This window comes from Aethina tumida, chromosome 7 (genome assembly GCF_024364675.1).
Source record: "Aethina tumida isolate Nest 87 chromosome 7, icAetTumi1.1, whole genome shotgun sequence".
In the NCBI taxonomy this organism is placed as follows: domain Eukaryota; kingdom Metazoa; phylum Arthropoda; class Insecta; order Coleoptera; family Nitidulidae; genus Aethina; species Aethina tumida.
The window spans coordinates 7,429,047-7,665,425 of NC_065441.1; the positions used below are offsets into that span (position 1 = coordinate 7,429,047).

Here is a 236,379-nt window from a genome sequence, read left to right on the forward strand (position 1 = left end):
AACATTCTAAGCACCCCAAATGCAAATAATAAAATTCTCTATCTACAGACTAGTAATAACATATTAATTCAAAAACTTATTCCCGGTAACACCACAATAACATTACAAGTGCCTACAACAATCTCCGAAGGTAATATATTAATTCCAAAACAAACAATTCAAAATTGCAAAATTCCTGAAATATTAACGACAGCTAAAAATGGTAAAGCACTTATAGAAATTTCAAATGTATCAGATGACGAAATTAATTTTTCCTTACTTTACCCGCTAAAAGCCTACAAAGCAGACAATAATTTCGAGCTGTATAATTTTCATATAACAGCAAAAGAAACTAAATTAAGAAATATTTCCGAAGTTATTAGGACTGATCATCTAAATTCAGAAGAAAAAAAAGAAATTATCAAACTATGCAGAAAATATAAAGACGTCTTCTTTAAACCAGATGATAGTCTAACCTTCAGCAATCAAATTACACATAGGATTCGTACTACAGACGAAATACCTGTTTTTACTAAAACATACAGATATCCCTTCGTACATCGCGAGGAGGTAAAGAATCAAATTAACAATATGTTAGAACAGGGCATAATCCGTCCTAGCCACTCTCCTTGGTCCGCCCCTATTTGGGTAGTACCTAAAAAATCAGACGCTTCCGGAAAGAAAAAATGGCGAATAGTTGTGGATTATCGCAAATTAAATGAAAAAACAATAGACGATAAATATCCAATACCAAACATAACTGATGTCCTGGACAAACTAGGACGTTGTAATTATTTCTCCACTCTAGATTTAGCCAGCGGTTTCCATCAAATCGAAATGCACCCTGACGATGTACAAAAAACGGCTTTTAATGCCGAAAACGGCCATTACGAATACGTCCGCATGCCTTTCGGTCTAAAGAACGCCCCGGCGACTTTCCAACGAGTTATGGACAATATCCTGAGAGAATTGATTGGAAAAATCTGTCTTGTGTACCTAGACGATATTATCGTTTTCTCAAACTCCCTTCAAGAACACATTAACAATCTTGAACTCGTGTTCGGTAAGCTACGCAAGGCACACTTTCAAATTCAACTAGACAAATGCGAATTCTTAAAAAAAGAAACATCATTCTTAGGGCATATAATTACAAAAGAAGGTATTAAACCAAATCCAGACAAAATAATCGCAATAAAAAAATTTCCAATTCCCAAAACTAGTAAAGAAATAAAAAGCTTCCTTGGACTTTTAGGTTACTACAGGCGCTTCATTCCCAACTTCGCACATTTGACCAAACCAATGACCAAACTATTAAAGAAAAATGCAAAAATCACTTTAACACCGGAATACATAAATTGTTTTAATAATTGTAAAGAACTGTTAATGAACGACCCAATCCTTCAATATCCAGATTTCACAAAAACCTTCAATTTGACAACAGACGCGAGCAATTTCGCAATAGGCGCCGTTCTGTCACAAGGAGAGCCTGGCAAAGATAAACCCATTGCATATGCGTCCAGAACCCTTAACGAAGCTGAATGTAATTATAGCTCCATTGAGCGCGAATTGTTGGCAATAGTTTGGGCAACAAAGTACTTCCGCCCTTACCTGTATGGTCAAAAATTTAAAATTTTTTCGGATCATAAACCATTACATTGGTTATTTTCAGTCAAAGATCCTAATTCACGACTCACCCGTTGGCGTCTTAAATTGGATGAATATAATTACGAAATTATATACAAAAAAGGTTCATCGAACACTAATGCTGATGCACTCTCCAGAATAAAAATAACCGAATGTAATATGCACAATAACGAACTTGATCCAATGGCAGAACTAGAATCTATTCTGGCAAATGCCCCCGAAATGTCAGATGTCGAAGACCTAGACGAAATCCTAGAAACACTAGAAAATGCTCAACCAAAAGACAATTTAGAAATTAACGATAATGCAACCGTCCACACGAGCTTAGAGAATCCTATTTTAAATATCCCAATTTCAGAAAAACCCCTAAATATGTTCAAAGATCAAATTATTATCAACGTAGTGTTACAAAACCCAAAGAAACCTGTCTTGAAAAAACTATTTGACAACAAAAATCGAACAACCATCGAAGTTACAAAAATAAATTTTGAGCAAGATATAATAAAAATATTTAAAGAATTTACGACCAGTAACAAAACCTTTGCAATTTTAATAAATCAAAAAGAGTACTTCAATCTATTAAATTGTACACTACAATCTAACTTCAGAAATTCTGCTCTTAAGTTAGTCATTTGTAACGAAATCTTACAAGACGTCGAAGATGATCATGAACAAACACACATTATTCAAAAATACCACGAAGGTAAAACAAACCATCGGGGTATCAATGAAACAACAATGCAACTGCGAAACCGGTATTATTGGCCTAATATGACTAATACAATTTCAATGTACATAAACAACTGTCAAATTTGTCAAACATTAAAATACGACCGAAACCCCCCTAAACAAATCCTCAATGTTTCACCTACGCCGTCTCACCCATTCGAAATTGTACATATCGATATATTTTCAGCAAACACACAAAAATTTTTGACGATAGTAGACTCATTTTCAAAATATGCTCAAGCATACCCGGTAACTTCCCCAAACGGAATAAATATAATTAAAGCCCTTATTATTTTCATGAGCCATCATAATTCACCATCAATTATTATCTGCGATAATGGCACAGAATTTAAAAATACAGTTTTCAAAGAATTTACGGATCTTCATCAAATTAAAATACATTTCACAACCCCACACACACACACCTCAAATGGTCCTATCGAACGATTACACTCTAGTCTAATTGAACACCTACGAATATTAAAAACAAAAGAAAAAGACCAAAGCATCATAGACCTAATGCCATTAGCCATACTAGGTTATAATAACAGCATCCATTCAGCAACAAAACACAAACCGAGCGATCTAATTAACGGCCACCTTAAAACGAACTCACCTTTCGACATTGACATTAACAAAAAAATGATGAATAATTATATTCTCAAACATAAAGAATTAACTCAAGAAATATATAAAAACATCAAAGAAAAATTAATTACCGATAAAACAAAGAACATTACCAATATTAATAAAAATAGACACGAACCACTGGAGTATACACCTGGTACAATAGTCTATCACAAAACTGACCACAGGAACAAGCTTGCCAACAAGTTCAAACCCTATGTAGTAAATAAAAATTTAACACAAAAAATACAAACAGTCAATACAAATTATAACAAAAACAACCTAAGAAGACCACTGTCTAACCGATACCATTCTAATGCAAATCTCAAATATACCGAATAATTTAAAAATACTCTTCCCAGACTACCTAAAATTCATATTAATCGAACAGTTAAAATATATATATATAAAAAAAAAAAACAAACACATAAATATTACAGTATAATACAGTATTTATTATATTCCTAGTAGATTTATACTACTCTAATTCAAGAATTGTATTCCCTGTTCCTTCGACCAATACATGAGTTCTAGGCAGCGCATAACAGTATAATTGTAATGTATTATGTATTATTAGTATATTATTGTATAGGTATTATTATGTATGTATTGTTGTAAATATTATTATGTACGGCCCTTAAAAAAAAAAAAATATATATATATATATTTATATATATATGTATGTATGTATATATGTTTAAATAAGATAATAATAATATATTTTTTTTCTTTCCTTCTAAGGCCCTCTCTAAGAAGGGAGGAGTTAAATGTATTAGTGTTTATATTAGTGTTTATGTTAGATATAGTTTTGTATATAGTTAGTTATCTTATCTCTTCGTGGTTTAGGCATGGGAATGTTTTCGCCCACTTATTAAGAGTATCCCTTAATGGGGTTAACGTAAACATTCCCTATTTTAAATAGGCCCATCCAAGGGGATGGATGGCAGTCTAGCAGAAATTATTGTACATAAAGCATCCTATATTGAACAGTGTAAATTGTAGAAAATAAAGTTTTATCTAAACTGTTAGGTATACTTATTTAACTTGCGTTTGCAGTTTATATGGTAATCTGTCTTGGTGAGGAAGAAATCAATGGTTTGTCGACAAAGTTATCGTATGTTTAGATTAAATCATAAAGTTTGTTTATATGAGAAGCGTAAGTCGTCTCCGTCTTATTTAAAAGCTATATGGCACTTACAATTAAAATAAACCATTGGGACATTAGTATAAAACTATTTAAGAATGGTACAAATATTAACATTTATTGATTATAAATTTATTATTTAAATAAAACAATAATGCAATATGACTAATTCTTTAACATATACAAAGCTCCAATGACCAATTACCATATACAGTAGGTTCGTTGGAAAGCCCCCCACATAAAATTTGTATTTATCGTCTGATTTGCACAAACTTATTTAATTTTTAAGTTATAAAACATGAAAATATGTACAACGCAATTTTTTAGGAATGAAAATTAAAAAAATCGTAATAACAAATTTAACAACACCGCATAATTAAGCACCCGCTGAAAAGGATATATATCAAATTTCATATAAAATTTCATAATTCTGTGAAAAAATAATGATTTTTTTTTGAATAAAATAATAATAAAATTAAAAAAATGAAACTTTCTAGTACATGGTTTAATTTAAATTACGGAAATATATATACAAATAACATAGTGAGTTTGAAATAAGCTTCATCCACAGTTGTAATCTATTGGAATAATAATCGATTAAACAAAACATATATGTTACTTTATTTATGACTCAAAAACACTAAATGACGATGATTGAATTTTATACAATCAATTGAAATAAAAATAAATTTTGTTAAAAAATAATGTATTTAGGAGCGCTATTAATCTGAAAAAAGGGACAAAGATATATTATTTATATTTTGATCTTTTTCAATATTCAACCTGTCAATTGTTGAGTTCAGAAATTGCATTATAGTTAGTAGTAGGAAACGAAGATTAAATAGTTGAAACTGATGACGTGTAGACCAAATGAAAAAATTGTTGAAGAACCCAAAATAATTTTTGGGTTTCGCTGGTAGATATTCATATAAATTTTTAATAGCTTATTATTAATTTTTCATTTAAAATAATTTATTTTCTCAGATATATAAACAATAAATAAGATGGAATTGATAAAGTCTATTAGAGAATTATTATTTTTGCCAACATTAGCCTTTATTATAACACACATAACTCAATTCATTCAGAAAATGTTATAAAAATGAACTATTCATATTATTGCAAATATGTTCATTATAAGCTGAATCAAAACAAAGCACACAATGAAGATATTCTAAGCACAGTATTATTCTGTTACTTACTAGTTACTTAGTTCTTTTTAAGTAAAATATGTTAACGAGTTTTGAATATGGTGCAATGGTCCTTAAGTACTATTTTCAATATGCTGAATTACAAATAGTAGATACTGTTTCTACAGTGATCCTTACACGGTATTAATAGGTGCTTAAATATTTCACCACGATTAATGAAAACATCAACCGTAAGTACCGTACCGTAAGAGTTGTTGTTAGTGACGTTGTGAAAATGTACCCATAATATGTTATAGGTTTTGCACGACTCATACCGACATATTCTAAACATTTGAACCAAAAACTTAAGGTTTGATTCTATAACATTTTCTCTAAACGAATGAAATCAGACTGAAGCTTTATTAAGATAAAATGTGATTTAAATATGCTACAGTATAGTGCGGTATATATTGCAAAATTGATTATTGAATTTAAATAGATAGAGTTGTTTCTTACCGTATAACTGATTATTTAAAAGTATATAATCGTATAAATTTTTAATGAAAAATATAACATATATTTTTTTTAAGATGTACAAAATTTTCTGTAGATTTAGAGAATTTTAACGAAAAATCGTACAATAGTCATGTAAAATTAGATATGTCCAAATAATATTTTTAGACAAATATTTTAAAAAATTCTTTTGGACTCAATAATTTAACATAAAAATCAACATTATAATTGATATTGTTTAGCATAATAAATAAAATAAATATGTAACTCTTTATGCCAGAATATCACCTGGCCTAATTTAAGATTGAAACAGGTATTAATACGAGTCAACCCTTCCGAATTGACCAATAAGAAATAGGTTGTTATTAGTATCGAGTAAAGTGCGATCACGTTACTTGATACTTAGTTTGAATGGAGTATAGTTACAATACAATACCTATCCACGTTAACAAATATAAAATAAGAAACAAAAGAAAATAATAAAATAATAATATGAAACAATTAAAAGAAATGAAAAAATAAATTGAACTTAAATATTTGACAAAATGGTTGTCTATTACAAAAAAAAAAACTACAGTCATAAAACAGTATATACAATTAAGTAAACTAATAAACTTCACTTTCAACTCTACGAGAAATTCAGTAAAATCGTACGAAATGAATAAAAACTTCACAAATAAATAATTTAAATAAGTATTTTACATCTATTATCTAAATTGTGGATTTTACTTATTATTAATAATTCAAATCCAGATCAATTTTTGTCAATTTAGGTCGACGGAAGTACACGTCAGTATATGCATGCCACTATGTACTTACCTATGGGCAATTATCACTTAAAATATTAAATAAAAATTTATGTTAATTATAATTGGATTATATCGATGGGTGAAATTTAAGTCCAAATAAGGGTTAGCGGGACAAATTATATTTCAGATAGTCACTATCTCGTTCAAAAAACATTTTTTTATATGTGTTTAGGATCGTTATATTGTTGAAATTAATATGCACTGCCTCATCTGAATGGCCTTTACAGACTACTTGTATCGTGTGCTCTGTAAATTTAAATTATTTATTACCTGTTTTTTGCTTATTATAATTATTAAATTATTAGAATTTCTGTTTAATTTAGAATTTAGATAATAATGTAAAGATTGAGGCTTTCCATTGTTTTCATAACTATAGTTGTTCTGGTTTATTGGTAGACGTTTGTTGGAATTGGTACGTGTCACTTTGACATTTGATTGACAACTAAATGACAACTTAGACAATTGGTCTAGAAATTTCGTTCTGATCGTTGGTCTGGTGTTCATATTTTATCCAGAGGTCAATATTCTGACTTTTTAAATTGCGGCCATCCTATCATGTGTGAATTTTGAGACAAGTTTTGGGATGTCAAAATATAAGTTTATAGCTGGATATCTCGACTTCCGAAGAGAACTCCTTATAATGACTGGACTGTAATCGATAGCTTATGCAATTATAAATAATATTCATTAGAATGCTAAAAAAATATTTTTTTTCAATTCAATATTTCTTTTCATAATTTTCATAACCAAATCTAATAATATGATTTATCAGATATAAAATATAAAGTTGCATTATGAAAATGTGGATATTAACAAAAATTTAATTTGTATATTGACAATTGAAAAATTGTTCATAATCAGTTTATGTTCGGGGTTACAGATTGATTGGATTTATTTCCTGACATTTCGCTAGCATTATCAAAGGTCTGCTCTAGTTCGTGTCACTTTGACATCCGACTGACAACTGAATGATAACTTAGAGAACTGATTGAGAAATGTCATTCTGTTCAGTGGCCTAGTGAAATGTCATGTTGTTAAAGAAAAAAGACCTCTCTAATGTTCAATGTCATTTAATTGTATATTCTTGTTCACAATTAACTAATTTTATATGTTTTAATTTTCACCTATATGTATACTTAACACTATAATTAAATACTAAAAAAATGTAATGTATTAAAAATACTAACAAATAGTGCTTCTATGATATATGTATTCTAAATTATATAATTTTTTGTTGTATATATAGAACATTAGATAACTAATTATCTCTCTAACTATCTTCATTTTATTTGCATATTCTCCTTAAAAAGTTAAGTGTCCATTGCTGTCAAAAATGAATTAAACGACATAATCGTTTTGAAAACCTGAAAATGGTAATTAGAAAAGCAATCAATAGAAAAATAACTCACCATAACTAAAGCTTCTAAATTGATTGGAACAAAACCACTACCACTAAAGGCAATCGACCGGTCGCTTCTCATAATCATGAATTTTATAGACATCTTTAACGAGTTGTCTTGCGATTCGTACCACTTAGTAGTGTAAATTTGGTTGGAGACATCTGCACTCTTAAAAACAATGTATTAATAAGTCTTAAAATTGTTGCAAACTCACCAGGTCCATAACATCTTGACACGACTTGCAGTACAATGTAATTTGGAACAAAATCGCCACGACGTAAAACATTGCAAGGATAATATATCCAAGATCAAAACTAAAAAACAATACGTTGATTTTTGAACGATTTTTTTACAATTAGTAGTTACTTTTTTCGCGACACATACAGTTCCATACAAATTGCCATCACAGTAGTGAAATATTGAAATAAAAATGGCAAAGATATTATTTGTTTCAATTTGTCGGCGAATTCCAACAAAAAAATGTGATGTTTTATTATTTTCGTAAACTGTGATCTTAAATTTGATTGATGTTGATCTTGGCCAAAATACAGCTTAGAAATTTCTGAGTGAAGAATTTGAAATTGTATTATAGTCAACTGCATAAATGTTAAGATCAAGTAGTCGAAAGATACGACAGTGAGAGTTATTAAAGGAATTAGCACGTTCTCCAAAACTAAAAAGAAATATCTACCCAGTATTTCAGGTACATATACATATACCATCAAATATCGGTATGAAAATATGGTTAGGATTATTGCTATAACAAAAGCTCCAGCCGTAAAATAAAAATAAACTTTTGCTCCTAAATGTATGATGTTTAATTTTCTATGAATCTTATCCTTGAGGTGTTGGTGGTTTTCAAATCTCCAGAAGTACTTCAATGCATCAGTTAGTTGATGAAATTCATTTGAAAACACGAACAGAGGTATAAGTCTTGTGAATATCTGAAATATTTCTATATTAAACCAGGCATGTGTAAAATTTAAATAAGGTACATGAGAAAGCATCACCAGTGATTCTAAGACGTATGTTACTTTTGTATTAAAAACCAAATCCAGTATTGCGAATATTAAAAGAAAAATTGATGTTGACATCATGATAATGAAGCCCCAATATTTTTTAGGTTTAATTGGATTCATGCCGATATAATCAAGACAATTATACCAGAAGTTTATGGTCTGATTGTATAACATTATGATTGGTTGAATGGAGTGGGACCAAAATATTTTTAAGGAAAATTGTAATTCTCTTCTTAGATTAGGTAATTTGTCTGCAATTATCTGGAATAAATATTTAAAGAATTAATATAATATTAAATATTATTTAATTGGTCTTATTTAGGATGCGAAAATATGTTATGTATAAATCGATACATTATAATTTAATTTATACAATAATATATAAAGTAATTACTTATTTTTATAAGATAAACTGTAAATTCATGAGCACATTTAGTGGTCGGTTAGAAATACATTTCAGCAATTTGTCAAATTGATTGCTGAGTGCGCAGTGTGATTACCCATAGGGTGTTTGTGATATAATAAATATATTATCATCACATCACTTTTTAAACAATTTAATAGTTAATCGATATACATTTATAAATAATAAATAATTTAAATTAATAAGAAATAATTAATTTTGCTTTGATTTCTAAAATGAAATTTTTTCTTTTGAAATTGTGTGACTTTTTAAGTGAATTGAAATATTTCGTAATGTGTTGAACCTGGACGTTAAAAAAGATAAATCCTCAGCCTATGTGGTAGACGATATTATACACATACTTATCATTAATTCTGACAGTGAAATTCTTATACCTTCTAACATAATTATTAAAATTATTCATTGTATATGGTAAAAGGTATTTACTTAATAAAATAACTATCAAATGTAACCATGCAATTATTTTTTAACCTTTCCGTGGTCTCATTGTTGTGCCGCTGTAAAATAATCATCACAAGTGTTTATTTGATCAGATTTATTTTAATGCCAATACAGTCGCCTCAGAAATAGCACTAAATTTAAAATCAAACATTTTATAAAATATTTCATAAAAGACATATATTAGTCTGATTTGGTTGGCTACAGGAATAACACATTCAAATACATTTACGTTTTGTGGTTCTAATTAATAATACTCTCAATACTAAGAATTTTATTGAATAATTCTACTTTCAGGGGAAGTAAAGAAATACTTCACTCCAGAGAAGAGGGAAATAATAATTAACATGAAACATCAATGTCTAAATATTGCTGACATCGCTAAAAACTTAAGATACTTCCCAAAAATGACTTTGCAAGGGACGAGTCACTAAAACTTTGAGACACGGTAGTCGTGTTTTGGACCGGGGTTTCTTAACTTGACATGATATGGGGCCATTACAGAAAATTATTAGGAAAATAAACCGTTTCGTATATAGAGACATCAAGAGACTTGTATATGGAGCTATTTGCCAATTTACAAGTTATATAGATTTTTTGCATGGTAATGATACGAAGCATCATGTTGGGATTTTCGGTTTGTCAGAGTAAAGTCCGGATTTAAATACAATTGAAAACTTGCTTCACCGTTTACAGGTGGTTATAATGAACAAAACGTACCCAGCAAAATATTAACAATAAATTATTTAACAAATATATACTTCTCAAATGTGTGATATTTCTGTGATCAGTCACTTTTCACTTTTTTTTTTGTTTAAGATTTAATAATAACAGACGTGTAATTATATTAAATAAAATATAAAATAATTTGATTGCATTTAATTAGAGGTGTGCCCTTCCTAAATAACATTAGGATAGTAGTGTGTGCTATTTGTTTGGCCATCACAGCGTATTTAAGATACTATTACTAAAATATGTGAAATGTGTTGTTACTGAATTCACATCTTACTTACATTTATTTTCAAATTTATAATTTAGCCTGTGTTCAAACTACATTTAACGTGTTTCGATTTACTAGATTCATGTAATATATAATTATGAATGATCAATTCGTGAATATTACGCTGTATTTATAAGCTCGCAGTTGGCCCCCGTGTTTGCGCTGGCGTTAACGTTCTCCATAGTTCAAGTCGAACTTTCAACGCGATAACCAATGAGAATTCATATAAATGGGAAGTTTCGTAGTCAGCATCAGCACGAACGCGAACGTGAAGTTTATAAATTCAGCAAAACTAAGTAATTTGTTTAAGGGTCATTTTATTTATCATTTAAAAATATTAAATGATTAAATGACAATTTCAAAATTTTTTCCAAATGAATTTTTTATTTTAAATAAAAATATATTTTGTTATAAAATTATTTATTTTTTGAGAAAATGTTGACAATAAATATTTGAGTATTTAAAATATTATATGTAATATACTTGATTTATAATGCAATCAATTGAATTGTCCTCTGATTTGTACCAATTAATTAACTGAAGTGCTGTGCGTCATAAGTCAATACTTAATAATAATAAATAATTTAAATATTTCATGTGGTATAAGATTCCCTAGAATTACAACTAATAAATAATATTTTTAGTGTACTTATTCTTAAATTATCTGATCTTGCCACCAAAACTCGTTTGATAAATCTAAAAACCAAAATCATATTAAAAATTTACAAGAAAATTTACTAACCATAAACAAAACAGCTCTGTTGATTTCTGCAAAACCAGCACCGTTAAATTGAGTTTATTTAGAACTTTCCCTTAATCATCAACATTAGGAACTTCTTCATCGAATTGTCTTCTAAATCGTACCAATTCAGATCATTAATTCTAATGACCAAAAAAAAGTAGTAATAAACACATATTTGAAATAATTGCATGTACCTGGACGACCACTTCCTGACATGGTAAGCAGTAGAAGAAGGCTAATTATAGTACAACCATCGTTGAAAACAGCACTACAATTACTGCATGCCCTAGATCAAAACTAAGTAGAAGAAAATTGAATGGATTAGGAACTTTTGTATGATACTTACTCAGTTCTTATTATCTACATTTCGAAGCAAAGAATGGGAATGCTATTAAACAACCGAAAGAAAAGGGACAAAGACCCCATTTGATTTAACTTCTCAGTGAATTCTAACATAAGCATATGATATTCTATTATTTTTACCAACGGTGGTTTTAACTGTGTTTGATTCTGATTTCGTTCAATAATCAATCTACTAATTGCTGAGTTCAGAAGTTGAAATTGCATTATAGTCAACAGTAGAAAAAAGAAGATCAAATAGTCCAAACAGATGACGTTTACAGCAATTAAAATTGTTACACATTCAAAAACCAATTGATAACCTATATAGTCTGAATGGTAATATCTTTCTCTTAAAAAAAAGAGAGTATACTATATATTTATTACAAATTATTGTAAATTTGGTTAACAATTTCTTGATTTAATAAGCAGAAGAAGATAAGTTGAATCAAAACCACTCCCAAATCGATCCTAAATAGAAAAATATATAAGAAGTTTATTCCATTTAACCTATCCAATTTTTTGGTAACCTGATAAAATTTGTTTAAATTGAAAATAAATGCTGTACTTATAAATAAAAGTGTTAAACATATTTCACCACAAGTATCCCACCGAATGCCAATGTCCTATATATTTAAAATGATCGATAAATTCTAATTAACAAATCGAACACTGTGACTGTTAAAAGGAATATCCCTGTTGAGTTTAAGAATACTGACTTACTGTAAACAATTGTACCAGACTTTTGATTGGCTTGATTCTATGACACGGTTATTGGAGGGATGGTTTCCGACTGATAACTCATTGGAGTAAGGTGTGGTTAAACTATGCTATAATATAATGGCGTGACAATTGTATGTAACGATAGAAGGTTTCTAAGTATATAATTAGACCCATTTAACAACTGACATTCAATAATTATTATAGTTTTGATTTCATTGATTTATTTTTTAAATTGTATGTCTTAAGAGTACCCTGCATTCTAGGGGGGCATTAGATGAATTCTAATTATATACTTATTAATATATATATATTAATATAAAAGAAGTATTATATAAAATATCATTGCTTTCTTGATAAAATACTGTTACGATGTCATATATGTACTGAAATTTTAATATAATACATGTTATAGCAGTGTCTATTCATTTCATTAAAAGGTATATCATTATAAAAGTATTGAATTTTTATTTCACTATTAATAATGCAAATCGAGATCAATTTTTTACTGTACGATATTCAAATTGAGGTCGAGATGACCTCACGTCAGTACACGTGTTCCAGACAATTATATATAGGAGGTTTCAGTTATATAGATGATTATATATTATTGTAAAAATTTAGCATGGAAACTTTGTCCGTTTATTCATTATTTATGAATGTGCCATTATCCATTAAAATATTAAAAATAATTGTATTTATTATTGCTCGATTACATCGATAGGTTAAATATTTTTACTCAGTTACTTTAAAAATTATTATCTTTAAATAAATTACTTTCAGTGTTGGAATATAAAATTATATTGTAAAAATAATTATTAAAGATATATTTGTTTATTAATTATTGACGACTGAAAAAATTTTGAAATATCCTGAAATTACAGTAAGTTACATCTTCGTATTTTTAAAATAAATATTAGGACTAATAATAATTAAGGTTGTAATATTTTTAATAACAATTTCTAACTATTGAACATTTTATTTATTTGTAATTGTTTTAACTTTTAATCGAAAAATTTAATGTAAAAAGTATATCAAATGTTATTCACAATTATTTGGAGTGAATATTAAAAGAATTAATATAATGTTAAATTGTATACATTTTTTTATTCAACGTTTAAACATCAAAGATTTTTTTTTTTAATTTAAGTAATATATCCACACTAAATTCTAGACAACAGTTTATATCCATTCGATTTAATATTAAAAAATACATATTCCTTTTCTCCTTCTCAGCAGCTCGAGTCTCCTCTTCCTTGCCAAGCTCCCAGTTTATTACACAATAAAGTGTATTTTGATCCACTTGAGCACACCAATGTTATTGAACTTCCTACGTCAAATGAATTTCCTATTATTTTCGTCGTGCTTTTTATTATCGGTTTGTCACACACTTCTAAAATAAATTAAATTAAATATTTCCAGAATTTGCTACTAAATATATTAAACAACTAAACTTACTGACACATTTTCCTAAAGTATTCGACCACTGGCCACTTTCTTGACATCGAATGGTATCGTTTCCAATCAGTTTGTACTTTTTCCTGCATTCGTAAGTAATTTTATTACCGTATACGTAAACGCCCAAATTTTCTTCCTTGTGTTTTAGTTGCATGTATGGAGGCTTCTTTGGCTTTGGACACACAACAGCTTAAACATATATATTAAATAGGTGTTTAATATAGTAAATTAATAAAAGTGTCATACCTTCACACGTAACATTTATCTCGGTCCAATATCCATCAATAATGCACGTTGTAAAATTATCGCCCTTTAAATTAAATCCATTCCTACACTTGTAGAATACAACTTTTGTGCTGGCATTTTTCGCCAATTTCAGCGAATCTTCGTCCACATAACCGTTAGCAGGTGGTTGAGGTAACAAATTCATAGGGCACATCAATTTTTTCGCAACAAGCTCATTGTTGGTGCAGTTTGGCAAAGGGAAATCCCATTCTCCATTATCAAGGCATGTTAATACACTTTCGCCTGTTAACGTTGCATTTTCATCGCATATTATTTCAAGTTGGGTACCCGACTCCATCAGTTGATTTTTGTCGTCTATGCCAGATTCAGAGATTATTGACAATTTACCGTTTTCTGGAGCGTTTAAAATTGGACACAACTGACCTAAAGGTACATTAAAATTATTAGAGCCATTTCAAATGAACTGAAAATAAATTTTACCTATGCATTTAGGTTTGTTTGGGTACCAAGTTCCGTCAGCTTGGCAAGTAATTGAACTGTTGCCAATTAATGTGAATCCTGAATAGCACCTATAAGTAATTGTATCTTTGAAATAATAGTTTCTTCCAATCGGAAATGAATTTCGAACGTATCCAGGATATCCACAGTAAACCTCTGAAAATTGTTGTATAACATAAAATTTGGTTTCTGTCTGTGTCACCTTAACATACTTTTACAGTGTGGTTCATAGACCCCTTCCCAATTTGCCATTTTTGTGCATTTTCTACCATTTTTATAAACATTATTTACCAATCGATATCCAACGTAGCAAGAATAAAAAGCTACATTGTCGACTACATTAATTAGACCATTATATAAGGGAAGGGGTGACTTACAACCTTGACAAAACGTGGAATTTAAAATCTGAAATGTATTTTTAGAAGTTATATATAAATTAATTTATTGTGATCAACATAACTTACTTTAATGTCACCCATTACGTGGTACTGAATATCAGGCCAGGCATATAAATCACCCATTTCCGTATTGTTGCACTCATTCATATGCCTTAAAATCTCTTCTAACGTTAACACCCTCGACCAAATATCTATGTAGGACATCTTGCCCAAAAACGATTCAGACTGGCTAAACATCCCTCCAAGGGTATCTTGATCTTGACCAATCACCAATGAGCCCTCTCCTAAAAACGTTTTATTAATTTTAAATTATTTTAAATATTTATTTACCTTGGATGTGAGAGCCTGGAGATAATCCCGAACCACTCTTAACCAATTTTCCGTCAACATAGACTTTATAGAACCCATTTGTGTTGGTCCAGGATGCACATACATGATGCCAGAACCCATCATTTAATAAAATGTCAGTAACAACGTATTGTCCATTTATGTACAAAATCAATCTGAAACACAATATATTTCTTTTTACGTCAAACAAATTTGTGTGTGTCTGTGTTTACCCAGTGTAATCAGTTAATGTGAAACTGTTGTCCAGTTTTCTTGTAGCGTATGATATTAAGGTTCCATAGTTAAAACTATCCGTAGTTTCCATCCATAAACAAGCAGAAATCTAAAAATGGTTTACGTTAATAATTAACTTTATTATTCAGTAATCTTACTTCTGTAATATTTTGGCTAAACCCTTTTAGTTTGATGTAGTTATTAGTATCGTACTGGGGGAATTCTAGTAAATAGTTGGTTCGTTTCTTTATTTCACAGTTTACTCCATAATATAGTTTTGAACATTTACAGACATATCCATAAGTTTCACTGATACAACTTCCATTGTTTAAGCATGGGTTACCACCACAAAAGTCGATCCTATCTGAGCATGTAGGACCTGTGAATCCATCGGGACAAAGGCAACTGAAACATCGTTTTAATTCAATTCAACTAGTTTTAAAAAACCGAATTACCGGTAGCTGTTTCTAGTAGCATTTGGTTCCATTATGTTTACGCAAACGTATTTTTCATCGCAAGGTTGATAATCACAGGGTAAGATTGTGCACCTCCTTCCTAAATATCCTCTTGGACAAATGCACCTATAGTTATGTTTTTCTTCAACACACGTGCCGTTATTTTCACACAACTGATTTGTGCAATACTTCAATGGAACTTCACATAATTCACCACCGAAATCTTGAATAATAAACAATAAGAAGTGCATGCTCACAACAAATAATCTAATTATTTACTATCTGGACATAAACAGCTGAAATCATTTTCTTCAGATTCCATACAAGTGCCGCCGTTCATGCAATTCATAGGGCAACTAATCCTCGATTCCTGACAGTATCTGCCTGTATAATCAGGAGGACACTTGCAGAAAAAGTTAATTCCATCATGAGAAGGTTCACATAGGCCTCTGTTTAAACATGGTTGTGAATCGCAAGGGGAATGTTTCCTTTCGCAAAATGTTCCTGAAATTAATTTGTGCAATGTGAAGAATATTTTAATATTGTAATTTTACCATAGTATCCTTCGAAACAATTACAATTATATTGGAACTCATTAATGACACTACATGTACCGTTGTTGCAAATATTTTTGATGGAATTGCACAATTCCATGGCAGTTGGTACACATTGATTCTGGTGCAGCGATCGATAACCTGTTGTTATGTATCCTGCAGAGCACTTTAAACAGCTTACTTTGCCATAATCAGGTTGAAAGTACCCAATGTCGCAAGATCTGCAATGGGGACTAAGAGAGGCACGTTCCAAAGATAGTTTCTGTCCATTTTGGGTATACTTTATCCATCGACGTCTTGCATAGGTTCCAGGTGGACATTGAGCTGAAGGTAATGGTGATATGAACATGGCATTAATAAATTAAATATAATTGGTTACCTCTACATTCTTTAGCATTTTTTGAACGTATTTTTCTCGTGGAATAATTTCTAGGGCACGAAATGCAAGTTGTCTGACTCACTTGATCGTTATAATATCCTAAAGGACAAGCTTCGCACTTGTTTATTGTGACATTGTGAAACATCCCTCTAGGACACTGCACTGAAATGATTGGTTTACTATTTAATTACACTCTAACAATATTCTACAAACCACATCTATTTTTTCTTGGGACAAACCCACTGGGACATACAAACTTTGTTTTGTTGATTTTTATGAAATAATGCCTGCTTCGATTTACTTCCATTAATGTGTCATTCTCTTGTCTCAAGTATTTCCCTTTTACTTGAAATTTGACATTTATTTTGGATTTGTATCTCTTTGTTTTATTTCTGTGTAGCATTTCCTCAAAACCAGACAGATCCCTTTGAATTCGATTGGTCTCTTCCTCGATTTTTTGCAAATCCTCATCACATTTATAATCCATATTTATATCACAGTCTTTTTCACACAGTATACTTTGTATATCATTCTTCAACTAAACTGACCATTAAAATTAAAACTGATTTGTAATAATTTTTTTGTCATACCTCAGTTTGTAATGATGAAGTGTTATCACACGAATAATCTGTTCTTAAACTCAACTCTCCGGATTTTGTGGTGACGTCAGGTATTTGAGTCACGGAACACTCCGGGAAGTTTTCGCCATTTTGTGTGATCCACTGAGGACTGGCGTGGTTGCAGTAAAAATTCGTGCCGTTATCAACATTTTCGATATTTTGGTTTATTGGTATAGCATAGCCCTCTTCGCAGGTGATTACACATTGAATACCTTGGGGGTCGCTCGAGCAGTTGCTGTGACCAAATATTGGATCTGGTAGAGCTTCACATCGATCTTCTGCGTGTTTATATTTGAATTAATGTGACCATATATATATACTAACTTTCTAAGGTTCATACCTTCAACTGTGATATTAATTTTGCAAATGTTGGTATTGTTGGACGAATCCCTTGCTGTATAAATAACTGTGGTGGTGCCAATTGGGAAAAATCCAAAGTTATGAGACTTGGTAATCTAAAAAAAAGTATATTTTGGAAATTAAATTGCTGTGACTTAAAACTGTTATTCTAATTACAGTAACATTTTGAGAATTGTCAATAATGTTTGGTTCATCCCATGTTACGTTGGCACCACCTTTATTAATTGTTAAAAATGATTCAGGATCAACACATCCTTCAATTGTTGGTATTTCCTCATCTAAAATTGTTTATGTTATGATATGGGATACAAAATAAGACATTACAACTTCACCAATAACTGTTATATAAAAAGAACAATTAATTGCATTCTGAAATCCATCTTGTGCGTGGTATTCTATTTTAGTTCTGCCGATGGGAAACTTAAAACCAGTTATATTTTTTATTGCAGGCTTCATCCATAAAGAAACGTCCAGATTTGAGTTGTCTATAAATCACAAACCTTAATTTAAACCATTTAAATCGCATTCAAATTTTACCAGTAACTTCTGGTGTTTTCCAAGAAGTAACTCCATACTTTTTCCCTGGCTCAGTAGTAATAGTTATGTTAGAGGGACAATTCATCACAGGGGGCGTAACATCTACGCAAAGAGTGTCTTCTAGTTTATTGCTCCATGAATTATGTTTACCACCACAAATTTTTTCCTTAGGGCCTTTCACTTCAAATCCTTCATCACAAATAATTGTGCAATTCTTTTTAAATTCTTGTTTACCTATGTTACAGGATTTAGGCTCCCATTTGCCAAACTTAACTTGTGGCAGCTTAGGGCATTTAATTGCTACGAATATTCAAGTAAATGTATACTGTTAAAGTGTAATTAAAGTGAAGTTACGTTTGCATAAAGTCCTTAAACCGTCCCATTGTGCTAGTGGTAAACATGTTCTTTGATATGACCCTATGCGATTGTTTCCATGATCACACTCAAATACACAGGTGGTGTCCACTGGAAGATTCAAAGCATCTGGTTCTATGTCTATGTCGGAGTGAGAACAGTTCATTGTCCCAAATTTTGGGACTGGAAGTGACTTGCATACTTTAACTAAAACAAGCTGGTACGTTAATGGTGAAACAATCCAACAAAATTATATATTTGCCTTCACAACTTGGTGTGGTACCAGTCCATGTAGCATTGGCCTGACACAATCTAATACTTTTACCCACTAATGTATATCCAACTTCACATCTTATACCACATGCACTATTCAAAACGTTTCCACATTCTCTTTTTTTGACTACATACCCATGTTCTGGAACTTCTATCTTTGGGCATTTCATTACTAAAAATATAAGTTTATAAAATCAAATGGTTAACATTAACAACTACAACATACTCTTGCATTTATTGTCGTTAGTGGGTTGGAACCCAATTTTGCATTTGCAACTCTCCACACCAATAGCTGGGGTAACCGTATAGTGATTTATATCAGGACAAGGAAAGCATGTGTTGGGTCCATTCGAGTAACTTCCATTGAAACATTCTAAAGCACACATAGTTAACCAATTCAAAAATAAATTTATTTCATAATACCTGTACATGAGCCTCTTAACCCATTTCCATAATACCCCAATTTACATACACATGAATAATGTCCCGTGGTTGTGCCACAGGAACACACAGCATTGTCGTCGCAACAATTTCCTTCTTTGCACAAACCGTCGCAAGGATTGCTCACTCCCAAAGGAACGTACTCCCCATTTTTCAAGTCTAAATATATGCGAGTTGTGATCAATTTGATTAACTAGAACGAGCTTTACATACCCACATGGAGGGCTCTTCTGGCCAAACCTTCGAATTCTTCAAAGCTGTCCAATAAATAACTGTGGAATTCTCCAGGAGACGACGATATTTCGTAAAGTTCTTTATAGTTGCCATTACGTATGCCGATGGTAAAAATAAGAATTTGTTGGTCCTTCAGATCGTTGGACAAAGGAACGGGGTCACCCCCATTTGAGTAACCGTCAGTTATCAAAAATAAAGCTTTTTGTGTGTTATTTCTGTGACTGTTGGCGAATATTTCCTAAATTATTAATGAAATGTTTATTGTTAAATAAGATTTCAAATTGATTGTAATACTTTAGCTGCTTGAAATGCTCCTAGTGTATAAGTTCCACCACCTTTGTATTCTATTTTGCCCAGTTGCTTGTTTAAAAGCAAACATTTGTTGTGTTCTTGGGATGGCTGACTTATTTCATCAATATTTATATTCTAAAACATAAATAATGCATGCTCCTAGTTTCAATAATCTTGAAGATAATTGTAGAAAAAAAACTATATTTGTACTCAGCAGTTAAATTAAAATGTTTTCATTTTTAATTTCTAATTCCTGATTATTATCGTTATTATAGTTGTTATCTCTAAAATTTATCAGATAAAAACAATAACAGGAAAATATATTTACTAAAATATAAGGTATTCATCATTCACCAAAATAATCTTTATTAATATTATTAATTTCTATTTTTATTTTTTTTATAAATTTTATATCAATTAAAACAGATTAAAGTAATAACAATTGTTTAAGATGTCTTTTTACCCTTCCTATTTAAAATATTGGTTGTTAATTAAAATCATAAAAATGTTTCTCGTTTTTCACGCATGATACTTACGATTTCAGATGATGAACTAAAGGTTATCACCGATATTCGTGTGTGGTTGTAGTCAACAGTAATGTCACTTAATAATTTTTTAACAAATTTGAGCTCACTACGAAAGTTTTGTGCTCCAACACTTGAGGAGGCGTCGACCAAAAACACCAGATCCAAGTCACTGTGCTTCTTCAGCATGTCCACATTTACCTTAAATAACTCACCAAGTATGTCCACCTTCGACTTAAATATCGAATTTTCTAAATTATCCTTTTGCAATTTGTTAACCTTCTTTTCCCCGAAATTCAAGAAACCACTGTAGTTTTTTAATGTGTCCAAATTGATTTTCTCAGCGAAAACGTTCAGTAACAACAATGAAAATAACAACAGATTCATGTTTTTCATTTTGAATCTGTGACAGTTACAATGAAATTAATACATAAACGAATGCCAGATTCACATTTCCTGTTTCGTTATCATCTGCATTCCACACAAAGGTCTGTAAACAATTCTACAATACTCTTTCCTCATTTAATGTAACGACCTACGCGAAAAATTTATCATTTTACGCGAGATATTTCATTAAAAATATTTTTACTAATTTCCATTAATAGTATGAATAAAAATAAATTAATTTTATTTCGTCAAAAAAAGTCCGACTGTGTTGTGTGTACTTGCAACAATAAATTAGGGAAACATTGAGAAATCAAAATCCTAGGGTAACATTCTACAATATTTATTTACTTATTCATTTTTAATGATTTTAATGAACAATTTAATTAACTAAATATTTTCCAAAGCGCCGTTTCATTGTCATTTCTCACTTCTATTTCAACATACGATATGTTTGTTCTAAGTCGAAGGATCTCATAGTCAACAGCAACGTTCCAGATATTTTTGGTAGCGGTTTGGAAATATTTTTGGAAATAATCAGCAACTTCTATTAAATTGTCACTTATCTCAAAAGCTTTCTCCAAAGAATCAACAGCGGTTGAAGCAATACTGAAGTCCACATTATAATCTCGCAAATGGTACTAAATAAGAAAAACAGTTTAACTTTAATATAATGATTTTACTTACTACTTACAGTTTGAATCTTCAAATCACCACCACCGTAAATTATATTACCAACTACCAAAGTGGTTAAAATTGACAATAGAGTAATTTTAAAGTACATTTTTGAATGTATATTCATTACTACAAATATTGTTTTTCTGCTTATATATATAAGATAAATTTCGGTATTTTTTTATGCTAAATTAACTAATTGAATTAACTTGTAAATTTTTGATTATCGATAGATGTGTTATTTATATCAATTAATAATAAATTTGTTGTTGCACACTTCTAATGAATAGTAATACGGAGGAATCCTTGTGTGACTTAAAAAATCCATAAATCTAAGGTAGAAATATATTTGCAAAATTTGTAACATGTAGAACTTTAGTCACTTAGAGGGAATCCGTTGTTGAGTGTTTAATAAGTTTATATACAAAATTAAATTTGATATAGTACAAATATATATGGAAAATATTTATTTCTATTTCTATATGAAACAAATATTTTTTTTGCAATTTTGAATATAAGAGGCTCTAATCCATCATTATTTTATTATATACAACATTTATTAATTAACTTAAAAATCCATTTAATGCATTTATTATTATTGAAACGCAATATCATTTTTTTTTTATTTTAAATGAATTGTAACATTTTTTTTAACATCTTACTTATAATAATTTCAACAAAGGTAGTAATAGCTCTAACTTGAAGAAATTCACAATTAACGACTTTATCTACCAACAAATATAGTTGGAAATAGTCAAGAACCACACTTAGATCGTCACATCAAAATAATTAATTTTACCTAAGTACTGAGTACTTAGTAACTAACTGTAAGCAGGACTCTAAAGCACCATTATGATCCTCGAAAGTGGTTAGGATTGATAGTAAAGTACATTTTTTAAATGAAAATTTTTAATTATAGATTTTATTAAATGATAATTGAGTATGATTAAGAATCATGAAAATAGTACTATCATGTCTTTTGGCCCAAAACCAAAACCTACGAGATAGGTTTTGGTTTTGGTTTTTTTATAGAAAATTACTCTTTAAGTTTTAGTATCGATTTGAAAAACGTGAAATTAAAGTAAATATTTCATAATTTACAATTAGAAAGAAAATTTGTACAAATCGGACAAAAAAATACAACAAATGGACCACACAATTATAAATAATTATGATTAATTAATTTAAATTTTAGAACATATAACTGATAATAACTAATTGATTTTTCGTGAAATTAATTAAACCTATAATTAATTAATTGAAAATTGACTATTGTCTACACCATAATATTTTGTAAGTTTCCCCTTTTTTATTTACTAGCAAAATGTTTAATGGTAAATAATATAAATACACATATTTTGTACACTTAAATTTATTAGTTTATGTACAAATACTTATAATTAACATGTTACATTTATACATTGCTCAAAAATTAAAGGGGAAATTTCTTCTTTGATCCTAAGATAAGAAAAAATAATTGTTAATATTTTATTAATATAACTGAAAAACAATTCATGTTTTTTTAAATACTGCTGACATACACTAGTTAATATAAAACTGTATAAAATACATATACAAAAATAATCTAATTCCCCACTTTAATTTTTGAAATGTTTTCATTTGTTTAACTAATAAAATTGAGCATAAAGTTTCTAATATATTAATTTAACTTGTAGAAGGCAGTTGACTTTCTATGCACAATGTTCCTACCTACTACTTGTAATACCTTTTTAAGTAGCTTCCCTATTGAAAAGTAATTTACATCACAGAAATGTGGTACAGCTTGTAAACGTATAAAAAGTATAAACAGATTGAGACATCACACTCTAAATGTGTTCTGAGATCTCAAGTAAACGGAAATGGTCAATAAACCTAAGGTTCAACCGTAATTGATTTTTTCTTCTCTCTAAGTTTAGTGATTATGGCTTCAATCATCCAGCTTACAGCCACCACATAAGTACACAAGTTCAAAAGGTGAAGGGTAATTACGTAGTCGCGCACTTGATCTTGCACCCACCCTAAAAAAATAATTTATTTTTATTTTTTTGTAGTGTATATTTTAATATTTTTACTAACCAACAACAGGGCCGACAAAAATGAAAAACAGACCACTGGTAGCTAAATGTAAACCTGTAGCAGCTGGCAATCTCTGGATTGGAACGTACTGAGGTACAATTAATGCCATGAATACTGTTCGTAAACCTTTTCCGGCTCCAATGAGTCCAGCAACAAACAAACCAACAGAATATGTCTGAGTATGAACCAGAACTAAAAGAAAACCAAAATGTATTCAATTTTTTACTTTGTAACATATCATTTACTTATTCTTCCAAGTGCCATTGCTGCCACACCTATGAGGAAGAAAACTTTGTTGTCCCAATCCAATTTTTCCGCTGCGAAGGGAGCAAAGAACCTAATAAGCAAATCCAAGGCTCCCAGCAAAGACATAAACATAGCAATTTGATAAGGCAAAAAGTGGAACTCACTCAGAACATTCGGCGTAAGAATCGAAAAGTTCAACTCTGCGAAATTGGCAATAATAATGCCCAACATTAAATTTAAAAATATAGGGTCTTTTAACAAAGCAAAATCGAAGACGTCTACAATCTTTTCCCACAGCGTTTGCTTCTTCTTTGGTTCATCTTTTTTAGGTTCTTCGTGTGTCAATTTTTGATCTTCACCCTCTTTATTTTCCGTCAATTTTTTGTCCTCATTTTGTTGATACTCCTCCAATTTTTTAGCTGCTGTTTTGAGAACGTCTCTTTCGTTGGGGTATACTTGTAAGTGGTTGTTATCTTTCACAGTCTTATCTGGGACGTCTTCTACTTCTTCCGTAATTGCTGCCTTGTTGAAAGAATGTTTTCGTTCTCTCTTCGGTTTGCCCTCTGAAACTAAGCTGGCAGATGGATTTTTCTTAGGCCTGGCGTCGAATAAATTGTTGTACGAAGGTCTTTTGGACGGTAAGGTGGAGTTTTGGCCTGATGATACTTTAGATTGTATTTTGTTGGATGACAAGGAAACGCGAGAACCAACTTGTGATTTTGTTTGTTTGTACCATTCGTTGCCTTTGAGAATGTTAGGTGTTCCAACATCGTTAATGTCACAACCTTGATACACAGGATCGTGATCTTCATATAAAATCTGACTAGAAAATACACTTCGAGACTTTGATTCGCTCCTTAATAGTTTAGGAGGGTTGTTACTTTGTTCTAGCAGCTTAGCAGCTTCCGGCTCAGGTTCCTAAACAAAACATGAAAGTGTGATTTAATTTTAAAAAAAAAATTATTTTGAGTATACCTCTCTATATTTGGTGTGCCACTCCACCGGATGAAGAAGCAGAGCACACACGAAGGCGTGCAACGCAAGTCCAGCGAATATCATTAGAGTTCCTTCCATACCGTAAAGGGAGTTGAAGTACGTTATGATGTGGGGCCAGAAAATGGGCCCCAAGCCTGTCGTGGTCCATGACAAACCAGTTGCTATGCGTCTCTTCTTTTTGAAATACGTGTTAAGTGCCAAACAATTTGCCGCTTGAGTAATGCCAATGCCCGAACCTACAAGAATAAAAATATTTACGAAACATTCGTACACGCTAATTTATTTAGTCAAAACATTTATTTAGAATCGTAGAGGGCATCAAAAAAAAAACGTTTTCGGGTCATGGCCGATGACTGTTATCAAGCTATTAACTCAAACAACTCAAGAGAGATAAAAATACAAATAACAATAAAGAATCGTTAAAACATATTTTGTAAATATTGTGAATGCTCACCGTAACACATTGAGTAGCACACAACGTATTGATAAAATGTTGTACAATATCTTGTGGCCAACAGTGAGGTCGTCACCAAAATGGAGCCAAACATGGCAACTTGTCTGTAGGTGAATTTTCTGTATATCGGTCCATTAAGAAGGGCTGCAAGTAAAATAAAGCAATTGAATGTATTATATTGGGTATATTAATGTTGTAGCGTTTCGCAATTCAGTGTCATCAATTGATTTTCTTGATTTCTGGAGACATTTCTCATTTGATATACAGTGTAGACCGTTTGAAAGTGGGACACCCACATTAAATTTGTATTTATTGTCCAATTTTAACATTTTTTTTTCCAATTGTAAAGCATGAAATATAGACAAAATGTTACCTTTTTGACCCAAAAACAAAATCTACAGAGTAATTTTTAAGGCATGAAAAGAAATCTTATTAGCAACTTTTTTAGGAAAAATATAACTATATCAGAGAATTAAGCACCTTCTGATATGGGTATGTAACAAAACTAAAAAATATGCTTTTTATAATTCTATGGAAAAATTAATAATAATCATATTCTTTTTATGAATTTTAATCAAGCAATCTGTCAAAAATAGCACATATTATCTTAAGTTTCAAGAATATTGAAATACACATTTGGTTTAAAAGATAAATTCAAATAAATAAATATAATTTTTGAAGTGTTCCGCTTTCAAATGGGTTACACTGTATAATTATAACAATCTGGATATTGTGATAATTAGGAAGTGCATAACTTTAATATTTTTAATGTTAATTATCCCAGTTAATCTAATTAATAATGACATAGAATAACTATAATAACTACTCTCACACAATGTTTTAAATTATCCAAATGTTGTAAATGTCCAAAATAAATTACTATGCATAGGACAAAAATAAAGATATAATTGGTTATAAATTTTCACTTTTAATTTTATATTTTCAAAATAACGGTGTGTGTACGTGATGAAAAATTTCCTTTGCAGGTTTATAAGACGTTTAGCAAATATTGAAATTGGGAAATTTGTTCATTGTATTATAAATAACAATTGTGTCACATTGTAATAAAGATTATCACGAATCACACGAGATAAGCCGTGGTTTAACCTTAAAAATCACGTAAGCTCATACTGACTCTTTGCAAAATATGTTTTGTTAAGATAATCTTAAAAATTTTAAATACTGATAATACAAATTGTATTGTTACACCCATTAAATATTTTGTTCTTTCAAATTGTTCAATTCTATTTAAATTGAACAAAAAATTCTAATAAATTTTATCAAAATGGAGATATCTTTATCAATTTAAAGTAGTTACTTTGTATATTATCTTTAATTTCTTTAATATATTTTAAAATATTTTTTTATTAAGATAAATATTTTTGTATCTAATCGATTACATGTTAAATTTAATGAATTTACTTTTATTAACACAAATACAGATGATAATTATAAAAATGCATTAAACCGTGTTAAAAAATTATTGTATAAACGACGTCAGTTATCAATAATTTAGTTCAAATATTGACAAAGTGTTGATATCAGATCTACAAATATTTAGCGCTAATTTACTGTAACGTCCCATAATTTCAAGAAAATAAACACATGTACGTGCGACGCTACGAGGGATTCTTAAAAAATTGCACCTACCCACCCACACATGCGTTAAATGCCAAATTTAGGTTAATGATTGTCGTTGTCTGAGTGTTTGATATTCCCAAAACTTCGAATTTATTGCGGAATACCAATCCGAATTGTTGGAACATCGGGAAAAGGCAACACTGAAATAAAGAGGATATGTTTAATAATATTTAGTTATAAATAAAAATAAAATTAGCTCGATACTGTAACTTTTACTTTGAAATTTTTCTATTTACCAATAAGCGATATTTTCATTCATGGAACACTATTATTAGTTTTGTTTATTTTTCACAAAATCTGAATAATAGTTTTAATTTTATTTTTTTGTTTTTCGCTTAAAGTCAATGACGTAGACTCCTAAGCTGTGTTTTTTAAGGTCAGCTATTTATGTCGAATAACAAATTTTCGTTTAAACATGAATAATAATAATAATAATTTACATTTTATTAATAATTTGTACTCATAATTCTATGGATGTAGATTTATTTCTGAAATTAGAAACTTACGTTGCTTAATCCACAGGCGAATATAACCAACCACCCCCAACCTCCATCCGGTGGCTCAAAGTCCGGATCACCAACCCTCAGTCGCCTTCTTCTCTTGTGACCTTCTGTGAGGTTCGCCGTTTTTCCGTTAGAATTGTGATCCATATTCTGTAACACAATATCATTTTAACAAAAATTGATTGATTTGGTTACGTGCGTTTTATAAGGTACATATTTATTTGCGTTTGCTATTATAGCAACCCATCTGCCATATCACATCAAAATGTGTTGTGTTAATTACCATTCAAATACATAAAAAATGGTACAACATTTTCAAATATGCATAGATTAGTCACAATTTTGAAATTTATGCCAGATAATATTTACCTTTTGTATTTTTACAAATCTTGAAATAATTATAAACGAAATTGGTATAACTGTAAAAGTTATTAAATTTTATGATGTGCGCTGTATCAGGTATCAGTTATTTGCATTTGCTATTATAGCATTCAAAGTTTAACGTTTCTGCAAAGTCACTTCAAAATGTGTTTTAATAGTTCGTTAACACTACAGGCGTAAGCGTTGACAGACATTTATGCATCGGTTGATAATGATTTTTATATGTGCAAACTCATATCAGTTTAATTAATGATTTATCGACTTATGTTATTTATTCAGATATACATATACGAAAGTATAACTGCAAATTAACATCAATTTAAGTCTAGCAAATCATAGAAAGATAATGGAACCCACTAATTTCAGACCAATTATCTTTTCTCATATGTAACTTTAACCACTGGTTAGAAAATTATTATTTAATAATTTGCGTAATACAACATTACGTGTTTTTAACAAAGAGATTTTTATATTTGGACAAAGCAATTAAATGTTTAAATCATTTTAGCTTTAAGTAAATTGATATAATTAACTTTTACAATGTAATAGTTGATGTATATATTACAATTACTAATATTACAATTGCTAATTGACAATTAGCAATTTTGAGCTTGAATAGCCGACCTTGTCACGAACTTCAAACCTACAATTATTCCTACTCATAAAATAAATATGGAATCGATAGTGTTTAATGCTAACTGATTAACATAGATTTGGGAAAAATTGACAAAATTTTTGTTAAATGAATATACGAATTTAGAACATAGAACACAGAAAATAATTCTACAAGACTAAATAAGTATTTCTTTGGTTAGTTCTAAATTTACTTTTATTTACTGAATTCTCTGTAATATTTTATACATATAAAAGATATACCTATTTCAAAAAAATATATATTTCTTCTAAAAATTTCGATATATGTACAATTTTTTTATTTCAAATGAAAACCATAATTAAATTTGCCATGACATAATTGTCATCTATGAAACAAACTAACTGATGATTTTCTTAAAAACTAAATTTTGTATTAACCTACACTCTAATTTAACGTTAATAAATTGTTTGTTCAATATTATAGTTGGCAGGTAAAATCAAATATTTTAAAGGCAAATTCTTGAAGTGAATAATATGAATTATCTAAAATTCAGAATAGCAGTAGCATTATATAGCAACAAATATGTTATTAAAATAAACTTTAATAAACACTGTAATCTCTTGCATAAATTAAACAAAATTGAATCGACAACAGAATTTTTAAACCAGTAATAAACTAATATCAAGTTCCTCGAGAAATTAATAAAATAAAATTAATTAAAATTAAAAACAGAATATTACATTTTTTATTCGGTACTTGCTTCTTCTACAAATTTTTGTGGTGGTCAATTGGACTGTAGTTTGGTGAACTCGGGGGCCACATAATATTACTGGTCAAATTAAAATATATTGAAAATATTTATAAATGGAAATTTTTTGATGTATTTCTTCATTTGAAAAATTACTTCTAGTACGTAAAAGAAGCACCTACAGATAATTTTATGGTTTAAAAACATAAAATAAATAAAAAGTCTGAGAGAGTATAACAAGCTATAGTTCTATAAAGATAATGTAAAAAAAAGTATATAATGATACAAAAAAAGTCGAACAAGGACTTCAAACGCGTCAACGAAACAAAGTTTCAAGAAAAAACATTAGTTGTTACAAGTGAAAAAGTGTTTATCTAAATTAAACACTTAAAAATTTCTTCGTAAGAAATGTGTACCAAAAGAAAAAAATAATTGAACTAATTGTCAATGATCTTGTGATTTCTTTTATCGCCACTTTTCGCAGAACGACAAATGACATCAGATGTGGTTCACCTAGGTCAGACATGTGACAGATTACAGAAAACAACTCAGAATCATCAGTAAAAAAAAACAATTGTAAATGTTTTTTATTAATAATTTAGGGTATTTTTTTTAGGAATGGCAAGGACTTGTTAGTATTCATAATATGATTATCAAATAATGTCAATTGTCGAATAATTAATTGAATGCACTCAACCATTCAAAGAATTCATTCCGATAATTTTATTTTTTATTTTATTAATGGTAATGTCTAATGAAAAATATGTTTGTTTATTTTATTGTGATATTTATATCGTTCAAGTAAAAGTTTAAAGTAAACAATTTATCATAATTTTATGACTTTAAAACCCATAATTTATTTAGGTACAAGTATTTGCCGTAGCTCGTCTAAATTAATATTTTAAATTTTATTTGACACTGATTTCAGTTGTTATGTGGTAATCGATGTGATCGATATATATATATATATATATATATATATATATATATATGTATATGTTAGCTTACGTCATCATCTTCAGCGATGGACCGATGCAACGGGCTCACATCTATTTAGACTATTTTGTTTTGTAAACAAATCTGAAGGATTTGTTTATATTTGATAATCGGGGCAGTTTTTAAGAAAGAACCGGGCAGTCAAGCTTTAGATGTCGAGGGTTAAACTACGTTTGTTGTAATAAAGCGTATTATTGTGAATTTAGTGTTTTAATCAAACTAAAAAGACAGATTAACAGTCGCTAATCTATCATCAGAAGTGGGATATCTTCTCGTGAATTATTTCCGGAAGAAAGGACCTAAAACGTATTTTTTTTTTGTGTTTGTTTGTGAACGAACAATGGCTGACAATAGTGAAAAACGCGACCGCGCAGTGAGTCCGAACGTTGTGAACAGAAAGACATCGGAGAAAGACAATGACATGGCGTTATTATTCAAAATGCAGCAAGAAAGTAACAACAGATTCCAAAAACAAAACATGGAAATTTTATCGACAATGTCCAACGCCCAAACTACTCAAGTAACATTGAAGATGGCTGCGCAGAAGGTTTAAGTGTGGCTGCAGCGCAGTTTCGACTTGTAAGATTTAGAAATTGCATTTGAGGAATATGACTTGAATTTGTCAGGAATGGACGAGTGGGTTACGAAAGAAATAAAAGAACAACCGAATGCCGTTTGATCTCATAAACCCACTTTTCAAGACTGATTGCATTTTAAAATTATTACTTTTAAATGTCTAACAGTCTTATAGTGAATTTAAACATGAATGTTTAAATTTTTACAATAAACAAGTTAGCGAAAAATTAAAAAGTAATTTGAAATTCTGCGATGAATGTTGAAACTGAGATTGATACTGAAACTAGAACATCTGACTCCTGATCTTACTCATCTTCAAATATTCTAGAAAGTGCTGATGAATATGTACCATCAGATACCTCAAACGACTCAGAAATCAAATATAAAAATGAAGAAACCTTGAAAAATATCATATATTATATGGAAGTTGGGCATTTTTCAAGACATTTGTTTAGATTGCATAAAGAAGAAGAAATTGTGCAGAAAATTTTAAACATGCCCGTTAACAGTCAAGATAGAAGATTGGCTATAATTTCATTACGAAAAACGGGAAATTTTATTTGAAAATAAGAAAAATATGAAGAAGTTAGAAGTAAATAATTTACACAAAATATAAATGAAAATTATTCTGAAAATGAATATTATCCCTGTTTAATCTGTCTTGGTTATTTTAAAAAGTCATATTTATGGAGGCACAGAAAAAATGTAATTCTGGAATTAGAGGTAATATAATTTTACGACAATAGCATCTTACCAAAGGAATTATTAGGAAATTATTTAAATAAAAGTCATCTTAAAAAAGAAGTATTTGGAATCGTGATGCCAGATGCCATGAACGTGACTCTATTATTTGTCTTTTTGCTGAATCCTATTTAAACAAACATAAGAGAAAATAGATGAACGTTGTAGTTTCTAACAAAATGCGAGAATTTGCAAGGTTAAAATTAGCGTTACAAAAATTTACCACAATTAAAAATCTTATAGATGCTTCAAAGCCTGAAATGTATCCAAATATTGTAGCCTCTCGCAAAATGATAAGCGGCTTCTATGCAGTAAATCAAACATTTCAAGCTTCTTCTCTTTCACTTCATATAATAGCCGATGAAACGCATAAAAAATTAAAAGAAAACGAAAGTATATGCTACAATTATAAAATACTAGCAGAAAGTACTTTGTGCACGGTTCTAGTTTTTAATCGAAAACGTATTGTTGAAGTTCAATTTTTGGATATATTAACTTATGGAAGACATATCACTATTAACCAGAAAGAATGTTTAAGTACACTTTCAGAATTTGAAAAAACTATGTCTATAGAAAATGCAGTAAACCTATGCCGATATTATTTACAAAACGTATGCAATCCTATATTGATCTATTACTTGAAATTAGAAAGACTACCGATATACTTCCCAATACAAATAAATACGTTTTTGCAATGCCAGGTTCCAGAGATAAATGGATGAACGGATCAGCAATTATTAGAAAATTAGCACAAAAATCTGGAGCTAAAAATCCAGAACTTTTGACTAGTACCAAATTTAGAAAGCAAATTGCAACAATACTGCAATTGGTAAATTTTGAACAGAGTGAAACAGAACAGGTAGCGAGATTTATGGGACATACAGAGAAGACTCATATTAAAACATTTGCTCTTTTAGAAAAAAATGATCTTAATTATCTATTATCTATTATAATCTCTTCAATTTAAATATTTGTAACAATTTTAAATCGATTATTTTAAATTAATTTCCGACATATATACGGGTTTTATTATCACCAATGCACAAATATATGTAACGGAGGGAAAACCTGTTCTTCGTATCCACAATATACATGCTTCATCGGTTCCCTATTTTTTAATTTTGTTGATATAGTGACAATAATTGAAGAACTATTAAATACCTGGGGCAAACCTAAAAGGTGTTTAATACCACTTATAGCAAGTTGCGATTTATTACCGCCTGGATATGTCTACTAATATTTGGCAATCATCTAAAATAAAATTGTTTCAAATTTCTTGGAGATAAGTACGCATTTGTTAAAATCAAATTATTCTATCAATCAGATAATTTAAATCTAAACATATCTGAAAATATTTAAAAAATAATCTAATAACAAGTAGATATACCAACAATTGTGTGAATGAAGCAAGTAGTATTTCAAACATTGTTTTTGTTCAAATGACTTTTGTCATTACAAATGTTTGTAATATTTTGTTATGTTGTGGACTACATATTTTAATAAATAAATTTATAATAAATAATAAATAACAATAATAATAAAATTTTTAAATTAGAAATATTGTTAAAGATACAAATTCGGGTATTTTAAATAAAGGAGATGTCTAAACGGAAAATTAGTAGCTAGACGTGCCTATGCATAGTTGTCAAATTTAGGGTCTGTTAACGTTGATTTCAAAGTCTGGGTCTAATAGCGTATTCGTATAAAATTTTATACAAATTTTGCGCCCTCTGCCCTATTCGTCATTCAACTAAATTCGTATAAGTGTAGTTATACAGCCGCTTTTCCAGACCCAATCGAACATTTACCCTGACACCCCTTAGAGGGTGTACATACGAGAACCATTGAGAAAAACAATGATACGTTGTCAGACCCGGAGCCGGGTCTGTTAATGTTAACGTCAAATTTGGTCTCATAACGTTAATACAATATGTCGAAATGGGTCTGTGTAGGCGGTTAAATAAATATATATATATATATATATATATATATATATATAAGAATATCTATATCTAGCTAGATGACCAGGTGAACGTTACGCTGAGCTTACTTTTGGTGAAGGATTGGTAATGGTTTGTGGAGGCATCTTTGTCATTACTAAAGGAAGTTTAACAGCTGATAGGTATATAAAGGAATTCCTATAACCTTATGTTATACCCTGTATGTTCTTCCGATTGAACATCTATGGGACTGTATGGTAAACACTTCAACCATCACCAAACACTTTAAACGAACTAAAGGAAAATCATAGAAATTTGAGGGTAATAAGAACATTAAGTATGAGGCGAGGTTGTCAAAAGGTCATTAACGTACCTAGTGGAAATATTCTATATTAGTGTAAATAAACTTAAAAATTGTTATATTTAATAATTTCTCTAATAGCATTATATTTTTCTTCAATAAATATTCATAGAACTTCATTAAAACTGTACCCTCAATTTTACAAAAATAATATAAGAATGAAAAGTAACATACTTATTTCATTTTTGTTAGCTTTTAAAAGTATACGATAATTTTGCGGTGCAGTGTAAATTTCAACTGAAATAAAATACATTTTTACATACATTTCAACTGAAATAAAATATGTACAAATCAAATATTTGGCCACAACTTTTATCATCAATTCTAGATAATTTTTTATCAAAAACCATCGATCGATTCCCTGCCGCGTATCTGTGTCAATGAATATCAATGAGATAAAATAAAAACACATCATCAATCTTCAAAGTATGAACTTTGTACTTTTTAAAAGTGGGGACAACCTATTTAATAGGCTGCCGTATATTGGTTATGTAACAATTTGAATCTTAACATTTGAAGGACAGAACTGGCAAAATTTTAGATGCATAAATCGCAGCCGATTAAATAATGAAACATTGATAAGAACACGATTTTGACCTGGACCCCAAAATATAACGGACTTTATTTTTGTGGGTTCCCAACGCTATTTTTGAATGAATATTTCGCAGTTTTCATACATATGTGGATGTGCTCTTTTAAGTTGTTTGTGAACAATGAACGTCGCATCAGCCGGCAACTTCGTGACGATATGAGCAATCCGCCAAGTATTTTTTAATGTGCTTTTACTCGTAAATTGTGATTAGAATGGCGAACATATGTAATGGGAAACGTTTCGACGAACAATTATAATGGGAGATCGTGGTTTATTGTTTTGGACGGTTTTAGTGGAGTTTCCGATTTGCATATGAAGGTCCAATTGCGCAACATTTGGGAATAACAGTAACGGAATAGTAAATATTCTTGACATTGAACTCAAGTACGAAACACCAGCTAATTTTGGTTATTTGTGACACTTTTATGAATCGTTCCATTCAAAATGAGGCTGAAAATATGATATGATTAAAAGTGTTTTGACTTCAATGGTGATTTTAAATGTTGTTGTTTGTTGCTGGTTCATTTTAACTGAGCTTTGTTTATTGGTTCCACAATGTCTGGTTACAATATCTGAATGGTAATGTTTATCTTAATGTGTTAAATGTACTTCGACAACAAATTTACGTCCCACTTTGGAGGTAACAATGGACTTGAATCATAAATTCGATATTAATTAACGTCATAATAATTGGTTTTTTACCATAATAAATAATTATCAATTCTTGGAGCACTAAAATCCACTATTAACATAATTGTTTAAATATAAATCGACGTGGTGATTTTTAAAATAATTTAAAATGTATAAGCTTACAATAAAATAAAATAATTTTAAATTTTAATGTTATTTTTTTAATGCCAAAAAAATTGATAAAATGAAAATAATTAATAAAATATAATAATTGCCAGTTTTAATGACATTTTTACGTAACAATATTTAACTTGTTAGTGAGGAAATAGGAAGCAGCAATTAAAATTTTCGGCACTATTTTATTTAAGGAAATTGAATTAATTTACAAAAATTTTAAATGAGAGATACATTTAGAAACAAAATTGACTTTCCTCTTTAGTATTTTTAGGCACACCATTAAAATAGGATTTTTAAAATAAATTTGGTTAAATTCATTATGTAGTTCACATCAATGGAAATAGTAAAGATCTTCAGCCTCAAATAATTTAAAATATTTATTGAAAACTGCAAAAAATGAGGAATATTTTATATTATTATTTTCTTATGAGTTGATGTTATGAAGCTTTGATTTGTAACTTTAATTATCAATAAAATATTAATGATCATCAATTAATGATGATGATGATAATGATGATTATCAACTTTTCAAATACAAAAATCATCAACTTAATCAAATAATCATCATGATTATTGCTTGAAAAAGATTAGATATTTTAAAACATATTTTGTAGTAACTTATAACTCAAAATGGGTAAAATTATAATTGTAATTATGATTTAATATCTATTTTTAAATATATTTTAATTTATAATTAGAATAATATTATAGTGACTTATCACTATTGCAATATTTAAAAGAAAATTAACTTTTTTAATTAAAAAGACATAGTACTAGTACCTTTAGATAAATATTAATAAAATAGACATTTAATAGAATATAGATTTCTGTTAATGGAATCAATTTTTATTTTTAACATACACATACTTTGCATATTTATTAGACACAATTTATTTTATTTCAAACCTCTTTTTATATAAAAAAAGATAAATTAAAAAAATAACATTAATAATAACAAACATTTTTGTCACTTTTTAAAATTATGTTAAAAAATAATTAATAAATAATTTTAAATAAAGTCAAAAATTAAAAAAGTAAACTAAAACAGAATATTAAATAATTTTCATTTCATGGAACCAATTTTTATTTTTTAAATATACATACTTATTTATTAACACATATTTTACATATTTATTAGACACGATTTATTCTATTTCAAACCTCTTTTCATAAAAAATATAAATAAATTAAAAAAATATATAATTTTTTGTCACTTTTTCTAAATTAAATATAATAATAATATAATATAAATTAGAAAATAGATATTGAAATAATTTTCTGTACATGGAATCTATTTTTATATATTTTTTATACATACATACATAATAACATATATATACTTCTTTCAATAAAAAAATATGAAAGAATTTAAAAAGTAACATTAATGTATAATAATATAATATAATAATTCTAAAGTAATAAAAATGTTTTTAAAAATATTTCTCTGTTCTCTATATTGCATATTTATAAATAAATAATGTTTTATTTATTTTCGGTATAATGTTCAGGTTGTTTTCGAAAAATAAGTTGTGAACAATATAATAAGTGGAACAAAATATTGTTTCTAATATTTGAAAATTTTTTAAATATTTTATATTTGTAATGTTACTTCCAATCTAATGGAATGTGGTTACCTTGTTTTTTTATTGAAAAATATTAATCGATTAATTTATATTAACAATAAATAAATTTTTGTTTATTGCATTTTAAAAGTTATCAAGTTTTTATAACAAAATTTAAATTTATGTAAATTGTTCTATACTAACATTTTATATTTATTTTATTCAGATAATTCGGCCAATTAATTTTTTGATAAAATAGTTTTTAAAATACACATACTATTAAATTATCTAAGCAATTATTAGATAACTGTGTATAGTTTTTTTTAATTACTCAAAATATGTTAATCAAAGATCATTAAATTCGGGTCAATTCACTTGTAAATAAAAATTGAGTTCGATTTTTAATCATTTAAAACCTATTTTTAAAACTTCATCATAAAACGATTTGCAGTGCCAACGAACTGATTCATGCGGACATCACAGACAAAGACCGATTGTCTATAGTGAAAATATCGAAACATTCTAGTAAAACGGAAATAAAAAACAAATATATGTCATTATTTTCAACTTACACAATAAATTTAACAAAAATTCACAAGTTCACACACGAAGCACTCAAAACTGTCCACACCACACGTGCTACAAGTTAAAATTGAACTAGACGCGGTCGGCAGTTTATATAAAGACCGAGGACGAATCCGCATTGGCTCTTGACATGCCGTCAAATTGTGATAATGTATTATTAAATGTTTACATACAATATTGTTGGATTATGACACTTTTTTATGGCGGAGGATTAAGAATGTTAAGCCAGATGAGAGCGGATGAACGTGTACAATCTCGGTTGCCGTACAATTCTGGTATTACTATCTTTATAACATAGCATTTATACTATACTAGTGTGTTTATCGATGATTGACATTATCTTCTATGTCTTTTTAATTTGTTATTGAGTCGTCTATTTTATTGAAAATTTAGTTATACAAAATAACTGCATCGCTTTGACTTTGTATGTCGTTTTGGCAGAAAGCTTTTACACATTTTAAGTTTACATATAATTTGCCTTGTACATAAGTACAGGTCTAAAACAAAAAATATGCTATAAAATTTAATATATAAAATATTAATGGAGGTATTAAAATTTAAGAAGAACGTAGAACTTGACAGAAATAGTAGAAAGTTCTTGAACTCCTACAATAAGATTTATAATACACCACATTCACATTCTTGAATGTTTTAGAAAATTTAAATTAATTTGTAGGTTGTTATAATATATCTATAATATATCTTCCTGAACTGTATACCTACGTATGTAGAACATACATGAAGATCTTCATGAGGTCATGAAGCACCAAAGCAACACATAATTAATAAGTTATTGAACTGTTTAATTAGTGTAAGATATATGAACACAGAACATATAACAAGTAAAAGCTTAAAGCTACATAAAACTTACAAGAAGTACAACAGTAGATATTTCTGGCAAGTCCTGAGATACGATGTATACCACTCATAAATGTTTTAGAAGTAATATATTTACATGGAACCTGCTAGAAGTACCTGATATTATTTCTAGTAAGTTCTTGAACTCTGAACAAATTTATGATATAGAAAACACATCTAGAGTTATATCTATTTATTTACTTAATTAAATTTACTTTGACTGTTCGTAAATTTGATCAAGTTTTTATTTTGTGACATCCAGACAGACAAAATATTTATTTTCAGACACTATATAGTTACCAGAATAGTTTTTTACTGTGCCAACATTAGTAACAAAAGGTTAATTTTATACTACAAAATATATTATTCAAAATTACAATAGCATTTTAAACATGTCCATTATTTAAAATATATTTTGTAGTTTTGAACCTCGACCTAAAACATTTTAGTTTACTTGGTTGCCTATACTATAAGCTTCCTATGCACAAAAAGTACTCCACCTGAGTACATGGTTTATTTTTTAACTTACATGTAAAAATAATGTTTCCATAATGCACAATAATTCAAAAGTAGTTCAATTTAATGCGCACACAGTGAAATTTAAATCGGTACTGGACTTCACTTTCTGCTTGTAAATGAAAGTAACAACGAAAGAACACCAATTAATAAGTAACCATTGGCATGGTACAATGCATTGTGCTGTTAGACGGAAATTGTAGCAACTTGTAACCACGCACAAGTACCACATATATGAATACACATTGTTCTACATTATGATTTAACTTCAATACATTTTAAACTGTTAAAAATATCAAGGCTTTTTGTTTTTTACCCATAATTGCTTCCAGTAATTTTAACCCAACAACAATTATATTTAAATATGAAAATAACACAACAACTCTCGTAGCAGGACTTTCAATTATTTTATATTCATCTCTATAACTTATTAATAAATGTAATAATACATGTATTATTAATAAATACAGAAAAATATAAAAATAATTGTAGAAATTACAAATTTTTAATTAATTACTCATATAAACAATCATTTTTATCTGCCAAATAATGATTATATAATTTATAATTTGTGTATATTTATAATGTTAAAAAAGACGAAGATAAATTACTTAATATGAGAATGGCAATGGTCCTTGCACATTCACCTAAATACTGATAAAATTGTACTATCAGCCGAATGTGTTTCGACATACAAGTCGCAGTAAATGAACTTATTTGGAACAAAGTGAAATTGGTATGAACAAAACCGGGTATTGTATTATCAATTTTCACTTTATCTAATCTTTTATTTACATTGTAAATTTCTACAAGGTGTAGTCAGTGTTGGTTTGGTGTGTGTCTGTTTTTTTTTGTAAAATGTCTTTCACCTGTTATTTCTGTAATAAGTTAATAAAAGATAATACTGAAGTGGTAAGTACTTACTTAGTTAGTATTCATGATAAAAATGGGAACGAGGGGTGTCAAAAATAAAATGTTTATAGATAAGGCAGTACCATATATTGATTATTGCGTCTAATTAATAGATTTTCAGTAAATTCGATTATTTTTAGGGACATGCAACAGTTTGCTCAAGAGTTTTGGAAGCATGTCCATACAAATGTGGCTCATATGTTGCTCGTGCCGAAATGACAAAACACAAAAGAGAATGCACGAACGCATCTCAATCGCAAATGTCAAAGGCAAAAAGTATGGCCAGTTTGGCCCAAGTTGACAACATCAGTTTATCAAACAGATCAATTGGTAATACTTAAATACAAATCAAATAAATATCAACATTTCATTAATTGTTAACTTTTAGGAAATGGCAGTATCGGATCAGATTCTGGACATCACAGTATGACTAACGGTGTGTCTCAGGAAAAAATGATTAAAAACTTACAATCATTGAATGCATTTTGTGCACAATTTAAGCAAAACATAGATAGAATAAATTATCAAAATAACGCCTTCAATCAGTGGAAAAGTATAATCGACACCCAAATAAATGACATAAAGAAAAGTTTAGAATTTCACCAGACTTCCAAAGAAAACACCGATGGCATCCTATATCGAATGCAAGAGTTACTGTTCAATTTGGATCAACTGCCTTTAAGTTTCAAGTCTCTAAAAGACGCATTCAAGAACGAGCAATTGTTGAACAGAAAGATCAATTCGGACGTAACCCAAAATTTGGAGCAGTTCCGACTGAAATTCCAAGAGGATGTTGCAAATTTAATGACCACAATCAGTATTCAAAATGAGGAGAACAAGGAACTTAAAAGTAATCTCGAAAAAACTAAGGCGGCTCTAGAAGAGCAACAACTTAAGTTAACCAATGTCGTCTTCGATTTACGTAGCACCACTCAAACTGCCTCAGAAACTGAGGAGAAGGTGGAGATACTTGAGAGGGAAAACAACAATTTGAAACGTACTATAGAGGAATTGACGATGGACATTGAAAACTTTCAATTAAACAATGACAAAAGTTCCATGACTGGTAATTTTATAGTAGTTTATTGTATTTAAGAACATTGAAGGACATTTTATTACGATTTCAGGCAAACTTATGTGGAAGATACACAGAGTACAAGGGAAATTACAGACTGCAAAAGAAACACAATGTTGTTATCACAGTTCAGCCCTATACACTCACGAGTACGGTTATAAAATTAATGTAAGTCTATTACGTTTCATATTATTTTTCAGTAATTTTAATTATAGTCTTTTTTAGCTTTCACTATACTTAAATGGCAGAGGAAAATGGAAAGACAGATACGCACTGTTATGCATGAATGTTTTGAAAGGGGATTATGATCTGATGTTAAAATGGCCGTGTTGCATTGAGGGATCTTTAACATTGAGAGACTTGGAAAACTTCGACGATGTACGTATTTGTTAAAACTGTTAAGTTATAAATAATATTTTGTTTATTTCAGCCCCGACACTTCTCGAAATCGATTGTGGCTAAAAGACAGAGTGCAGAGGATGATCCTGATGAACCAAAAGAATCTGACCCTACATTCATGTTTATTCCGCACAATGTTTTATTCAAGGAAAAACATGTCAAAGGAGACACGATTTTTCTCGAACTTACCATATTACGTACAAGATAATTTATATGAACTAATTATTTATTAACTTTTGTATTTGTCATAAAATTATAATTTTATTTTTTATATGCATATTTTTATAATATACCGTTAGTAATTCAAAAATAAAACTTGTAAATTATAACAAAAATATTATTTAATAATAATATTTAAATTAATCGTAATTACAACTCTAAATAATTGTTTTTTATTTTCTAGTCAGTTTATTTTTTTTTTAATGTGTTAAATATTTTTACTTGTTTCAATTATTTTTAATCTAATCTAAAAATAAAATTTTGAAAAATAAACATTTTTAATTGTTATAGATTATATAAACCCATATAGATTAGAACTATATGAATTAAACAATAAAATTAAAGGAAAACATATAGTACTATTTTATTAGTCACTTAAAATATAATACGATACAATTAAAAGTTAAGCTAATTCTTTATCCTTCCTAGGTTGTCTCTTAGCGGCACCTCCAAAAATAAATTTCTCAATTATAACAAACGGAGATTCGAACGCCAAAGCCCATATAAAAGCGACTATTAAAGACACGATGAAATAGCCACACCATGTTACAAACTAAAAATAAATATTATTAATTAATCTGTCAACCTAAGATGTATTTATACCTGGTAGTAATCACTGAAATAAACTTTGGACCTTGTCTCCAGAATATAATGAGTTATAACAGAACCATGTACCAGATAAAGACAAAACGTCAAACGGCTTCCAACTTGCATATTTGGTCTTGTTAACAGCCAGTTTACTACACCTTGAATAAAAATCGTCATAGATACATACAAGGATTATCATCCCCATTGACTAACCTCCATATCCATGGTAAGACGAATAAATTATCCAGCATAAACCTAGGCTCCAAGCTGGCCTCATTAAAACGTAAAATACACTTTTTTCAACGTAAGAATATGGAGTTTCTAAAGAGTCATTTACATAAAAATCTCCGTATATTAAACAGATTGCCAACATTAATAGTAATGAGGCAATCCACAAAATCAAATTTATGATAGATGCCTAAAAAATATTACTATTTTATTTAGAAAAAGAATTCACTCATGGTACTTACGTGTTTCTTCAACAAGAAAGGCTTGTCAATATTCTCTCGTAGGTAAACTCCAAATAGAAAGCCCATGAAATAATTTGGTAATCTTGTATGGGTATCGTATGAACTACAAAAACAAGTGATCACTATAATTGCTATAATAAAATCTTAACTTACTTGTCATAATCCTGAAACGAAAACTTTATTACCAATGGAAGAATAACAGAAAAGACAACAACTCCCACAAGAGACCACATAACTGTCTTATATTTTTTTGCTATGTAATATGCTGTTGGTATTAGTACAATTGGAGATATTACATACATTTGCATGTCAGCAGCCACATACCATGTTTGAGTTAAACACTTCAAATAAAATGTTTTAATAAGTTATACAATGACATTTTTAATACATACCAAATTATCATAATTATAATAGTTTTGAAGATAAGTGAAAAACGGCCATGCTCGTTTCTTGCAAGTTTCTGCAAGACCTTCTGTGCTAGCAAGATAACTGGGACCACTACCGAAGCGTCTAAATATTGATATTGATACCAAATAAATAGCAGCTAATCCAGGAGTCAATCTAAATAATACAACAACGTTACTTGTTAAGATCTAGTTGTAAAAAGTTAATTTAAACTATTTGAAGCCATATTACCTTAAATATCTATGGATATAAAACATGGGTAGTGCCTTCACCTGTACTGCCATACTCCTTCCTTTGCCTTGTTTCAAATATGTGTACGGCAACAGGAAACCAGAAATGAAGAAGAACGTATCGACTGCCAAAGGTGCACTGCTTATATACCAATTGTATCTTTCAGTCAGAAACTAGAGGATAAGAATAATTGAATACAAATTTTTATTAAGTTACAATATATTTACTTTTCCAGCCGTAAATAAATTTATAAGAGGCGTCGATAATACACCAACCATACCATGACCAGCAATTATCCACATCATACTGATGAATTTCAAGCCATGAAAGATTTGAATTTGTTCTCTACTTCCTTTTGAGGCGTGCAAAAGTTTTTTAGTATTTGTGTAAATAGAAAATGCCGTAAGTACCTCAATCTTTGGCTCTGAAAAACCGTGCTATATTAGCACTCTCTCAAAATAAAATTTGAAAAATCTTACTAGACTGTCGTTTACATATGACATCATAAACGGTACTCATTATCATTAACATTAAAATAACTGCAAAAACGCATCTAAAATGATACAATTTATAACATTTAAATAGTGGCAGCTTAAAAATAATCTTACATTACGGTAATGTCGTAACCATCAAGATCCTTTCCTGTGTTTATTGTGGAACACTTCGCTTCAGTCCAGTTTGTGTATAACCAATCTATCGGTAAATCGTTATTAAATATCAATTGCAAGTCACTAATTGAACACCCGTCTGGCACACAGAATGCTCTTGTTACATTAATCTAAGCCATAAAGCAGAATTTAAAAAAAAATATAAAAGATTAATTGATTATTTACCCCTATTAAATTTAGTTTGACACCAACACAGTGTTTTCCTATGCCAGTTTCAACCAAATTATTAGTATTAGTGTCGAATTTTATAGCAAGACATTGATCGTATACACCCAAATCAGATGGACTACTGTAGAATAATCCTGATGTAAGTATCCGTGAACTGGCATCGTACACTAAAACATTCAAATACGGTTAATTAGTAAAATTATTATATTCCTACATTTACAATATTATTGTTATAGTATAATTAGTTGGACGAAAAAAAAAAATAAATAGAATAATGACTTGATGTTTTTAACAGAATTAATTGGAAGTAATCTAAAATAAGTGGTCAAAATTTGAGAAATGAAGAAAATTATATATTTTCTCATATTTTTTTTTTTGTCAAATCGTATTTAAATTTGGTATGCATTATTCTACACTGAATATCCTTTTAAACTATTAAATTTTTGATATTATTTGCAAAATTTTTAAAAAATGGTAGTCTTGATTAATATTTATTATCCCAGCCATTTTTGTGATATTTCAGTTCTAATTAAGAAACTAAAGTATCTCAAAAAAGGCTGAGATAATTAAAAGTAATCATAAATCAAAACAGTTCTTTTTACATTTTAAAATAGGCAATATTGGAAAATATCTTATCTAATATTAATTAGATTAGATTATATAGATTTGTAGTAGCGTAGAGTCTGGGAATTCTCGAGTTGTTCTATTACTATGGAAAAAGATTAGATTGGAGTAAAGGTTACAGAAATATGTATCACAAGGATTTAAATTCAAGTAAACAATAATGTCTAAAATAGATTTTTTTAAATATTTATTAGCGGTATTCTTATATCTTATCTTATATTGTATCTGATTTGTAATCATAGTTAATACCCAAAGCTCTACTGTATTTGAGTAATAAATAATAAAACATGTTTAAACTGTAAAACATGATTTAACTGCAGAATATCACACTCTATTCTCTTAACCTGAGTCGGGAGCATTTATTTAAAACAAATAATAAACAAACCACCTCCAATGCCCTACAAATACCGAAGGTATGACCATTGAAACGGGTGCCAAATCAGAATACTATTTATAGAACTTGGTTAATTTGAAAATGTTCTAATATGGGAGTTGAATTTAAAACTATTCTTTGGTTTTCTGTGTATGTAAAACGAAAAAATGCCTATGATAATTTTCTACAGCTTTGTTGTAACAAAGAAAGCACCTGTTTTCAGCTTTGTTTCAAGCACACTATAATAAATAACTTGATTTGTATAAAATCACCTTCAATTAATTTCTAATCAAGTTTTTCTAGGAGTTGGAATTTGTATATATGAAATTTTCAACCACCAAAGATATATAAAAATGGAGTAACCTACTTTGCACTAATGCCTCTTGAGGTATGGCATTTATTTGATTACTGCACACCGGTGACACATCTCCTAGTTTGGCACCTTCCCTTAATATTTCTTCATATTCAAGAACTTCCGCTTGGATCGCAAGCACAAAGCACAAAAAAACGAAGCATATTTGTTTCAACATGCTGCTGATTGTCAACTAAATTTGAAATATAGAATAGCTGGTGGGAATTGATTATCTGAAAGATAATATTAATTGTATTATATTTCTAGAGCCTTTTTTAATTAAAAATTTTAATATTAAAATGGTTACGAAAATTCTGAAATATGATTTTAATTTAACAGCTTTATATGTATTATATAATCTCTATATAATATATATGGTTAATCAGTAATTAATTAAAACGTTCAGAATTTAATTGGTTCAAAATTTAATTTTAATTCATATTAGAAGTATTTCGTTAGTAGATAAAAATATCTGATAAAATTCTTAAACTTCGTATGTATTTTGCTACTTTAAATTTATAATCAGTATTTTTTATTGATTTTTATTTGTATTAGTAATTATTCTTATTTGAATTTTAATTATTCATGTTTTTATCCTCATTAATAAATTTAAAAAATATTTTTAATTACTCCAATAATAACAAATCGAACGTGACAAATTAAATTGTGGGGAAAAATTAATCAAGACAATGTAAAAAAAACTCCCATAAATGTTGGTTGAGTACTCCTGATAAATTAAGTTTTGATGGTGACGAAATCGCATGGCCTAAACACATCAAATATTTCAGTGTGAGGAGTACATTTTGTGAAAATAAAACAGAAAAATATATGTGTAAAATATTTATTTCTTCCTTAGTTGATACATGTTAAATATTACAATAATAAATATAACATTACTTTTGTATTTCTTTTTGTTTTTTTTTTAAATTAATTCTTGATTCAATGAGATTCTTTTCACTTTTCGTGCATTTCATGCTTTTTCACTTTTTGATTTGTGTGGAATTTTTTTTATACCACCGCCCAACAGAAATTTCTCAATAATCATAATTGGAGTTTCAAAAGAAAGTGTTAAAACTATAGCTCCAAGCAATGAAATTATCAGATAACCACACCATGAGAAAAACTGGAAGAAATCTCCAAAATAAACCTTTTGTCTAGTTTGAAGTAAATATCCACTAATGGCCAAAACATGAACCAAATACACGCAATAACTTAAACGACTGCCAATTTGCATTAAACGTGATGTTAGAAACCAGTTAATAACTCCTGAAAATCAAATAGTTAATTAATGTAGCAAAATGATTAATTTAAATACATCGTTTATACCTCCATATCCGTGGTACGAAGAGTAAACCATCCAGCTCAGACCCAATGCCCAGACTGGTCTCATGAAACTATAAAATATTGTTTGTGAATCGTAATCAGTGACTTGCATTGAAAAGTGATTGTAGTAGTAACACACAAAGAACATAACAACCAGAGTTATGATCCATAGAACAAAGTTGATCAGTGATTTCTGAAAAGAAGATTTTTTTAAATTCAATTATAGTTTGAAATGCGCGATTGATACCAACCTGTTTTTTTATTATAAATGCTCTATCTGCATTAATCCTCATAAACGTTCCAAAAGTAAATCCGATGAAATATGTGCATAGTCGGGAGTGAGTGTCATAATTACTAAAAATTAAACATTACTCGTATTAAAAACTTTACACTAGAACTTAAAAAGGGAGGCTAAAGAATTAAAAAATAACTAAAATAAATATAGCTATAGCTCCATGTTGTCAAAATAGAGGTTTTCAGTTTTCAGTCTTAAAATAAATTGAAGGTATTTGCTTACTTTGGGTAATCCCTGTAGGAAAACTTGACTATTAATGGCAATATTACGGTAAAAACTGAGAAAGCAACTAAACCCAACAAAACCCTTTTCGTTTTTCCATTCTTGCTTAAATAATAAGCAGTTGGAATGAGCAATAATGGAGATATCAAAAACATTTGCATGTCTGCCGACAAATACCAAGTATGAAGAAGACACTGAAACATAATATAAAATAGGAAGGCAATTTTTTATGTTGGAATTAAATTGTACCATGTCATCATAGTTGTAGTAATTCTGAATGTATAGAAACAAAGGAGCTGCATATTTTAAACATGCATCATTATTTAACGCAAACCACATAGGCCCGCTTCCCAAATGTTTGTAAAATCCTAATGAAAAGATGTACAGAGCTGCCACAGCTGGCGTTAACCTGTGAGATAATTAAGTTTAGTAATTTGGACATGGAATAATTAGACAAATTTTACCTTATGTATCTGTGGAGAACCAATTTTGGTACGTTTAGTATTTGCGATTTTAAATCGTTGTTTTTATTTTGTTTCAAATAAATGTACGGCAATAGAAAACCAGATATGTAGAAAAATGTATCAACTGCCAAAGGACCTGCTGAAATGTACATAACGTAGTCTTTGGTCATCCACTGAAATTTTAATATTTTTAATTAAATTGATATTCTTGGATAATAAAGTAATATACATTAAACAATGGCTCCATGTTTAAAACTGGGAAAAATGTAGGAGTCATAATACTCATTCCATGACCCGCAATAACCCACATCATGCTTATAAATCTTAATCCATGAAAAATTTGTATCTGTTCTTTGTTTCCTTTTGTTATGTGAAATAATTTTCTCACATTCGTATACAAAGAAAATGCTAATAAAATATCATACTTGTTCCCTAAAAAGTATATAAAATTTAAATTGATTTTGACTAATTTAATATGTGTTACTTACTATTGGTTTGTTCACAATAGACGTCATATGTAGTAGAGCCTATTATAAGTGCCAGAATTATAGAAAAAATACATCTGAAATTTTATAAATAATAAATGTATGCCATACCGACATAAATATGTCTTACATGCATGCTATGTCCCAATTATCAAGCTCAGTTCCAGTTTCATTAGTCGCACAACTTAAGTGAGTGAAATCAACGGTTACGGGGATGTTCAGGGAGTTCCATATTAACTGCATATCATTTCCTGAACACCCATTAGGTAAACAAACAGATTCTGATATAACAATTAAACCTTCCGTCTGATTGTATTCCTTTTGATGCATATTTAGTGGAGCATTATTCAGCTGAAACAGAAGAATAAATAATGTCTTCAACGCGAAATAAAATAGGACAGAAATTTATTAGTTTTTGAACAAACAACAGTTATTTCGTTATTTTTCAAAATTACATTACATTAATTAATTACATTATTTCTGAACTAAATTGAGATAAATAAATCTGAATATCAGGTTATAGTTGAAATGTTATATTTAAAAATATTTTTGAATTTCTAAAACTGAAATTTGGGGTCACTAGTTACTTAAATTATTCTTGTGCTAAACTAATTCAACTGTTGTGATTGTAATGTTTAACAAATCATCTAAATAAACTCAAAATATTACAATATAATTACATACCTTTGGAAGTATAAATTTTTCATTCAACCAGGACTTTAAGCCGACGGGAAGAGAAAATGAAACAATTGCTCCGGTACAATGTTGACCCAATATTCTACCACTATCATATGTCACATCAACTTCAACACACTCATCATACAATCCCAAATCAACATTTTTGCTGTACAACAAACCGGGGTAAATCAGTTTTGATGATGCATCAATCACTGAAATTTGAATGAGTTTTGAAATAAATAATTTTTTTACTATTTCAACCTACTTTTAATCAAATATTGTAAATTGTTCTCTTCTAATAACACTTTAAACTGTTCTTGACATGTTTTCGAGATTTCATCGGTTTCTATAGCTTTAGGCAATTTTGTTATAATGCCATCAAAGTATCCTTCAGATGCTCTAATTAATAGAGCTAGAAGTAGAACATAAACTTTTAAAACCATTTTAACCACACCACTAATAATCAATAACTAGATTGGAAATATAACTTTTCAAATTTTATATGTTGAGTAATTAGATAAATTGAAGTGTGTAGTTCTAGTATTTCCAACTTAGATTATTATTCAAAATTATGATTCATCATTTTAGAGGACATAATTTATAAAAAATTATCCAGATATAATTTATTCTCATAATGATCGATTAAAACTCTGTGCACATAGATGTGACATGAGTATGTATCTGTATCAGCGAGTATGACCATTCAAAAAACCAACTTTCTCGGGTCTAAAACGATTTTGGAGTGCTCGTTTTCGCTCATTACGTTCGGCGCGTATCGGTTTCCGAATCGAAACGCGACTGAAGTGGATCAGCATGCAGTTTTTAATATTAGTTTTTTACAATTTTATATTTATCTGCAAAGCGAATTAAATAATATTAGGATAAAATTTTGTCGTCGGTGTGAATATAGAACATTTTTGTTTCAATATAATTATATGAAATTAATAATGTAACTACAATTATAAAATAAACAATGATAATAATATAATAAATAATAAATATTTATTGGTTAAACTAATTGTAAAAATATATTATATATTTATTAAAATAATTTTATACAATAAAATAATTCTGAGAGAAATACTATGATTTTGATTTCAAACACAATTGTTTTAATTAACTAAGCGTTTTGTTAATATCAATCTTGTTCACCGCACAAATTGTTCAATAAATTCTAAATTATTTATGTGTATATTTCAAATACATAATAAATTTAATCTATTAGAAATAATTATATAGTTACAGAATAAGTAAGTTAAAAATTAACAATATATTTGTAGGAACATTATTGCAGATATCATATTACTCATTTTGTTTGAAAAATAAAATAAGAATAAACATTTATTTTTTATCTAAAGTGTGGAAAATAAATATTCAATTATAAAATTACAGGTAAAACATACTTTTTAGAGTAAATTATTTCCACAGCAACACTGTTTCAATAATATTAATGATAATAACAATTTAGTTCAGGTTAATAAAAACTAAAAGAGTTTTCTTTCTTTCTTTTTTCTAAGCTACCTTTTATATTATAAAGAGTTTTTCAAATTATTTACGGAGTTATTAATTACCTATTTATTTGATTGAACTGATTTCAAATATTAATATTCAGAAGATATTTTGATTAAAAACATATATTGTGTTTAATTTAAATATTAAACGAAAACTTTTTATTATATTATATTTTTTACGAACCGGTGCTTCTCCATTTGAGCTCTGTGTTTTGGATCATTATTCTTCTACTTTAAAGGCATATGCATCTTGTCATGGTAAACATATCCATTTTCAATATTTCCTTATAAATGTCCTTTTTTTATACATTATAATGTACACACCAGAATAAGAAAAAAAAACACATTTTAATGTTTCCACCGTATCTATTGTATTTTCAAAATTAAATATTTTATTTTTTCCTCATCTAACATAATGTAACATTTAGAATGCTTTAATACATTTACAATGAATGAGTAATTTTTCTGTTGATTTCGCTATTAAAGAGTATGAGCCTTTTTAATGTATATAAAAATAATTCATTATAAATAACATATGTATCATAAATAAAATAACTGGGACAACAACATAAACAAAGTCACGATTATTTGTGTGTAAATCAAATGTTTCATCAAATTGCTTATTAAAAGTAAATAAATCAAAGTTAAAGAAATGTTAATACAAATGTTCAATTTAGGAAACAAAAAATTTATAATATTTTAGTTTAAAATTATTGTGTTTCATTGTTCAATCTGTTAATAATGTTCAAATTTATAAATTCTTTTAGATTATGCTCGAAATTGTTAATAATAATGCAAACGTTCAATTTAATGTTATAATAATATAGTATAAATTTGTAAATTCTCTTTGATATTGTTCATATGCAAGTTTATATAATGTTACATTAAAATTGCTGTATTTTGATGGTTCATATTATTTTGAATTAAGATTAAAATGATTATTTATTTAAAATTGGTCGATTAGTATCTCAGATTTTTTGATTATTTTCATTAAACAGGTAAAATGGGCTAATAATATTAAAACAATTAAAATAAAATGTTTACTCAGACTGTATAAAATCAGATGTTTTAACGAAAAAATTCCGTTTCAATCAAAAACCTTCTTGAAGGAATTACATAAACCTCAACGTTGACCAATCACAGGCATGGGGTGACTAGTTATTGGGCGGCGCCATTAAATTACGGTCATTTCGTTATCGATCCGCGTATCGACCGGTCGGTCAGTCGGGGGTGGTGGTTCGCGCTGCTATCCACCCCAATCAGTGTGGCCATTCAGCAAACCGGGTTTTTCGGGTCTAAGACGATTTTGGAGTGTTCGTTTTCGTTCATCACGTTCGGTTTCCGAATCGAAACGCGACTGCCGTGGATACGCATGCTGTTTTTAGTATCAGTTTTTTCCAATTTTATATTTACCTGCAAAGCGTTTTAAATAAGATTTGCGGTCGGCATTAATTGACGACCTTGCATTATTAGAATAAAATTTTGGAGTCGGTGTGAATATAGTACATTTTTGTTTCAATATAATTATGAAATTAATAATATAACTACAATTATAAAATAAACAATGATAATAATGTAATAAACAATCAATATTTATTTATGGTTAATTTAATTGTAAAAATATATTATATAATTATTAAAATAATCTTATACAATAAAATAATTCTGAGAGAAATACTATGATTTTGATTTCAAACACAAATGTGTTAATTAACTACCCGTTTTGTTAATATTAATATTGTTCACCGTACAAATTGTTCATTAAATTCTAAATTATTTAATACAAATGTATATTTAATATAACTATTAAAAATAATTATATAGTAGGAACATTATTGCAGATATCATATTATTCGGTTTTAGGACTATAAAAAAGGACAAACATTTATTTTATATCTAAAGTGTGGAAAATAATATTCAATTATAAAATTACTGATAAATCTTCAACATTGGTACTTTTTAGAATAAATTTGGTATATATTTTATTAATTCCACAGCACGACTCGTTCAATAATAATCATAATAACAATTTAGTTCAGATTAATGAAAACCAAAAGCGAAATTTTCTTTTATATTTGAAGAACTTCAAATTATTTACTGAATTATTAAGTTTGTTTAATTGAACTGATTTCAAATGTTAATATTAAAAAAATATGTTGATTAAAAATAAATGTTGTATTTAATTTAAATATTAAACGAAAACTTTAAATTAATTAGAACCATACAATATAATTAAATATAATTATTTGACTTTTTTAATAAAGAATCATTTTATAACTTGAAATAATTTACTTTTATTATAGTGGAAATGGAACACATAAAGATAAAATTATAATATTTATAATATTTTACTTTACTGATGGAATATTCTCCGTATAGTCCTTAATTTAGCAAGCTTTTAAACACTTGTTTTGAAAGTACTATGTTGGGGTAAGATGGCAAAGTGCTTTGAAAATTGGTTCACATAAAAAAAATTGTGTCAGTCTTCATGGAGAATATTTTGAAAAACAAGAAACAATTAAATTTTGTTCATATACGTGTATCTCGAAACTGATCGAACATCCAAATGTATCTTCTGGCAGTCTTAACTATCATATTTGTCCAATAATTTAACAGTATTTGTACTTTGTTTGATGTATTTGTAATATAAATATTCCGAATACTACATTTGTGTACAAACTTATAATAAATATTTAATTTTACATTTGTTGTGTTACTTAGGTCTAAGATAGTTTTATTATTAAATTAAATATCATGTAAGACTTAGTTTTAATCCTAATATTAAGGTACCTTAATTACCTTAAAGTTTTAGATATTTTTTACAGTTAGCTGCTGAAAACTAAAAATTTTATTAAATAAATGTTATTTTACTGCTTAAAATTAAGCATTTAATTTAAATAAATAAATTTTTACTAAAAAAATTGATTGTTTATTATAATCAAAGTAGTATATATCGTTATACTAACAGAATTTTACTACAATTTGGCAATTTGACAATGAAGAGCAATTACAATATATATATAGTATTGTAATTGCTCTGATTTGTGATGAAGCTCGTGTTAAAGAAAATTCTGGACTATGATACATTTGTGTAGATCATTAGTCGTTCACTGAATAAGCAGTTTGTAATTAATACACGATATATGCTTAGAGTGAAGTCGTGACCAATCATCACATAATAATTTATTATCCCAATTACTTCACTGCTAATGTATTATAAACATGTGGGTCCAAGCAGTTCCGTTCCGATTCAGAAACCGAATCGTGCCGAGTCCAAAGGTGCCGAACGTGTCTCACAAAAATATCAAGTTCAGAGGGGTACGGTTTGCTGAATGGCCACACTGGTGTGACTCACGCGGCGTGTAATGGCGGCTAATGGCGGCGACTCATCTCTTGCTTCTGATTGGTCGACGTAGAGGTTATGTTAAATCATGCGTATCGAGAACTTTCTCAACCGAATTGAAAATTTTCCTATATAATATTTGAATATTTCTTTGATATCTATCTATATCTAATTAAAATTTCATTATTAAATAAATTTAGAAAATATTAATTAATTTGGCAAATTTATAAAGGGGAATAATTTTTATGAAAAATAAATATATAAAAATAATACATTAATATAACATTAACAAAAAGATATATTTTATAATAAAAAACAACACAATTAAAAGAAACAAATCTATTCCAGTGGATGTTGCTCACTTATCCAATTTAAAATGCTTATAAAACACATTGTGATTTTTATATTTATTTCTCCATATAAATAAATAAATAAATAAATAATATTTATCAATAAATTGGAAATAAGTTAAAAAAGAATAAAAGTACATTATTAAATAAATACAATACGATTGTCTATATAGAAAAATAAATTAAGATTATGTTTACCAAATAATAATGGTAATAATAAAAATCAAAATACCGCTCTCAAATAACCTAATGACTAGCAATGAATTAAAAATCTTTCTACCAACGCATGCGCTACAAAATGTTCCTTAAATTGGCGGATTGTTGTATTTTCTTTGTTTATTATTATTTACTTTCAATTGATATGCATTTATTGTTTATAAATTATCAATTATAAAATTAAATTAACTTTAACAGTATTTAATATTAATTATAATGATTATAATACCATATACACAATTATTTATTATAAAACAATAGGTGATATTTGTTTATAATTCAAATATTGTACAGGAAAATTTTCAGTTCGGTTGAAAACGTTCTCGATACGCATGACTTAACAAACACTCGGCGTCGACCAATCAGATGCAAGGGATGTGTCGCCGACATTAGCCGACATTAGCCGACATTACCCGCTATATAAGACGCCCTCGTGAGTCACACCAGTCAGTCTGTTATCGACCTCTGTATCGACCGGTTTGGGGAGATGGGGTGGTGGTCTGCGTTACCATACCCTCCAAGTTAATTCGATAGTGCAGTTGCATGGATAGTTTATAAGAATAAATGTATGCTTTAAATGACAATATTTCAGAATAAATCAACTCTGCTTGGATTAAGTGGAGTTTCTATCAATTAAGAATAAATGCGTGAATAAAACTTTGCATGAATAGTTTATAAGAATAAATGCATGCTTTAAATGACAATATTTCAGATTAAATCAAGTCTACTTGGATTAAGTGGAGTTTCTATCAATTAAAAATTTATGTATGGATAAAACATTGCATGAATAGTTTATAAGAATAAATGCATGCTTTAAATGACAATATTTCAGAATAAATCAACTCTACTTGGATTAAGTGGAGTATCAATGTATGCTTTAAATGACAATATTTCAAGATAAATCAACTCTACTTGGATTAAGTGGAGGATCAATCGATTGGAAATAAATGCATGGATAAATCTTTGCATGAATAGTTTATAAAAATAAATGCATGCTTTAAATGACAATATTTCAGAATAAATCAACTCTACTTGGATTAGTAATAAGGGTTGTAAAAGACGAACATTAAAATGTATATAAATATTCGATTCTGATTGATTTAACTATTAAAGGAAGAATCATTTTAATAAACACACATAAATGAGTTTCACCAAAAGTTTTTTGAATTTCGCGAGTCTATCAATGTGTAAACTTTTAATATGTGTAAAATTGTTGGCGTTGATCGTAACACGTAATCCGTACAATGTATACGTAGTCCCTGTAAGACGTAACGTAGAACGTATAACGCAATTAGCATAAATGTTCATTCTTTGGTTCTAAAATTTTGCGAGTTAAATTGCTACTTTGATCGTAAAATGTAATCCGTATAACGCATAACGTAGTCCGTCAATCGTATAACGTGGACCGTATAACGCATTAGCAAAGATACGTATGACGTCAAACGTAACGCAAAAACGTATAGCGTAGAACGTAAGTCATACCATGGTTAACGTAGCAATTCGTTGAAACTTAATATATCTTGAAACCGCAAATTGCAGACATATGTTTAACATAAAACGCATCGGTATCGTTGCATAAAACGTAAGCCGGTTACGTGAAAGCCCACAATTTTACAAGACTATAGTATATTGTTTGGAAATTGAATTAAATACTCTTCAAAATTTGCGTTGTTAAATACTTATCTTAAATATTCCTTCTTTAGTTAAAACAATTACAAAAGGTGTTTAGGTCTGTTTATAGTTGTTTAGATTTTGGTAAATTATAACTTAGTATAAGAGTTGTATTTAACTTGGCTGCTATAAACATCTAATTGTTTTTTCTTTATATTTTTTAATGTAATTTAACAGTAACTTAAATATTTTCAATGCATTTAAACAATTGGATGTATAATACTTTAAGGGTTGTAAGAGACGAACATTAAAATGTATATAAATATTCGATTCTGATTGATTTAACTATTAAAGGAAGCATCACTTAATTAACACACATAAAAGTGTTTCACACAAAGTTTTTGAAGATCACGAGTCTAACAATGCATAAACTTGAATATGTGTAAAATTGTTGGTGTTGATCGTAATCCGTACAATGTATACGTTCACTCTGCAGGACGGAAGGACGTTTAACGGAATTGTTACTTTGATCGTAAAGCGTAATCCGTAGAACACATAACGTAGTCCATCAATTGTACAATGTAGACCCTATAACGCTTTAAATAACCAACATTACTATTCATAAAATTATATACACCAACAAATACAAACAAAAATGTACATACATACATACACACAAATGACATAAATTTAAAAAAAACAATTTGTCATTAAGCCGTGCGAAAAGTCTGGGGAAATTGTTTTCACCAACCGAAAACACTAAAAACTCTACAATATTACTGTCAATTTAAGGAAATTCTATAACCAATTTCCATGTTTCTCTCAGATGACAGACATTGACAGATGGCGTACGTCGACCCCACTCTCCTTCTACGAATAGCATACAGGGTAACTAGTTAATGGTATATTTTTATAATTACAGAAGTCGCTAATAATATAAATAAATAATCAATTCTCAATGTTTTAACTATTGAAAGAACATTTTGTTGTCATTACTAGAATAAATAAAAGTATTTGAATATATATTTTCGAAAGTTTAATACTTTAATACTAAATAAAATAACTCTATAGTACATTTTTGAATAAATTTTATACTTTACTTGGATAAGTGAAGTCATACAAATTATTTACATTCACAAATATTAATAAAAGCATTCAGAAGTAATTTTTTGGAAAGGGTTGATATTTTACTTGGATAAGTAAAGTTGGGAGAAAGAGATTTTCGGTCGCATACAAATTGTCGAAAGTATTGATACCTTACTTGGATAAGTAAAGTCGGGAGAAAGAGATTGTCGGTCACCTTAAATTATTGAAAGTATTTATATTTTACTTGGATAAGTAAGATCGGGCGCGAGATTTTTGGTCCCCTGTTGGTTTGAAATCCTGACCCGGAGTCTTGGTCACAGTACCGATAAGCTCTAATTAGGCAGCCTGGCGGCAGCAGTGGTTGGGTTTCAGATCATGGGGTGCACTGATTATCTGTACGTTTAACGCAGTAGCCATGAAATGAACTTATTTGGATAAGTAAAGCCATACAAATTATTTACATTGAGAAATATTAACAAAAGCATTCAGAAGTAATTTTTTGGAAAGGGTTGATATTTTACTTGGATAAGTAAAGTTGGGAGAAAGAGATTTTCGGTCGCATACAAATTGTCGAAAGTATTGATACCTTACTTGAATAAGTAAAATCGGGAGAAAGAGATTGTCGGTCACCTTAAATTATTGAAAGTATTTATATTTTACTTGGATAAGTAAGATCGGGCGCGAGATTTTTGGTCCCCTGTTGGTTTGAAATCCTGACCCGGAGTCTTGGTCACAGTACCGATAAGCTCTAATTAGGCAGCCTGGCGGCAGCAGTGGTTGGGTTTCAGATCATGGGGTGCACTGATTATCTGTACGTTTAACGCAGTAGCCATGAAATGAATTTATTTGGATAAGTAAAGCCATACAAATTATTTACATTGAGAAATATTAACAAAAGCATTCAGAAGTAATTTTTTGGAAAGGGTTGATATTTTACTTGGATAAGTAAAGTTGGGAGAAAGAGATTTTCGGTCGCATACAAATTGTCGAAAGTATTGATACCTTACTTGAATAAGTAATGTCGGGAGAAAGAGATAGTCGGTCACCTTAAATTATTGAAAGTATTTATATTTTACTTGGATAAGTAAGATCGGGCGCGAGATTTTTGGTCCCCTGTTGGTTTGAAACGCAGTAACAATGAAATGAACTCTGATAGTTTTTCAAAGATACGCATCAAATACAAATCAAAGTGTTCTTTCTTTAACTAAAACATTTAGGGAAGATTTTTGTTTATTTTCTCATCGACGGATAAAAGGCTAAGGACAACAGTGATGTGGTGTTTTCCCCAACGTGGACTATTTTGGTGACTTTGATGGACAAATCCTGAACTGTGATGACCCAACCAACCATTGGAGAGACGATAAGGCAACAGGGAAAGGGCATTAAAGGTAACAAATAATAATTGAATTACACAATTAAACAATAATATTAACTGAACGTTTTTAATTATTTTCAGGTAGGTCCAGAACGAGACTAGTTAACTGGGCAACTCGCAACGCAAAGTAAGTTATTTCCGGTTCTTATTTCGTCGTTTCAACTTTGGTGTCGGTTTATCATTGTGTTCATCAATTATTTTACTAAATATTTGCGGAAGGTAGAACAAATTGTAGTTTGCTCCATTACATTTTATTTATTACTTTCCCAAAACGAATGTTTTCGTAAAGCTTTTATTGTTTTATGTGTCCTTTGGATAGTGTACTCCGACATTCTCTTTCAGCTTACATAAATAATGAAAACTTTGTTTTATTTTCTATTTATTCCTTTTCCACTAAATTACAGATTTATTTTGATTAATTAAAAAAATTTTACATCTTAAGTGTTATAAAATGTTTGTTTTTATGTCTTTCAGATAATCTAATCAAATATTCCTTTTCAGCTTACATAAATAAAGAAAACTTGTATTTTATTTTGTATCCTCCTAAATATTCCTTTTCCACTAAATTACAGATTTATTTTGATTAATTAATAAAATTTTACATCTTAAGAGTCATAAAATGTTTGTTTTTTATGTCTTTCAGATAATCTAATCAAATATTCCTTTTCAGCTTACATAAATAAAGAAAACTTGTATTTTATTTTCTATCCTTTTATTTATTCCTTTTCCACTAAATTACAGATTTATTTTGATTAATTAATAAATTTTTACATCTTAATGTCATAAAATGTTTGTTTTTTATGTCTTTTAGATAATCTAATCAGATATTCCTTTTCAGCTTACATAAATAAAGAAAACTTGTATTTTATTTTGTATCCTCCTATTTATTCCTTTTCCACTAAATTACAGATTTATTTTGATTAATTAATTAAATTTTACATCTTAAGTGTCATAAAATGTTTGTTTTTTATGTCCTTTAGGTCATCTAATCAGATATTTTCTTTCAGCTTACATAAATAAAACTTTATGCAATTTTCTGTTCATATAATTATTCCTTTTCCATTAAATTACATATTTATGTTAATTAATATAAATTTTACATTTTGTGTCATAAAACGTATGCTTCTTATGTCTTTTATATAATCTAATCAAATATTCTCTTTCAGCTTACATACATAAAATAAAATTTATTATTTTCTATCCCCTATTTGTCCCTTTTCCACTGAACTACAAATTTATATTGACATCTTGTGTGTTGTAAAATGTGTTTCTTATGTCTTTCAGGTAATCTAATTAGATGTTCTTTTTCAGCTTAAATAATTAAAAATAAATTTTGTTTTATTACCAAAAAATTAAACTGATTGATTAATTTCGTATTTATTATATGTTATGAAGTTGATATTCTTATATAAATATGTACATTTATTGTAATAAAAGTGTAATCTTACGTTCTTTATTGTATTATATTATTATGTTAATCAATTTGTATTTGCTTGTCCTATATCCAAATGTACTTATTTATAAATAAAGTTATAAATAAATACATTTATTTATTTATTTATTATATTTATTCTCATAAAACTAAATTTATATGCTGATAAATTGAAACTTAGTATAGTGCTGCATTTATTCAGCGACGATGGGCTTTGTAGTTTTTAAAAATTGTTGTTTGAAAGAATAAAATTATAAATATTTCTAAATGAAAAACTTGTCGCCATAAATGCAGCGACAAGCTACCCCACTAACCAAATTAAACTGTATTTTAATTGTAAAGCTTGTCATAGGATTTTCAGAGTTGTATAGAATTGCAATTTTGAATTGTGTCCTATCTGATGACGCACGAAATGCAGAAACAAGTATTTATTTATTTTTTAATTTATCAGTATACAAAGGTATATTATTATTAAATATTATACATATTTTAAATTTATCCATTATAAACTTTGAAAATGTTCTTAAAAATTTGAGTTTATTTTGATACAATAACAGTTTCTAAGTTGTAGTATCTTTAGTTAGGAATATATTTCCTTCCATTCAATTTTTTCATTTCTTTTCATAATTTTATGGATATTAGTTTCTTAAAACAAAATTTTTATTAAGAACAATTCAAATAATTCATTCAGAGTTTGAAAATAGGTCTAATTAATAGAAAGGTTACATTATAAAATTATTTTTAATTTGAATTTCGCGATTTATATATTAATTTCCAATTATATATCAACTAAAACTCGCACCGAGTTTCATATACCCAAGTATATGTGGTGCTATAGGGACACTTATTTACTTCGTGGCTGATATAAACGTGTGGGACCACTGCAGTTGCGTTCCGATTCAGAAACCGAACCGTGCCGAGTCCAAAGGTGTCGAACGTGTCTTACGAAAATAACCAGTTCACTGAATGTCGGTTTACTGAATGGCCACACTGACCCCAATTAATTCGGTGGTGCGGTTCGAGGTAGTGCAGTCACTCGTGCAATCAATTAGTGCCCTACTGGATATGCTACCGGGTTAAGAGGTAGGATTTTTTATTTTAAATCAATTGTTTAAGGGATTTTTTAATTTTTTGTTTAAATGTGAAACCAATGTTGAAGGCTTTTGGTAATTGTTTGACGTTTTTTTTTTTAAATTTTATTAAAATGCGAGACAATTTTGTAAAATTTAACAATATTTCAGTTCAGTTACGCAATGACGTTCAAGTACAATAATTAGTATGAATTAATTTAAAGTTTCTGTTTAATATTCAAATATTTTAATAGTAAATTAAATACATTTGGTTTTTAGTTGAATATTTTTTTAATGTCAGTATTTAAAATTAGTTTAATTAAAAAAAATTAAAAAAAAATTGAGAACAATTTGATCAACTTTTTGATTTTTATTGGTCGAAATTGATTTATTATATTTTTTATAATTAGAATAAATGTTTTTGTAAGTAAAAATTCTAAATGTTCAAATAATTTACATTAATATAATTAAAATAATTGAAAAATAAATGATTTAAATTGAATAAAATACTTGAACACAGATTGTGTAATCGATATTGAAGACCGACAGTCATGGTGTGACATTCCAAGGATTACTTTTTTATGATCGAAAAACATCGAGTACCGACCGACACGACGATGCAAAAACAATTTTTGGAAATATATTTTAATTGTATAAACAATTGAAAGTTTTAATTAAATATTTTTAAAATTACGTCTTTCCCACAATAAAAAACCCCATTTATGTTTAATAATGCATTTATTTAATGAATTCAAGTTAACAAGTAAAGTTTCGGTTTAATATTTAAACATTTTATTAGTAAATTTTTGATTTTTACGCAAATTACTTGTATTAACATCTATATTTTAAATCAGTTTCCACCATTAGAAATTTCTTCCTGGGTACCTGGTTTATGGTATATTTTTATTATTACAGGACATACCAAAATTATTAGAAATATAAATAAATAATCGACTCTCATTGTTTTAACTATTGAAGGAACATTTTTTTGTCATTACTAGAATAAATAAAAGTATTTAAATATACATTTTCGAAAGAATTTAATACTAAATAAAATAACTAATAAATAAATAGTACATTTTTGAATAAATTTAACACTTTACTTGGATAAGTATAGAGTCATGCAAATTATTTACGTTGACAAATATTAATAAAATTATTCAAAAGTAATTTTTTGGAAAGGGTAGATATTTTTACTTGTGTAAATAAAGTTGGAAGAAAGAGATTTTCGGTCGCCTACAAATTGTCGAAAGTATGGACACTTTACTTAAATAAGTAAAGTCGGTAGAAAGAGATTGTCGGTCACATTTAAATTATTGAAAGTATTTATATTTTACTTGGATAAGTAAGATCGGGCGCGAGATTTTCGGTCCCCTGTTGGTTTGAAGTCCCGACCCGGAGTCTTGGTCAAAGTACCGATAAGCTCTAATTAGGCAGCCTGGCGGCAGCAGTGGTTGGGTTTGAAATCGAGGGGTGTACTGATTATCTGTACGTTTAACTCAGTAACCATGAAATGAATTGATTTGGATAAGTAAAGTCATACAAATTTATACATTGTCAAATATTAATAAAAGCATTCAAAAGTAATTTTTTGGAAAGGGTAGATATTTTACTTGGATAAATAAAGTTGGGATAAATAGATTTTCGGTCGCCTACAAATTGTCGAAAGTATGGAAACTTTACTTGAATAAGTAAAGTCGGGAGAAAGAGATTGTCGGACACCTTTAAATTATTGAAAGTATTTATATTTTACTTGGATAAGTAAGATCGGGCGCGAGATTTCCGGTCCCCTGTTGGTTTGAAGTCCCGACCCGGAGTCTTGGTCACAGTACCGATAAGCTCTAATTAGGCAGCCTGGCGGCAGCAGTGGTTGGGTTTGGAATCGAGGGGTGTACTGATTATCTGTACGTTTAACGCAGTAACTATGAAATGAATTTATTTGGATAAGTAAAGTCATACAAATTTATACATTGTCAAATATTAATAAAAGCATTCAAAAGTAATTTTTTGGAAAGGGTAGATATTTTACTTGGATAAATAAAGTTGGGATAAATAGATTTTCGGTCGCCTACAAATTGTCGAAAGTATGGAAACTTTACTTGAATAAGTAAAGTCGGGAGAAAGAGATTGTCGGACACCTTTAAATTATTGAAAGTATTTATATTTTACTTGGATAAGTAAGATCGGGCGCGAGATTTTCGGTCCCCTGTTGGTTTGAAGTCCCGACCCGGAGTCTTGGTCACAGTACCGATAAGCTCTAATTAGGCAGCCTGGCGGCAGCAGTGGTTGGGTTTGGAATCGAGGGGTGTACTGATTATCTGTACGTTTAACGCAGTAACTATGAAATGAATTTATTTGGATAAGTAAAGTCATACAAATTATTTACATTGTCAAATATTAATAAAAGCTTTCAGAAGTAATTTTTTGGAAAGGGTAGATATTTTACTTGTATATATAAAGTTGGGATAAATAGATTTTCGGTCGCCTACAAATTGTCGAAAGTATGGAAACTTTACTTGAATAAGTAAAGTCGGGAGAAAGAGATTGTCGGACACCTTTAAATTATTGAAAGTATTTATATTTTACTTGGATAAGTAAGATCGGGCGCGAGATTTTCGGTCCCCTGTTGGTTTGAAGTCCCGACCCGGAGTCTTGGTCACAGTACCGATAAGCTCTAATTAGGCAGCCTGGCGGCAGCAGTGGTTGGGTTTGGAATCGAGGGGTGTACTGATTATCTGTACGTTTAACGCAGTAACTATGAAATGAATTTATTTGGATAAGTAAAGTCATACAAATTATTTACATTGTCAAATATTAATAAAAGCTTTCAGAAGTAATTTTTTGGAAAGGGTAGATATTTTACTTGTATATATAAAGTTGGGATAAATAGATTTTCGGTCGCCTACAAATTGTCGAAAGTATGGAAACTTTACTTGAATAAGTAAAGTCGGGAGAAAGAGATTGTCGGACACCTTTAAATTATTGAAAGTATTTATATTTTACTTGGATAAGTAAGATCGGGCGCGAGATTTCCGGTCCCCTGTTGGTTTGAAGTCCCGACCCGGAGTCTTGGTCACAGTACCGATAAGCTCTAATTAGGCAGCCTGGCGGCAGCAGTGGTTGGGTTTAGAATCGAGGGGTGTACTGATTATCTGTACGTTTAACGCAGTAACTATGAAATGAATTTATTTGGATAAGTAAAGTCATACAAATTTATACATTGTCAAATATTAATAAAAGCATTCAAAAGTAATTTTTTGGAAAGGGTAGATATTTTACTTGGATAAATAAAGTTGGGATAAATAGATTTTCGGTCGCCTACAAATTGTCGAAAGTATGGAAACTTTACTTGAATAAGTAAAGTCGGGAGAAAGAGATTGTCGGACACCTTTAAATTATTGAAAGTATTTATATTTTACTTGGATAAGTAAGATCGGGCGCGAGATTTTCGGTCCCCTGTTGGTTTGAAGTCCCGACCCGGAGTCTTGGTCACAGTACCGATAAGCTCTAATTAGGCAGCCTGGCGGCAGCAGTGGTTAGGTTTGGAATCGAGGGGTGTACTGATTATCTGTACGTTTAACGCAGTAATCATGAAATGAACTCTGATGATTATATACCGTGATTGTTGAAATAGAACCTTTGTTAATTCTTTGGTGTTAAGTAAAAAATAGTAAATAACATAGGTTGAGTTAGTGTCATAGAGAGTAAAGTCCATGAAAGTATTAAAACTTTGTCTTTCAAAGATACATAAGCAACAAATACAACTCAAAGTGTTCTTTCTTTAACTAAAACATTTAGGGAAGATTTTTGTTTATTTTCTCATTGATTCGACGGATAAAAGTGCTAAGGACAACAGTGATGTGGTGTTTTCTCCAACGTGGACTATTTTGATGACTGATGGACAAATCCTCAACTGTGATGATCCAACCAACCATTGGAGAGACGATAAGGCAACAGGGAAAGGGCATTAAAGGTAACAAATAATAATTGAAATACCAATTCAACAATAATATTAATTGAATGTTTTTGATTATTTTCAGGTAGGTCCAGAACGAGACTAGTTAACTGGGCAACTGGCAACTCAAAGTAAGTTTTTAAACATGTTATTTCCTGTTCTTTTTTCTTCGTTTTCAACTGCGCTGTCGGTTTATCATTGCGTCCATCGATTTTATTAAATATTTGCAGTAATATTTGCGGAAGGTAGAACACTATTGTTGTTTGCTCCATTATATTTTATTTACTACTTTTCCAAAAGGAAAGTTTTCGTAAAGCTTTTATTTTTTTATGTGTCCTTTGGGTAATGTACTCCGACATTCTCTTTCAGCTTAAATAAATAATGAAAACTTAGTTTTATTTCCTATCCCCCCTATTTATTATTTTTCCACTAAATTACAGATTTATTTCGATTAAGTAATAAAAATTTTACATCTTAAGTGTCATAAAATGTTTTTTTTTAATGTCCTTTAGCTCATCTAATCACTTATTCTCTTTCAGCTTACATAAATAAAGAAAACTTGGTTTTAATTCCAATCCCTCCTATTTATTCCTTTTCCACTAAATTACAGATTTATTTTATTAAATAATAAAAATTTTACATCTTAAGTGTCATAAAATGTTTTTTTTATATCCTTTAGCTCATTTAATCAGATATTCTCTTCCAGGTTACATAAATAAAACTTTATTCAATTTTCTGTCCATATAATTATTCCTTTTCCATTAAATTACATTTTTATGTTAATTAATATAAATTTGTTTCTTATGTCTTTTAGGTAATCTAATCAGATAATCTCTTTCAGCTTACATACATAAAATAAAATTTGTTATTTTCTATCCCCTATTTATCCCTTTTCCACTGAATTACAAATTTATATTTAGCAATTAATAAATGTTTTACATCTTGTGTGTCGTACAATGTGTTTCTTATGTCTTTTAGGTAATCTAATCAGATGTTCTCTTTCAGCTTAAATAAATAAAGGTAAATTTTGTTTTATTAACAAAAAATTATACTGATTAATTTCGTATTTATTATATGTTATAAAGTTGATATTTTTGTATAAATATGTACATTTATTGTAATGTAAGTGTAATCTTATGTCATTTATTCTATTATGTTATTATGTTAATCAATTTGTATTCGCTTGTCCAATATCCAAATGTACTTATTTATAAATAAAGGATTTATTTTGATTAATTAATAAAATTTTACATCTTAAGTGTCATAAAATGTTTGTTTTTTTTGTGTCCTTTGGCTCATCTAATCATATATTCTCTTTCAGCTTACATAAATGAAATTTTATTCTATTTTTGGTTCATATAATTATTAATCTTCCATTAAATTACATATTTGTGTTAATTAACATAAATTTTACATCTTGTGTCATAAAACGTTTGTTTCTTTTGTCTTTTAGGTAATCTAATTAGATATTCTCTTTCAGCTTACATACATAAAATAAAATTTGTTATTTTCAATCCCCTATTTATCCCTTTTCCACAGAATTACAAATTTATATTTAGCATTTAATAAATGTTTTACCTCTTGTGTGTCTTAAAATGTTTCTTATGTCTTTTAGGTAATCTAATCAGATGTTCTCTTTCAGCTTAAATAAATAAAGGTAAATTTTGTTTTATTAACAAAAAATTATACTGATTAATTTCGTATTTATTATATGTTATAAAGTTGATATTTTTGTATAAATATGTACATTTATTATAATATAAGTGTAATCTTATTCCATTTATTGTATTATGTTAATCAATTTTTATTCGCTTGTTCAATATCCAAATGTACTTATTCAATTTAAATTTTTAATAAAAGTTTTACATCTTGTGCGTTGTAAAATGTGTTTCTTATGTCTTTTAGGTAATCTAATCAGATGTTCTCTTTCAGCTTAAATAAATAAAAGTAAATTTTGTTTTATTACCAAAAAATTAAACTGATTGATTAATTTTGTATTTATTATATCTTATGAAGTTGACATTTTTGGATAAATATGTACATTTATTGTAATAAAAGGTTAATCTTATGTCATTTATTGTATTATGTTATTATGTTAATCAATTTGTATTCTCTTGTTCAATATCCAAATGTACTTATTTATAAATAAAGTTATAAATAAATACATTTATTTATTTGTTATAGATATTCTCATAAAACTAAATTTATATGCTGATAAATTGAAACTTAGTATAGTGCTGCAGTTACTCAGCGACGATGGTCTTTCTAGTTTTTCAAAATAGTTATCTTTTAAAGAATAAAATTAATAAATGTTTCCAAATGAAAAACTTGTCGCCGTAAATGCAGCGGCAAGCTACCCCACTAACCAATATTTAAATGTATTTTAATTGTAAAGCTTGTCATAGGATTTTCAGAGTTGTACAGAATTGCAATTTTGAATTGTGTCCTATCTGATGACGCACCAAATGCAGAAACAAGTATTTATTCATTTTTTAATTTATCAGTATACAAAGGTAGCAGTGAAGATATTCTCATTCGAATCCCGATGTGTACTAATTTTTATAATTACTTAATAAATATTTTAAATTTATCCATTAAAGTCATAAATTTTCAAAATGATCTTAAAAATTTGAGTTTATTTTGATACAATAACAGTTTCTAAGTTATGTCGTATTTTTTGTTTTGGAATATACTTCCTTCTATTCAATTTTTTCATTTCTTTTCATAATTTTATGAATATTAGTTTCTTAAAACAAAATTTTAATTAAGAACAATTCAAATAATTCATTCAGAGTTTGAAAATAGGTCTGATTAATAGAAAGGTTACATTATAAAATTATTTTTAATAACAAAAATATCAACAACTGTGAATTTCATGATTTATATATTAATTTCAAATTATATATCAACAGCAATGTTGGGGATTCGCACCGAGTTTCATATTCCCAAGTTTATGTGGTGCTATAAGAACAATTACTTCGCGACTGATATAAACATGTGGGTCCACGGTAATTGCGTTCCTATTCAGAAACCGAACCGTGCCGAGTCAAAAGGTGCCGAACGTGTCTAACGAAAATAACCAGTTCACCGAAAGTCGGTTTGCTGAATGGCCCCACTGATATCAGCTGCATCACTACATATCTGTGTATCAGATCACATGACAGTTCGATAATTTGTGTAAAATTTTCAATTCTAGTTATATCTAAACAAACCAGATTGTAGAAAAATTCTGATGGTAAACACTTATGTATAAAATCATTTGGTATTTCATATTTATCTACTAATATGTATTCCAAGTTCGTGTTCAAGTGGTTATTTGAATAAATAGTTTTCTAAAGAATTAGTGTTTCATTTGAATAATTTTCTTTCTGTTGTAAATTTAGTTTTCAGTTTAATAATTGAAATCATTTGCCCACCATCTTCAAGAAATTGGTAGTCTATCTTGCAGTGTTTAAATCACAATAATTTCTTTTAATACAGTACATAAAAAATTATCGCTTTCAGATATGTAATCTTTACTATTGTTTTTATTTTTTGGAAATTCCAATGCCAAACATTTATTTTTATTATTTTTTTCCCAGAATAGTCATAATACATTATTTTTTACCAGACACTTGTTTGTTTTTTATTACCACACAATTTCAAATTTGTTTTCAGAAAACAAATAAAATGTTATGAAATTCATATCATTTTTCTGTTAATTATTTTTACTTCTCTTCCTATACTTATTAAGCGATGGGAATTATGACAATTGGTCATTTGATCGTTAGAAAATTTGATTATTTTATCATTAAGTATTTTGGAAATTTTATATGGTTTTTAATAACATTCAACATTTTTAGCGATTGTTTGCTATTTTCGTAGTTTTTTACATTCATAGTAATTTTTACATTTTTTGTAAAGCTACTAATACTAAATTCGTAAAATACTAAAGCCCAATTCCACAACTTTCCTAAAATTTATAGTTTTAACTATTTTCTGTTATTAGTTAATTTTGTTGTAAGATTATTTGATCATAAGGTAATTCGATCATAAGGTAATTTGATCATAAGGTAACTCGGACGTAGGGAATTTGGTTATTAAGTCATAAGATCGTTTTTTAGAATACAGTAATACAGAATGTGACAGTGATCCGAATCAGTAAAATTTAAACTACAATGTCCGTGTGATAATGTACTAGATACTAAATCAAAACATTTCATAAGTATAAAACAATAAATTTTTATTTTTTGCTCTTTTTTTACACTTTTCAGAAGAAGGTCACCGAAAATATATAATAAATATAGTTTATATATGGCACCCTTTTATCTAGGAAGTTTTTCCTCTAAATCTCTTATACAAAAATTCTGAAGACCACATAATAATTGTGGCTAGAGTCAATACATTCATAAATATCAAAACCCACTCATAGTTGCCAGTTTTGTCACGAAGAATACCACAAATAGGTCCGCCAACGATTATAACAAGACCGTTAACCATAAGCTGAATTCCTGATGCTGAAGCTAACCGTTCTATAGGTACATGGTAAGGAATGATGAGGTTTAAATAAACACTTCTGAAACCTCTGGTGATGCCCAAACAAACTGCTATTCCCAGTAAATAATAGTAACTAGCCTCCATGAATGCTAAAAGAAAGAAAAATTAGGACTTGATACAGAACGTTTCGTAGGTACTTACCTGCTCTAAAAGCGAAACTGGCAAACAACGAATATAGGAACATTTTTCTTGGTTTCTGTTTCAAATATTCTCCCACATACGGTGCTATAAACCGGAAAATAACATCCGCTATTCCGAACACTGACATAAATGTGGCAATTTGTGTTGTATCCATATCATAATCCGTCAAAATGAACGCTGTTAAATTTGCAAAGTTCATTTCGGAGAACAGGGCAAAAGACATTCCCAACATGATATTTACATATATCGCATCCTTGAAAAGTTGGAAATCGAATATGGTAGAGATGTAAGTCATTATTCTTTTTAATCTTGATGGTTTATCTTCTGTAATATCATCATTATTACTGGATTTTTCAGCTGCATTCACTGATTGTCTTCTGCCAACTATAAAATAGTAATTGTGCTCAAATAGTTCAAAATAAACCCTTTATTGAAAGTAGACAATGGGCCACTTACTAGTATTTAGTGACATAACACTTCCTCCCATACTATTTTCATACCCAAACATAGCAGTACTTTCTTGATCATAATCTAGGGTGTATGTGGACTGATTTAAAGCCATCTTTGACATTCCTCTCTGGCTTATTTTTGAATCTGCAAATAAATACAAATTGAATAACTTTAATATTAAAATTTAGGAACTGTTTTAGAAACGGATGAATGACTACGCATCACATATCATTAAGAAACATTTTTTAACAATTCTAACTATGATTTCACTTCCTCTTTAATTTAATAATATTTTTGAAGCAAGAAATGTAATAAAATTAGGATAAATAAAAAATATATATAAAATGGTCCGTAAATATTTGATGGTTACAAATTATAGTAATATAATTGTAATAGTGATTATATGTGTAACATTAAATAATGTAGTACAAAAATTACTAACTTTGCCTTAATAATGGTTGTCGTTTAACATCAAGATTATCAGTATCTTCATCAACTTCTTCTAAATTATTTAAAGCTATGTTGTTGTTGTTGTTACTGTTATTTGTCTCTATTTGTATTTCAACATTTTCTACATCTTCATCCACTTCTTCCAAATTCTCCAAAACTGTGTTGTGATTTCTTTTGTTAATTATATGTGATTCTTCCTCCTCTTCAACATCTTCTTCCACTTCCTTCATATGCCACTCAACTGGTTGTAAAAGAAATGCAGCAACCAAACAATTCAAACAAATCCCACCCATAATTAATATTACACCTTCCGGAGCCTGAGATTTCATCAATAAATTGGTGATCTGTGGCATAAAAATAGGACCAAATCCAGTCAGACTTATCATAATTCCTATGGCTTTTGTTTTACGTTCTCTGAAATACATGTTTACCGATAGATTGAAGGCCGACTGTGCAATCCTTAATCCAAAGGCTAAACCAAAATTAAATTGATTATATGGACATTTACCACTAAACCAACTTACAAGCAATTAAGCCGTAAATTATCATAAGGGACCAAAAGGAATTTGCCATAGATGTACAGATGATTCCACCAGAGGCTATAAGTGACCCCACAATGGCCACCTTACGACAACCGTAGCTGTTTAGTAACGGACCATTAAGAAATCCGGCCAACATTCCAAATGCAGCATTTACGTTTAATATGAGAGATCCCTGAGTGGCTGTTAGCCCCATTTTTGGAAATATATCTTTGAAGACTAGTCCAAAGGTTTGCATCAAAGGGATCATGATGAACTGTAAAATGCATTTTATTATTTCTTACTTTGAGACGCATGGATGGGTTCATTTATGCGATTGAGACATGAGATATATGTATATTAATTTATCGGACAATAATCGATGATATCGATGTATTTTTGGTTCAGTTATCGACATAAAAATTTATTCACTAACTACTGATAATGAGTAATGAGTTCATTATTCAACAAAGTATTATTGAATCAAAATTAACCAAATAATATTTTTCATATCAATTTACTTAAAATTTCATTAATTTTGAATTAAGAGTTTATAAAATGACGATTTATTGGAATCTGAGGGTAAATAACTGTTTGAGCTAATAAAATAATAAAAATTATTCCAAATAAAAGTTAGGCAGGGTTACGAAACGGAACTAACGGTGTCCTTAGGTTCAAAGTCCTTGGATATTTCAAGATCAACTTTAATATCAATAACAAATATTTGATATATCTATTAAGAGACTGATTTCAACATTCCCCCAAGAATTTTTGTACAATAATTAATTGTTTAAATTATTAAAGAACAATATGTATTAATGTGTAATAAATATTATTATGAATTGATCTGTCTCTCTAATATTCAATACATAATTTTTTTAAAAATAACAAGTTAATATCACAATATTGTATAAACATCCATTTATTATTATTGATTAGAAGTCTGTAACAAGTCAAAATCTCAAGTTCATATAATAGTTTCAACTTACGTTATTTAAACCTCCTGCAAACACAATGGCCCAGCCATAACCCCCATCTGGAGGCACTAAAACGGTCCTTTTGACCATTTTTACTATATCTTAACATTTGGCATTCACCTATAATGCTTTTAGTTAGCACTGATTTAACATGGAATGAGTAAATGTTTTGTATTGTACTGATAGTACAATCGAGATATCAATAAAATAACGTGCCAGATATAAGTGGAATCCTATATACCCGTAGTAATAAAAATTAAATAGTGATAAAATAATAATTATTAATTAATTAATATTTATGTCCTTGACACACAATTATTTTCTTAATCTAATCCACAAAATTAAAGATCAATTTTGGCCTCATTTTATAAAAAATATAGATATATATTTTTTTGTTAAATATGTTTTATGAAATTTACTGAATGGATAATTTATTATCAATATACCATAAACTTAAATTTCTCTATAATTTTTATTACTAATAAAATATTTTTAACTAAACTTATTATTTTTTTATTGAAAATCATTTAATCTTCATAAATACACATTAGAAAAAAAAAATAAATTTTATCCTTTCCTCGGTTTTGTAATCGAAAAATTAGCTTCCAGACAAGTTTTTCCGGTGTCATGTGTCATTTCTAATTTCAAATCAATATTTCCTGCAGCCATTCCAATTTGATTTTTAAACTTGGCGATGCTAATTTTCTTCTTACCGTCCGCACATATTTTTTTCTACAATATACACAATAAAAATATAATAATATAATATATATATATATATATATATATATATATATATATATATATATATATATAATATTGTAACTTGGTTTTCACTTACATTTTGAACTGGGCACTTTTTGGGCATACCGAACATGTCAAATATTGGTAGTACCTCCTCTGGAATTTCAGTGGCCAGTTCGCACAAATCGAAGTCCCCTTCCATCGGAGGCAAAGGACTTTTTTTAATTACATAACTTCCCTAAAAGTACAGCTTGAATTTTATAATTTCATACGACAGGATGGTACGTACGTACCTTTGCGGTTTTGAAGGCTTTCATTTCCATGCAACCGGTTAAAATAATGTTGCAGTCTTTGTCGAGGACCAGCTTTGAGTTTTTATTGGGAATTGTGATAACTCCATTCGGGATACAACTACCATATTTGTGCAACGTTAATGTATAACCGTTCTAACATAAAAGTTAAATGTAATTACTTATTAATTAATATATTTTTGCACTTACACAAGCAAACGTTGCTCTAATAATGGTGCATAGAACAATGGTTATAAAAATACACCTTTCGAACATTTTGGTGAGAATGATTAAATCTCTCCGGTAATTTATAATTTATATTACATAAAAAACATAATTAAGCAAAACCTTGACAAATTCTATTTAGATTTACAGATCATTTACCAGACGGTTCCGGTCCACAACATCGATGACGATCAAATATAAATCTACATTCATAACATATATGTCTATTGTTATAAACTCATTTCGATAAATAACATTTTCCATTACAGTAAAAAAAGCTGGTATAAGTTTATTTTATAATTATAATTTAGCAAATGCTAAAGTCCATCACGTATTGTTTTTGATTGCTCTTCAAACTTTATTCGAATTCATTCGTCATTTCAGTGCATGAATATGTTCGAACTTGTTTCTGTTTATGTTAGATCGACATATGATTTCTATTAAAACATCAAAATGGATCAAATTTAGTTGAATTGTGGTTATTAACTGAAAAGTTGTAAAATTTAATTCCAAACCACTATTGCCGATATTGTATTGAATCACCGTTGCCAGGTAGTTATAATGAATAAAGAGTGTCCAACAAAATATTACAATTTTTTGAGTTATATAGAAATTATTTAACAAATATATATTTTTCAAAAGTGTGCTATTTCTGTGACCAGCCAAATTTCGTTTGAGAAGTAATTTAAGTAGAAATTATTTTGATTTATGTACAAAATTAATAAAGGAAGAATGTAATTGTTTTAAGTAAAATCTGAAATATTAGAGGTGTGCATTTCCCAATTAACATTATGATAATAATATATACTATGTATTTCTCTGACCACACTGAACTTATCAGTTAATTACTACTTATTACAGTGTCATGTAACTACCATATATAAACATGCTTTTAATTATGAAATGTCTTAAAATTTCTATATATTTAATGCGTAATTATTATGTAAGACAATTCCAAAATAATTAGGTTGATTTCATATGTAGTTAGGAATATTTAATTTATAAATTAAAATGCCTCCATATTAATTGTAATTGATAGTTTTCATATACATGAACAGAAAAAAATAACATTGTTTAGTAGTAATCATTTAATTCTAATAAAACTAACAACAGTACAAAAAATAAAACATATCATCACACATCTTCATTTAATAAAACTTAATATTTACATTATTCAACAAATAGCATGACTTGACTGTTTCTTATTTTTAAACTTAGTTAATAAATAACTAAAACCATGTTAGTACATATATAAACCTGAAATTTTATTTCATGATCATATGTAACAAAATATCAAACCGTTTCCTATGAATTATAATATAAAATACATTTAAAAATTATTCAATGAAATTGGATAAAAATTTGTCTCAATATTGAAAAATTCCCAAAAGTTAAATTTGGAATACAATATTTAATGTTTGTATATAATTTTATATCCATAAACTCCAAATTAAGGGAGAATTAAGTACAAATGAAATGAATCACAGATATAAGAACCTAGGAACGTTGATAACACTGGCTCAACACTAGGCCAAAAATTTACAATTCTAAAATACTTCTTTAATACTATAAACAATTACAAGAACGTTATATTTTTCAGCCTTCTTAAGGTTTCTCCACGGATAGAACAATATTTACTATATTAGTTTATTAAACTTCCTCAGCCAGTAATTCTTGTTTTTCCACAGATACGGTAACTTTTGGTACGTTAGACACGGGATTCCGTGAATACAAATAAATGGCATACATCACAATGGCCAATGAACAAACTGTATTCATATAAATAGGAATATTGAAAAATATATAGCTGAGAACAGCAGTCAATCCCAGTTCTAAAGCACTGGCAAACGTCTTAAGTATTGAATTCAATGTTTTCAAGAAGAAACTGGTGACAATACCAATAGCAGCGTTATTGCACATCACCAGTAACACTTTGTAGTGTAATACTTTGCTAATACTGTCATAAGTAAAGCCCTCAGCTATACTTCCAGTTATAGTCAACAATATAACATTGCAAATTATTGAGTCTAGATACATGAATACGTTTTGTACGAAGATGTTCACGTCCGCACCTTCTTTCTTCAACAGATATTCGTTGTAAACGCCAGCGAGGCAAGAGCATATTATCTGTACCAAAATTAATATAGTGTTCAATCCCAAATCCACGGAATCGGATTTGTTGCCAGGATTATCTTCTTTGTTGTCGCCGAAGTTTATATTTTTTAGCATGCAACCAAACATCAAGAGATTGAGGGAGATCCACTGAGTTTTACTTAACTTTTTCTTGAAAATTATCTGCAAATAAAACAGTTAATTATCAAAATAAGGTTTTATAGCTGAGAACTTACCTGGAACAACAAAGCCGTTATAACCACCCTCAGTTGCAACAACAAGAAATACGTCGTGGGATCAAACTTGGACAGATTTATGAACGACAAATTATTGTACAAGCAGTATAAAATTGCTGGTATGAAATAAAGCATGAGCACATTTTTATTTTTCACGACATCCACTACCAACGATTTGGCACTGGAACTGAAACAAATATGTTACTCAGTCGTTTTGTAAGACACATTGAACTTACTCTTTGCAGTATAAAGCACATGATGCTATCAATTTTATAACTTCTGTGAAAAGAACTACTGTTACAGTGTTATAATCATAATTGTTGTCAGACTTTTGAGAACCTGTTACTAACAATCCTGTAATATGTAAAAAATTTTGTTGTTAATTAACAAGTACATTGTTTACAGAAACAAAATTAGAATAATATAATTAAGTTTGTTGCTATTTTATTTATTTCATTTTCAATTTTTTGTATAAATAAAGGTAATTTCAGAATATTTCAAGAAACTAAATACATTAAACTAAGGTTTATAAAAATAAATAAATATAAAATTACATTAATAGATAAGATAATTATGGGGGGTCTTTTAAAATGGATAAAAACTGAAGTTTGATAAAAACATGTTTTTAACGAAACACTTTATTCAAGGATTAAAAATGAATGAAATGACCTATTTTTAAAAACTAATTTATTTTTTTATTTTATATTTCACAGAAATTATCTGTATCAAAAAACCAAATAGAGTTATTACTATTATTATAGAGGAAAACTTACAAATCTTAAAATCAAGGTACTATTTTAATTTTAATTTAAGATTTTGATAAAATTAAACTAATATTTTTATAATTTATAAAATTATTAAAATAAACTATTGAATATGTCATATATATGTTTATAATTCATCTCAAAAATTATGTAAATTAAAAAGAAAATGTCAGTAATATTAATATGTTTAAACTTACCCTGGTTAACAAATAACAAAATATAACCTATAAATATAAATAAACTTAATTTTGTGGGAAACAATTCACCATATGAAAAACCCGACATGTTGAAAATGTACACGTTAAATTACTGAACCGTTATCTATAATTGAAAAAGCCTTATCATTTTGTTTTCCTGGTTATTACATTTTGTAATCTCCAGCACCATATTAAACACAAATTTAAAGTGTCAAACCCACAGCTGATTGCAACGCAATGTTGCCAGACGATTTAATCGGTCTTCTTTCAGGGAAGTTCTCGTTTTGATTAATTTATTATTTCTATTCTGGTTAATTCTAGTTAATGTATTATTTGAAAATTATTTAAATTATATTAGCTAAATATATAATTTAAAACACTGCTAATTTGATTACTTTTCTTTTATAATTTATATTATAAAGCAATGTTGCCATATGTGCTTATATTTTGAAGTTTTCTAAAGCAAATTTGCCGTTATACAGTGTGGCCTATTTAACAAATTATTTTTTAAACGCGTCCGCCACAGTACATGCCATAATTCATAAAAAATAAATAATTATTTCGAACGATCATAAATAAATAACTTTTAATTCGTTTCTACGAATTTATGTAATATAATGACCATCTATCAATAATTAACGATTGTTGTAAATATGAAATTGATTCACCCCCACTACAGACTATAATAAAATTTAGAAATATTAAATAAAAAGCGTCTACAAACTTTATTAACATTTTGAGATCCAATCGACGGCATAAACCAATAAAACTACGAAAATAAATTGTTCAAACTCAATTTCAATTCGCTTCCTTCGAATTCCTTTCTCACTTTCTTTACACTTTCCTCAATTCCACACAGGCCCTTAAATCTTTTATTCCTCTTGGTTCCTGTCGGACAGTTCGAACCCGGTTCGCCGATCTGGTAAACTGGGGAGCCCAAATAGTTCCCTCCTGGCCCATAATTGCAAACCAATATCAAATGATGCCATTTATCGCCGCCTGATTGTGTGGTGTAGAACGACGTCGCACATCCTATTTCTCTAGTATCCGCCCACAACATTTGTGTATAGTGGCCCACTTTAAATTCTGGTCTATAAAATAAAAGCCACTTATTCAAATATGTTTGTCGATTTAAACTCTTTAAAACTTTGATTATGGTACACAGATATTTGAAATTAAGTTTTTTTATTCCTTATTTTAGAAACTTACCTATCTTCAGTAACGTTAACCCACTCATTCTTATAAATTGCTACCTCATCGTACCAAAGCAAGATCAATTGTTTTAAAGCTTTAACAACATCAATTTCCGCTAGGGAACTATTGATGAAACCTAAGTTTTGTCCGACGTGTTCAAATTCGGCTACAATTATTTTAAAATTAAATTACAACAAAAAGAAATTATTACAAAATGAATCACCTGTTCGTCTACACACATCGTGGTTCAATGGATTCCCGTTACAAGTGTTTGCCCAGCATTGAGCTATGTATTCCAGTTCCATGTTGTATTTCTAAAATAATCATAATATTTTTATAATTGCAAATATTATAGTAGCAAGTAATGAAAAGGAAGAATTAGCCTTAAAGATTTAAATACTATGTAATGATACTTTTAAAGTAATGAGTGTAATAATCGTTAGTTGTAACAAAACGTGATTTACATTTTTTGTACCATTTATCATCATAACAAACAACAATCATCGGAAGCGCGATTTAAAAGTTCATGTAATTATTTTATATTTTAGATTTCCTAGATGTGTTAATGATATATATTAAGAGAATTATGACTTACCATGATGTTCATGTTTGCGGCTGGAGGTTGTTTATTTCTTTTTTCGTATCCCAAGGCTACTTTATTTCTTAAATAATTGTGAATGTCCAAGATGTATTGTCTGTCGGCGTCGCTCAGTGGAATTACTTGAAAATCTGGACCACATAATTGTCCAGGACCACATTTCTGAAATAAAATGTTCTTGATTATATAAAATAGGTGATCAACATTTGAGAGCAGGTAGAATACTTCCAATAAAGAAGAAAGGATATAAATTTTTTCTAAGGTTCCTTCTGATGAAAATACAGCCTCTCAAATTTATATTTAAACAATTGTTTTATTTCATATTTTCATTACTTTTATTTTATTCCAAATATTTTTTTAACTGAATCAATCAATGAGGCAAATTTAAGTTATAATACTTTTCTCAAAAATTGCCCCTTTTTGTCCTCACATTCATTAAATATTGAATCAAAATGAATATTTAAAAAGATGAAAATATTATAAATAAAAATTTTTAATTTCTTTCATTTATGAACATTAGCATTTTTTCTACTAATGAATTATTAGTAATTTTGTAATTCATTATATAGTTTATTGAGTATTCTGAAATTACATAATTATATTATTTACAGTACATATCAAATTTTGATAAAATATTTCAATAGATCAAACTATATATGTTGTAAATAGAATACTAAAAAAGTAGTAAACTTTTATCTTGAAATAAGAAAGTCTTGAAGTTATACTGATATTATTGATATATTTTAAAATAAAATATTATAAAATTTCTGTTTTATCTTATATTCAAACTTAATTAATAATATTCCAATATTCATTAATAGTTATCCAAAATCTAGTTTCACTATTACACTGAATTAAAAAGTAGCAAAAATAATAATTTATAGAAAATATTAATATTATATTCAATTTTAATCGATGAGTTTGTTAATAGTTCCTATAAATAACCTGTTCACTCAATGTATTTGTGCTATTAATATTTTTTACACAATTTACGAAGTATTTCTATATTGTAATAAAATTTATTATTTGTTGTTCGTAAGATATATTAAAGATGCTTTTAGTTACAGAGTACTTTGAATATATATGTAAATTTACTTATTTTTAAATGTAAAATATCGATTAACACTTTTTTAAACAGGTATTTAAAATATAGTTAGAAACATCAATTAATTCTTAATATAAAATTTCAAAATCAAAGTCAAATGTTGTACTTACTTCTAAGTCTCTGTCACAAACTGTGTGAGGAAATAGATTCACAACATAATCACAATTCAGTTCGCAGTACTTGTTCTGGATCGCGGTCGCATCCGCCACAATTAAAAGAAATGCCACCGCAGTGGATATGCAACGTCTCAGCATCTTCGCCCGTCTGACGCACAGGTGCTTCTGTCTGAGCCACTTCCGATAAATTATTTATAAATAAGTACGCGATCGAGGCAAAAATGCAACGAAAAAAAAAAGAACTACGACAACAGCACACAACCAAAGCCGTTAACGAGATTCTCATGATTCAGAACAGCACGCGGAAGCGAATTGCTGTGCAGATGTTTTGCGATATTTATACGTGAAATGAAAAATTAACACTCAATGTTCTTGAAAACGGTTTTGTGATTTTATGGTCGGCGAGTTCATTTTGATGGAAATTAGGTTCGAGAGCTAGTTTAATTAAAAATAATTTAATACTTAGTCTAATAATCTATTCTTTATCAGGAATTAAATTACTAATTTCATTAAAATAGAAAATATAATTACAAATATAAATGTAATTTCCTGTTTTTAAAATATTGGACTCTGGTTACTTAGGTCAGTTTCAGCCCAAATCACCAAATTGGAACAGCATGTCTGTCGTAAAAGTTTATAAGTTGATAAAACTTATAAACTATATGTTACATTTCTTTATTTCAGTCATTTATTTTGCTCCTAATTTACAAATTTACTGTTGATAAATATTTACAGATATTTCAAAAATTTACTATAATTATTCCACTTGTTAAAATTAATAACAGTTCTTATCGTCTTTATTTATAATTATCTACTAAAATTAGTGACTTAATGGTTTTGGAGTGTTTTTTCCCTAACAAATATAAAAACATTTAACATTAATAAAAGTATAATTAAAGTCAGTAATTTGTTTTTCTTCTCCTCAGAGAATTTAATAACAATTTACGTGAAATATAAACTGCTGATTTAACGAACTTACGTAAATCTATTTTGTGTTGCTGAGATCAGCAAAGAGCAAATTTATTAAAAACACATTATTTACACGAGCGATAGTTGAAACTAGTTGACTGACAGATAAATAGAAATATATTTTATGGACAGTATTTTAATGAATTAAATACTACATTTATACGAGATGAAATTGTATTTTCCGTAGTTTAATTAAAAAAATCTTGAATGCGATGATTCATAAAACCATTATAATTATACCTAATTTGAACGTTTGAATTCGTAATTTTGTTTGTATACGATTACTGAAAAGTAAGATTTATTTTCAATTTATTCATGTTTCGTGGGAAACAATTTTTAACTTAATTAATTGTGAACCACTCGTTGAAAACCGTTACTAAAATATCAAAACCTTCTTTGAATGTGTAATTGAATTAAAAAAATAAACATGCATGGAAATATTAGTTTTTTAAATGTACATAAAATGAATATGTATAATTTAAATACTCGTGTTGGAAATTAATCGACATAAATTACTATTAAAAATAAATTTCCATATATAACATCAATATTAAACTATGAATTAATATTTGTTTGTTTACAAATGCAGTGGTCACGGCATTATATATCATAAAAATCTAGATGTAATTAAAACTTTGAAATTGGTGAGCAATTATATAAAAACGTGATCTGTAGATAGGAATAAAAATTGATTTTAGACAAGGCCAAATCTGAATTTATACCTTTCACTTTGTAATAATATAATAATTTAGTAAATAAACAACGTCCAACACGTAACAAATAAAAAAGTATTGTCTTTGCATATCTGCATATAACATAATAAAATGTTAATTTCAACGATATTTTGTAATAATTAAATATAATTTGCTATGTCAACTTAAAGCACAAAAACGAAGATTAATGTTTATAACAGATTTGTTGCTGGGAAAGGTTATACAATAAAGAGTTGATGTAACATATATTAAATATTTTAATACAGATTGTTCTTATAATAGTTAATGTAGACAAGATTGGCTTAATAGGCGTTTCGAGAAAACTTCTTTGTTTAAATATCTTTGGTTGAAAACTTTAGCTTCACGACACAGTGTGTTAATAAATACAGTCGTCTTAATCTAAAATATGAAAAATACTGATTGAAAGAGATTGCTTTGAAATAAAATAATATTATGTGACTTTAATATTCTAACAACTTTTTACAGTGATATGTGTTACCCTGATTAGTAAGAAGAAAGTATGTTAATTAAAACACAGATACAAAAATTATTTTCATATATCGGAGGGCAAAACATCCGGAATTAAGTAGTTGCACAGGTCCATTTCCGAATTAATAAACTCCACTTTGCTGGTCGTATTTTCATCCAACCTAAATCATACAGGGTAAATATTTATAAACATAATTAATTCACATTTACCATCCTCTGATGACCAACCAACATCCCGAAAATAATGAAGGAGCGTTAATAATAAGACAAACTCCAAGCCGTTCCGGATAATGTTTGCTCAACAGCCATATCAAATTTTTCACCACCTGGTAATCCATACAATTCAGTCCGAATCCCTCCAAATCGAAAACGATACACAAATTATCGACGACCTCTTCGAAGCACTTTTTACAAGCTTCCTCCTGGAATTAAAATTAGCAACAGTGTTTAAATATTTGACGGCGCATTTACCAAACAATAAACGATAAACTTGGTCAGTTCGTCGATGTTTCTGTTACTGGCACTGTGATTTTTGGCCGGTATGTAAATTATGGGGCGACCCTGCAAGTCCCTGTGCCTCAGAACTCGGGCTTTGTTCGCTTCCAGATTGCTTTTGATCAGCGGCATTTCTATGTTCAGCTTGTCGACGCCGTACTCCTTTCTCCATTTGTTCGTCTTTAGTATAGCCTAAAGAGACAAATATAAATTATTTTAAATAAATGTGTAATTCGTTTTTAAACAGCATATATATAATGAAATTAATTCGAGTAGTTTATTTATTGTTGTAAAGGATAATATACTCTAAATTTTTTTAAAAGCCGTTTATGATTAAATGAATAGTAAGGTGCGCTAAGTAAAATATTTTAATGTCCTGTGCATATTACGTTTTTTTTAATTTATGTTAGTCAATTATTAAACAATTATGCAAAATTTAAAAAAACAATAATTTCTCAATTTTGATGATATATTTTAATCTGTTTTTTGCCATATACAGTGATGGCCATTATTTATTTAATTGTTATTCACAAATGATTTACTTGTCTAAAATAAAAAATATATATTACTACTCTATTAATGATTAAATAAATTATTTTATCACGGAATGTATTCATTGATAATATAAATATTTTACGCATATAAATATCAATTATACACCTTTAAATGCTTTAGAAAATGTTTTAATTAGTCTATTCATTGTTTTTATTTGTAATTTATCTTTTTACTAAGTAATATAATTAATTCAATACATTGATTACTTGGGAACTATTATCATATTATGACTCGAATTCGAACAGAAATTTTACTTTTAGTATACAAAGGAAGTTGAATGTTATTCTTATATTTTTAGTAAAATCCCTGTATTAAAAATATTTATTATATGTATAGAATATTTACACCAATGTAAAGATATTTTTAATATTCAAATTAATTATGCTGAAACAAAGTTATTGATATTTTAATGTGCACAAAATTAAATGTAAATAACGAGCGCCCAGTATAAAATTTGAGGGTACTATAGAATAGTCCTTGGTTACCGTGGTTATCAAAAATAAACTTTTCCAAATCAGACATTTGAGCTAATAATTCAAAAATTCTTGGGTTTAGGTATAGGACATGGTAATTTATTTGCAATATATACAGGGTGTTCCATTAAAAATATAAAAGGTGTCACTTCTGGCGAAATTGGAAATGAAATATTGTTCAAAATCAGTTAGAAATCTAGTTTAAGAAATGTTATAATTGTTATAAAAATTGGAAACCAATATTTTTTGGGTTCTTCATAAACTACTAACGACTGAGTTAGGGGAATCACCGAAAATTGACTTGACTCTTAAAATATTCGGATATTCGATTCATTGAATATTAAAATATATTTTTTTCGCCAATCACCAAATAATTATTATTGTTATTGAAATTTAAATATTCATTTATAATTTAGTGTTAATTCAATAAATTAACATTCAAATACATAGTCTAATTAAGGAAAATAAACATAAGTAAGAAATTATGAAAAACATAAGCCGAATTAAGCGACTACACTACAGCAAATAAAATACATTCTTCCTGTTTTACCTGAAAAGCTTCATCAACGGTCTTGAACGCTTTCAAAAATCGTTTCAGAGAAAAGTCGTTGTGATACTGCGTGGGATCCGCGTCCGAAATTAATTTCATGCGACTTTTAAGCTCGTTTAGGTCGCACTCGTCAACTATTTGTACTTCCGTTGCCATATTGCACTAGAATATGATTATGTATAAAATGTTCAGGCGTTCCTTTTATCTAATCCTTCCAAGTATTGCGATCTAATCAGTTTTTCATAACCTGAAAATCCTAATCGATAAACCACTTCACTGCACGCGTCGTAATTTTCCCGGATGGAGATTAGGTTTTGGAGGAGGTTCGAGTTGTTTCTAATTAGTTACTTGTAAATTTAGAGATTTTTTGACATACTTTTTTTTAAAATTTGTACATATTTCAAGCCGAAAATGTCAACTGACATTTCCGCCGTAACAAATTTCCTGTACACTCATTAATTAATAAACAAATGGATAAGTGGTAAATTCAACAAGTCATTGTTGTTGGTGTTAAAAATGTAGAATGTTTCAAACTCTAAACAAATAAAGAGTATAAAGATGTTATAGTTATAGTTTTTGAATACCATTAAGGCAACTCTTAATTTAAAAAAATGTCATCCGATAACAACTGTAATATAAAATACTTAATATAAATCTTTAAGTCTTATTAGATTTGTTTAAATATGTATAAGCCATATTACATTTACAGTAGAATGTTTATTTTGAATGTAACATGGCAATTTATCTTATCTAATGTATTTTAATTTATTTAATTTAATCTAATGATTTATCATTTATGTATAAATGAAACAAAACGAAATAGTAGAGTATAAATGAACTATCGCTTTATCGTTTAGTTCAAATGTGCAACATTGTTTAAATTAACCACAGACACCCATAACCTATAAACGTCAAATTGTACATGTGTTGAAACAATGTCAGAACTGACCCAAATTAAAGATTCTTTCACGTGTATTACTTGCCGGGTTGCTTTTAAAGATGCGGATATTCAAAGATTGCATTACAAAAGTGATTGGCATAGGTACAACTTGAAACGAAAAGTCGCCGAATTGCCACCCGTAACCAGCGAGGAATTTCAAAGACGCGTCCTGAACCAAAGAAACAACGATGAACTACTCAAACAAGACACCAGTATGTACTGCAATGCCTGTAGAAAATCGTTTGGAAACCAAAATGCGTACGACAATCATTTGAATTCCAAAAAACACAAGGATAACCTAAAGAAACATGATGAATCAAAGGATAAAGTGATAAGCAAGGGGAATAACGAAAATAAAATGGATGTTGAAGAGGTTGATGAGGAAGTTGACTCTGATGAATGGGATGAAGACATTGAAAATCCAATTGATAATAATGATTGTATATTTTGTTTGCATCACAGTCGCAACTTCATAAAAAATTTAGAACACATGACTGTGGTACATTCGTTTTTTATTCCAGACATAGAGTTTTGTACAGACTTAGAAGGCTTACTTAGATATTTAGGGGAGAAAATTTCAGAAGGTTTGTTCAAAAATTTTCAATTGTTGCACAATATTGCAAAATGCTCATGTTCTAGGTTTCATGTGTCTGTGGTGCAATGAAAAAGGTAGAACATTCCACTCAGCTGATGCTGCCAGAAGCCACATGCTAGACAAAGGTCACTGTAAAATGCTTCATGAAGGGCTTACTTTAGCTGAATATGCAGATTTCTATGACTATTCATCATCTTATCCAGATGCAGACAAAGAAGTAGATGTGGATGAGGAAGTTGATGTTCCTGAATTGGAGGCTTCAGAATATCAACTGGTGTTGCCCTCTGGGGCAACTGTGGGTCACAGAAGTTTGATGCGTTACTACAGACAAAGCATTAATCCTAATGCAGTAGTTGTTTCCAATAAAGGTAATAAGAAACTGCACAAAGTATTGGCTCATTATAGGTCATTGGGATGGACTGCAACCCAGCAAGCTGCAGCTGCAAAGTAAGTAAGGATGGATTTATAATAGAAGTTTTTCTAATGATTTCATTTTAGGAAAGCAAGAGATTTGCATTATATGAAGAGGATGCAATCAAAATTCCAAATGAAACTGGGTCTTAAGGCCAATAAGTTCCAGCCACACTTCAGACAGCAAGTCAATTTCTAACATTGTTAACTATGCATATGGTTGTTATTATATAATTTTATAATATTTGTTGTTTTTTTAAGCGGTGCTAATTTAACTGTTGCCTTTAAGGTCATTAATATTTTTGTTATTAAGTTTTTAAACAGAGTAATTCTATAGATTTTTGGGTTTTAAATAAAAAACAATTTAACCCTTAAATATTTATTAAATTCGCTAATATATCATAAAATTAAAATCAAATTTCTTCAGTTTCTGTTCATACAAATTACTTAACATCATAATAAAACTTAGGAAAAGTATCACAGAAACTTGACTTATACAACATACACACGGACATATTTAAAAATTACAATTATAAATAACAATTCCGATAGTCAATAGCCATACAATATAATAAAAATTACAGTTCTAAAATTTCAGTATATAATGCTTAGCAATAGTAATATTCCTGCTTACTGTTTAATTACAGTTTTATTGGACGGCAGGTAAAATCTTTCCGCGGTAGTACAATGTTGTATAGACATGTCCACACAGTCACACATGAAGATCGAGCGCATTTCTCTTTGGTGTTCCTTCCAGGATAAAGGCTGTAGGAGACAACTGCATTTCATGCAAATATAAAACGAGATATACGCGACTAGTTATATTACAGAAAACAAACTTGAGGTCACAACATCTAGTTAACTATGTACAATAAAATATTACCATCAAATACTTTTACAATTCATTTTAACACTGTTATACACATATGGTAACAAAACCAAGTCTCGGCCATCTCTCTGAGCTAATAAAACTACTTAAAAATAAATAGTATTACCCTGTTGTATATTACATTAATTTCTTTCTAATTAGGATATCTATTTATTTTTTAGTAGTTTTAGTTCAATTTAGGCTATAACTAACGGTTCATCGTCTGAAAACCGGTCCCGTATTTGGGGACAGTCTTCATCGTCCAGTCCATTATCATCGAAAGTTGCAGCTTGAGATCTTGTGTCGTAGTGTGAATTCGCAAACCTAGTAAAAGTACTATGCAATCTGCGATTACGCACTACCAATCCTGCTATTATACCCACAAGAACCAGTACGACAATTACAGACACAGCTATAACCGCCGTACTACTAGAACCAGATGGAGGCGCGTACAAGTTGAGTTTGCTAATGTGATCTGAACTAAGGCCTCTTATACCTTTGTCAGTTTTTATTCTCACTGCGAAAGTGTACACGTTACTGGAACTGTTTGTGTAAATAAACGGAGGATTTTTGACAAAAAACGATTCGCTTCGCGACTCATCCATGACGGTACCTTGTGAAACGATTACCTCGTATGTGTAATTGCCCACTTCTTTGGACAACGGTTTCTCTTGCCAAAATACTATAAAACTGCCATTACTTTCAGGTATCACCCGTACCTCGTATGGTGGCATAATCGGAGGTGCATCCATTTTTATCGGTGCACTGAATACTGAACCGTTGTTGGCTGTTCGTACCTGCCATTCATACTTGCCACCCATCAACACATTGGATACATGTGTGGTGTTATTCACCTGTTTGTACCATACGTGATTGCTGGTAAGTTCGGTAATTTTGACCTGGAACATTTGTCCTGTACAGAAAAACTATATATAAAACAACGAAAAAACTTACAATATACGAGAAGTTGTATGTAGGACACGCAGGATCCCAGGACAATTTCAGACCCATTGTGTTGGAGGGTTCATGGGTGATGACGAGATTCTTAGGCGGAGCCAGCGGGTTACTGGACGTTCTGACGGTGATGGGATTACTTGAGAGTGGGCCCACGCCGAATGGCGCCACCACCCCCACCGAAAATATGTACACCTCACATGCGTTCAGTCCTTCCACAAGAGCTGACTCTTCATCACTGCCGGATTTGGCCACTGAAATAATATTATAATAAATAAACTGCCTCTGTACAGTCTAATAAATATTACAAGTCAAAAGCTCATCCTGACTGACGCCATAGTAGATTCCGTAACTCCATTTGACCTTCCTCGGATCCTTCGGTCTATCCCAGCTCAATTTGACTGTGGTTCCAGTCTGTTTAACCAGTATACCATGCAGACCAGTCACTTGCGGCAAAGGTTGACCCTTGGTGTGGTTCGATATAAAGCTGCTGGGGCCACTGAATCCGTTCTTGTATGCGCTCACCTAAACCAGCAAAAATTAAAAACTTATTGATATATTACATTTATAGAGTTACCTCAAAGGTGTAGTGAGTGCCGGGTGCCAGTTTAATTGTCTGGGTCAAAGAAGCGTTACGAATTACAGGGATGGGTGGATAGTACTGATCAACTTTTGTTCGGACCACAAACCAATCTGGTGTTCCGTTATATTTCCACGACAGTGTTATACTTTGGTTTGTAACTTCTGTTACTGTTAAGTTCAGGATTTCGCTCACTGATGTTTTGCCGTCATAAACCATACTAACCGGGTCGGAGGCTTCACTTTCGAAATGGTTGTTGGACGCTTTTAGCTGTAATAATTTATATAAAAATTATGGTTTAATATAATCCTGACTAGAAATATCCAAAGCTACTAACTGATTATATATTAAAAACACTTACGTAGAAGTTGAAGGACTTCCCATGTTCAACATCGACTGGCAACAAATACTGGGTACGACTGGCACTGAACCTCATCGATGTGGCGACCTTATCGTTGTCGTACCATGTCAAACTGTAGGTTGTGAGCGGACCTTTCGGGTATCTGGGCGGTTTCCATGTGAGAAGAATGTGAGATTCGTTGACTTGAGTCGCTTTTAGATCCCATGGTGGAGACGGTACTCCTTCAAGCGTCCGGGCGATGAAGTATTTCGCCGGCGGGAACACGGTCGGGGAGTTTTGAATCTTAACGTAGACCGTCACGTTGTACTTGGTGAATGCTTCCAAATTGGTGAACTCAAACTCGCTGCCGTCTGTCGCAGTTTTGTTAACCCAGTCGTTGCTGCCGACACGTGATATGCTGGGTATGAATTCCAGTTTCATGTCGGCTGGGCTCTGGATCCACCAGTAAATTGCCAGGGACGAGTCCGTGACGCCTCGTTCGTTGACACCCATAAGCATGACCTACACAAATAATTTTTATGGAATAACCAAAACTTTTTACATATTTTTTTATTCTAGTTCCACTAAGTACTGGCTAATTATAGGCAATGATTAAAGATTCTAGGGTATTCTAGGCCAAATCTGATAGTTTGATACGCATTAGGTCACTTTACTTATATTATTTAAGGTGGGTCTAACCAGTTATAAATTAAATGTAATATGATTATTATTCTTTGTATTACAGACTTTAAAAAACTGTTATATTTAAATTCATTAGAAATATAATATTAATTTACCTGGTAGACACGTTGTGTCTGAGTACAATTCATCTCGTCAAAACCGTCCTCACAATTAGCCATGCCGTCACAGCGGAGAGTTAGGGGGAAGCAGCTGCTACCATCGCATGGGAAATAACCAACGCTGCAGCTGGGAGTTGCAGGTCCAGGTGAATTTTCCATATGTTCACAATATTGTTCGTCACTTTTATCGGGACAATCTACTTTTCCGTCACATACTGCCGACTTCTGTAATTATAAACAATAAAAATTGTAGTAACACATTGTTTTCTGTTAATTCAAAGAAACTTACCGAAATGCAGTTTCCGTCCTTTTTACATTTGAATTGGGACGTCGTACAATTTAGGGTGTACTGGCAATCCAGCTCGTCCTCTCCATCGCGACAGTCCTTGGAGCCGTCGCAAAGCCATCCGGAGAATATGCATTGCCCGGACGCACATTGGAACATGTTGTGGCCACATTGAGCTGTAGAACTCGTCTCCGTCGTCGTTGCTATTGTTGTATTCGTGTTGGTTGCGTTGTTCACGAAGCAGCCCAGTTCATCGCTGCCGTCGCCGCAGTCGTCAGCTTTGTCGCACTTCCACCACAGAGGGATGCACCGGTTGTTGGAGCATTTGAACATCCATTCTTCGCATTTGTCCACCTGGAGAAACAGAAATAATTACTCTTACTTCTTGTGTATAACGTTTAAATATTCGTTTTAGAATTTTTCATAAAATTTACTTTGAAAAATGGGTCTAAACCAAAAAATTACCGCTGAAGGAAGAGGATTCGGAAAAACGGGTGGTCGAACAGATGTTGTGCAGTTGACTTCATCCCTGCCATCTTGGCAGTCTTTGTCGCCATCGCACACCCACGTCTTGTAGATGCAGCGATAATTGGGCGGTCCGCACGACATTTGGATTTCGGAACAGGTGTTGTTGCGACAGTCCGCCTCGTCGGAGGCGTCTTTGCAGTCGGGTTCGTCGTCGCATTTCCATGTCGACGGAATACATGTCACGGCGCCAGATTTACATTGGAATTCGTCGTCTAAAAATTAATCAATCAATAATTGTCAAAAGGTAAATCATAAAACTATTACTTTTGCATTGCGTTGGAGGATTCGAATGGCAGTTACTTTCATCGGAATTATTTCCACAGTCGTTTTGACCGTCACATACCCACTTTTTGGATATGCACCTGCCATTAGAACATTGGAATTGCGAAGATGTGCAATTCTGTTTGGGACAATTCTGCTCATCTTTACCGTCGATACAATCAACTTCGAAGTCGCACCTAAAATATAAATTATTACATTAGTATTTAAATATTTAAACGACATGATAATTATTAGAACAACTTATATTCAGAATCCACTTACTTCCAATACAGCGGTAAACATTTTCCATCATCGCATACGAAGTAGTTCTTGGCGCAGGTGTTTTTGCAATGCATTTCGTCAGAGTTATCGCCGCAATCGTCCTCGCCGTCACAGTGCCAGCCCTTAGGTACGCACTTGTCGTTCGCACAAGTGAAATGATCTGGCCCGCAGGTCGTGTTCACTTTGGGACAAGTTAGATTGGTGCTTGGGACCATATTACCCGGACACATACAACGACCGTTGATCATTGTCAGTCCGTCCGGACACAGACACGCCAAGCCATTCTTTGGTAGCCCCACGCACGTGTACTTGCATGTTTCATCGTTGGTGCACGCGTTTGATCCAAACTGAATGCCATGTCCATAAACCTGAAATTTGTTATGTATTTACTTATATTTTTCTGTATCTTTTTACTTAAATTATTACAGACTTGTTATAATTTCCATTTACATACCTTAAGATCCATCAGTCCAGTTAAAGGTTTGACTAGTACTTGGACTCCAGTATAGATATCCTTGTCGGAACTGAAGATGGCGTTCCTCTTCCAGTCGTCCCAATACATCTGGCTCTTGAACACAGCAACGGCAAACGGATGAGATACAACATCTTCTTTGGATATAATTTTATGGAAGCCGTCACCGTGCAAATCGGAACTACCGATGTAATCAAGTTTTGCATCCACCCAGTAAATGCGATTGGCTATATGATCGATAGTAATACCGTTGGGCCACTCTACTGTCTCCTTGCCGAAGAGTTTTTTAATACCGGTACCGTCTAGGTTGGCACGATTTACAGATGGTTGTTCCATATTCCAATCAGTCCAGAACATATAGCCATTGCGTGGATGTAAAGCGATACCTAAAAGAGTGAAAACAGTTCTAAAGAGCAATAAACACTGTGGAGTATAAAACTAGTCAGTACTGTACTATTACAAAAGATGTTAATATTGAAGTAATTAGCAGAATGGGAAAAACAATTAAAATTAGAAGATGGTACCATACTTTTTAAACAATAATAATAATTAGTACCTCTAGGTTTCGTCAAAGTTTCAGGTCCCAATACAGTGCGCCTCATCCTTCCACTATGATTAATGTCGGTCCTGATGAACTCAATTTTGGCCCTGACGCCATCCACAAAGTACAAAGTATTCGAAATCCAATCCAGTGCCATGCCTTCGATGGAAGCCAAATCCCTAGAGACCAAAATCTCTTCCACGTGCGTTCCGCTCTTGAAACACTGCCTGCCGATGACATCCAAAATAATGTCCGCCCAGTACACGCAATTGTTCCTCAAATCAAAATCGATTGCGATGACGTTCTTCAAGTTTCGCACCGGCAATTCCTCCACGGCAGCGGTCACGAGATCGTATCGAGAGATCTTATCTCGCTGGGCGAATAGGAGGAACTCGTCGACGTCGTGGATGGGACACGGCACTAAATCGGGGAGGAAGTGATCTTCGAATCCGGCCACACACTCGTCACCGGTTATCTTCCTGTAACCTTTGGTGCGGTTGTAGTATTCGCCCGGGCGACAAGTCGATGGCGTAGCGAATGGATCGAAGTCGGTAATGTTGCGAGACTGAACGCATCGATATGGTGATGTGCCGGCTCTCTTAAAACCATAATCGCTGAAAATTTGATGAATAATTTGATAATCAGTTTTTGTAGCTTCCTATTTTGTAAGTAAAATTGTTTAATTCAAGTAAATTTTCACAATTTGTGTATAAAACTAGTCGTTATAATTAATTTTTTATTATATTTAATTTATTAGCTTAAAAAATAACTGAAAAATATTACTTGTAGTAAAATTTAACTTTTATGATTTACTTTAGGTAATAAATGTAATATTTAATGTAATTAACTGAAATTTATTAGTATGTAAATGAAAGTACTTATAATATAAATTAACATAATAGCTTAAATACTTAATTTAAAAGAGTTTTGAAAATTTAACAGTTTTACATGAGAAATTACTGTTAAACGTGTGGGTCGAAATCGTTGTAGACTAGTGCACTTTAAACTCATTAAATAATTTGTTAAAATTAAATTTACTGAACTACACAATACAAAAGAACTAACAATTCCATTATTTTGAAAAGAAAATAGTAATTATTAAATTAATAAGATATTATTGTCTTAAATTGTTCTCTTAAAAAAAAGTGCATATCAAGACTAGTACAGATTAAAAATAGTACAAATAAATTTGAATGATTTATGTTGGGTAAAATTTGCCAAATTTTACTTGGGCATACTTCTATATTAATATACTCACCACTCAAAGTCTAGAATATCACAATCACAAGGCTGGTATTTCCATGGTCCAACCAAATTTTCACCATTGTAACAGTTTGCGTGGGTGTTTCTCCGTTTATATGTCATCTGTTGTCCCATTACACAAGGCACATAACTGCGACTATTATTCGTCTGACTTGGGAACCAATCTTTATAATCGTCCTATCAATACGATTATTTAGTTTATTGTCTAAACCCCACAATGTTAAATACTTACTTTAGTACAGTTCGAACTAAATACATTCATAAAGTCCAATTTGACAATAATCCATTTGTGTTGTTCAGGTAATGAGCCGAACATGGTGAACACCGTGGTATTTTCGCCGGGTTCGTTCATTAAACCATAGAGACGAATATCTTCGTTGTGGAATGCGGTTTGACTCCAATTCTCTCCTTCATCGGTTGAGTAAAGGACGTGTCTGGTCTCGCCGGTTATCTTGAAATATTTCACGGCGGTCAACAGGCCACCGTGATCACCCATGTTGAAGAAGTACAACTCTCGCAGAGACTGGCGCCAAGTCACTCCCCCGTCGACACTTACGTAAACACCATAATGGCCTTTCAGTGTTTTCCCTATTTATGACAGAACCGAATTGTAACCGCCACAACAGTCAATTTATTTTAATGTTTACCTAAAACTCCGGTGGCCATAATGATTCCGGGAGCCGACTTGCTAGACAAAATACTAATCGACCTGGTGTCGGGATTCAACTGACTAAATTTCTGGCTGAGATGCAACGAACAGTTGTTACGCACTTCGCAGCCGACTCTTTGGTTCTCCGCATCGAATTCCGGTGCGGGGATGGGTCGCCAAGTGCGTCCGTGGTCGAACGTGATCACTGAACCCAAATTTTGCGGTCCCAAGTTGTTTCCCAAAGGTTTCTCGATCACCTTAGATGCGATGTAGATGCCGTTCAGACCTCGCACTTTGTAAACGTCGGCGAAAGCGTCCTCGGACACGTGACTTAAATGTGTAAAATAATTGGTATAGGCTAAAATGAAAGTTATGACAGAAACTCACTGCAGCCAAGTGTCCTTCCAGGTATTGTTGGGGAAGTAGCAGAAAACGTCTTCCAGTGAAAGTGTAAATCGAACTTTGCCGTCGGTTCCGTTGAGGTTGTCCGACACGTACAGATTGGAGAGGGTGTCAGTGTGTCCGACCGCCACTATGGCTCTATTTCCTGTTACGTCCACTATGAAATAGTTCTTCATAGGTAGATCAGTGTCAAAAACGCACTGAAGCTGTTTGCCCAGTTTGTAGGATACGTACAAATCGTATGAATCCTAAAAAATAAGGTAAGTTCAGCGTTTTATACAAATATTTTCAAAAATACCTTTGCAGCACTGGCATACGATTTCTTGGTGGTGAATATATAATCTTTTTTATAGTAAAGGTCGCGAACACTGGTCGAATAAACCTGAATACTCCTTGTCTTAAAGAGGTTCTTGGAGTGAATGATGGTACTCATGCCGTTTGGTTCATAACGTTGTACAAGCAGATGCTGGGTGTCTTGAGAGTCCTTTATCCAGTTGATGGACTTGACAAATTCATGAATTTGTCGGAAGTAACTACCGAAACTTTCGGTGACGTACAACTAAAAAATATAGGGAAATTACAATCAAATTCTGGTTTAAATTATTATTGTTGCTGGTTTATTTAGTTATTGGGTTGAAACTAATATACAAATGTATGTATCTCGTGTTGCTCAAAAAAAAAAATTATGTTAATGTATTACTACACAACTGAATAAGACGAATATTTAACTAACGCATATCTTTTTCTAAATATATTTTAAATAGATTTGTGACTATTGTGTATTTTAATTTTATAAATTACTTAAGTTTCAAAACCATCAGAAGTAACTTTGTTTATCCTGTGTGGGATCTAGGCAAGGAATAAATATTAATATTTGTAATAGTTCTAGACTATTTTTCAATTTTTTCGTTGGATTCAGACGCATTTAGTCAATATCTTCAAAGCGTAGATGTTACGAAAAAATGGAATTAACTGCAATTTTTTCATAATTATTTTCTTCAAGAAATTATGACGTATGTTTTTCAAATAAATGCTCCTCGACGGTTGTTTGTTGTTGTTTCTAAAAATACACCATTTTTTAAGTAAATTTTGGTTGAACAAATAAATATTATATACGATGTTTATTTCACTAATTACGAATCCGAAGATATTTGTAAACAATTTCTAGATTAAACTACAGTCATCACTATAATACGAACCTTATTGTTGGTCTCATTCTTATCGAGTACCACAAATGACCTCACATCATTATCTGAAAATGACACAACGGATGGCGTGAAGTCGAGCTCGTATCTCTGGAACGTTAGCCCATGATCTTCCGTCACGAATATCACGTTGTGACGAATATCTGTAAACACAAACTGCAACAAAAAAACAAGGGAGGTCAGAGTTTCTGTCGTACGTTGAGCTCCATTGGTTAAAAATATTGAATTATCGCCTGTTACTAACAAATACGAAAGATAAGCTAGACTTTGTTATATCATAAATGTTTACTTATAAAAGTGAGTAATTTTTACATAACATAAACCACAATACGAATTAATGCGACCTTCAGTATCTTTTTTACTGTATCATTATATATTTCATTTATGAAATTTATATTTTCATCACAAAATGCAAAAAAGCTCAACATACATATCTGTCGAAGTAGGCATGGTTGTAGAACTTCTCGAGGGTAGCGTAGCTGCCGTTGGCCAATCGAAAGGATTCAGTTTTGTTCACGTAGGTTTCCCCGTAGTCGTAGGATATATATACAGCTGATGGGGAAGCGGGCGGCGCCGATGTGAAGCTCATCGAGAAGGGAGCTGGGTCGCGGGCCAGATAGATTATCACGTTGCTGTTGTTGCCCACCCAATGAACCATCAGTTGTTTGTGGGTGTCGTTCAGGTGTTGGATCTGAAAGCGAAATTGAAATTACTTATGCTTAAAGGAGAATTTTCATAAGTAGAATATGAAATATGCCCTTGTTTATTTGTGTTATCCATTTAGTTCTTTATTGGTGCAATTTCTTTAAATTAACTCTAATAACAAAGTAAAACTTATAACGTACATACTGGTGTACAAGGTCAAAACCACCTGCTCCATATAATATAAACATTGTTATCAAGATTTTATTTTAATAAATAACTCTATAATTAGAATAATTAATATTAGGTATCATAACATCAAATTGGGAATATTTTTCCTTCTTTTTCTGCTGAACGATTAACAAATAATATTTAATTTTAATACACCAAATTGTTTTTTAAGGGTGCTTTAATTATTAAGAGCCCAATTTTAGTAGATATATTTTTGCAATGCAACTTTTTTCAAAATTAAGTGGGCAAGGTAAAAAATTCTTAAACACGTAAAATACAATATACTTCTACCATACTACTACTCTATACTATACTAATATGACCATAAACAACCATAAATTACCAACATTCAAATTATATTATTTTTCAATAATATTGAAATCTTATACTAGTTTGTGGTTACCTTTCTCAACTGTTCTGGGGTAATTTCCGCACATAATTCATTAATTCTACTACGAACTTGAGAAGTTATAACAGAAGTATTTAATTTAATTAATATTCAATTTTTTTTGCTTCAACCAAACAATAAATTTATTTTTGTGGTTACTTTTCTTAATTGTTCCGGGGTAATTCCCGCACCTAATTCATTAATTCTACTACGAACTTATCAAAAAATATGATAAATGTATTTATTTTGAATATTACGAGTATAAGTATAGTATAATTAGTATAATATTCTAATTTTGTAAAAAAATAAGATAATTTGTGCTATTTTTGACAGTGTATTTTTTAATCTACTTAAAGTTGATATATAATAAAATGAATATAATATTCCCACAAAATTATGCATATGCATAAAATTTATGAAATTTGGTAGACATTCCAGGGGGTACTTAATCCAGTGGTCTAGTTAGATTTGCTATAATTTGTTAGTATAATTTCATTTTCCAAGTCTAAAAAATTACTCAGAGGGTTTTGATTTTAGGCCAAAAAAATTCACATTTTGTCAATTGAAAATAAGTCAAAATCGAACAGAAAATTACAACTTGAAGGTACTCCATTTTCAAATGTGCCTGACTGAACATTTAAAGAAAGTTTAAATTTATTCGAATTATTATATTAGTACAGTTTCGAATCTGTTGATCTATTTTTAATAACAATAATTTTTGTTTGTTAATTTTGTTAAATAAAATTTCTATGCAATAAAAGTATCATCAACATTTTATAAATAACAGTTTAAAATTTATACTAATATTAATTAATAATTTTACATTATATAATGTAATTCAAATAAATTATTACTGTAGTAGATTTAAGTATAATTTTGTTGAACACAACAAAATTAAAATATTCTTTAAAAGAATGCATCAAAAATAACTTTATCTGATATACAAAAAAAACTTGTTATATATATATTTTTGTTACTGATATTTCAGTATATTCCAGAACCTTGTCTGGGAATACCCACAATACTTTTTGTTTTTATAACTCAGTTGTTTTCCATTTAATTAAGCATCAAATACATAATAAAATTTGTTATCCAGGCAAATGAATAAGGAATAATCTAAAGAGAATATTTATTCAAATAACAATTATGTGTGTGAATCACTATTTTCAAATACAGTAGTCGAACAAATGTCGGAATATATTGCTGAGAAATATTGACGTTAATTCAGTCGAGCCAATAATATAAAAGTATCTTAGGTGAAATCATCATTTTTTTAAATTCATAGAATCATTGATATATTGCAGAAATTATTTGAGAGATTTTCTTGTGTACAGTTCGTTTTCAATTGAAATCAAATATTTTTCCCTTTTAATGACAAGAATTATTTTTATCTTTATACATAATAATTGTATATTGTATAGATACGATTTGTTGACATGAAAGTATAGATTATATCAGATCTAATATTTGATATAACATAAAAAATAAAACAATCGAATCTAGTGTAAATTAATATAACATATAAACACACTTTTAAAATGACAACATTGGAAGTCAATAAACGTAAAAATAGCAACGTGTAAATATTTTTTTTTTTTTTTGAAAAATAATAAAACCCAAAAATACCAAATGGTATCAGCTCATTTACATTGTGGCATGATAACCAGTTGGAAGGAAATATTTAAAAAAATATTGATAATGCAGTGACTTAAATAACTGTATATAATTTCCTGATTAAATTGAGTTTGAGCAAATGAAAATAAGCCTATTAACAGTCATATTCAATTTCATTGACTTGGTCACACATTAATAGTGTTCCATTATCAACAATATTAAATTGGTTTAGGATTAAATTACAGCAACAAAATTATTTTGTTACAAACCATTAATGTTTTAAATACGTTATCTTTAATAATTATTTTAAGCCTGTTAATTAAAAATATATTTCAAACAAAGGATAAATTAAGCCCAGTTTGTTTGGCTCGAAATGTAAACAAACAATGATGTGGCCGAATTATTTACAAGGGTAAAAATAACCACGTCGAAAACAATGACAGGTTCTCACTTCAACTGGTAATTACTGAAAATTGCAAACGCAAATAGAATTAAATTTGTACCACCTGCTAGGTCTAATTGAACGTACAATTTGCCTGGTATTTGATGTGCTTAACGTTCGGCTTTTGTCGCAGCCAGTTAAAACATATTAAAACAAACCTTGGTGATAACTTTTGAGTCCGTTACGTTCTCGACGTCCCTTTTACGACGTGCACTTTCCCCTGTTGTGGATCCGACGTCGGCGTTGAAAATCCGCGTCCTAACAACATCGTCCTCCACATCTGGATTGCCGTGTATTGTCTTTATGTGTTTTTCAATTTCTTCACTACTATTCACAACAAAGTACCGGGTAAACAACAGCAAAATCAACACGCAATTCATCGTTGATGTTTTCATGACGAACGACAGCTGATTTCTGGCCCGACCGATCGGCACGATGACATGCGTCAAACAAACAAAAACTCGATTGAAGTTAGAAACGATGGCGCCAGGTTGTCACGTCAGCCATAAATTATTTATAATAGTTTGTTTTGTATGCTTTTTATACTGTTTGAACGGTATTTCATTAATTAAAACTATGTTAAATGTGGCTTTTTGTATAATTAGATGTGTCAATAGGATCCCTATTGATTTAATTGATGTTGAAGGATGGTTTAGCCACACAATTTCGAAGGGAGCTAATATGTGGCAACGTCGCTTTATTTGGAAGAGATGTGAAGATGAAAGGATGCATTTTCTTTCGTTATATTGCTCAATATATATTTACAATAAGCAAATATTATAACGACTTTAGATTATTTTATTAAGCATATTTTCTGCGAAAAAATATGAGTAAATACGGTTACTTTATTGATTTTAATATTATCATATAATAAATAAAATCTTTCAACAGCTGATCAGCATATTCACATTCGAATAATAAAAAAATGATAAATAAAATTATGAAATGGTAATAAACAAGTGATTAATAATTATTTTTAATTCAAAAAATATGTCAACAAAGAAATGTTTAGTACTAAAATAATAGAAATATTTGTTTAATTATATATATTAACTAGAAGTACACTTACAGTGGTGGTCTGAAAAATAGTACAAAATTTAAAATCAAGATATTACATAAAAGAATTTAATTCAAATTTTATCCAGTGAATTTTTTTATTATATATCTTATAAATATCGGAAATATTCTTTTAATATATTAGTCTGATTTGATTGACCAAAGAATGTGCTATTCAAATATATTTAGTTTGATAGAATTTATTCTTAGTGGGTTTATTAGTATTTTATAAAATAAATTCATTTTCAGTGAAAAGAAAGAAATATCGCCCTCCTTAGGAGAGAAAAGTACTAAGTAACATGAAACATCAAGGTCTAAATATTGTTGATATTGCCAAAAACAACATATGAAACAACACTCTCAATTGAAAAAACAATAAGGAACTGTTCTAACAAAAAATAACTTCTGTATAATTTTGTTTAAAGTTATGTATAAATTATTTAACAAACATATATTTTTAAAAAATGTGTTATTTCTGCTACATTTCGCATTTATTTTGTTTAAGATTTGATTTAAGTAGAAATTGTTTTGATTTGGGCACAAAATGAATAATGGAAAAAAGAATTTATTGCAATTATTTTAAATAAAGTATAAAATATTTTGATTGCATATAATTAGTGGTGTGCCTTTCTTAATTAACGTTAAGATAGTAATGGATACTATTTTTTTGGCCGCCACTGTTATCAGAACATACTAATGCTTATTAACGTAAAAAGTTATCCAGAGCTTCACAGAATAAGGAACGTTTATTCCGTGACCCGATTAAACTAAAGTTTTAATATATCTCATATTACACATCTACTCCAGAATATCGTGTGATCACACAGACTGTTCATGTTACTTATTTATTCGCCTGAAGTAATAAAATATTAAATGTAATAAAGAAAATTGAATTTTACGTAGCATTTTTGTACCATATAAACAATCATAAGCTTGAACGTTTCAAAAGTATTCCAAACATGGAAACAATAACAAAATCAATTATTGATATTAAAATTATTTTCAATGAATCAAAACATGTGATTCATATGTATAGCATTTTAATGATTCAGGTTAATTGACAGAATAAAATTAATTTTTGTTATTTGATTTTCAGTAAAGTAAATAAAAATATTTTTAATTAAAATATTATTAATATTGCTTAGTAAAAGTATTTAATAAATATTGTTTATTAATAACTGTTAAAAAAAGTTCCATGAATGAGATAAAAATTACAAAAAAGGAATTTTATTTGTTACATTATTATTTTTTTTTCTGGAAAAGTTTAGAAAATGCATGCGGTATTTGTTTTTAACAATTTCCTCTTATTAATGATAATGCACAACCTTGTATAAGTGATAAAGTATATGTACTATACATATATTAATTTAATTATTGCTATAATTTCAATGTACAGAGAATACTGATTTTATATACAGTGGAAACCACAAATATATTATTAATATGAACTGAACTGTTTAAATTGTATAACAGAACAGTGGACACAAGTAGTTTTTAGTGAGGAATCTATATTTAATTTATAAAAAAATGGTTTTTGTTTACCCAATTCTTCAATTTAATGATACTATTAACACACTATAGGCGGGTAGCAAAATAGTCCAAACTAAGTTGTTGAATGATAACAAAAAATAAGAGATAATTCTTTCAGTTCCGTTTGTAAACCAATAGAGTAAAATTATCTCACCCCGTTTTTAAAGTAAGTACATTCAAAAAGGTAAAAATTATCCAGCCCGCTAACAATCAACAGTTCTCGAGACGGGTATTTTTACCCGACCCGCTTATAGGGTGTTAATAAATCTATTTCAACAAAATAACAATCTCAAACTAAAATTCAAAATTATGATGGATTTATTATATAACTTATAGAAATATTGGAGATCACGTTTATAACCATTTATTGGTTTATATTTTAACTTAAATATTAATTAATAACTTTAATTTAATGTTTAACAAATTAAAATTCCTAGTAAATGACTTTTTTTGTAAATTTTTATAAACATTAACGTAAAATTTTAGATATTTATAAATGAAATATAATCTAATTTTAAGAATTTTAGAAAATTTATTAAAAATTCAGTTATGGAATAAATAAGACAATCTAGCAGCAGCATCCTATTCTCTTTAACTAGTGTCATTTAAACTATTTACAAGTAACAAATTATTTTATTTAAACCCCAATAAAATTAATTACTAAATAACAAATAAGAAATATGTATTACAAAGATTAGTCTGGCTTTTATTTGTTTTTATTGATATTTAATTGTGCAGACAATTAAATAATGATTACTGGGGGTTTGATCCATTTTTAAACCTTATAATATTTTCTTTCTACCCATAATGATTCCAATAATCATTTATACCCGCATCTACTTCCGGTCACGTATTCAGCAAAGCGAATTTATTATTGTTATTATTACATTTTTATACGTCGTAAATTTCAATGTTGCATTTTTTCCATTTTGTTTTTTTATGCGTTCAAGAGACGACCCACATTGTGTTCGTGTCCATTGTATAGCTGCGCTTTATTAAATAATTAGACCCCTATTTAAAGTAATAATAGAGTAAATTGAGGATACGCATATATTCACGTTGCTTCGGTAATATCAGTGTAATAAGATAATTCACAAGGCATCTTTTAAATGCACTTCGTAAACAATGATTTCTTGTTAAATAAAAGACACGTTTCAATTCAAAGAGTTTGTTTACGTTGGTTATCAGTTTGTGGCAAATTACCATTTTGCGGACATGATAAATAAATATTCAGTCATGTGAAAGTGAGTCACACTTCAAATGTGCCATGTACATTGAAATTATTTAAATTTTTGTATTATTTACACTTTTTGTACATTAAATATAATAACTAATTATTTTTAAGATTCATCAATCAATTTATATCTTAACGAAAAGTATCATTCCGACTAAACAAATTCAAAATAGGTATTTTACTAAAAAGTTAGACAGTAGTTATCAATTAATTAATCCGGTCTCAAAATTTAAATAATTAAATTATATTTTAACTAACATAATGTTTTAATTAATTTAATATAATTTTGCTTATGTTAGAGAAAATTGATACGTCTGTTAAGTAGATCTTCTAGGAAGTTCTTGTCATGTGAATATTAATCATCGTAGATACATTATTTATAAAGTAAAATGATTCTTTAACCGAGTGAGTCAGTTTCCAGATATTAATTAATACATTTATAATTCTTATTATTAATATATTATTGATAATATTATTTTTATTTCCATCGATTTTTCCTTACTATATAAGTGCTCTTTATCATCATTTAAACATCATCTGTTGTCTATATAAATGTTTACTGTTAAATATAGGTAATATCTATCTTAAATAAAAAGGGAAAATATGAATAGTAATTTTCAGGAATAAAATAACTAATGTTTCTTCAACACATGATTGATATTTCCAAAGATTGACTTATGTTGAAGAAACGTCAGAGAATAATTTAAGAAAACGTTTCTGAAAAAATCAATAAATATGGCTACGAGAGTCTCAACTCTTTCATTAGGACGGTTTTGACAAGGTTTAAACATATAAAAATTATATAGATTAAAAAATTAAGTTTCACATTACTATTTTACTCTTTTTTCTGTAATCTTAAATCGCATAAAGTTTATTTAGATTTTATCTTTTGTCTATACATTTTTTGTGTATTCCTCTAAATGGAAATAAATAAATTATGATAGTTAGATATTAAATATATCTACAGTTAAATATAACCATGTAGAGAATGAAAATTTAGCAATGAATGTCAGGAATAAAACAACTTTTATTGTAAATAATTTTATTTGTAATATAGCCCATAATTGTATTATTTATATACAAAAAAACTAAAAGTTTGGGCATTAATTTATACGAAAGAATAACAGTTTTAACTCAGCCTTTTTTATTCTCACATACCTATACAGGCTCAAATCAATTTGAAACCGATTTGACCCAGCAAATCTATCAACTTTAAAAAAAAAAACAGTACATCCGAGATGAAATGTAAAAAATGCTAAATTTAAATAAATAAAGATACTTATATACGTGGTTATTATATATGAGCATACTATCCTTTGCAAAATAAATTAGTTAAATACCTTTAAATGTAAATGAATTGATACATTTGGGAAGCATCAGGAAGTAATACAGACCAGTAAAAATATATTAGATTGAAATGTCATTGAAAGCACCTGTGTATATTAAAATAAACTCTTGAATTTTCTTCTTGTTACAACACTACGTACATACGCAGTTTGTATTGTTATACATCAACATTTAAATTTATGAAGCAAACATACAACTTTATATAATTATTTTAATTAAACAACTTTATAAAAACTAACTGATTTAACATTAAAAGGATTTTCCAATGTAGAAAAAATTAAATTTGTACTTATATAATCTAACATTTGGAAACAAGTTTTTTGTATATTTTATCCATATTTACAAACAAATTTCTGAAAACGAATGCACGTCTAAACAGATTAAAAAACACAAATCCGGACATTTATTAATGTTTGTGCTGATCATCCATGAGTATTTATATAATCATTAAAAAAAAAGCTGCCCATAAAAAAACTGGACCATCGTTAACATTTTCGATAAATAATCAGCGTCTTACGTTTAATTAATAAATCCGGATTTGTTTGATTTGGCAAAGGAAACAGGGTGTTCCAAAAATATAATCTACAAATTACCCATATCAAAGTTTCTTCGCCTACATTTTTTGGAAAATCAGGTATCCACAGAAGACTGGTGAATATGGTAAAATGAACATATATAAATAAGTACTGATTATCATACATCTTAGAAAATATATATGATACTTTTAAAAAAATCAACATCCTACTTGAATGATAAATGTACAAAAAAGTAACAATTAGGGTATACCCTTTTGGTCTCGGTAATTCGGGGCCGCAACTTATTGCTGTGGAAAAACTGCTTTAATCAACAATGTACAAATTTCAGATTTTTATGTATATACAATATTTTAAAAAAATATTATCTAATTGTGTCAATAGTTTCTTTAACAACGCTCCAAAAAGCAGTAAAACATTAGCCAAGAGTTTTTTGTTTAAAATAATTTAAACGGAAACAATCATGAGTCCTATGTGATACGCAATGTTACTTCAACAACTAAAAGGTATAAGTTACGTGTATAGGCACTTTGAACAAATTCAGTCAGATGTAATCATGACTTGTTACTTGTCTTCGGTGTGATTATCAAAACGGGACTTGAAGGTCGCGAAGGCTTTTTGGCCACGGTCGGAATGACCGTCAACGATTTCGGAATTTTTGGCATCTGCTCCGCCAACTTCCCCACCACACCGATGTTTCCCACGTGTTTGTCCAGTTTTTCCAGCGGAGTCTCACTCTCCGCGGGGTCCACGGGTTCAGTTTTTATGACGCCGGTGGTTCTGGATATGATCAGACCCTTCCTAGGCACTATGGACTTGAGTACGGAATTGTGTGTGACCATTATCGGCTTCGAGTTCTGGGCTTCTTGGAGACGTTTCTTCTCGCGCATTTCGAACGTGCGCTTGATCGCACACATTTTCTTGTAGTCCTCGAAGGTTATGTGATAAGGCTTGCCTCCGGAGATCACCTGCACCAGTCCCTGTTTCCTCTCCTGTTTCTTGTTGGGGTCGATGGGTATTAGGTTGGGACGCCAGTTTTTGGTGATGGGGAATTTAATTTTTTGTGACTGTTGTACTTTCATTTGAGGGGCATTCGGTCTGGCATTACCGCCGGAATTGAGCGAAATTAGTCCTGGTGGGGCGGCGCTGGTTTTAGGTTTGACAGCGTTTTGTAGGTACGTGTTTGGGGGGATTAATGGAGGACTGTTGAGTTGGGAGGTGATTGTGCTTTTGCTCTGGATGGCAGTTAACGTAACCGGTTCCTTTCTGCTGGTGATTATTCCGCTTTGGCTCTTGTGGGCGCGGTTGAACTGCATCATGCTGAACGGTTGAACGTTGGCGTTCGAGGGCATGTTGTCGAAGGCACGTAGTCGATTCTGCACCGACTCACTGTAGTTTATTGCGCGATGACTAGCATTCGACGAAAGCACCAGCTCCCCGTTTCGGAAGTACTTCTCCAGCAGTATTAAATGCCGGATGAAGCTGCTTTGGTTGCCGTACGGTTTCTGCAATTCGTTCCACAACTGTTTGGTTTCTGTGTCGTACTGAATTACAGAACTGCACTTCTCCCAGCCCTCGGGTGTTTTCTCCTTCACGCTGTGGAAATCGATGTGGGCGTTCAGCGGCAGATCTTCCTCACCGGGGAACAACTGTCTGACAGATATAGACGGATTAGATCCCAGCTTTGTCACTGCAACGTCACTGTCCTTAACACTTTTCACTTTCAGATTTTTAGATATCTCCACCGCCTCCTTTACGGACTCGAGCCGCGGTATCTTCTTAATAACGACCTCTTTGGTGTATTGATCCTTTTTAGTGTCACTGTCACTATCACAGTCCATCGCAATAGCCGGAATGAGCGTATTGTAATCGACCGAATTGAAATCCGCCGGCGATTCTGCACGGCTTGGGCTTGTTGAAGGCACTCTATTCTGGTCCGGTTGTTCCTGACACCACTCTTCAGTGGCGTCTGATTTTGATGATTTCTTTTTTTTTTTGGGGGCTTCTTTCTCTTGTTTGGTTGGGACGATGATCGGCTCTTCGGCGGCCGCCTCGTCCATCGGTACGATGTCATTGAAATGGAGCAGTCTAGAAATAAATTATTCAACATTAAATTTAAACTACATATAACTAATCTATAAACATATATTTTGTATCAAAGAGCTTCCTTATTTAAATCATTATACTTGAAATGAAATGTACATTAAAAATGTTTTTATTTCACATTAATAAAATATCAGAAGTGCATTTCATTTGTATATTATTAAATTATTAGATTTTATACTGTATTCTAAGGAGAAACAAAAAACCTTTTCCAGGATAACTTTCATATGGATCAAAAGTCAAAAATTAAATGATACATTAAAATATCATTTTTATCTTCAATTTTCCAATAAAATTTCAAAAATTATTTGACTTATATGACTATATAGTAAAGTAATTTTATTTGTTGAATTTTATTCTATTGAAACATCATGTAACTGTAAAAGTGTGCCTCATTTATAGTCATCATAATCTTATCAGTTAAATGCTTAAAATACAAATTAGACGCACCATGAAACATTAAACCTCACCTTTTCTTGTATTCATTGAAGAAATTCATACTGTTCTCGGGTCTTTCGTCCGGTTTCTTCAGAATCATGGCCGCGAAACACTTACAAAGTTTACAAACCACCGGTTTATCAGATAACGTTAATGGTACGCCTTCTTCTTTCAGCGCCTTGTTCAAATCGGCAGTTTCAGGACCCAGATAATGGATGTGGTTCCTGGCCAATCTCCTCTTGCACATGCCGCATACCATCAAATGCTCCAGAGCTGAATAGTGCTCGTCGCATATCGGGATCGAATGCAGACCCGGATTGTCTAAGTCGATGTTAATCTGGAAAATTTTACGTCAGAAAGTGCGCTTCGGGTTATTGCAAGGAAAACCTACCACTTGGCAAATACTTTTTCTCATTTTGATTATCCATTTTCTTCTCAATATGTTGGTGGAGACTTTCTCACAGCCCAACACGTGGCAGTGATTCTGTCGTGGACCCGGCGCCACCAGGGAATTGCGCTTCATAGATTTATTGGTGTACGACGGCGTGTTGGATTTTCTATCGACGTGTCTGTAGCAAGCGTCGCACAGGCACGAGTCCCTGGTCAGATGTTTTTCGGCTAAATATAAAGAGTTTTTTTAAAAAAGCTGTTTTTTATTTATTTTTTTATACGTACTGGCTAAAATTCTGTCTTGCCGGTCGACGTTCTTCATTTGGGCGATGTGACAGGGCGTGTCGAAGAGACCGAACTTGCCGAAACAGTACGAACACTCGTCCTTGCACAATCTACCCGGATGTATACTGAAGGAGCTGGCTTTCTCAGGAATAACGAGGGCTTTGGCGGTGCCCTCTTGTGAATTGGCCTCTCCATCAGATGTGTGCTCGCTACTGCCGTCTAGATAATACGCAACATTGAACGATATACGATATCTAAAGTTTCACGAGCAATGGATGCTTCTATTTCAGAAGAATTTTGATGCACATAATTAGCAAATATTAACGAAATGAACATAACAAAAGCACATCCATTTTCTCGATCAAAATTTAAGTAAAATGTGGAGAAGAAAATAAATAGATACTAGACAAAATTTTAAGACAATTATTGAGGAGGAATTTGAGCAAAAAATAAAAGAAATACAGTTACATTTTTTGTAATTGAAAATTCCTAGTAACAAATCAATCTACATACATTAATTTAATTTCAGTTTATGTTAGTTTATTAGTTAACTAAAAAAATTGTATATATTTTTTAAAATAATCAAGTTCCTCCTCGATCAACCATAATACCAAGATGAAAAGTGCATAAAAGTGTATTAAAATTATGGGTGGAAAGAGTGCAAAATGCCACAGAAAAGGGAAATAGGTAGTATAAATATAAATAGCCCAAAACCATGTAATTACCCAGGTTAGATCTGTTAGAATAATGAGACTTGTGGCGGTGCGCACCAGCGGTATCCGACGAATTCGTGCCATGCTTCCAACTTGTTGATGCACTCTGCAAAAAAGATTTAATTTTAAAAAAATATACAAAACATATTTTTTACATTTTAAACCCACTAGAATATCACTGGAAGAATTTTTAGGTAAAAGAATGTATAGTAGACGAATTAGTGTAGGAACCTAAGCACCACGTAAAAAATGTTGCTATGCAGTTGAAATATTTGTTCTATAATGAATAAATATACACATTTTAAAAATTAGATATTTGGTTAATGAATGGTTAAACAAAAGGAAAACAAAAATTAATTCTATTGCAACTGTAAAAGATCATATTTAGCAGCATATATTAAATTATAAAAAATGCTGGATAATAAGTGTGACATCAATTTCATGAGAACTATAATTTTTCTGATTACGTAATATTTCGATTAATTTTTGATGACAAATCTCATCCGCCTTATGTAAGTTTTTAATGATATTAAAGCGTACATTAGAATACTGATACTACAATTAAAAAATATGATTACCTCTTTCATGATCTTATATCCTTCCTCCGTCCCACCGGATTCTGAATCTCCCGCCTTGACTTTGCTCTTCTGGAGCGTCATCTTCAGCGAGTTCCTGCCCTTCTTCTTCTCCCCCTTGTCCCTGTTAATTTTGATCACAGTCTTGAGGGTGCCAGTGTAATTGTCGTTCTTCTGGCCCTTCTCCTTTCCTTTTTGATTTTGCTTCGCCTCTTCGGCCGCCTGCAAGCTCTGTAATCCTAAAGCCTGCAGTATGTTCTCCTTCAGGGCTTTGTCCTCCGCCGACTCCTCATTGTTCGGAGACTTGCCCGCATCGTTTTCCTTATCGTTGTCGGGTTCTTCGGGCACGGAGGATTCGAGAACTGGCATCGGCTCATCGACGTGACTCGATTCGGGTTCGTCGGCTTCCGATTCTTCTTCGTGGACTTCAATCTTGTTATTTTCTAGATTATTTACGGCTTCTAAAACCGGAGGTGCGTCATCTTCGACGTCCATTTTGTCCGCATCTTCGGGTACTTCTTCAGAAGATTCTTGTTGTTCTTCTGTTTTTGCCTCATTGTCGTCTGCTTCAGGTTGACTTTCAATTATTTGTGTTAGCTCAGTAGAAAGTTGATTTAATTCCTCATCCTCGTAAACTCCTGCGAGAGATTGTTCTGTATGTTCGTCTTGGTCTGCGGTTTCGTCCATAGGTTCCTGAAGTTCTTCCAATTTTTCAGTTGAGTCTTCGTCTTGTTTTTCGTTAATTGCTTCTGTTTCTTCTTCTTCATTCATGAACTCGGATTGCTCGATATTAACGGCTTCTTCTAAGTTTTCTTCTGACTGTTCGTGATCCATGGTGATTTTTGGATCATCAGTATCTTCTTCGATGGCCTCCGATACTTCTTTCGACTCTATTTCAGTTTCATCAGCAATCGATAATTGACTTACTTCTTGAGGTGGAATTAATTTAATCCTTTTAATGTTTTCGTCTGTGAGCGCTCCATTATCCAAATCCATCTGTTCAGTTTCCTCAGTAGTTTCTTCTGATTTATTATTGAGTTCTTCGCTCATTTCAACTGATTCAACGTTTTCTGGGGTGCTTTCAAAATTAGTCGATGGGTCAACCACCGTTTCTTCTTTTTTCTCACTATCGCTGTTAAACGTTTGTTTCATTATATCCAGTAGAAAAGATTTTTCTGGAACTTTGACACTGGGAGTGACTGCAATTGATTTTATTAGTTCCTCTTCGGATTTTTCTTCGGCTTTAATCTTTTTATCATTCAAATTAATATCTAACGAATTACTATCATTGTAAATATTTGAATTCGTGTCGGTTAAATTGTCAATTGGTCCACTTATGGCAGTGTCGGTAGATAGACTTCTCTTTATCTTACTGGCAGGAATAATTGCTTTGTCATCAGATTCGACACCGTCCGCTTTCAAGTCCATCTCTCCAGTTTCAGCACCATGCAACGACGCCAAATCTGAAAAGCTACTGTCCGACTCATAACCCGACATTTTAGAGACAGACATTTCACTTCCACTCAAATCTGAGCAAAGTCTTCGTCGTTTTTTCTGACTGAGCCCTTCTAACAAATTCAGATCTTTAAGTTTCCTCTGTTTTCCATTCCTAAGCATCCTTGCGGGGGAATCAGATCTAGTGTAGGGACTGGAGCGTCTCAAACCGTCGATGCTTTGCCTTACTTTGGCATTACGCTTTGATCGCGGACTGATACTTCGGGGTAATTGACTGAATATAGATATTGTTTGGTCCAGATTTTCTATGCTGCCTACAGGGAATTTTTCAATGCTGTGTCTCCGCCTTTGTATGGGCGCTTTTGCCTTCGCTTTTTTTACGTTTAAGTCCAATCGGTCTATCACTTCCTGTGCCGAAGAGTCTAGAACCTCTTTCTTAATACACTTTTGAGCCAGCTCCAGTTTTTGTTTTTTCGTGAGCCTCTTAGGCTTAACCGGATCCGTTTTGCCGGTTTCCGACGAAGCATCGGGGTCAGGCTTAATGTACTCCGGCTTTATTAAAAACGATATATCTTCCACCGGCTCGGGTTCAACTTTAATTTTCTTTATTCTGTTCCTCGAACCCGGTCTGGCAATTTCCACGTTCGAAGTGTCCGTTACGTCACTGGCATTGGACAATTCCTCGTTTTCGATTTTAACGTCCACAGGTTTCACAACCTTTTTACCGGACTTCTTCTTTGGTTCAGTTGTTTCTGTTGCATCATCTTTTTTCTTGCGACTGCGAGGTTGCTTTTTGACTTCCGTAACGCCGTTGTTTAGTAATTTCTTTTTGGCGTCGAGAGTCTTGGCGTTCTTTAAAATCGTCTTTGTGATTTTCTTTATGGGCGCATTCTGTTTAGCTTTGGCCTTCAGTTTGATGGCCAGACCCGGTTTCTTTACGACCTTCTTGGCGGCGAGTTTCTTCCCAATCGGCACTTTTGTGGTTTTCGGCGTTTTCTTGTCATTTTCTTGAGTAGTGTCGCAGGGCATGTCTTTCGCAATTAAGGACTGCTTCTTGTTACTGACTGGAGTCTTCTTTTCTCTAGTTGCCATAGCATTTGGTAGTGTGGGTGTTTTGTCTATAATTAAAAAAACAAACCGTTTTAAAAATAATATATTAAATACATATTAGGTATTTTAAATAGTTTAATATTTTAGACCTACTTAATTTTTTATAAAGTCTGTAACATAAAACTAACTAATTCATCAATCTTTTATGCGACTTTACAATACAATTTTTAATACAACTAGTAACCTTGAAGATCAAATTATAAATTCCAGTTAATGTGTTTATACAGTGAAGCTTTTATTTTATCATTGATAAATTTGATATTTTATGAATGATATATTTTATGATAAATTTGTAATAAAATATAGATAGTGTTAATCAAAAAACAAGTAAAGATAATACATTCTAAAGCTATTATTAAACTGGATAAATACAATATTTTTTAACTGGTTTATTCACATTGGAAAATATTTCGTTTAAATATAATAAGTAAATTAAAAATTATGAACATGACATTTTAAAATAATTATTCTAATTTGAACTCACCACAAAAATATTATTTTATATAGAAAAGTTAATAGTAGTCTACACTATTTATAAAAATCAGTAGATTATTTTTATTATCTATTATATCTTTGATTTAATATCTGAAATGTTCAGTTTTACATAAGACTATTCTTAAAGTGAATCAAAATCATTGAACATAAATCTCTTTAATTGATTAATAAAAATTAATTTTAGTTCAACATTTTCGATATACATTATTTATAATCTTTCTTTGACCTCAAAAACTTACCAAGATTAATTATCCCATATGAAATAAATTAATAAAATAATATAGAATTGTTAAGTTATTTTTTTTATTATTATTGAAAAGGTTAATTTTAAAAAAGTTGAACAAAAAATTATTACCTAAATTATTTCATTTAAGGAAATCATTAAATATAGAAACAACATAATAATATATATATATATATATATATTAGTAATTTCCAACTATGTCGATACTGAGTCACTGAAAATTTCGCACCCGTCAAAAATTTCCATAAATGACCTCATTTAAATCTGAAAAGGATGTGCCTAATAACTGCCATAATTAAAAGTAACATTTTACCCTGTTAACATAAAATTGTAGCCAGTGAAGAAAATAAATCAGAAATTGTTGGCTTTCATTGTATTAACCGACGTACACGCGCTGTTTAAATAATTAGAATCGAGTCTATTAATATTCATAATCTGTCGAGCAAGCATTAACTGTACTTACTGTCATAATTCCGCTTCATTTTCAATATTTCAGAAACAACCGTAAACAGTTAATGCTGTTTTCATGGGTCGTTAATGTTGTAAATGATTTAATTTGAGTGTTATAGAATATGTACGCATGAAAATATTATTGTTATAGTATTTAAATATAACATATTCTTATTATTATTGATATTAAGTGAAAGATAATTGAGTTGGGAAACAAATTATAAGGGATAATTTTATTGTTATAAACTAGAAATGATGAAAAACTATGTATCAATTGAAAAGTTTGAATAAATATTCAAAGATATGTTTTTAATAATACTATTTTATCCAAATTATAATTTCCTTTGAAAAATTTTAAATGCCATGTTTACAAATATCAATTTCAGTTCATCAAAATCAAATATCCATTGAAAAAATAATGTGCTAAAAATATCGTGTAAATTGAATCCTGTTGTTTGTGCTGAAATTATTATGTCTAGAGAAGGATTGTTGTATAATAAAATCACTAATTTTTAATTTTTTGAATTTCAACAATATAAAAAGTCACGTGTTCTATGAAGGTGGCAGAAAAACTTTGATATCTTGAGTTCAAAATAGTTCGAATATTAATGTGCTGACGTGAACAAAATAATTCGAATAAAATGAGATCGAAGTATGTTAGGTGATTATTAATGAATCATTATTAAAGACAAAGATATTCAAAGACATGAGAACTTTTACTTATTTTTCTTAACAGTTAAAAATCTTTGGAAAGTAATATTTTTATATAATAATATATTTATACTTATACTGTACTTCTTAAACAATCAAATAATTAAATTAATAAACATAAATAAGATAAAAATTGTTAATTAACTTAAAACTGGTAAATAAAATTAAAATAAGTAACTATTATTTCATTAGGTAAATGTTAAAAACAATATGTTCATGTTGAAGTTGAAATTGGTGAATTTAAAAAATATTTCTTGTTAACGATTTTTTATTGTGCCTTGTTTGAATTTTTTATGAAGAATTATGAAATTATGTAATTGTTAAGAATTAATATAAAATACAAATTAAAGTTGTTATTTGTCTATATCCCATCAATTATAATAATGAAACAATTTCCCATAAGTAATTATATTCGTATCTTTTAATTAAATTTTCAGTTTTTCAGAATCAATTAAGATATATCAGAATTTTTTAGTCGTAAATAGAGAGTATCAAGTTATTCTTGAGCATTTTGCATGTTAATTGAAACATTAAGACTTCAATTTATTGAGTTTTCTACTGACGATTTAACTACGTAGATAAAAAGCCCATTGAATAAAGTTCAACCCGAAAAAACAAAATGTATAATTAAAATATATATAATATTTATGTATTATATTATTGTAATTATTAAATAAAGTTTTTGTTTATTCAGTTCATACATACTTTTTACAAAAATGTTTGCTTTTACAGTAACATTTCTTAATAAGTAATGATAATTAATATTTGTTTCTTTTTTTGTAAATTGTAGAAGTCTTCTAAAACCCAACATTTACGATGTTACAAACGTTAATCTTACTAATAAACCATTGGAATTACATAAATAAAATTAATAAATGTTAATAACTATTACTAACAGTAAAATAAACTTGTCTTGCAATAAGCACTTGCAAAATAAAACTTTAAAATAACAATATTAATTACCTCCAAGAATGACTTCGTTCGTTCAACAATGGCCTCAACTTTCACTGCTATTTGCAAGATTCGTACTATTTCAAAATCCATTAAACACACGTGACAAGCTAATGGCTTTTTGAATTTATGTAAATTCTAAGCGGCTTTTAATCCATATAATAATTTAGAGTGGTACACGAACAAATTGAAATGATCCAAATAAATGAGATTGTTGTGTAATTGTACGACTGTAAAATTAGCGCTTAATCTTTCGGTAGCGACGGGTCTCAAAAACGTAGAAACCGGAATAGAGTAGGTAAAAGTAACCCCCCAGAATGTCATCCCCACACGGTTCGTAAAACACCAGGTGCGCAATGTCTTTGCAGCTTTGATATATTGGCAGTTTCATGTAAAATGGTGTTAAATTTCGAAATTGGTATTCGTGGATGCGTTCAAAGCAGGAAGGATTTGATTTACAAAAAAATTATTTTGCCATTGGTTAATAATTATACAATTAAATTTGCATATAATTAATTACTCAACGAAAATATTTTAATAATAACATTAAAATATCAAAAATAGGAATTATTGCACATTAACTGTTAAATAGATCAGTTCAATGTATTCGATTTAAATTATCTAAATTGGGGCTCAATAAAGACGTAAATATGTTTTATTAACAAGATTTGAAGGTCGCATTTAGACTATTCTCAATATTTGTAACTATCATTTTCATATCTTTGTCTGGAAGTAATTATTTTTTAAATTAGTAATTTAATAAAAATAAAATTTAAATAAATATGAAATATAACTCTAACACTGCAATTTGTACATTGGTCAAGAAATCAAATGTTGCCATGGAGGTTTGTAGAGCAAACTTGGTAAACGTCCAGTACTAGAATATCAAGTATTCCGATTTAATAATAACTATCAATTGAGTCGAGTTCACAGTTCTGAATCAAATCCCATTTTGTGTAACTAATTTAACAATTTGAATCATTCAAATATTTCGTTGCAAAATTGTATCATATTCATAACAGTAATTGTTCTATTGAACAATTTTTATTCATGTTGTTGATTATAAGAAATAATCATAATCAAATTTTAATCTTTTATAGAAGTTAATTTACACAATTTACTTCTGATGATTCATTTATGAACTTTAAAATGGGTGTTAGTAATTAATTTTATAATTAGACGGTAGAAAATTTTATAATTAATAAAATTACTTTCAATAAATGTTTCAGATTTTATTAAATATACATAAATTAAGCGAAACTAAAAGAGAAAATATTTTATTTACAAAATTTCAGTAGTTTATTCAAAATATAAATAATTTAATTTTAATTTGATTTAATTAGTTAGTTTTTTTGCATTAAAAATAATATTATATTTCTAAGAACATATAAAATTACGTTAATTAAAATTTTGATGTTTCAGACCACTGATTTCAAAAATCTTAAACGTAAATGATGAAAGCACTAACAAAGAATTTAACAAAAAAATTAATTTCCAGTTCATTAATGTAATTTATATTAAATAAATTTGTTACCTAACGTTTAAACATAATATTTTATAAAATTCTATTGTTATAAATATTATTTTAACCTTTCAGATATGTAACTTAAAATTAGTAAATATAGTTTGGAAATATAAATATTTAAATAAAATGTTTTTTAAACAAGAAATACAATACATTTTCTCCCTCTTTATTTGAACTTTTATAACTTAAAACGTTTTCATTTGAATTCCAAAAAATATATAAAAAAATATATTTAAAGTATTTTTTCATTTATTCAGATCAATTTGAATTTATATAATAAAAATGTCCTTTATCATAAATTAATCAACAAGAAAATATAGATTTTCATAAATTTTCATAGTAAAGAAAGAACTATTAAATAAAAATAATAATAACGTATCGGGTAGCCAAATAATAGAGATGTTTGCCAAATATCTTCACAAAAAATATATATTTTTATAAAAAGAACTTCAGAAACACTCTAAATTACTAATTTTTCTAAATTTTCAGATAGATTCGTAAAGAGAAAAAAAAAGGAAATCATAGAAGCATTAATTATTTTGGGATATAAATACCAGAAGTATATTTGATGTAGAAAATTAAAAATTTTATTTAAGACAAGTTTGCAGTTTTGAAACTTCAGGATGAATTTTTACTTAGTCCATAGAATGACTCTTTTATCAGTTAAATCATTAGTAAAGCTGAGAGAATTAGCAACTAGTGCTATTTAAGCATTAGATGAAATAATAATATTACATGAATGTTTACTAATATGTATTTTTTAATTTTATGCTTTAACTTATGTTATGAAGTATCCACGAACTTTTTTCTTTAGTATTTTCCATTTACGTATAAATAAAAATATACTATTTAATTTGCAAATAAAAAAAGTTTTATTGTAGACTTTTGTAAGAGGCTGAAGTATAATCATTTTTGTAATATATAAGATATAAAAGAAATAAATTTCATTATTAAGATTTCAAGTTTTTTTGGCAAAATCAAATTTTCATTTTGCGTGACTACCACATTATTTATGATACAGCAAAACTATTGAAGTTGTTAAAAAATTATATGAGAGTGAAAAAAATAAATCTATTTTTTATTTAACCCGTACTGTCGAACATGTTGAAAAGTTGGCATTTTCTGATAATAGACTACTTTTTTAATCAACGAGGTCGCTCAATATATTGATTGAATTTATTTAAATATATTTATAACATTTAAACTGCGTATTCGTTTAAAAAAAATGACATTTGAGTGCCAATTCTTTAACTGTTTATCAATATGTTTTTGTTTTGTTTTGACTGTGTGTGTTCGATTCCTTTTAAAGGTACGTAAATTTTGATGTATCGATGCGATACCAAACTTTGCTTTTTGAAAGTAAAGTAAACTTTGAAGCTCAAGCTTTTAACAAAACATCAAAGATGATAAATTGTCTCAAAAAGAATTTGACTTAGTAAAAACTTTTTTTGCCACATATTCATTTTTGCGGATAAAGGACGTTCTGAACCTTATCAGTAACATGAGTTTATACTTTTATCCTTAAACAATATTACCACAATAAATGATAAAACTTGATGATTTGGGAATATAAAAATAAATTTTTGTGACGAATTTGTTTAAAAATATTAATCAATGTATCTAAAATGAATTAAAAAAAAAAAACATATTTCTTGAGACTTTGTCAGAATTTCAAAAAAAAAAAAAAAATATTAAAACGAACTTAAAAATTCGTGGAACAAATTAACAAAAACTAATTTATTATTATCTATTTCACAAATTTTTCTATTAAGTTTTTTATAACGTATTTTTTCTTCTACAGGAACTTCACAAACAGATCTACAAATAAGGGATTGCGGAGATATCGAAGATTTAAATTTTTCTTCGCATTAGCATACTTTTTTTGGTTCTGATTGAAGTGTTCATAATTCTATTTTTTTAGGAAAATTAAACTTTTGGTAGATTTCGAAATGTAATAACTCTTTACTGGTAATTTTTTACGTAATATAAGCTTCTTACTTAAAAAAAAAATCGAGATAATAACTTCAAATCGAATTTGCCCTCAAAATACCCTAAAATAATACTTTTCAAAATTATATAATTTGTAATATATTAAATAATATTGAACTAAGACGTAACGGCGTTTCTGATAATATATTTAATATTTTTGTCAAAGAAATATGCGGAAAATTAATTTTTCATAAATGACTATATTTGAAAAACTTATTATTAACGTATGTTAACCATCGATATTTTGATTAAAAATTATTAACTATTACAATATTACTCTCGAAATTAAAAAGTTATCGCTATATCATAAACTATATATATATTATATGTAACAAGCTTGGTTTTTATAGATTCCATTTAAAACAAAAAGTTGCTCAATTATATTCATATTTTCAGAATATGTATTTTTTTAAAGGTGACTAAGTTTAAATTCAAAAACGAATCTATGGAGTTTGTGGCCAATTATTTTTTTTAAGAAATAATCATAATCAAATTTTAATCTTTTACAGAAGTTAATTTACACAATTTACTTCTAATTCTTCTCTAATTGATTTTATAATTAGAATGTAGAAAATTTATATATATATATATATATATATATATATGTATATATATATATATATATATATATATATAAATTAAGCGAAATTAAAAGAGAAAAAAATTTGTTTACAAATTTTCAGTAGTTTATTCAAAATATAAATAATTTAATTTTAATTTGATTTAATTAGTTAGTTTTTTTTGCATTAAAAATAATAAATTTCTAAGAACATATAAAATTACCTTAATTAAAATTTTAGTGTTTCAGACCATTGATTTCAAAAATGACTATATTCATTTTGATTCTAATTTGTCAAAAAACAGTTTTAATAATTTAATTGAATTAAAATATGGTCAGGCATGAAAATTTCATGTTTATTTTATTTATCAATTTCCTGGTTACTTTCAAAAGACACAGTACAAGATTAGTTTTTACAATTTAATTATTAATTCTTAAATATTATTAAAAATTTTGGATATAGACTCATTTTTAATAAATAGTGAAGAGACTAAAATTTATATATTTATTATACTTTGTTAAAAATTATTCTTTTTTTTTTTTGAATCAGCTTTAGAGGGTATTCCTCTGAGTAGATGTAAAAACCAAAAGACTAATTTGACGCACCCTCTGAAAGTTTTATATACCCTGTATAGTAACCACTTCCAAGGATAAATGTCATCAATTTTTGCATTTTAATTATATTTTCAAAGTAGTATCATAAACCAAAGTAATAAAAAATAATTCTTCATGTGTTGAGAAGTATCGTATAATGTTCGTAATGACGATATTTCAGTAAATCAGTGTTAAACGACTTAAAAACAATAAAATAATATTCTTCTAGTAACATTCCGACAGGATGTTGATGAGTTATGTATGTATGTATGTTTTCTAGGTTGTCAGTAATATTAATTATTATAATGTTGGCATGGTTTACTAATATGTCCTCAGATTCATGAAACATTAAACATTTAAACAATAAATTCAAGTAACAGGTTTCAAATAGGGCTGCTGAAAAGTAAATCCATCATATTAAAACAAATTTCAGTCATCAAAAATAAAACGTACACGCGACAAACTACAACTGGATTTGCCGTTCAGCATCCTTGATCCGAAACGTCGAAAGCTTTCAGCAAGTAAAAAAAAAACAAATGAAAACAATCGACGCAACAAGACAATAATGTGCGTAGCACGTGAGTGTGACATCCGGTCAAAGCAACCCCCGAACCGGCGGCGGCGGCGTGCCGAATCGAGAGAAAGAGAGACGAGAGCGCCGAGATAAATCCCGAGGCCACCGAACGCCGTCGTGTGGTCAGCGCCCCTTCGACAGGATGCGGGGGCCCCCCCACCTAATCCGGGGGCTCCCGTGACTCCGGCGGAGCGCCGACCGGGCGACCGCGTCCCGTCTCTGGGACCGCACTCGCAACACCGACCGCCTAATAAATTTACTACGTTCCGCGGCGGGTTTTTCTGCTTTTGTCGCGCGGAAAACCGGCAAAAAGGTTTACCGACCGAGCACGCACACGGCCTCCATTTGCCGTTCGTTTCAGCAACGTGAAAAGTTATAAACAAAGCAATGACCTGTTAGGCGATTTCCTTCCGAACGGGGCTTTTCAAAACTGACGTTTCCACCGATGATCCGGCGTGCGGATCGCGCATTTCGCGATTGTTTCAACGCACCGCCCACCACCGTCGCACACTGGACGCGAAAAAACCCCACAAAAACGACCCGATTCGGCCCCAATTCACACGAAAAAACAACAACAAGGGTTCCTCTTACCTTTACCCTGAATCTCGCTCCGACAACGCCACCTATGTTATGTGCGTCGCCGTCAGTTCGCTTCACCAAAAGCACGTACTTATTCCATCACAAAAACGAGCGTCGGCGACGGCACCCGATCAACGTACGAGACACATGTTTGCAATAGAACGGACTAATAAAATTACATGAAATAAACTAATAATTCGACGGAAAATGCGGATTTTTTTCACCGATTCGCCGACAACTGAAACGGCCCGACCAGAAACAGCGATTATGTTCAAACAATTCGCGATATTAAACGTACAATCGTCGAAAACAACACCGATAATTATGTCCGATGCAGCCAACTATTAGATTTATTTTGGCTTGTCATGTTGAGATAGGGTCGGACGTGTCTTTCGGTGTCAGGAATGCCTGCTTAGTTCGGCGTGTCGCCGCTAGTTGCCATTACATTTTATTAAACTTCTCTATTTAATTTGGTCCCGTTATTATCACTCAACTGGCGTTTCTGGTACCGGACTTTGGCGTGGAATCCGTTTCTTTTGAGCACCACATCCATCGAACGCACTACATGCGACGTGTTAAATGTTTAAATGTTCGTAGTAGAGGCGTAGCTCGCCACTTTCATAATCCTAATTAGTCACAGGCTACGAAAAGTGTGACGCTAGAGTGAATGTTATAAAAATAATCCTTTGCGTTTGCTACGTTTTCAAGTTCATTAATATTCATTGTATTTTTACTTGTGAACTATCGGCGGCTGGTTAATTGTATTTGTTTGGCGATTTTCAAAACCACGTCAACTACGTGAACTTTATCAAGATCGAAATTACGTAATTTTATCGATATTAACAATGTTTGTAACGTAACGCGTTGTTTAATTGAATTGAAAATATTTAGCCGTTTCAAATTATTCTTTAATGGGTATTTAATTAACAGTTCCTGAAAAATTTCGTTCAATTGTTTACCATTATTTAGAAGCAAAAAATACACATTTTATAATTTTAGAAATTTTCCTTAATTGTTAAGAATATTTTATACTATAAATATAATTAAATGTCTACATTTTTATATCGCTTAATAATTAATGGTTTTAGAGAAGTTAGTTTCTGTAGTTAGAAGTAATTCATAATTAAAACAAAACATAATCAATCATTAATTATTATACTAATTATAATCATTACTATTATGAATAACTATATGTTAATTTACTTTAAAAAACTAATTTCTAAATCTAATTTTTTTACCTTTTCAGTCAAAGTTAATGTAAGCCACGTTAAAAAATTGATCACAATTTGATATACTAACTGAACTACATCTGAAGATATAAGGTACTTGATTCAAATAAAACTGAATCAAAATTTATGGTTATACCTAATATATTGAATTAAAATTTATTTTATATTTGGATTTAAGTGTTAATACTGCACCATATTTAATTTCTAGGAAATTTACAATTTTAGGTAATTAAATAAATAATTTTGGCAATTCGAACAAATTCACATGAAAATATCTAAATATATATTAATTTTTTGAAAACTTTTCTGAAATTTGTTTTAATGTATAAAAAATTTATGTAGCAATGATGATGGAATCTTTCATAAATTTATCTTTTTCAGTTTATGTTAATGTTTATTTTAATTATTATGTACAGCATCAAAAATTATTAAATTAATAATTTTTCAGTCGCTGTTATTGTGTTACATAAAATTATAATAAAAGTGTTAAACTTACTGAATTATCGAATGTCGAATTTGGTCATTTTATTATTGCAACTAAAAAATAAACTGTTATTATCCAAAATATAATTTTCATTTCCTTTTCAATTTTTACCACATTTTCAATTTATATACCATAAATCCCTGAAATTTGGTTTATTTTCAATATTTAGAAGTACATAAATTATTTTAAATTTATAAAAATGAAAAATTAATTATTTTTAATTTATCAACTTAACATCTCTTGTTTATTTAATTTTCCTTATTCCCATTTTTTTCCCAAAAATGAAATCGATAAAATTAATATATTTTTTATTATTAATTTTAATTATAAACTAATTATTTTTATTACATTTAATACCAGTTTTAAATTTAACATTAATTGGCTTAAAAAAAGAAAATTTTGTAACTAAATATTTATTTTGAATGTTCAAATTACTGAAATTTCCTTCTATTTATAGTATAGTGTCTAACTTTTGATTAGCACATACTAATAATTGTTGCAGACATTGTAGTAATTCCCAAACATTTGAAATTTACTATTTTATTGCAGGACTTGTTTTGAAGATGTTGAGAGTTTACCTGTACTTTCTTTAAAATGGCTGGTCGCCTTGAGTATGTTTCCTGATTTAGGCTCAGTTTGCAGAATCGGTTTCTTCATCGACTAACAGTTAGCTCAATAAACGACATTGAAATTTAATCGCATTTTAATTGATTGACTTCATTAAGATATTAATTATTGGGCAAAAATCACGGGTATATTCACACTATTATCACCCTTAAATAATATAAGATAATATTTGCTCATATCAAACGTTGTAAGAATAAATTAATCATATACAAAAGGCATTTTATGTTTTTATATAAAATTAAGTAAAATGTTTAGTAATTTAATATACATGCTTACTTAATTAATTAACATTTTTAATTATATTAATTAAATTAATGTAATATAGAACATAATATGTACGTGTAAGTATGTCTACCTACAAAATCTAATTATTATTTGTATCTTCGAAATATTTGATACTATAAGTAAACTTAATTTTAAAATAGGCATTTATTTATCTTACATTTTTGTATATATAAATAAAAATTATTTAGACGTATCTATTTTTAAATTTGCTAGCTTAATTATTTATATTCGAAAGAAAATCCATAAAAGAAATTGATTTTAAAAAGTTCGTATTCATGAAATGGAATTAAATTATAATAATTTTACAGGTATACTGGCTCGCAATACAATCGCATACTATACGCTTAAAAAATCAATACTACAATTTTAACATTATTTATTATATATGTTGTTACTCAAACTAGCACCAAGATATATTAAAAAGAATTAAGTACAAATTTATAATAAAACAATGAATATGGTTGTATGTGATTTTAATGAAAGATTACAATATTAAGTTCACAAAAATAATGTACAAACGAATGTTTTACATAGTTATAACGTGTTTAAAACAATTCAACGAACTTCACTCAAAAAGTTACAGTATACAAGCGAGTGTGTTGCCAAATTTAGATTCAGCTATTTTATGTAAAATATGTTTGTTTTGCAATAAATTTACTTTTAGGTTAACTTTATAATTTCTTATACTATTATTATTTTTTTGGTACTAAATTGAAATAATATTTTATTTACTTTTAAATAGATATATGTACTTATTTGGTTAGAAGTATGAAAGTAAATATTTGTAAATGTAAATTAATTAAAATTATTGTTTCTATTTAAAAAATGGAATGGAAAAAGAAGGGTGGCTAATGAGACCCTTACTAGTAGATGTAAAAAACTTAGTTTTATATCCATTATAATTATATTTCTTGTTCTAATAAAATTTTGTGGAAAATTGAACGACATTACAGAAGATTCCAAATTTTTCAGATATTATGGTATCTAGAAGCTTCAGATGTTGCTGAATTTGATAAATTTAAACATGTATGTTACCAACTTTTAATTATATACAAATAAATATGTTTCCTATATATAAAATCAAAAATATATGATAGGAAAAGTTAAAAATGTAATGTGCAACAAATTATAAAATGTGAAAATAAATTCAATTCAGTACCATCAAAAATACTACATATTTTTTGGGGGAGACTCGTTTAAGTTTTATCTCTTACCACCCACGTTTTGTCCAATTGGTAAATGAGATTAAATGTTCTGATAATTTCTATATATACTAAAAAAATTTACGACAAAATATCAGAAAAATAGTAACAGTTTATTATTATGAGAAAAAAACTATACAATTACAATAATTTATTATACATTCAATTTAATAATTAAACTTCACTATTTTGTAAGAACAGTACATTCACATATTCAAGTACATTTCATAATATCACTAATATTAAAAAATAACAAATTTTATATAAGTATATTTTATTAATTGTTTTTAAATAGTTGAAATGACTGAAGGGTAATTTTTAAGGGATAACACGTGTACCCAACAAAATGGTGAATGCGCTTTTTAAATTCATTTTCATAAAATAAATATAATAAATAAAATAAATACAATAAAATTTATCTAGATAGTGTATGCAGATTATTTTATGTAAAATGTCGAAAATTATGTTATTTTACGACTAATGTTTAAAATTGTATGCTTTTGTAGTATGTCTAGTGTTTCCGACATATGGCATAGCTTCTTTGTATCAATAAAATATTTTTTAGTTTTTTATGTACAATTTGAAACGTTATCTGGTTTACATTATATTTATAATATAACTTAAATGTTAATATAGATTATATTATATTTTTCAAAAGATTTTATATCTTTTGGGCTATTTTAGAACAAGCAGAGAATCTCCAGGGTACCTAAAGAATTAATAAAAATATTATGAAAAATTTCTGTTGTTTTTTGTCCACTTTTGTAAAGCATATTTTTTTTTTAATTAGTTAGAAAATGACTTTCGAAAAACTTCATAATTATCACAAAAAATTACTAGTAATGCCCTTCTATCCTTGTAGTGTTCGACTGTATATAATATTGTAATATAAAAGATTTTTAAATCTTACACTTTTGTTAGTCATGAAATTAAATGAATGAATATTGTTGTACCTTTCAAAATGTCATAACATTGTTTTTTATTTCGTCATAATAAAAATCTAACTTTAAATAAGTTTTTGACATTTAAATTATATACAATATTTAGTTATTCATTTTGTCTTATCAAATTAGTTTTTATTTGATATGATGAAACTGCACATATTTCGTGTGTAATATTAATGAAATTAGTAAATTTTAATACAAATTTTGAATTTATTTATATTTTGTAGTATATTATTTCATGCAAATGCTTTTAAACATAACATTTAAAGGAATCCTATACGAATTTTTTTATTAATTTGCAAAATATTATCTTAAATTTACCTAAAATATTAATAACAAAAAAGTTATAGAATTTAATTTGTACATAGAGATTAACGAGACAATTTTATATTTACATGAAGTTTTTAAAATGCTTAACAAATCAAAATTATATTTTTAAATTGAATGTACCATATATCGTACCATGATTATTCAAGTAATCGCATATTCAATACCAGTAATTTACAATTTATTTGAAATTTTATAAAACATTTGTAAATTATTATTCCAGTTATCATATAACAAAAATTGGAAGTGAAAATATTTTTTATATGTAGTTTAAGGAAGTAAGTTACCGTTAATCATGAACCGTTCTTTTTTTCTGGAGTCGTAAAGTATGCGAAATAAATGAGAATAAAAATGTTACTTTGACCTGCTACGTTCTACGTTCTTCTGAAACACCCTGCATATACGAAATTAAGTGAGCCAAAGAATCCAGGTAAAATTCTCCAACTTTTGTACGAAAATATTTTCCTTTTACACAGGTAAACAACTAGTTACAGAATAATACTTTAACAAGAATTATTCTTGTGACACCAGAATGTAGTACGCTATCTACAAAATTTAACCCTCCCGTTTACAGAAGATTCCAATAATGTGTGATATTAGGCTTTATTCCAAATTTTACGAAAATACGTAACTTTTGTTTTACTTTAGCTGCAAAAAAGCCTCAAAATCACCCTGTATTATTTATTACTTAAATAATTATTTAGCTAAATACCATTTTAAAATTATATAAAACAGTATTGATTTAACAGATATAGGAAAAGTCACATGCATTATAAAATATTCATGGGAATAAATTGTAAGATATCTATGCAACCACATAGATATGATGAAACTGCACATATTTGCTATGTAATATTAATGAAATTAGTAAATTTTATCACAAATTTTGAATTTATTTGTATTTAGTGGTATATTATTTCATGCAAATGCTTTTAAACATTTAAAGAAATTCTATACGTATTATTTTTATTAATTTACAAAATATTATCTTAAATTTACCAAAAAAGTTATAGAATTTAATCTGTACATATAGATTAGCGACACAATTTTATATTTACATGAAGTTTTCAAAATGCTTAACGAATCAAAATTATATTTTTAAATTGATGCAACCACATAGATATCTAATTAAAAGCAATACAAAATCGTGTTTATGTTAAGTAAATGTTAATAGGTTGGTGGAGGAACAGTTAATTGAATAAAAAAAGTATTTAAATTTTTGTTGATAACTTTTGTTTTTAGTTTTTAAGAATTCTATAATATGTGATATATGGTAATTTGTCTCTCATTCAATTCAACATATATCATTTCGTGAGGGCAAATTGCAAATCAGCTTCTACGACTTTCAATAGTATAGTTATAATCGTTGTAATTTAAAATTTCTGTATTCTTTCAATTTTCCTTATTTTAGCAATATTATTTTTCTTATAAAAAACTTTACCCTAACCTAAACTTCTTTAAGAAGTTTAAGAATAGACTTGGTATTAAATTTTACTTGTTATATGTGTTTACTAGACTATTATTTTTTAAATACGTTTATGTGGGAAATTCTTACTTTGTTGTACATTGCCTGAAGTTTACTCTATAATTTTCATACTACACAATATAAGTGAACTAACTGTATTTTCTAAATAGGATTTTAATAAATTAATACTTGTTATGTTTCATTCAGTTTTGTGTAAATGAAGTCGACAATATCTGTTATTACTAAATATGATGAATGTGCTTGAGATTTTACTCTTCAATTTTTATTAAAATAAATGAAATAAAAAATACTTTTAATATTAATTATCTACCTCAAAAATGAAAATTAAAAAAACACTCAATTTGGTTTAATATGCTACTTTTATGCTTATTTTACTACTTTATATACAAGGATAAACAGAAAACTAAATTAACTATTGAGTTTATTATATATTACTGTAATTCCTACTCGAATGATCGAAAAATACACTTTCAAAAATAATAAATGCATATAAAATGCATATTTATTGTTGTTATATTTTCTGAATGCTTATTATTCAGGTTAACATTCAATAAATATATAATTATTGATATATATTATGAATAATAAATAGTGATAAACAACTTAGTATTTGTGTTAAAATAAGTCTCATAAGCATATTGATCTAATTGATATTTTCGCTAAGATGACACAATTTGTCCTTATGTAACAATATAAATTTAGTATGTTGAAAACACTATTTACACTGAAATAATTTGTTATGTGTGGTTTATTGTTGTTGATGCTATAAATAAGTAATGTTATACTCCATAATTTTGATAAGTGATTTATTTTAAATAAACCATAATATAACAAAGTACTTCGTTTCATTTGAAACAAATGAAAAAAAAAAATAAGTATTAACAAGAGTTACAATACAAATGAGATGTTGAAGTGTGCAAAATGAAGTTCTAATAGATCTTGATAGTCAATTTTAAATAATTATTTTATATGTTATGAGTAGTTCAGGTGAAGAAATGAAATTTTCAATTACCAATAAGTAAATTTGAAACTCTACTTACTTCCTTCTCCGTTTATTTATCAAATTTTGGTCTGTTCAACATATTTTTATTATTACCAAATAAAACTATTCCATGTGAAATTTAAATTAGCAAAAATATTTGTAGTATAAAATATCCTATCAATAATTTAATTGTGTTTAAAGTTTAATCAATAACAACTCTTTTTTATATTGGCGTAATTTAGTTACTTTTATAATAAAGTTTCATTAATACAGAGCTGGCTTGCCGTTCACTTTGCATGTTGCTTTATATAATATAATAATTTGTGAGGACACCGTTATTTAGGTGAATGGCCCAAAAGAGAAAAAAATATATGATTTTCTCATTTTCAATGTCTTAACTTTACCTTAAAAATGCTTTCACTGTGTTTAAATTTTTGCTATAAACTAGTAATATAATCAATCAATGATTGATATGTGTCCACCATGGTGTAAATGAGTTGGATATTGGTGCGTGTGCTTTGGTCTCACAGATAAATCCAATAAGATGTTTCCGTGGTGTAGTGGTTATCACATCCGCCTAACACGCGGAAGGTCCCCGGTTCGATCCCGGGCGGAAACATTACTCTTTTTCTCCTAAAATAATCCTTCTAGTTTTAAGACATTTATTTTTCTTTACTTACAATTATTTAATTTATTTTTTTTCATCGAAAAAGCTTAATTTAAAAAAAATATTAGAAAATGTAGACTAGCGTATAAATTAAATCAGCTAAAACGATACATACGAGGAAGAACTTTCCAGGTGAGAATCGGCGGGGAATTGTTTAAAACACAAAATATTTTGGCTGGATTTCCACAGGAAACAGTGCTTACACCAAAACCTTTACACAGCTCGTCCTTCAGCTCTCAAGTCGCTACCCAGCATATTAAAATCCACCTGGGCATGCTCACTCTGTTCTTTGAGAGATGAAAAATCAAAATAAATCCAGAAAAGACAGAAATGATCAACTTTTCCAAAAAATACACCAACACAAGGATAGTATCCCCACCTACTATAGAAACCACTATCCCATGGAAAAATTTGGTGAAATACCTCGACACCTATCTTGATAATCGACTGACCTTCAGACCCCACATCGATAAAATCAGAGATATTTGGTGCAACCAAACCACTTTACCCTCTAATCTTAGCATCTTAGCAAACAACCCCTTGAGTAGAGACAACAAAATTAACATGTACACAACAGGTTTTCGACCCATCATGACATATGCCATGCCAATGACCACAAAACAAAATGCTAAGAATGGCGATCAGCGTAAACCGAAGTGCCAGAATCGACACATACACGACACAACCATCATACCACACATATATGATTATATCATCCAAAACGTGAATAAATTCTACGAAAAACAAATACACCATACACAACAGAAATCACAAACACAAACCTCTCTACTATAAACTCCCAATTTTTCACAAACCACCATGATCATAAAATCACCCACTAAATCACACACCAACAACACAAAATCTCCCTCAAAAATACCTCAATGTGTTTCTACAGACACACATTCCAAATTCCATTGTCTCAACCATATTGGAAACAAAATGCCCTCATATATACTTCGCTCATGTAAGGGTGGCCTGGGAGCCATGTTATTGGCCAAACCAACCTGGTGGACAACTCCGGACTTCACTCGGTAACCTACCTCTCTAACAACGGAGCCTACGACGCAAAGTGCCCGCAGGAGACTTGAGTTAGATGAAGCAATGATATTGTATTTTATCTGAAGACCAATAAAGTTTATTTTACTTTTAGTTTTTAGTTTAGTTTTACTTACAATTGTTTAATCTTTATTAATTTAATAATTAATTTTAATATTTAATTTAATATTTAATTTAATATTTAATTTTCTTTTCATCAAGGAAGCTTAATTTAAAAAATATTAGAAAATGTTTAATATATATTATACTGTCAATAATATAGGCCAGGAAACATCAGAATATTATATTAAATTTTAATGTTCATTTTTATTTAATGGTAACTGTAAATGTATAATATATGACACAATCTTAATTCATTTTATCAATGATAACATTAATCTTTAATGTATTACACTTAATGAAAAACAAATAATAATGTATAAAACTTTTTGATTCATTCTTCTTAAATATAAAATAAATGTCAATATAATTTTGAACATTTACTGTTCGTATGTATGATTTACATTATAAAGAAAAAAGTTAATACTTAATAAGTAAGTAATTGATGTAAATGATCGGAAATAGTTAATTACAGAATGTTATTACCATTTATCTATGTCGTTACATAAATAGACGTATATAGGTTGACCTAATATATTACTTTTAAGTAGAATATTTTGTTTTTTCAGTAGCATTATAAAATTTGTTATGTTTTTAATTTTAAATTAAAATATTTGAATGATCTGTGTTTAAATAAAGAAATGATCAATGTCCAACAATTTGATTATTATAATATGTTTACGCCCAATATGTTATTAAATATTTTTTCAGTTAGTTATAATAATAATTAGAGTATTACTTCAACCACCCAGGACATGTTTTTTATTTAATTTTCAAAGTATCAAGAAAACTGTATTAATAGTTAATATAATTGAATTATTGTTGTTCAACCCGGTTCGGTATTGTTTTACCTTCAAAATCCACTTTTATGTGAACAAGTCTTTATTGAAAAAATATATATAGTATATGTATATAGTATACTTTCTAAAATGTTAAATATTGTAGTCATAACTTTTTTATTTAATGTAAAGTATTAAAACAATATGAGTTTACTATTGTTGTTTTATTTAGTGTTACAAAATCTAATCTATTATTCTTCTCTTATTCTACAAAATGTCACACTTTGTATAATAATTTATTAGGAGCATCCTTTCTTCAATATATCAAAGCAAATTTATGTTTAATATACCCATAGCTATCTCTTCTTGTTTCTCTTTGTCATGGTAACACTGAATTATAATTTTTCTGAGAGTTTAAGACTATTTCGCCGGCCTACTGTTTTTTAATTAGGTTTCCTCTAATTGATCTAGAAGATATTACAACTTAAAAAACTGCTAATAATGAATTTTTTAACTATGTTGTTTTTTTCCGCTTTCTAAGAACAAATTGTCTCATTATTAATAACAACAATATTTACATTGAGTCTTGATTATTTTTTGTACACAACTAGTAGAATCAAAGGAATGAAATTTAAACTAAAATCAAAACCATTTTATATTAATTGCACAATAATGCGTCAAATAAAATAAGTCTTTTCGTTATCACACGAATCACAAGATATTAACCGAAAATTAAAAATAATATTATTTCTTAATACTTAACAGCGTGTTATTTTTAGATGCTGAACATTTATATCGATTAACACTATATTATTTTCAGTAGTATAGTCTTCAGGACTATTTATAACAGTGTTCTTTGAAGGCTCACAGTTAAGTTTGTAGTTAAGCAATATTCGCGAAACACCAATACTGTATTATTGTATGTTTATGTAATATAGTTGACTTTCTTTATTTATGTTGTGATATAGACAAAAATTGAATTCCAGCATAGAGTAGAGATGCATCGAAGTAAAAATATAAATTTGATGATGATATTTTTAATATTTATTGTTTAAAATAAAAAAATATGTAAAAGGTCACTAAATATTTCTTCTCGCCGTTGTTTTACGAAAATTTTAATTGATCAGGATGGACCCCCTTCATTCCTAAAAAAGTTTCCTCCGTACCTCCCTACAGACTAGTGGAGGTAAGAAGCTAACTTCTAACAATTCCATTTCTTTCCAGAAACATTCCTTCAGTAAAAGCATTTACTGTCTCTATCGTGCATGATTACTTTCTGAAGTTTCAAAGGGATGAAACACTTTTCAATCTGTTTGTTGCTCTTCATGTATGTCTTCCTACCCAAATAAGTCTTTTTTTGTTGTTCCTATTGGTCAAGACTCGTCGAAGTAAATACTTTGGGATGTAGGTTTGTAACCAGAAAAAATCTGACACCACATAAGGAAAGATTCTTGACACCCTTGGTGAAATATTCTATCTGACCTATGTTTGCTTTGGTGGTGCAGAATCTTCATGAACGGTCAATGAAAATTAATTAAACAAAATCTTTTGTTTTAACTTTCAAAGTCAGCAAGACTTTTGTAAAGATTAAGGTTACATTGAAATATTTCCATTGTTTCTACCAATAAAATTATTAATGATTATTAATTTTTAATTTCACTACTTTTTGCTTTATAAAACCTGAATGAATAATCATATGGTATAATATACCATGTTTTATAATAAATCTGATAAGTATTTAATTAAAATGTAATACTAGAATTGAAATGTCATAGAAAGCTACATCGTAAGTAGATTTGTGTCGAATATAAACTTGGCCAAATTCCAACTGGCATTTTCAAACGTACCATAATGTTATTTATTCGAAGTTATATTTCATCGATCGATTGAACGAAACGTTTTAAAACAGATTACTCTATTATCTCAATAAGGGTGTTAAGGAAAATTGTTTATTTTCAAACCCACGATTAGAAAAAAATCAAATATGTATTGTGTTCGGTGACTTTAATGCTGGTATAGGGAAATTAGCATTCTACTTTATGAATTGGGGTGGTCTTTAATGAATATATATTCCGGTTGGTTGGTTATTACAGTGAGCTAGCTACCTTTTTAACAAATGTGTTTCACTTGTAAATATAAATTTCAAAATACTTGACGTCATTCAAGGCCATAACATTGTTATACGATTAATAATCTACATAGACACTGTAGTCTCAAAATAAACTTCATTTTAACTAAATTACAACTTCTTTTGTAAAACTAAATAGAGTTTTAACAAATTTTGTTTTACATTATCTTGTATTTAGTTTTTCATAGGCTCCTAATAATTAACCTCTCTTGAAAAATATAAATTTCTGAAATACAATTTAGCATTTACAATAGAGTTCATAATTATAGCAACTTATTAAAATATAAAAATATAAGGTATACTACTTAAATTGAATAACACACCTATATTTTTTATTTTTATTATTATATTATTATGTGTCTACTATGAACTCGCCAATCTTTATTATTTAATTTTTATTGCACAAAATTATAGCAGCTTTTTACTTTATGGTTTTTCATCACTCACTGTAAATTTAAATAGCGGCCTTTTATTTATTATAATTGTTCCAATGGACATTGTTGGAAAAATTATAATTCGATGTTACCTAGACCAAGAGCAATGAGAAGTGATGGCTAAGATTTTACGACTAATTAAGTATATCGTTTCCTGAATTATTTCTCGGAGTTCGAATAATTTGAAAGAAAATCGATAACTGTATAATTCAAAAAATGTCCAATTTTGACTTGCTTAGGATCACACTGGATCACAGTACAGTGGGGACGAGTAGTTTTTAGTGACGGGTCTAAATTTAATTTATTAAAAGAGTATAGTTTCGTTTATGTTAAAAATCCTACAGGGGAAAAACCTGCACAAAAAGTTGTGATACCCACAGTGAAACATGGTGGCGGTTCAATTATGCTATAGAAATGCTTCAATTCTTCTGGTGTAGGTCTCCTTGATTTATGCAAGAGATATATTAAACAATTTGTGTACCAATCCAAAATTGGGACGGATTGGTTAAAAGATCAAAGCATCAAAGCATGTCTTGTCATGTCCACTCCAATCTCCAGACATCCATAATATAGATCACATTTATAAATAAATTTGGTAAAAATGTTACAAATTTAAATTAACTCGTTACAGCAATTCTAGAAGTTTCAAGGAATATAGACTGATTTTATTCAAATCAACTTATTTCGACGAAAGAAATTGATTCATGGATTTTCAGACTATTAATTCCGTCAACGTACTTTCGAAAACTGAGAAGTTTTATGAAAAAAACTAATGAACGTTTCGTCGTGTCAAATAATTTGAATAAAATCTGAAAAAAATAATGTCAGAAGTGGGATTCGAACCCACGCCCACAGAGTGGACCAGAACGCTCATCGAACCTGTGTAAGCAGGCAAGGTAAACCTTGAGTCTGGCGCCTTAGACCGCTCGGCCATCCTGACATATATATTAAACCCCCAATAATAAGTAATTAAATGACACAATTTCCTTATCATTACTTTATTAACAAATTAATTATAATTATAAATATACTAATTTTAATATCGATTGATAATAATAAGTTACGATTATAAATTTGTTGAACTGTTATGATTTAATGGGCTCTATTACCAAATATACTTTTTATTAAAAATATATTTTTTGTAAAAAAAATTTCCAATGAATCAATAAAGTGATGGAGTAATCTAGTTCACAGTATTTCAACTTCAGATGAACCTAAAATGATTTTCCAACATACAGATCATTTGCTATGTACATCATACAAGGTTGAATGAAATTGGTCTTAGAGCCAAAAGACGTGTTCGACACCCCCGTTAAATATTGAGCATCTTGCAGGTACTGAAAGATATAATTGTTTAACAGATGAACCTAAGTACATATTATATCACTCCGATGGCGGGAGACACTATGAGCATAACATGACTCCAGTTGTTGCTTTTAGAGGTGGTTCTGTATCAATATGGGGTGGAATTGGTTATACAATCAACTGTTATTTTATTTATTCAAAAATCTTGACCAGATTTCTTTTTTGTAGACGACTGCAATCCAATTGAATACCTGTGGGACCATCTTCACAGACAACTTTATGCACGAAATCATCAGTCTCAACATTTGTATTCCCAAAGAATTTGATGACATTAATTTTATTGTGGGTTTAAAAGTTCTGTTGTCAATATAATTTTATTTACTTTATGTAGAAGATTGGATTATTTATAAGAATTTATTTTGATAATATATTTGTGGCAATATTGGTATTTCGATTTTTGAAATAATTCAAATTATTATTATTATTAGTTCTGCAGTGTAATATGAGAATAACTGAATTGTTTATAGTTATACTCAATTTCTTATAAGAATCTAATTAAGTGTGCTTGTAGAAAATGATTTTTCTGAATTTGTCAATGTTGGTTTGAAAAATTTACAGATTGTCAGAAACTGAATATTATCCATTATTTAAATATATCTGTTTCTTTTATAAAGTGATATTTGTAAGTTAACTATAATTTAACAAATAAATCCTGAAGAATAAACCTGCGCAGAAATGCAGTCACAATTACAAATAAGTTGTTTCCGTGGTGTAGTGGTTATCACATCCGCCTAACACGTTGCTGACGCTCGGAAATGCCACGACACCGGCAATTGGCCGTGCCAATCTCCAAGAAGGTGGACAACCCCGGACTCCATTCGGTAACCCACCCCCACAAGAACGGAGCCTACTATATATAGTGCCCACAGGAGTCTCGAGCTGTACGAGCCAACGATGTGTATTTTAACAAAAAGACAAATAAAATATATTTTAGTTTTTTTTAGTTTTTTTAACACGCGGAAGGTCCCCGGTTCGATCCCGGGCGGAAACATCACTTTTTTCACTTTGCATCAAATAGTTACATTAAAAAACACAAAAATTGATGTCAGAAGTGGGATTCGAACCCACGCCCACAGAGTGGACCAGAACGCTCATACAACCTATTTAAATTTAGGCAAGGTATACCTTGAGTCTGGCGCCTTAGACCGCTCGGCCATCCTGACATATGTTAGTCAAATTTTGACCTCACAATTGTGGCAAAAAATAAAGAAATTTTAAAAGAAGTTAACAAACATTATTATCTAATATTTATTGTTAATAATACTAAATGATTACCATTTAAATACTTTATTTCGTTTATTATACATTGTGTTACATGTCAATGTTGGTTTGAAGGATTTACAGATTTGTTAGTAACTCAGAATTCTTGGAAATAGAATATTGTCCATTATTTAAATAATCTGTTTCTTTGATAAACTGATGTTGATTTTTATAAGTTAACTATAATTTAACAAATAAATCCTGAAGAATAAACCTGCGCAGAAATGCAGTCGCAATTATAAATAAGTTGTTTCCGTGGTGTAGTGGTTATCACATCCGCCTAACACGCGGAAGGTCCCCGGTTCGATCCCGGGCGGAAACATTACTTTTTTCACTTTGCATCAAATAGTGATATTAAAAAACATAAAAATGATGTCAGAAGTGGGATTCGAACCCACGCCCACAGAGTGGACCAGAACGCTCATACAACCTATTTAAATTTAGGCAAGGTATACCTTGAGTCTGGCGCCTTAGACCGCTCGGCCATCCTGACATATGTTAGTCAAATTTTGACCTCACAATTGTTGCAAAAAATAAAGAAATTTTAAAAGAAGTTAACAAACATTATTATCTAACATTTATTGTTAATAATACTAAATGATTACCATTTAAATACTTTATTTCGTTTATTATACATTGTGTTACATGTCAATGTTGGTTTGAAGGATTTACAGATTTGTTAGTAACTCAGAATTCTTGGAAATAGAATATTGTCCATTATTTAAATAATCTGTTTCTTTGATAAACTGATGTTGATTTTTATAAGTTAACTATAATTTAACAAATAAATCCTGAAGAATAAACCTGCGCAGAAATGCAGTCGCAATTATAAATAAGTTGTTTCCGTGGTGTAGTGGTTATCACATCCGCCTAACACGCGGAAGGTCCCCGGTTCGATCCCGGGCGGAAACATTACTTTTTTCACTTTGCATCAAATAGTGATATTAAAAAACATAAAAATGATGTCAGAAGTGGGATTCGAACCCACGCCCACAGAGTGGACCAGAACGCTCATACAACCTATTTAAATTTAGGCAAGGTATACCTTGAGTCTGGCGCTAAACTAAACTAAACTAAAATATATTTTATTTGTCTTTTTGTTAAAATACACATCATTGGCTCGTACAGCTCGAGACTCCTGTGGGCACTATATATAGTAGGCTCCGTTCTTGTGGGGGTGGGTTACCGAATGGAGTCCGGGGTTGTCCACCTTCTTGGAGATTGGCACGGCCAATTGCCGGTGTCGTGGCATCTCCGAGCGTCAGCAACGATGTTGAAAGCAAAATGGGTCCAAGGCCCCCCTCACATGGTCGTTGCATTTCTGGGGGCATTTTGTCTCAATATGATTTAGATAATGGAACCTGTAGATGAAATTAGCGGAAACTGTTGCTGGATGGCCAGCTTTGCAATTTAGTGCGCTCGGGAAAAACTTAGTCAAAAAACCCGTTGAAGCATTTTTGGGGGAGGTTTCGCGTTGTTCGGATAATGTTTTATGGTTTAGTGGGCGTCTTTACGTTTTGCGTTTTAAGTGGAAAGTTTTGAGTGCGCGGCAGACATTATGGTGGGAGTTTGTGAAAAATTGGAAGTTTATGGTAGAGGGGTTTGTGTCTGTGATTAGGGTCAATGTTGTGGATTCTGACGTCAGCCATGTGTTTTGTGAGTATCGAGTGGTGTATTTGTTTTTCGTAGAATTTATTAGCCTCTTGGATGATGTAATCCTGTACATATGGCACTCCAGTTGTGTCGTGTATGTGTCGGGTTCTGCTTCTCTGGGGTGCGCTGATTGCCATTCTCAGTATTTTGTTTTGCAGTCGTTGTAGTATGTTAATGGCGGTTATTGAGGCTCCACACCAGATGGGGCATGCGTATGTCATGATGGGTCGGAGGATTGTGGTGTATAAGTTAATTTTGTTATCTCTACTCATGGGGCTGTTTGCAGAGATTAGGGGATATAGTGGCTTGATTGCACCAAATATCTTTGGTCTAATTTTGTCTATATGAGGTCTAAAGGTCAGCCGATTGTCCAGATAGGTGCCTAAGTATTTCACGACTTTTTTGCATGGAATGATGGTTCCGTCTATAGTGGGTGGAGATACTATCCTTGTGTTAGTGTATTTTTTTGTAAAGTTGATCAATTCTGTTTTTTCAGGATTTATTTTAATTTTCCATCTCTCAAAAAAACGCAGTGAGCATGCCCAGATGGATTTTAATCTGTTGGGTGGCGACCTGTGAGCTAAAGGACGAGCTGTAGATGGCAGTGTCATCAGCGTATAGTGCCAAGTTAGTGTGGGAAAACTTAGGGATGTCGGAGGTATAGAAGTTGTAGAGTTTTGGTGCGAGCACCGTTCCCTGTGGTACTCCTGCCGAAGTGTTTCGTGTTTCGGATAATTCCCCGCTGATTTTTACCTGGAAGGTCCTTCCTCGCAGATACGAGTCGATTAGTTTGACCAGACATTTAGGCAGTTTTAGCTGGTCCAGTTTATACACTAGTCCATCCAACCATACGGTATCGAAGGCTTTCTGCATATCTAAAAAGAGTGCAACTGTGTTTCTCCCGAAGTTCCAGTGCTTCTTAGTGTGTTCAGCAATTCGCGCCACCTGCAGGACTGTGCCATGTTTGGGGCGGAATCCGAACTGCTCGTGTGGTGTTATGTGTAGGTGTGAGTCGGCTGTTTCCAGGCGTCGCAGTATAACTCTTTCGGCTACCTTGGAAATAGAGCTTAGTAGCGATATTGGCCTGTATGAGTTGGGGTTATGTGGCGGTTTACCGGGCTTTAGTACGGGGATAACCACAGCGTGTTTCCATTGTTCTGGGAAGTATTGCAGCCTAATAATACCGTTGATAATATAGGTTAGATGGACCAGTGTCTTCCTTGGTATGTTTTTTAAAAGGATGTATTGGATACCGTCTGGTCCTGGAGCTTTGTTATTTGGCAGCTTTCGCAGAATTTGCTGCACTTCACTCGGCCTTGTGAGTAGTTTAGCAAGTTCATTGTTTTGAATTACCTCTGGTTGAGCTTTGTGTATATTCTGAGCCATTTGCTGTATGTAGTTTTGTTCCGGTGTGAGGTTTGTCGTATCAGTTTTATGAATTTCTGCAAAGTGTGTGGAGATGGCTGTAGCTTTAGATTTGTTGGACATGTGCTCGATGTTGTTGTAGAGGATGGTCGGGTATATAGGACGTTCCCCTTTTAGTTTCTTTACGTATCTCCATAAGGAGCAATCCGTGGCTTGGAGCCTGCCCAGAAGGTCCCGCCACACGTTATTTCTGTGTTGCCCGATTTTATATGTAATTTCGTTTTTGAGCCGGTTCATTATTTGTTTGTCATTGTCGAGTTTGTATTTGTGCCAACGTTTTTTGTGGTAGTTTTTTGTTTTGATAGCTTCTGTTATATCATCTGGAAGATCATCTGCTGGTGGTTTGGTTTTTGTTACCTTAGTAGTTTTGTTCCTGGCTATTTTTAGATTGAGTGTGAATGAATCCACTTCTCTCTTTAGTGATTCCAAATCCGTGATGTGACCTCTTAGGACCGTCAGAGTGTTTAGCTCGTGCCTGTACATGTCCCAGTTCGTTTCTCGGAAACAGAATTTGGTTTGTTGGAGGACATTTGTTCTTTTTTGTTGGATATTAATTAGCACTGGGGCATGGTCGGAGTCTAGTTCATGGAGTACAGTTGGTTCAGTCACTCTGCGTACTCCATTGCTTATGACTAGGTCTATTGTTGATGGAGTGCCCCCGTTATTGGGATAGTGCGTGGCTTCTTCAGGGAAAAGGAGGTCAACGTCCGAGTTGAGTATATAATTGTACAGGGTGGCTCCGTTGGTATTATTTCTGTGGCAGTTCCAGGCTGTGTGGCGAGAGTTAAGGTCCCCTAAGATTATGGTTTTGTTATACTTTTTGCAGAGTTGGTCTATTTGTGGTGTAGAAAAATTGTTGGATGGAGGGTTGTATGCGCACATTATTACGGTTCCGTCGGCTAGTTTGATTGATATATTCTCTATATGACTAGGTATACTATCTATTTTGGAGTGTGGGATGGAGTTTTTAACAAGGATTGCAACTCCTCCGTGTGTGTGGCGGGTGTGACCCGGGTTGTATTGCCTGTCTTCTCTGTAAGTTAGATAGTTTTTAATTTTGAAATTATGTCTGCTGGACAGTTTTGTTTCTGTTATGCAGATTATGTCTATTTTGTGTGTGTGCAGAAAATTAATTAAACATGGTATTTTGTTATTAACACTGTTAGCGTTCCAAGTGCAGATCTTCAGCCTAGATGTCATAGTTGTTTACGTCAAAGATGCAGAATTGTAGGAAAGCCTGGAATCTTTCCTGCTTGGTGCCAGCGTTGGACATTCTTGCGGTTAGGTCGCGGAGAGCTTGCACCATCTCCTTCATGTTAACTGCGTTCTGCAAGTCCCTGGCCACCGAGAACAGAGCTCCCATGTCCTCAGCGCCATCAGTGTCATCCTGTTGGTGCCCAGTTGCTCGTTGGGCGTTGTGTGCGGAGCTGGTAGCTATACTTTTTTGGGCCCTCTGTATCCAAATGTTGCTAGCTGGTGCTGATAGCTTCGGTTTTGGGTTGTTTACTTCGATTGTTGTCCGTTCCAGGGGTGGGTATTCTTGTAGGTTGGTTGGGTTAATTACTCCATTGGTTCCCCTGTTATCGCGTCTGGGCAGGTCAGTTAATGTTTTTGGGCCGGTTAATCGTTGAGCTTTTGGGTTGAATTTGTTGTGTTTACGGCGCTCCTCTAATTGTTGTAGTTTGTATATATATACAGGGCATTTGACACTGTTTGCGGTATGTGCCTCCTGGCAGTTAGCGCATTTGGGGGGTTCTTCCCTCGGCTTGGCACAGGTCTTCGTCTCATGTTGGTTGCCGCACTTCAGACACTTAGGATCCCTATTGCAGTTACTAGTGGCATGGCCCCACAGTTGGCATCGATGACACTGTATAATTTGCTTTTCATTTTTCCTTCTCTCCCAGAAAACTCTGGTGTGAAGGATATATCTGCAAGTTGTGTTCAGCCAATCGCAGGTAACTGTAGAATCTGTGACGACCATGAAAAGTGGTCTTTTCGTGGACCTGAGACGATATACCTGGTGTACTATGATGTCGTGGTTTGTTTTTATGTCATTTACTATGGTGTCTGTGTCTGGCTCACCATCCAGCCCCCTTACTACGAACGCGTGTGTTTTTTCGTTGGTATGGGTGTAAGTGTGGAATGCGACTTTCTCTTTTTGTATTTCGTGTAAGTATAATTTGTATTCGAGGTAGTCGTTGATGTATATGTGGGTATTGTTTTTGGTATATTTGATATTATATCCCTTCTTAATAAAGTCATTCAGTTGTGTTTGTAGTGCTTCGTGTTTTGAGGGTTTCCCATCAAGAACTATTGGCGGCGGGGTGGACTTCTTAGATGATTTTCTTGTGTTTGTCTTAGTTTTGTGGGTTTGCGGGTTGTTCTCAGTTGCACTGTCTTCTGTGTCAGTATAATCGGAGTTTCTATTTTTGTGTTTTTTGGTTATGTCGTGCAAAAGTGGAGACAGTCTTTTTCTTTTGTTGAGTAGTACTCCCGTTTCAATTTCGGGTTTGTTCAGTGATTCTAGTTTCTCAAAACGATTATTCAGCATCAGTTTCTCTTCTATGGCGATGCGCTTTGTCATAATCGTTTTTAATGACGTTGTTTTTCTCGGTTTGAGGAATTTATCATTGATGGTGTTTTCTCTAATTTCAGTTTGCGACGGTTCTAGTGGCTTTGTATGGGTGGTTTCTACTGTTTCAATTGTATCGTAGTCCATAGTAACAGGTGTTTTACTTTTTTGTTCCCCATCGTATTTTGATTTTTGCTTTGGTGGAATTGTTGTGTTGTCATTTATTACTTGTATTTTGTTATTGTTTACATTGTTGATGCGGGATTCCCTAGTTTCTAGTGATCCGTAATTGTTGTGTGTGTTGTTATCGGGGCTGGGACTCGACCTGGTTGCAGGGCGGTGTACCAGAGCCTCAACCTGCATTAGGCACTGGGGTGTGGGTGGTGACATTTGTTTGCTGTTGGAATCCAGACTTGGTTGTACAGATGTGTCAACAGCCTCGGTAGTCACAGATACTGACTCTGAGGAGTTATTCCCCAGGCTTGGGAGGAGGAAGCTTTCTGGTTGGTTGTGTAGGGGCCCTTCAGGGAAAATTTTACTTTTTACCACATTGATAAGGTATTCTCTTTTTGCCACTTGATCCCTCTCATAGTCTGACATATATAGGTCAGACTGGGAAATATTTAATTTTGGGGTTTGTTTGTTTATGTTTGAGCTATCATTCATTTTGCATGGGGACGTGGCGGATGATAAAGATACATTGGTGGACGAAAGTTGGGGGTCGTCTGGTGTTACGCTTTCAGTACAATTGTCTTCCTTACTAAGGGGTGTACTTACGGATTTTGTTTTATTTTTTGAGTAGTATCGTTTTGCTACACCTGTACCTAGGTTTGCGTCATTCCTTCTGCCGCGCCCGGCAATTGTTCGTTTTATTTTGGGCGGCACTATGCAGTCCAACAAAAACACTGAGTGTTCACAGGGGATGAGTCAAGTTTCTCACATCATTAGAACTAAAACTAATTTTAACGGCACACACTAAACTAAAGTAACAATTAACTGAGTCTATTTCTCTATATGTACGTTGAATCTCATTTGGTAGAATTCGACGGTTTTATGCACTTAAAAATCGGTAATTTACAGAGGTCGTCGTTAATGATGTCAACGCTTCCACTGCGCCACTCTGGCGGGAGTCTGGCGCCTTAGACCGCTCGGCCATCCTGACATATGTCAGTCAAATTTTGACCTCACAATTGTGGCAAGAAATCACAAATTTTAAAAAGAGTTAACAAACATTATTATCTAATATTTCTTGTTAATAATACTAAATGATTACCAGTTAAATACTTTATTTCTTTTATTATACATTGTGTTACATGGTATCTGATGCAATACAGAAAATTGCGGTAATACAATATATTACATAAGTACGATATCTACAGTCAGTATTCCTAAGAGCCTAGTCCTAAAATTATGTAACATGTTGCACTTGTACTTATCGTCTAAGAGATGGTATCCCCACGAAGTCTCATTAAGACTGGTCTTGAAGACGAAAATACGAGTAGTTATACGAAATTTTTTACAAATACATAATGGTTGTTCTTAATGGGACTAAGAGAGAATACCATTCTGTACATAAATCCACGAAAAGAAACTAGGGTTTTTTGAGGTGTTCCATTTCAAATCTAACACGACCAAAAAATCCTGATGTTCAGTAGCTGTTGCATTGATTAATAATATAAAATAAGTACCATGAACGTTGTCTTAACCACTACGAGTTGCAAAATAATTTTTGATACTATTCATATAAACATCTAACATGAAGTATGAAATTTGTAATCTGGAAATGTACAGCATTTTACACGAAAATTAATATAAGTAAATAAATGTACATATTTACAAAAATAAAAAACATTTAAACAGGACACATTTAATGCACGTATTATTACTATAAAATGGTGCACAATCTCTTAGGAACACTTATTTTCTTGGTACGTGTCCTATTCAAATCCTATAAACTTCATTAAGTAAATGTAAGTACAAATTAATTGCACAAATAAATAAATAAGTAGTAGTTTATTTTGTACAATTTATATAGTCCAAGTTTTCACTAATATTGCACTACAAAAATAATAAGGAAACTCATATTGTTTTCAGTAAATTCGATTTTTGAGTGTTTCGATGAACCTTTTAAAATTTTGTGTACATGTTTCGTTGTGTTTGTAGACCTCGTAAATTTATTGTTTACATAGAATATTTGTGTAGGCGAACTGAATGTCAAGAGAATTTCTTCAATTACTTAAGGAATTAAATTACATATAATTCAGAATTTATTTATTAATGTCTGAGATTTACAATAAATGACTAGAAAAATAAACGAAGATTATTTTTAATTATAATCATTTTTAGTTAGTTTAGTCTTGTAACTTTGGTGTGCTTTTTGAAGACTTAACGAGTTTTAGCTGGCTCTCTAGACAACTCCCTAGTCTTTAAAAATATTGCATATTTTCAAGAAATTTACGAAAGAAGAAATACTCTTATATTGCATTCAGTAACAACCTCTGAAATTCGCATTGTCATCTAAATCTGCATCAGAAAAAAAAAACCGGTTACACGTGCTAAACAAAACACCAAAAATACAACCCCGGTCCAAACCGAGTCCCGACCGAAAATCACCGTTTAATTATCGTTCTCCTGTCAGAACATGCCCGCCGAGCCGGTATCCGAGCTCACCACCTCCGGATGATGGAGATTGTTTGCGTTGGCGTCACAATTTTGGGGTAGCGGTCTCGCGTGCAGCATCAGATTGTGATTGAGGAGTTTGGCGCTGTGCTCCTGGGCCTTGGCCCTCAGACACGCTATCGAATTGTTCCGGAACGCCTCCGGATCCTCCGGATAGGGAGGCTGGGGCGTCTGACCGTTCTGGATGGGCGGCTGATCCTTGTCCGCGTTCGGAACGTTGACTTGGGGCAAGGGCTGTTGCTGGGTGGGTGGTTGGCTCGATGAGGCGCTCGTGTCGCTCGCCTCCGTCCTCATCGAGGTCGTCTCCTCGTGGTCGCTGTTACCGTCCTGATCTTTGAGCTGTTCGGCGGCTTCTAGTGATTTGCGATGCATTCCTGGAACACGTATAGTTGAAATTATGGAGAACGGAGTTTGGCTTACAATGTGACGGCGTTGATGCTGTTACTTTACGTCAGTTTTTGTTCTTTTCGCGTGTTGCCAAGTTAGATAAGGGAACGTTCATGTTGACCCACTTGTAATACAATAAAGTTAAAAAGCGTTCTAAAAATAACTGGCGACATTTCTGCTTACTAATGCACCTTTGATGTTATAAAATTTATTATCGAAACAAGTATTATTAATAACAACTGTTCAATGTCCACAAAATCAATACCAACATACATATTTTATTAGCCTTATTAACCAATATTAATTCAATACTAAATTATTATCGTTTGAAACAATGGCCACGCCTCTGAAACAACGTCAAAAGTGGCTTGGAGAAAGGTAGTAAAATATAAGTATAAATTTATTTATAAAGCAAATAAATTAATGTGTATTATCTATGCGGCACAACGTAGTATGTTGTACGAGTATAGCTGTACACAACGGAGAATCATAAATTAGAAAGTCTGTGTAAAATAAACGCAAAGCTTCGCCAAGGATGGAATAGAGGCCAGACAAGGACGGAATTTAATAAATGTGTCGCACTGTGGAGCGATAATTTCTGATGTCAAGATATAATCTGTATTGTTTATTGCCTTTAAAATTCAAGTTTCGATAAATTTTGTTAATTTTTTAGGGTGAAAGGTAAAATATAGACATAATTTCTTCTTATTTGTGAGGAAATTTTGTGAAATTGTACATAAAGAGAAATATTTCTGTTAAATTAATGTATTAAATAACCATTTTCAGTAGTTCATACATAAGAACAATTAAATATTATTAATATTAATATATTTTATTACTTCTACATTTTATTAAACCACAAAATGTTCAAGGAAATTTCCAAAACATATTTTAAGTAAAAAATTGTTTTGATAAACCTAACAGATAATAACTATTACTACTAATTAATTTTATGATAAGAACAGAGTCAAGATTTCTTAAAACTTTTTCAGTTCAATAATTCTGTAAGAATGAATAACTATTTTTAATTAATAACGTAATTTATGGAATTCTTGTGAATTTCAGAATTTAAAATCATTTGAAAGAAAGAAAATAATAACCAAAAAATTAAATAGATACATTTCTAAAGCTTTGTCATTTCTTGACTTTAATATATAATAATATATTAAATCCTTATAAAATAACAGACATAAAATTTAAAATATAGAAATACTGTTTTACTTTGTTATACATACTTTGTTAATAAAAAATATATAAAAAAGAATATATTAAAAAAAATTATAGGAATATAAAAATATTTCATATATTTATTATATTTTTATTTTGAGGCTTTTATTGTCATTTCTTGATGAATTATTATATATTAAATCCTTATAAACTAATTGACATATAATTTAAGAAATAAAAAATAAAATAGTTTTATTAAAATATCATTTAGTTTTAGCTAAAATGAAAATTATAAATATGTATAAATAATTAAATATATACTTATTAAACATTTCTAAAGCTTTTATTGTCATTTCTTGACCAATTATTATATATTAAATCCTCATAAACTAATTGACTTATAATTTTAAAGATTTGTTTTACTTCGTTACATATACTTGTTTAACAAAAATATATGAAAGAGAATTCTCACAATTTAAGACATAGAAAATAAAATAGTTTTATTAAAGTATCACAGTTGTTGCAAATATTTAATAATATTATATTTGTAACATTCTAATTCAGAATAAACTGAATTAATTATCAAAATACGATTTTATAATTTTAATTTTAAATTGAAACATTATTTATTTTAAGTCACAATATGTCAATAAATCCTGATTAATTACATCCATTTACAAATTTTATTTTGTATTTTTGAGTGCATTATATATTTTTGTATTCAGTTCCAACAACAAAACCTAAATATATAATTATTTTGCTTCCGTGTTGACACAGTTAAAAAAATTAACTCAGGATATTTTGACTATTCAGTATGTTTCATACAAATTAATTTATCATTTTCAGTGTATTTATTGCCTTTAAAATTCAAGTTTCGATAAATTTTGTTAATTTTTTAGGGTGAAAGGTAAAATATAGACATAATTTCTTCAAATTAATTTATCATTTTCAGTGTATCCCAAGAAAATTTTAATTGTGATGGAACAGTTATGATACAAAGAATGTGCCCAATTTCTACTGGTCTCTTAAAAACAACATGACAAGAGGGGGTGTATTTTGTGAGAGTTCTAGAAAAATCTTGACCCCTTAAGCTGCAGAATAGAGTAAAAGTATAACTGTAATTTAAGTTAGGAACATATTTTGAAACTATAAAAGAACGATTACTGAAGCTGATTATAAAAAACGTAAAAACTACCATTTTTTCAGTACATCTGTACAGTGTACGATCAGTTGTGAGTGAACTAATTGCTTCCACATAGTTACTGATTAATTACATTTAAGTTTTATTTTTAAATAGAGCAAAGCGACTTTCTTTTTGTATTTCCATCCAATAAAAATGTAATGATAACGTGCACCCTTTTTTAAAACGACTGAAATCCCGTTCGTTTACGATTCCCACGGTGCACGTGTCGAAAAGGTGCTACGAAACCAGCGAGGTCTACGAAACCGAACCATCGCAACTCAATCCGTATCCGTAGACCCGATTACGTAATTCCACACAGAAGTGAATCTACGCGCCATCTATCACGCGAACAATGTACTCGGGAATTTTGAACGGGATGTTTCTAGTTTTATTTTATTTATGGCTGGAAGCGCTCGCTGCGACAGCCTGACACGGATTTTCCATTGTGAACTGAACAGATACGGACTGTGTAAACAACGTTTAATGACCGTTTGATTTTGTTTGTGTATTTTCTCTGTTTTCTCCATTTTTTTCAAGATAACGTCCAGTGAACGCTGCTTACTTGGATAAAGTAAATGTTTTGATTATAAATATAACTGGGTTACATAAATTAACTGTATTGTTTATACAAATCATATAGAAAATTACTGAAACTGGAAATTGTCATTTTTATTAAATTTATAAGGAACATTTATTTTAAATTATTATTGTGAATAGATAGACAGATACATATTTTATAATTTATTCTTATTACAAAAATGTTTCTGAAGATTATATTTAATTATGAATAATGATTTACATTATACATTATGAATTATGATTTACATTATAATAAAAATAGCATTCATTAATTATAGTCAGCATAAAATTCTTACAGAATATATTTAATTATTTCATGAAAATAAAATATATTTTAATATATTTATATGCAAATCAGATATTTTATTACTTTGCTTGTTCATGTTACATTAAAAATACAATATTTATTTCATATTTAATAATATTTTATCAATTATATAATTGTAAATATGTATAGTGGTGGCCATAATTATAGCAACTTATTAAAATATATATTTATATATATTTCTTTTTTCTGTTATTGTTGGGTTTATTATGTAAATAGTCAATCGAATTTTATTATTTAAAAAATAGCGTAATTATTACCTATTTTTTTCTATGGACAAAATTATAGTAAACTTTTTACTTTCTGGTCCTTCATTGCTCTCTGTGAATTTAAATCAATTATTTATTACTGGTCATCTTTTTGTTATAATCAATTAATCATTGGTGAAAGTAAATCTGTAATATTAAATAATATTAAAAAATTTAGAGAAACTGACCTTCGAAAAACTTAATAATAATGTCAAAAAAGAACAAAATCTTATTGTTAACTGAAACTAAAGCCAACCTGGAGGAAATGGGAGTTACTGGAATAGTTCAAAACCTACGAGAAGATAGTTAGTCAACACAGAATAATGGGCACAAATAATTTTAGTAATTAGACTAAATTTAATTTGCAAAAAATGATGGTTTTGTTATAGTTCAACATGATTCAGGGACAAAACTACACAAATAATTTGTCAAACCAATTAATATTTTAGCCATATGAAAATTGCTATAATAATGACCTCTGCTGTATACACGATTATAATAAGTATAAGAATATTTTTAAAAAATTTTATTAATTAATTTTGGTGCATATTCTTTAAATAATTCACATTAAAACGTTTTAAAGTATTATTATTATTTGTTAAACATAAAATAGCTTCAAAAATATTAAATATTTTAAGTTGATACAAAATCAGATTAAATTTTTACCCACTAGCAAACATAAAGCAACAATTATCATCGGAAACATGAAAATTTCTTTCGACACAATGAAAATGCAACGGAAACACCCTCAAATCAACTGTTTAGCATTTCACAATACGGTACGAAAAGAGTTTTCAAAATTCCCCTGGTATCTCGTTTAAAAAAGACATACAGTCATTACCTAACAGCCAAGGTGCCACACATTCGTTTTCCTTCGCGCTCTTCAGTATCGTCTCAGGAAGTGGCAACGAATGCCGTACCATCGCCCCGTACAGCCCGTACTCCGCCATTATCGTACTCCTGCCCCAGCACTTCTCCGTCTTTCGCCATTTCGCCCTCCTGTTCTGGAACCACACCTGCAACACAACAATTAAACAATTTAAAGTAAAGGTATATAAACTATTCTAGTTTTTAGTGAACAAGTACAAACTATGTTCAAAAATCTTTTTTTAGAACTAAAAGTATATAAAATATTTTTCTTCTTTGTGAGTCTCAATTATTAAGTAATTAACAACATATTTGAGTTGTAAAACCACACTGTTCCAAGGAATTAATCCATCACCTATATTTTTGTAAATAATAAATAATAAGTAAATAGTGCATTATTTATATTTAGAATTTGGACCCCACTAAAATTTGAATCCAGATTTTGAGTTTACACAAATAATTTATACATTTATTTTCAGAAAATATTAATAATCAATTATTATTGGTATGGTTCATAAATACAAATTAAAATTTTTAAAATACATGTTTTAGAATTTCAAGTTTTTATAGATATAAAAGTTTGTTTAATAGTGTGGGCAGAGAAATGACATTTTCTGGACGATGAATCGAATTACTTCAGTTGTGACCATTCCAATCAGCAAAGAAATCATGAACGATTGAATCCCGACATCCGGAGCCAGTACCACACACAACCGGTTATTGTAATAAAGTTTATATCGAGTATGTGTTTAAACCACCGCATTCAATCCCCGATTTTGATTTGGCGTCCTTTGTGTCGAAATTAACGCGTTGTATTCCACGGGACAAGTTAATGTCTAATTTAATTTGTTAATTAAATCTGTAACTTGTCTCTGCGGGGGCTAATCGCTTCAATTGTAATCGGAATTACACCTTTTGAAGGGGGGTCGCAGCCCGTGTGTGCGGCGACGGTTCGCCGTCCCGTTTTTCCCCCGTACCCTGTTATTGACATTTATTTCATTACGGTTTTGTTGCGTGTTCCTGATTATAATTCCAATTTCATTTCAGCCACCTTCAATCACTGGCGTTTTGTTCGCGACGAAATTGCGAAATTTTCGATGGTTGCGCGTCAAAATGGATTTTTCAACCGTGCAAGGTAATTTCGCAGCGAAACTTTGTCAGTGTTTGAATTGGATTGACTTTGTGGTAGTGGTTTGTAAACAAAAATTGAATTAACTGAAAAATTTTATGCAATAGTTGCTACACACCAATCGATTGACCTCACTACATTTTTTATAAACAATATTCATGCTATTATTAAATAAAGATTAATTAATATTGTGTGAATTAAATTCTTCCTTTTTCTGTGTTTGATATATTTTATTTTCAATAAAACAATTTAATAGTTAACAATTTTACAAATTATTTGTGTATGTATTTTTGATTCAAGAAATAAATATTTTAGTTAAAAGTGATAAAAACTGTGATTAAAAAATAAAATTAATCATTTCATTCAAATGTATAAATTTATATTTTTTTAAACTGTTTTAAACATTAAAATAAAATTAAAAATTTAAATCAAATAGATTATTTAAATCAAATATAAAATTCAATATTTCCATGTAAACTGGCGCATCCACCAAAAATAACATCTTACTATGTGTTTAAATTTTAAAGTCGTTGTTTATTATAATTAGTAATTATGCACTCTCGTTTTAAGACACAACTTTATAATAACAATTTTGAAGTAAAAATTTAAGAATCACATTGTGGTGGTGATCATTTTACTTTAAAAATTATTTTTAGAGTTATTTGTTAGAGACTGAATTTTTAAAATTAAAACAAATTACTAGAATATTTATTTAAGTGAATGATAAAAAGGAAAGTGAATGACATAAATATTTAGATATAATAGATTTACGTATAATAATAATTAATATTATATTATACACTGTACATTAAAATTCTAAAATAATTTAAATTTATAATTGTGAAGATGTGAAATGAAGATAAAATTATGAATATTCAATTAATATACAAATAAATTTTTCTTATAAATTTATTATTACGAATTTTAGAAATATTTGAAATAAAATTGTATGTCATTAGAAGTACAAGAAGTCAAAATGAAATTAGGAATATTCGAAAATTGGGAATTACGAATAAATTCTTTTCATAAATTTCTTATTAAGATTATTTGATTTATTTGAAATAAAATTCGTTGTTGTATTAGAAATCAAAAGCAATGTCAGATGTCCAGAGGAAATTATGAGTATTCGAATAATGTGATTCATGAATAAATTATTCTATATATTTATGATTATGTACATTTCAAATTTGAATTGAAATTCTCTGTCTAATTCAATATCAATTATAAATATTCTAATATTAGGATATCCAAATAAATCTGTTTTATAATTTTTTAAATATGAATATTCGCATTTTAGGATATACAAATAAATTCTTTTTATAAATTTCTTATTACAAATATTAGAATAATTTGAAATAAAATGCCTGTCTTATATAAAATCATTAGAAGTATAAAGAGTCAAAATGAAATTACGAATATTCGAAAATTGGGAATTACGAATAAATTCTTTTCATAAATTTCTCATTAAGAATATTTGATTTAATTGAAATAAAATTTGTTGTTTTATTAGAAATCAAAAGCAATGTCAGATGTTGAGAAGAAATTATGAATAATCGAATAATGTGATATATGAGTAAATTATTCTTATATATTTATGATTATGCATATTTCAAATTTGAATTGAAATTCTCTGTCTTATTCAATATCAGTTAAGAATATTCCAATATTAGAATATCCAAATAAATCCTTTTTATAATTTTTTAAATATGAATATTCGAATTTTAGGATATACAAATAAATTCTTTTTATAAATTTCTTATTACAAATATTAGAATAATTTGAAATAAAATACCAGTTTTATATAAAATCATTGGAAGTACAGTCAAAATGAAATTATGAATATTCGAAAACTGAGAATTACGAATAAATTCTTTCCATAAATATCTCATTAAGATTATTTGATTTATTCGTAATAAAATTCGTTATTTTATAAGAAATCAAAAGCAACGTCATATGTTGAGAGGAAATAATGAATAATCGAATAATGTTATACACGAATAAATTATTCTTATACATTCAAGAATATGAATATTTCAAAATTTAATTGAAATTTCCTGTCTTATACAATATCAATAGCAGTAGAAGATGTCAGGAAGAAATTATGAATATTTGAACATTGGAATATAACATACAAATAAATCATTTTAATAAATTTTTAAATATGAATATTCAAATGTTGGATTATTTTAAATTATGAATATTCTAATATTAAGATATATGAATTCTTCTTATATATTTATTATTCCGAATAATTACGCAATACAAGAAATCAGCATCAAATTTTAAATTACGAATATTGACATTAACGAATAAATTATTTTTATAAATGTTGCATTAGATAGATTATTTGTTTCATTTCAAATAAAATTGCTTGTTGTATTCAAAATCAACAGCAGTGTCAGATGGCAATTGTTTCATTATTTTATATTAATAAATCATACTTATAATTATGAATATTTAAAATTTGAATTAAAATTTCTTGTCTTAATCAATATCAACAGTAGTTAGAATGAAATAATGAATAATCGAATGTTGAGACATAAGTAGAGAATTTTTTAATACATTTTTAATTATGAATATTTAAATATTCGAATTGCATGAATTCCCTCCTAAATTATTATTAATAGCAATAAAACATATTGTGACGAAAATTTGAATACAAATATTGAATTTTGAAGAGAATTAAAATTAGGATAAAAATTGACGATCCTGAACCTTGGAGTCTTTTGGTTTTCAGGCCATATTTACAATAGTAGCCCACTCCATTTATTCAGTTACACAAACGTTAATTAATAACTTTTAACTCATCAACAACGTTTTAACTGAGTGAACTAATCAAATAGAATAAATATGTTGGCCGTGGTATTTTTATTCGATGAACAACCAACAAAGCACCATTTGGTCATGAAAGGATCTGGGTATTGTGCATTATTTCCGCTTTGAAACGTCTAAACGGTCCAACAAATGGAAATATGTTAATTGGAGTCGAATTAATAAACGGACTTTATCTTGAGCTTGCAATTCTTACGGAACGAATCCCGAACGATGGGATGAATGAAGAGACGATGAATAAATAGTTATTATCGGGAGCGAGTATCTCATTGAGCGAGGTGTCATGTGTTTCCTGTCTGTTAATTGAAAACAGCAAATAAAATCATACGGCCATTATGTTATTATAAGTTGTCGGGAAATAATAAAATATAAAATACTAATTGGACGTTGTCTGGATAATAAGATCTAGGAGGGCAAGACAGCTCTGACAGCTCATTGTGTCGGAAATCATCGAGTCATCGTGTTTTTTGTGCGCCCGCATTTGTTTTCTTTCATTTTTTTTCACCACTCTCGAGCTTTCTGCTTAGTAATTTCATCGGACGTAATATGAATGAAGTTGTGTTTCTTTTTTTCGCTGACGGCTTGCGCACCGGCAACGCCGATGACTGGTTTTAACTCTTCTTCTACTCCGCGCCTTCAATACGGGTAATAAGATAATTATCGGTCTCGCCACTCAAACGCCTCCATCGGCTCTCGTTTCCAAACGTTCGCTTTCGATGCAGTTAAGTGGTGTAGTTAACAGTAGCCCGTTTCGATTCTGTCAGATTTCGAAATGCGGGGATTTTACACGCTTTCGGTCGCCATAATTACTCCCTCCGCACTGTCAGGAAGTAAAACGCAAACGTTTTTCCTCGACGATTTTCACCGGGACTGGATGCTTGAGGAGCTACCATCATTGGATGACTCCTTCTTCGATTTATTGATTTATTATTTTGTGAGCATGGGCCGTGGGTCTTTATTTTTAATCAATAATATAATAACTCTTTATCCTTACCTTTGGCCACCCAATGAGCACTATTCTAATTACAGGTTTTAACGTGTTTCTTTAATGGTTATTTATTGATTACCTATTTTAGAAAACTTTATAATTTTAAATATATAGAAAAGTTTTCAGAAATACCCAGAAAAATAATTTCATTTCAGTTCCTTTTAATTAAATACTTTTGTATATATTAATAGATAGATTTTAATTCAAAGGGGTTTGTTATTTGAAAGTTCCTTTTGATTTACATGAAATATGTAAAATAAGATCATTTTACATCAACAAATAACTTCTTTTGAAAAGTAGATGAAATGAAATAAATTAAAGTAAGCTTTTTTCCCCATTAAAAAATTATATTTAAATAAAAAATTTCCAAGAATTGTTAAATTATTTATATCGTAAAGAAATAATACTAAATAAAAATGTTGACAATTTCACAGCAAAACCATAAACTTGAAATATTCCTTAGATTATTAAATTAAAAATGAAGAAAACATAAAATTATTGAATTAAGGGGTCTTGAGTTTAAAAAAATATATATTATTTTAGCAATTAAAACACAGAGTATGAGTCTTTTATAATTGATGGCTGTAAAAAACAATTGGTTTTTAAGTAAAATGTCTCGAGCTGGCATTGTGGACATCATCCAATTTTTTACCAGTAAGAAAATGTTGTAGGTACCGGAATAAATGGAAATCCGAGGCAATATCGGTTGAGTATGGTGGGTTCACTCAATGCTCATCTTGCCCCTGTGGTCATGCATTGTCATATTGAAGAATGACGCCTTTTCTGTTGACAATCGCGGGATACTTTTTAACAAAAGATTGGTTTATTCGATTCAATTCACGATAAATGTCTTCATTAACAGTATGTCCGGTTTCTGCACTTCAAAGTGAAGAATTCATCGAGTATTATTAACTAAAACACAGAGTATATGAGACTTATATAATTGATCAACAACTGTGCCTGTAAAAATCAATTGGTTTTTAAGTAAAATGTCTCAAGATGGCATTGTGGACATCATCCAATTTTTTACCAGTAAGAAAATGTAGGTACCGGAATAAATGGAAATCCGAGGGTGCAATATCGGATGAGAATGGTGGGTTCACACAATGTTCATCTTGCCCCTGTGGTCATGCATTGTCATATTGAAGAATGACGCCTTTTCTGTTGACAATCGCGGGATACTTTTTAACAAAAGATTGGTTTATTCGATTCAATTCACGATAAATGTCTTCATTAACAGTATGTCCGGTTTCTGCACTTCAAAGTGAAGAATTCAGCGAGTATTATTAACTAAAACACAGAGTATGAGACTTATATAATTGATCAACAACTGTGCCTGTAAAAATCAATTGGTTTTTAAGTAAAATGTCTCAAGATGGCATTGTGGACATCATCCAATTTTTTACCAGTAAGAAAATGTTGTAGGTATCGGAATAAATGGAAATCCGAGGGTGCAATATTGGATGAGAATGGTGGGTTCACTCAATGTTCATCTTGTCCTTGTGGTCATGCATTGTCATATTGAAGAATGACGCCTTTTCTGTTGACAATCGCAGGATACTTTTTAACAAAAGATTGGTTTATTCGATTCAATTCACGATAAAGGTCTTCATTAACAGTATGTCCAGTTTCAGCACTTCAAAGTGAAGAATTCCGCGAGTATTATTAATTAAAACACAGAGTATGAGACTTATATAATTGATCAACAACTGTGCCTGTAAAAATCAATTGGTTTTTAAGTAAAATGTCTCAAGATGGCATTGTGGACATCATCCAATTTTTTACCAGTAAGAAAATGTTGTAGGTATCGAAATAAATGGAAATCCGAGGGTGCAATATCGAATGAGTATGGTGGGTTCACTCAATGTTCATCTTGCCCCTGTGGTCATGCATTGTCATACTGAAGAATGACGCCTTTTCTGTTGACAATCGCGGGATACTTTTCGACTAAAGATTGGTTTATTCGATTCAATTCACGATAAAGGTCTTCATTAACAGTATGTCCGGTTTCAGCACTTCAAAGTGAAGAATTCCGCGAGTATTATTAATTAAAACACAGAGTATGAAACTTATATAATTGATCAACAACTGTACCTGTAAAAAACAATTGGTTTTTAAGTAAAATGTCTCAAGATGGCATTGTGGACGTCATCCAATTTTTTACCAGTAAGAAAATGTTGTAGGTATCGGAATAAATGGAAATCCGAGGGTGCAATATCGGATGAGTATGGTAGGCTCACTCAATGTTCATCTTGCTCTTATGGTCATGCATTGTCATATTGAAGAATGACGCCTTTTCTGTTGACAATCGCCGGATACTTCTCGACTAAAGATTGGTTTATTCGATTCAATTCACGATAAAGTTCTTCATTAACAGTATATCCGGTTTCAGCACTTCAAAGTGAAGAATTCCGCGAGTATTATTAATTAAAACACAGAGTATGAAACTTATATAATTGATTAACAACTGTACCTGTAAAAAACAATTGGTTTTTAAGTAAAATGTCTCGTGATGGCATTTTGGACATCATCCAATTTTTTGCCAGTAAGAAAATGTTGTAGGTATCGGAATAAATGGAAATCCGAGGGTGCAATATCGAATGAGTATGGTGGGTTCACTCAATGTTCATCTTGCCCTTGTGGTCATGCATTGTCATATTGAAGAATGACGCCTTTTCTGTTGACAACCGCGGGATACTTTTCGACTAAAGATTGGTTTATTCGATTCAATCCGCAATAAATGTCTTCATTAACAGTATGTCCGGTTTCAGCACTTCAAAGTGAAGAATTCCGCGAGTATTATTAATTAAAACACAGAGTGTGAGACTTATATAATTGATTAAAAACTGTGCCTGTAAAAATCAATTGGTTTTTAAGTAAAATGTCTCAAGATGGCATTGTGGACATCATCCAATTTTTTACCAGTAAGAAAATGTTGTAGGTATCGGAATAAATGGAAATCCGAGGGTGCAATATCGGATGAGTATGGTGGGTTCACTCAATGTTCATCTTGCCCTTGTGGTCATGCATTGTCATATTGAAGAATGACGCCTTTTCTGTAGACAATCGCGGGATACTTTTCGTCTAAAGGTTGGTTTATTCGATTCAATTCACAATAAAGGTCTTCATTAACAGTATGTCCGGTTTCGGCACTTCAAAGTGGAGAATTCCGCGAGTATTATTAATTAAAACACAGAGTATGAGATTTATATACTTGATCAACAACTGTGCCTGTAAAAATCAATTGGTTTTTAAGTAAAATGTTTCGAGATGGCATTGTGAATGTCATCCATTTTTTTACGAGTAAGAAAATGTTGTATGTATCGGAATAAATGGAAATCCGAGGGTGCAATATCGGGTGAGTATGGTGGGTTCACTCAATGTTCATCTTGCCCTTGTCGTCATGCATTGTCATATTGAAGAATGACGCCTTTTCTGTTGACAATCGCCGGATACTTCTCGACTAAAGATTGGTTTATTCGATTCAATTCACGATAAAGTTCTTCATTAACAGTATATCCGGTTTCAGCACTTCAAAGTGAAGAATTCCGCGAGTATTATTAATTAAAACACAGAGTATGAGACTTATATAATTGATCAACAACTGTGCCTGTAAAAATCAATTGGTTTTTAAGTAAAATGTCTTGAGATGGCATTGTGGACATCATCCAATTTTTTACCAGTAAGAAAATGTTGTAGGTATCGAAATAAATGGAAATCCGAGGGTGCAATATCGGGTGAGTATGGTGGGTTCACTCAATGTTCATCTTGCCCTTGTGGTTATGCATTGTCATACTGAAGAATGACGCCTTTTCTGTTGACAATCGCGGGATACTTTTCGACTAAAGATTCGATTCAATACGCGATAAATGTCTTCATTAACAGTATGTCCGGTTTCTGCACTTCAAAGTGAAGAATTCCCCGCGTACTCCACAACGGTTTCGCAGTTAAAATAAATATAAAAAGGTACATTGTTGTTTTCATCTTAAAAGTGCCATTTTATTCCATGATTTAGTTTATCAGACACTCATAGTGGACTTAACAAAGATGGCTCTATATATGTGAATGTGAACAGCACCAACAAAATGGTTATTTTAAGGCTTCAAAATTATTGTTTTTTCTTGACAATTAACAATGAGGTTCATAAAGGTCACAATTCAAAAATGGATCCTTGTAAAGTTATAATCATTTAAGTGAGTTTTGAACCACTTCGCACTGCAACCTTTGACGTTAGCCAATGTAAGTAAAACTCGATGAGACATTTAATTGTAGCAGCAGCTCCGCGGCCTCAAACTGGGTAAATTGAGCGTGCGACAATGTAATCCGTGCGCGACACAAAGGAGGAATGTTAATACGCACATAAGAGCCAAGCAGGAGCGATATTTCAGCTTGTTATAAAGTTTGCGGATGAAATTGCGTGGAAAAGAAAGACCATAAACATGTAATAAGTGAACAATGATTGAGGGTAATGGTCGGACTGGAGCCGGGACCCGCGGAAAATGGCGGATCGTCGGGAACGACGCGTCCCCCGGCCGGGATACGGGAATAATCTAATTTATGAAGTTTCGGATGCCGATATTTCATCTCCGCGCCCTCCGCACCGCCGAATTATGGCGTTTTCTTCGTTTCTTTGTTGCCGCGAAACGGGCCATAAGCTTGCCGGATTGATTGATGAAGGGATAACGCAGATTCCCCTCGGGTGGGTGTTTCTGTTTCGGTGAGCGATGAAATCGTTAAATATACACGGACCTTTTTCGTCGCGAATTTTTCCCTGATAATCCCTATTTTTCTTTTAATATTGGTTTACAAATTGCATGAACTTCAATAATAAACATCATAACTGTAAATTATTTCGACTGTAATGTCCTCAAATTATGTATTGTGTGTATTGTATAGTAAAGTATTTAAAGTTTTTAAGTGATTCTTAAAATTGTCAACCTATTTTCCACAATTCTAATCAAAATCTAATCTTTGCGGTAGCTCCTTTCCCCAAGCCTCCATAATTACTACATCACATTAAAACCTGTTTTAATTGGAGTAAATCTTCTAGCAATTAACAAAACACAATACATAATTTAGAAATCCGATTGTGGAATAATAACCCGTGCTTCCTGTGTATAACAAGACGTTTCTGCCTAATCCATTTAATATTCATAATAGCGGTATAGAAACGTGATTTCATTAACACTAATGTCTAATTTACTTAAAGGTTTCCTCGATAATTTATGTCAATTGTCAGTTGGTATGACGTGGATTTATTGTAAGCTATCGATTTTCTACGGAATTAACCCAAATCGTTAATTGATTGAACAATCAGCCAGGCACCGCTTTTTAATGGACATAAATTTTTTATTAGAGGAATAGGGGCATTTATGTTGTGTTTGTAACGTCCAGGAACCATAAAAAATTCAACCCTTGTTACGCTGTTAAAGTTAAATTATTTAGTTTAAAGTGTCGCTTAATTTTTCCATATGTATTTCTATCGGTAATAAGAGATAATGATTGGAAATAATTATGTGAACGAACTGACAAACAATAGCAGAGTTGTCGTATTACAATACATCAAAGTAAAAGTATTAGTTTACATATTGTTAGCTCACTCAATGTAACACAATATTTGACAACCAATATCCCCCAAAGGCTAAGTGTCTATTAGTAACAGCTACTTCTTTCCTTCACTACATGCCGAAGCAGACAAGTGTTTTTTTCCCACAAACACATATACAGCGAAACAAATATTTACATATCGGTTTCGTTCGCAACTATAATCGATTGGTTTCTTGATGGAGCTGAATGTTGGTAATTTTCCGTCTAATTTATATCGAGACAGTCTGTGGACACGGTGGCATCATTATAAAACGAGTCAGAAACAAAACCAAATCATATCCGGCTTACTACAAATTTAACGAGCCCTCAAATATTTTCGAAATTGGTGAATTACTGAATAAATTATAGTTGTGTGTCAGAAGAAATCACCTTTTTTTGGTCAATGACGGTGTTGAATTTTGTAGTATTATGATTAATATAACCATGGGGTAGATTACACTAGATTTCCTATTTAAACAAGTTTTTTGATTGTTACTTTTCAATATATATATATATATATATATATACATTTTTTAAAACAGAATTTTTCTAAAAATATTGTATCAAATTGTCTATAATGATAAATTTTATTATTAGTTTTAGACATTTATTTTTGATATATAATATAATTATTGTTAATTATACAAAATATTTTGACATTAGAAATAATCTCACTAAATTCTAAATATTTATTAAATATTATTAAAATAAAAATAAAGCACATATTTATTGTATTTATTTTTTTAACATTTAACATGAATTTAACTAAAAATGAGCTTAAAACATAGATTTTTAATGTCTTTTATTTTATTTCTAGTTTTATTATGTTTAAAACTTGATCATAGGATTATTTAAATAATTAATTAATTAATATATAATAACTATAATTTAAATATTTTATGTAATCAGAAATTGGAACAATCAAAAGCTGTTTCAGAAGCTGAAACAGAGTTATTATTCAATTTTTTTAATTGTTTCCAGTTTGAAATCGCCATAAAAAAGAGATGTAGAGAATGAGCGATCAGACAAATTTGAGATAAAACATGTTTGTATCGGCCATTTTTTTTTTGAATATCAGATCTAACTACTTCTACCTTGATTTTTGTATATAATAATCTTGAAAACAACTTGAACAAATACCGAAAAGCTGGTCCTTCACAGTTGAATGCTGACTAAATTCTTGATAAGGCCAAGTTTGATGTGAAAAGGTGGCAAGAAAATATCTTCTATCAATAAGTTTAACATATATTTATATTTATTAAATAAATCAATATTAGTATTAGTATTAGTATACAAAAGAAACTGTTATGAGCAGTTTTTTAACTATTTATATTTTTCAATGAAAACAAAATATTAATTATTTTTCAGTTTCAGATAAACATTGATTTTATGAAAATTGTATAATTACTATCTAGCCAGAATTGGTCAAATGCAAAATAAAACATTTTTTCCAATTAGCAAATCGTAATTGCATTTCATTGAATTATGGTTTTGTCATTTCGCATTTTTTCTCTGGAAATATAAACGTTAATATAGACATTTTTATGTAGAGTAACAGTATGCAACATTGTGTATTGATTTGGTTCAATTTTAATAGTTTAATAAATCCACGGTAATGCAGTTTTTCAAAAGGTTTTTATTTGGACTAGTTCCCATAATTATAAAGAGCTACATTTATAGGATTGTTAGAAATTTTTATATTTACTCAATTGTTACTATTATTAATTAAAATATTAATACTATTAAAATAAAATAAGGTAATAAATTTCGTGAATTTTTTAAGTTCTTGTTAATGGTAAATATTTATTTACTTTGTAATGATTATAAAAGATTTTCAACAGGCTTTTTCAGTAATATTTTTATTTTATATACAATGGTGGTCATTATTATAAAAATTTTTGAATACTGAAGACATTTTTCTTTTATTTAATGTTATCTCTTAGTATAATATAAATTTACTATTATTACAATTTTTTATAGATTTATTTTTTGTGTATTTAACACAATAATCCAAAAATTAAACAAACTTTTTGTCTTATATTGTTTTTGATATATTTTTTTGCTTATTTTTGTAGTTGCATTTAAAAAACTATGAATAATACGATATACAAAACAAATATAGATAAATAATAAACTATTTTAGTAATAACTATGTTTAGGACACAGTGTTTATGATTCGGCATCAAAATGAAAAAGTGTTGTCAGTGCACGAAGCGTGTGCCATCAATCTCTGCTCCCCCGCGTACTTTCCAATGGACAATTATTAAATTAAAAGCTGTTTCCACACAGGCGATTCTTCATAACTGCCATAGATCCATCGGCACTGCAGTCGGCCCCGTCAGATATTAATGTGGCACGCGATTTAGCTGCTACCAGCCACGGCGCTAATGTAATTATGTAAATGCGAACGATTACAAACGGCAATTTGTTCTTTTGGCCGCTCGCAAGAGGGTGTTTATTAAGGTCGGACTCGGCGATTTGCATAATTTCATAATAATACCCGGACGATAATCTGATAATATAACGTCAAGTGCTGAAAAAACAAGCAGATTGGTCATTTCGGCGATCAACATAAAAGCAAATTATACGTTGAATGGATTTCTTTCAGGCTGGAGGTCGTGGATGTCGAAATTTTAATGTTCCAGAAATAATGTTATATGATTTGGAAAACTTATTGTTCAAACAAAAGTTATAAATACATATCCTGAAGGGTAAATATTTAAATTTAACCCCATGTTTGCACGACAAATAATCTTAAATTAGAAAAAAATTATTAAATAAAAATACATATTGTATGTATGGTAAGATAATTAATATTTTCAATTATTGTAAGCACACAAAGTGGCCAAGTTTCTGAATTCCTAGGAAAGGATTCTACAAAATCTAAGAATTTGGGTAATATCTTAAGTAAAAAGTTTTTTTTAAATATTTAAAATTGTAAAGTATTATTTTAAACAAGGCAAATTTCAACAATATAAGTAAACTAAGGAATTTATCATAAATTATTATTATTAAAATGTAAATGTCTGACTAATTAAATATGTCCAATATTTTAAAAATTCGTTGTAGTTGATATTTAAAGATAGAGATAAAGATATTTAAAGAAATTTTTCAAAATCGTTCAACGTATTAGAAATACACAAAAAAAAGCTGTGGAAAATGGTAATAAAAAATAGTTTAATATAAAAACAACATTTTGAGATATTGAAAAAGTATCCCTCTAAAAAGAATTTAAAAAACGTCAAAAATATGAAAAAAACAGAAAAATTTAAATAATATCTTAAGTAAAAATTCGATAAATATCTTAAAAGATATTAAGATATAAACAGTTACTTGAAGTGGGCAAAAAATTAGCAATGCAAAAAGAGCATAAATTATAATTATTAAAATATAAATGACTCATTTAAATATGTTAAGAATTTTAAAAAATATTTGAAGCAGTTCAATTTAGGAGTAATATTCAAATTTTTTAAAAAAATTGTTTTAAATAATTAGGAAAAATACAAAACTTTTTTAATATAAATAGTCTGGAGCATTTCTGAAAAGCTAAACCTCAAAAACTATAAAATTTAGGAACATTTTTGAAACATTTAAATAATGTCAAATATCTGAAAAAACTAAAAAAATTTGAGAAACAACAAAGAAGAATGTGAATAGTACGATATTATGTTTGAAAATTACAATTATTTTAAAGATCTATTTGAATAAGCCTAGCAAGCAATGGATATATAAAAAATATAAATAAATTTAAGAATTTGGAAAGTTTAAATTTTATTAAAAGAAGGTTCTTTATTATTAGTCTAGTTGTCTGAAAATATCTCTGAAGAAGTTAAACGTTGAACATAATTTGAAACTAAAGAATTTAATGTATTTTGTTTAGTTTATCAAGAAGATTCCTGAGATTCCAGAAATCATTAGAAAATATAATTCAATTTTTCTTGTATAAAATTGTATTGAATTTGAAATTTTAACCAAAAATAAACTTTCAAGTATGTTTATTGTGTTTATTTTATTTATGAAACTCTACAGCTCCTAGTTTATTGGACATTCATGTAGTTTTTCAGTTCACCCCACCTCCTTTAGTACTTCAATACGTGTGAACAATACTGTTGTCTATGTAACAGCAAACATATACTAAAAAAAGTGAGTCCATATAGGCACAACGCCTCTCGACGGGTGGCATCATACAAGAGGGACACGCGATAGTTAAACGAGCAACATTCTCATGAAATATCCACTCGAATATTATCTGGTCCGTCCCCTCATTATTGGGCATTATGTGTTGTTAATAAATCGGACCCACGAGATACGACACCGATATAACTGCGATTGCGGGGACGTGATCAGATTTTTGTCGCACGTTAATTATATTCCTATTAGCAAAAATTTGTTGGGAATTATTTATGAACAAGGGATCGAAGTGGATACATTATGTTTTGAGGGGTGAATAACAGATGGATATGAATATCAAAATCACAAGGATATATTGTTGATACAATTGATGTGTCTAATAAAATAATCATATAAATTAGATATCATTTTTAGACTAAATCCATATTATTGTTAATATTTTATTATAACCATTAAACACCCTATTAATGTAGGGACAAGTGGTACTGCATTCTTAAAGCTTTTGACGATTGGCGAGGCAGAAGTTTGAGCATAATCTTCAACCATTCAATTATTATTAGATAAGATCTCTTCCAATTGTTTCAAGCGTTTAAAAGGGCAGCATTTCAAGTATTAATATTAGCACGAATACGAATATGTGCACTTTCAAATTCAGATCAAACCCTAGGGTAGTTTGGTTCGCGTCTGCTCCAACAAATTCTTTTGTTGCGGCTCTATCTCATCGTATTAGGTGTTCAGCAGGTGAGCCATAAACCAAGTCCCGCCGGACCATTTGTTAAAATTAATTCGTAATGATACCGCAAAGTAATTGGACGGCGTCCCGGGCCACGTGTCCTGACGGTTCGTTAGTTTTCCGGAGCGGCAGGACGACGCAGGCGTGTTTTTAACGCGTTTTCCACTGTTTCGAGTTGGCGACACGTGCCGGCCACGTGGACGCCATTGTTCGTCGACTCCGGATTGCGTTATAATAACATCGGCGGGGTGCCAACTATCTCTGTTGTTACACATACATAAAAAATAATGCTTGAATAATGAGTGACATTAAGGATGTTGCCGTTGGGAAGCGGAGTTTTCAAGGATATCGTATTGATTAAACCTGCTACAACTGGCAGTTGGTATTTAATGGGACACACAATTTTATTTCTTGTTTTCCAATATATTACTAGATATATGTAAAAGGAGGTTGTTCTAAGAATGTAAAGAATGTAAAGAACGTAAAGAATGTAATGAATGTAAAGAATGTAAACAATGTGAAGAATGTAAAGAATGTAAAGCATGTAAAGAATGTAGAGAATGTAAAGAATGTAAAGATTGTAGAGAATGTAAAGAATGTAAAGATTGTAAAGAATGTAAAGAATGTAAAGAATGTAAAGAATGTAAAGAATGTAGAGATTGTAAAGAATGTGAGGAATGTAAAGAATGTAGAGATTGTAAAGAATGTGAGGAATGTAAAGAATGTAAAGAATGTAAATAATGTAGAGAATGTAAAGAATGTAAAGAATGTAAACAATATCAAGAATGTAAAAATGTAAAGAATGTAATAAATGTAAAAAATCTAAAGAACATAAAAATTTTAAAAGATCCAAATAAAAGTAAGAAACGTTTTATTCAAATTGAAATAGTTTTAAGAAAAAGAAAAATTTTAACACAACAAAACGTTAGTTCAATGAACTAAGGCAAATGTTAAAATGTTTTACAGAGTATTTTACAATTTTGAAATAACATTCCTTATAAAGACTGATGCCGCAGTTAACGTAAAAGAAAAAAAAAAACGAAGACCGAGTAAATAAGGTGACCACCCGGCAATTTCGTACCGTAAATGATATTCATTTAGTCAAATTAGTGAAAAAACAATTCTCTCGCATGGGCGTGTAATTTCATCCGCACAAAATTGCCCTAAACGCATCAAAATAACCATACTTAGTGGCCGAAATTACGTCGGTCGGTAGCGAGTGGCGGACGACCGTTGGCAGCCCAGCACCGAACCAAACAGTCGAATCATCCTGACCAAGATCTTCAGATGTTCTCGCACACGGGCATTGTTAACTGTTCGATTCTCGAAAGCAGGGCCTTGTGTTCTCATCAGGGTCGCATTCAGCTGTCCGTCACCGTGCCACTAGAACATTTTACCGAGGATTAACACCTCACATTTTGTTGTCATCGACTTGTACCGCTCTATAATGATACTTGTTATGCACTTGTAAGGGTTGCTTGGCCATTTCCTTTTTTTTTTAAGCGAAGATCTGTTGTTATTTTAACTTGATCGGGGCTTAATATAATTTTTTTTTTTGAAGAGCCGTTGAAGTGGCTTTGTGTGGGTATGGTAGAGTTAAAGTTGGGCGGGTTCCGGACAGTCGAGGAATCTTATTAAAGCTATGAAAACAAGTATTATGAACTGGACGAAGGTTTATTGTACCAATTACGACGGCACAATGGGAAGACTAATTTGAAAACAAAAGATCGAGGCCAATGAGTAAACGATTGTCTTTAAATATTTACATTAGACACATATGGTCACCAGTGAACGTTGTACATAAAATATGAGTTCGATTTACCCTTTTGTATTACCCAACATATTTGTTGGGTTTCTTGTAATTTTCAGTTCAGTGCAATATTTAGAAAAGGCTCCAAAAAGTCTGAAAATGTGGAAATAAAAATATTCTAAAAAACGTACATAATTAGAAATTCAGGGTAAAAAGATGTATGTGTAGTAAGATGTGCAAAATTAAAAAAAATTAATATAAAAATTAAAAAAAAAAAATAATTGTGAGGATCCAAAAACTTTTAATAATAAAAAATACATAAAAAGAAAAATTGAAGAAATTTTTAAAAAAATTGAATATAAAAAGGACCTAGAAATTTAAAAGATTCAAAAAGTGTAAAGAATATAAATAATAAACAAATTTTTGGGAATATAAAGAAAAAATTAGTGATGAGTATCTTCAATTTTAAAAAATAGAAAAATGGGTCATGAATACATAGAAAACGAATTAAATTAGTTCGAGAATTTTAAGAATAAAAAAATATATAATATAAAAAATAAAAAAAGATATGTAAATTACAAAAAAGTCTAATTAGTAATAAAAATTTTCAAGTTTTCAAAAAATAAAAAAGGAATCTTAAAATTAAAATAATAAAATAAAAATCGTGACATATACTGATTTATACAATTAAAAAAATATTGAAAAAATAGAGAATTCACACAGAATAAAGAATCCTAAAGCATCTTAAAAAAAATACAAAGAAATAAACAATTTTTTGCATATGAAATTTCAAAAATTCTAATTAATAAAAAAAGTTTTCAAAAAATGAAAAAGGGAATCTTAAAATTAAAATAATGAAATAAAAATCGAGACAACTAATTGTTTTATATAATTCAATAAAAATAAAAAATAAGGGATTCAGACAGAATAAAGAATCCTAAAACATCTTTAAGGAATATGTAAAAAATTATAATCTAATACTCTTATGCATTTAAAAATAAATAAAAATCTAAACTATTAGAAAAAACTTTTTTAATATTCACAATAAATTAAAGGATTTAAACCAATTTAATTTTAATAGCTTATTTGCGAAATTAATAATATACATTTTAAATGATAAGACAATGTAGGATTTATACCATTTTTGGCCATATAATGTTTACTACCACACCACAATAAACGATTGCGGGAAATAAGAATCGAATTAATAAAAGCTTAGTTATGCAGTGTGCAGCAATAAAGCGACGTCCGCGACGCATTGGGTTGTGTGAATATAATGGCGGGATTAGTGAACGGGAAAGGAGAGACAGGACGCAATACATCACCGGAATAGCAATTACCCATTATACCAGGAATTAGTCAATTAAGAGTGACTCTCCCGACTCGCGACTCTGGAATGCCGAGCCTCAGGATTATTATCCTGCAGCGTCGGCTCGTCTATTTCCAATCTACGTCGACCGATATTCCGACACAGCATTACTCCCATTTACACTTCCACTCTCTTTAGTACCAGTCCATTACAATCAAGACATTGATTTTTGGTATTTCATTGCAATTAAAATGATTTATTTTATGATAATTGACTCACTAAGTAAAAATTGTCCAAAACTATATTACTTTATTTTTTAATATAAATTTTAGGCTTAATAATTGTTTAAATAAATTTAAAAAATATCACTATTACTATAATATTTAATGTGTGCCAGAAAATGTAAATTTCCCTGCTAATTAATCACTTAGATTTAATTAAGCACATCCCGTTGGAAGGTGATGATTGTAATTTTGCACAAATATAGGGATTTAGTTTAATTGGTTCAATTTTATGGTGATTTTATGCGCCGTCACTGTCTGGGGTCTCTGGAATTAGGGGCCGTGATCAATGCGAGGCGAATTTTTGACTTTATTAGTTCTAACTTCTGGACTGCGAGGAATGCTTTCATCTGGCCTCGCACATTCATAAATATTGAAATCTACGGATTTAAATATCTCCTCTGGGAGTTTCATTTATTAATCCCCAAATATTTTTAAAGATTTAACATACAATGAAAGGAAAATATTTATGAATATGATTGCTTGTATTGTTTGTTGATATTTATTCATCAAGATTTAATTAAACATTACAAAAATTATACAATGTTTTAAGAAATTAACCCCCACCTATAATTTTGTTGATAACTTTTAAAAAATATACCGGTTCTGGTACATTAATGTACATTAATACAACAGGTAAAACTATCGCCTCATCATGTCGTTTTGTTAGAACTTATTTATCATCCACATTTACGGTTTTTTTAGTGGGAGAAGGTTCGAGTTACTGCAGAATAGCCGAAATATTTGTTGTAATTCATACATCCATTTTCCATATGTTAAAACGGTACATGGAGACTGGTGACCATACTACAATAACAGGTCAACTCCTGCTACAAGTCCTGCTCAAGACCGTTTTTTGAGACTTTTAATTTTGAGACAGTAGGTTGTGATAAGAAGTTTACAGTCTCAATTACAAAATGTAAAAAGGGTTCAAATAAATGTTAAAATTAGTCTACAAAGATTTAGGAAAGATAATTTGTGTGTGAGGGATGAGGGAGGGATATGCTCAATCTAACTTCGGGATGCACTTCTTTAACAGCACCTCCAGACAGACTGTTAATGATAAATAATGGGAACCTTAATGTTGAGTGTTACATTTTGGACATTCTGGAAAAACATGTCGTGCCATAGCCCCTTTTTTAGGTCCAATGCATGATCATATACAGCCCATGTTGTCTGAAATTATCTTGCTGACGTTGGGATTAATGCTATGGCTTGGCCAGCTCGCAGTCCAGACCTTAACCCAATAGAACATGAAACGTTCTTGGGAAACGTTTAAGAGACTGTTCTAACCGTCCGATTAACTTAGATGATGTGGAGGGTCTTTTACTCAAAATTTGGGAATATTTGAACCAAAATGAAATTAGAACCCAGATTTTGAGTATGAACAGATGTGTGGCTGCTATTCGTAGTAGAGGAGGAAATGCCCATTATTAAGTTTAATTTTTTATAAATATCAAATTTTGTTTAGAAAAACAATATTTTTTAAGAATTTTTGTAATAATTTGTAAATAAAAACATAGTTTTGAATAAACATATAAAGAGTATATACGTTTATTTTTCCCGTTTTTAGAAGATATTAATTATAATCAATCTTTATTGGAATTTAAAAATTAGGTTTACCACATACAAGAATAATATCAACTATTAAATTTTAGTATATTAGTAACAAGAAACTCTTGAGAATATTTTAAGTCAATAATAATACTATAATATAATATAATTATTGTTCAGAAATGACATGACTGAAAACTCTTCTTAAACATCAATAATTGAGTATCTTAGTACATATTAAAACTAGAAATTTATCACTGTCCGAATGATATTGGTTATATCCGATATAATTATAATTAAGAAAATTGTTAGCACGTTCTATGACTCCATTCCGACAAATTTCTTCCCGGGATCCCCGTCTCGATCCAATTACTCTTAACGAACGTCTCCAGAAAAGTGTTAATTGTGTCTTTAACAAGTCGATCATCCCGTGTCCCGCGATTGTTTCCTAATTACGAACCGTAGCCGGGTCCTTTCCGAATTTAATTATACGAAACATAATCTTTCCACACATCCAATCTTGAACCAATTCAGCGAATGATTCGAGAGATTAGCGGCGGCGGATGAATGACGTCGCTGATCGGCTTACGGAGACCCGGCCGTGGATTATCGGTGGCCGAGTGTATGTCCTGCGGATCCCCTCACAGCCCGTAACCCTTTGCCCGTCGCCCGCGGGGCCGGGACACGCATTCCTCGCTATTTCCCCGGTTAATCCTGCCGTCGACAAGGCGGCAAGTAGTTTCACTCGGCCACCGGTTAATCTAGACGAGAACGGCACCGGGGCATTAGTCAATTATTTCGCGTGTTTGTCGGGGAGATCGGGGGCATTTATTGCTTTATGGGCTGCGAGGGTGGTTATTCGGCACATGTAGGACAAGCGATTGCTGTTATTTATCACTTTCGGTCGATGAATGTCGTCGTTAATATCCATTTCATAACGGGCCCGATGTCATGGCAAATATTGCTTGTATGGTGTGAAAATTAGATTTAAATGGATATAGCGAATTCAAAAATTACAAGAACAAAGTCGATGCAATTATTCTGAATTAGCGAGAAAATAATATTTTTTATTAGTTTTAATGTCTTTTTTACTAATGAACAATCTAATTTAAAAATGTTTTAATACATTATGTTTCAAGAATTCAATGGATTGTTATCATCAGCGGTATTTTTTTTAATATATATATATATATATATATATATATATATATATATATATATATATATATATATATATATAATTTTTTATTGAAAGTTAAAAGAGATTTAATAATATTAAAAAAACCTAATAAATATGTGTCATAGTTTGGGTACTTTTTATAATAGTAAAGTTGTAAAACCAACTTAACCTAATAAAAGTATTTATGAGAGTAAATATTTTTTAAGTCCATCTATTTTGTATTTAAAAAATTGTATAAAATAAATTGATTTTTTTGTAAATTGTAGTATCTTCAACGACATTGCACAATTAAATGAGACAAATTTATTTTTCCTAACCTAACCTTACTTTATTAACTTTGTATATTGTATATAATAGAGTAAAATTAAATGAGAAATTTGATAGATCTAATTCTACTTTAGTTAACCTAATCTTTCCTAACCTAATCTAACCTAAACTTACACTATTAATTTTATGTATCTCAGAAATTGTTATGTATAATGTATATAACAATATTGTAAAATTAAATGAGAAATTTGATAAAAAAATTTTAGGTACTCTTGATAGTTTTAAAATCCATCTAATCTAACTTTACTTAACCTTATCATTCCTAACCTAATCAAACCTAAATTTACTCTATTAATTTTGTGTATTTCGGAAATTGTTATGTATAATGTTTATAACCATATTGTAAAATTAAATGAGAACTTTGATAGAAAAATTGTAGGTACTTTTGATAGTTTTAAAACCCACCTAATCTAACTCTACTTAACCTTATCATTCGTAACCTAAGCTAAACTAAACTTACTCTATTAACTTTGTGTATTTCGGAAATTGATGTGTATAATGTATATAACAATATTGTAAAATTAAATGAGAAATTTGATAAAAAAATTTTAGGTACTCTTGATAGTTTTAAAATCCACCTAATCTAACTTTACTTAACCTTATCATTCCTAACTTAATCAAACCTAAATTTACTCTATTAATTTTGTGTATTTCGGAAATTGTTATGTATAATGTTTATAACCATATTGTAAAATTAAATGAGAAATTTGATAGAAAAATTGTAGGTACTTTTGATAGTTTTAAAACCCACCTAATCTAACTCTACTTAACCTTATCATTCGTAACCTAAGCTAACCTAAACTTACTCTATTAACTTTGTGTATTTCGGAAATTGATGTGTATAATGTATATAACCATATTGTAAAATTAAATGAGAAATTTGATAGACAAATTTTAGGTACTCTTGATAGTTTTAAAATCCACCTAATCTAACTCTACTTAACCTTATCAATCCTAACCTAATCAAACCTAAATTTACACTATTAATTTTGTGTATTTCGGAAATTGTTATGTATAATGTATATAACAATATTGTAAAATTAAATGAGAAATTTGATAGAAAAATTTTAGGTACTCTTGATAGTTTTAAAATCCACCTAATCTAACTCTACTTAACCTTATCATTCCTAACCTAATCAAACCTAAATTTACTCTATTAATTTTGTGTATTTCGGAAATTGTTATGTATAATGTATATAACAATATTGTAAAATTAAATGAGAAATTTGATAAAAAAATTTTAGGTACTCTTGATAGTTTTAAAATCCACCTAATCTAACTCTACTTAACCTTATCATTCCTAACCTAATCAAACCTAAATTTACTCTATTAATTTTGTGTATTTCGGAAATTGTTATGTATAATGTTTATAACCATATTCTAAAATTAAATGAGAAATTTGATAAAAAAATTTTAGGTACTCTTGATAGTTTTAAAATCCACCTAATCTAACTTTACTTAACCTTATCATTCGTAACCTAAGCTAACCTAAACTTACTCTATTAACTTTGTGTATTTCGGAAATTGATGTGTATAATGTATATAACCATATTGTAAAATTAAATGAGAAATTTGATAGAAAAATTTTAGGTACTTTTGATAGTTTTAAAATCCACCTAATCTAACTCTACTTAACCTTATCATTCCTAACCTAATCAAACCTAAATTTACACTATTAATTTTGTGTATTTCGGAAATTGTTATGTATAATGTATATAACAATATTGTAAAATTAAATGAGAAATTTGATAAAAAAATTTTAGGTACTCTTGATAGTTTTAAAATCCACCTAATCTAACTTTACTTTACCTTATCATTCCTAACCTAATCAAACCTAAATTTACTCTATTAATTTTGTGTATTTCGGAAATTGTTATGTATAATGTATATAACAATATTGTAAAATTAAATGAAAAATTTGATAGAAAAATTGTAGGTACTTTTGATAGTTTTAAAACCCACCTAATCTAACTCTACTTAACCTTATCATTCGTAACCTAAGCTAAACTAAACTTACTCTATTAACTTTGTGTATTTCGGAAATTGATGTGTATAATGTATATAACCATATTGTAAAATTAAATGAGAAATTTGATAGAAAAATTTTAGGTACTTTTGATAGTTTTAAAATCCACCTAATCTAACTTTACTTAACCTTATCATTCCTAACCTAATCTAACCTAAACTTACTTTATTAATTTTGTGTATTTCGGATATTGTTATATATAATATATATAACAATATAGCAAAATTAAATAAAAAATTTGATATAAAAATTTTTTGGTACTCTTTATATTAAAGACTATTTTCAGAGTTTTAAAACCAATATAACCCAATCCTACTTCACCAATTTTATCTTACTTTACTTAACCTAACCTAATCTTTTTTTATTAATTTTGTATATTTGAGAAATTGTGTTGTATGATGTATTCAACAACATTGTAAAATTAAATGGGGAAATTATATATAACAATAAAAATCGATAAACATTTACGATGTTCATCATTCAATTAATTGATTTGCTTCGTAGGTATAGTATGTAGTTTGGAATAACAAAAATATTTAAAATCTTATTCTTCTTGGTATAAAATATTTAAATAAATATATAAAATAATTAATAATAATAGTGTGAAGACAACCAAAATAAAATATTATCTGTCGGTATCCTCGTATCGTTTTAGTTGTGTCACCGCCCCCAATCCGAATCGTTTAACACACAATCGCGGCCCGTTCGCAATACATAATTCGAAATTTGTCATCGAAAAGAATTTCGATTTCCTATTTAAACGCATTGTCGTGCGATAGGTGGTGAATGCTCACATGGATTCGCGTTGATTGGCGCCAGTAGGCGGCAGAAATTCATCGGCAACTCTTCGCCGGTTCTGATGGAATAACGGGCGACAATTTATGTTCGTATGGGCACCATACTGCGTCACTGTATGGCGGCCAAATTGCTGCTGGCAGATCAATCTTGGCGGCATTGTGCCGGGGCGCGTAACGGAAAAAAAAAATGTATCCACCCCGCCCGCACGCGGTCCCGTTTCCAATAACCGGTGGCTGCGGCTAAGGGCGCAATTCGGTGATTCGGCAATTTCGGACGACGATGTGGCAGAGCGTCTGTTTTCGACAGCGCGACGGTTCAAATAAACTGAATACAATCGACGGATGTGCGTAAGGTTAATAATGGGATCGTTTTGGCTGATGGGATCGATAGATGCGATTTTGCGAGAGAGAATAACGAATGAATTGTATTATACCATTTTTACTCGTATTTTGTGTTAATTTACTCACATATGGATTTATTATTGTGATTAATATATCTTCTCTTTTCAAATAACTTTAGTTTAGACCTCAAAATATATACAAACTACTGAACATATCAAATTTTTAAAAATATCTTCTTAACATCTCTCCTTTTTTAATATGTACATATATATTTATGACAGTTTGAAGATATTGCATATTATTATATTTTAAATCTAATTATAAATAACATTTCTAATTTAATTAATTAACTTAATGAACGAAACACAAAGATCATTAATTAATTCAAGAAACTAATAGCCTATTGTTTTGCAAATATTTTATTACATTTTAATATTTCAACAGACACAATTTTATTAAATATTATCTTGCAATTTTGTTTTAGTCAATGTAAAATATATGGATAAATTTATACTGTACTTTTATGTATTAAACAATATTAAATAAAATATTTATTTATGAAAGTTTGAAGATATTGAATATTTTCATATATTTTAGTATTAAATCTAATTATTAAAAAAACTCCTAATTTAATTAATTAACATTTTATTAAACATTTTATTATCTTAAAAAAATACTGATATTAAATAAAAAAATTGAAAAATTTTTAAACTATCTAAAAAAGTATATAAATATTTTTAGAAATTTTAGAGTTTGATTAAAAATTATAAAAATTATATTTCTAATTTTTAGGAATTATTTTATTTTAGTAATTTAATAAAAATTGTAAATTAAAAATTTATATTCTATAATATAATTTTTTCTATTAAATAAGTTAATTAAATAAGTTATTTAATAAATATCTAATTGAAGAGATATATGTTTTTTTATAAATATAACAATATTTTATATTTTTGTTAGAGATGTGAATTTCATAAAATTAAAATTTTCAGTTTTATTATTAGATTTGTTTAGATGCTTCATTATCTCATTAAATAGCGAATAAAACATAAAGATCATTCATTAATAACTCTCTTAATTTAATTGATTAACTTTTTATATCCTAAAATATACTGAAATTTGAAATGTATCTATGTCTAAAAATGTATGTAAATAGGAATTTTAAAATTTTATTGAATGTTTGAAAAAAGTGTCATTTTTCAGAATTTTTTTATTTGAGTAATTTAATAAATATTAATAGTTGAATATTTATGTTATATTATGTATTTTTAATTTTTTATATTAAATAATTTAATTTAAGATTTGATGGAAGAGATATTTGTTTTCATAAAGTCTGAAATGTTCAATTTCATTTTGAAAAAATCTTAGTCTTAAAATTTGCTTAGATAATTAATGTTTTGATTAAATAATAAGGGAAACATATATGTCATTGATTAATTCATATATTATAACTTATTATTTAATAAGATAATAATTATTTTTTAATGCTTATTATCTTGCTGTTTTGTAATAATAAATAAATGTCTAATATATGGATAAATTTACACAGTAAATTTTATGTAGCAAAAAATATTAAAATTAATAATTTTTGCTGTTTTGTAAATCTTTTACTAATCTTTTACTAATTACATTTTAAATTAATTTTTAAATATCATTTAAAAATAAATAAACGCACAACTCCAAAACAGTGTTTAATGTTAGTTATATTTAGTGTGAACTTTATTACATTCTAAATTATATAAAAAGAGATTTTATTATTCTAATTGGTTGTGTTATTAAAATTTAAAAAAAAGGAATGGACTATAATAAAAATTTCTTAATACATTTACAAAAATTAAAACCAATTAATGTAAAATAATATTTTTTCAAATATTTTTAACATTATTTTTATTCGTTAAAAACCCACAAACTTGTTTGAAAAAATGGATAAATATAATTTAATAACAAAACTTAACAAATGGCCTTATTTTTTATTAAAATTATTTATTTATGATTATTTGAAATAATAAATAATTTCTTATATTTTAGTATTAAAAAAAACTTCTAATTAAATTAATTAACATGTTATTTTCATTTAATAATATTTGTAACTTATATTGTAAACTTTATAACTTTCTAAATTTTATAAAAATGAAAAGATTTTATTATCACAAGGTTTAGGTTTGTGACTGTTTAAATTTAATAAAGAAATAGATTATAATAAAAAAAATTAATATAAATTACTAAACATTTCATATAAATTATTTAATGGGAGTTTCCTTTTATTATTTTGAAAAGACGTGGCTCAATCGGTTCCAAACGTATCATCTATCATCATAAAATTGACTCTCGTATAAAATTAATCAGTGAAGAATCCTCGTTGACACTAATACCATCACAGTTATTCGATACACACATATCCATTACACAATACCCAATATCGTTGACAAGCAACCACTAAATCAACTAAAGTGGTTCGACACCGGAGTGGGCATCTCACTCACCATCTCGATTTGATCTTGTCGTGCAGACGCCGGTTCTTTTTTTTTTCGCCGTGCATTTATCCGTTCAGATCGGGGCTGAAGTCAAGGTTTATTTAAAAAAAGGACGAGCTCGGGCCACGATAAACTACAATGGGCATTGTTGTTGAAGAGCGTTTATTGTCGGATTTTTCGGCCGATGAGACGACGTCTTGTGTGCGCCAGAAAAATAAATTCCACTCGACGAAATCGACGACGGTTTTCGGAGCACCGTTACAAAACAGTCAATAACGGCGATACTGTTCACTTTCCGATGCGGTCAACTGCAATGGGGCACTCCGTTATTACATGTCCGGGACTCGACCGGACTCGGAAACGTCCAATTAGGGAATTTGTTTAGAGCAATCGATTTTAAACTAATGATATGGTACTAGGAGTAATCGACCCAAATTTTAATTTGCATATGTCATTATTCATTTGTTCAAATGAGTATTTATTATTTCACAACTTAAAACTTGGTGGTCAATTTTAAGAATATAATGTTATTTCTTACTTAATTGAGACAAATTGTAGAAGTGAATATCGTGTGGTAGAAATAAACAATTCATTTATTGACTAAAGGTTAAGTTAAATTGGCATCGATAAGGTTAACATAATTAAGTTAAATTAGAGTAGATTAAGTTAAATGACCCAATATTAGATTTCGTATTTTTAGCCATTTTTATAAAATTATGCTTGAAAAAATGATAAATGATACAATTTCAAGGGTTGAAAATGAAATGAGTTTGAAAACATACATACAGTATTAACCCTCTATGTCATATGACTACACCATCGCAATAACTAGTTAGAAAGTGTACAGCAATAAATCCTAATCCGGTGTGAATTCGGTGTTGATTCGTAAACCCCGAAATTGTTTTTCGGATCGGGCCGAAAGCAGTTTTAACATGTATCGTTTTGTGTCCTGGCCGTGTCTATATGGGGTGTGAAGTGAAGGGGAAATTAGACACTGCATGTTCTGTTTAGTGTATTTTGAGGGATTTAACCCTCCGGGATACGACTAGTCATTAGGGCATTACTTGGAAATTAATTTACAACAGTAACCAGTTTGTAGGATAATGAATAGAATATAGACTCATTACATACAAGAGGGGGCTGGCTCGACTCTCGAAAACATTAAGTAATTTCAGCCGCATCGATGATTTGGTCCACTGCCAAACTGGTTGTTACTTGTTGGATACTTTAGCCGGTTAATCGATTGCCAAAATAAATATGAGAGGGATGAAAGCATACAAAAAAGTTTAAAGTGACAGGTTTAAATTTAGAGGGTGTGACATCATTATTATAGTTACAGGATTCAAGGACATTAATTGGTTTTGACCACAATATACATTGTGGCAAACTTAATTTTATATTATATTAATTTTAAAATTCATATCATACTATTATAATTAAATAGTTTTATTAATTGAACCTTGTTGGATATTATTGGTATAAAAGATAGAAATATGTTAAACTAAATATTATAATGATACTATCAAAAAATACATATTGTGAAAAGTTTTATTACATTATTTATATAATTTTAAGATATAAGGGTATTAAAAAGTTTATAATAATTGTTGAACCTGTACAAAGTTTGGTTAGATATCTTTGGAATAAGATATGTAAATAATGTAAAGATTATAATAAGACATTAATCTCTTAAAAATTTAAGATTCGAGGATATTAATTAGTTTGTAACATTAATGTAATTTTGTAATTTAAAGGTATGTCGTATATTTTTATAATTTATCAAACCTCATTTGCTCCAAAACTCACAGAAAGCAGTCCGAAAATAATTAAAATTTAATTGCGTAAAAATCGCGGAGCGAGACGGACAGGGGGAGGGTCCGCAGGAATGGGGAATATTGGCCTCGAAAATAACCAGTTACTTAAAACAAACAAGCAGTAAGCGCTGATGTTAGTTCATTAAAGGAAAGCTTCTGTTCAAGTTACGTCATTAGTCGCGTTAGGCAACCGAACGTCAGAACAAAAGTTGCACAACTTCATAGACCGCCCCCGCGACGCCGCCAACCCCACCCCCCTCCACCTGCCTCTATTAGCAGGCAGCCAACATAATTACTTCGTTAGTAAAATTCTTGCCAACTACGTTCCGCCGCCGAACGCGTCCCCACCCTGCCCCCACGCTCCGCCGGTCCCCGCCAGTCGAGCCATCTTTACGACTTTAATTTAATTAAGACGAGGTGAGATGAAATTTGTTGACAGGACTTCTTTATTCCTGATGGAAAATCGTTAGGGTGCAGCCCTTTGTCGTCTTCTTCTTCTTCTGCGGTGTTTAAACAGGTCGCAATGATTTTCTTCAATTTCTTTTAATATCTGCATTATATTATGCATTTACTTAATTATTATTAAATGTTGAATTTATTTTTTTTAATTCTTTCACAAAATTGGAAGAGAATTCTTAATTATTTCTCAGTTTCTAAAAAATTGATTGAGAAAACAGTATTGACCAAAAATTTAAATTAATTTTTACACATTAAAAAAATATATAACAAAAAAGTGATGTAAAGAAAAAATAAAATATTAAAATTTTGTTTATTAAACTTGTTAATTTTTTGTTAAAATTGAATCTTTAAACTTTTACAACTGATTAAAACGAGATATAAAAGATTTTATTGACAATTCTGGCTTGCCTTTTCATAATATGATAAAATGTCAACTATTGTAAGCTGTTTTATTTTTATTAAATTAATTATGACAATAATTGACCTCAAAATATGATTGTCACATATAAAAGATACGAATCTAGTAAGTCTGCTTAGTTATCAAGTTTTAGTTTTAAAACAAATCAAATAAAAATATATAACCAAAAAAATTCGTTCTTTTATTTATTTATGAGAAAAGATAGATTTTAGATGTCTTTATTACAAATAAAAAAATTGTCGTTAAGTATTAATTACTTATATTTATTATTAGAAAAAAACAATTAGTCCCAATTCTTTAAAAATTGTTCATAGCAATTTACTTAAAACTATAAGAATATTGAGGAGAAATAACTTACTTAGAAGTTAGACTTACTATTAAAAATATGAAACGATTACTTGTCATATTTCATTAACCCATAAACAAATAATAAAGATGTAAGCAAATTGTTTTGTTGTTTGTATTAGTAAATGAACAAAAATAAATAAAATTTCACTTATTATTAAATAGATAATTAATATAGATCAAAATTTCAAAAATTCACTTAACAAAGTTTTTATTTAAAACCTGCTATTAACATATATGGCTGGTAAATTGAAATAATAATAAAAAATACGTTACAACTTGATTTGTAATTTATAATTTCATTTTTATATATTACCTCATATTTATTAATAATTTCATTTTTCAAAATTGAATTTAAACTTAGCCTTGTATAATATAATTGTGTATTGTTTTATGTTTCAAGTATTATTATATTTACAAATAATTCTATAAATATTATATTTATAAATAATTAGTAAAAAAAATTAAAAATCTGATGCCTAATGAAATGATTCTATAACTAATTTGATTATAGAATCATTTTAATAATAGCATAAAATACAGTTAATAATAATGATAAGTATAAAATAAGTTAAAATATTATTATTTTAATATTAGTTTTAACTCTAATTCATAAATAATTGATTAAACTTTAAAATCATTTATTTTTTTAATAAAAAGTGGATGATTCTGATCTTGATTAGTGATAAATATAATTATATATAATAAGTAATATTAGATATAAAATAAAAATGGAATCTACATCTCGTTTAAACTACTTTTCGAAGTTTTTAAAATTTCTATATTAAAATTAAATTTAAATTAAAAATAAAATCATACATTTTTTCATATTCATATATTCTTTTTTATTTATTAGATCAAAAGTGAACCTTTAAATTCCATTAACTCAACTTGGTATATATTAATTGAGTATTGTTTAATGTAATAATATTTATTCTTCGTAAACATAAATATTTAAATTATTAATTAATTCTTGAATTTTAATCAAGAATTTTAATAATAGTGACTAACTATAATTTTCAATAATTAATTTCTATTAAAACGAATATGTTTTTAAAATATGAATTTAAATTTAAATTAAATTTTACTATTTTAAGAATAAACGCCCGTTTTTTGTCCAATTTATTGGTAGTATATTATAGTGTAGGCAACATGTTAAATTTTAGATTAAGTTGGCAGTTGTAACCAGTGCATGTTTTTAAACAAATTTTGTTTATAAGTTAGTAACATTGGATAATATCAAAAGTTACTAAAAAATGATTAGAAAATTGGGCAATACAATACAAGTAACAATAAATTTTACAAATACAAATGCCAAAATTTTAAGTTCACCAACAAATATCAAACAAAATATTTCAAAAATAACATTTGTAATGTTTTGTATAAAATATTTTTTTAACAATTGGTAGTATTGAAATATTTATGTTCAACAACTTATCAGTGATTTTGGGGTCCCAAGCCCACCGCACCACCTCTTTGATCATTTCCGTCATTTACATCTTACGTGCTTCACACACCGACAGAAAAAAAAAATAAACAGACATCAAAAAATAATAATCGCGTCGTCGACACGCACCGCGTCGCGGCGGCAGGCGTCCCGTCGCAAATTACCATGGACAATGAGCAAGGAAAGAGCCGGAGTAGGAGCGCTCGGCCCACTAATTACGATCGAGAGGCGAGAGGCGAGAGGCGAGAACGCGGCAAGAGCGTAGACAAAAGTCGAGAGCGTCGAGAGAGAGTCGGTTGGGTGCGCTGCGATCGCGCCCTCTCATTGGCCGATGGGGCGACGCCTCGAAATGGCTGCCCGCGATGAATGAACCCGCGTAGTATGTAGTAGTAGGACAATTCATGGGTAGGATGCATCCTGATCCGGATTGCCGTTGATGTGCTTCCAGGTGGCGTGAAGAAGTGGATGGCGACGATGGTTGGGTGCACCGTGTAAGGTGGATTCGGTTATTGTTCGCAGGTCGTTGATGAAATGTTGCATTGTGACGTTGTCAATTAGCGATGGTTAATTAAACCGTTACGGGATGGGAAGGTCGAATTAACGAAACACTTGATTGTTTTGAAAGAAGTGTGGAAATTTCATGTTTCGAAGACTTCGTGAGTGGGTTTCAAAAACATTCTGCTCTTTCAGCTGTGAAATTTCAGTTTTTAATGAATATTATCTTTCTAGAGGCCAAATTGTCTAAATCATTTCAAGCATTCAGGAGTCGCCAGAGTTAGAATGTTCTTTGAAATTCGTCAATTCGTCTTCTCAAACAAATACCTTTTATAATTGGCTTTACCAGATATGATTTTAATGAATATGATTTGGACCTAAGTTAACCTGACCTATGAAATTTAGCTATTTATGTCAAAATTTCATCATAAAAGTAATATTACAAGCTTCCTTGACATGATGGAATATATTACCTACGATTGATGTTCTGTGATTAAGTAACTTAAGTAATTGCTTTCTGTCCAGTCCACTTCAAAGCTTACATAGATTCCAAAATCACATACTTAACATTTACAGAAGTTTTCTGATATTAAACAATGATCTTAATCTTAAAAATTTTAATACTAAGCTATTATAGACCCCTACCTGTATCCTATCCTCCGGCAGATCCGTTTTCAGACTGAGCATCTCGCGAGCGTACACGTCCGGATAATGCGCATCCTTGAAGGCCTTCTCTAGTTCTTCTAGCTGATAGCTGGTGAATATCGTCCTGCCACATACCCACCAAGGGTAGTTAAACATGTAAGACACTATACGAAACTTAATAACTAAACCGAAACAATGAGCACTGCTTTTGATTTGCGCACTTTTGCCTAAAGGGAAATGAAAAATGGATGAGTACATCTTAAGACATCAAGCACATTTTCATGAAGGGAAGTCAGTGGTTGAGCTCTTAGGATGTGATTTTCGGTTATATATCAGTTTCTTGTGTTGTATGTTTGTTTTCGACACAAGCAACAAATAGAAAGAAGAGTTACAAGATATTTGTGACATTTCTTCAATGCTTTTTTAACTTGTAATTATAATATTTACATAATTATTATAACCTAAAGCTGTCCAACATGTATCACTTATTTTAGTTTATAGAAGTTAATAGTGACGTACTACTAATTCAAAAATTAGTAAATAAAGACAAAAGGTTTTTCTTTAATTTATGACATACAGTACAGTAATTTAAATCTGCGACCAAAAATGTTAATACAGATTTCAGTTAGGAAACATGTTAAGGTATGTGTCAAAACAATACCTTCAACAAAAAAATATAAAAGTTTTATAATAAGTGCGTACTATAAACATGAACTTTTTGAACATTTCGTCCATAGACGATTTCCCTTACTTGTGAAATATGAGAACTCGAGGATTGTTTATAACCCCAAGGTAGAACTACTCTTACAAATAGAAGAAGAAAGTTTGAAAACTGTTTAGAAAGGGCCAACTACGAGTAAAATAAATTGCTGGACATTTAAACTGTTATTTCTTAAAGACAAATATAGATGAAGGTTTTCAATAATTATACAATAATAGAATTAGCCAATTTTTGAATATGGATATACGTTATAGGTAACAATTTCTTGAACAGAACGAAAAGGAGACAATTTAGAAGATGGCATTGACTACAAAGATTATTCAAAAAATTATGATTCTAAAAGGCCTTTTCGAAAACTGTAAAAATATAATAAAATATCCTTCATAAGGAGCTAATTAATAAATTTTTTAAATAGATGTGTTATATGTAATAACATTTTCTTGAACTCAACAAAAAGAAAACAATTTAGAAGATGACTTTGACTGCAAAGATGTTCAAAAAAAAAACTTTCTCAAAAGCAGCAAAAATAATAAGATTTCCTTTATGATTAGCACATTAATTAAATAGTTTAACTATTGATCCAATGATGTAAGCTTCAAGAACAATAACAAGAAAGTTTGGGAACTGCTGAAGAAGAACTGTTTTACCTTAAAGGTATGAGGATGATGAGATGAAGAAGAAGATGAAAGCATTAAATAATAATAAAATAATAGATTTATGTACCAATTAGTCAATTTTTTGAATACACATAGTAGATCATGAAGACTCTCCAAAGACTCTCGACTCTAGAAAGTAATTTCTCTAAGAATTCAGATTATATAGAAGAATTATTTCTGGAAGAGAACTATTGGCTCAATGACAGAAGCCCCATGAGTAATAGATATAGCAGTAAACCTTAAGTGCAAAGTAAAAAAGAGTAAATAAAATACAAAGGACTTTTGTTAGAACACAATATTGGCACCAAACGGTGCCGATTTCAGTCCATTAAACCTACAATTGGAAATGCATGTGTAATAAACTCATCATCTGAAACTGTTAATTATCAAACACGATATCGTGTTTATTTAGTGATGATGTTGGACAGCCACGGTCGATACAATAGAAACGCCAGAACGTCTGCTGCACCTGCATGCTGTGACTCGCCAGAAATGTAAACATCTTCCGATCGTGTAAAGAAGGCCACGCGGTGCCGGGGAGCGACGGTGATAAAATAATTACATAATTAAAAATGCTATCCATTGTGGTCGAACATGAAAATGCCCATTTAACCGTCCACGTTTCAATGGCCGGGCAACATGTGTTTGCAGGAACCAGTCATTTACACGTCAATATCCGAAATAAATAGTTACCTATGACGCCTTTTCTTCTTCTTCTTTTTACTGAAGCCTCCTATGCCATCTGTTACCGAGAAATCTTTCGAATTGTCTATTTGGCCTGAAACAAAAAAATGACCAATTAATTACGATAATTGCTGCTGCGGCCAGGTGGCCGCCAATCAGTGCAGTTCAAGGAGCGTATACTAATCTAATTACAGGTTTTAACGTGTTTCTTTAATGGTTGTTTATTGATTACCTATTTTAGAAAATCGTATAATTTTGAATATATAGAAAAGTTTTCAGAAATACCCAGAAAAATAATGTCATTCGTATTTACAATGTATGTAAATACTTACACAGAGGAAGCAATTCCAGGAAATATACATATTATTTGAAACATTCCTTTTTAATAATTTTATATATATTAATAGATTTTAATTCAAAGGGAGTTAGTTATTTGAAAGTTCCTTTGGATTTACACGAAATATGTAAAATAAGACCATTTTATTTTTAAATTAAAGTAAAAAAATATTCTTCTTTCCCCATTAAAAAATTATATTTGATTAAAAAATTTCCAAGAACTGAAATTATTTATATCGTAAAGAAATAATACTAAATAAAATGTTTTGTGTGTATTTTGACCATTTCAAAAGACCAAAGCAAAACAATAAATATTTCCTAGATTGTTAAATTAATGGATTAAGGGGTCTTGAGTTTAAAAAAATATATATTATTTTAGCAATTAAAACACAGAGTATGACTCTTTTATAATTGACCAACAATTGTGCCTGTAAGTCATACTTATTTAACAATTGAAGAAATGAAATTTGTTGTGATATCGAAAATTTTAGAATGATAAAATAACTTTTTTAAACTTCTTCCGTTAATTTCAGATATAATAATTTCACCAGGCACTAAACAGTCAGTAAGAACCATCCCACAATGTTTTTGACATTTTTCTTAATCGAATATTGGTTTGAAATTGATAAATGTAACTATAAATTACATTATTATATTTATTCTTCCAAACGAAGAGATTTTATACATGTATTTTTAGAAATTTTTAATTTATTTCAAAATTGAATATAAAATTATGTTCTTATACCCATTTGGAAAATGCTGTCATGAATAAATATGATATTTCATACATCCTGGAAGTGTCAATTATTTCTGAGATTCGAAGGTTATACGTGCATTTTAAAGGGTTATTTATTGATTACCTGTACCAATAATAATTTGAGTTGACATGAAAAGGGGAGATTCGGAAGTTAAATGAAATTAAGATGGCGCTAATTGAGTTTGTAACGCTTTTTGACACTCATTCCAGCAGATTCGATTTTGCGTCCCATCAACACAGGTAATTAATAAAAAATTGCACGATTAGCATCCTCTTCCATCTCCGTTTATTTGACACACATTATTATGTGGGTTCATACGTATTTAAATAAATTTATATATTGTGGAGAAACAAACCAATTAAATCAAATTAAATATAAACTATATTTATATTATTGTTATTGCACGTTTTTATTTTCTAATTATTTTACTTCCTGTTCAATTTAAATATATCTTTAAGGAACTAAACAAATGCAGTCACAACTTTTTTGCCTTCTTTTTTATTTATAATCTTGTGAAGTATTTTTAGTTAATTTATCATTATTTTTCAAGTTGCTGATACAGTCAATCATTTTTGACCACCCAGTATGTTTAAAGATAAACAACTTAGTTAAACTAAGTCAATAAATAGTTTGTATAAATCGTGGCCTGAGCAATATTGGACAAATATATAATAGAATCCTTATTCCTTATATTTTATCGATTTTATTGAAGATGTAGTATTCAAATTATTCATTATTAATACTTTTTTTCAGTAAACTTCTTCCAATTAAATTGGTAGAGCAAATTACTTTTCAAGGAGGTTCTTGCATTATGTCTTCATTTCCTTAATGAATTTATAATTTGTTCCTTATTGTTCATGATTTTATTTGATCCTTTATTTTAAATTGAGTATTTTTAATATTAGATGAAAGTATAAGTTTCATATCTTACTTTCTATTATTTATATATATTATTAATTATATTTTAGTATAAGACGACAAATTTAAAATAAAAAAGGTGTCTTCTTTTCCCGTTATTTTAAATCATGATAAAATTTCTAATGCACTAATATTATGTATTTTGACATTTCTCTCCCCAAATTCATACACTCAGAACTTTTATACTATCTTTTTTTATTCAAAACCTTGTTTTATTTCTTATAAAATACTAAAATAATACATATAAATGAATATTTATGTAAAATTATTTTTTGTTACAACAATTTTATACATTTATTTTATTTATTCTTTAAGGTACAGTTACTCATTTTTGGTCGCACAGTATATTTAAGGTAAATCATTAATATACAGGGTGTTTCAAAATCCGAAATTTTTTAACCAGGTGTGCAATTCTAAATCAGTCGATTTCCAAAAAAAATCAAAAGAATCAAATTCCAAGCAGTATTCAAATTATTCATGATTTTTATTTTAAATCATTAAATATTTTATTTAATTTTAAAAAATATTATTTAAAACATAACATGTATTTTTAAATGTCAATGAAGTGAAGTGTAATTTTCTTATAATAATTATTAATTTATAAATATCGATACATGTACAAAAAAAAAAAACAAATAATTTATTTTATTTTTTGCTAATTATTTTTTAATTACATCAATTTAATACAATTATTATTATTTTTTAAGCAAGGGGAACATTTAATCATTTTTTGTCGCCTGATATATTTAGAAGTAAACAATGTAGTTAATACAAATTATAAATTATGATAACATTAATAATTATATTAAACGTTTTTTAAATGTTCTAACTAATTATGTAGCTGAAATTAATTTTTATACTCAAATCTTTGTTTTATGACTATTATGATTGATGAACATTTATCTTTCTTATTTTTTTAGTTAATGCAATTAAAAATTTATTCTAAGATCACAACCAATCAACCGCAAGGCATGTTTAAACAAGATATATTTTATCGATTATATTTCAATTATATAGTATTAATAAATAATAATAATTAAAATAATAAATAATTTGGTTTTGTTTCAATTTTACGTTAGAAATGTTGAATGTAGTCTAGAAAGGAATTAATTAAAAGGACACTAAATTAAATTTGGTAAAATTTACGCCTTTTACTCCTTGTAGTACCAATATGTCAAAATAAAAGATTTTTATTTGAAAGGTGAATGAATACTTGAATAGTCAGGTTTTGGGATTCGCATAATATAAAATGGTATTATATTGTGTAACGATGATGTCTGGATAACTGCATAATTATTTATGTGTCGACGAGTACTTTCACCTTGTGAAAACCATCGCCCAGTGTTTACCTTCCACACTCATGCATAATTCCTTGTACAAGTTTTCCAAACCGTCGGCTTATAACTTTAATTATCACTAATTAAAACCGTTCATTTAGACAGTGAGCCGAACAAAGCCGAACGATTTCCGACGCGGCGAGGCCATTATGGGTGCGTGATAAATAAAAAGAAGGAATTAAAAATGTGCGAGTGTGTGTGTGTGAGAGTGTGTTGGTGGCGAGCATTTAGAGGGCGAAAAGGAAGAAAGAAAGGACGAAAGAAAAAAAATATATAAATATAAACGAAGGCAGCAGACGACGGGCGACAATGGCAAAGAACGTCGACCATCATGGGCCACGGTTTTCACACCTTGGTTAACCCTTCGGGGGCCACCGGAATGCTCATACGGCCGTGAAAAAGGTGGGGCTTTCAAGATGTTCACACCTCGGTCCCATTCATACGTGCACACCGGGGCCCTTTTTTATTTCTCCTATTTTTCCACTCGCACCCCGAACCGCGGTCTCGTCCCGCGGTACCGCGGATCTCGCGTGCGTTCCTCGCTCCTCGTTGCACCCTTTGTTCCGTTTTTCGTTGACGGGCCCGCGACGGATTCACCGCGATTGTCGCGTTTGTTCGGCGGGTCTGCGGGAGACCGTAACGCGATATGTGCTGCCGATTCTGAGGATTAATTATTTCTCCTTTTTTTGTTTTTCTTTTTTTTCATTTTACGTTCGCACCGCCGACGCAAATGCGCCGCCGAGTCGCGAGGATCAACAGGGATTTTTCTCTACTTGCACCTTTGGATTAACTGTCGACTACGAAATTAATTGCGTCGCTAATTAGCGACAATTTTAAGCAAATTGCCAACACTCAGTACGACCAAATGACGACTCTCGTTTAAAGTTTACCTTGCAATTAGATGAATTGTCTTTTGCAACTTCTAAATTGTGACTATAATTTTGCAGCATTTTTATGATAACATACATAATTTTATTTATAAAATAAAGTAATATAACATTAGTAATATTTAGTACTATTATTGTTAATTTTATTTAAACAGTCGGAACATACACACATATACTTGATAGATTAATTTCTATGAAATTGATGATGCATTTTTTAAAAGGTTCCTTTATAATATTTCCTGTGATAATTGCAAAACGTGTATATCTCCTGTAAAATATTTTCTTAAGAGAATTCTTTATTCCTTTTTTACACATATAGAATAATCTAAGAATATCAAGCTTCAATTAGTATTTATAGTTTTAATTTATTTACATATATTTTTTATATTTTGTTAATAATTTAGTTTGATTATATTGAATATAAAATAAAACAAGGAACTGGACTTTATATTAAATATACATAAAATATGCATTTGCATAATTTTAGTATAATATAAAATTTAACATTTTATTTAGAAAAATAAATTATTTTTATGCAAATATTATTAAATAGTAAATTATTTTAATAATAAAATATATAATTATTGGGAATTGAGTAAAAAATTATTTTGATTAAAAAAAATTTAATGCATTTTAAAAATAATTAAAAGACACAATAAATTAAATAAACTAATTAATTATATTATTATTATTATTATTATTATTATTATTATTATTATTATTATTATTATTATTATTTATTCTTATATTTACTTAACACACAATAATATTAATTAATAATAATACTAATATAAAGGTTAATGCTTTCGTAACAATTGTTTCCAATCCATATTTGTTCAGGTTTAAGACACGAACTAAATCATACCTCTGAAGAATATACTATATTCTGTTTCTGGACAATAAATTTTATTAATTATTATTTATTCTCTTATTTAGTTTTATAAAAGTAAATATTTTAAAAATTTATACACTAAAAAATCTAATACAATAAATATTTTTAATATAAATTGATTAGGGCATTTTCTTCTAACGAGATTAATATTTTTAGTCAAAATTTTAATCGACGATAAAATTGTTATAAATCTCAAAATATTAGATAAATGATTAACTTTATATTATATCAATATAAACGTAAATTTAACGTTCCTATGTTTAAAAAGAAAAAAATGTATTTTTAAACATAAATTTATAAAATGGAAACATATTTTAATGCATTATTTTATTGGGTATTGATTAAAAAATATCAGTTTTTGAAATTTTAATATATTTTAAAAGTAATCAAAAGAGACGTAACAACATACATAAAAAAATAATATAAAATTTATTGAATTTTATTTAATATTTTGTATATTATTTATATCATTTATAAAATAAAGAATATATTTCTATATATAAATTCATTCTTCAATATATATAAATATTAACTAATAAATAAAAAACAACTCTGCCTCTGGAGAATAAATTTTATATATTATTTGGACAGGAAACACTCAAATAGAAATATAAAAAAAATCTCAGTATATTTAGAGGAACTGATTTATCAAATTAATTAATTTAATTCTTAGTGAAATTCTGAAAGATTTCAATAAAAATATCCCAAACAATTTTCATTAGTTTTTAACTATAAAAAATGTACCCACATCTGAGTAGAAACAATTTGTTTGGCATACGTAGGGTCTTTTATCTTTTGAGCTAAAATCGAGTAATAAATTTCAGTTTCAGGGGTGCTTGATTTTTAAATGGATACGCTGAATACTGATTATTAATAGCTTTAAAAATTCATATATTCATTTGACATTTTATGAGACTTATTTCTTATTTCTTAAATAAGCACTACAACCAAAAAAAAAAAAAATAAGTAACAAAAGATTTTTACTGATTTTTACAATTTTTCATTCATTTACACCATTTCATTCCGGGCTTCTTAAAAACGTTAAACTAACAATTTAATGCAAATATTGTTGATTCGTAAACAGAAAGAAGAATACTACGAACAATAATCCCCGACAAAATATAATTTAGCGAACGATTATTTATGCGTGAACCCGAGTAATATACTTGATAATTTCAAACATTTAGCGAAGTATTTAATAGAGGGACAGTGCAGTGAAAGATAAGGGTGGCTGGGGCTCGGTCCCGGCTAGGCAGCTAGTTGTTGCCTGTAGTGTACTGACTTATGAAATACCATAGGGCCATTAGCACAATTTATGGACGACACAGGACTTGATTGCCTAGACTCCATTCGTCTCACCCCTTTCCATACCATAGAACTAATACTTAATAACTTCGGCGATAAATTTGTCACGCGGACGGACGGACACTGTCCCGGAAAGGGTCAACGGCGAAAGAAATCAAATTACACCACCCACAATTAACAATATGATTGATGGATGGATGGATGGATATCATTACCCGTAATCGACGAACAATTTCTCATCGCCAGCCACAGAAAATCGATACGAAAAACCGCAGCGAACAGCCCTAAAAAATGTAAAAATGTTTTAAGGTTGGAAGTTGGGAAATGAGTTCGTTGCTCTCGCAACCGCGTGGCATAATTTAGCACGGTTAATCGGAAAAAAGCAATTTGCCACTCGCGTCGCCCAAGACGCAAATCGATGTGTATCGAAGTTTAAAATTACCCATATGTCGTAATCCGGTAGAAAAAACGAAACGAAATAACTAATCAGAATTGGGGAGAAACACGCGGCCCAATAAGCTGCCGAGGCCCAGAAATTCAATTACGCCCTGTGAAGTGCTGATCCCCGGGGGGTAACGACCTCCCAACTCCCCCGGGGGGTATAAGCATGTCGTCGGGGAGCCTCGATACCATTATCACCCAGTTTATCAACTGCTACGAACCAATCACATTTTTATCGCACAATAAACTTTACTCGCTATGTTTATTTAGATTATTACTGATTAAAAAGAAATACATATATAAAATGATTTTTTAAAAAGTTTTTATGATGATGTGTTTAATTTATAACAATTCATGAACTGAAACTAAATAACGCAATTAAATAAATTAATGTGCCAGTAATATTCTTAATGTGGTACTGTAATTAGGCAATTGATAATGTAACATTTTTCACACTTCTGGAAGTGAGAAACTATTTATTTAATTTATTACAAACGAGAGAAACATACACGTCAATAACCATCATTATTTTGTGTATTATTAAACTTATTATATATATTTAAAAAAATTTATTAATTTTAATATATTGAACTTGATATGTTGATATAAAATTTGATACTTAATCAGTCTAATGGAATTAATCACTTCATTATCCTTGTTTTTATAAATCACCTAAAAATTGAAATCAACTTATTAAATATGAGTGATACATATAATAAAATTTATATGAAACTTTAATTATTGTAATTTTACGAATTAATATTAATTCGTCAAATTTATTGTCATTTATTTAATATTTTATATAATTTACAGTGTTTATTAGAAGAAATTTTAACTCACTTAATTTTAAATAAATTTCCAAATCTTAGAAAATGCAATTCTAATAAACAATATAATTATACAGAAATTGAAGTGATTAATTTGTTTTCAATTTCAAAATAAATGTCAGGTAATCTATTTTATTTTCTATATATATTCTTGATTCAAATTAATAAATATTAATGTATATTTTTCATCAATTATTTGTATTAAATTCCGTTTATTATTTGTAAATTAATTGTATTATTTTCGATAATTTACTTGATACTGAATTGAAAAATAATCTTAATAGACAGAAAAATTATTTTGAATAAATTTCAAAAAATTAATGGCAAACATTTTTTCTATGAATTTTAATTTTTCCATATGATTATGGATGTCCATAATTTTTTATGAAATTTGGTTTATATCCATTTCAGAAGGTGCAGTTAGATTTACTATAAAAAATTCATACCTAAAAAATGAGATATTGACTTTTGGCCAAAAAATGTGACAATTTATCTAGATTTATATATCATATTTTCATAATTGAAAAAAGTTTGTTAAAATGAGGCAAAAAATACACATTTTATGAGGGTGCTTTTAAATGAACCACTCTGTATATTTAAAGTAGCCTATCAGTATGAAATGACGGATTTACAAACCCTAATTCCATTGACACAATGATTTAGTGATAAAATATTTAAATCTTAAGCATTAACATTACAGTAATTAGTATTCAATTTAATTTTATGTATTATATATTATATAAATAGGTTAACGCTCCTTCACTTCCAGGAATCATAAAAATCAATAATTTTCTTACCGGTTGACGGTCAACAAATTACTTGCAACGAATTTGAATGCTTGCAAGACGCGTTTACGATGTTTCGTCGGTTTTTATTTATTTTTTTCTGTTGTATTCATATGTAAATGTGTCGAGTGGTTTGTTTTGTTACTTCTGACTGATTTGTCCAGTTTTACACATGAAGTTGTCTGCAATCTGTCAAATTTTCGTTTTATTGAAACAGTTTCTTTGGCTAAGTATTTCGTTTTGAGACACAACTATATTATTTGTGTAGGTAAATATGTGGTAAGTCTATTTTCTGAATACTAATATGACATTTTTTATAAACACCATAAAAACTGCAAGTTTGAAGGTGTTTATGTTAACAGTTGGCTATGAATTTGTAATGGCGCATTTAAAATTCTGTATTTCGATTCAAACCATAGTTTTAACATTTCTGTAAATCAAACTGAACTAATTTGTGTACTTACATGTACCTAATATTATAAATATGATTTATATACATATAAATTGAAATTGTCGTGTCTAGGTTTAAAAAAATCGACGGTGAACAAGTGAACTAACACACTTTTAACGGATTTTAATGACAGCAAAACGCTTCCGCGATTGCTGTCGTTAAACTCAGTTTGCCGTTCGTTTGTCCGTTTTTACCAAATGTTTTAGTGTTTATTATGTGAATGTCGACGTCTCGTGTTGTATGTTCGTCCTAACTGATTTGTGTGATTTTAACGCCGGATTAATTTGCAAACATTTTAACTGGTAAGTTTTAGTCGCACTGGTTAAAAAAGACACAACGATGTATTTCCTGTTGTAAATGGTACATCAATAATTGCGTTTTATGTTCATTTGGGCCATTGTATTAATATCGTTTATATTATTAATAAATAAAATGTAAATTTCAATATACAGTGTGGCCCAATTGAAAGCAAGGCACCCTCATAAAATTTGTATTTTTTGTCCGATTTTGACATTTGTCAAATTTTTTGCCCAAAACGATAATTTTTATGAAAATTGAAGAAATCTAACTAAATCACTGAATTAAACACCTCCAATTACTATATATAATATATAAAATATTTAAATTATAGACCATAAAATTTTGCTGAGTTGAATAATAACGCAAACAAATAATTTAATCTGTCTGTAATATTCCTAATATGATACTATACTATAATTAGAAAATTGATAATATAACATTTTACAAAGTTCCGGAAGCGAAAAAACCTATTTTTTAATTTATTACAAGCGTGAAAAACATTCTCATCAATGACCACCGTTTTTTTTGGTATAAAATTCCTTGTCTATAGTTAAAACCTTTTAATGTTTATTATTTGTAAATTTATTTGTGTAATTTTTTATAATTTATTTGTGCCAGAATTGAAAAATTATTCTAAGTAAAAAAAATCTATGTATTTTCCTGGTTCAAATTAATAAATATTAAATTATTTGTTATTTAAATCAGTATATTTTTAAATTAAAATCAAAAATTAATTACATAATTTTTTATATTTGTTTTATTGTTTTTAATAATCACATTAATTTTTGTTTAATATTTGTATAATTTTCTATAATTTACTCAAAACAAAATTGAAAAATAATCCTAATAAGTTAAAAAATATTTTGAATTTCAAAAAAAAAAAAAAATAATACTATTGAAATTCTGTTCTAGAAAGGTTTTTTATGTAATGTTGTTTATATCTTTATAAAAAAAGATGTGTAAACAACTTTTATTGTGCTACTATTCAAATAAAGAATCAATTTCACAAATGTAATGATGTAAAATTTTAATTATTGATAGATTATGAATTATGAAATAATAATTCTACAATACTATAAAACTTTATGTTTTAATTAATCATTACAATTAATTTCTTTAGAATTTTGTTTTTTTTAATATTTATAATATAATGTTTTCTCAAATTTATAGATATGGATCATTTTTCAAATAAAGGAACCCCTTTTATAAAGTTTTAAAATTAAATTATGTAATAAGAGTTGAACTGCAATTTTAGCAGCCATGTAAGATCTTCATAATAGAAATAAACGATAACTGGAACTCGTCGAAAAGCTTTAGAATTAATCTCTTATTGTTGTCGATTTTCCGACGCCGCACAATTCGCAAGTTAATAACGAAATCATTACGAAGAAAACTCCAATTTGCACACGTACTTAGCGCACCCCGAAGTCAATTAACATCGCCGACTAAACATTTGCCAATTTAATTCGATCAATCTGTCGCCTCCTGATCCCGTTGTCGTTTTATTTGTTTGTAGCTCATGCAATTCGTTAAGTGCACCAAACAGTTTCGCATGTTTCCGCGCGCGTGTAACAACCGAACGATGCCGTTCCCCAAGCGCTCCTAATCGTGCGTGAAGTCGTTCCCGCGGGACGCGTCCGCACGGGGAAGGCCACTCGTACAGATGTCCGGATAATCTATTAATTTCGGTCCCTTTAAATACTGCATCGGGCAGGTTCATTGGCATGTTTTTTCCTGTTTTCGATTTGCCGATTAATGCGATTCATGGGAGACGTGTCCCGGGGGATCGCGTGGATATGTGCGTGGCGAATTAGAGGAACATTTGGGCAAGTTTACCGGTTTTCAATTTTGAAAAACGATTCGATACTGCTCGTGAACTGTTTGATATTGTTTCGTGAGCAATTTTAAATCGGTTTACATGAACTTATTAGCAGTTACTATGTTTCGTATACCTTTAACATTTTTTATTGAACTGTATTATTATTTGAAAACTTTTTATGCCATTTCTAACTATGTTAATCAACATCAAAGTTATGCTGAAACCTGTATCAACTAAGTAATTAACCACTAAACCTATGTAACTTTTTAGGAAAGGAGCTGTCATTAAGATGCACCGAACTAACCTTTAGATGGAGCCTTCATAAAATGAATTTTATCAAAAAGTAGAACAACTGGATCCCACATAGATTAAGTAGAAAATTAAATTAGGCATTTGATAATTACCAATTCTTTCAGATATTGCAACTATTAACCTAAGTGTGGACAATGGATTGAAGCTAGTAATTCCTATGGAAAAATGTCTAAAAAGAGTCGCTTAATGTTTTACGTAAGTGATCAAATTCTTGAAAAATTTGCTCAAGGACGACTTAGGTAATGGCAAAGGCATCATCAAAATAACGAAAAACCATACGTCGCATTAGAAACTAGTAGAAAGTTTCAAAATGTTAAATGGGATGTTCTACCTCAACTCTACAAACATATAATCCAAATGTATATTCATGTATCTATTATTTATTTTTTTTACATTTAATTATGAAGAACAAATCAACACTAAACTCGATTTTTTCCAGAAACCCATAATGAATTTGCTTGTAGAACTTTGGCAAAAAATTTTGATTATAATTATAATTATTTTATAATCTAATATAAAATGTCAATTAATGTTACCCAATAATAATGTGTCTTTAGCAATCCACAGTGGTTAATGATAAAGTAGGCTTTGTTTCCAAATGTGAGCCTTTTGAAGTAAATGTTCAGCTGCCATCATTAACAGTTAATTTATTTGGTTACACTTAGTTAATGACACTGATACACAACCAAAAATCTCACAATTGAAAACAAAATATACTTTTACCATTTACTTTACTAATTATTAGATACTTTTCTTCTTGTTGCACATTCAAATGATCCAAGGAAAATGAAAATAAAATAAATGTTCGTTTTACACTATCCAAAAATGACTTATGTTTTGTGATGTAAACTATGAATTGGCAACTCAGGCGAAGCTTTGATAAAGTGGAATAACGATGAATGATTCATAAAAATTTGCTAATAAAATTCACAAAATTAAATTTAATCATAAAATATGTATAACATAAAACAGCATCTTGTAACTTATGTGAAATATGAAATGTTTAGAGAAAACGTAAATTCTTCTGGCTAGGGCAGCACATTCCCAAGACAGAGAAAGTAAACGAGACGCGCAAGACACGGAATTGGTAGGCAATTTACATAGACTTGTTATTTTATACGGAAAAGACTGAGTTTTCTGTGTGTGTGCAGAAATGTTGGTGCTGCGCACGACGGATCAATAACAAGATTCTTATTGCTAATCTTGATATCGGTTGGTTTAAACAGTCACACTTTATCCCAGTCCAATGTGTTTTTCCTACATTCTAAAGTCATAAGCACAAATTAAATTATTAATTTTATAAATATGAATATTTGTATATTAATAATTATTATATTAATAAGTGTTTTACATATTTAAATTTTAATTTTATTAACTTATAAAGATGATTGTAGAGAATTATGTGGGAATTTGTTATATATAAATTTTACCTAATTAAATAAAAAAACAATATACGGAAGTCCAAAATTATTTGACAATTTTATAAAAAAATTGGTTCACAGAAGAGAATAAAAACTCAATTTTGGAGTCAAGATATTGAATTAATAATATTGAATTTGTACAAACTAATATGCTAGGAATGTCTTATGGCCAATTGTGATAAACAGAAATAAGTTAAAAAACAAATGACAACAATTTCTTATAACAATTTTTGTATATACTTTGTATTAGTAGTAGATTTTTTGTTTAATTCAGGGCACCTTAATTATTCAATAAAGAAAAGAACAATTTCCATTTCAAGGACAAAAATGTGTGTACAATAATAATAAGTGATATATTAATGTGTTAAATATTGTTGCTAATAAAGACAACCTATTTATACAAAATTTTAACGGTGTACAAACGGGGTAGAGTATACGTTAAATTTGTTGTGTAAACATCTGTCAACAGACCTCCCTTTCACAGGTAACCTGTCATTACCCATTATAATAATAATAACAGAGCAGAGTCCTGTTACCACTAATATAGAGGACATATCTCCACCATCAACTCTATTAATCTATTTACGGGCCCGCCTCTCGTTCAAAGGGTTACACGAACAACGAAAAGGTTACATTTTTTACCGATTCTTTGTCCCGACATGCATTGTGTTGCCATACCTTCCTACCTCCAATTTGTCCATAATTGGACCAATCGGCTAAACATCTGTGATGGCGCAGAACGCAGATGAAAATTTAATTATACTTTTTCTACGACGTCAGATCAATATTTTTGGAAACTGCTTTTTACGTAATTAGTTTGAGAGCGTTTCCGCGGAATGGCCAGGTGACGGGTTTGTTGTTTTAGAAAACATTCGAAACGGAAGCTTTGCTGCGGTAATCCGATATTGGAGACGCATGATGGTTCGGCGCCAGTGTCAATATGTTCGGGCTTGTCATAACATTGCTAATGAGGGTCGGCATTCGAGCTAATTCCGACAAACATCTAAAAACGCTGCTTGTTACATGGAAACAACAACGAAACGGTGTTTGAACTTCGTTATGCGTAGAAACGGCCATTTTTATTAAATAAATACGTACAAACGAGACGTTTTTATTTGTATTCACTTATTTCGGAATCAAATTGATACTAATACACACATAGTTTAATAATTTTATTAATTTACTAAACAATTTGTACATTAAACAGGTTTCATAAGTGAAGCAACCAAACCCTTTATTCAATACAGTTGATTTTATAATTTATTTCCGTGTCCGACATCGTTCCTTAAGGTGTTTTTAAAAGTAGTAACGCATCCCGCATAAATCAAGAAATAGACGAAGTCAGTGTAAGAGTGAGTACCATAAAACTAAGACTAAAAGGAGCTGGTTTGTATGGTTGAAAATCACCAAAGAAGCCCTTCATTTCTGCTAAATATGGAGCACTGAGACTTTTTGCAAGAGAACATGTGAATTGGACAGATGGGCAATGGAAAACAATTTTGAAAGTCTGTACCAATTATTAAAATCTGATGGCATCTCATGGGTGAAAAGACCAATTAATGGAAGGTATAAAAATAAGTAAACCAGACCTACTGCGAAGCATGGTGGAGAAGGAACTATGGTTTAAGGATGTTTTTCTGGACTTTGCATGGACCAGTTGGTTAAAATAGTCAGGATAATGAATCGTTTCATTTATTGTGACATTCAGGAGAATCATATACTTTCATTTGCCGAAGATAACATTAGTTTAAGGTGGACCTTTCAGCACAGTAACAATTCAAAACACTCGTTTAAGTTAGTTAAATAATGGTTGACTTCTCAATGATACTCAAACATACTAACATACTGAATAAGTAACAATAATATGGATATTTAAACATACATTTTTATCATGACAGATGAAAATTTAAAAAGTTGTTATATTATGTATGTTTATAGGCATTTTATCGTTTTTTTAATTGCAAATATAGTGGGTCAGTATGTATTTTTATTTTCTGAAATTAAGATTAATTTAAATCAATTGCTTAAAGTAAACCAATAAAAAATCTAAAATTGTTCACATTTCCATTGTGCCATAAACTGGCAATTGTGCATAAGTCGTCGTGCTGATAATCCAATTTCGTATGGAAAAACATGAAACGGGAGAGTGGCGTGTATGCGGTCGCTTAATCCCGGAATCGCATCACTAAATCACAATCCCATCCGAAAAGGAAAAAATCTTGGTGACCGCCCACCGATGGGCCAAATTGAAATATAGTGAACGGGGGGCCGATCCGGTCTGGAAAACAATTGAAATATAAGTAGTAAATTTCGACGCTGTAATATTGGTAATGCGGCCATAACATCCAATCAGCGAGGATTTACGGCCAGGAGTCTGCTTGTAAATTTCTCAGCGGGCGGTTTCCCAAATCCAATTGTGCCAACATACTAGATTAAGCCGATTGTTGTTCGTTTGTTCGTTTCGGGCCACGTCCATAAAGATATTCTGGGCCGCAGAACTAATGACTCGTGCAAAACTCCACATTATACTCTTTGTCGAATGCTAATACGTATTTATATGCTTGTTTCCAAACTGGATAGCCCTCATTGGCAATTTATGATCCTGTTTCCAATAACCAGTCCTTCCCAAACCATAATAAACCAGGATTAAAGATAAATTTGTCTACAGTATAAAAATCCATGATTCTTTATCTTCTTCATTGAAAATTTCAAAATTTTTGTAATTTCCTCTTCTTTCTAAATCAGTATTTATTGAAATTCAACCAATCAACTATCTAATAACTAGAAATTAATTATTAAATCAACAGTTTTGAAAAAAATATTTATATTTCTTCAAATTTTCAATATGATTTTTTTTTATTTGAATATTTAAATTATAACTACAGGAATTAAAATGTAAAATTAAAATAGCCTATTTCCAACCAAAAATTAAATTATTATATTCATATCCTATTTAAATTAAAGAGAATTTAGATGCTTAATTAAACCATATCTGATATTTCCTTCCCAAATCAGCATTTACTGATAATCAGCTCTAACTAGTAATCAGCTAGATAATAACTATGATCTAATTATCAATCTACAATTTGAAGGGAACGAATAATTCTCTATATTTTCAACTTTAATTTCAAAAAAATTGACGCTAATTTTATAAAATTAAAATCCCCAAGAAACTTCTTATTACAGTGTAAAATAGTTTGAACAGTGTTTCAAACAAATAATTACGACTGATTCAAATACCATAACATTAAATGAATTTAGAACAAATTTACAATTAACTTAATTACTCCTGATTACATTGTTAATCTTAAGGAATTCGCGCACTTCGGCTGCCCCATCCCAAAAGAATCATTAAAACGAGAAACGTATCAATTAATTCGGCCGTCCCCGGCACCATTAAATATCCAAATTAAGAAAAAATCTAATTAGATTATGTCGGGCAATACACCCCGAAACGAAAAACTTCAAAAGACGTAACGTAAACCTCGTCTGGCTTGTATCGAAGTTAAAATGAAGACATGCCCTGGAAATGAATACTTTTTTACGTCTTTTTTTAGGAGGGAGGGTTCCTTTCAACGTCGAGGGGGAAACAAAACTAAGAAATTTAGAGGGAGCGTTTTAAGAAACCAAAATATCTCTATTACCCGACTAGAATCCACAACCAACAAAATGGGGCGGCTCAGTAATCAATACTCTTTTATTTTGCTCCCAAAAAAAATTTGTTTCAGCCAGAAAATAATTTTCTTGAGAGCTGCCTCCAATTACGTTATTATATTTATCTGCTGCAACGTGTATGGTTATTGTTGTTTTGTAATTTGAGTTATTTAAGATCGACCTTATTCAACAACACAAAATTCAAAGACGTTTTGAAGTCGGGACAATGTTTTAGAGTAAATTGGTGGAGACACCAAATGTTTCGTGTCGCGGCAAGATGCAGTGTGTCTTGCGCAGATGATCCGGTTACAAAAATAATACATTTTAAATGAGTTGTTACATTTCAATCTGGGATACACAAAACACTGGTCAATAATAAGGTGAAATTAGTTAACACAATTTTATTTTTATTCTGTGCTACCACAAATATTTTGTTGTGATTTGGTAGAGACATATTTTTTAAATATTTTGGTCATGATATAATAAAATTGTTACAGGTCCCTTTTTTCTTTCATTAAACTGTTGGTCTGATTGTTTCATTTTAAAAAATTAAGAAAGGAAATTTATCCCTTAAATTCAAATTGTATATTTTTCTAAAGTCATTCAATTTTTTTAAATTGTAGATATTACTCCTAACTAGTCAAAAGTTTTTAAAATTTTGTTTGAAGACGTCACTAGACAAATTTTATCTCTTATTTTTTATTCAATGTATATCATTTTTATATTTTCTCTAATTTAAATTATATGTATCAATCCTTATGTAGTGAGAAGTTTTTAAAATTTTATGTCTTATTTTTTATTTATTGTGTATCATTTTTATATTTTTAAAGTAATTTTTTACTAGTTCAACTTTATTCATTTCCTTTAGCTGTTACTCTTTCTCAGATATTTTTATAAATATTAATTAATTATAAATACATTATCAGCCCCGGTCTACTGACTACTATGTTGTGTTAGAAATAACTACATCATCGAATGTACAAGACTATAAACTTAAATAAATTCAAATTAAAGTTGCAACACATGTAAAGCATTGCCAACACCAAATAAACATATTCACAGCAGATAATCTTGTATTCCGGAGGATTGATTGATGTCTAGACACGGTTTTATTAGGATGCAAAGTCGGGAACAGAGTGCAAAAAGTGGCAGGATATCTTTTGCCTGTTAACACGTCCGAGGAGAAGTTGTTGGTATTGCATCCGCGCGTGAATAAGTCATGCATTTTATGGGCACCTGCACTGTCAGCACCGTTTTAGACCCGCTCAACTTTTATGCCACTGCACTGCGGCCCCGCTTTTACAACCGTATTTTACAACCAATGCACCCGATTACGAATTTACGTTTCGCCATACATTTTTTAAATTCGCCCGGAATTACTACTCGGCACCCCGGAATCGAGCGCCTCGGTCTTAAAGATCCACTTGGAGTTTAGCGTCGAGGAGTAAACGGCAAATCGGATGCCGGAGGTGTTTATTGTTTCGGTACAAAAGACTTTGTTGATTTATTGGGCGCGTACTTCTGTAAGCCTGATTTCCTGTGGGGCAAGTAGCTGTATGACCGGTGACATACCATCATAACTCTCACAGGGTGAAGCTGAAGCTTTCACAATATTATAGAAATAAAATAATTGGTTTAAATGGCGACCATCAGACCAAATTCAATTCGTGGAATCTGGAGTCTGGTATATTTGATTAAAACACATTCAACTACAACATATTAACCATAATTCAGAACCTCGTTAAATCAGTATTTTTAATTAACCTCGACCTGTACATTTTGCTATTCCCTTCATACATTTGTACATAATTAACTGCGCCGAACCGTCACCAAGAACAACCAACATGTTCCGCACACAAAACTCGGCATCACATCAATACTTTCCACTGGTGGCATTTATTCGGGCGGCGGTTGCATTTCCCCAGACTGCTTTTCCCCCCGTGTTTTTTTGGGAGGGAGTTAGTGGGAGGCCCTCGTTAGCTCATTATCAATATCCCCCTCACGCTTTTGCTATCGCGGAAACCAGCCTCGGCAGCTGCCCCAAGTCTTGACTTTTATATCAATTATTTATTACAATCAACGAAAAAAACCTACACCGACCGGATTCAGTAGGTTTTCAGTCGGGACTTCTTTCCATTCAGCCCATCAAAATTAGATTTTAATTAATTTTAATTTAAAAACGTGAAGGTACAAGATCCAGTCGCACTAATTACAAAGTCCACAAATAGCTACGGAAACTCAAAACTATTTTGTTCAACGTGAATTGTAAATCAAATAATAATCGTAATAAATAAAAACGAAGATAAAGAGCTGAGACTTCTAAGACCGTCCAAACTCTATTATCTATTTAACGGCATTGTAATTGCTCCTTTACCTTGTTTGACGATTTTATAAGGGCCGTATTATGCTCTTCAGAAAGTATTATATTTCAAGTAACTCGACCCGCCACAAAAAGTGTCTGACAATCAAAATATTCGTGACGTTTGCACTATTCTTGTTGAATGGCCTTGGAGTGTTTTAACGTGGGGACCAGGCCTCACCACTATTTCAATTTTGAGGAAGCACTTTTCGTGGAATAATGCCCAACGGCTGACAGGGCGGCCCATTTTACAACGTGACGAGCAGTTTTAAAAAAATATCCGATACTGTTGAAACAATTCATTCAACAATTTTCCTCCACCATTTACATTCCCTCACACAATTAACGGCCACCAGATTTTCGAGGAGGCGAGGGTGTTCGGTAACAAGTAATTTAATCAAATTTAATTAAGCCGAAGTGAACCCCAACACTGAATAATATTTTATCGGTTTTTATCCCTCCGGAATCAGACCAATCGGAATTCAAGATATAAGCCTTATAACTCCAATTCCTTAAATTCTTTTCAATTTCCTCGGCGAGTGGCGTTGGCTTTCTGCCTGCTTTTCACCTCACCTAACAAGTTAATTGCTATTCATATGTGGAAATGCTCGGCATACGTTGTTCACCATTCGAAATGCTCTCACAAAGTTGTGCCACTCTTTTACATCGCTTGTTAACCACATCCTTCAATTTTTCTTATTGTTGGTTAATACGAAAATGATTTGATAAAATTGATTTCATTACGTCTGTTCCATTTAAAGTGATTCAGTTTTACTTCGATTACCAATTTAAAATCTTAATTCACTATTATTTGGATAAGTAAAACTTAAAACATTATTGTTTATTTTGGTATTTTAATACTTTGTGACTAATTTTTTATAGATTTTTTTATTATGTATAGACTTTTTATATTATCTGGATAGTTAGTTAAATTCTTTTTAAAAAGTAACCTTTTTAATTTTGGTACTTCGATACTTTGTGACCAATATTATTTTAAAAATTAACCTTGTTCATTTTGATACTTCGATACTTTGTGACTAATTTTTCATAGTTTTTTTAATTCTGTATAGACTTCTTACATTATTTTGATAGTTCAATTTTTTTTAAAAGCTAACCTTGTTTATTTTGGACTAATATTTCATAGATTTCTTAATTCTATATAGGTTTTCTACGTTATTTGGATAGTTAAATTCTTTTTAAAACTAACCTTGTTCATTTTGGTACTACGATACTTTATGATTAATTTCTCATAGGTTTTTTTAATTCTGTGTAGACTTCTTACATTATTTGGATAGTTAAATTCTTCTTAAAAGGTGACCTTGTTTATTTTAGGCTAATTTTTCATAAATTTGTTAATTCTGTATAGATATTTTACAATATTTGGATAATTAAATTCTTTTCATAAACTAACCTTGTTCATTTTGGAACTTCGATACTTTGTGACTAATTTTTCATAGATTTCTTAATTGTGTATAGACTTTTTTATTTAACTTTGTTTATATTAAAATAAATAAAAAACAACAATTTTAAAATAATAATGTCAATTTACGAAATAAAATAAAAAATAATTATTAGAGTCCTAATTTATGATTGACAGACACTAAAATTTGGAAATAATTTTCATCAAACATAGAACAGCATTTATAATTTTTAGTCATTATTGTTATTAATTAAAATTTGAATACTGTAGAGCAATGGCAAGCGGGAGCAAATTAGAAGCTTTGAAAACCAAAATGTCACATTACAAAGAACTTTTTGATGTGAAGTCCCTTTGAAATGGTCAAACTCGTTTTAATTCCATTTACAAAATTACAATCTAAGTAGATCCTAATAATTAAAGCCCACGCAAAAACTGCGGTTACTTTCGTCGACACTCCGAAAAAAAAAGAAATACCGACAAAAGCACGCAAAATAAAAGAAGTGTAATATCCAATTTGCCGACCATTATATATTTTCAGCCGATTAAGCAGCCATAACACGCTTTCAGCATAATTATGTTTTATAAAGAGTTCCTTTTTTCCACTGAATGGAACTTTTTAAGTTTTCCTCGAGCAGCAGCGTTTTGCAAATCGGGAAAGGAACTAGCCGGGGGCTTTTCTCCAATTATAATATTATTAAGTTATTGGTTGAGAAACTCTAATTGTCACTTTGGTTTCCAATTAAGGGGACGAAACCGGAGAATTCGACGGCTGCGACAAAGTAAGTGGCCCCTTTCGTTATCTATTTATATTATAATTGCACAACACCTACACAAGACGCCTTAATTACACTGTTATTGCCATTAATTATTGCTCTCATGTGTTCCTAAGAGGCATTTACAACAACCGTTTGTCTTGTTTAAAAAAAAACAAGTTGTTTTAAAGTAGTTACATAATCAATCAAAACTTTGATCAGTCCATTTAGCTTCGGACCAGCTAGGCGCAGTGATTCATTGGCCCGTTAAAATTAAAATTGACACCGTATTAGTATTCATTTGTGTCCACTTATCCCGACCCAACAGACATTTATTAAACATAAGTCCGCATTTGCATAATTCATTCGACGATAATATAAAGGGTGAGCCGTTTAAATATGAGTTATGCGGGCCAGAACGCGGCACAATAATAAAGTGACAAATAGTAAATTGTGATATAAATAATTGTCAATTGTAGCGGACACGCGTACGATACCATTAAATGGTGCATAAAATGGGAAACGGGACGTTCCGCAGATACAGGGGGATGCTGCAAATCACTCGCCTCGCACCTAATTCAATTAGGCCCGTTGCATTCTTCGGAGCGAAACGTTTTAAAATCCCCTAATTGTGTTAAGACATTACAAGTTTTTAGATGGGTAAACAACCAATTTGCATAATTGTTTTTGCACTCCCAAAATGAGTTCTTAAAGCTTTCAACCCTTCCGTTATTCGTTATGCTTTTTTGGATCAACTAGCAATAAATGTTTCGAGCGTCGTATTTAAAATTTAAATCAAATAGTAAGGATTATTTATTTCAATATTTTGAAAACCTGCGAAGTATAATACTTTATTGAAAATGAAAGTTAATTTAGACAATAATATGAAGGTCTGTTTATTTCTAAGAGAATTTATTCTTTGATACATTTTATAATTACAGTGCTTATGAACTGTAAAAAGAAACTGATAGAATGTTTTATAATGTAATGATTATCAATAATAAATAATTTGTTTGACCTTCGGCCATTCATAAACATTTAGTTAATAAAATTTTACTATAGAGAAGCTAGAAATAGTCCTACAATATAAATAAATTATAAATTTTGTACCTAGAAACGATATTTGGAATTTAATTTAATTAATTAAGCTACTGTAAGACAGATGGTGCTAGTAGAGTTATTTTTCTAACGCGCATGTCTGTCAAGTACTTTAGAGTAAAAATAATATAAAACAATTAATTTTTGTTTCCTAAAATATTTAAGTGAAAAATATTCGTATTAAAAAGATTAGTATTTTGTTTTAATGAAAATAAATATGTAAAATATTTTAAATATAAAATAGATGGTAGTAGACTAACAAAAAATATATTACACAAAAATAATTTAAAAACATGTTATGTGATATTATTGAAATATAATCGTATTATTCAAAAAATAAATAATTTATTTGATCAAAAAAACAAAATGTATGATAATTGTGTAAATGTAATAATTGTGAATTTAGGACCTAAATTGATGATATTCCTTTCTTTAAAAAAAAAAACACAAATTTCAATATAAATATAATATTTTGTTTGAATTGATATATGTTTACATTGTGTAATTATTTTTTCTAAATTGTTTATATATTCTCCTTTAAATCTTTGAAATATATGAAGGTATTTTCGATTTTGCACCGACGCATCGCACCCATGCGACCCGCATCCGAGTGTACACCCGAAATGGGCGAGATTAGTCGCGACTAGTCCCATTGTTTCCGGAAAAACACCGCGGAATAAAGAACCGCACACCCCCGCCATTTTGGAATTATGGCGACCGGGGTGCGTGTCTGCGTTTCTCTTTCTGGAGCACACGCAACTGGATACGCGTTTCCTTATCCGATTTCAATGCCCAACCTGACGTTGACTGACATCGACCCCTTGTGCACCGTCGATTCCAACCCGCGGCCGTTTTTCGAACGCGTGAATGAGCGAAACGAAAAAGAAAGAAAATAATAATAAAAAAACACGAATGCCCGCAATGTGCTAATAAAACCAAATCGAGGTGCTAAAATGCCAGAAGTGGACTAGTAAAATGTTCTTTCTGTGCCCTAATTTACTATTTAGGTTTACTTATAGGCCTCTTTTATGTTATCACTTCGTTTTATGGGATTAAGTAATGCCAAACTCAGGCTAAATTTTTTTTTTAATAAATGCAAATTAGGATAAATACTTTTTATGAAAAACTTTTATTAATGATACACAATTATATATAAACTAAAACTAACTCTCTATTTAATATGTAGTATTTATTATATTTAAAAATTTGGAGAATTTTTAGAAATTTTGTGATTTTGAAATGAAATTTTAAAAATTTAAAAAGAAGAATCGATAACTTACAAAAAAAATAAATACAAAAGTAGTTTTAAATTAAAATATATATCCTAAAAATCCTAAAAAATGAAGTTAATTTAAAACAACAAAAATGCGAAGAATAAAAGAAGTTCCAAAGAAAGAAAAAAATAAATAAATTAACCAAAAGTATTTCATAAATTTGGAGAATAAAAAATAATAAAAGCATAAATACATTATTCCAGAAATATATTCAAGAAATTAATAAATGTAAAAGAAGATATTTAATAATTTTAAATATTAAGAGAAAATTGTAAAGATGTTTAATATGTTTAAAGATAATGTTTTATATTATTAGAATTTTGTATATTTTTTATTTCTTAATTCAAAATTATTCTAATTTTAAAGAAATTAAACAATTTAAAATGTCCAAAAATAAGAGCATAATAGAATATGTAATGAAGCAATTTATGATATTAATAAATTTAAATATTCTGAAAAATATCAAGTTAATAAAAAAATAAAAATTATTAATAACATATATTTAATAAATTTAATAAAATATATGGATATGGAGATTTTGAAATAAAAATTATATAGAAAAATAAAATTTACTAAGATATTTAATTAATTTAGATGAAAAAATAAGAAAATAAATACAAAATTAGTTTTAAATTAAAATATATATCCTAAAAATTCTAAAAAATGTTTAGACATATTTGAAAAGTCTAAACTTTTGAAAGATTAAAGTTTTTTAATTGAAATGTATTAAGAATTAACTAATAAAGAATATACAGATTCTTATCATTTTAAAATGATTAAAAATAATTTTTGAAATTTTAAGTATTAAAGTTGAAATACGTATATTATTTTAATTATAATAATTTAGTAATATGTACTAATTAATAATGTAATTAATTCAAAAACTTGTTGTATTTAATATAAATAAAACAAAAAAAGAATAATATAAGGAAGTAATATATTAAGAATGTAAAAACAATGAGAAGTATTCAAATATAAAAAAATAAAGGATGTTCCCAAAAGATCTGTACAGAATTCTACCATAAATTCTCGAGGTGATTGAATAGTACTTTAGTTTAAAATAAAATTTGAAATAATTACCCAATTATAACAATTAGAACTTACCTGATAAACATGAACCAGGTCCTGAGGAACTAAACGAACTTTTGAACTGCGATAATCCTGCAACAAAAAAATAATTATACATCTTTATTGAGTAGAAAACGAATAAAATTTGTATAGAAGTGTTTATACAAATATACCCATCTGAATAGTGGTTTTTTAATGAATTAAAATAAGCTTACGACACGTTGGTGCTTTCGTTTTTGGAGCAGTGCCCTGGGAGACTTCACACCAGTCCCATTGTCCCGACCATGTTTAAATAAACCTTCAAATTCCTTTGCAACGAAAATGTTGAATAATAGAAGAAGATTTGGATCGCTATGAAGTGGACGGTTAAGACGCATAAAAAGGCTCGTTTCCGTTCAAATTTCACACCGCAGGAACGGCGCGAAGACCGGGTGAACTGGAAGTTGACGTGTGCATCTTAAAGGATTTAATAACACACAAAGAAAGTTTCCCTTGTTACGACCATACTCGAGTTAATGACATAATTGGCATTAATAAAATTCATGAGCTCCGAAACTTCCTACCGGTAGTTGTACGTGCGGTAAGTGTATGTTCGCGTTTTTTTTCCATAATGCAATTACACACACACACACACGTTTTCTAGTGCAAGAGGGAGAGAGGATGTACAAAGGAAAATCGAGCTTTTTAAAGTCGAGTCACGCGAACCGTAGACATAATAAAACATAAGGATTTAATTAAACTTATTCATCTCGGCAAAGTGGGATGATGTTCGAGTAAAACTGCATTTAATTAAGAAGTTCAAATTCTTCGCATTTTTGACATAATTAAGTTTGCGCCATCCTTTATTCAAAATGGCTCAATTCGGAGCGGCTTCTTCATTAGGGACCTGGAAACGCTTTATTTAATTAGTTTGTCTCCAACTGAAAAATATAAAACACATTTTTCATTCTCCTTTACGCTTTCACGGCATTTTTACTCCATTGTTCGGCGGCTCGATACACAATGACAATTTTGCCCAAATAAACATTTAGTTGAAATTGTTTATTCGCATCATTATACCTTTTTTCTTGTTATGTCAAAAAATCTAGAGAGAAATATTATACATTTTTTACTATTTTTAATACAATAAATAAAAAACTAAACAAATTCATAATAACTTTAAAGAATTTGGCATCTTAATAATAGTTAAATAGAATAAATGAAAAAATATAAATATTTTTAAAAAACTAAAAAACAAAAAAATATTAAGTACAAAACACAAATAAACAGAATGAAAAAGTATCATTTAATAAGTTTAAAAAAGGCGATGTTTAAGAGAGTGGAATAAATCTAAATAAAGAAATTAAATAAATTGATAAATTTAGAGAATTTAAAAAGAAGTTGAATGATTTGTGCACTTTGAAAATTAAGAAATATATATTTAATAAAAAATCTAAAATATAAAAAGCAATAAAAATGTACAGAAAATTTATAATGAGGGAGAGAAACTTTCTAAAGAGATTAAATAATAACCTCCAAAAATATAAAGAATAAAAATATACAGAAATCAAGGATCAGTATTTAATAAATTTAAAGAATTTAAAATCTTTAAAGCATATAAAAAATTCGAGAAATATATTAAAGATAATTAATAGTATAAACTTAAAGTAAATAAAAACTATTAAGATATTTAGTTACAATTAAAAAAGTAAGAAAATATGAGATAAAATAAAATAAACAGATTCTAAAGAAATAGAAATAAGTTAAAATGTCAAGAGATATAAATAATGAAAAACATAAATAAATAACTGTAAATAATAAAAAGTAGTATTTGATACCTAACTTACTATATTGAAAGTTTTTGAAAAATACCAATTTTCTAAAAAATAAATATCTAATTTATAAAAATTAAAGAGTAAAAAATAGAGAAATTTTTTATTAATAAAAACATATAAAGAATCTAATGAAGTTAATTTAAAACAACAAAAAATACGAAGGATAAAAGAAGTTCCAAAGAAAGAAAAAAATAAATACTGTAAATTAACCAAAAGTATTTCATAAATTTAGAGAATAAAAAATAATAAAGTCATAAATACATTTTTCCAGAAATATATTAAAGAAATTAATGAATGTAAAAGAAGATATTTAATAATTTTAAATATTCTAAGAGAAAATTGTAAAGATATTTAATAGATTGTCTATTAGGATTTTGTGTATTTTTTATTTCTTAATTGTAATTTATTATAATTTTAAAGAAATCAAACAATTTAAAATATCCAAAAATAAAAGCATAATAAAATATGTAATGAAGCAATTTATGACATTATTAATAAATTTAAATATTCCGGAAAATATCAAATTAATAAAAAAATATAAAAATTAGTAATGAAGCAATTTATGACATTATTAATAAATTTAAATATTCCGAAAAATATCAAATTAATAAAAAAATATAAAAATTAGTAATAACATACATTTAATAAATTTTATAAAAAATATGGATCTCTAATAAAGATTTTGAAATTAAAATTATATAGAAAAATAAAATTTACTCAGATATTTAACTACTTTAGTTACAATGAAAAATAAGAAAATATACAGAAACTTTAAAATTTAAGAAAGATTCAAAGAAAACAAATAATTTAAAACAGATAAATAATAAATAAATTCTAAATAAAATTATAAAGGATATAAAAGAATATTTAATAAATTTGATTAATTCAGAATTTAAGGTATGTAACAAAAAACAATTTAATAAATTGCTAAAAAATTTGAAAAATATCAATTTAAAATAATAAATATATAAATTTAAATCTAATAAGATATTTATGAAAGAATATAGACAAACTTTATATTGTAAGATACAAAAAATCTAATGAAATCAGTATAAAACAACAAAAATACATATAATAAAAAAATCTAAAAAATAAGTAAATAAGTACTATAAAAGAAGCAAAGAGTATTTAATAAATTTAGATTAATAATATTTATATTATTATTACAATTTTAATTGTAAGAGAAAATTCAAAAATATGTAATAAATTTTATCTTTTACTTAATTGTAATTTACTATTATTCTAAAGAAATTAAATAATTTAAATATCAAGGATAGAACTATATAACTAACTTGAAAAACAACATATTAGTAAATAAATTAAAAATTTAATAAGATATTTAATAAATATAATTAAGATTAGGGACCTAATATCTTTAGAATACTTTTTATAATTATTTCTAATTTATACATTGTTTTTTACTGTGACAAAAAACTTTGTATAAAATAATATAGGTAAATTAAATTTAAATATTCGTAACAATTTATTAAAGTAGAAACTAGAAAATTCGTTGGAATTATTTATAAGAAGGTTCATGAATTGAATTAAATTCCAAGTTTTAGTATTTTCTGTATAATTAAGAAAGACATAATCATTCCATAGAAAACCGTTGAATAGTTCACGAGGCCGCAGACACGAAACTGCCTCGCCAAAGGCGTTAAATTCTGAACAGTTTAATATAATGGCCATATAAATCCATGTGGATCGGTCTCACTCCACGAAGGTGTTGCAAGGAGTATCTGAGCAACGAAATTGAATGGGTGTGTAAAGAAGGCAGGCACTTAGGGCTGCTCGGTTCGATTCGATCGAGTAGGTGTCGGACACCTGACCTCTGCGGCCACTCGCCGCACCACACAAGTGCCCCCTTTTTTTTCCGCAAAATAATCCATTTTCGGGTGTATTGCCGTTACGCCGGGCCTTTATCTTGCCTCCATTCAACGGCCGCGCCGGTCGACAACTCGTTATTTATTTAAAAGCGCTTAGATAAATAGGCACGCCTTTTATTAGCACTTCGAACACGACATTTACAATGTTATTATGTTGTCACTCTTTTATGTTATTAGTCCTGAATAAATTATGTCGGTACGGGACGGCTTTTCATGTGTCACTCCGCTTTTCGGGTTTTGGGTTTCAAATTGAATCCGCGCTTAATTGGAGGCTGATGGTTTTTTAATGGAATTTTTGGTTTTGCAACGACGTTCATGATGTGCAAATTGTTTTTTTTTTCTTTATTTACAATAAGTGAAAGTCCACGTTGTTTGTTTGACATCAAGACGTGTGTTATTTAATTGAGCATATTCATATATTTTAATAGATGCCGATTTTAAATAATTTGACACGTTGAAATTTCCTGACGTCCATTTCAGTTCTGAATTACTTTCGAATCATTTGTTAATATTTCAGATTTTATGAAAGTCCACATATATCTTCACAATATATGTACAATTAAATTTATCATGATCACGATTAAACTTTATTTCATCACTTTGAGGAATATATCCGTTTAAAATTTTAATTTATAATAATTATAATATAATTAATTTAATATAATTTTTATATTTTTATTTTATTTTTAAAATATTATTTTATGTAACTTTTTCAGAACTTTTTTTTCTTGAATTAAAAAATTTCTTTTACAGACATTTAAAGTATTATTGTGATTGAAATAAAAATGAAAATATGGCTATTTAATTAAACTGCTTTAATTAACTTTAATTTTATACTTTTTCCTCAAATTTTATAGTGTAAAATCCAAAAATATAAAGTGTAAAAAATATCCAAAGAAATAACAACTGTAAAGATATAAAAGATTATTTAATAAATTTAAAAACAAAGTAGAAGAATTAAAGAATGATCTTAAAGAATTTTGAGTATGTTTACAAAAAATAATTTAATAAATTTAGAAATTGTGAAAATAATTAATTTATTAAATTGAATTACAATCTATTAAACAATAATATATATATATATATATATATATATATATATATATATAAAGAAGTATATTATTTAAATGAAAAAAATATATAAGGAATATAATAATTTGTAAACGAAAAATATATAAATAGTATAAAGCAATTATAAGAGTATTTAATAAATATAAATAATTTAAAAATTTTAAAATTACAAAGAATGCAAGAAACACACTGATAAATTTGAAGAATGTACAAAAAAATAATTTAATTAATAAACTGAATTTTGTACCTCAAACTTTGTAGAGTAAAATCCAAAAATATAAAGAATAAAAAGTGTCCTATAGAAATAAAAATTGTAAAGGACATAAAAGATTATTTAATAAATTTAAAACTTGAAATAAAAGAATTAAGGAAAAAACTTTTGAGTTGTTATCAAAAATAATTTAATAAATTTAGAAATTCTGAATTAATTTATTTAGTTTAATGAATTAAAAAATAAGAAAATATATATTAAGGATTATATACTTTATAACAAAAATATAAAGAATATTTGGAAAGAAATAAAAAATAGAAGCAATTAAAAGAGTATTTAATAAATATAATTAATTTAAAAACTTTAAAACAACAAAGAATTCAAGGAATATACTGCCATAATATATTTGAGGAACGTACAAAAAGAATTTTAATAAATTTAATTTGAACCTTATATTATTTATACACATTTGGAGACATTTTATTATTATGGAATATTTATGAAAATTTAGAAAACTTTAATTACCATAATTAGTTTCTTTTATAAGGATTAAGAATAGATAGAAAAATATTGTAATTAATAATTTATTAGACAAAATTTACGTAGTTACTTAAAATATCACAAAGCAATATTTATTTAAACAAAAGTACCAGATGTTACAATTTTATCATAACATCTCTTGTGCTAGTCTAAAAATGTATCTATCACACACAAAAAAAGCACTATCGTAATTGCATAAATCCCTTTATATAGTCAACATAAAGAGATAAATCTACCTTAAAATTTTAACAACTCAATATTTTGACTCGTGCATTGTCGTTTTAACAAAAAGTCCCGTAAAATCGCCGTTAAGGAATATAGGATTACACTTATCTCGATATAAAGACTTGAATATGGTCTATTATCCGAAAAATCCCGGCTCCCATAAACCACCACAAAAGGGACACTAGTCCTGTGGTCAAAATATTTTATATCGATCCTAAGGACCGAAATACGGACCTTTTTAAATGCTATACGATCACTAGCGGCTCGTGACCAGGTACAAATCTTTTTAATAGACTATTAATAGCTCAATAATTGGCTTATTTTAGGTCATTAATCATCAGTAAATTGATCAGGTCTGTTGAACTGAGCTATATTACCTGAATTGATATCTTCAGTATAATATAAGCTTTAAGCATCATTGGTTTTTATTCTTTATTTTATCTTTTTAATATATTAATCTCTAAAAGAACTTAATTATACATTAAATATTATTGCGATTGTAATAAAAATGAAAGTATAGTTCTTCTCATATTGTCATGCGTTTTATTTTCAGTATTTATTTGTTAAATTTTCTTTATACAAAATTCTTTCTTAATATATTTTCTGAAAAATATTAATTATGCTGTTAATTAATTTTTACTATAATACATTTCACTAAATTTATGAATCTATTTCTTATCACATGTTCCACTTATTCTTAAACTAAATAAATATTTCAATAAAATATAACATACTAAATAAAAATATAAATTATACATAAGAAACATATTTAAAAACTATTAAATTATCATTAAAATGAGTTGTTTTTTTAACATTTTCTATTTATCTCATTTGACACTACAAATATCAAAATAAATATTTAATTTTAGTTTAATCATTTTTTTTTTACTTTCTAAACACTTTATTGTAATTTTACGTTTCTTCTCCAAATAAATCTGTCTTATCAATTAAATATAGAGCGATAACGATAATTTTTGACGAGTCGCCAATGAATTAGAACCATAGCCCATTATGTCTGAATAGTATGGCACCCCGGACACGAAGGTTTCAGGTTTTTTGATCTAAAATTGTTGATACGTCATATGACAGCCACTTAACATAGGTGTAGATGTAATAAAGCATGCGGAAGCGCTGCTATTATGTCGGTTTATTGACTGAAATCCATTCGAGGGAGCGAGATGTAACATGATAGTTTTATTCGATTTTTCGGTTGCGATCCGGCACCACCACCGCAAACGGCATCAACTGGATTTGCATTCCTTAACGGGATCCCGGTTCCATGTTCTTTTGTGTGGGTGTATGATGTACATCATACGTGTGTACCTACATAGTTATTTGAATATTCGCATGTTTAGCTAAGCTTAACCCATCATTTCAGGATTTTATTGCCTCCTGGTTTAATAAAATAAGTGAAATAGTTGCATAAACTCATTTCATATACGTATGTATGACATGTGTCTCTTAAGCAAGAATTTCAACAGTTATCAACTGAATTTAGTAGGTTTTTTATGAAGAACACGATGAATTACTATTTATTGATTAGCAAAAGCTACTCTTGCAATGGCTATCCAAGAAAAGTTTCAGGACAGCATCAAAATTTGATTAGTGGTAAATCTAATATTTAAGAATCAAAAATATACCCCTTGAGCTTCATTAACTAGTTAAAAATTGATTAAAGAATAACGTGTTAAATTAAAATTTACTGAGTTTACTGAACTGTCAATAAACAATATGTATATATGAATGTTGAATGAATATTTATAATAACTATTTCATTACAAATGTTTTTTCAGGAACAGGCATTTTTTACCTCAATTTTTAAGCAGAATAACATGAAATAATAACTTCTCAGATGTGACCTTAATGAAGAAAATTTTCATCCATCTACTTAGTAAGATTAAAATAGTTAAAAGATGAAGATAAATTTGGTCTTTGCGCCTTTGTTTCTTTCAAACTGTGAGACGTACAAGGTGGAAATTGGACTAACACAAACCAGTAATTAAAAAATTGTCGGTATTTATACGAAGAAGATGATTGATTGCCTTTTCTTGACCACCAAAAGCCACCCTTTCAATTGTAGACCGTCAAAAGCAACACGACAGTGTCAACTTCACTATCTTGCATCGATTATCGCGTTTGCTTAAACAGGAACAGAACCAGTAATTGTCACATTAAATATGATTAGGGATTGGATACGGCGAATCGTGTACATATAGAAAATTAAATTATACGGAAACAAAGCGGTGCGGCGGCGGCGGGACGTCGGGAGGGAGTACACGACCGAAAAGCGGACGGGCGACGGGGCGAGGGGCGCGGTAGCCGGGGGTCGTTACGGCTGTAATTAACTGCGACTCGATAATTAATTAGTTCCAACGAGTGCCGCAGAGCAGTCAATGCCGACGCGGCGTTAAGGGCGAGTATCGGGCGGCCGCCGCAGCCCGAACGTGGGGGCGGTGGACCTTACGGGCGGGCCGTGCACGCACCGATATATTTGACGGAGAGACGCGGCAGAAGGGTTCGTTGTTTTGTGCCGAGTTATGTTTACAGGCGGAAAATTCGTTTCAATTATTTGCGCCGGGACGCGCGAGTTTGTGCATGTGTGTGTGTGTGTATGTGTGTGTGGATGTTCTGGCACTTTTTTTTTCAATAATCGACAGACCACGCACGCACCACGCATTCCCGAGTCGGATGTAATTAGTCGGGATCACTAATCACTTGGCGAACTTGGTGTGTGTTTCGCATGGTACAATATTGCAGGATATTTTTCACTTTTAATCAGGGATAAATTATTTAAAATCGATTTCGTGTCAAATTTAGGGAATATGGAGAATTCTACAATTTATAATCAATTATATATAAGTATTATTTTTGAATTTATTTATTGATTCTAATCAACTACAATTACAATATAGTTATAACAATATGTGTTTTATTTTCCTTTCCATATTTAACATGAAATATATACATTATTTTTGGTCAAAACTACAAAATATTTTACTATAAAACATTGTATATAGTTTAAATTTTTTGACAACTACATAAAATAGGTTATAATCTCATAAAAAGCAAATATATGTTGACAATTATAAAATAAAGATTTTAAAATATGTATTAACAAAATCACTACAAGAAAAAGTATGAGTAATAAAAATATTCTTAAAATGTTTAATATCACAGAGACATTTGTATTATGAAGAAAATTGAAATTTAAAACTAACTAAAATCATCTATAAAATAAAAAACCTTATTAAACATAACATAATTAATATCTAAATCTTAAAACTAAAATTACCAATATCGAAATATTTAATTAACATTTATAGCTATGATTTTTTTAATTAACTATTAAAAATTGCTTAATTAAAAAAAATAGTAAGAAGAAAATATATATAAAAAGTAAAAAAATCTTATAATTTATTTTTACATTATATAGAAAATCTTATTTAACCAAACTAAAAATTATCAGTATATTACAATTAAAAAAATATATAAAAATAAGATAAAGGAAAATAAAAATTATTTATAAAAAACACAGTTCGTATATAATAATAATTATAAAAAATAAATAAAAATAAGAAAAAGAACTAGTTATATAAAAAATATCTTAAATTAGGATAAATTTAAAAAGCTTTAAAATATTAAAATTAATAGAGATGAAAAATCATTTCATGAATTTTTCACTTTTAATCAGGGATAAATTATTTAAAATCGATTTCTTGTCAAATTTGGGGCAATATATTCTAAAATTTATAAATCAAATCAATATTTAAGTATTATTTTAGAAATTATATTGATTCTAATCAACTATAATTACAATATAGTTATAACAATATGTGTTTTATTTTTCTTTCCATGTTTAACATGAAATATAAATATATATATATATATATATATATATATATATATATATATATATATATATATATATATTATTTTTGGTCTTAAATACAAATATTTTACTATAAAACATTCTAAATAGTTAAAATTCTTTGACAACTATTATAATTATAGTCTCATAACATATATGTTAACAATTATAAAATAAAGACTGTGTATTAACAAAATCACTACAAGTAAAAGTATGAGTACTGAAAATATACTTAAAATGTTTAATATCACAGAGAAATTTGTATTATGAAGAAAATTGAAATTTAATATAATTAATATCTAAATCTTAAAACTAAAATGATCAATATCGAAATATTTAATAACTGGAAAATTAACATTTATAGCTTTGATTTTTTAAATACTCATTAAAAATTACTTAATTAAATAAAATAGTAAGAAGAAAATGTATGTAAAAAGTAAAAAATCTTGAAATTTATTATTTACCTAACCAAACTAAAAATTAGAAAAAGGAAAAGAAAAATTATGTATAAAAAACAGAGTTCGTATATAATAATAATTAGAAAAAATAAATAAAAATAAGAAAAAGAAACAGGAAAGTTATATAAAAAATTTCTTAAATTGGGAAAGATTTAAAAAGCTATAAAATATTAAAATTAATATAATCAAAGATAAGAAATCTTTTAATGAAGATTTTAAAACTAAAATTATCAATATCGAAATATTTATAATTAAGAAATTAGAATTTATATAGATTATTTATTAACATTACATTTACATAATTGAAAGAAATCCAAATTTGCTCATATAGATAAAAATTTCAAATTAAAAATTCAATAATTTTGTAGTAGAAGAACTGTACACACACGTAGGTATTGGCACAAAAGGTCGAGATTTCGCAATCAAACGCGTTGTTTCTTCGATTGTACGTTCGGTCCGTGTATGTAGGTTAGGTGGCTGTCGTTTTTGTTTTTCCGCTTTTGTTTATCCACTTTTAATTGCGTCTGAAGAAGTGTCGAGGCGGAATGTGTCACGTTTTATGATTGCCATAATGGAAGGATGCGATTGCGTTCGGTAGATGTCCGCATCTTGCCCCGGGTACGTGTGAAAAGCCCACCACCGCACATGTCAAGTGTGGGGGCGGGTTGAGGGGCGACGAGGGGGGCACACAAACCGAGGCATTTCCTGGACCCACCATTCATTGCCGAGCCACCGTTTAATAATAATTCCCCGAGACAAACGGAATCGAGAGGTGTTCGCATTAAATACCGGCTTTTTACCTGCCGGTGGTACCAACAGGGGTGGCACTGCGGGAACCACAACATCATACATTTTAATTAGACCTTCACGGAATGCACGTTTGTTCTGCACGTGGAAACTGAATCTCGAGCATCGGCGTAAACAATCTTAACCTATGATTATGCTTTTAACGGTGATTAGGTTAAAGAACAAATTGGTTGTGTTGAGAACTAACTAGATTGTTCTAATTTAACAAATATTTGAGTAGCTATTAAAAATAACTACTGACAAAATGTTTTCTTAAGTAGTAAATGCTAAAATAGACTTACATTAGTGTTAAGTTAGTTTACTAGGTACTACTTACATGTGTAATTTAATTCATTTGAAGGAATTTTATTGTGAATTACTGATATTTTAATTTTAAATTTAAAGAAAGCAATGAAAGACCATAAAGTGAAAAGTTAAAAAATTCATATTTTTAATAATGATCCATGCAAAAAGACAGCCAAATTTGAATAAAGTCCAAAATCAGTGAATATTTAAAAGCTACTAAATGAAAAAAAGGAGTAAAAAAAGTTTTTAAGAAATAATGGATATATTAGTTTGTTTAAACTCTGTTCATCAATACTAATTGGTAATTTAATGTTGATTAGATGCTAGAGGGCGTTCGCGTGCCTTCGCCCCATCTCACCCCAACGTTCTCCCTTTAGTACTGGTTTCTCTCTGTCTCATCGCGGATGATTCAGTTTTGCCGGGATGTGCCCGATAAGTTTATTCTTATTTTAATCCAATCTGTTTGGATGAACTTAATTTGTTTTGGTGTGACCACCCCATTGTCCCCTTTGTTGTGGCTTTAAGTGTCATTAAAAAATTATATATTTTTAAATTAAAAATACATACCACTCCACTTATTTTTTTTTAGTTTATACAATTAAAAAAAAATATATTAAAACATATTTTACTATTTTCATCCCCTTTATTGCGAATAATAATCAAGAAAATTATTATCTAGTATTATTTTCCTTCTTATAGACATATACTAATCTATTCTGAAGTCTATTTTTGAACAAAATATTTAAAATAAATATATACACTGGGGTCATAAAAAGTACCCCTTTCATGATAATTTTGATACAAGGTATCGACCTCTAATAAAAACCATGTGAAACGTTGCCAAACTAATTAAGTTTTGCTATAAAATTCACATGTGCCCAATTGATCAATATCATATGGGCACTTTGAACTATATATTTTTTTCATAAAAAGGGTAGTCTTGTGATACCTCATTTGAAATGTACTTTTTTTATTTTCTATTGTTAAAAATTGAATATTTTTACAAAAAATAGGTATTACAGATCAACATTTGCACAACAGAAAACAATTTTACCACTTCGTTTACTTCTGAATTGTTTTTTGATGATATAATAGTTATCATAAGAGGGCACTAACCTATCTATAATTGGAATTAAGATTTTTATGTAATTTATCTTAAATTTTTTATCTTCATGTGCCCGATATATTTATTTTTATTTTACCCCAATCTATTTGAATGATTTAATTTGTTTTGGTGTGTCCACCCCCAATGTCCCCTTTGTGGTGGCGTTAAGTGTCATTAAGAAAATTATATATTAATAATTTAAAGACAATTTACATTGTCACTCCAGTTTTTGTTAGTTTATACAGTTAAAAAATATTTTAAACTTATTTTACTGATTTCATCCCCTTTATTGAATGTAATGCTGAACACGAAAAATATTTTTTTAGTAACTCTTAATATTTGGACTAGTTGTATTCTACAAAACTATTAATAAATAAAAGCACTTATATTTAAAAAATTAATGTATTTAATCAATTCGAATGTCCAATTAAATTAAAGCGTCACTTTTGATTTTGTTGAAATGTAGCATAATTATTAATTCATTTCTAAACAACAACGTTTGTCCAATCTAAAATTAAAGTAATCCAAGGTAATCACCGACGACAGTATATAATTATCGTGACGGTCATCCAACTAATGTACGTGTTTAACTTGCAATTACCGATAAATCCGACAATTTTTAGGGTGGCTCGACACTCCAACTCTACCCCATACCCCAAGCGAGACAATTCACGTGATCTTGTAGACCAGAATGATCGACTGGTGTGACATGCACAATGGTGTGCCCTTCAGGGGTCGCAGTTGCTTTTATTACGGGCTTGTGTTCGTTCGTTACGGTGCAAACGGTGGCCGCAAGGGAAACTGACCCCCATTCGCACGGGACATTCGGACGGGGCTAATGCACTCGGTGTGTTTTCGTGCTGCAGCTATCGGTCTGGTCCTCTGTACTGCATCGCACTTAAATCGGATTAATTCTGTGTCTATACTTGACGGTTCGAAAATATGCGAATTAATTTAATCGGTACGGTTGTAGTAAATTGAAATTGGGGAATGCGGCTACTGACTTACATAAGGCCCATCTTTTATATTATACGGCCATGGATTAATTCTGTATTATTGTCGGATTTAATTGGGAAATGCTATTGTGCATGGGTCGCGTTAGAATTTATATTATAATAAAGAGAGATTTAATTGCAGTGACTTTTATTAACTGGTTATAGGAGTACTCAATAAAATCTTTAGTAATTAATAAGTCTTAAACTGTTCAGTGTTTTAACTAGTATTAATTGGTTAAAGTTCTAAAGTGTTGTCAGGTTTAGATTGATCACTGTCTACCAAAATAAAACGAGTTTTAATTACCATCTAATTTATTTGAACATGATTTGTTGCAATACAATGATTCGATATTTGCGACTCTAGTATTAAAATCATTATTATTAATTTGAATGTTATAAATTATGCATGTCGTAATTGGTAGTAAATACAGACAGATATTTAAAAGTTGGAGGACAACTTTTACTATATTAAAAGTATAAGAAATAAAACAAGAGATATAAACGATTTGATTATTGATTTATTAATCTATTATTTAAGTTATTTGTTAATTATAAAATATAGTTGAGTGTCTGAGTCGATATATTGTGTCAAAATTATAAGGAAAGGGGTACTTTTTTAGACCCCACTGTATATATTTAATTTCAATATTTTATTCAAAAATATGAAAGATTTGTGAGTAGATTTGTAGATGTCTGTAACAAAGAAAATAATACTATATAATAATTTTCTTAATAATTACTCCCAATAAAGGGGATGAAATCAGTAAAATATGTTTGAATATATTTTTTAATTGTATAAACTAACAAAAACTGGAGTGGCAATGTAAATTATCTTCAAATTATTAATATATAATTTTCTTACACTTAAAGCCACAACAAAGGAGCTTATTATTTAAACAATAACTGAATTTGTCTACTTCTAGCATTATATTCAATAAAGGGGATGAAATCAGTAAAATATGTTTGAATATATTTTTTAATTGTATAATTTTCTTAATGATACTTAACTCCACCACAAAGGGGACATTGGGGGTGGACACACCAAACAAATTAAATCATTCAAATAGATTTGGGTAAAATAAGAATAAGTATATTAGACACATACACATGAAGATAATAAAAAAAATAGATAAATTAAATTAAAATCATCTTAATTCTTAATTATGAATAGGAATTGTGCCCTTCTGATAACTATTATATGATCAAACAATTCAGAAGTGAATGAAGTGGTAAAATTGTCTTCTGTTGTGCAAATGTTGTCCTGTAATATCTATTTTTTGTAAAAATATAGAATTTTTAATAATAGAAAATAAAAATACTTTTTAAATTTGACTATATGATATTGAGCAATCGGGCACATGTCAATTTTATAGCAAAACTTAATTAGATTGGCAACATTTCACATGGTTTTTATTAGAGGTCGATATCTTGTATCAAAATTATCAGGGGAGGGGTACCTTTTAAGACTCCACTGTATATATTTAATTTAAATATTTTATTCATAAAATATATTGGAGGGTAGATTAGTATATATCTGCAAAAAGGAAAATAATACTAAATAATAATTTTCTTGATGATTACTCTCAATAAAGGGGATGAAAATAGTAAAATATTTTTAGTATGTATTTTTAATTGTTTAAACTAAAAAATTGAAGTGGTAATGTAAATTATTTTTAATACATAATTTTCTTAATGACACTTAAAACCACAACAAAAGGGACTACGGGGGTGGACACACCAAAACAAATTAAGAAGATCCAAACAGATTCGATTAAAATAAGAATAAACCTATCGGGCACATCCCGGCAAAACTGAATCATCGGCGTTGAGACGGAGAGAAGCAGTGCCAAAGGGAGAACGTTGGGGTGAGATGGGGCGAAGGCACGCGAACGCCCTCTAGCATCTAATCGGAACCACATCAAATTACCAATTAGTATTGACGAACAGATCGGACCGTAATGAGCCATTGATCCTCATTATGCTCGATAATGGCCACATTTATATCAACTATCTTGACTTACTAATGATGTTATAATTATACGGCGACCGGCATCGCACAAATGCAATGGGATTTACGAATTATAATTTTGATGGTGGCCGGTTTCGAATTGATGGACTTCTTTGATTTGCGGTTCGGTGCATCATATATGCATGTCCGATTGGTTTAATCAACCCCCTATTATCTCTGTCTTAATTATACGCTGGTGGTCAAATAAAAAGGATACTATAAACAACTGAATATTTTGCTAAACTGTTGGTAATGCCACATATTTATTGCTTTAATTAAATTATGTGTTATTTGTACATTTCTAATTTAAAATTTTATAATATATACATAAAATATTATTTTTATATTTTAATTATAAAGATTTAGTTTCATAATTTCTTTTTTTTTAGTATTATTGATTTTGGAAAACTATAATTAATTAACTTTATTAATATATTAGTGCCAGTATGTATGTCAAATTATTTGAATTTCATTTAAATGGTTGTTAATAAAAATACCACTGATTAATTTATACACAAGTATTGTAATCATAACTTGAAAATATTTGTTATACATTTCCAAATTATCCAATTAAAAGTTTATTTTGTCTGTAATAAATGTAGAATTTTGTAATTTATAAATATGACTACGAGAATTTTGTTGTATTTTTAAATTATTTTATTTTAATAACTAAAGCATTTGTCTTAATAAAACTGCGTCCAAATTATTTACCAATCAATTTTTATCATTTATATCTTTCACATCATAATCCTTTAACATTCCCAAATTAATTTATTAAAACTTTCAATTAAAATTATAAGAAATGTATTTAAATAAATAAATAAAAGTTAAGTATTTAAACGATGAATTTGTAATTAAGGAAAATCAAGATGATCGTATCATGGCACAAAAGCAAACACAAAGAAATAAAACAAAAGTTACAGCGACGCGTCGTTCCTAAATTCAGTAGTTTTCAGGAAGCATCTACTCATGGACTGGGATGAGGGTGTAATGTTGGGCGATAATGTCGTGTGAAAATGCTCGCTTAACTGTATTAATTTGGGTAGTGTAGAAGGGAAGTGCGATAGTGTGTCGGTTATAAAATTACCCTTTTCCTGATTTGCGACCTGGCTGGAACCAAATGAAATTCCAAATTAAGTAAGGCTCCGGGGCCCGTAATTAAGCCCCAAGATAGCTTATTGTAGCTGCACTTCGTAGCCGTATTCGTGGCTAGTGCCCCGTCTGCACACTTTGGATATATGTGACAAAATGCCTCGCATTCCCGCCATTATTATTATTCTTGTTGTAATTATGTTGCATTGTGTTCGAACAACTTGTGCATAGCTTTCCGGTTTACGTTCCGCTTAATAAATAATATGCATTCTATTTATTTCGTCTTTGGTAGCGTAAGAAATTATACATATTACATAGGTCATCAATTTTATCTAAATGTATTTTCTTATTTCTGTTTCCCTCTATTACAACTGAAAATTATAATAAATATTAAAATAAATTGTTATTGAAATTTCATTTTATTTGTATATTTAACTTATTTTGCACCACGTTTTAATTTCAATTGATAATATAAAGATTATATTTTAATTTGATTCATTATAAATGATAATAATGTTTAACTTTATTGAAACAATTTTAAGTAAAGTACCTTAATTTTATCTGAGCAAAAACAATTTTTTATCATAATTTTGTATTTGTACAATTTTTATTGTTCTAATCTAAACTATGACAGAAAAAAATCTTCAGAATAACATAAATCATTTTTAAAATAAAATGTTTTTAAAATTATATTAAAATTAGTTAAAACGATTGATTTAAATTAATTTTTTTTTAATCAAATTATTAGTTATTTCTTTTGCTTTATCTATGCCAAGACAATAAAAAGAAAAAAAAATCCTTTTGATAAAATAGCTTTAAAAAGAATTTATTTATTTTCAACCTACATAATTTTAATCTAAATCAAGTCAACATAAAAATCTAATTTATTAAGACAATATTAAAAACTATCTATATATATTTTTTCAATTTACATAAATTTTAACTATTGAATCATTCATTTTTGTCTTTCATCCAATTATGAATTACTATAATTATTAATTATTTAGCTCCTTTAGAGTCCCTATCTGAAATTGATATACAAAGAAACTTTTTAAAAATATTATAATGAGACAACTTTAGAATTGTTTTGTTCAAATTTTCCAATTATTAAATATTATTAATGATTTTTAAATAGTTGAAATTTTAAAAAATATATCTCCAAATTTTATCTTTGTCTCTGTCACGAGTTAGAAGTTTTAATGCAAATTAAAGATTTTCACAAAATATTAATTTACATTACATTAATAAGTTTTTCTTTATTTTTTATTAAAACTATTAAAATTTGTTCGTTTATAACAAAAATTTAAATAAAACTAATTATTAAGTTTTACTAATTTTTTGTAATTGTAATTTCATGTTTGACTCAAAATAAATATTCTCAAAATACATTATGTAAGAGTACTTAGCTTTACAAGAAAATACATATAAAACTTTTTTTTTGGTGTTTTAATAGATTTTTCTTCAAATAAGTAATAAAAATATTAAAGTTTTGGCTGGTTTTTTATTGTAATTTTAAACTAAGTCAAATCAACAAAATCATATTCTTTAAATTAATTTACACAAAAATGAATTTATATGCATTATTTATTGTAGTTTCTATCCAACTAAGATTTGTTTAGTTTTAATAATTTTATGTTTGACCCATATTCATTATTTTTATCCAACTTTTCCAATTTTCTTTAATAAATTAAGTAAGACTGCTTCTGCTTTACCAATTTGAAGAAATTTTTTTTAAATTTTTTTAAGAAGTAATAAAAATATTAAAATTTCTTTTAGTTTTATTTAAATTAATAATAAAAATATTACTTTCTTCTTCAATTTGCATCAAAATTATTAAAAAATTCATTGATTTTATATCGATTATTTATCGCTGTTTTTATCCAACTTTGAAGTACGTATTTGTTTAGTTTTATTAATTTTTAAATTGAAAAATACAATAAAAATTGTATAATATAATCACAATTATTTTGTATCTAATTTTTATATACATTTTCTTTAATAAATTTGGTAAGACTATTTGTTCAGCTTTGCCAGTAAAAAGAAAAACTTTCTTTCAATCTTTTAAAAGAATTACAGAAATATTAAAATGTCTGTTGTTTTGTTTTTAAATTAATATTCAAAATAATTAAAAAATATTATTAATTTGGACTTTTTTACCATTAATTGTTGTTTTTTCTCCAGGTAAGATTATTTGGTAAGCCTTACCAAGGCAATAGAAAGAAAAGTTTTCTTTAGTCTTTTAAAAGATAAGTAACAAATATTTTAAAATTTCCCTTGTTTTTTTTAATTGTGACCAAGTCAACAAATATGGACATATTTTTATTCTTCAATTGGCATAAAATGATTAAAAACATAATTAATTTTATATTTTGAATTAAAATAAATCCAAGTCGATGTAAAGAAAAAGTTACAAATATTACAATTTCTCCAGTGTTCAAATTAGTAAAAAATGTTGATATTTTTTAAATTGTTTTTTAATAGTATTTTCTTTATTTTATAATTTAAAACAATAATAAATAATTTAATTTTTAAACAATTTAAACAGAAACTTAAATTTCTTAAAAAAAGATAAATTAAATAACTTTTTTGGTTAATTTTATCAATTTTTTCATAAATGTGTCTAACATGTGATTTAAAAAAATAATAGTCGTTTCGTCAATTATACTAGTCCAAAATTAACATAAAACATTTTTTGTAAATTCCTCAAATTATGTTAAAATAATACCTTTTAAATTCTTATCAAAATTGTATAAAATGGTTGATTCTTTACTTAATTTCATTTTAATTTTTCTATAAATATTAATGATTTAACAAAAAGAAGACATATATGGAAATTGGTAATGACATAAATTACAAAAATTCGAAAATTACACATTTTTGTAATTTGTACCCCTTTCCTCCTACAAAAAGACCTTCAAATGGTAATTGTACGTTGCTCGATTGGTATTTAAACAACAAAATCAGTTTTTGTCTTCAGCATTTTTTTTTTCAGCTCCCATTCGATCGCTGAAAGAGAAAGGAAGCACCACACCTTGCGCAAAACAGAAACCTCGATCTGAGAATTGGAATTACACCTTCGGTCGGACAGAACCAGGCGAACGTTGAATGAAAAAAAAAAAAAAAACCCATAATGATAAGGTAGTTAGGTGACTGTGCACAAATCCGCCGCAATTACAACAAATTTTGTACGCGGCAGAGCGCACCAACCGACATGTGCGACCGCGTTAAAATAAACAGGAAACGTTAAGTGGATAATTAATTTGTTGGCATTATCTTAAACTCGCATCGGCATGTAATTATCGTTTGTGCGCTGGCTCGGCGTTGTGTAATTTTTCATATTTCGTGAATTCGAAATGGAGTTTCTCGTTTTGTGTGCATCTAGTTCTCAGATCTGGGCACAATTGAATTGCTGTGAGGCCTACTTTACATGATCACCTGTTAAACGGTTTCGGTTCGAGATTCACTTGTCAGGATGGGGGATTCGCTATTTTTCGAGAAATTGGTGTTGAACTGATTTGAATAGAATTAACTGTCCCATTGTGGGGCATATCTCGTCTATTGTTCACGTGCAGTATTATTATATCTTCGTTGACGTGCATGTTAATTAAATAATTTCTCTCTTACTACTTAGTAAGTAGGTGCTAGAAAAATTTTACATTTAAATTAAAATCTTAATAAAATCCTCAAAAAAGTATTAATTTTATTTCAAAAAATATTCTGTAGTGGTCATTATTATCGTTTTTAAGATATTAAATATTTTAGCCATAATTCTTCTATTTAATGTAAACTTTTACTATTGTTGTTTTATACAGATTTTTAAAAACAACCTTCTTATTCTATAAAATGTTACATATATGTTTCTGAATTCAGCTGAACATAAATATAGCAACTTAAATTTTGAAAGCAATTTTTGATAATTACATTTGTGTTATTTAATTTGACATTAATAGTTTGTAAAATATCCTCTTTGTATTAAAATTTTTTAAAGAATAAAACTAGATTGATCAGTTGCAGAAAAAACATTGGATATTACAGGTACTGGCATCCAATTCAAGTACTACAGTTTATATTTTCAATAAATTTTAATCAGTTGCTATAATTATGGACAGTACTGTAACTTTATTTTTTATAAAATTAAGTAAATAAAATAAATTCAATAAATAAATAAAATTAATAAGTTAAATATAAAATTAATATTTATATTTAATCCCAAAATCTGTAAAATTCAATGAAGAACTTATTTTTTCATAACAAATGTTCTAGTTTTAGTTTTATATTAATTAAAATATTAAAAATATATTTAAAATTGTATAAAAACAATGTTGCTGAAAATTATTTTAAATTTACCATTATATATTTAAATAATTTCCCTTTGAATAGTGCTTTTGTTAATATGTTAAGTTAAGAAAAAATTTTATAAAATGTAAATACACAATATAATTTAATCAATTTAATTAACCAAAAGACATAGTTTAGGATATAAAATTCAATGAAGAACTTATATTTTCATAACAAATGTCCTTGTTTTAGTTTTATATTAATTAAAATAATAAAAATATATTTAAAATTGTATAAAATTCAATGAATGAACTTAATTTTTCATAAAAAATGTAGTAGACCCAACAGAGTGAAACAATTTTCATGACATCTTTATATATTTATTACTCATCAAAATTTAGTCACAAACAAAAATATTTCAAGTGTGTTTCCACCTTAAATGGGCAACACGGTTTATTATAATGTATTTAATTTAATAATTTTAATATATTATTGTCGAAGATATTTTTTTTTTTTGTATTATTACATTCATTTTAATAATTAATTTTAAAATAAGTTTTATATTAATTAAAATAACAAAAATATATGAAAAACTGTATAACAAAACAATGATGTTGAAAATTTATTTTTAAGTTATAATTATGTATTACAAATATAATATATAAATTATTTCACTTTGGGAGTGATTTGATTAATCTGTAAATTAAGAATAAATTTTATAAAATGTACATATACAAATTAATTTAGTTTTAAAATGTAATAATGACTATCTATAATGTGAAATAGAGTAATTGTTTTAATAAATTTTATATTATAATTTTCTCATTTTTATTATAAAGTATTAATGAGAAAATAAAAATTGTAAAATTCCTCTCTTATAATCGGACAATTTTAAACAAATTTCAAATTTATCACCGTCATGAATACGGAATCGCACTTGATAAAAATGTCCGAGGGCAAAAGGAGATAATTCCGACAACGCGATTATGCATTATTTTAACCACTTACTCAAATTCACGTCCTAAATAAAAATGTATCGTAATGATCCACTTTTTAATAAATTACTGCATGAAATTCTTATTCTCGTTTACCTCAATCATGTAATTTACCATTACATATTCACAGAGTGTCATTATTAAAGCTGATTTTGGGTTATTTATACGTGGGACGATTGTCTGGCATTATTTATTTATGTAGTCGGACTGTCCTACATCCTGAAACACCATGGTGCATGCTCAAGGTTTTTTATTTACACTTTCCAAGTTGATGAGTTGATTATAATTGGATAATTGTCGATTATCACACGTTATTTTTGTGATGTTTATAGTGCCAAACAAACATAAACACGTTTGGACCATTGTTAGATTCTGTCCTTTGGTGATGCTATTTTATGTGTTTACAAAACCCCAATTTAGTAATTATCTTGTCAAAGACGTATTTTATATAATTAAGATGGTAATTAGTTATATAAATGTAAAAAAAATGAGTTATATAATTTATGCTTTACAATTAATGTTTTTGAAGAGTCAATATTTTTTAATGTCATCGAATATCAAAGTTTTGTTGATAAAAATATAAGAAAAAGTATAGAAATATTTTTAAATAAAATCAATTGGTGGAAAATAGTACAAAATATGATTTAAAAGTACTTATTACTAAGCTAATTATAAAAATATTGGAAAACCTAAGAATATTATATAAATCTATGTCGTTAAAATTCGTCTCACTTTTCAGTTATACACAGACTATTTTGAATAATATATAATAATTATATGAATGTAATAGTTTGTGTTCAACAATAATATTAATATCTACATATTATTATTTTAATAATAATCATCATGTATCTATAAATGCCTATTTGTTTCCTTTATTTATTTATTAAAACATAGAACATTAGAGTAAAATTAATTCAGTTTCAAATATCATAATCATACATCTACTCATAATATATTTTATAAAAACAATTTTATCCAAATTCTAAGAAACCAATGATTGTAACTATAGATAATTGAAATATTGTGAATGAATAATAAAAAATCTTGAGGTTCAAAAGTATAAATGAAAGTTCTACACACGTCAAAAGTACTGTAGTATTATTTTATTTATTCTTGTCAGGATCGAGGAAAATATTAAAATATATAATTTTGTTTAAATTTAAAAATAATAAAACATATTACATAAACTCAGTTTTTATTTAAAGACTTATTTTATACTTTTTATGTACTTTTTAGTTTATTTGGCAAATAAATTAATTATTTAATGCCTCAAATCAATTAAATATATTATGAAATAGAACATTTTTATGAATTTAATAATTCAACTAACTAAAAATAAACTAAACTAACTAAAAATAATGCAGACAGTTGATAATAATAAATATTAGTAAATATTTTAGATATTTTAATTTCAAATAAAAATATAGAAAATTTAAAACATAAATAGAGAATTTTTACAATTGTAAAAATTAATTGAATTTTTTCTTAATTTTTGAATTACATTCTGATTGTTAATCGAAAATATAAAATGTATAGATTAATGCTGACTTAATTTTCAGAGATATATTTTAAATATAATTATATTTTAAATAAAATTATTATTTATTATATTGTATTTTTGAATTTTAATCAATTAATATATTTCAGTAATAATAATAATTATTTTTTAATTATTTCTACATGAAAACAGTCACAACTTACATTTAATAATTAATAATTACTAAATATTGTAGGTATTATATTTTCAAATAAAAATACAGAAAGTTTAAAATATAATAAATAGAGAATTTTACAATGGTAAAAATCAATTGAACTTAATTGTTAATTTTTGTATTACAATAATATATTTTAACTTTTAAATGTGCAGAGTAATGCTGATTTAAGTTTCAGAGATATATGTTAAATATCATTATTTCATTAAAATATTATTATCTTTTTTGAATTTTAATCAGTTAATATATTCTGCTAATAAAAGTAATAATTTTTTAATAATTTTTATATGTCAACTGTTATTACTTAGATTTAATAATTAATAATTACTAAATATTTTAGGTATTTTATTTTCAAATAGAAATAGAGAATTTTTACAATTGTAAAAATCAATTGAATTTGATTTTTTCTTAATTTTTGAATTATAGCAATACATTTAGACTTTTAAACGAAAATATTGTAAATGTGCAGACTAATGCTGACTTAGATTTCATAGATATTATATTTTAAATATAAAAATTATTTCATTGATATATTGTCTTTTTTTTTAATTTTAGTGGGTTAATATATTCCGGCAATAAGTTCTGTATGAAGACTCACACTTAATACTTAAGAATTACTAGATTTTTAAGCATTTTTTTTTTAAAGAAAAATACAGAAAATTTTAAGTACCATAAATATAGAATTTTTACATTTTTAAAAATTGGCATGTTATTTTACACGAAATTTCCAAAAAATGTCTGCAATAGATTTTAGAATAAACATAACATTGACCAACCTGCTCCGGCGGACTGGGGTCCGGCGAGTCCGAGGACGGCGGCGGCGGCCGGCGAATGTGCCCCGTTCGCGTTCATGGAGGCTGCCGCCGCGATGTTGTGCGGCAAAAAGGCCGCCGCCACCGCCGCCTGGGCGTTGAAATAGGCCATGCGGCTGGCCGCCATCGTCATGTGGTGGTGATTGAAGCCGTGCTCCGACGGGAAACATGTCGGCGCCTGCAGATGCCTCTGCGGATAGACATTCGGCGTGATGGCGGAGACGGCGGCGGCCGGCGAGCGGTGGTGCGAGTCGCCGAGCCCCAGGAGTTCCTGGATGGCGAACGGCGACCGCTGCGGCATCGTCTGCGACGGCTTGTTCAGGATGCTGGGCGCCGTCACGTGGATCGTGTTCTCTAAACTCTCATTGTTCATCTTTGCACCGGGTACTGTGGGGGTTGCGGTTCGTGTGCGGTCGCTGTTTTATCCGACGGTAAACGGCATCACCAAACGTAACAGCAACATACAAAGTGGCACGCAAAATTCACGTCAACTGCACTGGTTTAACGTTGTCCGGTGGTCCGGTGGTCACGAGGGGGTTGTAAGTCAGACGCGCCCGCTTTCAGTTTACCATTAATTGCATAACAGTCATTCAAGGCGCGATTCGTAATAAGGCCTAGTTAGCATAGACCGGTCGTGAGCAAAAGTGCGAGAATACTGACGATTTCAATTTGAAAAACGGGCTTTGCGGGCTGTGTGTCCAAGATACTCCCTAATATTCCACTGAAAAGGACCCTTAACTGTGGGCGGGAACGCCGTTCCACCAATAAAGCTTCTGAAAAGCACGTTATCATTGGTATGTACCCGACAAGCGACTATCGACGCTCTCGCACGATTGTCGAAAGCTCACAATCCGACGGTGGTTCACCAGAAAGGCGGAGTTTCACCGAGCATTGTCTGTTATGGATCGGCTCTATTACCCGACTGTTTTCGGACTATATTTGTTCGGATTTTCGATACAATTACTGTCAAACATTTAACATGCTTAATTAGTAAAGATGCGTTCGATTAACATAATTGGATTCGATTAATTGCCTCCCGCGCTTTACGTAGTGACAGAAAATCATGTTTTAATTATTCAATTTCGTGCCGGGATAATGATTAATTATTTTCATGAATTTATTATTAATTTGTTAGTTGGGAAATTAACGGTATCTGTAAGTGTGTTGGATGACTAATTTAATGAGACTGCTTAAAAAACACACCACATTATTAATATCTCCCAAATTTCTATCCGATTTAAATATTTATTAGACTAAATTTCTCCTAATTAATATTTTTTCTTTACAAATGTTGATTCTGTGAAAATATTTCATTCATTTATTTATTTATTATAATAAATTTGATCATTAAAATGCTGATGGTAATTTTATGATGTTAGTTTAATATTACTGAAATAATTATATATATAGAAACTTTGAAAATTAATTTAATAATTTTACATTTATTTATATGTATAAGCAAAGACAGTTTATTTAACTTTATAAAACAACATAAGTTAAAATAAACACTTCGTTAAAATTGTTTAATCTTATATAAAACTTTATTTATTATATTTAACTCTACTGAAAATAAATAGAGTAATTTTTAAATATTTATAATGTTTAATTATTTCACTTACGACACAAATATTTGTTGTTTAAAAATATATAATTTTTTATTTAAATTCATAAGAAATTTAAAATTAAATCTTAATTTTATATTTATTTATATTAATAAATAAAATGTTATAAAATAACACGTGTAACTGTGACATAAGTTAAAATTAAATAATGAGTAAAACACTTCCTTAATAGTATTTAACATTTTAGGATTATAACTTAACAATTAACATTAAACTATTTTTATTTTAATTTACAATAAAACTATTAATTAAGTTAATTTGAATAGAGTGAATTTGGTATTTAACAACATATTATTAATTCAATTATAAAAATTTTAGTTTAGTTTATTTCTTCATAATTGTAGAAATAATACTATTTAATACTTTTTTATGTTAATTTAAATAAAGTGAATTTGGTACTTAACAATATATTAATAATTCAATTATAAAAATTTTAGTTTAGTTTATTTCTTCATAATTGTGAAAATAATACTATATAATATTTTTTAAGTTAATTTAAATAAAGTGAATTTGGTATTTAACAATATATTAATAATTCAATTATAAAAATTTTAGTTTAGTTTATTTCTTCATAATTGTGAAAATGATACTATTTAATATTTTTAAAATTCATTTTATTTTAATCTCCTTCAATTTTCACCTAAAAATATTATTATTCTTTTATTATTATGTATTATTTTAATATACATATATAAAAAGTGAAATTTAATATAATTTAGTTTATTTATGTAACATTTAATTAATTATTTTTAATATTTTAATTGTTTATTTTATTTTATGTATATATTTTTTATAAATGTTTGATCTTTTTGTTATAATAATTAAATAATAAACAATATATTCTTTTTAAAATTGAAATATTTTAATAACAATATTGTTCAAATACATTCATCCAGTTAGTAAATACTTTCAACTGTTCTATGCTGTAAATATTATTACATAATAATTTGTTCTTTTATTTCAAATTATTTATCATTATTAATGATGTATTTTATGAATTTATTTTTATTTTATGATGCATAGAATTTATTACTTATTCATATAATGAATACATATTAAATAAATATTTATTTTTATTAAGCAGCCACTATTAGAACATCAAAGAATAATGTCATAATTATGACTATATAATTACATATTTTTAAAATACTAAAATATATCTATTAAATAATAATTAATTAATAATTATTAATTAGTAAGTTAAATTAAACCAATATTGAATAAATTCCTAGAATCCTCAAATTGATTTAAATTTAAATGTATGTATTTTTAAATTAACAGAAAATATATGTTTGTTGATTAATAGTATTCAACATTTTATAATTAATTTTATTTATTTATTATACCTCTTATTATTTTTTAGATTATTTTTTCATAATTTTGAAAAGAATGTTTCATTTTTCTTTGTAGTTCATAACGAAAAAAGATAAAAACTTTATTATACTTTCATTATTAGGCATTTATTATAATTTAGTTTATTTATGTAACGATTAATGAATTATTCTTATATTTTAATGATTTACTGACGTTATAAATTAATTTATGTGTTTTTTTTTATTTTATGTATACATATTTTTACAAATATTTGATCTTTTTATAAAGTATGTAAATAATTAAATAATAAACATTTGAATACACTATATTAAACATTTTTTATTAATAACAATCCATTATTTAAATAAATTCTGTTACCCTTACATAGTATTTTTTTCTTTCATGTAATTATTATTTAATTTTGTATTGTATAAATTTATTTTTATATTCATATAATAAATAAATATTAAATTATTATAATTTTAGTGTTTCAAAGAATAATGCCATAATTATAATTAATATAATTACATATTTTGAAGTACAATTACAAATTTATTAAATACGAATTATCATATTAATAGAAATAATAAAAACACTACTACATATAACATTTATATAAATATTTTCTCGATAAAGAAGTCAAATTGATTTAAAATTAAATGAATAAATATATTTTTAAATTAACAGAAAATATACATGTGTGCTGGATGCTGAATCACTCAACTAATAGGATGCTGTAAAAAAAACTCACGAAGATAATTTGATAAATCGTTGTCCAATATAGATTTCCGTGGCATATTGATTGTCCTCTTCCTGTTGATGGTTTTCAATTGGACGAAATAATTGCGTACAAGTTCACACAATTTTATTCGGGGCACAAAGTCTTAATATGGAATGGTTATTTTAATTTGGCTATAACAATTTATTTTTATTAAATGGGTATGTTATTTTAATTTAGGTTTTATATGGATATATAGATATGTATATAAAATTTGGTGTCAAAAATATATTTTATCTAATTTTTTCAGTATTTAAAAAATTCTTTCTTTGATATTTATTTAATAGTATCAATCTAATTTGTTGTCTACAATTTTTTTTTATTTTTCACTATATTATATATTTTTTAATAAATTTTTTTTCTCAATTGTTACGAATTAGTGCACGAAAATAAAATAATAAAACACATATTATTAATATCTTTATTTATTATTGTTTAATATTAATATTTTAGAAGGATTTTAAAGTAACTCTAAATACATTTTCCATTAATATTGAATTTAATTAATTCCACCCTT

General features: G+C 29.2%; 15 protein-coding genes, 3 long non-coding RNA genes and 7 other non-coding genes across 28 annotated transcripts; 8 read left to right on the forward strand and 17 right to left on the reverse strand.

The window, feature by feature from the left end:
* Nucleotides 1-7,635: 7,635 nt before the first annotated feature.
* LOC109601236 (odorant receptor 67b) lies at nt 7,636-9,233 on the reverse strand. Of its 3 annotated transcripts, none has more exons than XR_007548691.1 (5): nt 8,971-9,233; nt 8,342-8,919; nt 8,190-8,289; nt 7,985-8,136; nt 7,636-7,939 (listed from the first exon to the last, which is right to left on the reverse strand). XR_007548691.1 is itself a non-coding variant. In XM_049969847.1 (5 exons), the coding sequence occupies exons 1-5, from the start codon at nt 9,166-9,168 to the stop codon at nt 7,886-7,888; spliced, it is 1,083 nt and encodes a 360-aa protein (XP_049825804.1). In that variant the 5' UTR covers nt 9,169-9,233; the 3' UTR covers nt 7,636-7,885. The 3 variants fall into 3 exon arrangements, 2 of the variants coding, with proteins under 2 accessions (XP_049825804.1, XP_019873019.1); XM_049969847.1 differs by having other exon boundaries at nt 7,991-8,143; XM_020017460.2 differs by lacking the exon at nt 8,971-9,233 and having other exon boundaries at nt 7,985-8,143; nt 8,342-8,782.
* A 4,525-nt stretch (nt 9,234-13,758) lies between these two features.
* On the reverse strand, nt 13,759-21,236 carry LOC109601231 (sushi, von Willebrand factor type A, EGF and pentraxin domain-containing protein 1). Its single transcript, XM_020017455.2, has 26 exons — nt 20,853-21,236; nt 20,320-20,451; nt 20,005-20,263; nt 19,774-19,950; nt 19,577-19,723; nt 19,340-19,522; nt 19,078-19,284; nt 18,724-19,023; nt 18,519-18,671; nt 18,343-18,464; nt 18,167-18,281; nt 17,797-18,104; nt 17,420-17,744; nt 17,207-17,368; nt 16,828-17,151; nt 16,553-16,777; nt 16,274-16,496; nt 15,977-16,223; nt 15,818-15,927; nt 15,588-15,760; nt 15,324-15,541; nt 15,072-15,264; nt 14,842-15,015; nt 14,362-14,784; nt 14,116-14,304; nt 13,759-14,050 (listed from the first exon to the last, which is right to left on the reverse strand). Exons 1-26 carry the CDS (start codon nt 21,234-21,236, stop codon nt 13,890-13,892), a joined length of 5,634 nt encoding a protein of 1,877 aa, XP_019873014.2. The 3' UTR covers nt 13,759-13,889.
* Nucleotides 21,237-21,551: 315 nt separating this feature from the next.
* Nucleotides 21,552-22,140, reverse strand: LOC126266255 (uncharacterized). The gene is made up of 2 exons (XR_007548695.1): nt 21,919-22,140; nt 21,552-21,865 (listed from the first exon to the last, which is right to left on the reverse strand). It is a non-coding gene; the product is annotated as an uncharacterized LOC126266255 (long non-coding RNA).
* A 1,120-nt stretch (nt 22,141-23,260) lies between these two features.
* LOC109601227 (uncharacterized) lies at nt 23,261-37,952 on the reverse strand. 2 transcript variants are annotated; one of them, XM_020017450.2, is made up of 8 exons: nt 37,687-37,952; nt 27,819-27,965; nt 27,326-27,452; nt 25,672-25,815; nt 25,197-25,453; nt 24,221-25,139; nt 23,976-24,167; nt 23,261-23,917 (listed from the first exon to the last, which is right to left on the reverse strand). In XM_020017450.2, the coding sequence occupies exons 2-8, from the start codon at nt 27,960-27,962 to the stop codon at nt 23,772-23,774; spliced, it is 1,929 nt and encodes a 642-aa protein (XP_019873009.1). In that variant the 5' UTR covers nt 27,963-27,965; nt 37,687-37,952; the 3' UTR covers nt 23,261-23,771. The 2 variants fall into 2 exon arrangements, with proteins under 2 accessions (XP_019873009.1, XP_049825958.1); XM_049970001.1 differs by lacking the exons at nt 27,819-27,965; nt 37,687-37,952 and having other exon boundaries at nt 27,322-27,452.
* Nucleotides 37,953-39,783: 1,831 nt separating this feature from the next.
* Nucleotides 39,784-41,820, forward strand: LOC109601222 (TNF receptor-associated factor 3). Its single transcript, XM_049969611.1, has 6 exons — nt 39,784-39,985; nt 40,126-40,315; nt 40,374-41,051; nt 41,113-41,228; nt 41,286-41,438; nt 41,491-41,820. The coding sequence occupies exons 1-6, from the start codon at nt 39,932-39,934 to the stop codon at nt 41,665-41,667; spliced, it is 1,368 nt and encodes a 455-aa protein (XP_049825568.1). The 5' UTR covers nt 39,784-39,931; the 3' UTR covers nt 41,668-41,820.
* Nucleotides 41,821-41,957: 137 nt separating this feature from the next.
* On the reverse strand, nt 41,958-45,735 carry LOC109601223 (nose resistant to fluoxetine protein 6-like). Its single transcript, XM_020017446.2, has 12 exons — nt 45,573-45,735; nt 44,206-44,375; nt 43,981-44,150; nt 43,852-43,925; nt 43,600-43,796; nt 43,373-43,545; nt 43,129-43,297; nt 42,890-43,077; nt 42,737-42,839; nt 42,480-42,684; nt 42,282-42,424; nt 41,958-42,231 (listed from the first exon to the last, which is right to left on the reverse strand). The coding sequence occupies exons 1-12, from the start codon at nt 45,733-45,735 to the stop codon at nt 42,082-42,084; spliced, it is 1,905 nt and encodes a 634-aa protein (XP_019873005.2). The 3' UTR covers nt 41,958-42,081.
* Nucleotides 45,736-46,465: 730 nt separating this feature from the next.
* Nucleotides 46,466-49,453, reverse strand: LOC126266223 (nose resistant to fluoxetine protein 6-like). The gene is made up of 11 exons (XM_049969772.1): nt 49,290-49,453; nt 49,031-49,236; nt 48,477-48,697; nt 48,350-48,423; nt 48,091-48,293; nt 47,862-48,034; nt 47,647-47,806; nt 47,398-47,591; nt 47,132-47,234; nt 46,884-47,073; nt 46,466-46,823 (listed from the first exon to the last, which is right to left on the reverse strand). Coding segments are annotated over exons 1-11 (1,821 nt in total). The 5' UTR covers nt 49,291-49,453; the 3' UTR covers nt 46,466-46,527.
* Nucleotides 49,454-69,227: 19,774 nt separating this feature from the next.
* LOC109604089 (monocarboxylate transporter 9) lies at nt 69,228-72,191 on the reverse strand. Its single transcript, XM_020020623.2, has 6 exons — nt 72,058-72,191; nt 71,075-71,345; nt 70,543-71,022; nt 70,107-70,244; nt 69,651-70,034; nt 69,228-69,598 (listed from the first exon to the last, which is right to left on the reverse strand). Exons 1-6 carry the CDS (start codon nt 72,133-72,135, stop codon nt 69,282-69,284), a joined length of 1,668 nt encoding a protein of 555 aa, XP_019876182.2. The 5' UTR covers nt 72,136-72,191; the 3' UTR covers nt 69,228-69,281.
* Nucleotides 72,192-72,605: 414 nt separating this feature from the next.
* LOC109604090 (uncharacterized) lies at nt 72,606-73,355 on the reverse strand. The gene is made up of 4 exons (XM_020020624.2): nt 73,290-73,355; nt 73,083-73,235; nt 72,887-73,027; nt 72,606-72,777 (listed from the first exon to the last, which is right to left on the reverse strand). The coding sequence occupies exons 1-4, from the start codon at nt 73,353-73,355 to the stop codon at nt 72,613-72,615; spliced, it is 525 nt and encodes a 174-aa protein (XP_019876183.2). The 3' UTR covers nt 72,606-72,612.
* A 1,042-nt stretch (nt 73,356-74,397) lies between these two features.
* On the reverse strand, nt 74,398-77,177 carry LOC109604094 (UDP-galactose transporter senju). Its single transcript, XM_020020627.2, has 4 exons — nt 76,614-77,177; nt 75,889-76,006; nt 75,653-75,839; nt 74,398-75,599 (listed from the first exon to the last, which is right to left on the reverse strand). The coding sequence occupies exons 1-4, from the start codon at nt 76,699-76,701 to the stop codon at nt 74,955-74,957; spliced, it is 1,038 nt and encodes a 345-aa protein (XP_019876186.2). The 5' UTR covers nt 76,702-77,177; the 3' UTR covers nt 74,398-74,954.
* Nucleotides 77,178-77,312: 135 nt separating this feature from the next.
* Nucleotides 77,313-79,842, reverse strand: LOC109604097 (venom allergen 5 2-like). Its single transcript, XM_020020631.2, has 5 exons — nt 79,621-79,842; nt 78,403-78,567; nt 78,031-78,121; nt 77,823-77,973; nt 77,313-77,704 (listed from the first exon to the last, which is right to left on the reverse strand). Exons 1-5 carry the CDS (start codon nt 79,762-79,764, stop codon nt 77,383-77,385), a joined length of 873 nt encoding a protein of 290 aa, XP_019876190.1. The 5' UTR covers nt 79,765-79,842; the 3' UTR covers nt 77,313-77,382.
* A 1,696-nt stretch (nt 79,843-81,538) lies between these two features.
* LOC109604096 (uncharacterized) lies at nt 81,539-84,306 on the reverse strand. The gene is made up of 4 exons (XM_020020630.2): nt 83,871-84,306; nt 82,269-82,484; nt 82,008-82,219; nt 81,539-81,958 (listed from the first exon to the last, which is right to left on the reverse strand). The coding sequence occupies exons 1-4, from the start codon at nt 84,024-84,026 to the stop codon at nt 81,862-81,864; spliced, it is 681 nt and encodes a 226-aa protein (XP_019876189.1). The 5' UTR covers nt 84,027-84,306; the 3' UTR covers nt 81,539-81,861.
* Nucleotides 84,307-84,751: 445 nt separating this feature from the next.
* On the forward strand, nt 84,752-86,060 carry LOC109607676 (zinc finger protein 622). Its single transcript, XM_020024149.2, has 3 exons — nt 84,752-85,394; nt 85,450-85,852; nt 85,904-86,060. Exons 1-3 carry the CDS (start codon nt 84,806-84,808, stop codon nt 86,013-86,015), a joined length of 1,104 nt encoding a protein of 367 aa, XP_019879708.2. The 5' UTR covers nt 84,752-84,805; the 3' UTR covers nt 86,016-86,060.
* Nucleotides 86,061-86,179: 119 nt separating this feature from the next.
* LOC109604098 (sortilin-related receptor-like) lies at nt 86,180-98,993 on the reverse strand. Its single transcript, XM_049970260.1, has 20 exons — nt 98,723-98,993; nt 95,678-95,938; nt 95,242-95,403; nt 94,341-94,601; nt 94,028-94,290; nt 93,639-93,970; nt 93,224-93,579; nt 92,987-93,168; nt 91,744-92,342; nt 91,170-91,573; nt 90,716-91,083; nt 90,437-90,630; nt 90,110-90,384; nt 89,648-89,998; nt 89,356-89,583; nt 88,580-89,080; nt 88,216-88,488; nt 87,947-88,163; nt 87,639-87,892; nt 86,180-87,583 (listed from the first exon to the last, which is right to left on the reverse strand). Exons 1-20 carry the CDS (start codon nt 98,957-98,959, stop codon nt 86,882-86,884), a joined length of 6,420 nt encoding a protein of 2,139 aa, XP_049826217.1. The 5' UTR covers nt 98,960-98,993; the 3' UTR covers nt 86,180-86,881.
* Nucleotides 98,994-99,019: 26 nt separating this feature from the next.
* LOC126266331 (uncharacterized) lies at nt 99,020-99,453 on the forward strand. Its single transcript, XR_007548747.1, has 2 exons — nt 99,020-99,120; nt 99,182-99,453. It is a non-coding gene; the product is annotated as an uncharacterized LOC126266331 (long non-coding RNA).
* A 3,956-nt stretch (nt 99,454-103,409) lies between these two features.
* On the reverse strand, nt 103,410-119,945 carry LOC109604099 (uncharacterized). Its single transcript, XM_020020633.2, has 7 exons — nt 119,818-119,945; nt 108,772-111,341; nt 108,206-108,299; nt 107,481-107,699; nt 107,197-107,423; nt 106,838-107,142; nt 103,410-106,352 (listed from the first exon to the last, which is right to left on the reverse strand). The coding sequence occupies exons 2-7, from the start codon at nt 111,313-111,315 to the stop codon at nt 104,819-104,821; spliced, it is 4,923 nt and encodes a 1,640-aa protein (XP_019876192.2). The 5' UTR covers nt 111,316-111,341; nt 119,818-119,945; the 3' UTR covers nt 103,410-104,818.
* Nucleotides 119,946-128,116: 8,171 nt separating this feature from the next.
* On the forward strand, nt 128,117-128,189 carry Trnav-aac (transfer RNA valine (anticodon AAC)). The gene has a single exon. It is a non-coding gene; the product is annotated as a tRNA-Val (tRNA).
* Nucleotides 128,190-133,558: 5,369 nt separating this feature from the next.
* On the reverse strand, nt 133,559-133,676 carry Trnal-caa (transfer RNA leucine (anticodon CAA)). Its single transcript has 2 exons — nt 133,639-133,676; nt 133,559-133,603 (listed from the first exon to the last, which is right to left on the reverse strand). It is a non-coding gene; the product is annotated as a tRNA-Leu (tRNA).
* A 1,125-nt stretch (nt 133,677-134,801) lies between these two features.
* Trnav-aac (transfer RNA valine (anticodon AAC)) lies at nt 134,802-135,092 on the forward strand. Its single transcript has 2 exons — nt 134,802-134,838; nt 135,057-135,092. It is a non-coding gene; the product is annotated as a tRNA-Val (tRNA).
* A 52-nt stretch (nt 135,093-135,144) lies between these two features.
* On the reverse strand, nt 135,145-135,264 carry Trnal-caa (transfer RNA leucine (anticodon CAA)). Its single transcript has 2 exons — nt 135,227-135,264; nt 135,145-135,189 (listed from the first exon to the last, which is right to left on the reverse strand). It is a non-coding gene; the product is annotated as a tRNA-Leu (tRNA).
* A 346-nt stretch (nt 135,265-135,610) lies between these two features.
* On the forward strand, nt 135,611-135,683 carry Trnav-aac (transfer RNA valine (anticodon AAC)). Its single transcript has one exon. It is a non-coding gene; the product is annotated as a tRNA-Val (tRNA).
* Nucleotides 135,684-135,734: 51 nt separating this feature from the next.
* Nucleotides 135,735-135,854, reverse strand: Trnal-caa (transfer RNA leucine (anticodon CAA)). Its single transcript has 2 exons — nt 135,817-135,854; nt 135,735-135,779 (listed from the first exon to the last, which is right to left on the reverse strand). It is a non-coding gene; the product is annotated as a tRNA-Leu (tRNA).
* A 346-nt stretch (nt 135,855-136,200) lies between these two features.
* Trnav-aac (transfer RNA valine (anticodon AAC)) lies at nt 136,201-136,273 on the forward strand. Its single transcript has one exon. It is a non-coding gene; the product is annotated as a tRNA-Val (tRNA).
* A 6,007-nt stretch (nt 136,274-142,280) lies between these two features.
* Nucleotides 142,281-232,655, reverse strand: LOC109595244 (visual system homeobox 2). The gene is made up of 6 exons (XM_049969496.1): nt 232,113-232,655; nt 208,020-208,076; nt 183,579-183,663; nt 181,509-181,632; nt 148,421-148,595; nt 142,281-144,064 (listed from the first exon to the last, which is right to left on the reverse strand). The coding sequence occupies exons 1-6, from the start codon at nt 232,519-232,521 to the stop codon at nt 143,646-143,648; spliced, it is 1,269 nt and encodes a 422-aa protein (XP_049825453.1). The 5' UTR covers nt 232,522-232,655; the 3' UTR covers nt 142,281-143,645.
* LOC126266179 (uncharacterized) lies at nt 192,613-195,354 on the forward strand. The gene is made up of 2 exons (XR_007548648.1): nt 192,613-192,808; nt 194,896-195,354. It is a non-coding gene; the product is annotated as an uncharacterized LOC126266179 (long non-coding RNA).
* Nucleotides 232,656-236,379: the final 3,724 nt, after the last annotated feature.

Bases quoted from the DNA above. Each gene is read 5' to 3' on its own strand.
- LOC109604097 (XM_020020631.2), bottom strand. From the start codon at position 79,764: ATGCTGAGACGTTGCATATCCACTGCGGTGGCATTTCTTTTAATTGTG. The intron at 78,122-78,402 runs GTAAGTCATAAT...TGATTATTTTAG, and splicing joins CCGCAAACATGAACATCATG to AAATACAACATGGAACTGGA. The intron at 77,974-78,030 runs GTGATTCATTTT...AAATAATTGTAG, and splicing joins CGATGTGTGTAGACGAACAG to CCGAATTTGAACACGTCGGA.
- LOC109601222 (XM_049969611.1), top strand. From the start codon at position 39,932: ATGTCTTTCACCTGTTATTTCTGTAATAAGTTAATAAAAGATAATACT. The intron at 41,229-41,285 runs GTAAGTCTATTA...AGTCTTTTTTAG, and splicing joins AGTACGGTTATAAAATTAAT to CTTTCACTATACTTAAATGG. The intron at 41,439-41,490 runs GTACGTATTTGT...TGTTTATTTCAG, and splicing joins ACTTGGAAAACTTCGACGAT to CCCCGACACTTCTCGAAATC.
- LOC109595244 (XM_049969496.1), bottom strand. From the start codon at position 232,521: ATGAACAATGAGAGTTTAGAGAACACGATCCACGTGACGGCGCCCAGC. The intron at 208,077-232,112 runs GTTGGTCAATGT...TTTTTGTTGCAG, and splicing joins ACCCCAGTCCGCCGGAGCAG to GATTATCGCAGTTCAAAAGT. The intron at 183,664-208,019 runs GTAAGTTCTAAT...TTTTTGTTTCAG, and splicing joins ACCTGGTTCATGTTTATCAG to GCCAAATAGACAATTCGAAA.
- LOC126266223 (XM_049969772.1), bottom strand. The intron at 48,698-49,030 runs GTATGTAATTAT...CTTCTGTTTCAG, and splicing joins AAAAATTTATACTTCCAAAG to CTGAATAATGCTCCACTAAA. The intron at 47,074-47,131 runs GTTGGTATCAAT...TCTTCTTTTCAG, and splicing joins CATTTATAATAAAAAAACAG to AAATCACTGATCAACTTTGT.
- LOC109601227 (XM_020017450.2), bottom strand. From the start codon at position 27,962: ATGGATCACAATTCTAACGGAAAAACGGCGAACCTCACAGAAGGTCAC. The intron at 25,816-27,325 runs GTGGGTAGGTGC...TTTTACTTGCAG, and splicing joins GGCATTTAACGCATGTGTGG to CCCTTCTTAATGGACCGATA. The intron at 23,918-23,975 runs GTTAGTAAAAAT...TTATTTTTTTAG, and splicing joins TTTTGTCGGCCCTGTTGTTG to GGTGGGTGCAAGATCAAGTG.
- LOC109604090 (XM_020020624.2), bottom strand. From the start codon at position 73,355: ATGTTCGAAAGGTGTATTTTTATAACCATTGTTCTATGCACCATTATT. The intron at 73,236-73,289 runs GTAAGTGCAAAA...CTTTTATGTTAG, and splicing joins TTAGAGCAACGTTTGCTTGT to AACGGTTATACATTAACGTT. The intron at 73,028-73,082 runs GTACGTACGTAC...CTGTACTTTTAG, and splicing joins AAGCCTTCAAAACCGCAAAG to GGAAGTTATGTAATTAAAAA.
- LOC109604094 (XM_020020627.2), bottom strand. From the start codon at position 76,701: ATGTCGGGTTTTTCATATGGTGAATTGTTTCCCACAAAATTAAGTTTA. The intron at 75,840-75,888 runs GTAAGTTCAATG...TATTTGTTTCAG, and splicing joins TGTGCTTTATACTGCAAAGA to TTCCAGTGCCAAATCGTTGG. The intron at 75,600-75,652 runs GTAAGTTCTCAG...TTTTATTTGCAG, and splicing joins TAACGGCTTTGTTGTTCCAG to ATAATTTTCAAGAAAAAGTT.
- LOC109604098 (XM_049970260.1), bottom strand. From the start codon at position 98,959: ATGAAAACATCAACGATGAATTGCGTGTTGATTTTGCTGTTGTTTACC. The intron at 89,584-89,647 runs GTAAGTTTCTTT...TTATAATTACAG, and splicing joins AGGACGGAAACTGCATTTCG to AAGTCGGCAGTATGTGACGG. The intron at 88,489-88,579 runs GTAAGTGTTTTT...AAATTATTACAG, and splicing joins GGAAGTCCTTCAACTTCTAC to CTAAAAGCGTCCAACAACCA.
- LOC109601231 (XM_020017455.2), bottom strand. From the start codon at position 21,236: ATGAAAAACATGAATCTGTTGTTATTTTCATTGTTGTTACTGAACGTT. The intron at 18,672-18,723 runs GTAAAATTTGAA...TGTGATTTATAG, and splicing joins GAAAACACCAGAAGTTACTG to ACAACTCAAATCTGGACGTT. The intron at 15,265-15,323 runs GTAAGTTATGTT...AATACATTTCAG, and splicing joins ACGTAATGGGTGACATTAAA to ATTTTAAATTCCACGTTTTG.
- LOC109601236 (XM_049969847.1), bottom strand. From the start codon at position 9,168: ATGTTATACAATCAGACCATAAACTTCTGGTATAATTGTCTTGATTAT. The intron at 8,920-8,970 runs GTACCTTATTTA...GAAATATTTCAG, and splicing joins CACTGGTGATGCTTTCTCAT to ATATTCACAAGACTTATACC. The intron at 7,940-7,990 runs GTTATGGTGAGT...TACCATTTTCAG, and splicing joins CAATCAATTTAGAAGCTTTA to GTTTTCAAAACGATTATGTC.
- LOC109604089 (XM_020020623.2), bottom strand. From the start codon at position 72,135: ATGGTCAAAAGGACCGTTTTAGTGCCTCCAGATGGGGGTTATGGCTGG. The intron at 71,346-72,057 runs GTAAGTTGAAAC...TGCATTTTACAG, and splicing joins TTGCAGGAGGTTTAAATAAC to TTCATCATGATCCCTTTGAT. The intron at 70,035-70,106 runs GTAAGTGGCCCA...ACTATTTTATAG, and splicing joins TGTTATGTCACTAAATACTA to TTGGCAGAAGACAATCAGTG.
- LOC109601223 (XM_020017446.2), bottom strand. From the start codon at position 45,735: ATGTTGAAACAAATATGCTTCGTTTTTTTGTGCTTTGTGCTTGCGATC. The intron at 43,546-43,599 runs GTAAATATATTG...CTTATCCTCTAG, and splicing joins ATTTATTTACGGCTGGAAAA to TTTCTGACTGAAAGATACAA. The intron at 42,685-42,736 runs GTAAGTACCATG...AATATTTTTTAG, and splicing joins CTTTCTTGTTGAAGAAACAC to GCATCTATCATAAATTTGAT.
- LOC109607676 (XM_020024149.2), top strand. From the start codon at position 84,806: ATGTCAGAACTGACCCAAATTAAAGATTCTTTCACGTGTATTACTTGC. The intron at 85,395-85,449 runs GTTTGTTCAAAA...CTCATGTTCTAG, and splicing joins AGGGGAGAAAATTTCAGAAG to GTTTCATGTGTCTGTGGTGC. The intron at 85,853-85,903 runs GTAAGTAAGGAT...ATTTCATTTTAG, and splicing joins CAGCAAGCTGCAGCTGCAAA to GAAAGCAAGAGATTTGCATT.
- LOC109604096 (XM_020020630.2), bottom strand. From the start codon at position 84,026: ATGGCAACGGAAGTACAAATAGTTGACGAGTGCGACCTAAACGAGCTT. The intron at 82,485-83,870 runs GTAAAACAGGAA...TTGTCTCTTTAG, and splicing joins CCGTTGATGAAGCTTTTCAG to GCTATACTAAAGACGAACAA. The intron at 82,220-82,268 runs GTAAATGCGCCG...TTTTAATTCCAG, and splicing joins AGTTTATCGTTTATTGTTTG to GAGGAAGCTTGTAAAAAGTG.
- LOC109604099 (XM_020020633.2), bottom strand. From the start codon at position 111,315: ATGGCAACTAGAGAAAAGAAGACTCCAGTCAGTAACAAGAAGCAGTCC. The intron at 107,424-107,480 runs GTACGTATAAAA...CTTTATATTTAG, and splicing joins GCAAGACAGAATTTTAGCCA to CCGAAAAACATCTGACCAGG. The intron at 106,353-106,837 runs GTGAGGTTTAAT...ATTTATTTCTAG, and splicing joins TTCAATGAATACAAGAAAAG to ACTGCTCCATTTCAATGACA.